Source organism: Marmota flaviventris, chromosome 7 (assembly GCF_047511675.1).
Source record: "Marmota flaviventris isolate mMarFla1 chromosome 7, mMarFla1.hap1, whole genome shotgun sequence".
In the NCBI taxonomy this organism is placed as follows: Eukaryota; Metazoa; Chordata; class Mammalia; order Rodentia; family Sciuridae; genus Marmota; species Marmota flaviventris.
In genome coordinates, this window is record NC_092504.1 from 57,411,705 (window position 1) to 57,700,062 (window position 288,358).

A 288,358-nucleotide genomic window follows, 5' to 3' on the forward strand; every position below is an offset into this window, starting at 1 on the left:
CAGTACAGACATAAAATATAATTTTAAATACATTTTATGGAGGAAAGGGTCAATAAAATAGTGCCTTATGCTCAAAGTCATGATTGATATAGCCCTGCTGAGTGCTTGAAAAGTCACCTGTGTGCAGAAGATAAGGCTGAGAAATTTGAATCATGTCACATGCCTGGTGGAGCCTCTGATAAGAGAGTTGAATCATGAGGAAAATTCCAGGATGGCTTTTGCTTCAGGGATGTCTTATGATCAGACTGAGGCTTCTCTTGCCCTTTTCCTCAGTGTACAATGACCATAGGCAACCCACTTGACCTCACCAGCTGCTAGAATAAAATTGCTTCCATTAGCTGAAGAAACTAACAACTAGTTCAACACTCTAACCACTCAACTCTTTATGCAAACAGAAAGAAATTAAATATTTCAAGTAATATAAACAGAAATATATCAAATAACACTTCTTCTCTCAAATGAACCCAGTAGTCCATGAGCACCCATGGTTCGTCTACCCCTGGGTGATCTGGGCAAACTGGGCAACACCCTCTCCAAACCACAAGCCTACAGCAAGACCCAAAAGCTACCTGGAAAATACAAAACATTCCCTCAGAGCATGTAAAGTGTCCTACAACCCATTCACAAATGGATTATAAACTATGAAATATAAGACTGATCACATTTTTATTTTTAGGGGAATCAGTGTACAAGGAAAATGCATTCCTCTGAGCCAACAGATGATTAAAATGGAAATGTTCAGAGATGCATCTAGAAAAAGTAGAATCAAATAACATATAAAATATGCAAACATCACCTCACTGTCAGATTACTTACTAAAATCTGCATTCTGTAAATGTGCATCAAGGCTGATAGGCTGACCAGCCGGGTCACAAGCAAAGGCAGTTGATCAGAACTCAAAAAATCTCTGACCACTTCAAATCCACAAAGAGAGAATTGTTTACATAACTAAGCTGTACCAGGACCTGATTTTCCACCCTGTAAGTAAAAGATCCCAGATAAAAATGTGTGCTCATGATTCGAGAGTATTATAAGTATTACAAAGACATACAACAGCAAAAGAGCCTAAGAACAGAGAAAAATAAAGACTCTATTGTGGGCAAAACCCCACAGTAGTCCATTAATTCACTCAGTAAAATCCAAGATCTTTACAATGGCCTACACTGTCCACTATAGAGCTCTGAGCCACCCCCCCACCCCCCGCCCCCAGCCCCGGCTGTCTGCTCTAACCATGCTTATCTCCTTACTGTTCCTAATATGCCAAGCATGCCTTTGCTTTCAACCTTTGAAAGAAGTGCTCCTAATGTCTGCAATTCTCTTCCCCAAGATATACACAGGGCAACTCTCTCATCCCCTACAAGTCTTTGCTCTAATGCTGCCTTTCAAGGAGTCCTATCCCTAACCACATTATTTACTTATTATACTATCTCCTGATGCTAGAACAAAAGCCAAGGGTAGGGACTTTCTCTTGTTGGTTCATAGAAGGTTCCCAAGTACCTAGTATAGTGCCTGACACATAGGAAGTGTTGAATAATTGTATTTTGAATGATTAAGACTAAAAATGATAATTTATCTACACTAGAAGACCTAAGTTTAAGGAGAAAATTCAAAAAGCAATGAGGGAATTAATAATTCTAATAGAAAAACTAAATACATTTGATTAACATTTCGACAGGTTTAATGTACTTTTCCAAATTTCACAAAACTTGAGGAATAGTATATGGTGAAAGGGATTATATACACAGGCTATGGATATAACTTAATCTGACTTAAAAGTAATTATATTATAAATTCACTTAGTATCTCAATGTGTTTTAAAATTATAAGTAGAGTCTTGTTTTAAAATAAAGATAACAATCATGATTCTGCTTTATTTTATTGTTTTGTTTTATTTGGATAATTTTTACTCAGAGACTCACTAGGTACAGAGTTAGTGAAAAAGTTTTACCTAGCACCTGAAATTTCCTCTTCAATAGCTCCAGCTTTGAGAACAGCTCGATTTAGAAAATGCAAAGTCACAGAATTTAGTAGAGAAAGAGAAATATGAGCATGAGGGGAAGTGAATTTACAGAGCCACAAAGCTATAACTTTTAAACCTTTAAGAATTATTCAGGCTAGGCATAGTGGCACACACCTGTAATCCCAGTGACTCTGTAGGCTGAGGCAGGAGGGTTACAAGTTCAAAGTCAGCTTCAGCAATTTAGCAAGGCCCTCAGTAACTTAGTGAGACCGTGTTTCAAAATAAAAAGGGTAGGGATTGTGGCATACTGGTTAAGCACCCCAGGTTCAATTCCCTATGTGTGTGTGCGCGCACACACACACACACACACACAAAATCTATTTAACCTATTGAACCATACACACACACACACACACCACACACAAAATCTATTTAACCTATTGAACCATACCTATCCAAAGATGCTGCTTTGGGGAATTATAATTAAATGTTGAACTTCCCTCTTTGTTGGGAAAAGCTATGCAACAATTCCTAGAAAAGCAACCATAGAAACAATTTCCTTATTCCTATGCTTCCTCCACAGAATGAATTCTCAAAACTCAGCACTATGCTTCCTCCACAGAAGGAATTCTCAAAACTCAGCATTATAAGGAATAGTTCTTCACTCACCTGGAGAGAATAAAATCATTATTAGGCAGGTTTGAACCGCAGCATTTGCAGAAAGGAACATGCTACCCATATCCAACAACAGAGGTATGAAATTAGTTTGTGTGTGCCTTTTGCATGTGAAGCTTTATGAAGGAAAGAACTGTCTTCCTTATCCCTATATCTCATGATTTATGCTTTTTCTAAAATAGTTGTTGAAGGAATGTGTGATTCAGAAAAATGGACCAATCTACTGCTCTCTAGACTTAAGATGAGAATAAAGTATGAGCTAACTGCTGAGCCCATTTTCATCATTCTAAGCACACAATTTGTATTTTCTGGGTTTGTTTGTTTGTTTTGTTTCGTTATTAAATCCCAAAAGTGATTCTTGAATTTTTTTTCTGAATTGCTTTCTTCAGTCTTTTGTGCATAATTTAATTTTTGTATCTATTTCATTCGTTCTAATATTTATTCATCCTGAGCCAACTTCCTGTTTCAGAACAATGAGAGAGTAAATGCCTGAGAAACAGACATCTAAATTTGTATTCCACCAATCTGTAGGGAAGGACCCTCCAGCGAGCTGCCTAACTTCCCCCAGCCTCTGTAACTGGGCATGTGATCTAGAATGACACTACGGAAATAGATGGTGTGAGGGCTGATTGAGATCATGTGTGTATACAGGAGGTTTTCACTAAGTTTTAATTGCATTCCCCACTCCCATGTCTTATTAAAAGATGAAAAATTTAATGAATAATAAGCAAATCCAATTCAAGCTCCAAGAAATTAGAAAAGGTCACCCTGGGAAATCCCTTCTAAGGGCAGTGAACGTGCTGTGTGTCACCCTGACCCCACTTCATTTTTCCTCTGGGAACATGAGAAGACTGCATTTCTCAGCCTTCCTTGTCAACCGTGGGTCATGTGGCTCAGTTCTGGTCATTGGAATGTGGGAGGAGTGACATTTGGCACATCTAGGTCTGAACCTTAACTAAAGGCCAGATGTAGAAAATCCAGGGACGATTCCCAGGCCAATATGCTGGTAGAGACAGAATGAAGGTAGGTAGGGCCCTATGTTACTGCATGGAGTGACCCCTTCACCCTACTGACCTGCCACAAAGTAGGATATACACTCTGCTCAACTTGAGAGTTATTTTGCTTTGTTTTGTTTTGCTTCTACAACAGTGAGCACAACCGTGAATGATTTACCCCATAAACCTACCACATAGTACCAGAACTGTTCTCTCACTAAATTTTTGAGTCTTAACACTGACTCTTAACATTTTGGTGCCTGATTTAATACTTACTATAATGCCCTAAATAAATCATTGGCATATTAGCTATATGTGAATTGAACTCTGCCATAAAATAGGATTAAACACACATATATGTTTATATTTACATTATGTGTCTATTTGAAGGGGCGGGGTTAGGGATTTAACCCAAGGGCCTTATGACACTGAGCTACATCCCAAGCCCTTTTTATTTTTTTGAGACAGGATCTCACTAAGTTGTTCAAGTGGGCCTCTAACTTGTGATCCTCCTGCCCTAGCCTCCTTAGTTGTTAGAATTACAGGTATGCACCACCATACCTGGCTACACATGTCTATTTTAAACAATGTCCACCTTGCGTAATACACTAGCTATTTTAATGTGAAATGTAAACCTATTTCTTTGAAGTAATTCCAGTTCAGGAAATGAGTTAGTGATTCAAATGGCAATGAGAACATTACACCTACTTTCCTGGTCAACACCTACTTTCCATAGAGAAGAGGAAGTAATGTCTGTAGATAAGAATCATGGTGTCCTTTGAATGTTGAGCCCTGAGGCTTCAAGTCCTGTCTGAGTCCTGGGGACTCATCTTCTCCTTGGACTATATCCTCCAGCCAGTTCAGTTATTGCTACTATTATTTCCATTCTTTCTCCCAGCAGTCATTCTTCCACTATTAAGGGCCTACTTTTTGAAAAGCTTTTATATCATACCTTTGGTGAATTTTTCTTTCCAGCACCCAAGCATTCATTCCTAAGTGTACAAGCATTTGACAACTAAAGAAGAGATTATTATTTCAATTTGTATGATTCCTCACTGACAGACCATAAGGATACTTTTGTCCAGCATTTTGTTGGAGAATATTTGTGATAGCCTAAAAAAAAAACTCTCTCCAACAACAAACCATGTCCCAAGCTGCTGTTTCCAATCCATGAGTCATATTTTTACCAAAAACAAGTAGTCAATATTCAACTTTCTTTATTATTTAAAGGCTCTAATCTCAATGGCCTGGGTTTCTGTCAATCCCAAAGTGTTCTTCACTATTTTTAAGCACAAATTTTGTTAATTATAACATATATTCAGAAAGGTATGCACTGCATAAGTGTTCAGCTCAACAAATCTCTTTTCTGTCTTTAGTTGACTGGCAAGTTCATTACCTAGTTAATTTGCTTTCTCCAGAAGTCTTGGAGACCCTTTTGCAAAAAGCAATCATATAATAGTCCCTGATATCCTAACATCCTAATGCCTTTGAAGATGATCCCTACTCCTCTACTGCCTCTCACTCACATTTCCACAGACTTTTACTACAAAAATAATAAATCGGGATCAGCACTTTTAATTTATATCATAGAGAAGCTTTCCAGGTTTGATGTTATTTAGTTTGTATGCTTACACATAATGATTTTGATTAAGTAGCACTTTTTATTTACACAAAAGCATCTCAAGGGGATAATTCATATTGGCCTGTGTACAATAAAGAAATAAAGAAATTTGCATGGTTCATTAAAATCACATTTATAATGGACTTCAGTGAACTCCAGAAAAGGGACAGAATGGGAGGCAAACTGGCCACACATCAGACCAAGGAAAGCTTTCCTGTCTCTAGCCATACATTTACCACATACTGTGCCTGCTCCCATCACTGCCTTTCAGATAGTTAGAGAGAAAGACACTGGCTTTAGAGCTGAAGGTACGTTGCCATGCAATCTTCCCCGACTTCTCAAGCATGTCTAAAACACATCACTATTTAAACCCCACACATGGAAAAAAAGGAAATTATGCCAAAAAATGACATTTCAATGTTCTTAAGAAGAAAATCGTGCCCACATTTATTCACAAGGAAGTGATGAACAGAAGAAAAAGTCTTCCTAGAATAATTCTTTTCACCATGTAAAAACACAACCAATAATTTCCCTCTTCTCTAATCTTCTTACTTTTAATACAATTAAAATATCAGCCTTTATTTTACCAAACTCTCCAGGAACTTGGTCTATCCCAGCTGTAATCGTACAATAGCCTACCATCCTGTGTGCGTGTGTGTGTCTGTGTGTGTGTACAATACACACTCATGCATATACAGTTCTAAAAAATATTTTTAAAAAGTTTTGCATATCACAGGATATTTAGGATTGTGAAACTATTAAATAGAACACTATTATGGCACATACATACACATGGTCAAAATCCATGCCATATAAAATACCAAGTGTGAACACTAATGTAAACTCGGGACTTTGTGTGTGCTGTAAACTAAATGCTTGAGCCCCATTCCAAATCCATCTGCTGAAACCCTTATCCCCAAGTGATGGTATTAGGAAGTGGTGCCTTTGGTAGTTGACTAGGTCATGAAGGTGGACCCCTCATGATTGAGGTTAGTGTCTTTTGAAAGAAAACCCCAGAGTTTTCCCCCTTTGCCTCTTTCTCTGTAGAAGATCACAGCATCTGTAAACCAGAAAGCCAGCCCTCACCAGACACTAAATCAGCCCACACCTTGATCATGAACTGCCCAGTCTCCAGAACTGTGAGATATAAACTTCTATTGTTTATAAGCTCTTGTCTATAGTATTCTGTTACAGCAGATGCAAATAAATAGAGGGGGTGATAATAATGTTTTAATGTCAAAATAAGGCTCTGCCTTTGGTGCATTCTCTTGCTTTTCTCCAGTTGGCTAAGTGCCTGCTTCCAAAATCCTTACAATCTAGGACAAACCATTATTTCTGAAAGTCTCATTTTTCACCTTTTATTTTTACAAATTACACTCTGATCAAATTCTGACAAAAATTACTCATGAAAAATAGCTCCTTTTAACATTTGATAAATTAATCAAGTGCCTATCACAATAGAATTGTTGTTGTTATTGTGTAGGCAGGGAATTTTTGTGATTTTAGTAATACCCAACTTTAAACTTTAATTAGAAATAATTTGAGAAACTGGCATTTGCAGAAGACTGAAAGTGAGTGGTTGAAAACAACCCATACTGTAGGAAATCAGATGTTCTTTAGTGCAGCCAAACTTAAAACAAGCCCTCCAAACAAGCTGAAGGCATTCTGGACCACTACAGCAATTCCAGGGTTATGATGGATTTTTCTTTAGCATAACCTCCAAAGACAGTACATCAATGCAATCAGAGATCCAAAGACCAACATGAAGCCTGTGAATAGCCAAATGCCAGTCCTGTTTGACCCAGACAACCTTCACTGTAACTTCACCCAGGCTTGTACAATCATCTGTTACTACATTAATGGCCAGGTGCCATAACACTGTAGGCAGGTTATGAGTGATTGAACTCACCCACAGTTGGATAAATAATTGCTGCATCTATGATAATCAACCAAACTATATATAAAAAAAAGTAGAACATCAGCAATGGAAGCAACAGTCATGTCCTATCCCCCAAACAATGTCTTCATAGCATCTCAAGCCTTCTAGAAACCTAAACATCCTTTTAGGTCAGCTCACTTCAATAGGTGCGGTCAATTGGAAGCCTAATGTCACACCAGGCCCAAGACTCCTCACATTCCCCTGGTTTCAGCCAAGAAACCTATTAATCTTATTTTATTTTTTTTTAATTTCGGGGGCACCTGAGATTGAACTCAGGGGCACTCAACCACTGAGTCACATCCCCAGCCCTATTTTGTATTTTATTTACTGAGTTGCTTAATACCTCACTTTTGCTGAGGCTGGCTTTGAACTCATGATCCTCCTGCTTCAGCCTCCTGAGCCACTGGGATTACAGGTGTGTGCCACCAAACCCAGCATGAATCTTATTTTAAAGAGCCTTTTCTTATTTTCTCACACAACACCTGCACCTACACCTCTCCTTCTCATTGCATGCAATTATATTTTCTCTTTATTTATTGTCATCTTATATACCAAGACTTTCCTAAAGTCTGCCTTTATTTTTAGCTGATTTTATGTTTTTTGCATTTGTATAAAAAACAGGCATTATAGAATTATATGACCCTGGTTTCCTTTTCCCCATTTTTCTCACAATACCCATCACGCAATCAATCCTACAAGCCCCTGTCAGAGACATCATTTCAAAAAGCCCATAATTGATCTCGTGGCTGGCACCAACACGCACACTGGCATGCAGATGCCCTTGACCTTTCTCCTTGCCATTTCCCAATACATCATTGTACATTCCCACTTCTGCTTCTGGTCCTTGCTTCACCTCCCTCCATGCCTTTTCCTCCCTTCTCCCTGGGGGAAAAATATATATATTTATATACCATCAACTTTCAACTTGTATTCTCAGTGAAACCCTCCTTAACTCCCTTTCCCAAAATAATAAAAATTAACACAATGCTTCTTCCAGTGTACACCACTTGCAAATGCTCATTACATTTATTATGCACTGGTTAATTATTCATTTCTTTCCACTGGACTGTAAGACACTTGGGGACACAGCTGTACTTGGTCAACTTTGCATTTCCAATTTCCTCTTGAGGGCTGACACTGAGTAGAAGGCCAGGATTATTTGACGAATGCATTCACATAATGAACACCCATGAGTAGTTCATCTGACCAAAAAGAGGAGCCAGATTTCTCTAATCTCACCCAGGAGACCAGTAAAGATGACTCCTTATTTCTGTCTGGTTTGATATACTATGTACATTTTACTTGTATTTTAATCTTTTGAGGGATATAATATTACCTTTTCTCTCCTCATCAATTTATTTTAGAATTGCAAATTTTCCCCTTATCTATGAAGGTGTGAAGACTTGAACGTGGCTTTAGAGTTACAGACTGGACTCCTCTGAAAATGGCACTATTAATCTGAGTGATGATTATTCATTACTATCTATCCATTCACTCACTCAAGTACATTTTATGTCTTCCATATGGAACCAATCAGTTCTTTATATCCATTAATTTTATATGAGAGATAGAGAACAGAATTATTTAGAGCAAGCTCACATGGAGAGTAAGAAAGGTCTCTGAAAATTCAAAGTCTTGTGAAAATATTGACATCAGCCAAATCTGACTCTCATGAGTTCCACAAGAATCAGCCCCTGCCACATTCACTAAGTAATGCTTCCCTCCAGCAGCCCAAAGCCTGAAGCAGACTAATGGCTTTCAGAAAAGGGTTTCAGAAAATGGGAAAATATGATGATCCACTATTGAAGGCTACCTACCACTGCTGCCACCACTGTCACTTATCCCTTCCCCACACCCATCCTCATGTCCCCTTCTGAGCAAGACTGCTGCCAGAGGCACTGTAGATAGATGTCACTCTCATGGCAGTTTTCCAGCTTTACTGGTATACTACAGACCAGGTTAAACAGGATCAGTCAGGTTCCAAAGATTTACCTTCCAAAACTGTCATCTCCAAGAACTCATGTGGAAAAGATATCAAGTTGAAACTGTGTCAAAGTTTGATGGGAAACCCAGGAGGCTGCAAGTCATCAGACCTGAAAATTTGCATGCTGCTTCTGCATGGCTATCTTGAGAAAATCTCTTTATAGTTCTAGACCTCAGTTCCCTCAACTACCATAGAACATAATTGCTCAGATAGTGGTGTGGGGGGGGGGGGGTTTGGCAGGGATGGAGAGGGCTATACTACTCTCTCAAGATATATGGATATGCACTTGGTGCTCCCTAAAGGTGAATTATATACAGGGACTATTGTGCTCAATGATAAGTGATATTAAACATTACTTTTGTTAGAAAATAAGTAATGATGTAATCTGGAACTTTTAAAATTTGCAGCATTTTAAAGATAAAATGGTAAACTTCAAAGCCATTATGCACATTCTGGGTGGAACTTTCTCTATGCTCCCAGACATCTGGTGAATAGGCCTTTTTCCTCTGCTATTGGAAGTCCTTCCATCAAAATCATGATAAATGCTCCCCAGAGTCCCTCCTATATCTTTTCATCCTATGATTCTATGTGTTAAATGGACAAAAGACATTTTTCCAATTTGGTTTAAACCCTAGTTATAGCTCACTATTTTAAAATAATGCACTGCATAGAGAGAAATTAAAATTCCAGATTAAGGTATATCACAATTCAAAGTCAAATGTCTATTTTTAATGGTCGAGGAAGGAAAAACCTAAGTTATAATAGGAGAAGATTCTTGCAAGTGTGCACATCTTTCTCCACAGGGGAAGCATGAAGCAAGAGTGAGAAGGAAAAATAATATCTAGATGTAACCTGGAAATGTGGCTGGGACAAATGAAGCAGAGAAGGAGGCACCTGTCTTCCAACAGGAAAGCTCAGAAAACAGAGGACTCTAGAATACAGTCTAGGCAGTTCCACTAGTTTGGTTCTGGAAGTATAGTCTTTAAAGGGTAAAATAAATGCTTCATAAGGAGCTTCTCCAAATTCTACCACTCTGTCCACGTTTCATGTTCACAGATTAATCACCACAAATCTTGATGTAGCCTCCCAATCTTCATTTCATTACTTCATGATGAATATGATGATTTTAGAATACTAGGTCTCATTACCACACATCCAACTGACTCTAAAGTGTCCCTCAAAACCAAGGAAGTGAATCCCCACAGACAAATGCAGCATGTTCAGATCCTTCATGATGACATCTCCATTAGCCAAAAAGAATATGTTCCATTGTCATTAGTCAGGATGTTGTGTCTTTTATAAAGTGGGAATTTGTCAGAAGGAATATGTCTAAGGCAAGATCCACCAAAAACATGTACTCTTGGGAAAGACATATCCCTGGAAAATATTTTCTACCACTTTAATTTCTACTGATATTGCAATAATGGAGTTTTGTGTCATAAATACTAAAAAAGGAATCAGTTTAAAGACAATACCTATATGAGGGGACACTACTGTAGGTCAAAACTTTATAGGCAGAAGTGAAGTGAAATTCACCTGAATTATACTTGGCAACATAGTCATTTGTATACATTAATAAAAGTATGTGAAAAAATGGTACCCTGAACAGATTACCCATGATCTATGAAAAGGAACCATTATTTGTGGCCAAGTTTACAAGCTCAGTATATTCTGTAAGCCTTGTTTCTTCACCTTTTTATTAAAACAAAGATGAGAAAGAGGAAAATGAAAGGTGACAACTTTCTTTGTGGCAGAGGTGAATGTTTTAAAGGGGCTGGTAAAATAATTAGAACAGATAAATTCACAATAAACTACAAACTTCTACTTTGTGCCCATAGTTCTTTGTGCCCATAGTGCACCTGGAGAAGAAAGCATTCCAAAACCTTGACTGTACTGTTTTCTGTGGAGTACAATAAAGTTCTAAAACCTTCACTGGGCTCTCCAAACAATTCAGAACATTGCCTTTGATCTCAAAGCCCCAATAGCATTTGGATTCATGTTTCCATAGAAACTGCCTTTATGTACCACCATGCCTGTTGTAGCTGGCCAAAGAACACTTGCCAACAGGCCTTAGGTGTGAATACCAAGGCTGTAAGCAGCACATTTTTCCATGGAGAAATTCCATCTTTGGAATTCACTTTTTCAGTTGGTTTCACCAAGTGTAGGCTATTGGCCTTCAGGCTATAGAATAAAGCCCAATTACTTGGTACTTATGGGAATATTTTCTGGGAAAATAAACATCAAGTCACAACCTTATTAAGATGGAATAAGTAGTTTGGCTTAAATTCTCAAAATTCTCAGACTTCCTTCTGAATTGCTCTAAGGATGCCAATGTGTGTTGAAACTGTAATTAAGTCCTCCCACTTCTCCATGAAAATATTCAAGTCTGCCTAAATACAACATAACTTTGCAGATGTTGGGGAGGGTGAAACAATTTGAAATGAGTTAAAAATTAAATAAATAAAGTCTTCCGAACTAGAACATTTATTTGTGTTACACATCTGGAGAGCTCAGGTAGGGCTACAGAAATCCCATTGAATATTCTGGTTTATGAAGATCCTCAAGGAATGATGAATCCCTTTCTCCAACCCATGACTCCAAGCAGAATCTACAATTCTGAGAATGTCCAACCATCTTTAGCAAATATATTTCACCATGACCAAGAAAAATATTTAGAATCTAACTTTCTAGAAGTAAGTTCTGGTGTTCTATTGCACATAGAGTGACTATAGATAATGATAATGAATATAGTTAAGTATTATATATTTTAAAAAAAGCTGGAAGAAAGAATTTTGAATGCTTTCTCCACAAAGAAATGATAAATATTTGAGGGCCTAGATATGCTCACTCTGATTTGAACATTATACAATGTACGTGTGAGTGTATATATATATGTGTGTGTGTGTGTGTATATATACATATATATGTATATATATGTGTGTGTGTGTGTATTTCAAACATCTCATCATCTCCCATAAATATGTAGTGTGGGTGTGTCAATTTAAAAACATAAGTATTTTTACATTCTGCTGTCATGTATGACTAAAAATATAAATAAAAATTTTAAAAAATAAATAAAAAATAAAAACATAAGTATTTTTAAAAATCTCTTAACCAAAGTGAAAACCTCATTCTTTCTCAACAATAAGGCTTTAAAAATGTTCTGTGGTTACAACTTTGCACCTACACACATATAAGGAAATACAACCTCTTGGAAAAAAATGCATTTAAAAAAATTCATTTCTCATTGCTCAAACAGAAATATATTTAGATGTTCCTTTAGGCAGCACAATGAAATGATGAGAGAGCCTGCCAGCTATTCAATTCAGCAAAAATTGGCTAAGAACCAATAAGTACTGGAGGAAAAAAATGAAATATTCATTTTACATTTCTTCAAACAATATTATTTATTCTTACCTCTCTCTGCCTAATTTTCTCTACCACTTCTACCCAAAACCTTCCTCATCTCAGGAAATAGCTCTGACATCCCTCCTGTCTCTTAGATCTAAATCCTAGGAATCATCTGATACCTTTTTAGCCTGCATCCAATCTATCAGTAAATCCTGTCAACTCTACCTCCAAATTGTATTTTCAAACTGATGGTTTCACACCATCTCCACTCTATGACCCTGTCCAAGTGACCATCATCTGTGGTCCAAAGTACTGTACAGCATCCTTCTCAGTCGTCTCCCAGTCTCAAATCTTACTCCTTGATGATCCACTAATCTCCAATCACATTTATTTTTCTTTCAAGCCTAAACCAGATCCCAACATGTCCTACTCAAAACTCTCCATTATCTTTCCTCTACAACCGGAAAAAAAAAATCCAAAACTATGTGTCATGTTTCAGGGCCCTAGGTAATCTGGACCCCCTCTCTACCCTCACACCTCTCAATGCTCTTCCTGTTTCTTGAGAAAAATTGGGCATGGTCATATTCTTTTCCATAAATATACACAAATCTGTCTCAACTCAAATGTCACCTCCAGAGAAGCCTTCCATATTCACCCTTACTAAAATGTAATACCAATCCCAAATTCCTCTCTACCACTTCTTCAGAGCAGAACAAGCAGAAGAAAGAATGAAAAACTCAAAGATAGTCTAATTGAGATTATGCAGACCAAGAAGTAGAGAGAAATACTAATGAAGAAGATGACCAGAACTTCAGACACCTTCAGGAAACCATAAAGCTACCAGCATATACTCAATGACAGTCCCAGAGGAGAGAAGAAAGGGAAGAGAAAATGTGAATAAAAAATGACCAATAAAAATTCAAGTTTGATTTTAAGAAAAAAAAATTAATCTACACACTCAAGAAGCTGAAAGCATACCATGTAGAATAAACTCAAAGATCAGGCATTCTGTTCACAGCTGCATTTGCAAACTCTGGCCTGGTACATAGGAGCCGCTCAACAACTATTTGTTGAATCAAGAAATAACTGAATATTCATTTCACAACTGAGGAACATGAAGCCCAGAGAATCAAAATAATTTGCCTAAATTCAAAGAACTATTTAGTAATAAAGTCTGTTTTAAAACCAGGAAACTGGCTAGCAGGCAGTGGAACCCTCAATGTTAACCACAAACTAATTCACATCGTGTACCAGCTCTGTGCTGTTAAAGTATCCGGGTTCTACACCTTCTGTGAGAAACCCATGTCCCACAATTAAACCCCTCCTGCTGCTTCCCTCCACTTCCAACTGAAGGACTTGATGTTTCTGAAGCATCCCTCCTCAGATCTTCAAAGACAATGAGCCATAGTGGAAAGAAAATGGGCTTTAATGCAAAGCAGGTATTGGTTTAGATGCCCAGTTGGGCTCTGTGTGAGACCTAAGATCTTGAATGGGAAATCTAATGTGCTTTGCGATTTCCACATCTTGGTAGGCATGAAGAACTGTATTTGTGCAGCACACATGACCAAAGTCGCATTTCGTCAAAGGTGACTAGCCTGGGAATTCAGCTGCCTCATCTGCTTCTAGGGCTGAGATCATATCTGAGCCTTCCCATAAGCCGTGTACATCTACAGCCCTTGGGAAACTCTGCTGTATCCAATCTTTCTACCATTTAAAATAGAGCACCCTTTTATGAAATGGGGCAAATGATGCCTATTTCACAGATCACTGTGAAAGGCTTACGATAGACCCTGTCACAACGTAGGTGCTTAGTTGACAGTAGTCACCATCATGCCTAACAACTAGTGTTGATACCAGTGGCAGCATTTATTTGTTTAGTTTCTCTGGGTTTTCTATGCCTGGGTCAGATTCACCACGTCTGTCCATTTTTTCTGCTTTTATAACATTGAAGTATTCTTGCAGATTATTTTTGATTTATCACTTTTGACTTTGTATATCAGTGAACTGTGGGAGACTCAAAGATATAATCATAGACTGTCATAATAGGAGACCACTAGCCTGTTGAATTGCTTCCCTGGATCCCCTGACTCTCTTATATAACATTTACTAAGTAAAAACTCAATCAATTTTCAGATACCTTTATTTGATAGGGGGCAGGTTTTACCATTCAAAACAGCCCATTCCAGTTTGAGACAAGATTATTAAAAATTCCTCTATAGAGTCCAAATACAGCTTCCTTTAGCTTCTTCTTACTGTCCTTTTATAATTTGGAGTCATATTAATGAGATCCAATGCACATAAGGAAGATCTACTTGAAATATCACACTCTTAAGACTCAAATCCACCTCAGATTGTCTGGAGAATAGGAGAAATAGGAGAATGGAGCGACCAATCAGGGTGTAGGATGGACTGAGGAGATTCCTGGTAAAGTAGCCGTTTATTCTAAGGAACTAGCTATGTTACAAGTAGAAGACAGGAGACAAAGTCTACCAACAAGCAAACAGCAATCAATCTACAACAAGAAAAGAAGAACAAATGAGTGGATGTCAGTCTCTCAGTTCTACCTCTATGGCCTTAAGCTTAAGTCCCAGGGACAGGAAGGATTTTAGGGTGAAAAATAAGAGACAGGTGTTTTTCTGAAATTAGATAATTACTATGTACAAGTCTGGGCTGATAAATTCCAATATCTCAATTAAATAGAATATTGACAAGGAAAATATGATAAAAACTGATTTGAGAAGAATATTAAGTATGAAAAGATCAATGACCTTGAAAGTCATCAACTCATAATCTCTTTTAATAAAAGAGTTTAGGACCAGAAAGTTTTACTGGTCAACAATTCAGTTAATTTTATGAAATTAGCATAAACAAAAAATAGCAAAGGTGACCAAAAAGTCCAAAGTACAAAAACTATAAGAGACATGTATTTCCTCAATTCCTTCACAAATTAACTTTTTAATTTTTATATAGTCTTAATCAAAATACCTGGCTAACATCCAGTGTTTTCCAGTGCCTTCAGAGCTCAGTATCATCTGGCTCCTGATTACATCTCTGACCTCATGGCTTATTTGTTCCCCACTCTCCAAATACACAGAAGTCCTCAATTTGTTCCTCCATGACAGGCAACCTACCACCACAATGTCTTTGTACCTGTCTTCCTCTTCAGGTTGCTCCTCCTCCCCCCACCTTCATTTAAATGTCATCTACTCAAAGAAACAGTCAAGGGCATAACTAATACCACCCCCATCCTTCTCTGCCTTTACATGATGGTTTTTGTCACTCGCATCACTAACTGGCATTTCCTTGTACATTCCATTCATGGATTTGTCTATATGTCTCTTCCCAAGAGACTGTGGGATTGGCTGTGGTGGTGCACATCTGTAACCATGGCTAGTGTTAACTGCCTGGAACGATGTCTGTAAGTCACCCCATAATAAGGGGAGAAAAAAAAAATCAGGCACAATGGAGCAAGCTGTAATCCCAGCAGCTTGGGAGGCTTGGGAGGATCATAAATTCAAGGCCAGCCAGGGCAACTTAACAAGACCTGTCTCAAAATAAAAAATAAAAAGATCTAGGAATACAGCTCAGTGGTAGAATTCCCCGGGGTTCAATCCCCAATTTTGGAAAAAAAAATATATATATGAATGCATATATATTTTTTGAGAAAAAATATGTATATATAGAGAGAATGAATGTGAGTTTAACAAGGGCAATGACTGTCTGGTACATCATTCCATTCCCCATCACCTAGATGGATACCTGACACAGAGAAAGACTCCACAAGTACTAGCTGAGTGGGATAATGAAAAATCCAAAATGGATAAAACTATTCTCAGTTTCACCTCGAATTACAAATAGAAATGATTATACAATGATTTTTAATGTCATAATAAAGGAATTTCATTTTAATAATTATTAAAATTTATTTAAAATCATAGAAATTAAGTAGATTTTGTACTGACAAAGGGATAGGTAGGTTTAAAAAATTACCTGTGTGTGTGTGTATGTGTGTGTGTGTGAGTGTGTAAAGACAATGTTCCAAAACAATGGGGAAAATATATTATTATACAACAATGTTAGACTGATAAATGTAAATTGATAAACCCATGAAGAAAAAAAAAGGAGGCTATTGTCTATTTGTCTTTAAATGTCTTAAAGCAATCGAATAAAAAAACACAAATATTTTGCTGGTATTTGAATATGAATGATACTTTTTAGGCAATCACAAAGAAAAACATGAAAAGATCTGAACACATAAAATTTTAAACCTGTACATACCAAAAGTACTATAACTAAAATTTAAAAACAATGAAAAGGGGAAAAATTCTGGGCACTATCATAATAAAGGGCCATCATATTGATCATACAAAGGAAATTTATAAATCAATATGAAATGCATTAAAACTAATAGGAATACAAAATCCAACAAGTGTATAAAAATGTCCATTCTCAGTGATAATCAAAAATATATATTAAAACAATGCAGCTATCAAAACACCAACACTGTAAATGGTAACCATTGTTAACAATGATACCATGGGACAGTTTCTCATGCAATGCTGGCAGAAAGGAAGATTGGTGAATAATTTTGGAAAATTTTTTGCTGTCTAATAAAAGCCAGTAATTCTACTTCTAGAAATCTCTCATAAAGAAATAATTAATATGGGCTGAGATTCATATCTGCAATTTCTCATCGTAGCATTTTATATAGCAGCAAAAATGTATAAAGCCAAACTAGCCAATAACATAATGAAATCATTTATAATTTGTTCACATAATGGATAATTATGCTTTCAAGGAATATTTAATAATATCTGCTAATATTTATCATATGTAAAGTTGGGATAGAGAAGGAACAAGAAAAAGAAGAGAAAAAGAACTCCAAGTTACATGCATAGTGATTACATGATATTACAGCTGAAGCAGGGCTCTGGTTTTGTAGGTTAAAGAATTACATCACCTCTCTCAACACAGCAGTGGAATTTAGAACTTAGATCTGTTTGGTGAGTTGAGTAGAGCCATTTGCTTTTAGTAAATGTATATACAGTAAATGGTGCTTCCTGATAAAAGAAAAAAGGGACCCCAGAGTCATACTCCTGATAATCAAAGACAGAAAAATACATTTGATGAACCAGAGTACGTACGAGAGGATAGCTATATGCAAACTAAAGGAGATGTCAACAAAGGAAGTCATGACCTCCAAAAAATTCCATATAAAGAAAGGTTAGGTCACTAGTGACCAGAAGTGAGGCCCAGGGTCAAGTCATGGAAGGAAATGTGGGTTTGAGGATCCACATGCAGCTAGTACTGGAACCTGATCCAACATAGCAGCTTACCCACAGGCCCTGTGAAGACACCATGAAAGAAATGTCTGTCCAGTTCTTAGCATTGAGCCTGACATGAAGCTAGTACTCAATGAACATTTTTCTTGAATGAGTGAGTCAGTGAATCAATAAATGAATCAAAAATTGTCCACATGGGACCAGGCATTTTTGTTGTGGACACTCCACTTAAGCATGGTGCTGAGAAGTACCTCCTTCAAACCTTCAGTGCAGGTCCAAAGATGTTTGCACCAACAGCAAGGACAAAAGCAAGTTGGGTGTCAAGAATCCCTTGGCATGGTGACTGCACAGTAAGGAAAATGCCTGGTGGTAACTCAGTCCACAGGTAGGACTAACTCTGCTGGGGGTGAGAAGACACTGCCTAGGGCCCTCAGGGACATGGTAAATGTCAGAAGGCAGAAAAACAAGAGAAGTAATTGAAGTAGGAATGCAGGTGACCTTGGGAAGTTTCAGGGTACTTGGAACAAAGAGCCCAGGGACAGACAAGCCTAGACTGTCATTCTGTCAGATTAGTGTCATAGCCATTATTATGTAAATTTTAACAGAAAGAGAGTTGTAATTTGTGGACAGTCTTTGTCAAAATAAATTTCTTAAATAACACAGTAACAGCCCATTTGGTAAAAGCATAAAGTCTTAAAAATAGACATATAAACATACACAAATACATAAATCCTCGCATCTCAATGGGAATGTAGGATTCCACTTCTATGTTGCAAAATTTATTGTTAAGGATTTGGATTTATTTTTTAAATCAGAAAAAAAATAAAGATAGCTTCTTCTCAGAAAATAAAAAGGTAAATAAAGGGTGCTAAACACTAAAATCCCTATTCTTTAAGATTCCCAAAGGTATTATACTGCGTGGAGTGATCCTTTAGAACAACACACATGAGGATGAAGTTCTCCCCTTCTGGTCACCTTTGCAGGATGAAAGCCTGAGGAGTGAAGCCCAGGAGGTCACATCTTCAGGGAGGACCTCAGCTCTGATGAACAGCCCTGGTGGTGCTGGCCAAGCTGGTACAAGCCACCTGTACAGCAGGACCCAGATGCCTCAGGCAATTGCAGCAGCAACATCTTGCAAAAGGGAAGAAGGGCACAAATTTCTCCTGACAGCCACCAAGACTTGCTGTCTAGCAAGGGAAGGAAACTCAGAATCATAGAATTGGCTTGAAGGGATCTGGGGAAACTGGTGTTCTCACAAAACGAGTGAGGATAGAGACTGCAAATATGTTTCACCATTGTCCTTGAAAACCCTGTTTCACCCAGACTATTGTGGCCTGGGGAGAAAATTTCCCATCCATTCTCCTCCAGGAGCTGTTAGCTGTGGAGGAAATAAAGCAACACTTGATAAGCTGAATTGCATTAGCATTGAGGCTGACATGAAGCTAGTACTCAACCAAATGATGTAAGAGTTTAAAAGAAAGTTATCAGGAAACCAAGAAGCCAGAGAATATCATATTAAATGAAAAGGAATTTAATTTTGGCTGTAAAAGATGGGCTAGAACTGAATATTGGAGGTGGGAGGCAGGGGGCGTTTCTCTGGCATGTGCATCTTAACAGCATCATCTTGGAGAAAAGCTCTAAGAAATCTATCCTAAAAGGCAATGGTCAAGGCAACTAGCAAGTTTGATACTTCATTTGTAGTACATAGGCAGTCCAATCTCATAAAAGGACTATTTATTTTCCATGTTATCGTATTAAAGTGTTGGGAGTCAAGACACATTAAAGAAAAAATATATGCCTAGTGGACCCATTCTAAAGAAGAAAGGAGGGACAGAAGGAAAAAACACAATTAACCAGAAAAGTGGCCCCTCTGTAATTTGGCAGGAGGCAGAATGACCATAATCTGACCACGACTGCCCCCTGGTGGTCATTTTTTGTGAAGACTGGTAACTCAGGGATTTCCATCCATTTTCACCAACCACCTGAGAGGAGTTGTCTGTCCTTGCTGTAGTGAACAATGTAAAGTTTTAGATAAAATTAAGTTACTAAGCAAAAATTATAAAAAATTAAGCTAAGTTACTAAATTACAGTAGTGCCCTATAGTTTAAACCTTTCTTATCTATACGGTGTTAAAATATCCCCTTTCTTATGAAGTACTGGTGACATGATTGATGATTTGGATTTTCAGGGTGTCTTGGATGTCTTACTCTATAAAACATTACCAACCCTACTCTGACCCTCACACTTTTGTGTAGGAAATGACTAAAAATTCACTGAGACCTGCTGAAAGAGTAGGTAATGGTAGCAGCTGGAGTCTGAAGACCCGTTGACTTCACTTAACAGGCTCCATTCATTACAGACTTTGTGTGCTTTACTTAGTCCCTCCAAAACCAGGATGGAATGACATGCTCAGTGATAGAAAGATTACTGGTCACAGAAACCAAGGGTCTGAAACTCCTGTCCTTGTTGACCTCCTGGCCCTCCCAGCTCTGCCTGCTAGCCCAATACATGCACATGCGTGTTAGTGCACTGTGGCACTAACAGAACCTACCACCATACGTGAGGTCAGTTTGGAAAACTGAATGACCAAATTAGCTTTGACAAAACACTAGAGCATCTTAATACTCCAGAGCCAAAACATGAGGGAGAGGGACCACAGGAACAGGTGAGATAAAAGCATGCAGAGAAAGCTACCAGGATTCTAATAAAATGCCTTGTAAGCATGCTTAATATACAAAATCATATTTATACCCACATGAAACTTTCATTTCAGCACCCCTAAAAACATATACTTCTAAGTCATGAGTTTCTAAAATTCCAAATTTCTCCCTACCATTTCATCCTCTAATTTGGGTCAACTTTATAAAATCTCTACCCAGGGAGGAGAAAACAAAAGAAACTGAAAGCATGAAAAATGAATAACTGCTAGGCCCCCTGAGCTGACTCTTTGGTCTTTAACTCTGCCTCCCCTACAGTTTGGGAAATGAAAATGCAAAAACCCAGGGTGTTCTCCACATTGTCCTTACTTGCCTCTTAAGAGTGAAGCTGCTGAGGAGCTGCTGAAGCCATTCGCAGGTCACAGGCACCACCTAGAGGCATTGTCGCAGAAGCTGTCAGTGAACTCTGATATGAGTTAGTTCCAAATTCACTTGTTCTTCCCCTAGTCACAGACTTCACAGTTAATCCAGTAAAGTATTCCCATCTCTAAATGCGCTCAGGGTGCCTCAGTAAGCCCAAATGAAGAGCGGATGTGCAAACACACATGTCCTGTCAACTCCTTATCCTTCTCCCATCTCATTCATTAACACCTTTACGGTTTCGCTCATGCAGCAAGGAAGATATACAACATAAGGACCACAATGTTTTAGGCTGTCAGTAGAAGATGAAAGGGGAACCACAATTGTTTCAGGCAAGGCTTAACCAAAATAAGACCTAATAATACTGTGTCTGCAGTAAGTTACATCAGATTCTGTTGGTGACTATTGCTATTGGTAGGAGACAGCAGTGCATTTCCAGAAAGTTCTGCCCTTATTTTCCAGTTTTTATCAGCAATACCAAATATCTGGATGATGTTTTAATTAATTACATGCATATCTCATCCATAGAGCACTGACTGAAGTAAATAGAGTACTGAGTTTCAAAGACCTGTCGGTGTATACTCAAGATATTATCAATCATTATAGAAAATTAAGGGAGAGTTGAAAATAAGAAGTTAGGAGCTTCCTCTGCATAATTGAGTCTACAGCTCAGGACTATGCAGGAGAAATACCTTGTTCATTTAGGCTATGAATTACCTAATTGGAAGGCTACTCAGCTCTGCAGAGATCATGTTGGCTAAAGACACTGGAATCCCAGGTTCTAGCTCCATCTTTATCACAATTCAGGTATGGGATCTAGGGCAACATGTTCAAACTCTCATATTTTTCATCTATAAAATAATGAGGCTGTTGCATAAGAATGATAAATCCCTATAAGCATAAAAATTATAATTTAAAAGTCCAAGGTGTAATAAAAATTATAAGAAATAGCTGTCGAGAGCTGTGGGTGCATATTAGTGGCAGAGCATCTCCCTAGCTTGTGCGAAGCCCTGGGTTTCATCCCCAGCATCAGAAAAAAAAATTAGAGAAGAAAGAGAGAGAGAGGGGGGGGGGGCGGGGAGAAGCAAATGGTCCTTTATTAACACCAAGACTATGTTTCTATAAACCACTAGTGGGCAGTGTCGGGCTATTTGCCTGAGAGAATCTGCAGGTGAACAAAGAGATCCCCAAAGCACTAAAGAACAACCATAGCATTATTATAATTTTCTGCCATTCACTTACCATTTTCTAGAATCATTATCTCATGTGTACTATAAGTTACTTCAGCCAAGGATATCTACAAAAGTTTAAAGAATTAGAGACTCAGCATTAGATTTTTGTTTGTTTTCACTATCAGTTGTCACTAGGTTCTACTCTCAGTGATCTATTTTAGTTCGAATTTTAATTAATGACTTAAATTATCATGTAAGGGGATGAAGGTGTAGCTCAGTAGTAGAAAGGTGGTCTAGTATACTCAAGGTTCTGGGTTCTATCCCCAGGTCAACCAAAAACAAATAAAAAAAATAAAAATAAGATTCAAAATTATATATAAATTCTGTTAAAACTATAGTTGTTTAAGAAAAACTTAAGATTTGTGTGTGTGTGTGTGTGTGTGTGTGTGTTTGGTGTGGAAGATTAAATTCAAGGCCCAGTGCAAGCTAAGCAGGTGTTCAACCACTGAGTTATACCCCTAGCATGAGATTCTTTTTTTAATGAAAACAATTACATAGGTATTTGTTTTATCCAAATAGATGTACTTTTCAAAAATGTGTGTAGCAACACTTTTTATAATGACAAAACAATATATTTAGCTAATCTTTTAAATTCAGAAAAATCACAAAAAGACTGTAGAAATCTCCAAAATTTTAACATTTTGAAAATATCACTGGCTTATCCTTTGTGTAGGCATTTAACAGTTGCTTTTGTAGAATCATTGCATGTTTTTTTCGATAATCTGCTTTTCCCCATTGATTGTGTCATGAATATTTCCATGTCATTAATTCTCTTCTCCGTCACGTTCACTAATATCTGCACATTATTATAAGAATAGGGAAGGTCAGGCAGTTGCTGTTTTGAAAGCTTTATGTTGTTTCTAATTTCAAAACAGTGAAACAAATATTTTTTTTTTCCTGGGGGTCAGGGGTTCCAGGGATTGAACTCAGGAGCATTCAACCACTGAGACACATCCCCAGCCCTATTTTGTATTTTATTTAGAGACAGGGTCTCACTGAGTTGCTTAGCACCTCACCATTGCTGAGGCTGGTTTTGAATTCACGATCCTCCTGTCTCAGCCTGAAACAAATATTCTTATTGCTAAGTTTTTGTTCACATCTTTGATGCCCAGGTATAACCCAAGGTTTAAAAATCTGGGCAATAATTTCTATTATAAAATCCAGACTCTTCCCATAATTCTTCTATCTTTTAAATTTGGATTTGCCTGAACCTAATCTCTTCAAGCAGAGGAATCTGAAGTTTAATCTCTATACCTTGCCCTTAGTCTTTCTTGAGTTGTGTGTGTACAATACGCAGGGCCTCACTCATGCTCTACAATAAGCTACATCCCTGGTGTTTCCCTCTCTCTCTCTCTCTTTCTCTCTTTTCAGACGGGATCTCACTAAATTGTTCAAGATGATCTCAAACTTGCAATTCTTCTGCCTCAGCCTTGGAATAGCTGAGTAAAAATATGTGCCACCAAGCCTGGCTGCTCCTAGTCATTTGAAGGAATGTCCTGAAAGAGTCTGTATATTTCAAAGTTCAGATATTTCCCCCAATATTAATAGCAGAGGCCTTTTTTCCCAGTGTGTGTGTGTGTGTGTGTGTGTGTGTGTGTGTGGCGGGGGGGGGGGGTGCTGGGGAACTGTATGTTGGAACAAATACCCAACTTTCTTTGATGATTTTTCTTACTTCTTTCCAATTATCATCACAACCTTCCACCTCTAAGAGGAGAGTGACCAAGTTATATTTGGGGACTTCCACTTGGGATACAACCAGTGGCATCCAATAACGTCCAGTTGCACCTGAATAAAATAATAACAAAGAACTAAGCTAGGATACATACCACCATGGCAGTCAAACTATTAAAAAAAAATGATACCAAGAAAAGAATCTCTAGGAGAAAGTGGTTTGGGGATTTAAAATATCCAGATAAAGGGAGAAAGAAACAGTATCGGTTATTTTGTGATCTTGTCACAAGAGCCAGTGGAGGTGATACACAAATTGAGAAGACTGAAATTACACCTTCTGCAAACTGAGTAGGTCATTTCCTTTATTGAGCTTTCCTGAAATATATGGATAGGGGCATGTAGATCCACACTATCAGAAAAAGCATTTGTTTGTTTGTTTTTTTAAATCTGATCACATCTATGAAGGGAGGATCCAGTCACAGGTGATATGGCAGAACTTGACCAGGAGCTAGAAACAAGCTATTGTATCAGGCTATTGTATCACTGTGAAACTGCCTGTGACAATTGGGGAAAATGCCCTGTGGCCTAAGCAGGATGAAAGTAGATACAGAAAACAGAAGGTGGATTTCAGGAGTGCAAACCAGTTCACTGGTTAGAGGAGTCTGAACAACAGATTTTGCAAAGTAAGAGTATGGAGCAAGTATAAAATGAATCTGAAACCATAAAACAGAAGAGGGTTCTGGAGAACAGCAGCCTCTGCCTTCAAAGTGAATATGTGGGTTCAATGCCAGCAACACATTTGCCGGTGCACAAAGGACTGATGGCTTTAAAACAAGACTAGAGAATATTGAGAAATTTCAGTCCAAGTGTTGGATCACTCAGCAAGAAAAGCCAAAGAGACTTCTAATTAGTTCATGAGACTATAGAAATATACTATAAGGTGGTGGCAAAGGGAAGCATGCAAGAAGACACAAGATACCACACATTGCTCACCAAGTGTTGCAAAAGCACAGATCACCCAGGGGACAGCAACCAGCCTTGGGCTCCATAATGCACTGATGCAGAGTGGGTGGGAAAGGAGATAGCAGAGGCACTTTTATTTCTTATTTTTTTTTTTACATTTGTCAAGTTTTAATAAGGGGCACATTAATTAATGTCTTCATCTATAGAACTTCTCTAAAATAAATGATAGCTAAAAAACAAAACTCAGCAATGGTAATTTCACTAAATCTCTTCAATTTTTTTTATTGGTTCTTTTTAGTTATACTTGACAATAGGATTCATTTTGACATAATTATAAAAGCATGGAATATAATTTGGGCTAATTCAATCCCCAGTACTTCCCCTTTCCCTATTCTCCCTCCCCTAGTTCCCTTACCTCTACTATATTGATCTTTCCACTATTTACTGGTAGTTTTTTAAAATTAGTGTCTTGTGGATGTACATGATGGTGAGATTTGCAGAGATTTACATATGTACATAGGAAAGTTAGGTTAGATTCATTCCACTGTCTTTCCCTATCCCATCCCTCCTCTCTTCCCTTCATTCCCCTTTGTCTTCTCCACTGATCTTTCTTCTTCTATCCTTTTTTCTTTCTTTTTATCACCCACCCCTTATTTTGGATTAGCTTCTACATATCAGGGAAGACACTGTACCTTTAACTTTTGAGGACTGGCTTACTTCACTTAACATGATTGTCTCCTGTTCCATTAATTTACCAGCAAATGCCATGATGTCACTTTTCTTTATGGCTGAGTAATACTCCATTGTGTATATATGCCACATTTTCTTTATCCACTCATCTGTTGAGAGCAACTATGTTGGCTCCATACCTTGGCTATCATGAGTTGTGCTTCAATAAACATTAATGTGGCTGCATCACTGTAATATGCTGAATTAAAATCCTTTGGATATACACTGAGAAGTGGGATAGTTGGGTCAAATAGTGGTTCCATTCCTAATTTTTTGAGGAATCTCCATACTACTTTTCAGAGGGGTTGCACTAACTGGCAGTCTCACTAGCAATGTATGAGGGTACCCTTTGTCCCACACCCTCGCCAACATTTATTATTACTTGTATTCTTGATAAATACCACTCTACCTGGAGTGAGATGAAATCTCAGTGTAGTTTTAATTTGTATTTCTCTAATTGCTAGAGATAGTGAACATTCTTTATATATTTGTTGACCATTCGTATTTCTTATTTTGAAAGTGTCTATTAATTTCTTTGTCCATTTATTGATTATCTGGGGTTTTGGTGTTTTTTCTTTGTTTGCTTGTTTTGATGTTAAGTGATTTGAGTTCTTTGAATATCCTGGATATTAATGCCCTGATGAGTAGGTGGCAAAGATTTTCTCCCATTCTGTAGACTCTCTCTTCATGCTCTTGTTTCCTTTGCTGTGAAGAAGCTTTTTAATGGGAGGGAAAAGGAGCGAGAAGGGGATTAGCAAGGATGGTGGAATGTGATGGCCATCATTATACAAAATACATGTATGAAGATTTGAATTTGGGGCCAATATACCTTATATACAAACAGAGATATGAAAAATTGTGGCATATATGTATATTAAGAATTGTAATGCAAAAAAAAAGAGTACATGTATAATGGCATAAGTTGGCGTGAATATACTTTATATACAGAGATACAAAAAATTGTGCTCTATATGTGTAATAAGGATTATAATGCATTCCACTGTTGTCGTGTATTAAATAAATAAATAAATAAATAGAAGCTTTTTAATTTGATGCCATCCCACTTAGTGATTTTTTTATTTTACTTATTACATTTTAGGAATCTTGTTTAAGAAGTCAGTTCCTGAGCTGACATGTTGGAGTGTTGGGCCTACATTTTCTTCTAGCCCTTACAGGGTTTCTGGTATAATTACTTTGGTCAACTTGAGTTGATTTTTGTGTAGGGTGGAGAGATAGGGGTTAAGTTTCATTCTACTACATATGGATTCCCATTTTCCTAGCACCATTGTTTTAAAGAGTACCTATTCTTCAACATATGCTTTTGGCACCTTTGTCTAGTATGAGATAACTGTATTTATGTGGGTCTGTCTCTGTGTCTTCTATTCTATTCCATTGGTCTTCATGACTGTTTTGGTGCTAGTACCATGCTGTTTTTGTTACTATAGCTCTGGAGTATAATTTAAGGTCTGGTATTGTGATGACTTCTGTTTCACTTTTCTCACAAAGAATTGCTTAGGCTATTCTGGGTCTCTTTTTTTTTTCCAAATGAATTTCATAACTGCTTTTTCTAGTTCTGTGAAGAACATCATTTGGGATTTTGATGGCAATTATACTGAATCTGTATAGTGCTTTTGGTGTATGGCCATTTTGCCACTATTAATTCCATCCAAGAACGTGGGACTTCTATCTTCTAAGGCCTTCTTCAATTTCTTTCTTTAGTGTTCTATAGTTTTCATTGTAGTGGTCTTTCACCACTAGATTAATTCCCAAGTGGTTTTGTTTGTTTGTTGTTTGTTTTGAGGCTACTGTGAATGGGACAGTTTTCCTAATTTTTTTTTCAGCAGATTCATCATTAGAGTATAGGAACACTCATATGACTGTTGAACTTGTATCCTGCTACTTTGCTGAATTGATTTATGAGCTCTAGAAGTCTTTTGGTAGAGATTTTTGGGTCTTTTAAATACAATGAAGTTCTTTTTAAATTATCAGCATCAAGAAAAAAGCAGACAAGACTATATCCCCAACTTCAACTTAAGCCATGATGTCTGAAACACAACTAATTACCTTGAGAGAGGCTGCAGTTTTTGCAGCTGCACCAATGTCACCCTTTCAGGGCCAGAGACTCCTAGAGGAGTTCAGGGCTATTTTCTTCAAGATGCCACATTTTTCTGCATAGGCCTGCGATGGCAAACTCTTGGGGAATTCTTTCTGAGTGTTGGAAAATATTCAAGAAGGCTGAAACTGATGGGGATATGGTTCAGAATTATACCTCAGATCCCTATCAACCTCAAGGGACAGTGTTGCTTGCTGATATAGCCTGGCTGACCCAGATTCCTTTCCCTGCACTGGGAGATAGAAGGCAAGTAAAAATCAAAGAAGCTTGCTAGGTAAAGTTGGAAGTGTCTGTTGTTCCCCTGTCACTATATAAGAAGTGTAACACACTGTCACCTATAGTACCTTACATGCATGTCCTAAAGAGCTGTTTCTGCCTATGAAAGATAGCAGGACACCACTCCCAAAATATGGCACTTTAGTAGAAGGACCAATTTGAGTTAAAGGCATTTGAAAAACAACAGGTGCAGGAAGGAGCACTCTGAGCTCCCCTTTTCTTCCTAAAAGCAGGAGATAAGCTCTCATGGCAAGAGGACCTCCCTCTATCAAGAGGAAAGAGGTGCTCCTGTCTCCACACACAGGGAGTCAAGGCCAAGAGAGCTCTGTACAAAAAGACTTTGTTAAAAATGACTCATATTTTCCTTTTGTCTCTCTATGTTTTCATTATTTTTCCACAATTACCTTTCTTTGTTCAACCTAGGATATAAGCACTTAGGTTTTGTAACTTCTTTGGACCTTCAATTTCCTGTGGGGGTTCCTATTTTACATGTAAAAACCTATATGCTTTTCTCCTGTTGACCTGATTCATTTCAATTCAATTCCCTTCCTAAGAGAGTAAAGTTTTGCCTCCCCCACACTAATAATGATAATATTGGCTCCCTTCTGGAAAACCACCCACTGCTAGGGAACCAGCCTGGCAATGAGGGGTGGACTGACTGCAGAACATTCGCAATCCCTTGTTCCTGATGAAGAGGACCACAGGGAGGAGGTAGTAGAGAATGGGAAGATGTGCAGTGCAACAAGGCCTGTTGCTGAAGGGACAAATTTGGGACTCGCAGACATACATCAGCAAGTCCCTGGTGTTGCTTGCCATGCCACAGAATTGTGAGAAAATGAGTATAGGAGAAGACTAGTAAGGTTTCAAAGTAAATGCATTGCCAGAGAAGCCCTCAGCCTGACTTAAAAAGGCCCGTGACTGCTTAACTCCTGAGGTACCTGCCAGGAGAGAGAACAGGTGCCAAATAATACCTGTTGGGGTAGCTACAGAAGGGAAACCCTGGCCCAGTACCTACTCATGCCCATCATCCCAACAAACTGAAAACTCATTTAAAGCTGGGTAAGAGCACCCCAGGATGTGTGTGCTAACGACCTGCAACCACAGTATGCTCTCTTCTTTTTCCTGGTCCTGAGTGATGGGAACCTTTATTGTAATTTTTCCCTCCTACTATTTATTATTAGATTCTTATATAGATTTCTTGCCAAAGATTAATTTCATCATACTGACTCAGGAATATGGATCACAACCCCTGAATTTATTCAATTTTACCACAATAAAACTGGGGGTGGGGACAAAAGAGAGTGTTTTTTAAAGTTTTTGATAATAATTTATTGAACAAGTATTATTATAACAATATTAATAAAAATCAAACACATTTCAAAATAATCAAATTACCTAAGAAAACCTCTCCCCAGAATTCACTCTACAAACCAATCTGTACATTTCAATTTTTCCTTAAGTTTTTGTATATACACAACTGAGCATTCTATGATGGTGTGTGTATATGTGCATATATAAAATAGGAGGTATGGGAGTAGGAAGGATAGTAGAATGAATCAAACATTATTACCCTATGTACCTATATAACTATATGACCAGTTGTATTCTACATCATGTATAAACAGAAGAATGGGAAATTATACTCCATTACATATGATGCATCAAAGTTCATTCTACTGTCATGTATAAGTAATTAAAACAAATTTAACTAGAACCGCCCTGCCAACCAGCAGACCCACGCCAGAGCCAAGGCCTAGGCCCAGGACTGCCCCTGTCAATGCATGCAGGAGCCTAGGCCTAGGTTAGGCCCAGGACCACCCCACCTAGTGTCAGACCCACAGCAGAGCCCAGGCCTAGCTCGCTTCCATCTTGGGACACTGCAGCCATCATCATAGCCCTCCCCACGCAACAGCAGCCTCCACTTTGGGACAATAGCACAGCCTGGAGGCAGTTGCATCTCTCCAAAAGGCAGCCATTGTAAAGCATGTCCTTTCAGCCCCATCTATGAAAGTGGTTGTATCCATCTTGGGACATCCCCACTCCTATCTTGAGTTAACTCTACTATTGCCACCACCACCTTTACTTGCAGTAGCATCCATCATGGGACACTGGCAGGGACTAGAAGCCCAACACCAACGTGAGGTACAGGTAATCTGCAGGAACACTACAAGATTATAGGGTAGAAACTATAATACCTCAGAGCTGCACTGCAAGAAAGGAAGACAAATAAACAACATGAAAAAACAAGGGAAGAAAGTGCCCCAAACAAACCAAGATATACAATAATAGAATCTATGGACAGCACAGTTGATGAAATGTCAGAGAAGGAGTTCGAGTGTACATAATTAAAATGATCTGTGAATTAAAGAATGACATGAGAGCAAATACAGGCAAAAATTGCTCACTCCAACAAAGAGATAAGAGAGCAAATACAGGCAACTACTGATCACACTAACAAAGAGATAAGGGAGCAAAAAAAAATCAGAAATTCTTGAAATGAAGGAAACAATAAATCAAATTAAAAAACTCAATAGAAAGCATCACCAACAAAGTAGATCACTTGGAAGATGGAACGTCAGAAAATGAAGACGAAATATACAATCTTGAAAATAAAGTTGACCACACAGTGAAGAATCATGGACAGAACATCCAAGAATTATGGGATAGCATAAAAAACCAAATCTAAGATTTATTGAAGCACAGAGTTTCAAACCAAAGGAATGTACAATCTCTTCAATGAAATAATATCAGAAAAATTCCCAAACATAAAGAATGAATTGGAAAATCAAATATAAGAAGCTTACAGGACACTAAATGTACAAAATTACAACAGATATATAACAAGGCACATTATAATGAAAATACCTACAACAGAATAAGGAGAGAATCTTAAAGGCTGCCAGAGAGAGGAATCAGATCACATATAGGGGGGAGACCAATTCAGATCTCAGCAGAGTTTTCAACCCAGACCTCAAAGCCAGGAGATCCTGGAACAATATATACCAAGCTCTGGAAGAAAATGAATGCCAACCAAGAATCTTATATCCAGCAAAATTAAGCTTCAGATTTGACGATGAAATAAAAATAAACAAAAATTTAAAAAATTTACAAGAAATCCTGCACTACAGAACATTCTCAGCAAAATATTCCAGGAGGAATAAATGAAAAACAACAATGAAAATCAGCAAAGGGAGTAACTACACTAAAGGAAAGGCAAATAAAAGGAGAAACCAAGTCAAGTTAAAAACCAACAATAAACCAAAAAGTCTGGGAATACAAATCATGTTTCAATAATAACCCTGAATATGAATTACCTAAATTCATCAATTAAAAGACATAGATTGACAGATTGAATTAAAAAAAAAAAAGACCCAACAATATGCTGCCTTTAAGAGACTCATCTCACAGGAAAAGACATCCACAGACTGAAGGTAAAAGGGTCTGGGAAAACAAACCCCTCACATGGATCACATAAACAAGCAGGGGTTTCCATCCTCATATCAGATAAAGTGGACTTCAAACTAAAACTACTGAAAGGGATAAAGAAGAACATTTCATACTGCTTAAGGGATTCATGCACAACAAGACATAACCATCATAAATATCTATGCCCCAAACAATGGGATATCTATGTATATCAAACAAACCCTTCTCAACTACAAGAACCAAATAGACCACAACACAATAATACTGGGTGACTTTAATACACCTGTCTCACCACTGGATAGATCTTCCAAACAAAAACTAAACAAAGAAAATATAGAACTCAATAATACAATCAATAATTTAAACTTAACAGACATATATAGAATATTCCAACCATCAACAAGCAAATACACTTTCTTCTCAGTAGCACATGGATACTTCTCCAAAACAGACCATATGTTATGACACAAAGCAAGTCTTAACAAATACAAAAATAGAGATACTACTCTGCATTTTATCTGACCATAATGGAATGAAATTAGAAATCAATGATAAAATAAAAAATAGAAGCTACTCCAATACCTAGAGACTAAACAATACACTATTGAATGATACTATGGATAACAGAAGGCATCAGGGAGGAGATAAAAAAATTCTTAGAGATAAATGAGAACTCCAATACAACTTATCAAAATCTATGGGACACTATGAAAGCAATGCCAAGAGGAAAGTTCATGACATTAAGCTCATTCATTAAAAGAAGAAAATGTCAAAAAATAAATGATCTACATTATGTCTCAATGACTTAGAAAAAGAAGAAACACTAAAAGTAGTAGAATACAGGAAATAATTAAAATCAGGGCAGAAATCAATAAAATTGAAACAAGTAAAACAATTCAAAAAATTGACAAAACAAAAAACTTGTTCTTTAAAAAAATAAATAAAATTGACAAACTCTTAGCCATGCTAATGAAAAGAAGAGAGAAAACTCAAATTACTAAAATTCGTGATGAGAAAGGAAGTATCATGACAGACACTATTGAAATACAGAAGACAATTATAATCTATTTTGAAAATTTATACTCCAGTAAAATAGAAAACCATGAAGACACTGACAAATTTCTAGAGGCATATGATCAAACCAAACGAACATACAATTTAAACAGATCCATTTCAAGCAAGGAAATGGAAAACACCATCAAAAGCCTACCAACCAAGAAAAGCTCCGGACCAGATGAATTCACAGATGAGTTTTACAAAACCTACAAAGAAGAATTAATACCAATACTCTTCAAATTATTCCATGAAATAGAAAAGGGGAGAACTCTCCCAAACTCATTCTATGAAGAGAGTATCATCCTGATATCAAAACCATGCAGAGAAACATAAAGAAAATTTTAGACCAATATCCCTGATGAACATTGATGCAAAAATTGTCAATAAAATTCTGGCATACAATTGCATACAAATACATATTTTAAAAATAGTGCACCATGATCTAATGGGGTTTATTCAAAGGATGCAAGGTTTGTTCAACATATGGAAATTAATAAATATAATTCATGACATCAATACACTTAAATATAAGAATTATATGATTATATCAGTTGATGTAGATAAAGCTTTTGACAAAATACAGCACCCTTTAATGTTCAAAACACTAGAAAAACTAGGAAGAGTAGGAACATACCTCAACATTGAAAAAGCTATCTGTGCTAACCCAAGGCCAACATCATTCTAAATGGAGAAAAATTGGAAGCATTCCCTCTAAAAACTGGAACAATACAGGGATGCCATTTTTCACCACTTCTATTCAACACAGTCCTTAAAACTCTAGCCAGAACAATTAGATGAAAGAAATTAAAGGGATATGAATAGGAAAAGAAGAACTCAAACTACCATTATTTGCTGACCACATGATTCTATACTTAGAGGATCCAAAAGACTCCACCAGAAAACTTCCAGAATTAATAAATGAATTCAGCAAAATAGTAGGATATAAAATCAATACCCATAAAGCAAATGCATTGCTCTATGTCAGTGATGAATCCTCTGAAAGAGAAATTAGGAAAACTACCTCATTCACAATAGCCTCAAAAATAAAATAAAATACTTGGGAATCAACAAAAGAGGTAAAAGATCTCTACAATGAAAACTACGGAGCACTAAAGAAAGAAACTGAACAAGACCTTAAAAGATGAAGATCTCCCATACTCTTGGATAGTCAAAATTAATATTGTCAAAATGGCCATACTACTCAAAGCGCTGTAAGATTCAATGTAATTCCAATTAAAATCCCAATTTCATTCCTTATAGAAATAAAGCAATCATGAAATTCATTTGGAAAAATAAGAGACCCAGAATAGCCAAAGCAATCCTTAGCAAGAAGAGTAGAGCAGGAGGCATCACAACAGCAGACATTAAACTACATTATAAAGCTATAGTAACAAAAATGGCATGGTATTAGCACCAAAATAGACATGTAGACCAATGGTACAGAATAAAAGACAGAGAGGGACAAACCCCCATAAACACAGTTATCTCGTACTAGACAAAGGCACCAAAACATACATTGGAGAAAAGATAGATAACTTCTTCAACAAATGGTGCTGGGAGAACTGGAAATCCATATTCAGCAAAATGAAACTAAACCTCTCTCTCTCACCATGCACAAAACTAACTCAAAGAAGATCAAAGACCTAGAAATTAGACCAGAGACTCTGTGCCTAATAGAGGAAAAAGTAGGCCCAAATCTTCATCATGTCAGATTAGGCCTCTACTTCCTTAACAAGACTCCTAAAGAGCAAGAAATGAAATCAAGAGTTAATAAATGGAATGAATTCAAACTAAAAAGCTTCTTCTCAGCAAAAGAAACAATCAATGAGGTGAAGAGAGAGCCTGCTTTTTGGGAGCAAATTTTTGCCACACGAATGTCAGATAGAGTATTAATTTCCAGGATATATAAATAAATCCAAAAACTTAACACCAAAAACAAACAAACAATCCAATCAATAAATGGGCTAAGGAGTTGAATAGACACTTCTCAGAAGAAGATATACAATTGATCAACAAATATATATAAAAAAATGTTCAATATCTCTAGTAATTAGAGAAATGCGAATCAAAACTACTCTAAGATTTCATCTCACACCAGTCAGAATGGCAGTTATCAAGAATACAATTAGTGTTGGCAAGAATATGGGGGAAATATGACTGCACATATGGTGCAACACTACATACATCTTATACAACCAGGGAAATGAACTAGGCACACTCATACACTGCTGGTGGGACTGCAAATTGGTGCAACCAATCTGGAAAGCAGTTCAGATATTCCTTAGAAAACTTGGAATGGAATCACCATTTGACCCACCTATCCCACTCCTTGGTCTGTATCCAAAGGACTTAAAATCAGCATACTATAGTAATGCAGCCATATCAATGTTCATAGCAGCTCAATTCACATAGCTAAACTGTGGAACCAACCTAGATGCCCTTCAGCAGATAAATGGGTAAAGAAACTGTGGTATATATACACAATGGACTATTACTCAGCATTAAAAGAAAATAAAATTATGAAATTTGCAGGTAAATGGATGGAGTTGGAGAACATCAAGTTAAGCGAAGTAAATCTATTCCAAAACACCAAAAGCCGAATGGTCTCTCTGATAAGTGGATGCTAAACCATAATGGAGGGGGGCATGGAAAAAATGGAGGAACTTAGATTGGGCAAAAGGGTGGGAGTATGGGGGTAGGAAAGATGGTGGTGCCGCAGTCTGGCTGGGCACAAAATCACGAGCCACTCAAGCAGGAACAAACTTTATTTTTGAAACTCCCCGCCAATGCCCCGTACGCTCACGACACCAAGCCAACTGACGGCTCCTTATATTATGTTTTAAATTTCAAATGTATATGTGTACATACGTGTGCTCGCACACATCCACACACACACACACAGGGTGTGGGGGGGTGTTATTGGGCAGCTAAGTGAGCCTGGTGTGGTGGCACATGTCTATAATCCCAGCAATTTAGGATGCTAAGGCAGGAAGATTTAAAGTCTGAGGACAGCCTGAAAAATTTAGCAAGACCCTGTCTTAAAACAGAAAGTACAAAGGCCTAGGGATGTAGCTTAGTGGTAAAGTGCTCCTGGGTTCAATCCCCAATATCACCAAAAATAGAAAAAAGAAAAGAGTACAATGGAGAAGTCATGCATCCTTTGAACATTTCTTCCCAACACTCCATTCATGTAGTTTAGATTGGAATTACCCTAGCCCAGTCCTGAGAGTGGCACACATAACCCATATCTGGAAGTATACTGCTCCCCCCACCTCTCACCAAGGTTAGAACAGTTGGTTTAGGGATGGGCAATCATCACTGGCTGTATTAATTTCCCTTTACTGATGTAACAAATACAAAATTGGTGATTTAAAACCAATTTATCACTTCATAGTTTTAAAAGAGTCAGAAACGGCTTCTCAGGGTTGTGTTCCTCCTGGATACTCTAGGACACAATGTGTCTCCTGGCCTCGTCCAGCTTCTAGAGTCATGGTCCCCTTCTTCTACCCTCAAGATTACAGCACTGTGTCCTCCCTTTTCTCTGATCTCCTGCCTCTTTTTTGTGATTCTTTTGGGCTTATCCAGGTCAAATCCCCATATCTCAAGGTCCTCATCTTAATCATATCTTCAAAGTTCCTTTTGCCATGTAAGGGGACACACTCACAGGTTCTGGGGTCTGAGACATAGACACCTTTGGTGTGTGTGTGTCCCTCAGAAGTGACATAACAGATCCTTGGCAGTTTGTTGAAGAACAAGGTAGTATTTACAATGTACTAACAATCGATTTCATGAGAAGGAAGAACTGTTACGTGGAAATATCAGAGAAGCCCCTTCTTCTTCTCTGCCATGTTGTGATGCAGCCAGGGAGAATCTTTCCAGACAACAGTGCCAGGCTGTCTGAACATACGGAGAGTCATGAGCTAAACACACCTCTTTTCTATCTACCAGCCTCAGATATTTTGTTACAACAGCACAAATCAGAGGAACACACCAATGAATAGCAATTTGGGGGCAGGGGATAACCAGGGCCAGGGCTCCCATAACAACAGGGCTAGTCTTCCAGGAAAATTCTTATGTTTGAAAAGTCACCACCACCAGCCACCACCAATGCCAGTTCTACCATCCTCACGGTCACCACCACATGTATCACAGGTGTGGTTCAGCAGTTGAAGCACTTTGCAGTTTCAATGTGTAACACTGATCTATTTGAGATCACTTCCCCAATGCCATATTTTAAATATAACTTAACTTTGCTGGACTCTAAAATCCAAGTATTACAACATTAATCATTAGTATGATCTAATTAAGTCAGTAATTTTTCTCTAAGAAAACAGTTTTTCAAGAATGCTTCTTTAAAATGCTGAGCCTTTGGGGCTGGGGCTGTAGCTCAGTGGCAGGTTTCTACATGATTTCAACCAATCCCAGAGCCTTCATACAACTAACTTGACTGACGAGAACCTATTTCAAATATCAATTGTGCTGAATTAAAAGCCATTAATTCTATTATTTAAAATTCATCCTATGAAGAGATTATCATTTTAAGTAATCTAATTTTTCTGACTATAGCTTTCCTGTGAGTTGGGAATATTGTGATATCTGATAATGTCATCATATATTATCTTCTTTTAGCCAAGCAATTATAATGAACAAAATGTTTTGCCATTGGATTCAGTAACAAAGTAATCCTCACTCAACTCTACCTTAAAAGCACATTTAATTCCACTTTTCTTGTCTTGATTGGATATAAACTGAATAAAGGCAAATGTCACAGTAGGGCAGTACACATAGCAATCAAATTGTGATTATTACTGCATCTGTGCAATCTGCAGTGTGCTGAGCAGAATGTTAAGTGCTCTGATATTAGGAATTTGGCACAAACACTCATTTCTGGCAGCACAGAGAACCTCCAATTTACAACAGTTTGACCAAAGATAAAAGGGATTACAATATATATATATATATATATATATATATACACACACACATATATATATATATACACACACATACATACACACACACACACAGTGTCTTTAAACAGAAACACATAGAGAACAAGATTCTATATTGACTCATTAACATGGAACTTGTGTCCAATAGCACTATAACCTCATACCTAAGCAGTTAATCTAACATAGGTAATTTACCTTTTCTTTTGGCACTGGAGATTGAACTCATGGGTGCTATACCACTGAGCCATATCCCCAGAATTTTGTATTTCTTATTTTGAGACAGGCACTTGCTAAGTTGCTGAGGCTGGTTTCCAACTTGCCATTCTACTGCCTTAGCCTCCAGCATTGCTGGGATTACAGGGCCGTGCCACTGCATCTAGCACATCACTGTGTTCCTTGTGCTTAAGGTCACTAGACAGCATTTCAGCACTATGCTTAGGGGTCATTTTAGATAGCAACATCATCAACAAAAAGTTCACAAAGAGAAAAACATTTTCCTACATTGACCAGAAGGATGTTTGTTTACCACATGAGAGCTGAAAAAAGAAAGTTACAGCAAAGCATCAACCCGTTTGACTTCAGCACAGGGTGATCTTAAGTTTTTGTTGTCTGGGCATGGGCTTATCTGCTCATGATAACAAAACTGATACTAATATTGATTTTGGGGGGTCACAAATAAGTTTTGGTGAGTAGGTGAATTTGCAACTATGGAATTTGTGAATGATAATAAGCTGTATTTTAAGTGAAATAACACATTATCACATAGACATACAAGAATAAACCATAATAATTCATCTAAAAAGTTTAGTTCATTGGAGGAGGAGTGATGAGAAAGATGAGGCAGAAGATATTTCATTTTGAAATCACATTTGCTTATGAGTATAATTTTAAATGGGAATACTATTTTTTATTTGGAATCCAAAATGGGACGTGTATATTTGAAAATTAGTATTTGTAGGCTAAACTAGAGCTTCTATAAAGCTTAACAAAAATTTCTCGCCTGTATCAACCCACGAAATAAATTTCAAACAGCGTGGAATAAGAAGCTGAAATCTGATAGAACAGGTAATTTCAGGCTGCCATTTGCCTGCGGCTCACAGACAAATTACTCAGGCTCAGTGCTAAATAACCCGTGGAAACTGCTTCTTGGAGCCTGCTCCTATCAGAACATACACCGAACACGGAGCGGCCGAACTCCGGCTCCCGGAACTGCTCTGGCCCAGGGCTAAAGAATCCGTGGAAACTGCTTCTCGGTCCGGGTCCTGCTGAATACTGTGGAGGTAAATACCAACCGAGCCTTCATAGGCAGTGGCAACAGGACTGAGACCGGGCTTGTGAGGGCCGGTCAGGACTCACCCGTTGCTTTGGTCACCCGGCAAAGGGAACGAAATGCTGCCAGTCGCATGGGATACCAACATGGCAGAGATCTGATGTCATCAGAAAGCGGCGGAGGAGAGAACTTCATCGACACCAGCGGTGACAGAAACAGTTGGTCTCCTGGTAAAGAAAGTAAGTCACAAACACCCGAGTCTCTCTCACTTTGTCATCAAGCCAGAGGGACAGAGCAGAGCTGCCGCCCGCGCCCGGAACAGGCCCAGCGGCCCGCCGGCGTGACCCCAATTGGAGTAGGGGCAGAGCAGAGCCACCACCCGTGGCCGCAAGGTAGGCAGACCTGCGACCAACCAGAACAGGCCCAGTGGTCCACGGGCGTCGTAGGGGGGGCAGGGCAGAGCCGCCGCCTGCGACTGCAAGGTAGGCAGACCTGCGACAGAACGGCGGATCAGGCCCAGCGGCCTGCCAGCGTGGTACACACGTCACCCCAACTGGAGTAGGGGCAGAGCAGAGCCTTCGCCCATGCCCGGATCAGGCCCAGCGGCCCACCAGTGTGGTAGTCACGTAACCCCAATTGGAGTAGGGGCAGAGCAGAGCCGCCACCCGCGCCCGCAAGGTAGGCAGACCTGTGACCGACCAGCAAAACAGGCTCAGCGGACCGCGGGCGTGGTAGGAGGGGCAGGGCAGAGCCGCTGCCTGCTCCTGCAAGGTAGGCAAACCTGCGACAGACTGTCGGATCAGGCCCAGCGGCCTGCCAGCGTGGTACACACGTCTCCCCAACTGGAGTAGGGGCAGAGTAGAGCCTTCGCCCGCGCCCGGATCAGGCCCAGCGGCCTGCCGGTGTGGTAGTCACGTAACCCCAATTGGAGTAGGGGTAGAGCAGAGCCGCCAGCCGCGCCCGCAAGGTAGGCAGAACTGGGACCGACCCACAGAACAGGCACAGCGGTCCGCGGGCGTGGTAGGAGGGGCAGGGCAGAGCCGCTGCCCGCGCCTGCAAGGTAGGCAGACCTGCGACAGACCAGCGGATCAGGCCCAGCGGCCTGCCGGCGTGGTACACACGTCACCCCAATTGAATTAGGGGCAGAGCAGAGCCGCTGCCTGCGCCCGAAAGGTAGGCAGACGTGCGACCGACCAGCGGAACAGGCCCAGTGGCCTGCCGGCGCGACAGACACGTCACCCCATTTGGAGTAGGGGCAGAGCAGAGCCCCCACCCGTGCCCGCAAGGTAGGCAGACCTGCTACCGACCGGTGGAACAGGCCCAGCGGCCGACCGGGGTGGTAGGCACATCAGCCCAATTGGAGTAGGAGCAGAGTAGAGCCCCACCCGCGCCCGGAACAGGCCCAGCGGTCCGCGGGTGTGGTAGACAAGTCACACCAATTGGAGGAGGGGCAGAGCAGAGCCGCTGCCCGCGCCTGCAAGGTAGGCAGACCGCCGCCCGACCCTGCAAGGGAGACTTCTCAACTATACAAGAGCAATATAAATATATAGGGGGAAAAATTTTCAAAAACACAACAGTCTCACCAAGCAGAAAGAAACACAAGCAGTATGAAAAGACAAGGAAAGAAAGGACCACAAGCAATACAGGTCAACTCAACTTTAGAAGAGGTAACAGCTGCAGCAGATGGAATGTCACATAAAGAATTCAGCAGTTCTTCAGATGATCTGGAGTCTCAAGGAAGACATTAGACAGCAAAATCAGACAATGAAAGATCACTTCGACAATGAATTACACAAACAAATCCAGGAAGCAAAAGATCAACTATACAGGGAGATAGAGGTTATAAAAAACAAACAAACAGAAATCCTAGAAATGCAGGAAGCAATAAACCAACTTAAAATCTCAATTGAGAATACTACCAGCAGAGTAGAACACTTAGAAGATAGAACATCAGACAATGAAGACAACGTATTTCAACTTGAAAAGAACATAGACAGCTCAGGAAGACTGTTAAGAAACCATGAGCAGAACATCCAAGAAATATGGGATAACATAAAGAGACCAAACTTAAGAGTCATTGGGATACAGGAAGGTATAGAGGTCCAAACCAAAGGAATGAGCAATCTATTCAATGAAATAATATGAGAAAACTTCCCAGACTCGAAGAATGAGACAGAATCCCAAATCTTAGAAGCCTACAGGACGCCGAATGTGCAAAATCATAAGAAATCCACACCTAGACACATTATAATGAAGATGCCCAACATACAGAATAAGGAGAGAATTTTAAAAGCTACAAGAGAAAGGAAGCAGATTACATTTAGGGGTAAGCCAATCAGGAAAACAGCTGATCTTTCAACACAGACTCTGAAAGCTAGAAGATCCTGGAATAACATATTTCAAACACTGAAAGAAAATGGGTTCCAACCAAGAATTGTGTATCCAGCGAAATTAAGCTTCAGGATGGAAGATGAAATTAAAACCTTCCACGATAAACAAAAGTTAAAAGAATTTGCAGCTAGAAAACCATCTCTTCTAAACATCCTTGGCAAAACATTACAGGAAGAGGAAATGGAAAATAACAATGAAAACCAACAGTGGGAGGTAGGACAGTAAAGGGGGGGGGAATAATCAAAGAGGAAAACAAACCATGTTTAGTAACAGAAATAAACAAATATGGCTGGAAGAACAACCCATATCTCAATAATGACCCTAAATGTTAATGGCTTAAACTCACCAATTAAGAGACACAGGCTAGTAGAATGGATCACAAAACAAGACCCAACAATATGCTGCCTACAGGAGACGCATTTGATAGGAAAAGACATACATAGGCTGAAGGTGAAAGGTTGGGAAAAATCATATCACTCATATGGACTTCGGAAACAAGCAGGAGTGTCCATACTCATATCAAATAAAATAGATTTCAAGCCAAAGTTAATCAAAAGGGATAAAGAGGGACACTACATACTGCTCAAGGGAACCGTACACCAACAAGACATAACAATCATAAATATATATGCCCCAAACAATGGTGCAGCTATGTTCATCAAACAAACTCTTCTCAAGTTCAAGAGTCTAATAGACCACCATACAATAATCATGGGAGACTTCAACACACCTCTCTCGCCACTGGACAAATCTTCCAAACAAAAGTTGAATAAGGAAACTATAGAACTCAATAACACAATTAATAACCTAGACTTAACTGACATATATAGAATATACCACCCAACATCAAGCAGTTACACTTTTTTCTCAGCAGCACATGGATCCTTCTCAAAAATAGATCATATATTATGTCACAGGGCAACTCTTAGACAATATAAAGGAGTAGAGATAATACCATGCATCTTATCTGATCATAATGGAATGAAACTGAAAATCAATGATAAAAGAAGGAAGGAAAAATCATGCATCACTTGGAGAATGAACAATAGGTTACTGAATGATCAATGGGTTATAGAAGACATCAAGGAGGAAATTAAAATATTCTTAGAGATAAATGAAAACACAGACACAACATATCGGAATCTATGGGACACATTGATAGCAGTTCTAAGAGGAAAATTCACTGCTTGGAGTTCATTCCTTAAAAAAAGAAAAAACCAACAAATAAATGATCTTATACTTCATCTCAAAATCCTTGAAAAAGAAGAGCAAAACAACAGCAAAAGAAGTAGAAGGCAAGAAATAATTAAAATCAGAGCTGAAATTAATGAAATCAAAACAAAAGAAACAATTGAAAAAATTGACAAAACTAAAAGTTGGTTCTTTGAAAAAATAAATAAAATCAACAGACCCTTAGCCATGCTAACGAAGAGAAGAAGAGACAGAACTCAAATTACTAGCATACGGGATGAAAAAGGCAATATCACAACAGACACTTCAGAAATACAGAAGATAATCAGAAATTATTTTGAATCCTTATACTCCAATAAACTAGAAGATAGTGAAGGCATCGATAAATTTCTTAAGTCATATGATCTGCCCAGATTGAGTCAGGAGGATATAGACAACCTAAACAAACCAATATCAATTGAGGAAATAGAAGAAACCATCAAAGGACTACCAACTAAGAAAAGCCCAGGACCGGATGGGTATACAGCAGAGTTCTACAAAACCTTTAAAGAGGAACTAATACCAATACTTTTCAAGCTACTTCAGGAAATAGAAAAAGAGGGAGAACTTCCAAATTCATTCTACAAGGCCAACATCACCCTGATACCTAAACCAGACAAAGACACTTCAAAGAAAGAAAACTACAGACCAATATCTCTAATGAACCTAGATACAAAAATCCTCAATAAAATTCTGGCGAATCGGATACAAAAACATATCAAAAAAATTGTGCACCATGATCAAGTAGGATTTATCCCTGGGATGCAAGCCTGGTTCAATATACGGAAATCAATAAATGTTATTCACCACATCAATAGACTTAAAAATATGAACCATATGATCATCTCGATAGATGTGGAAAAAGCATTTGACAAAGTACAGCATCCCTTTATGTTCAAAACTCTAGAAAAACTAGGGATAACAGGAACATACCTCAATATTATAAAAGCAATCTATGCTAAGCCTCAGGCTAGCATCATTCTGAATGGAGAAAAATTGAAGGCATTCCCTCTAAAATCTGGAACAAGATAGGGATGCCCTCTCTCACCACTTCTGTTCAATAGTTCTCGAAACACTGGCCAGAACAATTAGAGAGACGAAAGAAATTAAAGGCATAAAAATAGGAAAAGAACTTAAATTATCACTATTTTCAGTTGACATGATTCTATACCTAGCAGACCCAAAAGGGTCTACAAAGAAACTATTAGAGCTAATAAATGAATTCAGCAAAGTGGCAGGATATAAAATCAACACGCATAAATCAAAGGCATTCCTGTATATCAGCGACAAATCCTCTGAAATGGAAATGAGGACAACCACTCCATTCACAATATCCTCAAAAAAAATAAAATACTTGGGAATCAACCTAACAAAAGAGGTGAAAGACTTATACAATGAAAACTACAGAACCCTAAAGAGAGAAATAGAAGAAGATCTTAGAAGATGGAAAAATATACCCTGTTCATGGATAGGCAGAACTTACATCAACAAAATGGCGATATTACCAAAAGTTCTCTATAGGTTTAATGCAATGCCAATCAAAATCCCAACGGCATTTCTTGTAGAAATAGAGAAAGCAATCATGAAATTCATATGGAAAAATAAAAGACCCAGAATAGCAAAAACAATGCTAAGCAGGAAGTGTGAATCAGGTGGTATAGCGATACCAGACTTCAAACTATACTACAGAGCAATAGTAACAAAAACAGCATGGTACTGGTACCAAAACAGGCGGGTGGACCAACGGTACAGAATAGAGGACACAGAAACCAATCCACAAAACTACAACTATCTTATATTTGATAAAGGGGCTAAAAGCATGCAATGGAGGAAGGATAGCATCTTCAACAAATGGTGCTGGGAAAACTGGAAATCAATATGCAACATAATGAAACTGAATCCCTTTCTCTCACCATGCACAAAAGTTAATTCAAAATGGATCAAGGAGCTTGATATCAAATCAGAGACACGCCATCTGATAGAAGAAAAAGTTGGCTACAATCTACATACTGTGGGGTCGGGCTCCAAATTCCTCAATAGGACACCCATAGCACAAAAGTTAATAACTAGAATCAACAAATGGGACTTACTCAAACTAAAAAGTTTTTTCTCAGCAAAAGAAACAATAAGAGAGGTAAATAGGGAGCCTACATCCTGGGAACAAATCTTTACTCCTCACACTTCAGATAGAGCCCTAATATCCAGAGTATTCAAAGAACTCAAGAAATTAGACAATAAGATAACAAATAACCCAATCAATAAATGGGCCAAGGACCTGAACAGACACTTCTCAGAGGAGGACATACAATCAATCAACAAGTACATGAAAAAATGCTCACCATCTCTAGCTGTCAGAGAAATGCAAATCAAAACCACCCTAAGATACCATCTCACTCCAGTAAGATTGGCAGCCATTATGAAGTCAAACAACAACAAGTGCTGGTGAGGATGTGGGGAAAAGGGTACACTTGTACATTGCTGGTGGGACTGCAAATTGGTGCAGCCAATTTGGAAAGCAGTATGGAGATTTCTTGGAGAGCTGGAAATGGAACCACCATTTGACCCAGCTATTCCCCTTCTCGGTCTATTCCCTAAAGACCTAAAAAGAGCATGCTACAGGGACACTGCTACATCCATGTTCATAGCAGCACAATAGCAAGACTGTGGAACCAACCTAGATGCCCTTCAATAGACGAATGGATAAAAAAAATGTGGCATTTATACACAATGGAGTGTTACTCTGCATTAAAAAATGACAAAATCATAGAATTTGCAGGGAAATGGATGGCATTAGAGCAGATTATGCTAAGTGAAGCTAGCCAATCCCTAAAAAACAAATGCCAAATGTCTTCTTTGATATAAGGAGAGTAACTAAGAACAGAGTAGGGACGAAGAGCATGAGAAGAAGATTAACATTGTTTAATGTTCTGTTTAGGGATGAGAGGTGGGAGGGAAAGGGAGAGAGAAGGGAAATTGCATGGAAATGGAAGGAGACCCTCAGGGTTATACAAAATTACATACAAGAGGAAGTGAGGGGAAAGGGAAAAATAATACAAGGGGGAGAAATGAATTACAGTAGATGGGGTAGAGAGAGAAGATGGGAGGGGAGGGGATGGGGGATAGTAGAGGATAGGAAAGGCAGCAGAATACAACAGACACTAGTATGGCAACATGTAAATGAATGGATGTGTAACTGCTGTGATTCTGCAATCTGTATATGGGGTAAAAATGGGAGTTCATAACCCACTTGAATCAATGTGTGAAATATGATATATCAAGAACTATGTAATGTTTTGAACAACCAACAATAAAAAATTAAAAAAAAAGAAGCTGAAATCTCACAATACAGATTTTATATTTTTAATTCTCCCACCCTCAGAAGCATTCATCATTCACAAACATTCCAGAAGCTTGAGGTTATAATTAGAATAAATTTCTCAAATTATTAATTGTATGCAAGTTGGAACACACACAAATGCAGCTGGAGAGAAATGAACATAGGTATATTTCACATTCCATTTTCAAGTTGTCTTGCAGAGCTATGATTTTCCCATAGTAAAGTGATAAAAATCAAAGCTAAATCAAATACAGTACCATCTTTCCAATTCTCAAATAGGGCAAAATAAATGTAATTGCCTTGTTAGGAATATAAAGGGAAAGAAGCACGCCTGTGAAATTTCAAAATATTTAAAAAACACAAATTGGGCATTTCCATAGCAACTTGTAACAGAGTTCTTGGACCTCTGAAGTCTAGCGAAGATCTTCAAGGATATGTCTTTTTTGTTGTTGTTGCCTCATGTAGAATAATTCAATAAGAGTGACTGCTCTGTCGGAGCATTTATTTTTATTTCCAGGTCTTTCCATCAAAAATTTTAACTAAAATACCCAGAAACACCACCCTCCCCCCCCCCCCCAAAAAAAATCAGCAGTATAAGACTAGGCAATAAAAGGCAAAGATATCTTGTCAAACTTACCTAAGAAGGCAGTCAGTGGTACAACCTGAGGAAACAAGATTCTCTTTAGGACTTACTCTTTCAGTATAACTACATTAATAAGTCTTCTTGTTCAAGTTATAGCAAAGCAAAAGTTAAGTGTTCTGAGAACTAGGCAAGGTCTGTGGAGGAAAGCATTCTTTAATTTAAATCTCACTGATAACACTTGGGCATTTTGCAAACATTCCTTTTGTTTTTATTTTTTATATCAGTCAGGCCTTGTGGTTCCTATGGATATCAATCAGTCACTATCAAAATACTTTCATAAATCCTTCTTAATTGGGATTGTGGAAAGACAGGTAAAACAGACATGAAAGTCAGGCATTCTGAGCATGGGGGATGAAGGATCCTCTTTTGTGGAAGTAATCCTTTTTTTCCAGGGATGATCCATATGACCAGATTGTAAGCAACTTTGGGTTGACCCTACAAATTCTACAATCATAAAGTGTATTTTGAAAACATGAATCTTATAATATTCCCAATAAATATATTCAATAATATCTTCTTGGTGGTATGAGCAGCATAATAGAATTTGTCTTGGTAGCACAAATACACCTAATGAATACAACTATTTTTCATCTGACAACAAAAATGTTCAAAACATAACAATGCAATATCAACGACAGAATTTTAATTATTGCATGAAGTTCACAATTTCCTAGTAATTCCTTTTGCTTTTAGACTGTATCACACTAAGGCTTTGCAATCATAATTTGTTCCAGTCACCCAATGACACTGTCTCTGTGGCTGTTAGTCCTCAGCTGACATCAATTTGGTTCAGTTGTTTTCATTTTGCTTTGTTTGCTGGCGTTCTAGCCTCTAACAGTTCTAAGCTCTTAGAATGTTATGGCTTTCAGCTGCTCATGGAGACAAGGGTCTACTTGGTGATGATGGAAAACACTCAAATAGCTCAGTCTCTGAACTGCACAACTTCACTTGCAATTATGTGACCTTTAATCCCAGTGGATCGGGAAGCTGACACAGGAGGATGGCGAGTTCAAAGCCAGCCTCAGCAATGGTGAGGCGCTAAGCACTCATTAAGACCCTGTCTCTAAATAAAATATGGGGATATGGCTCATTAGTCAAGTGCCCATGAGTTCAATCCCCAGTACTCCCCCCTACCAAAGAAAAAGATGGTATGACAAGGTTTCTTAGAATCAGGTCCATATTTTATCTCAAGGAAAATTTATAATCTTCTCCAATTTATCTGCCAAACTTATTCCTAAATATTCAACCATAATTAATTTTATCATGGTTCCAAATTAAGCAAAAAACTGGAGTCATAACTTCTGCTACCTGTCAAGTTTTCCTATGTTAAGTCTTTTTCACAAGCCCACTAGAATACTTTATCCTCCCAAATAAATGTTTAAAATCACCTTCATAATATGTAACAGCCCTTCTAGTTTTCTATCTTTGGCTAAATAAACTTAATGCCTAAAAATTTCTACTTTAGGCTCTAGCAGTAAATAGTGTCATATTCTGTATTCCAGAGTTCTTAAATAGAAAATGGAATGTACAGGTGTTTTTTTTTTCCCCTTTGGTGGTACATGGGATTAAACCCAGGCAGAGCCTAGCACATACAAGACAAGCAAAGTGCTCTACCACTTCCAGTTCATTCGTTCGTTCATTTGTTCATTCATTCATTCATTCATCCATTTATTTATTTATTTACTATTCTTAATTTTGAGACAGGATCTTGCTAAGTTGCCCAGGCTGGCTGCAAACTTTTGATTGTCCTGCCTCATCCTCCTGAGTAACTGGAATTACAGGTATGTGATACTGTACCCAGTAGAATGTACACTTACTTAAGTCTGTAATTCTGCCCCTATGCAAAATACTAAGAATCATCTCACTATATCCTTTTATTTTACAAAACTTTAATGTGTGGGACTTTTTTGTACAATTTGACATCATTCGTTATCGGATCCCATTCTTTAAACGCCTCTAACAAGTTGTAATTTTATGAACTGGGACAGATACTTAAGTTTAATTCTCATACTCTTTCACAATTAAGCATACTACATTTCTAGTACTTCAAAGATTTTAATTATTGTCAAATATATCTGGATTATAGCTTAACCCATACATTTTCAGAGAGTTCATGATTTTTATATAAAGGCAAATTAAATAATACCTAAACATCTAAACTTAATACATTAAAGTCATAATGATACAATCATTTCAAAATTATTGGAAAATATGTCATTTTCTTGAAATGAACTTGGCATAGAAGGCAGTAAAGAGGTCTTTATAAGGAGTATCTGAATTGGACTTGGTCAACGGTATTCGGCAAAATTGGCGAAATCTAGGAGAACGCAGCAGCAAGTTCTGTGAAAGGCCCATGAAGCTGGAGCACAGCCAGTAGAGAACAACTGACTAAAAAGAGAGAACATGGATATTAGTGCCTGTCCATTCTTGAAGGATACAAAGTCCAGAGACAAAAAAGCAATAAAAAAGAAAATAAAAATCTCTAAATGAAAGTACACTGGGACCAAGCTAACATGTGCAGTTATTATATATTGTGAGGGATCTAATAAGAAAGTAAGTTGAAAGGAAAACCAAAGGCAAAAAGAAGTATTTTTGGTATCAAGTGGATGGCGGAAAGCAGTTGTCAGGTGAGGCCCAGGAGTGATCTCACCCCTACTTTGGCAATTAAGCATATTTTTCTCCACCAAAGGTTCTGACAAACTGATTATATATTGAGGGTAGAATACGAAAAATGGGGCTGTGGCCATTTGTGATAGCAATATTAAGACTCCCTAGACCTTATTTTCCCCCATGTACTCATTTATCTTCCCCAAATATTCCCCATAACCAGTGTTTCAGAGGAGTCAGGAATGCATTATCTCTGCCTTCTTGAGAGAGCTTCAGCATTAGCTGCATCTTTCTTTTTTGTTATCATCCAGACTGTTTATTTAGGTCAATGACCAAGTTCTACAGCCTCTGTATATGTTGTCTATGTATAGACAACACATCTGTTCCAAACTTTTGTCATTGGGTCAGGCCCCACAAGCAAAACCATGTGACTGTTCAGTCCTGGTTGTAGAGACAAATGCCTTAGTTTGATCCTATTTGCTATTTATCTGACTTTTCATAAGTTATTTTCCTTTGTTTCAGTTGTTTCACCTAAAATAGGCCAGAAACTAATGCACCTCAAAAGACTGCTTTGAGGAATAAATGAGATATTTCATATAGTGTGATAATAATAATAAGCACAGTACGTGGCCTATGTTAAGCACTTGCATCTGTTCCAAAATAAGTCTTTCAGGGCAGAATACAAAATGTCATCAAAGGTAGATTAGCACAACAGTTAGAAGCAACAGCCAAACAGCCTGGATGTGTGGTAAGACTCAGCATAAGTAGGTAAGTGAACTTGGGAGTTATTTAACCTACTTGTGCCTCAGTTTCCTCAGCACCAAAGTAGAGATTAAAAGAGTACCTACCTCATTGCACTTTTGGGAGAATTAAATGAGGTAATGTACCTAAACCATTTTACAGTGCCTGGCACAAAAGTCAACACTGAATAAACATTAGCTATCATCATCTGACTTATCCATCAACCAGAAAACCACCTAAGCCTAACCTCATTGACTATAATTTATCATGTAAATATCAATCCCTCTCCTTCCTGAGCAACAAAATCCAGATGTTTCAGTTGGGTACGCTGCCATCTGGAGGGGGAGAGGGTCTATACATACTTCCCAAGTCTCTTCAGCAGTCAAGTGTGGCCACACAATTAAGATATAAACACAATAGTTTGGTGGGATAGCTGGCAATGCTTATTAAAAGGAGCTGATTGTATTTGAAGCAGCAAGATAGCAAGCTCTAGAAGTCATCATGATCATCCTGTAGCCTTAGGGAGAGAAATAACAGACTACGGATGTTGGAGCAGAGATAGGCAGGCACATTTGTAATCCCAGTGACTTGAGAAGCTGAGTCAGAAGGATAGCAATTTCAAGACCAGTCTCAGCAACTTAGAAGAGTCTGTCTCAAAAAATTTTACAAAAAGGATTTAAGATTGGATGCAGTGGTAAAGCACCCCTAAGTTTAAGCTCCAGTACCACAAAAGAAAAAAAAAAAAAGAAAGAGAAGCAGGTGGGTCTCCACTGTCTTCAGAAGTTGGCATATCACCCCTAAACTACCTAACTCTTGGTTTCCTATGTTTGACAGAATAAGCTTTGGTATTGAAGACACTATTTTTTAGATGTGTTACTCTGAATCTGATCCTTCACTGAAACTTCATTGCTCCTATTTTATTTCATTAGGGGGAGTTTCTCTGATTGAACTGGTATTGTTTATTCCCAGAAATGCAATGAAATTTATACTATTCTACTTTTATGGGATATTTTACAATACTCCCATTATATAGAAAGTACTACAATAGGTACTTGATGCTTTTTCGGTAATTCTCATAGACATTATGATGTGTATCTCAGAGATGAGGAACCTTACTTATTTTGCACAGGATTAAAGACAGAATTATATTCAAGTGATAGCTTAAAAAACACATTTTGATGTAAAAAACATATTACTCCTTAACTACTCTGAATTACTTAAACATTTGCTGATATAACCCTAACTACTAGCAACAAGTAAATTCTACTTAATGGTCTGTGTTGGCTTTGAGTAAAAATGGAGCTACCTACCACAGCTTTAAAGTATCTGTGGGAAATACACAAAGGACTGAAATAACTTAAAACAAATTCTATTTTTTATCAAAAGTTTAATGAGGTATAAATAAGGACAAATGTACTTTTCTCATAATGTTGTTAAAAGGGTAAGTAATATAACTAATTTCTTTAGTCTGTCTATACAGAAAGAAAAAGTTCAATATATCAACTAATTAAATAGGGCAAATACTATATTTGGTATGATGCAAAATACTTTGCAAGATTAAAAAAACAGAGGCAGGAAAAAGGAGTTTGATTTAATAGGAGAGTTAAGACATATTTACATAAAAGAAGATTAACCAATCCCAAGAAATGTCCAAATTTCTTAGTGATAGAAACAGAGTAGCTTAGTTATCATACACATTACCATATCAGTAAGAGATCAAGTGATCAGAGGAAACTCAATAAAAGAGGCAAGATCCCAGTCAGTTTAAGCTCAGGAGAAGATTTAGTACATGACACACCCAATGCTGGTGCTTACTCACAGAAGGTACTGTTGCAGCAACTGGAATCATCAATACTGATACAGCACGGACAAAGTATGTAATATACGTCTGAAAATGAGACATTCCAATTTTCTGTAGAGCAAAAATCTGAAGGGAGAGAATATATGTATACATACAATGATTAGTACAATGCATATTATATCAGACAAGCTTTAAAATAACTTAAGCTTTAAGATAACTTTATGTGATTGATCATCTTTCTTAAAAAATATCTTAATAATTATGCAGAATTCTTCCTCTACTCTAAGTTGTTCTTTTTTATCTTTTTTTTGGTGGTGATGCTGGGGATTGAACCCAGAGCCTTCTGCATCTGAGGCAAGCACTCTACCCAACTGAGCTACACCCCCAGCCCCAATTATGCAGAATTCTTAAATGGAGCTTAAAGAATCCCTGAAAGACATGAACTGTGTAGAAATCATTGCCTTTATTTGTTGCCACCTAAATATAGTGACTGGTATAGAAAAGACATTGAATAGATACCTCATAGATTTGTGACCTGATTACATGGAGTAAAGGGGAGAACCAAGGCTAGAAAAAGTAGTTACGATGTGTGAATTATTTAAGAGGAAGCACAATGTAATTATCATGACTGCAGAACCAAACTACCTAGGGTCAGACAGCGGCCCTGCAGTTTTAGTGGCTGAATAACATTGCAACACTTTAAACCTTTCTGTGCCTTTTTCCCCCTGCTCCTTAAAATGGGGTCATTATAGTCAGGGTTAACAATTAAATGAGTTAATTCATGTACATTGTGTACAAAAATGTCTAGCACATATTGTATATTAAATAAAAACAAGCTTTTATTAGTCATTAGAGGGTATGGAGGAAAAGACTAGAGCATTGATATTAATTAATTTTAACCTTTGTTTACCACTACATTTTTTATACCAAATATTCACTATCAACCAATTCAGGGGGCTATGCTAGGTGCTCTTAGGAAATATATTTAGACTACAAATGAAGTTTTCCTCAAGAAATTTTTACCCAAGACCTTAGGCTTTATCATCTTCATTTTCCTCATTTGAAAAAATAAACAAACAGTATACAAGAAATATTTTTAAAAAGATGTTTAGATTTCCCAAGGATCAGTGGACCTGAGGTCTGTGAGATTCCAACTGTGGGAGGCCAACCTTAAGGATGACTGAATTACACTCCCCAGCTGGGTGCTGAGGCACTCAGTCACAGAAATGGGTGTGTCTTGCTAGAGCCCCATGGGTGAAGCTATGCTCACCTGTTCCTTTGTAATATAACCCCTTGCCCTGTTTAGGATAGAATCTTCCATGGAAGTGCCTTGTGTGTGTCCCCTCCTCTTACTGTGCTCTTGGGTATGGCCTACCCAGGTGTCAGTCAACCTGCTGACAGTGGACATCATGAAGATAGACTCAGCCCCCTGAAACCTGACCCCTTGCCTCATTTGAATAGCTTCTCCTCAATAAAAGGGGTCAGCGCATGCTCTCTCTCTCTCTTTCTGCAGACCCTTAAGGTCAGAGGAGCCATCACAGCAACCCCAAAGAAAAAGGTATTTGTGTCTCTTGTGTGGTTATTTCGTGCAGCCCAGTTAGCCCAGTTTAACTAGAGTGACCACTGAGCCTTTTAGTCTCGAGAACAGAAACCCGGCATCCAACCACGGTAAAAAATTTCTAGCCAGTAATGGTGGTACATGTCTCTAATTCCAGCAACTAGGGACCTGACGCAGGAGAACTGCAAGCTCAAGGCCAGCCTCAGTGACTTTACAAAATTAATAAAAACAGCTGCAGATATAGCTCAGTGGAAGAGTGCCCCTTGGTTCACTCCCCAGTACCAAAAAGAAAATTTAAGGTTTCTTCCAGTTCTATGTATGGTCTATTCAGAGTATGAGTCTGAGACTTTTTGTATGTCCATGTGTGTATGTCTAGATTTCTGTGGACAGAACCTAGGGAATTTTAACCACCGAGCTATATCCCCAGCCTTTTAAAAAATAAAATTTTTTAAAATATTAAGACAGGGCCTTGCTAATTTTCTCAGGCTGGCCTCGAACTTGCAATCCTCCTGCCTCAGCCTCTTGAGTTGCTGGGATTACAGCAATGTGCCACCACACTCAATTGAGAAGAGTTCTTTATGAAATTATAAGCATGCCTTCAAACTGTTGATAAGGCAGCACACGATAATGGCTTAGAGAAGACCAAGAGGACATACCTTATATTTATGCATTTTCTCAATTCATCTTGTAAAAGAAATTCCATGACTTTTCTAAGATCATTTAGCAAGAAAATGGCAGTCAAGTACTGACCATGTTCCTGACCTACAAATTTTCATTTTATGTATACACACAAAATACTACTTATTGTGGGAATAAAATCAGATTGATTAAGAATCTTAATTAATATATGTACCAAAAATAAATTATAAAACTGAATGTATTAAAATCAGGCATTTTGAGAGCTGAAAGAGACTTTGGAAGTGTTCTAACTCAGTGATCTTATTTTAATTATGAGAATTTTATGATGCAGAAAGGTTAAGGGACTGGCCTCAGTTAATGTCTCAATTGCAGCTCAGAAGTATCTCCACCAACTCAAACATGTATATTTGATGTCAGAAGAGGAGCAACAAAATTTCTAATGACTTAAATGTCAAACAAATATCACTTAAAATCACTGACCTCCACTATTAATAAATTGGTGACACCAAGGGAGACAGGAAGAATCCAAGTAGAATCCAGCACAGTGAGATCAGGAAACCAGAGGATCCCACCAGTAGCTAATTGTTCCTGAACAGAAAAACCTGCTGAAACAGTTTTATAAATCAAATAATAGAATTCTTAAAAATAGCAGAGGAAAGTATACAAAACCTAAGTAGCTTGACAATTCTAATAAAGTACCCCTAACACTAGAGACTTTAAAGATTTTAAAAGGTTATTTTTATTCACAATATGTTTTCTTCTTTTTTGTTATTTTTTACTCAATACAAAATATTTTTCTTAACAGAGCTAGCCTATTTACACCTCAGATTTTAAATTCTATATCTTGTAAGAAAGAGAGTAAATGGTAATTATAAAAACTATGATTTTTTTTTCTTTCTTTAAGTACAAAAAAAACCAATGTTAAAGAACTTATTTGGGGGAGCAGAACTTCTATAACAATTACCTTCTGAATGTGCTCCCCCTGTGCTAAAATTCCGAAGGGCAACAGATATGAAGATCCACATTGGAAGCTGAATCCAGACCAACACAGTGGCTTTGAAAGGGTGGCAGTTGTCCCGAACATACAGCTCTGAAACAAGCCTCCTCATATTCTTTAGATAAGTGAGCCTAGTTTGAGGGAAGAGGGAAAGATAATATCATTTGACTGCTGGTAGTTCTTCATCCCCAAAGCACAAACACACCCATGCTATGATTACAGTTAAAGGGGTCTTAATTATGATATTGTGCAGGCAAATTAAACCTTTACTAAAACTTCTATAGCAATGTACAAAACTGCATAACAATGTGATAAATCTGACACTTTCAGACTACAGGCTTTGTCTCTGATGGTCTTTAGCCAATTCAGTATTTTTTTTTTCCTTTTGTTGTTATTGTTATTGTTGTTGTTGCTGTACTGGAGATTAAACCTAGGGGTGCTTTACCACAAAGTTATGTCTCCAGCCCATTTTATCTTTTATTAAAACAGGGTCTCGCTAAGCTGTTTGGGGCCTCATTGAATTGCTGAGGCTGGCATCACACTTGGGATCCTACTGCCTTAGCCTCTAGATTTGCTAGGATTACAGGCCTGCACCACTGTGCCTAGAAGTCAATTAGATTTTAACAGAAAATTTCACTCCTGACATGGTCTAATTACAATTAATATCAGAAATATTAAAGCTGGAAGTCCATTTTACTCAAATCTGTGCATGGCTAAACCTTATTACTTGATCTCTGTACCTTTTGTAGCTATGTGATTTTGGACTGTATATTCTCTTGGACTATAAAATTGATCTCCATGTTTCAGTGAACTCTCTTGCGAAGATTCTCTCAATCTGTTTTCTGTTTACCACATTAATTACTTTGTTCATAAGTCTAGTTTCCTTGAGGGGCAAGTGTTCGGTTTTATTCATCTTTAAATCTCTTACATTATATACGCATGGCATTAGGGATTAAATCCAGGGGAGCACTATCACTGAGCTACATCCATAGTCCTTTTTGTATTCTGACAAAGGGTCTCACTAAGTTGCTGATGCTGGTCTCCAACCTGTGATCCTCTTGCCTCAGCCTCCTGAGTCAAAGGGATTATATGTATGCACTACTGCACCCAGCTTCCTATATCATACATTTTGTATAAGGCAGGCATTCAATAGTTTTGTTCAATTTAATCAAATTATAGTATTGAATTAAGATAATACATTCAGGCCTTTCTCTTTTTCTAACTTTACCTCTAGTTACTTCTCTAATGACACCTGCACATTTTGGTTCCTGAATGACTTTCAGTTATCCAACAAATCAGACTTCCACATAAGCATGGCTTTGGAAGTATTATATAACCTAACAGACTCCCAACACAACACTGCTAAAAATACAGGAAGCCCTCATCAGATAAGTCTTCCTACAAAGTCAACAGTTTGTAAAAGGATGGATCAAGCCAACCATCCTGCCAGTGCTACAAAAGCAAGGTGCCACAATCTAGGCTGTGTTCATAACCCAGGTGAATAGCCATTAATCTGTTCTTTTTGCTTTTGGCAAAAATAATCAAGTTTGTCTGAAAGATAAAATTTCAAAACTATAGGCTTGCCTACTTTTATCAAATAGACATTGAGCTATCACAATAATTTTTTAAAATGTCAGGTCTTTTTTGCACTGAATATAGACACAAGCTCATATTAAAGATAGCAAATATACATCTATATAAAATATATGAATAACAAGATACTCAACACTTATTTATACTAAAAACCCTTATTTTTCTCATTGCTGTGAACTGGTGACTACTTTGTTACAGTCTAATAAAGACTGGAAATCAACTAGCGAGTAGCTTAGGTTGACTGAAGCAGAATGATTTATTAGTTCCCAGTAGATGACTATAGACATCCTTGGGCACAGTAAAGCACCTTTGGACAAGGGCTTTCCAAGAGGCACAGAACCACCACAGTGGTTTGGGCAGCACCATGGCTATGTAAATGCTTCTACTATGGCATTAACATTTTCTATGTCCCCTTTCATATGGTCTATTATCTGTATCTTTTCAAAAAGGTCAAATTTGCAAATTTCTGGACTAATATTCCAACAGAATGGCAAAGTATCTTCAAGTCATAACCTTCATCAATGCCCTAGCTCTTTGCACATACTCTATTATACACTCCTTAATTCATTGTCATTATTATTTATGATAGGCCTTTTTCAATGGGCTCGAGTCCCTCAAGAATAGGAATAAAGCTGAATAAGGTAGTCCTAGAACTTGGGAGTCTGAGGTGAAAGGATCAAAAGAACTCAGGATTTGGAGAACTGGGCAAGTTGCTATCTCAGAAATAAAAACCATGAGTAGGCTCTTATCTTTGCTGTTCTATCTCTTTGCTTTTTATTCAATATATAAAAGTATCATGCCACATACTGATTTATTAGAATATGAAATAGGAACTACTTTCCTGACAAATTTACCCAAACCAACAATTAACATCACTTACACATTTCTCTCTTTCTCTCTCTCTCTCTCTCTCTCTCTCTCTCTCACACACACACACACACACAGATAATTTGTGGTCTTATATGCATAAAATTACTTACCTGGTAACTCTCTTGGACCATCCCAACTGATTTGCATAAACTGCAACTTCATGATTAAGATGCTTGGCAATGTTTTTTATTTCTGGTTGCAAATTTTCCACCTAGCTAAAGGAAAAGTAGAACTTGTAATGAGCACATAAAGGATCTTATTCATAACCTTTCATAATTTTATTCTTCCTTCATTTTAAAATTGTGGTTTATGTCAAGAAACTTTAAGTCTAAGCATAAAATGTCAATTTGCTTGGGATGTCCTTAGTCACAAATTCAAATTCCAGCTTGTATACCTAGTTGTCTAATCCTAGATAAGGGATTTAACCCCTAAAATCCTACTCCCTCACTTTTAAAAGGTATAATAGCACAGAATTGTAAGTATTAAATGAAATCTGCATTGAGGGTTTTACTGTTTCACCCCTAGATTTTCCAGTAATGTAAACAGAGAAAACAGCACACTGCTAATATGCTTTTAGTATGCTCTGATAGCCACAAAACCAAAACTAAAAACTGCATTTATTCTTGCCCTGTGTTCTTTCTGTAAAGAAGCTCACTGCCTTCATGCTGCTCCCGCTACCTTTCTTGTTTTGCTTTCCAGTAACTTTTTCCTAACTATAATAATATGAAAACCATATTTATGAAATCTCACAATAATAATCCCTTTTTGTTTTCAAAGCATTTCAACTCATGTTATATGATTTCATATCATGAAATTGTGATGTAAAGGAATGTATTTTTATACTGACACCACAGAAAGGAGAAGGATGTCTTAAAAAGTCAAGTGACAGTTACAAGTGGTAAGTGCCAAGATAAGATATTGTTTGCAAACTGATACCTTAGTAGTTTCTTTCTTATAAGAAATATAAGCTGGAATACTTTGGTCAAAGATGCCGCTGACATACTGCCTGATAATACTGCCTGATAAAACTTTTTAAGATGTTAATGTTACATAGTTTTTTCCATGCAATTTCTTCTTCTTTTTTTTTAAGTGTAATGTTTGATGACTTTAGTTTTTGCTTGTAGTGTGAAAAAATTATCGGTGCATAATTATACATAGTAGTAGAATTCGTTCTTAAATATTTGTACATGCAAACAATATTCTCATTTCTTTACTGGTCTCATCATGAACAAGTTGAGTAACCACTTGTGCTCTGAGCACAAACCCAGGAGGACAAACGAAAATTTCAGGTACACGTGTGACAGAATATTTACACATCCAATGCTACTTAAAATTTTTAGTAATAAAGTGGCCTTGATGACTAACAATAACACTATGGTACCATAGCGGGATCTGAGACCCAGGAAGACGTCTAACCTCCACTGCTAGGGCGACATCAAGTATGCGCGCGGCTCGGCGCTCCTCACCTTGGCCAGGATGTAGTGCTGGTAAGCGGCCAGGGGCAGCGTGACCGCGCCGCGCAGGGCCACAGTGGTGAGCAAGATGCTGCCCCACCAGGGAAGGCCTGTGGCGGCGTGCGCGCAGAGCAGCACTTCCTCAGCGGCCCGCACCGGCGCGGACGCGGCTAGGGCCTCGTACCAGCCGCCCGCACTGTCAGGGGAAACTGCAGAAACTGACGCCACCGCCCACATTGGGAGAGCTGGGGGTTTGGCGCCGTTCCAGAGGGATGGCAGAAGAGGCAGGCCCCTAGTCCGCAGCTGTAGGGTAGGTAGCACCCGCTGCCACCGACAACCCATCCTACACATCATGCCTACGTTGGAGCGGAGCTCAGGTCGCGGGACTCCGGGACCAGCGATTCGCACCGCTCAACCCAGAGCCCGCGCAGGCGCCAACTGTACTAGGCGTAGCCGTGCGCGCCGTTCCGCAGCCTTCCGATTGACCTTCCTATTCAAGTCGGTGACGTCTTGCGTCGCACTGGAGATGACGTAGGAGTTAAGGAAGTCCCACCTTTCCCACGCGGCACTAGGCAGTTCTGGAACTCACTGGAGGAGCTCCAGCGGCTGGGGTCCCGACCGGAACTGTGGACAGGGGCGGGGTATTCTCTAGGGAGAGCTTACTTTATAATCTAGTCTTCTGCGTTTGCCTTTCTCTTTGTTTTCACCAAGCCTAATCGTGTTATTGGTAGTGAACTCTGCTTGCTATGTGGTTTTGTGTCCAGAAGTTGTTCCTCACTATTTTTCGTGCATCCAACTGCTTCCGCTAGACATTATTTACGATAATAATGCCCAAGAGTCAATGCTTTGCTGAAATGCCGGCTTTCCCGAAAGTGTTGTTAATCAGCATTCGTTAAACATTAGGCATAATTTAGTCTTTGGTATAATATTTCATTGGTCCATCTTTTCCGGCTAGCGTTTTAAACCCCAGCTGCAAATTTGAGTTTCCTTAGATACATTATATATAGTAGCAAAAATCTTACGTATTATTTTCTGATTTAAAGAGTAAGGATCACGGGCAGCATGAAGTGTATCATAACTCAAGTAAAAATACATCAAAAGAATGGATTATTTAACCTCTACAGTGATTAAAAAATGGATTTTTTTCCTTCGATGTAATCATCTTGAAATAATATTCTAAAGTTTCTATTCAAAAGAAAGTTTTTTTTTTTTTTTAAATTTTCTTAAAAAGTTATAGAAGGACATAGTATCTTTATTTATTTTTATGTGGTGCTGAGGATCGAACCCAGTGCCTCACATGTGCAAGGTGAGCGCTTTGCCACCGAGCCACAACCCCAGCCCCTCAAAAGGAAGTTTTAAAAATATAGTTCAAACCTACTGTGATGCCAGATTTAAATAGAAATGAGTTTTTTGTTGTTGTTGTTGCCAGATTATGGGACAGCATTTTTTTTGAGCGGGAGAGGGCAGTGCTGCTGGGGTCAAACCCAAAGCCTTATGCATATTAGGCAAGCACTCTACCACTGTCCTTAATTTTAGGGTTATGTCACAGTTAATGGTTTCCTCAGCTTTGAGTTCCTTACAGAGTAACTAAATGTATAAAGCCCTGCATGGTTCCACTTAGGATTTTCCTATTTTGTGATAGTGTGAAAGCTATATGCATTCAGTGGAAACTGTACTCCGAATTTTAAATTTTTTCTTAGGCTAATAATTTATATTCTTGCTGCAGCTCCCAGCTAGTCTGTCATCATAAAGATAACCTACACTAGCTGGAGGTGGGTGTGATTCAGTGGTAGAGTGCCTGTGTAAAGAAGGTCCTGGGTTCAAACTCCAGCACAACACAACTCACCCTCCAAAAGGCTACTCATACAGCATTACTGTGTTCTTATTGTTTGACAAATGTATTAAATACATTTTTATTTACAATTTTTCAATTTACAGTTTATAAAAATCTAAGAGTGATGTTATCTGGGTGTGGGTCCATGGGAAGTAATTAAGTTATAAGAATGGTCCCTCATAAGTTGAATTAGTGTCCTTATAAAGAGAAAAAAAGATAACTACCCCATGTGAAGAAACAAGAAGTTTCTCGCCAGGAACGGAATAGGCCAACAGGTTTATATTGGATATCTTAGCTTTCAGAACTATGAGAAATAAAATTTATTAATGCCATCCAGTCAATAGATTGGTAATAACTGGCCAAAGTTTTCGAAATGTGAATAGATTATCATGTCATTTAGATTTTTCATTTCCCATATATATTTATATATATTTCATCTGAAGTGTTTCAAAAGTACCATTTTTTTCATGAGCAAGTTACTCCTTGGAATCAGATTTAGAGTTTTTACTACTTCTTCAAGGTATTACTTTTCAAAACTGAAACTACCTAATGAAATTAGTTTTCCCTCTCTGCACTGAGAAATATCCTGTCATTTTTATTTTTATTTTTTGGTTTTCAAGGACTGAACTTGGGAAGTTGGCTTTCACTTTATAACAATGTGAATCCATTTAAACATAGAATTCTAACATGAAATCTCTTACAACAGAACTGTTAGTCCGTTACTGTGTCTCACATTATAAAGGAATTCTGTCCAAGTTCCAGTTTTCTCTGTTCACCTATTCAAAATTAAAATGATAGTATTTTTTGCAATCAAGATGTCCAATATAAAGCATTAATGTTCTCATCTTAAATGCCAATTACCTGAGTTGATCAAACGCTATGCCTTATTCAAGCAAACATTTATTCAGTGAGATGTGTATTTCCAAAGAGATCTGGGAGCATCCCAAATTTACAAAGTATAACCTATATATATACGAAACATAATTCATATATCTAAAGTAAAAATAGATAAATGGAATACTGAATCTCTAGTGCTTAAAAAGTAAATTGGGCAGCTGGAGTTGTAGTTCAGTGGAAAAGCACTTGCCTGGCATGTGTGAGGCACTGAGTTTGATTGTCAGCACCACATATAAATAAAGGTCCAATAACAACAAAAAATATTTTTAAAAAATTGGTTTTCTTCTGATGTTTTAATTTTCCCTTGATATTTTACAATAATCCTGACATGAAAATTTCTTATTTATAAAATGTTTTGGTACACTTTAATGTCAGATCTGTGGGAGTGAAAAATGTTTTGGTGATTGATTGAACCCAGGGCCTTGTAAATGCTAGGCAAGCACTATACCAGTAATCTATAAGCCTAGCTTATGAGAGTGTTTTTGAAAAATATCAAAGTGAAAATAGACTGAATCAGAGGACTTGAAGAGGCTTTACGATCCTGAGTTTCCCAATTTATAACACCTTGTACTATTTTAAAGATAAAGTGAATAATATAGAGTGCAATATTATTTTAATGAAATGTGTATTTAGGTAATTTGAGTCGAAAGACAGATGGAATACTTTTTGAAGAACAAGCAGGAATACTTAATACACTATTTACCTATTTTGTTTCCCCAGAGAACAAAAATGACTATTCATGATTTATAAAAAAAATATTCTACTAGTAAAATAAAAATGATTTTACTTTATAATAATAGGAAACAGAATTTTCTTTCATGTAAACACTAAAATCAGTTTTGCTGGTTATGTTTATATGTTGAAAAGATACGAAAGAGGGATTTTGTTGGAAATACTAAGCAGTCATTTTTAAAATGGAATAGTTGGTATAAATAGGTTGCAGAGTAATTGAGATACTACTTGGGAAATTAAGGTGTGAAATAACCCATGGATTATTTCCAAGAATTAAATCACTTCTTAAAAAGAGTAAGAGGAAATAAACACAATGTGTTCTGCATGTATATATCTTGCATACTTTGGAAGAAGAAAAGACCTTCAGGGTCTCAAAAAATTGGTTTTTTATTGTTCAAATAAATATGCACTGTTATTACATCTGAAATATAAAAAATGTATTTGAAAAATGTTCCTAGTACAGACTTCTAAAATCATGTACTTCACAAGCCTGATCTCAAAATATAAATATGGAGCATTCCAATCTATATTCACCTGCTCCAGTTTTTAAAGTCAAGAAAATAAAGGGATTTTCCCCCTGCATTTTGAATGTCACCCCATATTAAGAAATTCTGTTTAGTGAAGAAACAACCAAATTCATGTGTTGTAATAAATACTGAGTAGTATCTGCTCTCCAGGAAGATTAAGTTGAAAATAACCCTAGTTAACACAGAAAAGAAATAGGCAAAAAAAATATAGAACACTGGCAAAAGTCATATATCTTTGTTAAATAACATTACACCCCCTTTTTAGTAAAGTGCTGTAGTTTATTTCATTACTATTTATTTGTAGATCTTCTATCTTTTCCTTTAAATTTGGGCATAGTCAAGTGAAAAAACAAATTTACATATTTTAACAAAATTATATATTTTAAGATCATATGCTAAATTAAAACATGAGGGTGTTGTTTATAGACTTCTAGATGTGTTTGAAAAATCAACTTTCTATTCTTTAGTCAGATTATCAGAGGCAAGAAATATTCATTTTCTTGAACAGCCAAGGAATCATACTGTCAACTCTGGGTAATTTATCTGAATTCTAGTTTATGTTTTACCAGTGTAGAATTTGTGTCTAACTAAAAAAAAAAAAAAATTACAAATTGATATATATACATTACTTCACTTTTATGCTTTCTTTTACATTTCAACCATATAATTTATTTTTCCATAGGAGACAGGGCAGGACACGTATTCTTCTCGGATACATTGCTGTTTATTGTTTCAAGTGGATGGAATATATAAATCCCACTGAATAGTTTAGTGTGATCCTGTATCTTACATAAACAGGATAAATGGAGACTTTATGTTGTAATCTTTGTATTCATGTATCTACCATAAACTGTCTTAATGACAAACGCAAACTTTCTTTTATTACTTGAACCCAAGTTAGCTGTTGATCCTTTTCATTGATAATATACAAGTGTAGAGAGCAAGAAGCCTTTCAAACTAAAAAAGAAATACTTCTCACTAAATTAATGAAAATTGAAAATTTTTATGTCTTGAGAAATGGAAAGCCAATGTTAAGAATCAATATTATCCAATATAAAATAGTACACTGAATTGTTTAATAATAAACAGTATATTAAGAACTTGTATATGCTGACTGTAACAGTGGTGGCTTTTTAAATTCTCAAAAAAGTCTAAACATTTTGTGGTTAGAAGAAACCATTGGCAATGATGAAGATGCTCCATCTCTGTAGCAATCATTATAGTGAAAATCTTTACAGAATTTTTGCACTATTAGCAGGAGAATTTTACTGGTATTAGTGATAACAGGCAAAAAGAGAAGAAAGTGAAGAGAATATGTATTAATTCTAGGAGTGTGGAAAAGTAATAACAAGACAAGGGAAAGTTAGAAATTTCTTCTGTATGTGCCTTGCTACAAACCCAAAAGAGAGGGGCGAGTGTTTTAAAATCCAATGTAGGGAAACATCCACTGATAATGCCCATTATTTTACTTTATACTTAAATTACACAAGTAGAAAAGTTATGCTTATTAATAGTTTAATGTATGAAGGAAACATCCAGATTTCTGAATATGAAGGTACATATCTCACATTAATTTAAGTCTACATAAAGTAGAGCCTCTATACTGACATATTGAAATTTACTTTCTGCTTAGCCTTTTTCTGTTATGTAAACAATTGTACATTTATTTGCCATTCTAAAACTTCAGGATCAAGTTTACATAATTTTGCTAAATTTCCGTGTTTGCTCAGAAGCAGTTTACAGTACTAAAACCAACCAGCCAATGAACAGCTTCAACAGAAAGTTATGTCCAAAGAGGAAGAGGAAAGAAAAAAAGAAAAATGATAAGAAAAATGCTAACTAAGGTAAAACAGATGATGATGGGGAATGGGCAGTCACAAATGTTCACAGAAAATAGGTCAGTTAGTAAGTTCTTCTGCAAAAAGCCTACACACTTCAGTCAAGCACATCAGTAGAATGATTTGGGAGCGTAATTTTTTTTTTTTTTCCAGCCACTGGTGATTTCCTCTGAATGAAAAGGAATTTGCAGGCTAACAAGCTGATCCTCATCAGCCAAGTTGGTTCATATGCACACTGTTCATGTGAGGTGTCCAGGGCCCAGTCCATACCTATGAATAGAAAATACATATTTTATCAAATATATATTTAACACATATACTTCATTAAAAACTAATGAAATACTCTTAGTACCTATGTACTAAACACCTAAGTTATATCCAATTTGCAATGTACTAGAAAAAAATGGAGAAAAACACTGTTAAGATCTACTTCTTATTTTTCTGTAGTGCTAGAGATCAAACCCAGGGCTATGTGCATATTAAAAAAGTGCTGTCACTAAGCTACAACTCCAGTCCCCAAACCACTTTTATCTTTTATTTTTTCTACCTCTCTCATTCCTCAAACAGGATATTATTTATCAACATTTTTTCTTCAAAATCATCACTTAAGTAGATACAGATTAATGGTTGTTGAAGACGATGAATCATTAAACATACCAAATATGATATATTTACAAATATATAACCATTTCTGTAAATTTTTACAGTCAATGATAGTTTTGATATGTATATACTTTTTTTTTAGTTATTGACAGACCTTTATTTTATTTGTTTATTTATATGTAGTGCTGTGAATCAAACCCAGTGCCTCATACATGCTAGGCAAGGACTCTACCACTGAGCTACAACCCCAGCCCCAACATGTATATACTTTTAACAAATAATCTCTAGATGGCCCCTTTCACATCACCACTAAATTTTTATGTCAACCTAAAATTATTTTACAAGACAATCAACTTGTAACTTAAAATCTTTTGTCTATTATTTGCTACCCAATGGTATATATGATGGTGTTCCATAATCTTACCCCAAACAACTCCCTTTTATAGCACTTCCCACCCTTCTGCTATATTTCATCTAAATTAAATCTGTTTCCTCAACTGATCCTATAATTACATTCTTTTGTTACCATAATGTACTTGAATCCTATTTGTCCTTGCATTTCATAAACATTAAATAAATGTTTGCTTGCTGAATAATCAATCTTACCGTTTGAGGACCATTATTTTCTGTAGAGCTTGAAACCATTTTTATCAGTGAGTTCCAAGAGGGATCTGCAGCATGAGGGCCATTAAATATGGGTCCTCCAGTACCATCAGGGATAGGAGCTACTGGAGGAATCATTGCATTCCCATACACAGAAAAAGGCATACCCTTATAAAAAGGAAAAAAATAACCCAAAATTAACATTCAATACACTATTTACTTTTTGCCAACAGAGTCAGCAGCTTTGAAACTGATATTTAAAATTTTGTCTCATTTTGGGAATGTGTGTGTGTGTTATATAAGGAATCTAAAAATTATTTTAGTTTTTTTTTTAACATTAGGTTATAAATACATCTACTATATCCAAAATATTTTGGCAAAAAACACTCCTCTAAGATAAAAATCAAGACTTAAAGAAGTTATATTTTAGCCAGAATTTGACTAGTATTTGCAGCCCAAGCGCCAGCTTCATTTTACAAATAAATGTTAATATACTTGCAAGTAAAAGAAGGTTCATGATGAGAAATATTTTGAAATAATGAAAATGCCAGTTTAAATCACCATTACCCCAACTTTAGGAAAGTCCATGTATCCTGCAGGAACATGCTGATGGAATGTACCAGAAGGAGTTACAATTCCTGTACTATCTCGCTCCATTGCTTGATGCTGTGAAAACACTCCTGGATCAGACATTGGCCTGTGAATCATGGGATTTCCCATCCCAGGGTTACACCAGTCTACTTTGTCTGAGGGAAAAGAAACAAAAATTGGTAACATTTAAAATTGAAGAACAGCTAAACGAAGCAATTTATATTTTTCTAAGTGTTGTCACATTGGGCTGTGGATTCTTTCAGACTAGGATATACAAACCCACATACATACACACAGAAATACACGCACATAAACACACATATATATATTTTTATAGCACTTCCATGTTTGTGGGAAGTGATATAAAAACACTTTGTGTTACAAAACATAACAAAAATAAGATAAAACCTAATGACCTCAAAAGAAATGGTAACATCTTAATATGATGAAATGAAAAGCATTAACATGCTTTAATTAGCCTAATTTTCAGTAAGCATTGATAAATTAAAGCAATGAAGAGATCATATGGGAACTGAACAAAAAGTGATTCACAAGTCAAAACAAAGATAGTAATAAAGATCTTTTAAAATTAAGATTATGAAAGTTAGATACTGTTTAAGTAGTATAGTTAAATGCATAAATTTAATATCTAGTGAGTAGGATAGCATATCATACCTTGACTGCCACCAATCCCTTCAAAGGACCAGATGCCACTATGCCCTACTGATGTGGACAAATTACTTCCAATAACAGATGGAGCTGAAGTTCCAGTTTGCCTGATACGTGCAGAGCGTTCAGTCCCAATAGGAACTGGAACTTTCCTGTCCTGAGAGACATTGTTGGGCTTTTCTGACCCTAAAGGTACTGATGATGGGGCAGGAGATGGTGCACGAACTCCAGAGGATACTGACTGTGCAGGAGAATCTGAAGAAGAGACATTTTGAAATAGAATACAGGTCACCTACAGAATATATAATTTTGTAAAACCAAATCTTAAAAACTCTGAAGATATTTCAAATATGTATTCACTGGGGAAAAATTAAATATAAGAATAACGTTCAAATAATAAGTTAATGCATATTAAAATCTGGTTAAAGTTCTATGACTTTGTGGTAGAATGTAAAAATGTCAATGCCACAAGGTAGTTAACTACTTATATAATAAACAATTTAGACTAATTAATATTCAAATAAAGTAATCTTTGACACTAACTAAAATATAACACCAGAGCAATGAGAACACATTGTTAAATAAAACAAAAACAAAAAACAAAACACTGCCTGTACTGGCAATTCCCAAACAGTACTTTTTGGGGAACACTTACTTTTTGTTTTGTTATGATGAAAAAACAAAAGAGATTCAACTATCTACAAAATTGGGAATACCTAGTTTAAGGGGAAAAAATGACATATGCTCATAAAATACTAATAGGAAACTGTTTCATTATCCTAGTTTATTTTATTTTCCCACGGGTAGTCTTATAGACTTATTAACTTATTAACTATTATAAACTTATAAACGGGTAGTCTTATAGACTTATTAACTTATTAACTCTTATAAACTTATTAACTCTTATAAAAGTTACTTTTGGTAATAACAACCTAAAAACTTTACTTATCAAAATAAGGTATAGAGGGCTGGGGTCGTGGCTCAGTGGTAGAACACTTGCCTGGCTTATGTGAGGCACAGGGTTCAATTCTTGGCACCACATATAAATAAATAAAGATTAGTTGACAACTAAAAAAATATTTTAAAAAAATAAAAATAAGGTATGGATTTTAATAAAGCCAGTTTGAGAATACTTATTAGGGATTCCAACTCTATATATTATTGAGACAAAAAAAACCCAAAATAACCAAATTTATTGCATGTGGAAAGCTAAAATATTAAAATACATTTAAACTTTAAAAAAGTAGAGAAGTTTGAAGTTAATTTTCTTGCATTAATGGAAAATGAACCCAAGGAAACGCTACCACTGAGCCACAACCCCCCAGGTCTTCTTACTTTGGAGACAAGGTCCTCGATAAGTTATCCAGACTGACCTCAAATTTCTGATCCCACGCCTCAGTTTTCCTGAGTAGCTGTATTACAGATGTGACCTACCCGACTAGTATAGTTTAAAAATCAAAACTGTTAACATGCAGATCTACCATCTATTCATAACTACCTTACAGTACTGCCCAGAGACAGTATTTTTCCATTTAATTATTTATACATATAAGTTTGCTATATGTGAATGTGGTAGATGATGGATAGATATGGGATATGGATAGATGATAGATGTAAATTATGAAGTCATCTATCTACACATATACACCTCTAACATGACACAGTGCTACTATTCGCCAAGGCACTTTTGAGGGAATTGGGAAGTCAAAGAAAAATTCAGTCACTATTAAGTTTTTGTTTTGTACTGTGGTGATGATAGGAATCAAAACTAGACCTTCATGCATGTGAAAGCACATGCTCTACTACTAAACTACACATCCCCCAGTCCTTTAAGATTTTATATTGAGACAGGGTCTTGCTAAATTACTGAGGCTAACCTTTAACTTGTCATCCTTCTGCCTCAACCTTTCTAGTTGCTGGGATTATGGGCATATGCCACCCATAATACTATGGTATTATGTGATACTATGCTTTTAAAAAGACTTAGAAAAAAGAGTTAGTAAGTGCTGTAGTGATCAATTCCATCTCACTAGTGCTCACTGGGATCTATTTCAGTTAAACTTACTGCACCTCTCAATGAGTTCTTGTGATTTTTTTTTTTTTTTTGAATCCAGTAGTGGGGATTAAATCCAGGACCATGTACAATGTAGGCAAGTGGTCTATCACTGAGTAACATCCCCAGTCCTACTTATTTTTTATATTGAGACAGGGTCTGCTAAGTTGCCCAGGCTGGCTTTAAACTTGGGATCCTCCTGCCTCAGCCTCCCTATTAGCTAGGATAATAGGCAGGCACCAATGAAATTATTACTTTTTTGTAAAATTAATTTATTTTTATTTTTTTAACTTAATGTAAACTTTTTAGTTTATGTTATTTTTCCCTCCTTCATTTCTGCTTTTTAAAAATTTATTTATTTATCTGGGCTGCTTTTATTTGTTGTTGTCCATGTTGTTTGCTTTCCTCTATGTGGTACTAAAGCCTGAAGACCTGCTTCCTGGACATTCACTCCCATAATAACAGCAAAGAGAAAAAACACAAAAGACTGTAGACACCTCCCCTACGAAGGGCCTCAACATAGGTTGTTTCCATAATGTAGCAGACAGACATATCATTCCTGAAAGACTGGAGGAGTAACCACAGAGAGTGTATACCACACATACCATATATTCTGTTGTCTACATCACACCCGCTTAAACTACCAGAGTGATCCCATGCACATGAGACCTACAGAGAAAGCAGGTCCCTCAGGCTCCAACACACCACACATTATGTTAAAACCCACGAATCACAGTAGAAGTAGTGATGGAAACCATGCTATGTTGTCGAAGTAGAATTATGCAGACATTACAAAATAAACCAATGTCCCAGGGCACACTGTTAAGAGCAGGTTACTAAGAAGATCTTCACAAAAGTAAAAGGGATATCCATTCCAATAGATGTACAAACTCAACATAGAAATGCAAGAAATATGAAAATACTGGTGAATATGACACATCCTAAAGGTTGTAACTCATTAGTAACTGATTCCAAAGATTTCAAAGTAGATAAATAGCTGAGAAAAGAATTAAAAAGAATGATTTTTTTAAAAGATTAATGAATTCCAAGAGGATATAAGTAAACAACTAAATGTATTAAGGAAGACAATGCAGGGTATGAAAGAAAATTCAATAAAAAAAAATTCTGAAAAACAACCAAACATCTTGGAAATGAAAAGTTCAACAGGTCAGATAAAATGCAGTTGAAAGCCTTACAATAGACTAGATCAAGTGGAAGAAAGCATGTTAGAGTTTGAAGACAAGGTTGATAAATTCTTACATTCTGACAATAATAAAGAAAAAAGAAACAATGAATAGAACATACAAGATCTCTGAGACACCATTAAAAGACCATAACTTATACGAACAGATGAGGGAGAAGAGCTATAGAATAAAGGCACAGAAAACCTATTTAGTGAAATTAACAGAAACCTTCCCAAATCTTTGGGAAAAACATGCACATCCAGGTACGGGAGGCATCTAGAACCCGAAATAGACATGACTAGAAAAGAAGCTCTCCAGAAACTTCCCAAAGAACAAAGAAAAAAAAAAGTTAAAAATTGTGAGAGAGAAGCTCCAAATCACATTTAAAGATAAGCCCATCAGAACAACAGCAGATTTCTCAGCATGAACTCTAAAGGATCTCAATAATTTGAAGCCCTAAAGAAAATAACTCAACCTGGGTTATATATAATTATATCCAATAGAAATTTCCTTCAGATATGAAGATGAAATAAAGAATTTCCAGGCTAAGCATAAGAATCTCATAATTATTAAGCCATCATTACAGAAGATACTTAAAGGAATCAATCTTACACAGAAGTAGAATAAAGATAAATATAATCAAGACACTGGAAAGAATACATCTCATTAGAAAAGTAAATAACCAAGAAAGAATTAGGAACTAATCAAACATAATTAATACAGTAAACAACTATATCTCTAAAATGAGTAAATGAGGAAGAAATGGACGTACAGAGTATTCAAAACTATGAGAAGAAAAAATGACAGGAACTAGGCCATATCTTTCAATAATAATCCTCAATGTATATGGCCTTAATTCTCAAAAAGACAAAACTGGCTTAATAAATTGAATAACAAGACTCAGGCTGGGCATGGTGATGCACACCTGTAATCAGAAGGATCACAAGTTCAAAGCCAGCCTCAGTAACTTAGTGAGACCCCGTCTCAAAATAAAAATTAAAAAAAGACCGGGAATACAGTTCGGTGGTAAAGCACCCCGGGATCCAGTATTCCCCCCACTACCTGCCACCACCACCACACACAAAAAAAGACAAACAAATGAACGAAAAACCCCCGATGATATACTGCCTACAAGAAACTCACCTCAATGCCAAGACATACACAGACTGCAAGCAAAAGGGTTAATATTTCAAATAGAATTCGAAAGCAAGTAGGAGTAGCCGCTATATTCACATCTAACAGAGTTCAAGCCAAAATCAGTAAAAAACCAAACCAAAAGACTCACAGGAAAAGACAATGGTAGATGGAGAGGGAGGGGATATGAACATAGCTACTTTTAAGTCCTGGATGGTTCTAAAAATGATCCCATATAGCCTTATAACATCATTTTCCTTGGGATTCTTTAGATGGACCTATATTCTTTGCTGTGAAAAGGGCCTAACTAAATAGTTTTCTCGTCTCTCATAATTTCTTTAATATAAAAAAAGAAAAATGTAATTCTGAGTCATATTATTATAAAATAAACAAACTGATATAGTAGAGAAAAAATAGGTTTTAGAGATTAGGGCAGATCTAGGTTTTTGTGGGGCCTTAAGCATATACAGTTTTGGGAAACATTTGTAGGAGAAGAATGTAAATTAAAAAAAATCATGCTCTGAATCTTGGATCTGGGACCATTTGAACATGGACCGTGTATCAAGATTAGTAGTGAATTAGTATTATATAATTGCATCTGAATGTTAATCTATTAATCTATTTGGTATTTGGCAATAATATTGTAGTTGTTTAAGAAAAGGTCCTAATTCTTAAGTAATGCACTGTTTTTAGGTATGAAGTATATCTACATCTTAATTGTGTTTTCAAATTTAAAAAAACAGCAACAAAAAAGCAAACAGGGAAAATAAATGTAATGAAATCTTTAGTTCAAGTAAAGGAAATATGAGTTTTTTGAACTATTCTTTCAATTTTTCTAGAGCTTTTAATTTTTTTGTACTAAAAAGTTCTTGGAATGTTGCAATGAAGCAATTTTAATAGCATCAAAGACAATGTATCAACAATATAGTTATATAAGGAGGCCCTGGGTTCAATCACAGCACCAAGATGAAAGAAAAAAATCTGGCATGGTGGCACATGCCTGTAATGCATGTAACTGGGGAGGCTGAGGCAGGAGGATCTCAAGTTCAAGGCCAGTTTCAGCAGCTTAGGGAGACCTGTCTCAAAATAAAAAAAATAAAAAGGGCTGGAGATGTGGCTCAGTGGTTATATACCCTGGGTTCAATCCCCTGTATCTCCTACCACCACCATCAAAAAAAAAGGAACACATACAATTCTTCTTTTGGAATTATACCTATTAGTACTCACCATTTGATGCTGATGAACATGGAGTTAACAAACTAAGTGGGGAAAAATGTTGTCTGTTAAAGTTAGCAGCTGCAGGTGCTCCTCCAAGGGGTGCTCCAGGTCCATACATCTGACCTCCCGAAAGGTTTGAGGCAAAATTTCCCAAATGTGTAGAAGAAGGTGTTACAGAACCATATGGCGAGTCCATATTGACAATACCTATAAAAGAGAAGACCATCATAATTTATAACAGTTATTACCATTAGGAGAGAATTAGACAAAGTCAAAATTTTAAGAGGCTACAGATATATCTGAAACTATTTAATTATTAAAAAAATTTCTCCTTGGTTACTTCTTTCAGACCACTGTTACTTCTTCATTTTATAAAGATAACTATAAAAAGAAAAAATCATTAAGGGGATGATTTCACATTTAATTTTAATATTTCATTTATTATTTGCTATTATGAAGTACTGATAATATCAACTGGTAATTTAAACATGCTTAAAAGTTAAGGAATTAAATTTCTATCTTTAAAAATCTATAGGAAAGGGTCTGGTGATGTACTGGGAAAGCACCTATGTAGTAGTGCCTTAATTTAAGTTTTATTCTCCAGCTACTCCCCCCATCCCTCAACCACAGAGTCAAAGGTATGCTACTACAATAAAGAAATCTGGTGTTGGCAGCTTAACCAAGTGGCTTGGGTTTCCACAGTCAGTAACACAACAATCTACCATTTAGTACTAATATAATACGGAGTGAGGTTTGAAACATATCACCTATGTGATACTCCTCTTGGAAATGACTGGTCTAAATCTAATAATAAAAAAAAGATAAATTTGAAAACATTTGTGGAAAAATTGGACTCCTCAAAGGATTCAATATCATGAACTGCATGACAGCAGGATGTGGTGGTTCACACCTGTAATCTTCATAAAGAATATATTTGGGATAATGGTATTATGAGTTAGGTACTATGATTGATTCCAATTTTCTTGAAGGTAGTAATAGTGGCATAACTGGGAAGGCATAAATGCATGTTTTGGGAATATGGAATGGAAGCCAACCCACTATGGAGTGAAGTATCATAATGTTGGGAACCTACCTTCTCATGATTTGACAAAGGTAGAAAGTGAAAGAAAACAGAGACAGGGATAAAAAGAGGGGAAAGAAGAACACAGAAGGGCCTAAGAGGCAAAGCAAGAGGGGACAGAAAGGAAAGAGGCAAAAGAGGGTTTGAAAAGACATTGATAAGTAGATAATAAAAGTGAGGGAATCTACAGGTACTCATTTCTGTGTATTTTTTTCCCTTAAAATGTATAACCCCATCGCCCCCCACCCCCCCACACAATTTTAAAAGTTTCTCAGCCAGGTGCGGTGGTGCACGCCTGTCATTCCAGCAGCTGAGAAGGCTGAGGCTAGAGGATAGTGAGTTCAAAGCCAGCCTCAACAAAAGTGAGGAACTAACCAACTTAGTGAGATCCTGTCTCTAAATAAAATACAAAATAGGGCTGAGGATATGGCTCAGTGGTTCAATGCCTCCGAGTTCAGTCCCCAATACCATTCCCCCCAAAAAAGTTTTTCAAAATAAAAATAGATTTCAAATAGTTGAATTAAAAAAAAAAATACAGTTAAAAAAAGAAAGCATAAAAGAATGGAATGCAAAATGAATTAGGAAAAAGAAGGAAAAAAAATAGTATCTGGAAGATGTTAAAAAAAACTTAAGAGGCATTTCCTGTGCAATAAAGAATAAAATTTTTAACTAATGACCTTCTTCTAGCAATGTTCTCCTTTGAGAAATTCTTAAATTTCAACGCTAATTTTAACTCTAATCAACTTCTGCTCCTATAAAGCTGTTCCCCACCCCCGCCCCATGCCTTTTTCTTTCTTTTTTTTTTTTTTTGTATCAGGGATTGAACCCAGGGGTGCTTAGCCACTCAGCCACATCCCCAGCCCTTTTTATCTATTTATTTTGAGACAGGTCTTACCAAATTGCTTAGGGTCTTGCTAAGTTGCTTCAGCCTCCCCAGTCACTAGGATTACAAATTGCATGCCACCACACCCAGCTTTTGCATAGCTTTTTACAAAATAAAAACTGATTTCTTTGTTCTCTGAATCTTAATTCTAGCCTTTTGAAATATACCACCTAGATTATCACAATTTTTGGAATGACAAAGTATTTTTGACAAAGAATAAATTCTGTCATAAAAATGAAATTTAAAAGCGTTCCATGCACTGGCATATCATATCCCTTTAAAATTCAATTAAAACAAGGACACTGTTTAAGTAAGCAAGAAAAATTGTTTTTTTTTAAGTATATACAGAATCAACCCCCAGCCAAAAAAAAAAAAAAAAAAATTACTGATCATGTTAATTACATGGTGCAGAAATAGGTAAAAATAACAGAGTTCCTACTAAATCTGAAAATTTTTGTCCTAGAATGTTGTATCTCTAAAAATAAAGATGGAACATGGAAGCTTTTCTGTAAAAGACATGCCTGTATGTAAAAGGGCTGGGGATATAGCTCAGTGGTGGAGTGTGCTGGCCTAGAGTGTGTGGGGCCCTGCATTGAATACCCAGTGCTGAAAAAACAAAATAAAACAAATAAACAAAAAGTCCAAACAAATAAACAAAAAAACCTCACCAATTACCAAATATTTTAGGCTTGGAAGGCCACATGGCTTCTTTTCCAACTATTCAATCTTGTCATAGTGTGAAATCAATCATATAATATGCAAACAAATGGGGCATGGCTGTGTTTCAATAAAATTTTATCTATAAACACTGAAATTTGAATCACATATTATTCTTTCTAAAAACAATTTTTAGCAAGGTATGTTGTGCACCTGTAGTGCTTTTCAGAAAATGTCTCTCTGAAACTGCACACTCAATGGAAGAGGACAACCTTCCCCAATAGAGGAGGACTGTTCCTCAGTTGAGGGTATATGGAGTAGCTGTGCTTCCCTGGTAGAATCTCCACAAAAGCTCTCAGGGAAAGATGAGGTAGAAGGACCACTTTAGCCCAGGATGGACAACAAAGCATGACTCCATTTACATAAATATAGGGATAGTAAGTAAATAAATAAATTTTAAAAATGTGAAAACAGGCAATAGGCCAAATTTGGCCCACAGGCCATTGTGTGTCAATCTCTCACACGAATTTTCTTTCATTACTTGAAATGCACGTAATAAAAACACAATAACTCTAAATCCAACTGGGTATCCTAGATTAGATTCTACAAAAGAAAAAAGATATTAATGGAAAAACTGGTGAAATCTGTAGTCTAGTTAGTAGTACTGTACGGATATTCTGGGAAAGGTACCATGTTTATATAAGGTGTTTACATGCCAGGAGCAATGGAGCACACCTGTAATCCCAATGACTCAGGAGGCTAAGGCAGGATGATCACAAGTTTCAGTGTAGCCTTTAAGTTAAGACCCTCAAAATAAAATAAAAAGGACTGGGGGTGTGGCTCAGTGGTAGAGTCTCTGCATTCAATTCTCAGTAAACAAGCATACACAAATGGACACACACACACACACAGAGTCTTAGATGTTTATTTACGTACAGGAAGCTAGAGGAATTATATAAGAATTCTATTATAAACCCAAAAAATTTTGAAGTAAAAACTTTTTTTAAAAAATAGCTTAAAATCACAGGATTTTAGATCCTCCATAAATTATAAATATCAGTGTTGTCTGATAGAACTTTCTGTGACAATGGAAATGCTCTACATCTCTGCAGCAGTCCAATGTGGGAGGACTGGCCACAAGTACTTATTAGGCCTTTGAAATATTACTAGCTTGACTAAGAGGATGAATTTTTAAATTTATTTAATTTTCATTAATTTAAATAGCACATATGGCTATTATTAGGCTATTTATTAGGCTATTATTAGACTGTTTAGCCCTACATTTTCCCATTATTTTAGAAACAAAACTGAAAGGAAAAATGAAACCAAATTTTAAAAATTTCTTGTTAGCTATTTGGTTTTTGAAATAAAAGTTTTGGCAGCATTACCTTATTAATTCGAACACAAGAGACTTTTTTTTTTTGAGAGAGAGAGAAAAATTGACCTGATAAACTTATATATGGGAAATTCAAGATAAAATCTACTGTAGTTTTCAAAGGCTTAAAAAAAAAAAAAAAGTATGCTAGATGCACACAACACAACAGCATTTGATTTAATTGAATAAAACAATCTTGTTTGATTGCAGCTCAGCGATAGAGTACTTGAGATATTGGGTTAAATCACCAGCATCCAGAAAGAAAACAAACATTAACAACTATAACCTCTATCCACATAGCCTAGCCATAGAATTAAAATATTATAAAATGATCAAGAGTTTTCCTATCACCTCGGTGAGTAGCTGCAGAATGTCAGAAAATAGAAACTCACCTGAGGGACTTGGAGCAGGTCTCTGTAATGGTGGTCTAAAACCTGGAGCTTTGGAAGTATCAGACTGATGTAAAGGATCTGAATTTGGCAAATATGAAGACTTTCCTGATAGCATAGATTCTGGTGTTGACTGAGATGAAACAACAGATCCTCCCCAGAAGGCATGAGCAGAAGTAGGGTTGTTTTCAAACAATGTGCTAAAGGGCCCAAATGGTAAGGGGGCACTGAAATTGGGAGCAATAGGCTTATTTGCTGGATGTACTGAATTCTGACAAGCACTTTGTGTACTTAAGGTTGAAGGTAGCTGGACAGAGGAGGGAACACTGTGAGGTCTTTTGATATGATTGACACTGAGAACTGCAACAGATGAATTCTGCACTGGAGCTGGATTCTTGTGAGGAGCACTTGTGCCATGAGAGGGTGGTCTAATAGCAGGGGTTTCCATTTTAGGAGGTTGGGAGCATCCCATTTGTGTCTGAGGCATAGGGTAAGTCACTGGGGCAGTAGAAGGCACCGCCACTGGAGCAGAACTTGTTGTTGCTAAAGGAGGAACAGTCATTCTAACTTCCGGGGGAGGAACCTGAGACTGCTGAAGAGGTGGTCTTGGCTCCTGGGAAACAGATCCCGGAGGCTGTTGCTGAGTAGAATGAACTGATGAACTCCCAGAAGAACTGCTGCTGTTTGGAGGTCTATTGTTTGCTGTTTCTACTACTGGTGGACTACCTGCTTCCTGTTCGGAGGAAGATGCCCCTTTATTTGGAGATGCTGATCCACAATCCAAAGGGCTGTTTCTAGAAACCCCTCCTGGCTGGGCTGGTGGTGATGGGGAAGATGGGGATGATACTGGATAGTGTTCTTTGGCAGTAGGCATAGGATATGTGGCATTTGTGGGTGCAGTGCTGTTGTTGCTTGCTGTGGTTGTGACTGTTGTGGTGGTGGCATTGGATGTCTTCACAACTGTGACAAAAAGCTGCCTTCTGACAGAAGGTGAACTTGGACTACCATTTGTAGATGTACCAGGCACCGTTGAAGCTGATGAACTGGTTGTAGTTGTTGGACTTGAAGTTAAAGAACCTGCTGAATTCACCTGAGAACCACTGCTATTCTGATTGCTATGGCGAGGCACCATGTGAGGCTTAGGCGAGTTAGTAGCTCTGGCAGGGCTCAAAGGCCTGACAGGAAAAGGACCCCAAGTGGATTGAGCTGGTGGAAAAGTACCTCCAAAGTGGGTCATGGGCAACCGTGGTGGACGGATTTGCTGGAAAGTCTGAGCAGCAAGCAAAGCATGTGCAAACTGTGGAGGAGGATATGCTAATGGAAGAGAAACTGGAAAACCAGGCCTCACATTATTCACTGGGTTTTTAATGGTTTTGTGAGTAGATGCAGAAGAAATTGCAGGCACAGTGAGTGCTGTGGCAGTTTGAGATGTTGATGACAGAGCTACAGTCGTCATTTTAATTCCCATTAAGGAACTGTTAGCAGCAGTGGTGGTAGGTGCTGATGACCCTATTTTGGAATTTGCTGAGGAGCTTTTCAAACGATTCTTTGGAATAAGTTCATCAATTTCTTTGTCGGGATCCTTGATGAGAGCATTGATCAACTGAGTTGCCTGTCTTGTTGATTCAGTGCCACCCCTGTATGTTGACCAAAACAAAATTATTAGGTCTAATTTTTTCTATTTACTAATAATATTAAAGTCTACATGAAATTAATATACATATATACAGAGAACAGATAAAAGTTAAAAAGCAATCTTCTGACCAAAGTATTTTCCAAATAAAGCAATAAACTGTCCTGAATTAATATTATATGTGTCAGAGGAATGAGTGATTTATTTATTTTTATTATTATTTTTTTAAGTTTTAAGTGGACACAATGCCTTTATTTTTATTTATTTATTTTTATTTGGTGCTAAGGATCGAACCCAGTGCCTCACCCATGCTAGGTGAGCACTCTACCACTGAGTCACAATGCCGGCCCTGATTGAATTATTTCTAAAACTTAATTTTAATATTGTTTCCTTAGAATAAGAAATCATTTTCCCACTGTAAAATACATTATGGTTCGGAAAACTCGTGCATATAAAAGTCTATGTAAGCTGTATGATCAGTACTATAAATAATACAAGAGGGACAAGGGCTGTAGATCAGGAGTAGAGTTTGCTCAGCATATGAAAAGTCCTGGGTTTGATCCCTAACACTGCAAAAATAAATAACTAAAAGTAATACATGGAAAACAATCCAACTAAGAAAACAGGTGTTGGGGATGTACCTCAGCAGTAGAGCACTTGCTTAGCACATTTTAGGCCCTAGGTTCAATTTTCAGGAATGCCCCCCCCCCCCAAAGTCTGTCTTTTAAATCCTGGTATCTAAGATGACTAAGATGACCTCATTTACTATACATTCACTAGTAGTTTCTCTGTTAGTAGGATAATTATTATAATCCCTCTGGCAAAGGATCTCAAAAATGAGTGAGGACTATAGAAATCAGTATGAAGATTACTAAAAGAATAGGAATGGAACCACCATATGTCCCAGTTATGCCATTCCTTGTTATTTATAGAAAAGAAATAAAGTCAGCATACTCTAGTGATATAGCATATCCATATTTACAGCAGTGCAATTCACAATGCTCAAGTTAGGAACTAGCCATTACAACAATGGATTAATTTAAAAAGGCAAATTAAAAATAGATAGATATACACAATGGAGTTTTTTTAGCTATAAAGAAAAACAAAATTATGTTACTTGCAGGAAAATGGATGGTACTTGAAAGTATTATATTAAGCTAAATATGTCAGATTCAGCAAGTCAAGGGCCATGTTTTCTCTTCTATGTGGAAACTAAAGAAAACGGGGAAAAATATGGGGGGAATGGAGAATGAGGGAGAAGAGTGGAAGGGGGATATTTAGGGAATGAAACTGAACCAAATTATATTATGTACAAATGACGACTATAATAACATCAAGCCCTAATGTTGTATGTTAAGGGAAACATTTGATTGTAATAAAAGTCTTACAGAAACCTAAGGAAGAAGCTATCCAGAAAGAGTATCTGCTTCCCTCTTTAGTCAGGGCAAAGTTATGGCTACCCAACTATTCCAGCAGAGGGAAAACAAGAAGAAAGAAGGATGAGTAAAAAACAGAGATGGTTAACTACCTCCTTATTTTATAAGTACATTACAACTATTGGCCCTATGATACACTGCAAAAGTACATCTGCCTCCCACAAGCAAATTTGTAACAGCCATCATAAAACATGAAACTCTTTCAAAGGAACTTGGATTTACTTTAAAGTAATCTAATACAGCTTAATACATCCTATTGTTTCTTAGAATATTGTTTTTTTATTTTAAAGCTATTCAGACACAGACATATTCTGAGTTATTTAAGATAAGTGTACTACTAAACACAAAGTTCCAATAAAAACTTAAATGGTTATATTTCATTAAGCTACAGTATGATAAAACAGAAAGAAAGAAAGAAAACATAAGAGATAAATTTTGCCTTATAGTTATTATTCGATCTCCTGTCTTGTCTTTCTGTTTATCAATATCTATATGTGCACCAGTGAACTCCCGAATAGCGTTGATATTACAGCCTCCTCTTCCAATCACTCTGGATATTACAGTTGATGGAACAGATACTTTCTTTGACCTGTTTACAAATTGCAAAAGTAAATAAATTAAGATAAATCATTAATATCAGTGTCTGTAATTAAAATAAAGGGAAAGAGTATTAATAAAATGTTTTTCTGCAGAAAATAGATTACCCTTAAATAAGTCTTTTATATCTACTCTTACTCCAGATGAATATATTAAAAGGCAACTAGCAATGACAGACAGCTTTACCTAAGCTTCCCATCTTGTTATCAAAGACTTTTGGCTTTCTTGACTCTCACATAACTATGTAGACATGCATTGTGCTAACGCAAATACCAATAGTGAATATGACAGGCTAGGATTCCTGTCCACATATACTGACTGCACAGACCTCAAATAAGAAAAACCCAATACCACATCATGAGTGTCCTTATAAGGCATCATAGAGACTTATGAGTCTGGGCATCTAATCTCAAGAGTCAAGAAAGGCCTCTTGTGGGTTCCTTTTAGTCTTTTACTCATTGTTTCTTTCACACTTTTATGACTAAAAGGAATGACATTACTTCTGTGTGTCTCTGTATTCTCCTAGATGCATTAAAACAATATCCATAAGCACAGAAACTGGAAAAGAATCTTCAGTAATGTTAGGAAAAAGAAATCTATTTTTTTTTTAAGAAAAGCAATATCCATTTAATACTTGCTGACTTTACATTTTAATTTTAAATAGGTTCTATAAAGGTGGATATAAATTCCTGACAAATCAATTAAAAAGTGCTTCCAAGAGAAACAGTATAATTCTCAACCAAGGGAAATAGTCAATTATGTTTCAATGAACAAATAAATTATTTATAGCCTATTAAGTTGTCATATTTTTAAAAAGATATAATCTGCTATACATACATTTGACTAAGTTTCTTGATAATTCTTTTTATTTCCCTAAAGAGCATGAAATCAGCCAGTGATCATTATTTCCTAGTCAGTTAAATATTTCTTAGTATACACAGGTATATACATAGAAACACTGAACTAAAAGTCTTCCTTTTGTATAGAGAACACTGATACTGACACTTCAGTTACTTCAGAATTGAGGGTATAATCCCAAGTCCTGGGATTATATACATGTGCCATCATACCTGGCCTTCCTCAATTTTTTAAGTATTAAAGTGCAAAAAAGGCCCCCCCCCCAAAAAAAAAAAAAAAAAACACCTTTTTAAGTTTTTAAATTTTAATCTGAAAGATGGCAAGGTTGTCTTCTTGCACCATGAGTGTGTTTGCAACTTTGGGAATAGTAGGAAGAATTTAACTATAAATAACACTTCGTTGTAATTCACAGCAAATTAAACGAATGAGAAAAAAAAGAATAACTCACCTTCTTACAACTTCTTTCCATCCTTCTTCTCTCTTTTGCCCACGTTTAGGACTTGCTACTGTTAACTTTCCATTTGGAGAGGAAAGAGGAGATGGACCAGATTTTGTGCAAGTAGACAGAGAATTACTGGTCCCTTCATTAATAGTCTCTGACAATCTTTAACAGAAGGAGGGAAAGTATTTTAAATACAGATATAGAATTTTTAAATGATAAAGGTAGTAGTCTACTACATAATTTTATTATTTATTTTTAGATTAAATAAGGTAAACAAACAGAACCCTTTTTCACTGCTTTTTAATGTTTTAACATACAATATGTAGAGCCAATTTTAAGAAGATATATAGGGGACAAATTTACCAGAACTGAGTTACAATAATCCCTGTAAAAACACAATTAATACATGGGCTAAGTTTAACAACAAAAAAAGATATTTCATAGTAAAAATGATCTGATCCTATTATTACAAAGTCTAAAAACCAGCTTTGTTTTCAATTGAAAATGTGCACAAGGAAAAATTCTTAGTTAACAAGTTGTGAATTCACTTTTTCTACCAACACATTCAGCAGTAAAGTGTTATAAAAAATAAAAATTAAAAATGGAACTAACTTTATTGAAGTCTTGCCAGAAACAGATTTTCTTTCTTCCTTTGGAAACGTAACAAGTACAGATGGCTGCTTCTTGCTGGACACAGTGGTGGTGACCACAGCTGGTGAATGATTGTCACTCTTCCGGCTACTGTTGCTATTACTACTTTCATCACTGCAGCTAGAAATTCTCATGTTATCACTGTCTCCACTCTCACTCGTACTGCTGCTCTTGGACTCTCCATTCACCTTTTCTGGTTGACTGTATGAAATTGGTAGTGGATCATCAAATATAATTTGAACATTTTCTGGAGTAATTTTATTTTTCCTGTTTTTTCTCTTTGAACTGGTTGTAGTTATGGTATTATTTCTTTTACCATGGGAACCTGCTAAAGTTGTCCAGGTTGCAGATATACCTATGGTTGTAGTGGTTGTGGCACTTGGAGGCTCGGTCAAGACTTCAGGCTCTTCTGTGAAAGCAGCAATAGTGAATTAGCAAGTTCTATTTAGCCTTAAGCACTTTAAAAACAAAGAGTAAAAACCCAGGAGTTATTTCATTACTATTGGACATTATTCAAGAATGTGCTGGTAATGAGGTAGATATGATTGATCTATGCCCCTAATATCTACACAAAGCATAAAAGGTAGTGACAGATGTGGTGGAGCACATGCCTATAATGCCAGCAGCTCAAGAGTCTGAGGCAGACAGATCACCAAATTCAAGGCCATCCTGGACACTTTAGTATAATTCTGTCCCCCCAGAAAACAAAAACAAAAAGTTGGGCATAGTTGTACAACTTTTTGGTTCAGCAACTTAGGAGGCTAAGGGAGAAGGATGACAAGTTTGAGGACAGCTTCAGTAACTTAGTGAAATATTGTCTCAAAATGCATAAATTAAAAAAAGGATTGAGATGTAGTTCAATGGTAGACAGCATCCCTGGGTTCAATCCTCCATATAGAGGAGGAAAAACTGTTAACAGGTAGTTATGAGGGTTACTTTTGCTTTGGGGATTATTTGGGAAACATGAATGTGTACCATGTGTACATATCACATACCTATTAAACTTCTTAGGTATAATAATGTTATTATGGCTATAAATGTTCTTTCTATGGGAAATACTCAAGTATTTAAGGATGATTTCATATAATATGTACAGCTGACATGCATACTGCTCAAAAAGAAAAAAAAGATAAAACATGTACCAAAATGTTTTAAGAATTCGGGTAAAATACAGGTGTGTGGATCATACTAATACTTTTTTTCCCCTTTCTTTCCTTTTTTGGTATTGGGAATTGAATCCAAGGGCACTTTACCACTAAGCTACATCCCCAGTCCTTTTTTTTTTTTAATTTTGAGTCACAGTCCTCACTAAGTTGCCCTGGCTGGCGTTGAATTTGCAATGATCCTCCTTGCCTCAGCCTGCCAAGTTGCTGGGATTACAGGCAAACATGTGCTATTGTGCCTGACCATCATACTAATCCTTAAAATTCTCTATAGTCTGAACATTTTTAAAATAAAAGGATGGAGGAAGGGTAAAGGCACGCGCACATGCACACAGCATGCAAAACATTTGATTGATTTAGTGCCAAATGTTCATTCCCACAATTATTCTATCTCAAATAATCTTTCAACTAAAATGTAGTTAAAAACAATCTTCTTGTTTGAAGAAATCTGAATATGATCTGGATTGTAGATAATATTATGGGATTTTTTAGGAATTATAAATAATATTTCATAATTATAAGTGAACATCATTTTAAAGATGTGCACTAAAATATTTTCCAGTGAAATGCCATTTGTCTTCAGTTTACTTCCAATTAGATCAAATATATGTACATATTTAGAGATGAAAGGATAAAGCAAATAAGGTAAAATGTTAACAATTCTGTAAACTCAGGTGGAGGGTCTCTAGGTGTTCATTTTATGTCATTGAATACTGCTTTATCACAAGGGACCAGAGATACCTAAAATTCAAAGACAATTAGTTCAATTCATTGTTTGATTTAAGTATTTCAACCTGTGTGTAGGTTTGAAAGTGATCATAATTTAAAAATTAGGCAGCTGGGTGTAGTGGTGCACAACTGTAGTCTTAACTACTAACCCTCCTAGAGGCTGAGCAGGCAGATGACTTGAGTCTAGGAATTAAAGACAAGTGTGAGCAACACAGTAAAACCAAAACCAAAACCAAACTGGGGAGGAAGTCAATAAATGAAAAAAGCAAGTTGGGGTGCCTGTAATCCCAGCTACTCTGGAGGCTAAGGCAGGAGGTTTACCAGTTCTAGGCCAGTCTCTAGAACTTAGCGAGACTCTGTCTCAATGTAAAAAATAACACAGGCTAGAGAAATAGTTCAGTGGTACAACACTCTTGGGTTCAATCCTCAATCCTATCAAACAAAACCAAAACCCAATTAAATTTTCGTAGAGAAAATACCTTCAACTTTAAGTTTTTCTTTTTCTTGAGCAGCTTGGAGTTCAAAGTTTTCTTTATTTTTGGCTTCAATTTCTTCTAGTTTTCTTCTTTGTTCTTCCTTTTTCTTTCTTCTCTTTTCTTTTCTCTTTTCTCTTTTGGCCGCTAAAGCCAGCCTTCGACTTTCTTCCCTTAACTGTTAAAGGATCAATAAAACAGAAATACAACACAGAAATTTACTCTGAAAAAAAGTTGTCTCAGAATACTGCTTTATCACAAGGGTACAGAGATACCTAAAATTCAAAGTCAACTAGTTCAATTCATTGTTTGATGTAAGTAATATTCAAACTACTCTAGAGACCATATTTTTAAAATGGTAAGATCAAATCAAGAATGAGACACAATCTCACCTTTATTTTTTGTTTCTGGTACTTTGGATTGAACTCAGGGCACTTTATCCATGAGCTAAATCCCCACAAGGCTGGCCTTGAAACTACAAGATTCTCTTTGCCTAAGCCTCCTGAGTTATCAGGATTGTAGGTGTGTGCTGCTGCATCCAAGCAGATTTTTTAATAAAGTCTTGCCTTGTTGTCCAGGCTGATCTCAAATTTATGGGCTCAGGGCTTCTCCTGCCTTAACAACACCCCAGGATATAGAGAAGAGTTTAAATGAGAAAATAGGATTCGATCTAAAATCAACTGGTCCAGATGTAGGTGAAAGTGGTAGGCTCTGAGTAAGTCACAATATGAATTTGTGGCTGGATCTTAGGTATACAAGTACCTTAGGGATTAAACAGTTCAGTCTGAGGGGGCTGGTCCTCTGGTCACAATAATTCCAGCCTAGATTATCGTATTTTAGAGTTTTATCATATTTTAAAAGTTTGAGGTATTTACTCTTCGATTTCTAATTTTTTTTAATGTTAAGGCTCATGTTCTGATAATCTGGTATATCTTACCCTTTGTGCTCACCAATGAGTGGGACAAAAATTCAGAGGTCTAAGGAAGACTATCTTGGAGAAGATCCCAAGCTATGATTACAAAGGAACCCAGAACTTCCTTAAACCAAGCAGAAATAGAGAAGTGTGGATTGAAAGATGCAGATTTAAGAGGCATTATGTATGCAGGTGGTAGGTGGTGAAACTAATAAATTAAATGAGATCACTAGAGAGAAAAAATTACAACTTTATATATGTGTATTTATGTACCGATAGAGAATGAGTGTGTTGAGGGAGCGAGTATCCAGTATTTAAGAGAGCAAATGAGATTTATAGAAGGCATAATCAGGTGAGAGAAGGAAGGTGTGGTTAACACGGGCAAACACTGCAAAGAGGTCAGTGTGACTACAAAGTGCAAAGAAGTAATACAATTTGGCAGTTAAGATGTGACTACTGAAAGAATACAGGTAAGAGACTATATATTAATGATTTGGACTAGGGGAAGAAGTGGTAAAAACTGGTTAAAGAGTTTTGTATACAGTTTTAGGCACAAGCCACAAGATTTTCAATCAAAACAGAGGAGGCAGAGGAATCAAAGATGACGCAAAGATTTTTGGTCTGTGCAATTAGAAGATAGTTATAGGTTTCTGGTAGACAAAAATCTGGAGTTCATATTTGGACATATAAATTTCAGATGTTAAATTAAGTACCAAAATGGACATAATAAGTAGCTAGCTAGATATGACATTGGAGTTTAAAGAAGAGGTCTGGGCTGAAGATAAAAATATGAAATCAGCTATTATATATTTAAAGTTAGGAAGTAGAAAAAGACAAGGAATGAATAAAGATGATAAGGACATAATGAACTAAGAATCTTTTCAATTAAAAGGTAGGTGACAAGAGGAATCAGTAGAAGACATACAGAAAGAATATCCATACAGGTAGGTGAAAAGCCAAGAGCAAGAAATGGCACAGAAGCCCAGAGAAGAGAGTATATCAAATTTTATTAGCATCAGTAAGATAAGGATGGAGAAGTAGCTATTGAATTTTACAACATGCAATCCAATGGAAACCATTAACACAATTTTTATGGAGTTGTAGGAGTGAGAACCTGGCAGAACTAGATTCAAGAGAAAGAAATAATTGGAGATAGCCAAAATAGGTGACTCTTTAGGAGAATGTATGTACAAGGGGAGACAGAGAAATAGGTCTGTAGCTTAAAGGTGAGGCAAAATATGAGAGTCAAAAGAAGGATTTTTTTAAGACTTGAGAAATAAGCTGTGTGTGATGTTTCATGCCTGTAACTGGGAGATTGAAAAGGGAGGATTTTAAGTTCAAGACTGGTGAGTGCAACTTGGTAAGACCCTGTCTTAAAATAGAAATAAAATAGGGTGGAGATGTAGCTCTGTAGTAGACAGCTTGTCTAGTACGCATGAGACCCTAGGTTCAATCCCAGTACTTCAAAGAAAAAAAAGGAGAAATAAGCTTGTATGCTGATGGGTATGATCCAGGAAAGGGAGAAAATAATACAGAAGAAAGAAAAGAGAACTACTACAACAATGTTGTTGAGTAGGAGAAACCAGATTGAATCTAGTAAACAAATAGAGGGGCTGGTTATCAAGTTTATCAAATCACTGGTAGGAAGTATATATAGTAGAAAGCATAAATATTAATGGGTGGATAGAAAGAGGAAAGTCTTCTGAAGTTTTCTTCTGATGCTTTGATTTTTTGACTAATGTATGATACAAAGTCATTTATTAAAGGCAAAGGAGGTGATGAAGTCTGAGGATAAAGGAGAAAAATTTACCCAGGTAAGTAGAGACTAAATTAAATCAAGGGGATATAGAATTCTAATTACTTGGTTAACACTGAATGGCTAGGAAAATATAGCAGTCATCCCCTGTTTTATGTGTGGGACTGGTTCTTGCAGTTTCTCAACCCTCCAGATACCAAAATCTTAGATGTTCAAGTTCTTTCTATAAAATGACAAAATATTTGTATCTAACATAATACAATGTAAATCAATTTGAACAGGTGTTTTACTGTATTTTTATTTATTTTATTCTTTTTTGCCCCCTTTTTCTTTTCGCTATATTTTTAGAGGAAATAATAAGAAAAATGTATGCACAATACAACCCAGAAGCAATTTCCAGGTATTTCTCACCACAATTGGTTGAATCCTCAGATCCAGAACCCACAAATACAGGGGGCCAACCATATGACTACTGATCATCAGGAAAAGGTTCACTGCTACACATGCAGAGTAAAAGCTGTCAAGGCCGAGTGTTTTTTCTAGATACATTTAGTTACTGGGTAGAAGTTAAACACAAGGAAAAAGGGGTAAAGGACAGTATAAGGATAATAAAGTACAAATGAATTCTACCATTTACTGGTAGGCAGAGTGTTGGAGGCAGAATTCTAGAGAGTAAAGCTGAAAAGATAGGAGGTGATGATAAGAATGGAATGTGTAAAACTGAGATTGTGGGATGGGTTCATTTAATATATATGTTAGGTATGTAACTCCTTAAAAGTTCATGAAAATTTACAAAATAAAAAATGGAAAGGGGAAAAAAGTAAGTAATGAATTAGAAGGAGTAAGAGCAATATTAAAATGCAAATTAAAAATATCTGCTAGGGATTCTAACAGCCAAGAACATAACTTAGATGTTAATGTACTAAGAAAGCAAGCAATTAATTTTAAGAGGACTTGGAATCTGAAACAGATGGAAGTACTTCAGAGAAGGAAATCTTCCACATACCAAATGTTCAATAAATAAATATTTATTGAGTAAGTATAAGGGAATCTATTAAGTATACTTAAGCAGTGTTCTCAGCAACAGTTTTAAAAACCAAAAATTTCAAATTACAAATACTGATCAAATAAACTGTTTTCTTTTTTTTGGGGGGGGGGGGATTATTGAGCATTAAAATTATGGGTGCTTTATATCACTAAGCTATCACTAAGACCTAATCATTGAGTCCGCAAATACATCCGTCTCCAATCCTTTTTATTTTTTATTTTGGGGCAGGGTCTCACAAAGTTGCTGAGGTTGGCCTCAAACTTGCAATTCTCCTGCCTTAGTCTCCAAGTCTCTGGAATTACAGGTGTATACCACTGTGCCTAGCTAAAGAAACATTTTTATGCATTAAGTAAATTATCCATGAGTAAACTCAACTCAGACCAGTCAAGACCAACTCCAATGTTTCTAAATCATAAATTAGCAGAACCAAAAAGGCAAAAAAGCATTCTCACAGACATATATCATCATTTATAAAATAGTGAGCATAATCCTAAGGTCCCAGGGACTAAGAATATTTCACATAGAAATACGGGCTGCAGTTCAGAAAAGAAGAGGCTTCACATTAAGGTAGGAATATCTCACCATCACCTATCAAAACTGACAAGTATATAGAGTGTATGGGGAAGAACTGCTTTATATCTAATTAATTTATGATTAAGAATTTTTTAATCCTCTCAGAGTGTTAACATTAGAGAAGAATATACAGTGACATTTGAAAGAAGCATTTCGATTTTCCTTAAATCAAGAACTCCTAAAATCATAAATATCAAGACTGAGAAATAATGACAACAATGCAAAAATCACATTCATGTATTGCTGACGGCTGTAGGAAAATATTCTGGTACTGACCCATATTAAGAAATTTAGTACCCCCCTCCCCAAAAACGATGGTCACTATGTGGTCAGTATGGATGCAGTTAAGTAATCAAGAAGAGGAGCAATAAAGAGAAATAAGGGCAAAGAGGAGTAAGAAATAGTGTGGGTGAGAAAATCGTTTAGGGTCTTAAAAAGGCCCTATATTAGGTAAGTATAGTGGTGCATACTTTAGTTACCATAAGAGATCTTCAACTTTAGATAGATTACAATGATGTCATGTATTTATCTTTGTATATTACACAATTTAAACTGAGCATGCTACTATAATAAAGGTGAAAAATGTTTAATTACAGTGGCTGAAAACAGACATCTTTAATATGATATTTCCTATGGTGCTTCCTGACTTGGTAATCCAAAGCTATGAAAATAAATGTATAAACATTAAATGTATAAAAATAAAATGTATAAACATCAAAGGCATGAAAATAAAATATATAAATATCAAAGGCATGAAAACAATGAAAGATTGCATTCAATATCAGATAATCTATGTCTCAGCTACAAAAAGGATACTTTCTGGATAGAACTATTATTCACAGATTCAGACATTTTCAAATAGAAGAATAATGGGGGAAAAGAATATTAAAATAATTTTGGAAGAAAAATCTAAGAGGTAGATTACATTCAATTAAGGGAGTGCAGAGAATCAGAAAATTTACATTTTCAAAATTCAGTTAAAATCCTAGTGTACTTTAGGCACATTGCTTAACTACCTCTAACTGACTGAATTTCTCCATCTGTACTAAGAGAGTAATGTTTTTACTGAGAAGAATAAAGTAATAAATAGACTGGTTCCTAACTTGGCTTGATAAAAGTGAATATGAAAATAGCTTACTGGGGATGTAGCTCAGTGGTACAGGGCTTGCCTAACATGAGCATGGTCTTGGGTTTGATGCCCAGGAAGGAAGGAAGGAAGGGAGGGAGGGAGGGAGGGAGGGAGGGAAGGGGAGAGAGAAAGGAAGGAAAGGAAAGGAAGGAAAGACGGAAAAGAGAAGGAGGGAGGAAGGGAGGGAAAACAAAGAAAGGAAGGAAAGAGGAGAAAGAAGGGAGGAAGGGGAGAAGGGGGAAAGGGAGGAAAGAAGGAAGGGAAGAAGAAAGGAAATAGGTCAAGTAACAGTTATGATGTTCATTACAACATCTTTCAATGCACTCACTCTTTTAAAGTAGCTCAAAAAGTAAATATACTTTGATCAGAATCTAAACCAGTTGAGTGTGTGTGTGTGTATGTATGTGTGTGTATGTATCTGTGTGTGTTTTTTACTAGAGAATGAAATCAGGAGTGCTTTATCACCTACCATCAAGCTACATCCTACCCACAAGTTACTGAGACTGGCCTCAAACTTGCATTCCTTCTGCTTCACCCTCCTGAGTAGCTGGCATTATATAGGTTTATGCCACTGGGTCCAGCTAAACAACAAAGTTTTAAAAATGAAGACCCTCCAATGTAATTTTTTTTCCAGAAGAATATATTTTCTTATTTGAATGAAATATTTAGAATAATACATATTTTATTTCTGTAGGATAAAATAGCTCAATAAAATTAGCAAATATAGTAAAGGAATGGATTTTACTCAAAAGGGCATATGTATAATATTTACCACATATCCTTTTTTTTTTTATGGATAGTATCAGATCACATTTTTATTTATTTATTTATTTATTTATTTTTTAAGAGAGAGAATTTCAATATTTATTTTTTACTTCTTGGCGGACACAACATCTTTGTTTGTATGTGGTGCTGAGGATCGAACCCGGGCCGCACGCATACCAGGCGAGCCGCTTGAGCCACATTCCCGGCCCCACCACATATCCTTTATAAATTTAAAAACTTGTTAAACTTTATAGTATTTTTTATCTTACCATTAAAAAACAAGATACAGCAGATTTTGTATTCCTTAATATTAAATGTCAAACTAATTCTTTTCCGGCTAATGATTACTATTTCAATAAGTTTTGGATCACAGAGTTAGTGGGGGAAAGTTGGCAGAAAAGGGAATGAAGAAAAAGGAGTTATAAGGTTGTACAAACTATATGCTGTTTTGGAGAATTTTATTCTTTATAGGAACAGATGCTCTAGTCTGCCTGAAAAAGTACAAAAGAAGTTACTCATTAAAAAAAAACATATTCACTAAATATAACAAATGGTTGTATTCCACTAAGTGATTACACCTTTATATTTTATGTGGTACTTTTGATAAATAAAAAATAAAATAAGGTCAAGGATCAAAGAACTATAGATATGATTGGGAATCAAGAGATCATTAGTTCAGATAAAATTAAAACCCAGAATTAGAAGCTAAGTTTCCTGACTTCCAGATCACCTTGATTCTTGCAATCAAGTTTTTAAAAAATTTGAATGAAAATGCTTTTAATGATAATGATAACTGTTTTCTCTATTTGAGATAAACTTAGGGAGAAAACCATGTACACAATTACAGCATAAAACAAAATCACAAAAGAATAAATTACAAATTAAGGGAAGAAAAACCAGAAAAAAAAAAAAAGTGAGTAGTTTTCATATTTAAAGATTGTCATTACCTTTTCCAAGTCTAACTCCTCTAACAAAATGCTGGCATTTTTGTTTGCTTCAGCAGCCTGTCTATCTTTGGCTTGTACTATTGACTCCATACAAAGATGACACTTCTTCAACATCTCCTGTAATGAAAAATTGAATATATTTGCAGTCTCAAAAAAAAAAAAAAAAAAAATGAGCTAATTAGATTCCTAAAAACAAAAATTTTTGAAGTACGTAAACATAAGCAATAAAGACCAGTGGCAGGAAAAAAAAAGGGAGTACAAATAAAACATAATTTAAATGACATATTTTAAAATATATACAAAGAGTTCCTGTTTTTCATTATAAGAGCAATTTGACTGATATTTAGAAAATTAAAATTATTTACACATATAATTTGAATATAAAAAACCATACAGCAAACATTACAATAATTTATGACAGCTGGTTAATGAATGGGCTGAATGAAAATGGGCAATGTCAACAAAGAAAATGAATTTACAAATTTCTCAAGTACTTATTTGGCAAGAACTGTCCTCATATATTTAAGCATTTTTGCTACAATTTTATAGGCAAGAATTATTCACAAAAGGAATCACAGAAACACGTACCCTAACACACTTTTCTGTTTTCATTCTCAAAAGACAAAGGGATATTTCCTTATTTTTTAATATTAAAAATATTCCCATAATAGTAATTATTTTAAAAATATTTCTTATCTTAATCTCCTCTTTCTCCCCATATACCAAATCATGTGGAATCCAGGACTGCTAAAAATTGTCATACAAAAATCTGGAGTCAGAGAATCACCTAGTTTATTTTAAATTAAACATAAGGGTGGAAAACTGCCCACTATCATATAATGTATAAACCACAAAACAAAATGGAATAGAAATTTATTTTGCCAGGAACAGTGGCACATGCCTATAATCCCAACAACTCAGGAGGCTAACTAAGGCAGGCAGGAGGATCTCAAGTTTGGGGCTAACCTCAGCAACTTAGCAAGACTCTGTGTAGAAATAAAAAATAAAAAGGGCTGAGGATGTAGCTCAGTGATTGAACGCCCCTCATGGGTTCAATACCTACTACCATACCCCCAACCTTAAAAAAAAAAAAAAAAGAAAGCAAGAAAGAAAAAGAATAAAGATTTTATTTATGTTCCCCACATTTCCTCCATAATTCTAGCCAATACGCTTTGGTTTTGTTTGTTTGTTTGATTTTTGTTTTGTCATTTGAGATGAAGTCTAACTATGTATGACTTGTAATGATTGTCCCTTAAACTTCTGAGCTCAAGTGATCCTCCCACCTGTGCATCCAGAGTAGCTGGGACTACCAGCATGTGCTACCATGCCCAGCTTCCAACTCATTAATAAACTGATAGTTAAACCCTAAATTTTATATCACATAACATGGCTTTAAGGTTTTCTGCCTATGACTAAACATACTATTTTTTGCTGGTAATAAAAAAACAGCAAGTTCCTCTTTCAGAATATATTATCAATCTAGATATATATGTATATATCTACATAGATATACGATAATACTAATGAATAATAATTTTGCTTTGAAGTGTTTAGTGTTACAGTAAGAATCAGCTTAAAACTAGTTAAAAAGCAAAGTAATTCTATCACAGAGAATGTTTCATTAATCCATTAATCTGTTACAGTTCATTTATCTTCACAGAGATAAATGAAATTTTATATATTTATTGTTCAAACCAAGATTTTTCTTAGCATAGGAGCTATACCAATTAAATGGAACCTCCGACTCATATAGTGGGATGAATATGAACAACATATTACCTTATCAGTGATGGTTGCTATGTATCTCATACATTCAGAATCTGATGGAAACTGATTGACTTCTTTGACTAAGTAGCGTACCACCTTCACATGACCCTAAAAGAGATGTCAATGTCAGATCGAACACAGACTCTAACAGGATTCAATAAATCTACACAGTGTGAACTTTGACATTAATTAACATTAGAGCCACAAAGTAAACTTAATTGCATGTTTGCACTAAAAATGAAAAAAGAAAAAGGTAGGCTGTGGTTCTGAGGAGTTAAATCTACATTGTTCATTCTTTTGGGAGTGGGCGGGGGAACCAGGTATTGAACTCAGGAGCACTCGATCACTGAGCCACATTCCCAGCTCTATTTAGTATTTTATTTAGAGACAGGGTCTCACTGAGTTTCTTAGCACCTCGCCTTTGCTGAGGCTGGCTTTGAACTCTTGATCCTCCTGCCTCAGCCTCCCCAAGCTGTTGGGATTACAGGAATGTGCAACAACAGCACCAAATAATGCAAAATCACTCTGAGGAGAAATAGTTCAGTATCTAAGTAATGTTTAAAATCTTTTTTTTGGTACCAGGGATTGAACCCAGGGGTGCTTAATCACTGAGCCACATCCCAGCCCCTTTTTATATTTTATTTTAGAGATGGGGTCTCATTGAGTACATCACTAAGTTGCTGAGGCTGGCTTTGAACTCTTGATCCTCCTGCTTCAGCTTCCTGAGCCTCTAGGATTACAGACACGTGCCACTGTGCCCGGCTCAAAATCTTATTTAACATTCAACAGTTGCTTCACTTTCCCCAAAATGCACCACTGCTCTCTACACAATACCTATAATTCAGCCAGTCTGGATAGACAGCTGATAGTATTTAAGCTGTTAGTCTTTAAGATATGTCCTCTATTACCTCTATTTGGTCCTTTTTTTTTTTTTTGTAGCTTTTATAAGGTATCCTTTAACTGCTCAAATGCCACTACCCTCATTTCCTAATGATCTCCCTAAATTTTTTAGTCTTTAGCTTTAACTATTTACAATGGGAAAACTGACACTTATCTGACTTGGGCATGGGATCTCACCTCCCTGATTAGGTTCCATTTTTTAAAAAAAAGAAAGAAAGAAAGAAAAGAAAAGCCTAACTGTTGCATCCTATCTAGCATAATATTACAGTCATTACAATTTCATATAACAGATACTCAATAAATAGTAGAATGAATACAAAAGATAAGCACTGTTCATAGGAAGTTAAAATGCCCTATTACAAAGATATATATGCATGCCAGACATTAAGAGTAACAACTAATAATAGAGAAATTACTAATATTTAAGGGTAATGACATATAAATATATATGTCAAACCAAATGATAAAGACAATAAAGGACTATAGAACTTCTATAACCTCTAGGAGATCAGAGATCTCAGTGTGAGTGCAAATGGAATGGAAACAGTTTATAAAGGAGGAGAAATTTAAAGTACCCAAAGAATGAGGAACTTTGGAGAAAAAAAAAAAAGAAGGACTTGGCATTCTTGATGAGAACAAAGGTTATATGAGATAAAGAAGAAAAAGATCAAGCAAGGAGAGAATTCATAAAGGGAGATGATACCTAAAGCACTATACTGGAGTGGCTTTGAATACCAAACTGTTGGAATTTCAAAGACTTCAGAGACTGTAGAGTTCTTAAAAGAGAGTAGTAATGTAGTGGAGTAGTTAGGAAGATTAACTTGATAATAATATGTTAGCTTGTTTAGATTAGAGGTAAGTAGCCATTGAGAAAGAGTAAGTTTGACTGTTGAAGAAAAACACAAGACGATTGGATTTAGGTAGTCCAGAACATCTAAGGAAACAACAGAATAAAAAGAAAGGTCTGGCAATGTACTTCAGTACTATGTAGAGTGCCCTAGTTCAATATCCAGTATCACCACACACACACCCACACATAAGAGAGAATAACAGAAGAAATTACTTCTTGCAATTTATATATTAGAACTGATCAACATTTTGGAATCTACAGAGAATTTCACTTACATTTCACCAAATGACAAAATTCAAAAAGCATAGAATCCCTGAAATAGTGATCTGGTTTTCCCAATAACAAACGAAAATTACATTAGGAAATCAATGAGATTATTAACCCAATCATTTTACTTATACCAGCTTTTACTATAGAAAATAACAGTTTCTTTAACTTTCATCAAATTCATATTTCTACTTCTAAAGGTAGTATATTTGAATTTTTACAGTTTAAAGTATCAATATCTAGATTTTCATTTCTTTTTTTTTCCCCTAAAAATGATTATGCCTGCTGTGGTGGCACACACCTATAATCCCAATGATTAGGCAGGCTGATTGCAGGAAGATTGCAAATTTGAGGCCAGCCTTGGCAACTGTCTCAAAATTTAAAAAAAAATTTAAAAGAGGTGGGGATGTGGCTTCATTGATAGAATACCTTTGGGTTCAATCCCCAACACTGCAAAAATAAATGCATATGTACACACACACATAAAGTAAATTTTTCTCTACAGCAATACACAAAAACATCTATATACAAGTAGTTCAAATTGGTTACTCTTAATTGGATTTACAGCGAAAGATTAATACCACAACTAAATTTTGAAAATACTACTTACAATAGCTTTCTAAAAGTTTACTTAGCTTTGATGTCCAATGTGGATAATATTTCTAGCTTTTCCATAATACCTGTACTTGTCCATCTTTCATTGTTGCTAACAGTAATTATTTGCATATTTTATCACTTGCTTTCACCAAAGGTTCTAAATTACAAATTGAGAGTCTTCAGTAATCACTGGACCATATACACGTTCTAGCAGAAAGGGAAAATATCCAAGTAAAAGGGAATGAAAAGACTTCTACCTTTCTAAATGCTGCCATAAGAGGAGTTATTTTGCGATTATCTGCTGCATCTACATCTGCACCTGCTTGCACCAGTAACTGAACCACATCGAGGTGTCCACCATTTGCTGCTAGCCACAACGGAGTGTTCCCCTTCTTGTTACGTACATCAATATGAGCTCCCCTAAAAATGAATGACACAGAGAGCACTATCTTAAATGAAATGGAATGTAATAAAAATCAATTATACCTATGTGAAAATTTCTGAACAGATGAAAATTGTTCTTAATATTAGAGGACCAAAATAGTTCTCTCAGAATTACATGACAATTTCCAGCCATCAAATCAAATAAATTTCATATATCCAATAACTGATTGTATTTTTAAAATAATGACTACATAATACTGAGTTTTAAAACCTAAGAATGTGAAAATTTATTTAGTGAAAAATAGAAGTATATCCTGATAACAGCATAATCGATATACTAACACAGTATCCTAGAGACAAAAACCAGTATCCTCTGAGGCAATCATACCTGTTTCAGATTATTTTTATCCATTTACTTGGACTGTGTATGTCAGAAAATAATGAAGTCAAAGAATAAATGTAGATTTAGCACTCAGTTGGTATCAAAGTAGGTAAGAAGATACATGGCAGTAAAAGTAGTTAATAATCATAGTTAATAGTAGTCAGTACCAAATACTACTGTTTAGGGTACCATGCGAAGGTCTTTAAAGTAGAAAATCCAAGTAAGGAGGACAAATGTATTTAGGAAACTGGCAGGCAACTTAAAGTGAAAGTAAAAACTATCCTGGATCCTCTCTGATACCTTGAACAGTTCTACAACTGACACCTAAATTCTTAACTACTGTAAACAATAAGAAAATCAACAAGGAAGTCTTAGATCACTGCCAGAGTTTTAAGACTTGAGAGTAATACTCTGCAAAACTCAAATTGTATGGATGACAGCAACTGGATGCTTAAAGAGCTTATTATAACACTTTAAAAGTATATGCATACAAGAAAGGAAGAAAAATTATTTTAGGTTGCATTGAAATACAGACAATGTACCATAGCCCTGGATGAATAAAAAACAACAGGTTTGAAAAAAACACTTATAGTTCATAGAAAAAGTAATCACACTTGATTTTTTAATAGTGCAACTGCCGAGAGAGAATAATAATCACTGGTAATACTTATGCTCATAATATGAAGGATAGGAAAGATATAGTAAGTAATATCATACCTGCCAATGAGAAGCTCACAAAATTTATAATGCCCTTTATCTGCTGCTATGGTTAAAGCTGTATCTCTTGAGGAGGGCACTGGAGGGGCATTAACATCAGCACCTTTATCCAGAAGTACTCGGCCCACCTCTGCATATCCACCAGAGGCAGCTTCCATTAGTGGTGTGAGACCAGTCTAGGTTTAGTGAAAAATAAAAAAACATGGAAAAGACTAGAAACAGCCAACATGGAACAAAATAACAATATGATGAAGCAATATGGAATAGCTTTTATAAAGATTCACAACTAAATTTCACCATCAACACTTATTAGTCTGAATTATAGTCTGATCTACTAAAAGAAGATAATTACACCTAAAATCAATGATATTGTTGTAATGAGAATATGAATGAGATCCAACTATGTGACCTCTATCTGGCACTAAATAAATTTTCCTCTCTGTTCTCTTTCAAAATAGCACATCTTTTTCAGCTGATAATCCTAATAACAATAATACCTACAAAAATGTGTTGCTGAGTTATTTTCAGAGTTAATGCTTAAGTTAAACAAATGATTTCTATTATTATCATTATTTTATGACTATTATATTTTCGGTACTAAGGATTGAACCCAGGGGCACTTTATCACTGAGCAACATCCCCAATCCTTTTCATTTTTTATTTAGAAAGGATCTTAATAAATTGCTGATTATCTCACTAAATCATGGAAAATGGCCTCAAATATGCAATCCTCCTGCCTCAGCCCCCTGGGATAACAAGCATGTGCCACTGCTTGAACTTTGATTCAATATATATGTAGGAGATAAATGTTAATAGAAAGTACTAAAAATTAGGGCTAGAATTGTGGATCAGCAGTAGAGTGCTTGCCTAGCATTGGAAGACACTGGGTTCAAAATTCTCAGCACCACATAAAAATAAATAAATAAAATAAAGGTATTGTGTCCAACTACAACTTAAAAAAAAATTTAAAAAAAGAAAGTACTAAAAGTATAATTATCATATTGCTACCAATACACCTTAAATATGAAAGCAGCAAATTTCATGGGTAAATCTCAGACTTTTTCTTACCTTAGCTCTGTGTTCAACATTTGCTTTTCTATCAAGCAGAAGACTAACCACTTCAGTTCTTCCTTGGAAGCAGGCTAATGTAAGGGCAGTGTTCCGATTGGTTTCTATTTGAGCATTTATATCAGAGCCCATGTCCAACAGGAGCTTAACAGCAGCGGTATGCCCATTCATAGCTGCTAACATCAGTGGAGAAATGCCCAATTTGCTACCAGTTCTGGGGGTGAGCATTATGGTAAGAACAGAAGGAAAAAAATATATATTACACTAAAGAACTGGATGATGATAAAGAATTTCAATAAGATTATTTATTTTGCAGGATTATTTAAAAATTTAACCATTTTTCTGTCTTAGTAAATCTTTCAATTTATTACCAAGTCTCCTTTAAAAATCTTTTTATTAGATATTTTGTCTTTATCTCACTCAAACATAATAACCTGGGCTAGAAAGTTATTAAGTTACTCATAAGATAATAAACTTTTTTCTTTTAATTGTTGAGGCTACCTTCGAACTTGTGATCTTCCTGCCTCAGCCTCCTAAGTCACCAGAATTATAGGCATGTGCTACCACATGCAGCTGAACTTTTTATCTCTTGGCACATATTTGCTTGCTTAACAAAAATTAAGCAAATTGTGTCTAAGTTTAGTGCCACTGTATGAAATATAGTATATTTTCCAACTTATATGTTAAGTTTTAATTACTTAAATAAAATAAATCTTAAAAATCTCTTCACAATTTATATTTTAAAGGCCTAAAAGTGGCATTAAGAATAGGTGTTCTACAATTACCTGAAACATAACATTGTATCTAAATAAATGGCTTACAGTGAAAGAATAAAACTTGCCTAGAATTAATCTCAGCTCCTGCATTTAGTAATATTTTGATGATGTTCACATAGCCACCAGAAGCAGCCAGGCTTAGAGGTGTGTAATCAGAAACATTCCTGTGCTCTTTATTTGCCCCTCGAGCTAACAACAGCTCCACCACCTGGAAAGAAAAAAAGAAAGCAATGTGTTTTCTTATGGTGGGTAAGTCATTTTCAAGGTGTATATTTCTAATCCACGCCCCACTCACTTTTTTTGTGGTTTATCGTATAACCCAAAGAGAACTTTCCTTCATTTATCCTCTGCCCCAAACCAGCCTCAAATAATAGCAAGAGGTCTTAGCAGCAAAGAGAGAGTTTGTCAAGTAAAAGCCATTTAGAAATCTACTGAAAAGATATAGTATTGTCCATGGAGGACCTAGACCTCAAAATTGTTGAGAGATGCTATTCTGGAAATCAGTGTTTCTGGGTTATTCCACAACATAGTACTAAAGTAGAAGTAATATGGGACAGATTTTTTTTTCTTCATTTGTATATATGAATGTATTTCAAATAATTTTAAACCTTTCAATTGGTAACTAGATTTTTTAAAACTAGAATAAAAGGTAACAAACTATCTTTTAAAATTTTATGAAAATTTACAAATATACAAGAGTTGAGAAAACTTTATATATATTAACTATCTAGATTTTACCATTAATATTTTATTAGGCTAAGTCCTATTTAGCTATAGGATTTCTGGATGTACAGTTTTACAAGAAACTGAAAGAACTTTCCCAAAAGTGGTTGTTCTATTTATACTCCTATAAACAATGCATGAGTTCTGGTTGTTCTATATCCTCAGCAACATTTTTTATTACCAGTCTAACTTTATATCCATTATAGAGGATGTGTGGCAGTATCCCATTGGGTCTCAACTGCCTTTTCCTGATAACTAAAAATGTTTAGGATTTATGTAAGTGCTTATTGGCCATTCATCCATCATTTGCCCCATGCCATTTAAAGTACAAAACAATCCTTTGAAACAGGTATTATTATTTTCATCTTCATTTTACACAGGAAAGTTAAGATCGACTCCAAACCATAGCTGGCTCCTAACTTTGCTCTTACTAATAACTACATTTATTATTTCCCAGTTCATGTTTTTGCTAATATTATTATATTATCATAATAATAATTATTATTTACTATACTATATTATACCCAATCAGCACTTTTTTGGGGGGAGGGTGGTTTTACTGGGGATTGGGGTATTGAATTCAAAGAACTTGACCACTGAGCCACATCCCCAGCCATACTTTATATTTTATTTACAGATGGGGTCTTACTGAGTTGCTTTGTGCCTCAATTTTGCTGAGGCTGGCTTTGAACTCATGATCCTCCTGCTTTAGCCTCCCAAACTGCTGGGATTACAGGCATGTGCCAACATGCTCCAGCCCCAATTAGTACTTTCACTAAGGTAAAAACTGGAAAATAATAAACGTTATATTAGTGAAAATACTAACTGGGATATAATAAATGCTTTCTTTTGCTTATCAGCTAAAATTTTATTTATTCGAATAAAGCTATACCAAATTTAAATATGACTTTCACATTTTGCTTTCAGAGCCAGTAAGATCAGGCAGCTTGACAAGGTATAAAAACAAAACAAAAAAATGATATTAGGCTATTTTATTTTACAGAGTTTTTTAAAGTCAATATAGTATAAAACTCTAAATTTCAAATTTGTGAAGTTCTCTTGAGTTCCATTATCTAAAAATTTGTTATTTTTATAGTAAAGCTGGCTAAGTTTAACTAATTATTTCAAAACACTTAATTCTAAAGACAACAAATTAAAGCAATGAGATGTTTATAAGCTAATTATCATCTGAAAGACTTTCATAATAAACCTCATCTGTAGCATTTTAATAAGAATATGTAACTCAGAACCACAGTATTATATTGGCTTTATTATTATCTTCAAAAGAATATCTTGGATTCAACACTGAAAATTTTGTTAATATATGCAGCAAGTATGATTTCAACCTGCATAACAGAAAATTTCAGTTAAGAAAAAATTCACTTTTATTACATTTAAAAAGAGAATTAATTATTATGAGCTTTACAGTTCAATGGTATTTAACTGAAAAATTTATGCCCTCATATTTGAATGTAGGATTGACAGGAATCTCTATTTTTTTCCTATGTAGTAGAAATAAAATTTATCAAATTGTTTACTTCCAACTGTCTTACCTAATATTTGGTAAAAAAAAAAAACTTTCACCACACCCACCACCTCCACTGAGGATTATGGAAGAATGAAATAACATGATCAGAAGAAACAACACACAATAGAAACAAGTCTTTGCTTTCTCTTGACAGATCATCTCTAGTAGCAAGTGAATCTAACTATTCACCCATATTATATCTACTCCAAATCCAACAGGAAAAAATTGCAAAAACAGTCAACCAAAAGCAAAAACTGTCTATTAAAAAACTGTATGTATGTATGTATGTGTGCCTGTATTATTGTTAGTCTAATTCTTTTTAATCTATAAGATAATGGATAACCATCCCCTATCTTCCTATACTTGCTCCATTTTACTAGCTTTCCCATTCTTTTGTGTAGAAATTGCTTCCCAAATATTTTTTTTTGTTAGTTTATTTTAAAAACTTAGTGAGTTTAACAATGAGTTCAATATAACCTTTGCTATGACTGGTAAAGAAGGAAGGGCTAGTTTAAAATGCTCAAATAGGAGATAATAATTGGCTGGTCAGAGCACTTTTTTGATATAACATTTCAGAAATGATACTGACATAAACGGTGGAGAAACTAAGACAGTGAACAATAAGGAAAAGGTATTCTCTGGCTAACAACTGAAAGAACAGGACCTGTTACCCACAGAATGTAGGTAACATTGATGAACAAAGACTCAAACATCTGAACATAGAAGAGGGTATAAACTTTTGTTCATTTGTTCAAAGAACAGAATTAAGAACGGTGGGGAAACTTGACAACTTGATGGGAAAGGAGAGGAGTGGAAGGGAAGGGAAAGAAGATGACTTTTCAGTAGGAAACTAATCTGGATGACATAGGATGCTTCCTATACCTAATATTCATCTTGTCCCTGATGGAAAAGTTGTGAATCTACAGAGACTGGTTTTTAAACCTTAGATCCCAGTTACATAAGAATGGATCTGGAGAATAAAAGTTAAAGTTATCCAGCTAATTTGCCCCCACCCCCACCCCCAGTACTGGGGATCGAACCCAGGGCCTTGATCAAGCTAGGCAAGTGCTCTACCACTGCATTCACCCACAGTCCTTCTTATTTATTTTGGACACAGGTCTCACTAAGTTTTCCAGGTTGACCTCAAACTTGTGATCTGTCTGCCTCAGCCTCCCAAGTAGCTAGTGTTGCAGGCATGCATCACCACACCTGGCTATTCAGCTAATTATTAAACGCTAGAAGACACACAAGTGTGTGTAAACCTATAATTTCTTAGACCTACTTGATTAACACCAGTTATTCTAAGACAGAAAAAGAGAAGTGAAAATAAGCCCTGTTCATCAGGTGCTTTCCAATCTGATTTAGAATGTCTTAAGGCTTTCTTTTCTTTTGGTACTGGAGATTGAATCCAGGGGCACTTTACCACTGGGATCTATCTAGTTCTTTTTATTTTGAGATGGGGTGGGGGGGCAGTGTCTCACTAAGTCATTGAGGCTGGTCTTGGACTTTCAATCCTCTTGCCTGGTCCTCCTGAGTTCCTGGGATTACAGGCTGTGTGTCATTGAAGTTGGCTTTAGTCTTTCTCTTAATCTAAGTGCAATATACAGGAATTCCTAAGACAGGTACTACTTTTAGATTTTTTTTTAGGATTCCAAAAAATATGACTTCTCTGGGAGGTAGCTTATATTAACACTATATTTACTAATAGATAATATTTGAATTACTGTGATAAATGTAAACATCAAATCCTTGTTCCTATAGACACAAAGATCACATAAGCATTTTTTAAACAAGAAAGGAAAAAATTTACACTAAGGGGAAATTTTACCTCCTGTCTGCCGCCAGAGCAAGCCAAGGATAGTGGTGTGTCCTTAGTTCTTTCTGATTGGGCTTCAATGTCTGCACCATTGTCCAGCAATATTTCCACAACTCCAACATGACCAGCCGTAGCAGCCAAGATGAGTGGAGTAAAACCTGGAGAAAAATAATGATCTCACTATGTGCTAAGCCAAAGAACAATACTATTTTCCAATATACCTAAGCATCAAAAAGGGGCTCAAGAAGTAATATTTCTAAATACGTAAAATTTCTTTCACAAATATTACAGAAAATAAAATTAATAAAAGTGAGGCCTACCTTTTTTGTCTCGGTGCTCAATACTAGCTCCTCGCTCTAGCAGTGTTTGTACCAGTTCCTCATGGCCACCAGCACAGGCAAGCGTTAGTGCCGTGTCATGATTACTCTCAGTCTGTAAAAAATTAATTTCTTATTAGCTTATTAATTTTAAAATGTTAACAGTAAATACACAGAGATACATGTGTACCACTATAATATCAAGTACTTGAATAGTAAGGTTCATTGTTCTTTTCCCCCCATTAGTGTCCAACCAGTAACTTTTTTTAAAAAACTACAAGTTAACACTTGAACTCCATGGGCAATTTTAAAGTAAATACCAGGGGAAAAGGCATGACCTTCTACTTTTTTTCCTAGTATTTACTTTAAGAATTAACCTTCTACCATATACTGTTTTCAACTACATGATTAATGAAACAGTGTGGATTCATTTCTGCTTCAGGCCATTAATGGAATAACACAGACTAGATTTATTTTCCTATCTCAAACAACTTTAAAAAAAAAAAAAAGACAACTATTTGAAACGACTGTTTAGACAGGTAATGCAGGACAGGGATCCCTAAAAATAGAAATGATTAACACAACTTAACTGCCTGGAGAGTTTCCAGGCGCAATGTATGGAATGGGTGCCCAGAACCTGGCAATCTCCCCTAATTGAGAAGATAGTCTGGAGAGGTCAAGCTGGCTAGAATTCATGGCGCAGATTACTGAAGAGGAGAGCACTGCAGAGAGAGAGAATACTCTGGAGTTCTGCAGGGGGGGTCTCCTCAAATCTTCAGCTGAATTCTGATGAGCACATGTGCATGAGGAAATTATTGGAGGCCAGAAAAAAGATCACCAGAAGGGATTAAGTTGAACACCTAAAGCTGGAACACAAGGCCAGGAATAGTTTGGTTCCTACCCACCAGAGTAGAAACACATTAAAACACACAAGGTATCAAGTAGAATCCTCAGTAGTGAGGCCAAATTAGTTGTTCTGGACCCACCTAACAATGCTGAAAAGCAAGTCTTGAAATGAAAAAATAGTTTCCAAGTAACTTAGCTATGTTTAAGACCAAAGCCCCCAGATAAAAAGAAACAAAAAAATATATATTCTGTGTACTTTGAAACACCAAGACTATTATTATTTAGACATGACAAGTCGATATATGATTTAACATCTGCTATGATAGTGACCAATACTGGATTTACTAGTAATCATAATCTATCATAGTTCAAATACTGATGTAGTCAAGTACCTAATTTTTCATACATTTAGTACTCCAAACCGGTGTTGTCTAAAAAGATAATGACTAGTGTTATGTGCCTAACTGAACTTGAAATATGGCTCATGACTATGGCTATGACTGAGGGAATTAATTTTTATTTAATTTAATTGAATGACTGAGAGTCAATGTATTAGAAAACTTTTTAGGGTGTCTGGAACAACTTGAACAAATGAATATACTATTCTGACTGTACATTTAATCAAAACCAAATATGAATGAGTATTTGCAGTGCAAATTCAAATTAGATATACTTTAAAAGAATGATATCACGGGACTGGGGGAAAGGGTGGATTTCTGGAATGAGTGAGAGACTTTTGGTACTAAAAACAGGAAAGTCTCAGGATGAGTTGATCTCTCTTAACCACAGAGATATAACATTACACATATGTATCTCTACCAAACTGTATTATGTGCCCATCACCTTCAAAGCATTTAAAAGGTTTTGAATGTTTTTAAAAGGTAATGAATGTGTTCACTCTCCATCTGTAAGTGATGCTTTGCCCAGGAAATAATAACTGTTAATTAAGTAGAATAAATGACAATAGTTGTAAAAGGTCACAGATTCAAAGGCTATTACTAATAAAAGAAAGGAATATATATATGAAATATGTATTATTTCTATACAATGTTTATAATATTTAATGTAATCAATACAAAAAGGCATATCCTCCCAGAATGTAAATCACTCTAAGAAACAAACTCCATTATAAAAATAAAAACGAGACAAAAGGCAAAATCGATAGAGTCAAGAAATAAGAAAAAGCCTACTAGTCAGTGATGAAGAGGGAGACCGCAAAAGCTGCTCTGCAGAAGAGGCTGGCAGAGAGCAGAGCTACTGACTGCAGAGATCAGGGATGGCCACAAGGGAGAGATGCACCAACTACAACAATGGAGAAGGACATGAAACTTACATGAGTGACAGCTCTGATTGTGTTATAGTATTTGATCTTCATTTCAGGTTTATAAAAAAGAAATTATTATGTCTGATTTCAGGAAAAAAAAGAGACAAAATGGGGAGAATAACTTTCTAATGTCCACACAGCTAATAACTGGTAGAGATAGGCTTTAAAAACCAAGAGGATTTTCTTGATAACAAAATCCTGCTCTTACCATTACATGATAAGCAGCCTAACACACTGCAGATTGAAGTAAATATAATGTTAAGCATATCTGTTTTATGTCCTCTGTTAGTGTATATGCAGACAAGTCAATTTTATGATGAAATTTATAGGTTTTAAAAATTCTTTCAGGGCTAAAGGAAAATTTATGAAGCTGTGCTGATTTATAAAAAGAAGACACACTCAAAATTTGAAAAAGATAAGCATGAAAAATTTTTGTGGATCAGTAACATGTATTTTCCCACGTTATTAAAAAAATTAAACTAACATTTATTAGGCACCTTTGATAATAAAAGAACTCTGCTGTATACTCTAAGGTCAACAAAGAAAATTTAAGTCCTGCTCACTAAGATCTTACTGATTACTGTACAGGGCAAATTTACATTCAAAGTATGAGAGAAGTATTATATATTATGAGTGCAAGGGAAAAATATTTGAAGCTGAGAAAGGAGAGCAGGTCAAATTCCCTTAGGAATCAAACTTAAAAAAACAGCTCCACTGTATTTCTACATTAAGGAGAAATTAAAGCCACTAATATTTTATGACACTCTTTTAAAAGAGAATAACAAACATAAGGTTCTGAAGTGAGGCATCCATATCCCAAACATGCACCTGTACAATCCCCCAATGCTATTACCCTGCTTCACAATACATCAATAAACAAATTAACTGATATAGAAGTGTGGGTTGATGGCAACATGACTGACAAGATACAGAAAAAAATCAGGTATTTTGAATATTGCCAATCAAAACAATAACAGTACAAACAATGAGTTTCTGGAAGGCAAAGTTTGCTTAATGAAAAGATCTGACTTAAATTATGTCCCACAAAATTATGTTACAATAGAGTGGTCAAGAAGTTACATTTCTTTGTCATATATCTATGAAAAAGTTTCAAACCTGAAAAAGGAAAAAGATGCCCAGGGCTTGCTTACTGGCTCTTACAAGTTTACATTTTAAAGAAAGTATTTAGTTCATGATACTGTATAGTATTAATTCATACCTAACAGATATTGTTCCGGTGAATTCTGCCTTAGGGAAAAATGATGAAATTGTAGTCAATATAAATAACATTATGTAAGTTCTCACTATAACTAAATCTGGAATAGTAATTCATAGTGAAAAAAAATCACAAGACAGATGGTAAGCTTTTAATCTTCAAGAAAAGGCCACTTTTAATGAGCTGATATACTGATAAAAAACATACCTAACTTCTCTATAAAATAAGATGTACATCTATTAATTAGTCTTCAAGTAAATAAATTACTTTGGAAACTATAAGGACTTAAAGAGCTGAACTGTTAGAATTCCAGACTTCTCATTTTTTAATCCAGTCAGGTTATATGTGAGTTTAAAAAGTAAAATAGCACTTTAGGGTATCTAATAAATGAAAATAATCAGTAAAATGAATAACCTATTTGAAACTAGTTCATATGAACATGCAGAATACATGTATTCTAAAGCAGAAATATTTTAACGGTAGCATATTACATATAACTGAATTAATTTTTCCCAACCTCCTTATATTACAATAAAACTCTATACTTCAAAATCAACAGGAATAGAGAAAAATATCCAAATGATGTTTAAAATATTAAAAGTAAACAATTTCACACACTTTACAACTTAAGTCTTGAAATATGGATGATTTTTGTGTGTGTGGTACTGGGGTTTGAACCCATAGCTTCAAGAATGATAAATAAGCCCTCTACCACTGAGCTGCATCCCCTTAGTCTTGATATGTCAAGTTAAAGTTACTATCTACTCTCCTTAGAAGATAATAACACATGTTAATTATTAAAAACTGGGGGAAAAAAGCAAAATTGCCTAAGAAAGCATTTTTTCCATACTTAAGTTCAATAAAAGCTTTTAGAAATATGAGTAAAACAAAGGTAAGCAGTTGAGAAATAAATGAAGGTGCTGGGTTTGATGCTGCATGCCTGTAGTTCCATCTACTCCAAAAGCTGAGGCTGGAAAATCAAAAGTTTAAGGCTAGTCTGAGCAACTTAGGAAGACTATCTGAAAATTAAAAATAAAAAGGGATGGGAATCTAGCTCAATGGTATAGGTCCCAGGCTTAAAACCCTAGTACCACCAAAAAATAAATGTATACGTGTGTAAATATATATGTAGAGAGATGAGGGACATGTGACAACAAAGATGTTGGAATAACTTCTTGAGATTTTCTGCCTTTTTTTTTTAAGGTACTACAAATTAAACCCAAAGCCTCACACATGCAAGGCGAACACTCTACCACTGAGCCACTAAGCCAGACCTCCAGCCATGGAGTAAGTTTTGTATCCCATGAACCAAACAACTGGTTCTTTCTCACATTTAGTGGTAACTAGACTCAATCAAATTTCACAAAATACAATAAGAAAGAAAGAAAGAAAAATTCAATTAACTCAGAGGTTTTCAATTCTAAACCTTGGAAGTCAGATTTATAGTGTCATGTAAAATCTGCAGTTATTGGTTTATTTATTTGGCTTTGGGGACTGAATCCATCACTTTGTACGTGCTAAGCACACACTCTACCACTGAGTCACACCCCCAGTTATAAAATCTGTGGTTTAAAAAAAAAAAAATCCCTACTTGATTCCTTAGTTTCTCTATGTCCAGTACTCAGGAATAAGTTTTGTTACATCTCTCAAAATAAAGATCAGAGCCATATTATTAAAAGTTTTGGTAAAATAGTACTCCAAATAATTCCTTTGAGTTATAATTTACTTATTTTTCCTAAAACACATTTTGGTAACAAAACAGTATGTACTATTAATCTTAAAATTGAAACTATCCAGACAGACCTGATTCAATAAAACCATTATGAGCGTACACAACCCCATGGAACACTCTTGTACACAGAAAGTGATTTCTAGTTGAAAAACATGGGTTTCAGGAACATTATACAGAATGCAAACTCTTTAGCATTCTTCCAGGTACAGAAATTAAATATAAGGTTCCTGCTAATTCCTGTTAAGAACATTAATTCCTGTCTATAATTTTCAATTCAAGGAGTGTAAGGATTGACCATATTTCAGAATCATTAGCATTTTATAAAAGGAGTCATATGTTGAAGCTTTAAAAAAATAACACTTCTTTTGTTCATTTTTCTCATCAGTAAATTGGGAATAAAACAGTATCTACTTCATGAGGTTATCAAAAAGATTGTTAGTTTAAGTTAAAATACCAGTTGAGCATTCCTAACATGAAATTTTGAGTGCTGACATCATGCTTGAAAAGTCTCAAATTTTAGAACTTGGGATTTGATGACAGATGTTCACTAGTAAGATCTATGTAAATATTCTAAAATCTGAAATCTACAACATTTCTAAGAAGATCCCAAACATAAAGAATTCACAATCTGTATTTGTAAAGTGTTAAATGAACAAAAGATCTAACTACTAGAGAAAAATTCAATTCTTAAAAAAAAGATGAATCTTGGTATTTTTTCATTGTATCATTTACCTGCTACAGCAGTCTTGTCTTATATAAACTAAAATATCCCACTATGTAAGAACTCACATAATTTTTCTTTGAAAAAAAAGGTTTCAGATGGATTATGCACAAAAAAATCTGTTTTTTAAAATATATATTTTCGGGTTGTAGGTGGACACAATATCTTTATTTTATTTTTATGTGGTGCTGAGGATTGAACCAAGTGCCTCACGCAGGCGAGACAAGTGCTGAATGTACCACTGAGCCACAATCCTAGTCCACAAAAAAATCTCTATTTTTATCACTTAAAATTTCCTGCTTGATATAAAAACTAGTAAAATTTTTAAAATAAGTGAAAAAGACAAAAGTTGTGAACAATTATTTCTGAATATTATTGTGGTATTTCTTCTAATACAGGAACTTTGTAACATCACAGCACTTATAGTAAACTGCACAGAAAATAATTTAACTCAGCCTGGGTATTGTGCCACACACCTATAATCCCAATGACTTCAGAGATTGAGGCAGGAGGATCACAAGTCCAAGGAAGACTGTCTCAAAATAAAAAGGGCCAGCAGTATAGTTCAAAGATAAAGCACTGCTGGGTTCAACTCCCAGTACCACAATAAACACACACACAAACAAGAAGAAGAAAAAAGTAATTTAACTCAGGTTAGGCTAATTCAACAAATGAAAAACCTCAATGTAGAAATCAGATAAAAACGGATACTTTTAAGGAAGCAGTCAAATCTTTCTTTTTAGGCATTCCTACTATGCTTAAAAGGCAAAAATTTTATAAATTACCTTTCAAGGTAATAGTGGTAACTAGTTGAGTAGTAAAATCATTTCACCTTGACTATAATAATGTCCTTTGGTAAAATCACGATCACACTTAGACACACATCTTCTGTGCCTATTTCATTTGAAATAGATACTAATCACTTTAAAAGAGATTAGTTTTACTTTATCAATTCTTGCTCCCATAAAAATTCAAAAAATATTTATGGCTAAATATAATAGGCTTAAAGCAAAAGAAAAAAATCTGGGGGAAGTAATGCAAATTCAACACCAAGTTTAACCCAATTATACACTGCTACCAACATTAATTGTAAGAATCTGTGGTTCAACACATGTGTGACTCAAAATGTTTTACTTGTTTAAAAAAGAATGTACAGCATGGTACTTAAGAATGATGTCTACACACACACACATACACACACACACACACACAACTGGGGATAACTGGGGAATGAATATACTAGGTCAAGTGCTCTACCACTGAGCTATACCCCCAGCCCAAGAGTGGTATTTTTGAAGTCAAACACACAATCTGGGTCCAAGCCTCACAACTTCTTAGTCAAATAAGTGACTGTAAACAAAATGCTTGATCTCCTTCCAGTGTAATGAAGAACAGCTACCTCATATATGTATGTCTAAGGATTAGGATGAGATAGTTCCTTAAATTTCAAGTACTCAAGAAAAAAAGTTATTAACATATATAAAACAACAGACATTTGAGAAACAAGAACAGAAGTAAAAATAAAACTCCCTTTTCACAGTGTTATCAAGAAATATTTTAGTAAAAGAGAGATTTTATTTTTTAATAGGTTAGGAATATATACACTTAATGGTTCTCTCCCCGCCCCCCGCCCCCATGAAACTCAGGTGTTTTTTTGTTTGTTTGTTTGTTGTTTGTTTTTGGTAATAAACTCCCTCAATAATTAATCAAAATACAAAAACTATATAAACTACAAACATTTTCTCAGTCCTTAAGTCAATAAACGTTCACCTTGCTCAGCAGTCTTGTAAGTTAGGCCTCTTGGCCTTTCTTCAGTACAAAACACAATCTCACCTTACCCTGAGATTTCACAGTAAAATAATATTTAAAAGAAATTAGATAATAGTACTCAAGTTTTCTAAAGTGTAACTTAAAAATGGTGACATTTTTCACCTCCACACATTATTCTTTCAGATAATCCAAAGAGATAATAAGTACTTCTAATTCCCCTACAATCACTTAAATGCTAAATTTTATAGGCACAGATAGATTCACTATATATTTCAATCAGCAATATTAGAATTTGAAAAATATATATAAATGCAACTGAGTATATGTGATATACTATCAATAAATGCTAGAACACTTTATTTTATATGAAACCCCTTACGCATTTTAAAGTATGTATTCAAATTTAGTATTAGAAGAAAATATTAATCTTACATTTCTTTTTATATTACATCCTTTTCTAAACTATAACAAAATTAAAAAAAAAATTTATATGGTAATTAAGGAAACTGGAACATCACAAAATTATCGACAATAGTCTCTACTAGGTATTTTATTAAAAACAAACAAAAAATTCATGATTTAAAATATATAATTGTGGCTCAAGTCTTCGACAAAGCAGTCTAACATGGCTTAAATCACTGAAGGTTAACATACTTAATGATGATATAATTCTAATGAAAAAACATCTCTCACTTAATTTGGAGCTTACCTGTGCATCAATATCAATGGCAGGGTAGATAGGTAGCATGGCTGAAGGAGAGATGATAGGACTTGGAGTTGGAGTCTGAGGTTGGGAAATGGAAGCAGCGATACTGTGGGTAGGAGTATTTGACATTGCAGAAGCTCTTCCACTGACTGCTGTTGAACAAAATAACTGCACTTAATATGGATGAAACATTGTTAGGTAATAGTTAAGAATTATTTATTAAAAAATATTAAGGACTTTTTAAAAATAACATATTATGGGAGACTACTACAGCACTAATAACTCATATTCCTGGTTTTAACTGGACAATATAAATATGTATAGAGAGTAATCCATTTTCTAAGTAATAATCCACTTGAAAGATAAAATTCCCCACTTATATAAGTATAAAACCTTAATTCAAAACAACAGCAAAAACAAAAATATTTTTATGTACTAAAATTAAATACAAATGGAAAATTGTTTAACTTCTTAATTAGACATAAAATAAAAGGTAAAATAGTCCACATCAAAAAGGGAAAATAGTTGACTCACACAAAACCTCTTTTATTTTTATTTTTTTACTAACTACAGGTGGGGAATAATATGACTACATTCTACATTATAGCCCTAAAATGTAAATGTAATTTTTCAAATATAAAAATTTGATCCTTACATAGAAATAAATTTTCTCACAAGAAGAATTATTCTGAGGGGTCTTAAAATGCCTAACAATCAATCTGGCAATCACACTGATATATGAGGACAAAATTAAAAGACTAGGGTAGAAACAAATGTATACACACAGTTAACCTTCAAATATGGATTATTAATAGTTATTCTAACTAAGATTTTGCTGTGATATTATTTTCACCCAAATAGGTAATGTAAGTAATAGCTAGTTAAGTCAGGTGCATAGGATAAAATGAAGATTCAGCTGCAGGTAATTTATTTCCTCATTGACTCAATTCTGGAGTTAATGTGAACACCATTCCTTTTCACCCCACTATTAAAAATGCCATAATATATAAGTATGGGCATTAATTTTTGAATGGTCAACAGGAGTGTGGGTGTGTGTTACCAAAGTAGTTATCAACTACATCAGACAGAAAGCAATCATGATTCACAACCGGATCTGAAACCAGGGAAAAGAGGTTACGATCCTGCCAAGAATAAAACTGAAATTGATCTCATAACAATTATAAACATGATTGTTAATTGAGAAATTTACTTTACATAAAATCCTTACTTCAGGCACAAACATACACTATACATTATAGCAACACACATTCTACAATTATACATTTTAAAATTCACTTAAAGTCAAAGGAAAAATAAAGAAAACAAAACACTGTTTGAATCCTTAAGGATCCAGATCAAGAGAAAAGGGCATGTAAAATTATTATCTAATGACCTTGATATAATTATTTTATATGTTAAGAAAAAGATCAAGTAATTTAATATACATATTGTAGATATAAATTTTAAAATCATATATAGTTCTTAAAACAGACTCCATATCTTCTTTGATCAGATATTCACAAACAGAAATGCTAAATACAAAAAGTAGCTTAAACAGTATGAACACCAGTCTGTCCAAATCACTGATTTTTATTTTATGATACTAAATGGGTTAAAAAATATATCTATATAAGCTTTAGTGTTGAATGACTAAATTATAATTCACATTTCAACTGGTATAATTTAATTTAAAGGTTCTACTAAAATTGCATTTTTTCAAGTTGGTTGTTCTTATCAACTCATCTAAAAGGATAGGAAAAAAAAACCCAATCCTCTTATTTGACTTTCTTTTAGTACTTATGAAACTGGTTTACTAAAACTAAATAGCTGCCTATTACAAATGTAAATATTTAAGTACCTGAAGGAACTCTGGTATAAATCTTTACATGTGGGGCTTCATATCAGGTTAGTTTTAGAAAGAGAAAACGGCATGCTCAGGAAAATTTTAAGATAGGGACAGAAAGGAGGGAACTTAAGATCATAGCAAAGGCAAGATGTTAAGACAGATTAAACAGGAAACTAATTTTGCTTTAGCAAGTACAGAGAATAAGGAAGACTCAGATTTTGATTAATTGAAGTTCTAGAGAAAAAGAGATCAAATATTAAAAGTCTAATAAATGAGAACTAAGTAATAAATAACAGAGGCTATCATAGAGGGAGAGAAATAAATCTAAAAGCCTAATGTAGCTCTAGTACATTAGAAACCCAAAGAAATAAATGAAAGTGTATATATAAAAAGTGAAATATATATATTTCAGTTGAGCATTACTCAACTGAAAGGATATATACTACTAGAGAAGTTTAAAAAATGAAGTTGCAGAAAAAGAGTGTATGAGTTTGTGTATTTGTGTAAGTGTGCACACCTGCATATGCACCTGGGAACATGAGTGGTACTAGGGATTAGCTGCACGTAGATAGTTTAATTCTGCTCTTCCTCCTCTTTCATAAATGAGCATAAGAAAGAAAGTATTTTTATAGTATGACAAGTATTTGTCTTATATAAGTTATACCTGAAACAGACAAAAATTATGGGAGGTGGATACGAATCAACAGAAAAACTACTTTACAAACCTCTGATACTTCTCAACAGCATAAAAAAAATGTACAACTGACAAATCATTGTTGACAACTATGCCCAAGTACATTAAGTAAACTGACAGTATATAAAACTTTTAAACATTGATTGGTAAGGAATGTCCATTCTTCATTAAGTGGATAAGTAACATTTAATGCTATATATCTGGTAGTCAGACTGACAAAACAGAACACTATTATGATCTAAGTTAAAGGCCATGGACACAGGACTTAAGGATTTATGGCTATTGTGCTCTAATTTTCACAGAATACTTTAAAAACTTAAAATTTTATTACTTATTATTTTAACCAGTTTAGTGGTGACTAGCAATAACTTTCAAATCCACAGAAAAATCATAAACTTATCAATATTGGGATTTTTTACAGTTATTACTATTAATTATTGCTAGCATTTCTTCTTATTTCAAATTAAGATTAGCAGAGATCTTAATTTGAAGCAGAAATCTTCATTTCACCTATTATTGCTTCCACATATTACTGCTGAGGTTGAGACCAATAAAGACTGGGAAAATTTAGACCAGTTTTTAAATACAAACTTTGTCTCTTTAACTAGTTTCTTCATATTAGCAAATATCTAAACACTACAGAACTTATTTTCTTTTATTCTTTTAAAAGATGAAATTTACATAATGTATAATTTCATCATAATATGATATTACTGAAAAATAGTTTTAAGAGTAGACAAAGGCAGTCATCCAAGTATAAATAAATAAAAAAATGGGGAGAAATCAGAATAAAATTATCAAAATACAATTTATTCCCTTTGTTTTTTCTTTTCCTTTCCAAATTTCCTTCCTTTCTTCAAATTATCTTTCTCAGTATAACATTATTGTGGCAGAAAACCCTATCAAATCTCATTCCACAACTTTGTTACAGAACTCACATAAAATAAGCATCCAAATAAAAATCATTAAAACAGCCTTCTAAAGAACTACTTCTTGCCAATAAAACTAAATATAATGAAATAAGGTTTCTCTGCTGCACATTTAAAAATATATCATTTATGATACTATCAGGGGACAACATCTTCCATAATACAGTGAGAAAGAGACTACACATGTACATTCACAGGGGATAAAATCACTGACATACAGTATAATCAAACCCTATTTGGTTTGGTACTTTATTAATGTTGTAAAGATACTGAATTTTTTGTTGTTGTTTGTTTGTTTGTTTTTAAATATCCATCAGGTTTGAAGTCTCGTGCATTAGGATATAAATTATTTTTATTCACAGATTTAAATAAACTTTCTGATGTGTGTGCCCTACTATTTTTTACTTCAATTTCTATTAATTTTCCAGTTTATTTGTGAGAATACTGAGGCAAAAAAGCCAAAATTCAATTTTAGTGTCCTGAACTTAAAAGGGGGGAAAAACAAAAAACAAAAAAAGCAAAAATCAAACATCAACCCAATTACTAAAAAACCTAGATCCCCAGGCTACTCAGCTAAGCCAGAAAGCTTCAGTCATTTGTATTGAATGAAACTAATCTTTAATTCAACCTGTATCCGTCTGAAAACTTCTGAGATTGAACTAGTATTTCTAAAGATATACATGGGTCAAGAGTCCAAAAATAGTTTTCAAGTTGGGCAATGGCAAAAAATTCTGGAACACTCTTACTCGCCTTAAGCAAATCATATTTGATACCTGCTCATAACAATATAAACCCACCTGCCATGATGTCATCCAGCGTGTCATTGAGGGTCTGAGCAGGGCTGGCTACCATTAACCCTTGTTGTGTTTCTGTCAGAATTCCTTGCCCCAGCCCTGCCAACTGTGCTTGGCCCAGTACTGGCTGTCCAACTATCACTCCTTGCAGTTCTGTAAGATTTGCGATGGACCCTGGAGGCAAGGGACCTGCCGCCAGAGGCAAAGCTTGAGGCATCGCCAGAGGCTGGATTGGTGCAAAACCCATCTGAGCAGCAGTCTGCTGGGGTTCATCTTTAAGCAAAACAGGATCCACTTGCTGTAACCGTGCATAGTCTCCCTCGGAAAGCTGTTCTCCAACCCCAACAGGAGTCAGTAGTCCCAGGTGTTGGCAAGACTGTTGCTGTTGCTGCTGAAGTTGAATTCTTTGAGCTTTAACCTCTAGATACTGCTTTTTAAGCTGCTGCTGAGTTTTGAGTTGTAACTCTCGTTCTACTTTTTGTAGTTCCTCCAAAATCTTTTGTTTCTTCTGAATCTGTTCCTCCCTCGTTTTGTTCAGTTCCTCGATCTTCTCCTTGGTAAGTTGGTCAGCATGTGCCAGTTCCAAGGACTGCAGCTGTGCATTCTTTTCTATGGCTTCTTTTATCCTCTGTTCCAGTTCTGTTAACTTTCCCTGAGCCTCTTCTACAATGCTCTCTGGAGACTGATTGGTGATGTAACCCTGTACATCCTGGCTGTTTGCTGGCAAATGGCTGCTGGACTTTTGTTTAGAAGCAGCTGTGTGAAAAAGAAACCCCCTCAGAAGTGCACATGAATGGCATCCTCATTACAGAGTTACTGTTGGGAGGTTTAGTGCCAACAGTTATGCACCAAGTTATCATATTCATAGAAGGTGAAAATGCACTTTTAAGGAGTTAAAAACAAGTCCACCTTCTTTATCATAAATATAAAATGTATGTATTTTATGTGCATAGACTAATCTTTGAAAATTAATTTCAGAATTTTAAAACTATCACATGGCTAAAAATTAGACAATAGAGGGATGCAGGTTTGTGGTATCTAAGTGGTGCAATTAAAGAAAAATCTAATTATGTGTAAATATTTCATATGGTCATAAAGATGTAAAAACTCATCATAAGAACAGAAAAATAATGCTAAATTATTACGGTGCAGAGAAAACTTAGACCTGTACCTCAAGGTTTTTCCACATTTAATAGTCTGTGCCTTTTAAATACACACACATACACACACAGAGTGCCCCAAACCACTGAGAAGTATTAAGAAATTAAAATCCAACTAAAACATCTTTCTTTGATAGGGCCTATCATCTTCAAGACTGACAAAGGAAAGATATAAATTCAATATTCACACAGCTACCTGGCCAGTAGAGAATTGGAATTCAGTTTCTCTGGAAGAAAAGATGCTGGACTACGCCATCCACAGTTATCTTCTGACAGCCAGGTGAATAGACTGATCTGGCTACAGGTTTAGCAACCAATTGAAAAAAGTGCCAAGGCTCTAGGTTGGTAGAGTGATTGAAAAGAGCTGGTGGAAATACTTAGCATTCTTGTTGGGAAAAGAATATTGGTAGCCAAAACCAAAAAAAAAAAATTGCATTGGTTCTTCAGGTTAAACTTAAAAAAAAAAAAAAAAAAATTTTTTTTGACTCAAACTGGTAGGTATAATGTTTGGGGACATAACTTAAGAACATGCATGGTGTAACATCCACAAGTCAAATAGGGATCTCAGAATTCTAGAGAAATTAACATGTCTATCTGAAATAACTTTGAATTATTGGTTGAGAAAAGGTATCCCAGATATAAAAATCTATATTAAACCAGTTTCTTTAAAATAAATTTTAATTTTTGATCCAACTTGATTAATCTTTATACCTTATATCATTAGATATTTAAGTAATTTATAAAAATATCAACCAACTATACCCAGCTTGACATTTTACATGAATAAAAATTACTATTTATTAGAGGAAATCATGGATAATTAGAATTCCATTAAAAATGAGCATCTCAATTTCTCCTTCTAATTCTAGCATAGATTAGCTCTATTACTATCTTTTCTCCCAATAACATCTTTCTCATTGGTTAAAAAAAAAAAAAAGACTCTGTATGCCAACTTAATAAAAATTTATTTTTTTATGGAAAAATAATTTTAAATGGCTAGAATTTTTGTAATCTTATTATCAAATAGACAACATGTAAGAACTGTCTTTAGAAGTATAACTGACCTTTATTCCTAATGGGAAGAGTGGTGGCAACATTGGCAGGTGGTTTATCAGGCTCCTGAGGTGGAACAACCATGGGCAGTGCTTGAACTGGTACACGCGGTGCCTAGGACAACAAACACTAAATTGATTATTTCACCTTTGCCTACATAATACATTAAGTAATATGCTAATGAAGAATAAGATAGAGATTTATTAAAAATATTTTTAACAAGTCATCTCAAGAACATATTTACTTAAAATATGCTAGAGTTCAATTATTTTCCTTGACTTGTTCTTTGTTGGTGGGGGTGGTACTAGGGATTGAACCCAGGGAGGGGCATGTGCATGCTAACCATACACTCTACCATTGAGCTATACCTCCCAGCTCCTTTGACATTTTTCTAATGGGCTTTGAATTTAAGTTGCTGTTGTAACCTTCAGAAGAAATCAAAGCAAAATCACATCAATCTAGAATCTGAATGTAACACCAGATGTTCATTAATCATAAAAGATATAAAGAAAATTATATAATTTTAAAAATCTAGTTAAAATGAAACAATAAGCAAAAGAAAATAAAGGAGACACAATATAAAATGCTTTAGTTTTAAATCTTACCCTATTTAGGTCATGGGATGGGGGTGTTAACTGAGTGACATCTGGTGGAGGGGCGGAAAGCAAGTTATTAGGATAGTCCAAAAGATAGCAAACAACACTTGTGTGGCCACCTTTTGCAGCTTCTATCAACATAGTAGAGCCATCCTAAAAAGAAATCATATAGAGGGGGAAAAATAAGTTAGTTTACAGAATCATTTAAGAAAAAAAAGCTTACAAGTCCTGGCTACATTAAAATAATGCTTTTAGTAAGGAGCACTTCCTCTAATAAAACAAAACTAATACTCAGAATGGCATTATAAATACAACTTATACATTATAGTCTGTGGTGTACAAGTGAAGAATTAATTCAAAATCCAACCCAAAACACTTTAGTTACATACTTTTAAACGGTGGGTAGGGTCTGCCCCATGAGCCAAAAGTAGTTCCACCACTGCCAGATGACCCCCTGCACAAGCCAGGGACAGTACAGTATGGTCATTATTAGCTGTGGTTCTATTCACATTCGCTCCTAAAACAGAGAAGACATGAAAAATCACATTGATCAGAGTGTTTTGTTCTTAAAAATATGGTAAATTTAAAAATCATTAAGAGTAGATAGAATACAATAATGAAGCCCCACATACGCATTACCTAGCTTCAACAATTATAAACACAGGGCAACCTCATTTCATATAACCCCACATCAATTCTCTGCCACATTGAATTATTCTAAAGCAAATCCCAGACAAATATAATTTCATCCATACATATTCCAGTATGAACCAGTAAAATAAAACCAAAACAAGTAATACCCTCAGGGTAATTATCACATTAAAAAAATACAAAACTGTATTTACATTTTAAGTTCTTTTTTTTTTTTTTTTAGGTCTTAGCAAATTTATTTTACATAGTTAAAAATATCCTAAAAGTACAAAATTCTCCAAGCTAACTATGAAATGTTACATAGATTTCCTTTAAAGTCTGGAATGAGATACTGATCTTTATCATAATTTTTAGTCATTGTTACAATGGAGTTCCTAGGCAGCAAAATAAAAAAACAGTTCAAATATATAAACATAAGAAGAAACAAAACTGTCAATCCTAAATTACATAAATCAGTAGGATCTACAGAAAAAAACTAAATGAGCATAGCTATAGAAGAAAATCCTGATCTTTGTTTACACAAGAACATCTTATTTTTTTTTTCCAAATAAGTGCCTTTTATTTTTATTTATTTATTTTTAGAGAGAGAAAGAGAGAATTATTTATTTTAGTTTTCAGTGGACACAACATCTTTGTTTGTATGTGGTGCTGAGGATCGATCTCCGGGCCTCAGGGATGCCAGGCGAGCTCTCTACCGCTTGAGCCACATCCCCAGCCCAACACACAAGAACATCTTAAATAAGATACCAAAAGCATGATCTTAAAGAGACAATTTTTGTTATTTGTATGTCATCAAAATTAGAAGATTCTGTTCTTTGTACCTTGTCTATTTATTATTTTAATGTCTTTCAAACAAAATATTTGCAAAGCATGAAGGAAAGGGTGAATAATTTGGATAATATCAAAACTAAAAACACATTTTGCAAGAAAAGTTATAATAATGACCAGTAAGTGGAATTCAACTAATTATTGGAAAAATACAAACTAAATATAAATCAGTAGTATCTATTTGAGTATTAACTCTTTACACTATTAAGTGTAAAGATTGACAATTACAAACATTGATGAGGATGTGGAGTACTTCTAGAGAAATGAGAAATATACAAGTTAGAAAAATTTTTGCAAAGGCCTGTAAATTTATACATACATTCTTTGGTAGAAAAGATGAGTGAAAAAAAATTAAGATAATCCACACTGCACTCTATGGGCTAAATATGTAAAGAACTAACAATAGAGTACCATCTTTTTTTCTTTTTTAATTAGGAAATGTCTGAGAATAAAGACAGATATGTTTTCCACTCAAAGTCTATCTATTTATCTATTCTTGAGTTGGATTACTATAAGGAATTATGGCATATGGCAGAAACAAACTGAAATAATGTTAGTCAAACTCAACCAAAGAGGGTATAGTATTTATGTCATAATTCTATTCTTAAAAATACTGCAATAAACCTATCACAAATGTATGCTCAAAATGCCTAAAATGATTTGACCAGTCATTTATTGATTTTTTACCTTTAAACCATTACAAATTTATAGTTTATTTAATATGGCCATATAAACTTTGTTATCAATATGTACTCAAAAGTAAATCTTTAATCTCTTAAACAAAAAATGTGTTAAACTCTTCCTGAAAAACCAGAGCTTAGGTATAGTAAATAACTAAGAAATAATTTAAAGGAAATAACAACATGCTAATTTGGTCATTACAGTCTTTGGTATTCAAACTAGAATTACTGGTCATAAATTAAAATCTTCATGCATTTTGCCACCTTTCAACCTTGAACAATTTTTCTATGCTATATTTATAACCATTTCCCTATATTTTATAAAGAAGAAAACTTAGGCCCAAGTAAATATAAAGCAGAAAAGGGATTTGCCACAAATTTCTCAGTGGCAGAAACAAAAACCCATGTTTCAAGATAATACTAAGATGAACAAAATAAGTAACTCTCCTCCATATCATTCTATACCCCGAAAATGCTCCATATCCCTCAATCTCTAAATGCCTAAGGATATAGGTAGACATCTTTGGGGAAAAAAAACATGTGCTTTATATAAACTTACCTTTACTAATTAAGAACTGAACAGTACAAACATGACCGGCCCTTGCAGCTTTCATTAAAGGAGTTCTTCCACCTTCAGATTCATGCTCCTGTTTTGAAAAATGAACTTAATTAAAAAATAAACTAATTTCAAGATAAATACATTAAATATCATGAGAAAGAAATTAATAAAATATAATTTTAAATTTAAAAAATCACATATTAGAAACATGTTCCATAGAAATAATTTAAGAACTGGAATCTCTGGGCATGGTGGTGAGTTCCTATAATCCCAGCTACTTGGGAGAATGAAGCAGGAGGACTGAGGGTTCAATTCAGTGAGACTCATTCTCAGTTTAATTAAATTGAGGAAAAAAAAGGAAGCCCTGGAGTTACAGTCATGTGATGTTGACACCCTCATCAAAATCCATCTTGTAATTTCTGCTCTATTAAAAAAAAAAAAAGAAACTGGAACAGTGTATGGCACTCTAGCACATAATTGGCATTATCATCATCCACTCAAGAAATATTTATTTTCTATTTTACCTTATATAAAAATTACAAAACTAATGATGATTTATTTCCAAAACCACCAATTATGTTACTAGAGCTTTCTGGAGAATACCAAAAAAGGATGAGAATCAATGGAGATCGCTGGGCAATTGAGAACAATAGAAAAGACATTTTAAGGTCTTCATTTGAAAAAAAAAATCTTTTGACAGGATTTTATATTTGTTTATCATTCACAAAAGATGAAAAATTGATTTTTCTCCAGTCAATATGTACTTTGTTCTCCTTACCCTTTAACTAAACAAGTATTAAACCTTACAGTGCTGTATGTTTCATAGTTATTGTGGTAAGCTCTGGAAATAGAATTTCTAAGCTTAAGTGGCTCAAAGTCTAACAAGGAAATGTTTATACAAAAGTAAAATAGAACTTACACATTAAACATTTTGAATATATTCAGAATTAAAGAGGCCACAACAATAATCTAATTCAGCCCTTTTAGTAAATGAGGAAAGAGAAATTAAGTGTATTATTACAAGTTTTTGAAGTTATCAACAGGCCTGTTTCTACTTGCATATGAATTTGTCATAAACTATGAACTTCTACAGGAAATAACATTTGTCTGTTAATCTCAGAAACTCAGTCCCATGAAAATATGCTTACATTTTAACCCAATCCTACTTTGTAATGTCTTATTCATACTTCACCACAGACTACACTGGAAGACTATCTATTTTGCCCCATATTAACGAACTTTGTTTTCTACTTTTTAGGCTATAGACTATGATCTCACTGTATTTTTTTTAACCGGACTATCTCTTTTGCTTCAACATTGCCACATCCTCTTTCTAAACTTTACCTAGTCCAAAATACAGGAAGTCAGATCCTCTAAGCTTAAACTTTCTGCACTTTACCTGTGTGACATCAATAAAGAATCTATCTTATAATGACATTACTATTTTATCCTTTCTTACTAAATTATAAACAACTTGGGAGGAAAATTATTTATTAAATACTTCATGCTTTTAGCACTTTTATTAATTAATAATGACCACTGTAGGCAAAATTTATTTTCTAAAGCTATAGAAATGTAGTTAAGTCATATCTGTTTACCTTTTTACATCAAATTATAAACTTGGTGTTGTAATTACAAGCTTCTAAAAATAGAAAACACCTAAGGAAAAACTAATTTCTATTAACATTTCTAACACAAAAATTTTCTTTTTCTTTGGGGAATGAGGCATAGTGGACTGGACAGTCCTATTAGCAAGAACAGAGACTGGTATAGAAAAAAGACTGCCTACATGAGAAAAGGAATGGCAAACAAACAAACAAATAAAAACCTTGAAGTAAAAATATATTTTCCTAGAATCTCCATATAGTTTTGAATTCTTTTTTTTTTTTTTTCCTTGGTACTAGGGATTGAACTCAGGGGTATGAACCACTGAGCCTATTTTGTATTTTATTTAGAGACACCATCTCACTAAACCTTGTTTTTGCTGAGGTTTGCTTCAAATTTGTGATCTCTTGCCTCAGCCTCCGAAGCCACTAGGTTTATTATAGGTTTGCACCACCGTGCCCAGCTTGATTTCATTTTTTTTTTTTTAATTTTAGTTGTAGATGGACACAATACCTTTATTTCATTTATTTACTTTTATATGCTACTGAGGATTGAACCCAGTGCATCACACATGCTAGGCAAGTGCTCTGCCACTGAGACACAACCCCAGCCCCTCTTATCTTTTTAAATGAACATTTTAAAAAGTGACTTAGCTTACCAGATCTGCTCCTGCTTGAAGTAAGACATCTGCTACATCAGTATGACCATTTTCACAGGCATATGTTAGTGCTGTATCTCCTGTTGCTGTCGTTGCATGAACATTAGCTCCTGCAGCAGTGTTAACAAATAATACAAAAAACCAAAAGACATAAATGAACATAGAAATTTCTTATGGGTAAGCCATATCTCCTCAAATTAGACAAAATAACCTTATCCCCAAATGTTGGTAGAATCTTTAAAAGCAAAAAAGAAAAAAAACAATTACAAATAAAACTGCTTGAAATTAAAACTGCAGATACTTCATAAGATAGTAAATCATACAGCCTATATGTTTCACATGCTTAACTGAGGAAAAATTTTGTGAAGCACTTTATTAAATGATTAAAATAAATGATCCATCTAGAAATACTCTAAAAAAAGATAGTAAGGTGAATTACTCAGAATACACATACAAGAATATTACTTTGTCTTAAACATACAGTGTATTATAAACTAAAAAAGACTGGCATTATGACATTTTTACTTAAATAAATCAAGTTTAAAAAAAAGTTTTTCCAAAATGCAAAAATGCCTACCTGCAGCTAGTAAGTATTTAACTAACTCCAAATGACCCTCTTGAGCAGCTTCCATTAAAGGGGTAGAACACCCTAGCTCTATATCAGCTCCTGCTTTAATGAGAAAGTCAGCCACTTCCAGAAAGCCTCCACAGCAAGCTAGAGTCAGGGCAGTTTCTTGAGTTTCTTCTGTTTGTGCATTGATATTTGCTCCTAAAATAAAAATTTTAATAAATGACATTCATAAAACGTATTCCAGACATAAGCAAAACTTGGTTGTTGCCTAATAAACAAAATCTGATAAATGAACATGTATATTACTATTCTAAATAAGTGTTTATTCTCCTATTCATGAGGCAGTTAAAAATAAAGAAAACCATTAACTGTATTCAGAAGTCCATATTTAATGTACAGAGCTACAACAGTATTTTATTTAGCCAGAAAACATAAGTCATATGAGGACTCAGAAAAATAAGCTATATCTGCTCAAAAATGACTAACATTTAGTAAGCTCTTACTGTTTGCCAGGCAATATTCAAAGGATTTTATAAATTGTTTAGGTATTACCAATAGCTCTATTTTACACCTAAGAAAATTGAGGTTAATTAGCTTCCGCAACATCACAACATTACTATCGTCACTATTATCGTCATAACCATAGTTAATGTTTAACAGGCACTACATAATAAACAGTGTTCTAAGAGTATGTTATATATACACATATTCATCTATACACATAAACATATATACATTTATATATGTTTACATATTTTTCCTCTGTGTCTCACCAACCTCACAGAAGAGAAAACTGAGGCACAGGAGGTTAAAAACTATCCAAAGTTACAAAATTGGCAGTGGAGTTGTGATTCAAACCTAAGAAGCCTGCTCCAAAACCTATACTTTCAAAATTCTAGCCAGTATTGCCTCAAAATATAAACAAGTTTTTAAAAAACTACCACCACTCCTAAATTTGTCCTGAATTTAACTTTACAAGGCAAACTAAACTTTACTATTAAAAAAACAAAATCAGGAAACAACTATAGATATGGGGGATTACTTTGAAATTTAATTTTAACACAATAAAGTGTTTCAATTTTCCCAAAAAAGAAGTTTTCTATGTACTGAGGTACTTAACATCTGATGTACATTCTTTCTCTTCCTTATGGTGGAGTTTCCATATTATTCTACGAAACACTAGTTCCATAACATTTATTAATAATTGTTCTGCTCCCCCCAAAAATTCCCTCCATATATTAGCTTGAGTAATGTTGAATTTCATATTTCCTAACACACAAGTCTATGCAAACCCCAATTGTTTTTTTATTCACATAGTTTATGACTCTGAAAACTGTACCTCAAATTAGTCTATGTTTAACATGTATAGAAGTCATGTTTTAGACCAAATACTTTATCGTTAAGTTTAGGTAATAATCTCATTGTACATCTATAGAATGATAAAATATTCAAGTTCAATTTTACAAAATTATACTCATGTGTTACATATTTATGATTTAGTGTCTTGGCTGATATGGTTACCTTGGCCTAGAAGTAATGCCACCATTTCTTCATGTCCTTCACGAGCTGCTTCCATCAAAGGTGTATAACCTTCATCGTTGACCTCTTCCAGGCTAGCTCCTCTTTCAATAAGTAAAGCTGCAAGTTCCACATGCCCACCACATGCAGCCAAAGTCAATGGTGACTCAAACGAATCAGCAGGCATGTTCACTTGGGCACCACTGTCAAGAAGTAACCTGGCTACTTCAACATGGCCATCCTAATCATAATGCAATTAAAAAAATTTTATCAGAACCACTAAAAATCTTACAAATTTTGAAGACTTCTTAATTACTATACAATAAAGCTTGGTGATCTCCATTCAAAGGAGAATAAATCCACAGAAGTAGGAACAGCAGTTGAGGACATAAAACAAGTAAAAAAAATGATACCTTCCATCAAAGACTTATTAACCATTAGGAAAGAAAATAGTAATTAAATCAAACAATAGACTACTGTGATACCGTAGATAATATCACCACTGGGCCAAACAAATTTAAATGCTGAAGGATAAAGTTTAGAGAAGGAAAATAGGATTTTCATTAAAAAGAGTAAGCAAACTTACTTAGGTAGAAAAAGAAAACTGCAATACTTTTTGGAGGAATCTGGAAAGGATATATGATGTGTTAAGATGAACACAAAGTACACTTTGCTGTTCAATGTTTAAACACTAGTGAAAAAGTTATTATCTTTTGTCTTCTTTCTAGTCACTCTTTCACAGCTTATCTAATTACTGGCAACTTCAAAAATTTCCTTTTCCTTTCAATGAAAACTGCCCCCTTTTACATCATTAACATTTCATCTTCTTTTGCACTTGTCTTGCCCATTTTTGTCCATGTACTTGTCACATACAATTCTAATGTCTTATTATCATGGTTACTTTGCTATTTCCTCATTCCTGAATCCTCCCTGAAAAGTTCACTTCTACATTTGTGTTCAAGTCCAATTTAAAAACCTCAACTGTCAGTAAGTCTTCCAAATATCTGGCCCCTCCAAATACCTTTCATTTACTTATAATATTTACATCCAGGGAATGTAGGTTAGTCCTATAGAATATTCCATTTTAATTTCTTAATTGATACATAAGTTTTTTTCCCCCCCTAGTGTAGGGTGGCAATATGATTAAATTTTCCTTATCAAAGGGAATTATTGTAACTGTTAATATTATTGGCATGTTTTATACACAAAAGCTCACTGAATCCTCTCAAAACAACCCCAGAGAAAGGTATTATCCTCGTTTTACAAATGAGGAACTCAAAATCTTCAAGGACAACTTGTTCAAAAGAATAATTCACTTAAGCAAACTCTAGAACTTGGACAAAAGGAAAAACAATAGAAAATCTGAGTCTTAAAATGATGGTACCTAATATTTTAAAAACAAGTAAATAAAACTTAACATCCTTTCAATAATCATTCTTAGATGAGAAGCTAAGATAAGAAACTTCAAATTCATTTGGGGTCTTTTTCTTTGACATGTCATCTTCAGAAATCCGTAATTTCACTCTAATTAATTTCTTTGTCTATCATAAAATAAGATACAAAAGTTTAAGGATACTATTATGACAAATTCCCAAGTACAAATGCTGCTGAGAAGCAATTCCTAGTAAAGGATTCTATGGCTCAGGAAAAAAACATGACAAAAGAACAATTATGTGACACAAATAATACTCTTTTATTTTTTTCCTCTTTAATATCACTGACCAGCCTTTTAAAGTCATTTATGTGTCAACTATAAAACCAGATTAAAATTATGAGACAAATAAAATGCAGAAATATTGTAAAGTTTCAGAAAGTAAAAGAATAGCTCTGAAAACTATTAATTCAGATAGCCAGGGTTCTACTCAATAATAAGGTTATAATAAACAGAACTTTGTACACAAGGAAAAGGGACTTATTGTACACTAGGATCTGTGTTTCCCTATCTGGTATATATTTCATGTATGAAATTCACTAGACTTACCATGCAAGCCTCCATTAGAGCAGTGTGCATTTCATCTGTTTTATGTTCTTGATCTGCACCAGCTTCCAAAAGAAATCGCACCATCTCTAGGTGTCCTAAACCAAAAGTGAATAAAATTATTTAAAAATATTTCACTTAAAAAATGATTTGAAATCAGTTATATTTACATATTTACATTTATATAGTATTAAAATTATAAATATACTGCTAAAGTAAACTATAAGCCATCCTCAACTTTCAAAAACAAATTATATAAGTGCCCATGCTGCTCTACTCCTCACTTAAGTCTGCTGCCTAGAATTCCTTCTATACGTGTACAAAGATGCCATTTTCCAACATCCAGAATATCCTCTATATAACTTTTTATGAGCCGAGGCATGCTATAGTTATTTTATGTATGCCATGGAATAAATTAGCTTTCATAAACTAGTACCCTGAGATGATCATCATTCAAGCTATTTCTATGAGGAAATGTTTTAAATTCTAATAACTCACAAACTTTTCAGGAATAGTCTTAAACACTGGAAGAGCACGAATAAAAATATTCTTGAAAATTTCTTTTAATTTACATTTATTCACTTAGAAAATAAATATATGCACAAATATACACATATTAATATAGTTTCAAATTAACCATATGATACAAACACATATACAGGAGTGGTTAAAAAATACACCACTAATGGTATTTTAGATACTATGCAAGGAAATATAGAAAAAGGTCCCCTTCCCTACTTTTATTTGCAATGATCTGTAATCAACTGGATTTGGGAAAGAAGAGACAGACAGTGGAGTCATAAGCAACATTTAAAAGTTACTTCAGTAAGTATAGCATCTGCCACATCTTGTTTTTGCGAACTATCAACACATCCCTTTTCTGTCATTCTTCCCACTGGAAGACCTATATCAAAGCTCAGTGACAGCCTGAATTCTATCTCTTTCCTGTCTCCTTGTCAATCTATGTCCCAGGAAACCTCACCAGAAAAAAGAAAGGGAAGGAAGTAGTAGAGATATACTCCACCAACTCAGTTCTCTACCCAGCTTCTAATCAAAGACTGCAAGCCCCAGGCTGTGGAAAGTAGAATGGGGATACAAGCAAAGGGGAGAGGTAAAAATGGTTGGTTACTTGCAGTCTCAGTGAAATGCACAGAGTTCTGGGTTTAAAAGTATTTGTGAAAAGGGGAGAGAATAACCCAATCAGCCTGCTCCAAGGTTTAACTCTTCTACCCAGTGAAGACCAATCTTTGCCTAATTACCAAAGAGAGTTAGGGAAGTAAAGGACTTCAGCTGTGCTCCTTATCAGAAAATCTGTTAACATCAGTTATCAGAAGAACTTTAGATCAACTATATCTTTCAAATTTAACTTATATTTTACTCATTTATGTATTTAAAGCATTATTTTCTTATGTTTTTAAAGTAAATTAATCCAAAATACATCACACAACCACAGCCACTCTTAAATAAAATAAAACAACATCAGGACCAGGACTAAGCTGAAGAAATTTAGGAGTAGGGTGTGAAATTTAAGAAGTCACCCACTCACAAGCTTGTGTAAGTGAAGGGTCAGCCCTTGAGACTTGAGTCCTTCCTTAAATCTTCTGCCTAATCTTCCAACAGCTTTTTCTTAATACATCAAAGCCAAGAACCAACCAATTGTTTTATGATACAAATATGGCACAGCTGCAGAAGGTATGGAGCACTGAACTGAATGTCTTTACAGACACAAAATAGATGGCATCTACTTTTTTTAAAGTTCCTTTAAAATAAAAAAAAAAAAAAAAAACACCTTACATTATAGTTATCTGTCATATATCTGTTATACATATGGGAATCTGAGAAATGTCTGATTCTGTGGCTGTGGCATCTTTTCAAGCAATTGGCCTACCTAAAGGAGGGTATTACCAAAATTTTTAGTTTGGTCGGCATTTGAAATATCATGTACCCATTTTTGTATCAGGCAAAATATTCCCAACATGCAAAATCCTCTTAAAAGTAAAATTCATATTAAAATCAAATAACTGTTTCTGATAAAAACAATTAAATCAATTTATACTCATTTTATTGAAAATATTTGTAATATTGAGTCTATTTTTAAAAGTTTACATATTAAACAAACTCTCAAATACTTTAAATACTTAACATTTAATTAGTTACTATATACTATTATCATGTTGTCCTATTATTTGAATTTTAAAAAGGTTATATAAAATAACTAGTTTCACATGTTTAAAAATTTTGGTTCAAAAAAGGTCTATACTATACCTTTGTAACAAGCTAATGTAAGGGCACTCTCTTTAAATTCATTGGAATGCGTATTAATGCCAGCCCCATTTTCTAGCAGCAATCTGGCTACTTCCACATGTCCAGCACTTCCAGCTTCCATAAGAGGAGTATGACCATTTTCATTATGGTCCTCAATACTAGCACCGGATTCCAAGAGCACCTTTACAACATCTACATAGCCTCCAGCACAAGCATATGTAAGTGCTGTATTGCCTATTTTATTAAAGAAAAACAAAAATACGTTAACATAAAACACTAAAACAAAACATCTGAGTAAGAAGAACACAAAAAGGGAAAACTAGAATCATAATAAATATTGAATAATAGACATATATAATTCCTTTTTTTATTGAAATTTAATTTTCTCAAATTAATCCCCTATGCTACCTTTCCATGTAAAATAATATGTGAGGAAAATCACATACACTCATCAAGATTGTAGAATTGTAAAATGACAGCAAATCTGCCCTGAAACTCATTATTCTTTCAAATGAGAAACATGCTTTTTAACAGTAATCCTAAAAATGTTTCATAAGCTTCTTTTTAATGAATTAATTATATATCTAAATTATTCATCCTAATATATCTTACACCATATTTCTTTTAATCACATAAATTTTTCACTTACAACTTCCAACACTAGTTAAAACCAGATTTAAAATTAAATTTAAATTTAACATTAATTCTAATTTAAAATTAAAGTGATTTCAAAAACATTCTTTCCTGATGATAAAAAACCTCCCATGTCTGAGTAAAATACAAATTCCATGTAGACCTTCAAATTTATTTAAATAATCTAATAAAACTGAAATTTTTACACAGAGGAAATAAACAAAATGTATTTTCATATAATTTTAGAACTTCATAAATCTATTTGGGAAGAAAATGAGTTTAGGCTTAAGTTATGTCCTGATGGAACACAATTTTTCATTATACACCACCACCACCACCCCCGCCAGGCTACAGTTTAGTAACAGTAGGGAATTCTTCCCAATTACCCTTTTTGTTCTCACCAGAAATACAGCAAACCAAGGTTTGAGACACATCACCCATACCTTTCCATTTTGCAAGATGATGGTCTTTCTAACTGAATCAGTGTTTCATCTAATCTAAAGGCCCTTTAAAAGGGTATGTAACAGCCCTCATAAAATGGAAGAAATTTCACTTAAAATATATTCTATTTAAACCTCTTAAACACTTTGAAAATATGTAACACTTCTAAAAAATACCAGAACTGTGAAAGCAACACTAACGATCACTTCCATGTGAAACATTTATTACCAAAGCATGCTACTGTTTAGCGAAACTTAAAAAGAAATACAACCTGTTGAAGACTGTGCATTGACATCGGCTTTATGAGCTAGCAGCAACTTCACAATTTTGACATGTCCTCCATTAGCAGCAGCCATTAAAGGTGTAATGTCACCTTTGATTCCCCTATCTTCCACATTTGCATGCATTGCCAACAAAACCTTAAGAAAAACAAAGTGTAATGAGTATTAAAAATTATTTTATCAAATTTTTTGTTTTTATTTTCGTTTTGCAGTGTCAGGGATAGAATACAGGGCATCATTAAAAAAAACCCTGAACACTAATATTTAACATTTATCTATTCATAAGTCGATAAACACACAAACTTTATCTAACAAAACTATACTGAAATAAACTTAATGGCTGAAAGCCAGCATGGACAACTTAGCAAGACTCTATCTCAAAATATTTCTTACTAAGTAGGCCAGATTTTAAAAAAAAAAAGATTTATTTTGATGAGACAAACCTGTGCAAGCTCATAATAGCCAGCAGAACAAGCTAAACAAAGGAGGCTTTCCCCTTCCTCGGTGTGTTCATTTACGCTTCGCCCTTCAATGAGTAACTTCCGCACAGCATTTACATCTCCTTCTGAACAGGCTTCTGCCAAACTGCGGCTGTTAGGTGAAGAATATTGTAGGATTAGGAGATAACAATAAAAAAAATTGTACAGTATAACTTGGTTTTTGATGTCACTCTTAATAACAGCTCTGTGAACAAGAATGATTATTTCAATAATCACAACAAATTTCATATCAGAAAGCTAAAAAATGGAGCTCACTGAACTTAAAATTTACACATAAAAGTCAATTATTTAAAATTAAAATTATTCTGATGGGTGTGGTGGCACACATCTGTAATCCTAGCAATTTGGGGAGGCCCAGGCAGGAGGATTCCAAGTTTGAGGCCAGCTGGGACAACTTAACAAGACTACCTCAAAATAAAAAATAAAAAAAGGTCTAAGGATATAGTTTGGTGGTATATTTGACTGAACCTGAGTTCAATCATCAATACAAAAAGAAAAAAGCCAAAAAAAAATAAACAGAAAGTCAAATATTCTAAAATGTTTTCAGTTATTCAACGCAAAGATAATGTCTATCTAATTTAACTTACTTTAAGTGGAAAAATAACTAAAATTTGAAGATTAAATTCTATAGAAAATCTTGTTGGGCACAGTGGCACATGACTGTAATCCCAGTGGTGTGGGAGGCTGAGGCAGGAGGATCATGAATTCAAAACCAATCTCAGCAACTTAATGAGGCACTTAGCAACTCAGGGAGACTCTGTCTCTACATAAAATATATAAACAAAAAATTGGAGATATGGCTCAGTGGTTAAGCACCCCTGGGTTCAATCCCTATACCAAAAACAAAAGCCAAGATTCTATAGAAATCTCACACAACGTACAAGCTATAATCATACTTCACTTTGTTTGGTCCCCATATAAATTTCGTGAAATTTTACCCCCCTCAAAAACGTAAAATGGACAAAATGTGTACTATTTATAAAGACAAGGTCCCTTGATCAGGTAAATGGAACCCAAACCAAAAAAAAAAAAAAAATGGAGGCATGTTATATTAATAAAATAAGTGATAATGAATCTTTTGGGAGTATATTTACTTATATAATCATATTTCAGGCAAAGTTTCCAAAAAATAGAGTCAAGGAAAAAACTGGATTCAAGTACAAGGAATGGAAAAATGGAACAACAGAAAATAAGACTAAGAGAAAAGTTTTTGCCCTTTAAGCCTTCTAAAAGAATTTATATTAGACATTCTTTTTACTTCTACATGAAAATACAGGGCCCGTAGTATTAACTTTATTTCAAATATAACTCAATTCATACATCATCCTCTAAAACATGGCCTTGTCACTTCAGTTACTAAAGCCACTCATGGATAATCACTCTCTTTTCTCCACTGTTTGCTATTTAGGAACATCATTTTTAGCCCAGATTATGATAAAGCTTCTCATCTTTCACCTTTGCTCTACAGACTCTTTTTAAAAAGGCAAAGGTAAAGGACAAGTACTTTAAAGGGAATTAGAACATACCACTTCTCTGCTCAGAATCCTGTAATCTCACTCACAGTAAAAACTAAAATCCTGGATCTGACCAGTGGCAGGATACCATGATCCTTCTTCCTTTTACACTGGCTCTATCTCCTCCTTCTCACAATTTTTCTTCCCACTATAGCCACAGTGGTCTTACTATTCATCAAATGTACTAAACAAGCACCAACCTCAAAATATTTCCATTTGCTGTCCCCTCTGCCAAGACAGCTCCTCTTTCAGACACAGATGACTCCTTTACCCATTTCAGGTCTTTGCTAAAAAAGTCATGGAAGGGCTGGGGCTCCAGCTCAGTTGGTAAAGCACTTGCCTAGCATGTGTGAGGCACTGGGCTTGATCCTCAGCACCACATAAAAAATAAAATAAGGGTATTGTGTCAATCTACTATTAAAAAAAAAAAAAAAAAAGCCACAGGAGTTTCCTTGACACTCTCCCCCAAATTAAAAATGCAACATGACTTCCAAACCAAATACTACTCTGGCACTTCCCCATTAGATTGTTTCTTTTTCTTTTTTTTTTTTTAACCCACAGTTCTTATCAATGTATGCTATACTATATTATATTACTTCATTTCTGGTCAATTGGATTTTCTCCTTACCCAAGTCAAAGGTTCAAACAGTGCTCAACAAATTTGCCTCTTAAAGTCTCTTAATTTCCCACTTCATTGGACAATGAAAGTACCCACACCTACATTTTTACTTTTAAACAAGTTAGGACAAATCCTTCCCACAATATGCTTCTTGTACAAAAACATCTTTTCTCTCTTTCAAGGTATTATCTCTCACTTTTTTTTTATGCATATTCCTCTTCTACCATTCTGTCTTTTCATTTAATATCCACATGTATGCTAACTACCTTGTAGGATCTACTCTAGCAATAGGTGAACTTCAGAACTTCGAACAAGGAGCATATTAAATCTGGCACAGGGCATCATACTTAACATAAAAATTGGCACACAACATTCACTGCATTTAACTACATCATATTTCTCAAGCTGTGAATAAATAAGATTATTACAAACATGCTTTATTGTTTCAGTTTAACTAGACTTGTATATTTTCAAGGTATTTTTAATTTTCAACAGTCTCAGCAGACATCTCATTAAAAATATTTAGACATTATCAATAATATTTTAGGCTAGTAGAACTGAATATTAACTAGCAATAGAACCCAATGTCAAGTAAAGAAAGTCTATCTAGAAAAATGGTAAATTAATAAAAAATGCAAAAATCTAGGTAATGACTAACAGAGTTAATATAAAAACAAATTCATACACCTCAATTCTATATAAGCTCATTTATGCTCTCAGGAGATACTGCATAAAAACACTACCAAACAATTATTTTAAGATGGTTTTTAAATGCTATTGTTTTCTTTCTGAACCCATGTATACAAACAAACACACACATATATACCCAAAAATGAGCATGCCTTAATGACATGTTGGTCAACAATGGTCTGTACATATACAATAGTGATCACATAAGATTATCACCTACAAAAGTACTACCTGTCTTAATTCAACAAGCACACTCTATAATGCTCACACAACAATAAAATAACCTACCAATACATTTCTCAGAATATATTCCCATTGTTATGTGAGGCAGGACTATAATAGAATACTCCCATTTTTTCAATTGCTAAAGTAGGCAAAATACCTTTATTTTAGAGGGGGAAAAATGTAACTGGGGACTGAAAAAATAAAATATCAATGATTATTTTCAAAAGTCACTTCCTTAAGAGTTTATATATACATTTATACACACACAATTGTGTTTACATATGAGATGGTGTGATTTTTATGGCCTATCATCATCAGGAAATCTTAGAACACCATGTCACAAAATACTTACTGAGCCCTTCCTTACTAACTCTAAAGTACTATGTACAAAAAATTATAAGAAATTTAAAAATTAAGTCCCTTGGATTCTCATTTACATTATGAGAACTAGAGCTGCTACTTTTTATAAAACACAGTAAGACAAATGAAATCATGTCCTTCAAACTGGTTGGAACTATGCACATGAACTAAAAGATGGTATGACTAATTGGGAAGAATTTACTACTTTTTCACATAAAAAGAAAACAAAACTTTAAGCAAAAATTTTCTTTTTAATATCATTGACTAAGAAATTGGTCTTTCAGTAACACAAACACTGCTGCTCTGCCATGTGTCACCTATTTGATCTTGATCAAGTTATTCATCTTTCTCAGCTTTTGATTTACAAAATGGCAGTAAAATTTATAATGTATAAGGTTTTTTTGTTAAGTGATTAGCACAGTGTCAAATATAAAATAACTGCACAATAATTTAGTCATTTTTATTATTAAGAAAATGATTCTTATACTGATCATGGCAAGAAAGTACTTACTTGTCCGACTGCCCTGCATTTGCTGTGCTTTCAGCTCTCATACGGGTAAGTGCAGCAGCAGCTTCATCCAACGCACAACTAACAGAGGACGTCAACCTCCGAAGAACTTCAGGATCTGCAAAGGCTTTACCATCAGCCGTGGATAATTTGCCTATTCCTATTATATCATTTCACACCAAAATGGATATACCCAAAAGGAGAAACAAAGCAAAGTTCATGTTACTTAAATCTATATATGTTAAAAAATAAAAATCTCCAAATGGTATAGTGGCCATATATATTATCTCACTAAAATATGGGAAAAAACTCCTCAAATTTTCTAAACATCTTAATCTTCCCATGTGACTCATAACTATGTGATCCTATCACTCCCTCAATGTCTGATATGGGTCATTAGCCTATGCTGGGGTAACCAGAAGTTCTCAGAAGTCTTGTCATGGCTTTGGAAAAGAAACTTATGTTCAAAGATTGCTAAATTAGAAAGGTATGAGTCAAGCACTATTTAGCTACTTTTATCACCACATACAGAAAAAAAAACATCCAAAATAAAGTCAACAAAGAGGAGAGTAGAAAAACAGAAAGGAGAAACCATCCTGAAAAAGTTATTTTTGATGCACTGACGACAGTAGCAACAGTACCATCCCTTATTTTGGGTAAATGTCCACTTTTGCTCAAGTATATTTAGCTGGCCTATCACTTGTAAAAAAAAAAAGTGACCTAATAATAAATACATTTTAAACTATAAGCTATATATGAGTATTTCTTATTTCAAATTATATCTACTTACTACATATACTTACTAAACATAAGTATATAAAATTACCATTCTAAAAGTCATTCAGAATAGCAAAAAAGAAAAAGAAATTCAAAAGCAGAAATGGTCAGTGACCTTTTAAATGAAACATCATGTATTTCATTTCTAGATATTCCTGTAAAGAAAGCTTATCTCTAACCATTATAATTCAGTGGTTCTTAATCAAGGCACTGAGTCACCTGTGGTACTTTTCAAAAATATAGGTTTTAAGCTCTCCTTCATCTGCAGATCTATTGCAGTAGTAGAGGGCTGGGGATGTGGCTCAAGCGGTAATGCGCTCACGTGGCATGCATGGGGTGCTGGGTTCGATCCTCAGCACCACATAAAAATAAAATAAAGATGTTGTGTCCACCGAAAACTGAAAAATAAATATTAAAAAATTCTATCTCTCGGGCTGGGGATGTGGCTCAAGCGGTAGCGCACTCGCCTGGCATTCGTGCGGCCTGGGTTCAATCCTCAGCACTACATACAAACAAAGATGTTGTGTCTGACAAAAAAAAAAAAACTAAAAAGTAAATATATAAAAAAATAAATTCTCTCTCTCTCAGTAGTAGAAAGTAAGGCATAGGCAGTCACATATTAAAAGCAATTCTGATGTATAGTCAAGATCAACAGTCTTTAATATCTAATATTATGATGGATATTATTGAACCCTGCTACTCAAATATGTGGTCCATTGAATAGAAGCATTGCCATCACTTGTGAGCTTGTCAAAAATTCAGAATCTCAGACCTCACGCTTCACTGATCTAAAACCTATATTTTTAAAAAGATCTTCAAGTGACTCACATGCAAATCGAAGCTTAAGAGACATCAACACAGGTTTTAGAACAATGGCAGAAACAAAAAGTTCATTTGGTAATAAAAATATCTACACAAATATATTTTGTAACAGTAAAGGGGGCACAATAAATGTAAGTTTGGGTTTAAAGTTTATAGAAGAAAACTTTATTTCTTAAAAAATCTAAGATATCAAGTATTATATCTTGTAAGATCAAAGGTCATCTGGCAAGAAGCCTCTATGATTTAGCTATAACAAGATGTTCACAGAAGTCAAATTTCATACCCACTAATCAAGATGTGCAAAAGATAAAAACAGTCTTATGCTGGGAAGACTGATAATTTACCATATAATTTGTTGAATCTGCTACAATTATATTTATCCAGATATCATCTTTATTTGTCAAAAGAATATTATGGCACCACTAAGTTCAAGGTCACAGATTTCCATGTAAGAGAATTAGTTTGAATTTTGCACCCAACCCAGATCAACTATATAACAAATATTTGTCAGTGATAGCAAAAGGAAGTAAGCAAGATGATAAATATTTATCAAAAGACTTTATAATAAATCTTTATGAACATCTCATGCATTCACAGATTATTCTAGTACTAAATAGGAAATAACAAGATATAGATGATAATAACCTTTTGAATAAGTAGTCATCAAAAATTAATCATACTAGTTATTCTGCATTATAATGATCCTTTTTTTCTAGTTATAGTAATCAGCACCAATCAAAAACCAGAGGAAGAACAAGATGACCACATTTATTCTTTCCAACTTCTGACATTTAAACAAGTGAACAAAAGAATCACAAAACTTAAGAAGGCACATTAAAATATCTAGATTTCTGATTTTAACATAAGGGAGTAAAAAATAATTGTTTACCCCTCTTAAAATAATTTTTAAAAGAGGAGTGGAATGCAACAGAAATTCGATCCTTGAAAAAACTAAGAAATAGTTTTAAATCTAAAAAACATTTATTTATGAAGGCAAATTAGGAGACGTAACTGATTTAACAACAGAATAAGAAAAACTTAACAAGAGAGAAACAAGGTGATCACCCTAATAAGACTTAAGAATTAAAGGTACCAGACACAGGGGTAAGGCTTTGTTTGTAAAACATTAAAAGTGGTTTAACAATTGTGCTGAGTAAATGAACACAAGTGTCCATCTCCAACTGAACCATAAAGGTTTAGGACTAGGTCTAGAACCAGAAAGGTCTAGGACTAGAGGAAAAGGAAATAAAGAACTAAATGGAAAATGAAGAATAAGTGAACATCTATATGATGAGCAGTGAAATTCTCAGTCCTCTTACACTTTCTCAGTACCCATAATCCTAAAAATTATCACGTATGTTTTTCGAAAAACTGGACACAAAGAAAAGATCTAAAGATACCAATATTTGATGCGCTCACAAATAAATGAAAGATCTCTGTGTAATCAGTGCTAAGTATTCTCAAATGTTCCTTACATTACCTACCCCTGGCATACATAGCTTACACAATTCTTGTGATACTGAATTTGATACATTTTATTCCCATGATTAAATTATGTTACAGGGCACAGTTGATCTGAAGACAGATTGCCCTGGTGGGCCAAACCAATCATACAAGCTCATAAAAGGCAGAGATTTCTTTGGCTGGTTAGAAATATAGAAGTCAAAAATTTGGGGAATAAAAAAATTCTGCATGCCACTCTTTGCATAAAGACCATCATGTATCAAGGAATGTGGGCACGCTCAAGGGTAGTGAGAAGAGTCCCAGCTAATATAGACCATGAGAGTGGAATCTCAGTTCTACACCTAGAAAGAAGTGAATTCTGCTACTGATAACAATGAAATGGGAAGTGAACTTTCTCCCAAAGCAACAGATGACAACTCGCATGGGCAATTTCAGCCCAGTGAGACCTTAACAAGAGAAACATGGAAGAAACTAAGAGATAATAAATGAATGCCATGTCACACAGCCATGTTTTAAATGAATTGTTATACTACAACAGGAAACCAATACATGCATTATAGTAAAGCATGTGAATTGGGAAAACATTTGTAAAGTTTCTAATTTATCTTTTTATGTCATTGCTACTGACTACAAATAAAGTGATCACCAGACATTTGAGGGAAATTCTGAATGTAAAAAAAACCAAGAGTATTCCAAAGAAGATCAAAATTTTAAAATGACATAAATTCTCAAGCTTTGAAAAAGGAATAGGGAAAATTGGCACAGATTTGGAAAAATCATAAATAAATGTGCCATCAAACTTTTCAAAAAGCAACACCAGAAAGAAGACAATAAGGGTGTAGAAGCTTCTAAAGTCTGAAAGAAAATTATTTTTATACTGGAATTCTGTATATAATCAAACTATTAAGTATGAGATTAGTAAGAAAGACATTTTCAGACAGGTCTCAAATATTTTTACCTCCCACGCATCCTTTCTCAAATAAAGCTTTAGATACTTAAACCTTATTTAATATCAACATTACAAAAAGAGGAAAAGCAGACAGTACCTGTGTGATACATAGGAAATATACAGCACCATGAAAGATTATTCTTGCCAAAAACAAAATAAACTGGAATTAATAAAATATCTGGATCTGAATTCTGATTTATGGTAACTTTAACTCAGAGGAATGACAAAATCCATATAGTGGTCCAAATAACTGCTGCTTCAACAACAGAAAAAAAGGACAAATATAATTAAATACACTTAGAAAAAATAATACTTTAAAATAGGATAACCTTATTTGGATCCCAATTCAAACAAATCAATTGTAAAAACAAGCAAAAATGGATAAACATGAAACCATACTGCCCATACAGTAGTTACTGAAAATGGATGACAATGGAGATACAGAGAGCTTATTATGCTATTCTAAGCTTTTGTTTGAAAATTTTTATTACTAGGAAGGAAAAGAAGAAGGGAGATGAGAAGTGAAAAACAAGATAAATGAGGAAGAAAGGGGGCAAAAGGAGTCTAGTTTGTTAGCGACTGTAATGAAAAAATGAGAATATAAAAACAAGAATAGTGAAGCAACTACTAGCATCCCATAAAGAGGCACTCTATCTCCAAAAGTCAGCTATCAATTGAAATCTATTTTCATCTTTGAACTTGGTTCTGCCTCTAGGGTCAACAGAAAACAAACATCCCTATTCTATTAATTAGTCTTTTAAGCATTTAAAGTGTAGTTTATTCAACCTAAGGCTTTTACTCATGACATATTTTCAAATAATTTCATAATTCTAATTTCTATAGTATAATTTGCACTTCTAAAGCAATAGCAAATTTCTAGCAAAAGCTAAATTATGTCTCAACCATTCTTTAAAAACAGTTTTCTATACTCAAAAAGAGCACTTTCATATGCCTTACTATGTATGGATTGCCTGTGTTTGGTGGAAATCCTTTTAATAATCCATTCTACAATTTATTTAATCATGAGTCCTTCCAACATTTAGATGCTCTGTTACAAGACATATTGAAAGAATTAATGAACACTAATAAGTCATTTTTATGCTATAATAAAATAGCAGTCAGCATGCACTTGATATACAATATATAGAGCATCAGAGTTCTCAAGCCATGAAAAATTAATGTTCAGAGTATATTTATGCCTATTTTTAAAAACTTAAAAAGATATATAGGATTTTTTAAACTGATTATAGAGATTCAGAGTTATTATCACCTTACATTTAGGGCACATTTTACATATATGGTACTAAATCTTTGATTATGTACATAATCTCTAATTAAAACATCATTCTTACAGGGACACTACAATACACTCTACAAAAGTATGATGATTTACTATGCAAGGTTATAAGAGACAGCATATACCAATGCCTAGGAGAAATTATATACAGTCACTTATTAATTATTTATGGAAGATATGTTCTAAGAAGTTGCTATTAACCTGAATTACTAAATTCTGAACCATTACTCCTAGGACAAATACAAGATTAGGTTATCTCAAATATCTGATTACAGCATTTTCAGTAATACATAACCTTGTTCACATGTGTTTCTGTTTACATCTTATCTGACACATGTGTTTCTGTTTACATCTTATCTGACATGTATTGTTGAACACTGAACTCACAATCAACAACACTATAACTCATGCCTGAACAAAACTTACCTAACAAACACATTTTTTCCATAACATTGTCTTATACTAGGGAATATCTTCTTATGCTAAGGAACACTAGATAGCACTAAGCATTATGCTTGGGGATCATTTTAAGCAGTGAAATCACTAGTAAACACACACATACACACAAATGCGTCACGATTCAGTGGTGCATATTTGTATGTAATTCCAGTGACTTAGAAGGCTAAAGCACAGGAAATGCAAATCTGAGGTCAGCTTGGGCAACTTAACAAGAACTAGATTCTGTCTCATAATAAAAAGATAAAAAGGGCTAGGAATGTAGCTCATTGGTAAAGCACTACAAGGTTGAATCCCCAGTACTTAAAAACGGGGAGCAAAAATGTGGGGGGAAAAAAGGCACTACACAAACTGCTAAAGAACACACATTTATAATACAAGAGTTAAAAGCAGGAAGCATCATCTTGCTTGACCTTAGCTGGGAACATGCAGATATGGTAATGCAAAAATTCTGCTGTTCTGTGCTTCTCCATGAAAGTCTGAATACTGATTTGGGGATTGCAAGTACATTTTGGCATGCAGGTAGGCAAATTCACAAACATTTCACTCGAGTAATGAAAATTAAAATCTGTTTTAAAATATGTTCCATGTAATTGGCTAGAGAGTAATGATTAACCTTTATGAATTGTTATCATACTAAACACACAAGACCACACATTTATAATAACAAGAGTTTTTATTAGGTTTATGTGCAACTTTGGATAATAAGGTAGATTTCTTTTCCTTTTTCTTTTTTTTTTTTTTCTTTTTTTTTTGTTGGTGGTGGTGCTGGGGATTGAACCCAGGGCCTTGTGCATGCAAGGCAAGCACTCTACCAACTAAGCTATATCCCCAGCCCAGGTAGACTTCTTATTATGTAGAGTTAACAGACATACCTGCAGCTTCTAACAGAGCTTCCAGTCTAGCCTGTGTTTCTGGATCTACTGTCCTGAGGTCTGCACCATCAGCAGTACCTGACAAGAGCAACTTGGAAGCCGTTTCCAGCATTGGATTTTCCAAATCATCCTGATCCAAAATGAAAGACTCCACCTAGAAAACAAACACAAAAAAGAAAAAAAGAAAAAAGAGGAAGAAAGGAAGAATGGACGGAAAAGTGGAAAGAGAAAAAAAGGAAGAAGGACAGAGAAATATGTTAACATAATTACCAATGATAAATATAATGATAACCCTAAATAAATTCAAAAAGATACCTAAGCTCCTTGCTTAACAATAGAAAATTATATTTGTGTAAGAACTTATTATTTAAGAACAGTCTCATTTTGTTTACTGAAATCGTATGTGTTCTTTTCAATTTTAATGTGGTTATGAGATATGTGAGTTTACAAAGTTAGTTATTAAGCTATAAAACTTTGACTTTAAGAGAAGACATAAATCAGCAGTTCCTCCCTCTTTCAGACCTTAAATCAGTCTTTAAATGCATTACTTTCAGGATGCTTTTATACATTTATGAACTACTATGCTTGCAAGAACTTCATCTAAGGCTTATATTTAATAATATTATTAAATATTGAGGTTAAACAGTAATATAAAAAAATCGTATAACCATTAACTTCATCAGAAAAATTTTTTAAGTACTGGAAATCTATCAATTATCTAGGCAAATAAATATGAATTCTAAAATTCTTATTTGTGCTTGGAAACTTTATTACTGGCAATAAATATTGTCAATTAAAGTAACAGGCTCACTTCTATCATTTTTAGAATGTCTGCCAAACACTGAGTTTGTCAGTTGTACTTTTCAGTACAAATGCTATTTCATGAAAAAATATGGCTCATTCACCTTACATCTTGAAAACAAAAACACCACTGCCTTTCCTCCAAACACCCTATTTTTTAATGTAGCAGAAGTGCTTTATGTATACTTCCAATTTTGTCACACCCAGTCATATTAAAAGAACATGCATTAAAAAGTGGAGCTTTTATAAAATTAATAACCTTACTGCTTTCATTTTTAAGGTAAAATTGGCTTTTAATGTTTCTTTAACTACAAGTACATGGCAACCAAAAATACAATGAAACTAGAATAGTTTGATGCCATGACCTTAAGAAATCAGAATGTTTACTTGCAAAGATGCTCTTGTACCACTAGTGCAATGTCAACATAGTAAAAATGACAATTTCTTAGTATTATGATGAAAATAGTTTTGAACACCTCAAACACCCTGAAACGAACTTTGGGACCCTGAGAAGCCCACAGACCTATATCGAGAACCACTAACCTTAAAAAAAAAAAAAAGAAAGAAAGAAAAATCAGATTCAATTAAAAGAAATTTAAAGAATTATAAACTCCTAAGGAATAGGGAAAATTTTCATTCTGAAAATCTCTGTTGTAGTGCTACTTATAAAGAGATATTAAAATATATTTCTTGAGCTGGGATTGTGGCTCAGAGGTAGAGTGCTCGCCTAGCATGCGTGGGGTACTGGGTTTGATTCTCAGCACCACATACAAATAAATAAAATTTAAAATATATATATATTTCTTTCTGTTTATTAATAACAATGTTGATAATAATTATTATATTAAATATCACTAATATGATCCAAAGAAACTAACTTCACAAATCTAAAGTAATTTTAACATTATTAATAACTAAAATAGACATATAAAAGCAATTAACAACCTACAGCATAATCATGCTCATACCTAGTATGCACAAGTCAGGAGTAACAAAAATACCTTAAAGAATAAATATGTTAACAAGCATATAAGAATTCTAAAATGTTCCATTTTTAAATGGTGACAAATGGTCACCTATCAAGTAACCATGTGTAGTGTAATTTTTAATCAACACATTTACTATTAAATTAGATTTCTACTATTTCAAAAGCAAACAAATACAGAATTGCCTGAAATAGCGTAAATGTTTGAAAATTTTCATAAAAATTTAAAGTATACATTAACTTTAACCAATCAAAAACCACTGTTAAGGTGTTAAAGTAAAAAAACCATAACAATTTTTTTATAGGTTCAGTTATTTTCAAATGCAGAGGCAAAGGCATGATAAAGCAAAAATCATCTTGGGTAATTAATTAAACTGTTATCGTCTGGGAAAATTGGAAACTAATATGTTATACTTTGGGAACTGGACTTTGGGCATGGTTTGGTCACAGCAAGGTATGATTCAAAACTACATATGGTAAAAATGCCTTCCTATCTTAAAAAATGGTTCAAAAGATGAGTCTGGATCTAAAGAAAAAGCTACTGCCCAATGAAATTTTATCTATTAAAATATCCATAATCATTTCAACTCAATGAGAAGACAAAAGAAAGGAATCAAGCACAGTGAAGACACCTCTAATTCCAGGGACCTGGGACACTGATGCAAGAGGATCACTAAGTCTGAGGCCAACCTGGACAACTTAGTATGATCCTGTCTCAAAATAATAGCAAGGGCTGGGCATGTAGCTCAGTGGTAGAATATTCTTGAGTGTTCAACCCTCACTTGGGTGAGGAGGGTGCAGAGTGGGTGGAGGGAACAAAAGAAATATAGAAACATTAATACAGGTAAGGATGAATAGATGAAAAATGTTTTAAATTGTTTTAGAAAAAAAATCTGTTGTGTACTTGTATTAAAATATCACACTGGACCTCATAAATATGTACTTTGTGTCAATTTAAAATTTTTTTTAATTACGTTTTTTAAACTTACAATAAACACTATAAAAATTTGTAAATTGACTTTAATTTTTTTTTTTTGTCCCAGATTGAACCTGGGGTGCTTAACCACTGAGATAGATCCCTAATCCCCACCTTTTTAAAAAATATTTTTGAGATAGGGTTTCACTAAATTACTTAGGACCTCACTAAGTTGTTAACACTGGCTTTAAATTTGTGATCCTCCTGTCTCAACCTCCTGAGTAACTGGGATGGCACACATGTTCTATCATACCCTGCATAAATTGATTTTTAAATCAATTACTTTTACAATGTAAAAAAATTTTTGAGTGGCTGGGATTGTGGCTCAGTGGTAGGACAGCTTGCCTAGCTTGTGTGAGGCACTGGGTTCAATTCTCAGTACCACATATAATAAAGGTCCATCAACAACTAAAAAAATATTTTTTAAAATGATAATTGAAAAACAGTAAATTTAAATGACTATGAAATACTACATAGAGAACTTTAAAGTAGCCAGTGGAACAAAATGTTACCTTTATTTCTTTATTAAACACATATTTATTTAAAACCATTTTTTTATGATTTGGATCTGGAATTGCCCCCAGAGGCTCAAGGGTGAAGGTTGGTTCCAAGGCAGCAATGTTCAGAGGTGAGATTCTTGGGAAGAGATTGGATCATAAGGACTCTCCTCATCAATGGATTAACCCACAGGTAGATTCATAGCTGATGACATTATTGAGAGGTGGTGGATACTGTAGGAGGTAGGGTCTAGCTGGAAAAAGTAGGTCACTAGGGGATGTGCCCTGAAGGGGTATTTCTTATCCAAGGGCCCCTTCCCCTCACTCAGTCTACTGCCCAGCTGCCATTGAAGTGAGCAGCTTTTGCTCAGTCACATCCCTCTGCCCACCAACAGCTCCAAAACAATAAAGCCAGTCAATCATGGTCTGAAATCATAAGCCAGAATAAATCCTTCCTTTTCTTGTAAAAGTTGTTTTTCTCATGTATTTTGTCATAGCAATAAAAAGTTGATTAACACATTCTATGGGCAAAAGATAACGATTTACTACTAGGGGATACAAATGTTTGTAAAAACCAACCCTACTATCTAAGAAACTTATATATCTTTTAATGAAATTACATACAAATAAAAAAATACAAGATAAAAAAATAAATAAGTAATGAGAGAAAAAAGAGCCATACAAATTCAGAGAAAAAGTCTAAGAGTACTTCCTCCTTTAACATCAATTTTTGTTTTTCCAACTGAAGGGCAGGGGAGTGTAGCTCACGAAAGACTCCAGGGTTGATACCTGGTGCCATACAATAATATTCAATACTCTTTCCAACTGGGAGGATCTTATGCTACATTATAGAGTAAGTGCAAAAAGAATGAAATGAAGGTGCAATCTCATAAATATACAAAAATACACTTATTTTTCTCTTATTTAAATGTAAGACAGATTATGAGCATAAATACACCTTTCTACTACACCCTCAGCTGAGATAGTTCAGACTAAAAACTGAGGCTTTTTCCCACGGAAAACTCACTCATCTTTACTATATGATTCTTACAAAAAATTTTTATGATTCATAATCAAGTTCTGGAAAATAAATATTAAAAATGGTCTGAATTAAGAAATTTAAATAAATATTTTAAATACTTTATTTTATTACATACGGTTCTTGGGATTGAACCCGGGGCCTTGCATATGTTATGTTCACTAAGAGGGGAAAAATGCTATTAAGGTTATGAATACATAAAGTATGACAACTAAAGTTAAAATTAAAGTATTTTGGTTGTGTTATTTTAACCAGTTGGATATTTCATGAAATGAAGCATGTATCAAATTTATGTATGAAGAACCATCTGGAAGAGCCAGAGAAAAGGGGGGAAAAAAAACAAAAATCAAACAAAGAAGAAGGACTTCAAGTTCAAGGCTAGCCTAGGCAACCTGGGGAGACCCTGTCTCAAAACAAAAAAAACTAAGGACTTAACTCAGTGGCAAAGCACTGGCCTAGTATGCACAAGGCCCTAGGTTAATCCTGAGTACCTCAAAAAAAAAAAGGGAGGGTGGGGGAAGAGAGAGAAAAGAAAGCAAGACAATGCCAAGAGCCAGAGAAAATGGCAGGTTTCTAAATATCTAACACAATGGGACCAATTATCCAATTAACTAGTTCAAGAGAACACCAGAAATTTCAAGGCTGGAGTAATAAAAAGGTCTACTTTTGTACTGTTTTAGAAAAGTGGAGTTTAAATTTTTCATTTAGGAAATCAGGCTGTTACCACCTAAGTCTACTATTTAAGTACTAAAAGTGGAATAGTCAAACATTATATGCCCCTTATTTCTGCAACATATAAAAACAAGCAGTACCTCCAATGAAGAATTCTTGCCCCTCCAAATAAACAATAACCTAATAAAGCCTTTAGAAATAACTTCCAGTTTAAAAACAAAATAAGGCATTGAGAACAAGATGAATTAGTTTTTCAAAATACGCACTACTGATATTTTGGGTCAGATAATTATTTGTTGGGGGGCTGTCCTCTTCACTTTATGTATTTAACAGCATTCTGTGGTCCCTACTCATCAGAAACCAGTAGCAACACTACTTCATCTTGTCAATCAAAAATATTTCCAAATATTGCCAAATATCCCCTTGGAAGAGAAAAGAACCCCCTCCTCCATAAAATCCTAGGAGGAAAAAGGAGGTTGAGAAACACTGAGTTAATAAACAGAAACAGACATCTAAAATGTGGAATATTTTACAATATTACCAACCACTTTAAGTAAACAGAACGGGAACAAAAAATAAAAAAACTGCTCTAAATAAAAGATACTTGAAAACTATAACCAGCAAAATAATATAGACATTTAAATCCTGATTCAAACAAGCCAACTATAAAAAAATTTCATTTTTGAGACAAGAAGAAATCTACATAAGTACTGGCTATTAAGGAATTCAAAGATATTACTTTGATTATATAAAAAATGTCCTTTATCTTTTAGATATGCATACTGTAGAATGTAAAAATAATATTAAGACTCTGTCATAAAATGCTTGAGGAAAACAAAGCTGTTTGGAAAATTCTTACTAACACTGAACCTGAGAGATACACATATATAGAAAGAGGATTTTTGTATAAGTCTCTGCAGTTTTGTGCATGTTAAATGCTTTTGGTTTTGAAAGATTAAAGATGATGCTTCATTGCAGAGGTTGCTTTTGTTTAAAGAAAAAAACTATAACATTAAAAGAAAAACTTTGCCCATCTTCTCCCCAAAGTAAACCCAGTTTAATACTCAAAACACAAAGACATGGAAATTTGGAGATGCTAGACCATCTGACTGTGAATATTAGCATTACATTTAAAAGGAACTCTTCCTCAAAATAGATACACTATTTCTGACATACTAGAGAAGAATAATCCAGAGGATAAGGAGACAGTATATTTAGATTAATCAGACATCATGCATAGAAACTCCACTCAAAAAATATCTACCACCAATTACATATTATGGGTAAAAGAGTACCCTAACCACTGTTAAAACAAATGCCAAATGTCTTCTTTGATATAAGGAGAGTAACTAAGAACAGAGTAGGGAGGAAGAGCATGAGAAGAAGCTTAACATTAAACAGGGATGAGAGGTGGGAGGGAAAGGGAGAGAGAAGAGAAATTACATGGAAATGGAAGGAGACCCTCATGGTTATACAAAATTACATACAAGAGGAAGTGAGGGGAAAGGGAAAAAAAAAAAAAAAACAAGGGGGAGAAATGAATTACAGTAGATGGGGTAGAGAGAGAAGAGGGGAGGGGAAGGGAAGTGAGGGGGGGGACAGTAGAGGATAGGAAAGACAGCAGAATACAACAGACACTAGTATGGCAATATGTAAATCAGTGGGTGTGTAACTGATGTGATTCTGCAATCTGTATATGGGGTAAAAATGGGAGTTCATAACCCACTTGAATCAAAGTGTGAAATATGATATGTCAAGAACTATGTAATGTTTTGAACAACCAACAATAAAAATTAAAAAAAAAGAAAGAAAAAAACGGATTTTATTATCAATGTCTTCTACAGAAAGACAACATTAAGTGCAAACAACTCAAACAAGTTTGAAAACAGTGCTAAATAGATAATAACACATTGTGCACAGAAAGAAGAAAAAATTCTGAAAGAGAGTAGTAAAAGAATGATGCTTAAGGAAGATGGAGACTTTAAATTATGAGGTTAAGCTCAGCTTACAAACATTTGAGCAGTAAGGCAAACAATTTTAGTGTTTTAGAAAGATAACTAGAGGGACTAGGGTTGTGGCTCAGTGGCAGCATGCTCGCCTAGCATGCATGAGGCATTGGGTTCAATCCTCAGCATCACATAAAAACAAAATAATGTGTCCACATAAACTAAAGATACATAAATAAATAAATATTTTTTAAAAAGAAAGATAACTAGAGACCTTGTAAAAGGTGTTTTTGGACAAATCACCTTTCATATAAATGTGATATCAGAGACAAAGAAAGCAATCAGAAACTTACTTTAACACATTAAATGTAAGATTACATGATGTGAGAATAAGGAAAAATATCTCTAAGGATAAACAAACATACTTCTATCCTGTGTACTTATTTATCACTGAATTTCAAGATAGTGATTTGAATTTTAAACTGATAATGTATCTTCCAAGAAAGGTAATCTAAATCTTTATTAAACTACAAATGTTTTTTAGAACAACAAATAATTCCACACTTGCTCCAGGAAATAAAAATATTTTCAATCCAAAGTTCACCACACTTAAAATTTTTAAATATCTTAATAAATCCAATCAATATGGAAAACCTCTCTAAAAGAATGTTTATGATAAAGGTTTTTTTTTTTTAATTTTTTTTCCTGGAATTTTACTTTTACTGAATGTATTTGATTTTTTTATGACCCATTTGGTCATTCCAATGATATAAATGGGTTTATAAATACATATCTATAATACTATTTTTACTTACCAAAACAAACAAACAAACAAAAAACCCTCTTAAAACAACTTAGAACTGTCATGAACTGAATTACTTAAGATGTCACTTACTCAGTGATATTAAAATCATAGGCTAAGTGAATGTAATGCTAGCTAAATACATTTTCCAAATACTGGTATCATTTATTATCATGAACATATCTTTTGCATATAAAAAGATACTAAAGAGCTGTACATAAAGAAGCTGCACATAAAAGCTAAGAAACTATAACTTGAATCTATGACAATAATAATTGAATGTATTCTTTTTGTGTGTGTGGTGATGGTGGTGATTAAGTCACACTTGCACACCCAACTCCCTGAAGAAATTCTTAATAGTTTACAATGTCTCTAAAGCCCAGAAAAAATATTATTTGCTTTTCAAAGTTCTTTTTTTTTTTTATTTTGTTCTAATGGTTATGACAGTAGAATGCACCTTATTCTTTGAAATCAGATAATCACAGATACATATAGATATTCCACAGATAAGTGCTGGGATGGAATTATATATAAATAAAATAGTATAACTTATAAACTCATCATTAATTTATTCTTCTACACATGGCCCCATATCCTAATAAAAATTCCTTTGGTTTGTGTTTCATATAGTCACAAACAAGAGTTAAACTTCAGTAAAATACTATACTTGTTCATAAAGACTAAACTGTTCCAAAACTAACATAACTGAGATAGAATTTTTTTACTCTATACAGACAAAATTTGCAAAGTCACTGAGAACTAATATACGTATAACATGAAGACTAAAAAGATAAAATAAAGTAAAATACAGTTTTTCTTGTAAAAAGAATGTCAATGAATACTATGATTATGATAAAATTGAGATTAAAACTAAAATGAACCTGATTAAATAAGTCAGCTTTCAAAAGTATATTTATAAAAAGCGATTTATTCCTTCCTACATTTTTCATATTCATCTATCCATATAAAAAACATCAGTTAAGCACATACTATTATCTAGAAATACGCAAAGAATCAGTGATACAATTAACATGACTTTATTTGACACAAAACATGAACTCCGTTTTATGCTTCAAATTGCTTATTTGCTTGGCATTCAATATAAAATTATTAATATAATCCAATATAAAATTTAATGGTTATAAATTTTATCAAGTAGGCAAATTACAAATGTTTAAAGTAAGACAAAATTCGTAAATTCTCAAATCTAGATTTTAAAAGTGGATTCTTCTGTAAAAGAATTAAAGTTGAAGAGTATTTAAAAAAATTTTCACCAAACTCTTTATGAACAGTTAAGATTCAGTAGAAGGATAAAATTTAGTTACAAATTTAGCTTGTTTCTGGTATTATCATTTTTCCATCAATTATCATAAAAACAGCTCCTGAATATAATGATCCCTATGAGATAGCTTTAAAACACCTACAGACACATATACCATAAAATCTACAGGCATAAACCTGCTGAAATTTCAGAATTCTAAAGATAGAAAATACAAAAAGATTTTGGAATGATGAAGGGGGAGGCTGTTAAGATGATTAAAAATCAGATTCATATCAGATTTCCTAAATCCAAAAAAGAAACACGCTTGGATTCATAAAACTAAGCATTTAGAAAAGAAACCAGTAAATACAATATATCTTCAACCTTTCAGATTAATTATCAACAAATAATTCCTTAATGCTAGAAAAGTGAAAGTATATTAAGACATAAACATATTAGTAAGATTATTTTTATAAACACAAGAGCCATAACCGATAATGAAATATGCCAAAACCTACATTCCAAAGGAAGGGAGCAATTAGTTACAAATGCTAGTTAGCTTAATTTAAGATCTACCACAGGATAAGACTAATTCCCAAATGGGGAAGAAAAAAGAAAACTCAATAAATTAAGCTACAGACAGGAAAGGGAATGGGGAGTCAAAGCAATAAGAAAATACAATGTTTTCATTATAACCTTAAATGTTAGGAGAAGACCCAAAACAAAAAGGACAAGTTAATATACAATTAAGTGAAGAAAATTCTTCTATTTTTTTTAAATGACATGCAGATTAGGCTTAAAAGAAACAGTAAGAAAAAATCCAACCATATTCTACTTTGAGGGAGATATTTTCAATCATCATGATTGAAAATGGAATAAAAAAGCAATTTCAGTCAAGGGTGACATTATTCAATTAATATCAGCTGAAAAAAGAATTCAAAATAAAAAGCATTAAATGATAAAGAGAGATTTTATAATAACAGTTAAAACACACTAAGAGTATATAATAGCCAACATTAATGCACCAAACAATATAATAAAGAAACAAAGTAAAAATGCTAGAAATATAAGAAACTAGAAAAATCCATATAACTTAGTGAGAAACTCTGCAGATACTATTACGAAATGAAGAGCAAGCATATGATACAAGAATAAAGAGGATGAAGAAATAGAATTATCTATAGTTCTGGAAAACAGAACCGAGTATACAGTCCTTAAAAATCAAACAAACAAAAATCTGATCAACTTTAAGCAAAAAGGAAAATCTCAATTGTTTTCAAAAATTTATACAAGGTCACATTCTTGGTACATAAAGCTAAAAGAAACTAAAAATTAACAAGTACCAGGGTGTCATGCTATTTGAAAATTTAAAAAGGAAATACAAAAAGTCTATTAACTCTCAGAAATCAAAAGAAATAAAAATTATTATTATTTCCTATTGGATTTGGCCATTTCTGTTTTTACAGAAAAAATTTAGCACTTTAAATGTATTCATTAGAACCAAAGCAGAATTAAAATAAGTAAGATTTAAAATCAAAATACAAATGAAAATATATCCATGTAATTAACAATGCTAAAAACAGAGGCAAAGAAATTGAGAGGGATCAGAAGTTTCATTATTGAAACCTCAAATCTGTTCCTGGGGTAAGACTAGCAAAAACAAACAAGTCTTTGGCAAGTATGATCAAAGAAAATGAAAGAAAGTGAAAAATATAAAAAGAGCTATTAAATTTAGAAAATAACACAATCAATACATGTAAAAGTCTAAACTAAATGAATGGTTTTGTAGAAAAAGGTATTATTGAAATTAAACCCTGAAGAATATATATGCTGAAGAAATCTTAAGGGTAGTCAATGACTGACCTTCAAAATGGTACTGATCCCAAATGGATCTGGAGGTAATTTCTACCAAATTTAAGAAACATTAGAATATTTAAGAAACTGATTATTATTTTATTTACAACACCCAGAAGAGAGATTGGAAAACTCTTTAGCTCACTATAAATAATCTCAACAAACCTAAAATGGAATGGCAAAAAACAAATAAAACAAAAAACTTAAACAAACAATACTTATTAGCAAATTAAATGTAGAAGTAATATAACTACTACAAAAAAGAAACAATAAAAGAGGACACAAAGAAGGAGAATTAATTATAAAAAAAGAAATAATTTCCTTTGCTTAGGTTTTCCTAACACTTCTTTCTTCAGGTCTTAGCTTCTATTTTTTCAAATGATATCATCAAAGGAGGCTCTCTTTACCATACCACCCATTCTGTTTATGTCCTCGAGAACACTAACAGAGCCTGAAATTACCTTGTTATTGGGTACTTCTTTATTTATCTCTGTTCACATAAAAAAGAGGAGCCTTTCAGACTTTTCTGAATAATGACATTATGGTAATAACTGCACATCACTTGTATGTGGCACAGTTCTGGGCACATTACAATATATTAATAAATCTTCACTGGATATTTTTAAAATAAAACATATTATGACCAGCATTAGTAAGTGTAATGTCTACCACATTAAAATATCAGAGTTCAAAAAGAACATAGATCATCTCAACAAAAATACTTGATTAAATATAATAGCCATTACTATAAAAAATACTTGTTAAACTAAAAGTAATCTACCAAAAATATAAAGCACATACACACACACACGTGTACATATAAGCAAAGAAATATATACATGGATACACATGTATATGTGCAGACTACATATACATATCCACAAACATACACAAAACTTTAAAAGTTTAAAAATTAGTAATATTAACTTAAATCAGGAACAAGATGATCAAATCAGAAATAGGAGTGAACAGTTCTAAAACACCTAACCAATGCAATAAGACCAGAACAAAACAAATGAAAAACCCTAAAAGTACAAATATTGAAAAAGAAAATAATGAAATGCCATCATTTTCTGCAAAAGTAATCATCCTTCTAAAAACTTCAAAGTAATCAAATGAAAACTAAATAAGTTGTAAGATCGAGATTAAAAAAGAAAAACCAATAGCCTTCTTATGTATACCCGCAATAAAACCCATCAAAAAGTGTAAAACAGAAAAGATGTAACTCAAAATAGCAAAAACTAAAAAATCCTGGAATGTACCTAACAAGGAAAGTGTTAAGACCTACGCAAAAAAAAACTACAAAACTTTACTAAAGGACATAAAAGACCACCCTGAAGAAATGGAGAAGCATACCATGTTCCTGGATAGGAAGACTCAATAAAGATGTCAATTCTCCCCAAATAAATCTGTAAATTCAATGCACTTCTAATCAAAATCCCAAAGGGATTTTTAATGGAACTTGACATGTTGACTCTAAAGTTCATCTGGAAGAGAAAATACACAAAATTGCCAAAAAATTTTTTGAAAAAGACAATGGGAGGGATGCCCTACCAGATGTCAAATATGGAATTGACAATAATCAAAATTGAATACTGAATCCAGAACACATATATTTGGGACATTTAACATGTGAAAAAGATGGTATCTCAAAACAGTGGGAAAAAAGATATATCACTGAATTATTTTGTAGAATAGCTATGAAGCTGAAAAAATAATTAGACTTCTACCACAGAGTACTTAAAAAATATATATGAATTAAAATCTACTTGAAACATACAAAAGCAATAGTAGAAAATGTTAAGAAACTAAATTGATAAGATAAGAAGGCTTTTCTTAGAAAAGACACAAAAGTCTAGAACCTAAGAAAACACATTTGACAGTGAAAAAATGAAAATCCAAAGATATCTTAAAAGAACACTGATAGGCTAGGATAAAATATTACAAATTATATTGTATATATTGTTTAAAAAATTATAGAAGTTTAAAATTTCAGTAAGGATAAAAATGACAAAATATTGAAGAAATACAAAGATGCAAAATTTACTGGAATCAGGTTAAAAACAAACTGAAATAAAGTATCATTTTTCATCATTGACAAATAATACCTAAAGTTTTAGAGAAAGGTTGGTAAAAACTAAAAATCAACATTTAAAAATGCTTTGGTTTAATTTCCCCTTCTTTTATGTTTTTTGCTTGTTTGCTTGCTTTGGGAGGGTGGCTGCTGGGGCTTTAGCCCAGGAGCACTTTAACACTGAGCCACAATTCCAGCCCCTTTTATTATTTATTTTGAGACCTTATGTTGCTTAGGGCCGAAACTGCAGAGGCTAGTCAAAGTTGCAATCCTTCCTCAGCCTCCTGAGTCACTAAGATTACAGGCATTTGTCACCATACCTGGCTGTGTGTTTTTTTGGTTGGTTTGTGTTTGTTTTTATGTGGAAGTCTAGATGACTGATTTGAAAACTTCATTCTTTTCTAATATAAACATCTAAGGACATAAATTTAACTCTACGCATAGCATTAGCAACATACAAAAAAATTAGGCCTATTTCATTCAATCCAAAATATTTTCTAATTTCCAGTGTGGCTGCCTCTTTGACCCATGTTTTACTTTTAAGTAATTTCCAAATATTTGGAGATTTCCCAGATTATCTTTCTGCTTTTTATTTCATTATGGTCAGAGAACAGAAAATCTTTTTAACTAAAAGTCAATAGGCCCTGGAAATTTTGTTTAGAATAAATAATTACTTTTACTGTGTGAATTTTAAATGAATTTCATGGAAAGGTAATTAACAAAAAAAGGCATATTGTGCTAAATTTTGTTATGTATACTGTGCTACAATAAAAAAAGCAAAAACAAGAAAAAATAATCATCCTTTGTGAGCAGAGTTTATCAAATCAGAGAAAGATTTAAAAGTTAATAGAAATAGTTACACTAGTATTTCTTTTAAATTCAATAGGAAAAGGTGGGGGGGGGGGAGCCATTCTAAGAATCCTAAAAATTTTAAAGGTAGAATGGCTCTTAAAGATCAAAAATATCTATTCTCACACTTACCTCTTGAACATATGTTTGTAACTCTGAAGTGCTCCATCTTAATGTCTTATACTTCAATTCTATCATTTTGCTATATCTATTAAATCTGAACTTTGAACTACATTCTAGAAACTTAAACATTTTCCCTTTCACTCAGTCTATCTGTTCTCTTCTGGGTCATTTCTTTCCTGTCCAGTTCACAGTTAACTGTGCCCATAATTCAAGAGTACTCTCTGGGTAGCTCCCTCAAAATACAACTTTATATGCTTCTATTCTTTGATTGATCAACTAATTTAAATACTGACATGTGCTCTGTATCACCTTGGACCCTTTTGTTTGTTAAATTATATGCCAGGGTAATTTCAACCATAAACAGAAGTTTTAACCATGATTACTTCATTGCAATAACTTGAAAAATTTATCTCTTCCCAGTTTCAGCTGAGCTTAAGTTCTGTATTACCTGAACTGCTAGTTATATTCTCCTGGATATATTATAGGTACTTCAATTAAGCATATCTTCAACTGGTATCTTTCTGTACCCTCTTCCTCATCACCAACAAAAAGAGACCTCTTATTCCTCCCATATATTTTTCTCAGAGGAAAGAACAGAGTTTTGCACTTATTATCTTCATTTCTTCAAAGACTCCACTGACCAGAGGTAATATTCCACAGGGGGCAGCACCAACAGGGGATTTCTAATAGGTTATCATTAGACAAATGAATTATAGAACTGTTTATTTATATATACACACAATTGCATGTACATGCATGCATACATACGTATATACATACATATATATAAACCTAAAAGTGTTCCAATTCTGTTTGAAATATAAATCAAGTCTTATAATTATTAAGAGCTGTCCAATGGTTCCTATTTCACTTAGATAAAAAGCCAAAGTCTTAACAATGTCCCCAAATGGCAAGAATTATTATCTGTTTGGTCATTTATGTAACCTAAGCAACAAAAATAATAACTTTCAATTTTTGGATAAGATCCAACAAAAATGGATATTCTTGGCATATCAAACCATGGTGAACAAGAAGTAGCAGTGGAATACTAGTTTGTTACTGATATTCTAGTTGCTCATTTAAAATCAAACATGTACATATGTACCATATTTAATAAATTTCTAAACAGACCAGAGCTGTCAGTTATAACTAGTGTTTCTCTTATCAATTTTGCTTTATATGAATCTAAAGGAAACACCAATTAGAAGGTATATTTTATGTAATGCAATAAAAATAGACTAAACTTATGTTTGCTTGGATTTCCATTAAATTCTAAAATTAAAAAAAAAAAACTGGGAAAAATAGTGAACTCCTTTTTAGGTAAGGCTTTTGAACATTTGTATTAGCATCAGTCTAGATGAAATTGTGAAAGAACTTCAAATTGAGAAAGTTTATATTGCATAGACATTAGTTCCTAAAAAGCTGAAAGTACAGAAAGACACCAAATACCATAAACAAACAAATGTAAAGCAATGCTCCTCCCTTACTATCAAAAAAACTCATTAGAAAAGGGACAGTCACCTTATGTTTGCTTCTTTGTTTGGAAAATACACAGTAGCCCAAAACAATTCAGTCTAACATATAGTTTATATTAACATCACTTGAAAGACTTTTTTAAGGCAAAGAAATGTATCAAGACTAATATTCCTGAAGATATGGTCTCAATTCTAAGTGCTTAAACAAGCCTTTTAAAGATTACTTTAAAAACTAACCCCTAAATAATTTCATTGTGGAGATCAAGAATATATAGCTATATAGGGGAAAAATGAAAAACAATTGTCTTAATACCATCTTCTCTAAGAGTAGGTATTTTTGACTTGATATACAAGCATTATACAGACTATGAAAGTGCTTCCTTGCAAAAATCTTAAGTGCGTGGGAAGATGAGCTCTGGAATACTGTGCCACGTGACACGAAAAGTAACTTTGTTAAAGACATTATTGGCAAAGGTACATATAAAAATCTGGATAAAATTATTTTACAAAATGTGAGACTGGTTTAACAATTACTTTATAAAGTAAGTATACATTTAAGTAGTTCCTCTATATACTAAAATTTATATTTAAGTAGAAATTACACTGACCTCCTCGCTTAAAAGTGGCCTCATGATCAATTTCACAGTACTGAAATATTAAGATTTCCATAACTTAGTTGTTTGTTTATTGGTTATTTATTTATTTTGCATGGCCTGATTAAAAAACGATCTGCAAAGTATTTAGACAATCCCTGGAAACTGACCTGCACTTTGCAAGGTATAACCAAGTAACTCTTATTTTTGGTTGGTGAAGCCTATCTTTACTGATCTCTATTTACCCTATAGTACTTCACACATCAAATAAAATGCTGGTTAAATTTAATGTTAAGTACCACTTTTTATTTCCATGATTTAAAATATGTGAAAAAAAATTAATCTCCAATTAACTCCAATGTGCGATTTGTCGGAATAAATTGACTCATCTCAACTTACATTGGTGTTTGAGTCACCAACTCCCAATCACTCTAAAATGAAAGGTCTAAAATTTTCTCATCTTATAGGTGCAAATACTTCTCAGTTAAGAGAAAGGTAGAAGATGGAAATGCATGTTACTACACAAATACCACTCAAATCTTAGATACCACTAGCTATACAGTAAATACTGTTTACATTATGGAAATTGAGGCTTACCTGTTCTTTACAATATAAACCACTGTGATATAATGCAAAAAATATAGTCTGATTAAGCTTCACATTTTACAAAACAGCACACCAAAAATAACATGGTTAAGGGAGGAGAAAACAGGACTGAGGATATTCCACTGGAAACTTAACCAATTCTGTATTCAAACATTAAAACATATAGTAATAAAAATACTAGCACAACTGAAAAGCCATTAAATTTCCACAAGTAATATACTATGTTAAGCCCAATTCTTGATTTTTAAAAGTAAAGAGAATCCTATCAAAGCACTTCACAAGAAAACAAACTGAGCAAAGGTGAAGAAATTAAGGTAAAAGACATCATATTAAATATAGTCAACGCTTGGTATATCCAACCTTGGCAGTATGTTATATAAGTCAGCCACTATTATTTGATAGTATAAAATTAAAAATATTGAGAACTACTGTGTACAAACTAAGGTTTCTTCAGATTTTGACCACCATCATTTCCTCTAACTTTAGGGTATCCATGCACATATAATCTAAATCAAAATATCTTTTAAATTACGCCAGAACAGTAATTATATACTAGAATTGTCCCAAGAATACTGAAATATATGGTCACTGATCTATCTACCTGCTTAATCGTATACAAAACTTACATTATAGAAACATTCAATGCAACAGAACACTCATACTAAATTGTCATCCATTACCTAGAGTAATAATGACAAGATATCCAGTATTATTTAATTAGCAGTAAAAATAAATCTATACACTGAAACCCTTAAATCACCCAAACAAATTGTTTAGTTTCTCAATGCAAATAAAAATCATGTTTGGTTACACTGCAAATATATAAGAAGGAAATTACTCAACAGCCATCAACTCGATGTTTCATTGATAAAGAGATTATTTAAGGACAGGTCTAATTGACAAAAATCTTAAGAATCCCCAAGAAACCTCATCACCTTAGCGTTAATTGTTAGTGGTACTAATGACTATATTAAGCTGTATTATTTACTTTCTCGTCTAACTAATGACTATATTAAGTTGTATTATTTACTTTCTCGTCTAATTTGTTGGTCTTATAACTAGAATGCAAACTCTGTAAAAACAGAAAATTAATCTGTTTTTCTGCTGTAATTCAAGTCAAGAGCAGTGCAGGATACAGGAAAGCAATTTCTTGAATGAACATTACACTGAAGATATTTAGCTTTGAAGTAAGGCGCAGGGGCACAGACCTGTAATCCCAGTAACTCAGGAAGCTAAGAAAAATCATAAGTTTGAGGTCAGATACATATCTTAGCAAGACCCTGTTCTCAAAATTGAAACTAAAAGGGGCTGGTGATGTTAGCTCAGTGGTAGAGCATTCTTGGGTTCGATCCCTAAGAGTTTGGGGGGGGGGGTATTTAACTGTGACAAATCCTTTATTTGGGGATCCTGAGACATCTCCATTCCTCCCTATTTTTTCATCACTTAAAACACTTCTAAAAAAAAGTATATCCATGAAGTACATCTTCTTCATTTACAGGGTACTACTGCATTGACATTTCATATTGGTTTAGTATATGTACTTTCCAAAACTTGAAAAATGCTAAATATTAAAGTGAATTCTTTAAAGAATAAAGAGCTTTATTCTCTATTTGCACTGATTATGGAACAAACATAATTCTAGTTACAAAATAAAATGATATAGGAAGAAAAATTTTGTCCAAATTATTTAAACAGTGAAAAAGACTATGACAGATTATGAAAACTCCCTATTCAAATTTTTTAGAAAGCATCACCCAGTTCAGGTTTGTGCTTCCATTCAGCAATTAATAAAGAAGCAACTTTATTCTCTCATAAAGTTTTTCAGGAAACTTCTTTAAATGCTCTTCACCCATAGTCTCAGTATGGTGGAGTTATACACCAGAATTATTTCTTAAATATACTGATGCCTGGTCCAAACCATGACTTATTCACTCTGGGATATTTTGTGCTTGGGCACAAGGACAATTAAAAGCTCCCCAGGTTAAGTATCATGGTCAAGGTCAAAACCACTGCTTAAAAGATCAAAATTAGCAACTCCATTATGAAAGTAGTTTATTATATGAAGATAAAAATAGCTTATATCTAATAAAAAGCATTTAGTCATTTTAACTGTTGTTGGTTTTTGTTTACATTCAAAACTAGCATTTTATAAGCCACATAAAAGAATCTTTCTCATGCTTTCAATTATTAAGCAAATACCATTAAAATACCTGTAATATTCTCAGCACTGTGCTAGTCACTAAAGAATAAAACTGGATCCCTGATATGTGAAAACTACCTCAAAACATAAAGCCACATCTCCAAATTGATTCCAATAGGAAAATTAAAAGTAATCCAAACATACAAAAATACAGATGTACAATATTACGTTCCCAAGCTATTATGCAATAATATTAGTTATAGTATGTACTTAGAGTTATGTAATAATAAAAAGTGGTACTTCCATTAGATTTAAGGGTTAGGGAAAATATAAACAATATGTGAAGGGGAAAAAGCAAAAACAAATATTTTTATATAATATGATCACAAAAGACTAAAATTGTACATATCTGCAGAGAATGGACTAAAAAAATATATCAAAATTTAATACTGTTCACCTTTTAAACTTGCAATTTTAATTTTCTTTGAATCTTTCCAGATTTTTCTATGCTTTCCATAATATTTTATAACTAATAACATTTTCCATCTCATACATACCTAAAGAGCTAACCACAGGATGATTGCTATCAATAATAATAACCTCAAACAATTTATTTTATATTAGTTGGGGCAATTTTTTTTTTAAATTTTTCACTCAGTATGTTAAGCTCACCAAAGATGTGCAAAGAAACAAAAGCACCTTAGATGATGCTATACAGGCATGGCACACTATCAATAGTTAACACTGTCAGATCATTATGGCAAGTGGCATCTACAATGTCACTGCACTGACATGTTTCTATTAAGTATATACTGCATGCACACAAAATGAATTGACTACAAGGAAACAGAAGAGATTTAGAGAGATTTAAGATGTAGCACTCAATTAGTCAAAAAGATATTTCATTGCAATTTTGCTACAGAAAGTTACAGTACAAATGTCTCCACAAATCAGTAGTTTGAACACAATAACTATGCATTTATAGTCACAACAGACTAACTGGTACCCAAGTAGACAACCCATCTCTTTTAGACAATGGACAACAGGCAAAACAAGGGCATGGCCACTGACAATAACAAAGAAGTGAGATCTGCTGCTTTCCTGCTTTCTGCTGAATCCAGCAGTATTTACCAAACACAGGGCAGGGAGAGGGAACCAAAGTACTACTTAGCTCAGGAGATAAACATTAGAGTTTGGAAAAGCTAAGGTAGCTATAACTTGGGGGCAGAAATTCATGAAGAACAACAGACTGAGAAAAGAATTACTAGGGAGCTGTAAGCTAAACAAGTATGGGAGACATAGAGATCGAACCAGGCCAAAAAAAAAAAAAGGAGAATTACACTGAACACCTGAGGTATTTGGTAGAGAACCCAGAAAGGCCAAACATAAAAGTGGGGCCACTCATAGACTTCTAGAAAAATGTTCTACAAAAGCTTCAAAACAAGTCTCAAAAGGATGAAGCTGATTCTCAAGGAACCTAACTACCAGCCAAAATTAAATTCAATACTTCTTAAAAGGAATGAAATCCTAACACTCAATGCTGTAATATCACCATGTCCAGCATCAAATAAAAATTACTAGACTGCAAAGAAACAAGAAAATATTTCCCATAACCAGGGGGAGAAAAAGTAGAAACAGGCTCTGAAATGAGAGATATTAAATTATAAATTAGCAAATAAAGGCTTGAGAACAGTTCTTTAGGTATGCTCGAAGATTTAAAGAAAATATGAACATAAGGTGGAGAAAAATTAAGTCTGTGAAACTGAATAATCAAACAGAATTTCTAGAGTTGAAAAACAATATTTGAAATAAAAAATTCACTAAATAGCCTGTAACATGTGATTAGATGTTGCAAAAGACCAGTGTAATCTTAAGACAGTAACAGAAGTTATTCAAATTTAAGCACAAAGAGAAAAAGGTTTAAAAAAAAAAAAAAGGGCAGAGACAAAATTATCTTTGGGACAATATCAAGTGATCTAACAGCATGTCACTGGAATTCTGGGATAAAAACAGGTGGAAAGACAAGAAAAACATTTGAAGAAATAGTCTGAAAACTATCTAAATTTGACAGACTATAAGCTTACAAATACATTAAGGCCAATAAACTTCAAAAAGGATAAACATAAAGAAAAATACACAAGAAAAGTACATCACACTGGAACTATAGAAAAATAATAATAAAGGGGAAAAAAGAGGAAAAATGACATTATATACAGAAGTTCTATTATCAGAAGGACTGAAAGACAGAAGACCAAAAAAAAAAATTCATTTAAAGTGCTAAAGGGGGGGAAAAAAAGCAACTTTTAAATGAAAAATCCAATATGCTATGCAAATATTCTTCAAAAGTAAGGAGATATAGAAATGTTTAGACAAAAATCTAAATTTGTTCTCAAATATGTACTATTAAATAAAGAAACTCTGGAGCTGGGGTTGTGGTTCAGCAGAACGACTGCCTGGCACATGTAAGGCCCAAGGTTTGATTCTCAGCACCACATAAAAACAAATAAATAAGTAAAAGGTAGTGTGTCCAACTACAACTAAAAAATAATTTTTTTTTTTTAAAAAAAGAAACTTTAAAAGGAAATCTCCAAAAAGTGGATAGAAAATAATAACCAGTAAAACTGGATACAAAGTGATAAAGAGGACAGAAATGATATAAACATGAATGTCTAACTTTTCTTCATTTAAGAAAATAAATAACAATAACCTATTAAGGCAATTCACACAACATACACAGCAATTAAATGCATGATAATAACCAGATAACCAGAACAGACATATAAGAAATGAAATAAAGTGGTATCAGATTCTTAACATTATATGAGAAATGATATATTATGCAAAGGCAATGATAAATAAACTAGCACATACATATCACAAGCACAAGAACCATCACAAATAAAACAGATAATAAGTTAATGGAGATAATAAAATGGAATATTAAAAATATCCACAAAAGACTCAGCATAATCTAACAAATCTTTAGCAGAAAAGAAAAGAATTGCAACCTCATTTCAAAATATACTACAAAGGTATAATAGTCAAAATAATATGGTATTAACATAAAAACAGGACCATACCAGCAGAAAAACTCAGACCAGTGGAAGAGAATAGAGAGTCTAGCAATAAATTCACCCCTTTCCAATCAACTGATTTTCAACAAAGAAGCCAAGAACATTTAACAGTGAAAGGACAGTCACTTCAACAAATAATACTGGGAGAACTAAATAGATATTCATATTTATAAGAATGAAATTGGACCTTTGTCTCACATCACATACAAAAAAAATGACTCAAAGACTTAAATATAAGATGGATCAAAGACTTAAATAGAAGAGTAAGAATTCTTAAACTACTTGAAGAAAACACAGGAAAAATATTCTATGACACTGCTCAAGCAATGATTTACTTGATGATATCACTAAAAACCACACGGGAAAAAAATTAAAAAAATAAATGAATATGTTTACTTCAAACGAAAATGTTTCTGCACATGTAAACAAACCATCAATGAAGTTAGGACACAACCTACAGAATGAGAAGAAACACTTGCAACTACACATCTTTATGAGGGGCCAATATCCAAAATTAGAACATAAGAATTCAATATCAAGAAGACAATTCAATTTAAAAATGGGGAAAGGACCTGAATAAATATTTATCCAAAGAAAGCATACAAATGGCCAACAGGTATATGAAAAAGTGTTCCAATAATATCAATTTTCAGAGAAATGTGAATTAGAAACACATTCAGATATCATATCCCACAAGTGCTAGAACAGCTAATATCAAAACAACAAAAGACAGCAAGTATTGGTCAAGGACGTAGAGAAAGGTATACTGTTGGTGGAAACAAATTAGTACAGCCATTAGGAAGAACAGTATGGAAGTTCTTGGAAAAAAAATGAAAGAATTAACGTATGATTCAGAAATCTCACTACTAATTATATATCTAAGGGAAATAATATCAGTATTTCACAAAGATAACTGCAATTGAATGCTCACTGAAACATTTTTCACAAAACCCAAGATGTAGGAATCAATCTAAGTGAATTGAATATTAATAAAAATGAATTGAATATTAATAAAAATGCCACACATCAAAATTTGTGGTATAGCCAGGTATGATGGATAAATTAACAAGAAAATACGTTATACATACAAAATGAAATACTATTTAGCCTTTAAAAAGGAAATCCTGCCATTTGAGACAACATGGATGAACCCTGAGGATATCATGCTAAGGGAAACAAGACATGCACAGACACACATATACACTTATTTGTACAACCAAAAAAGGGTCAAGTTCATAGAAGTAGAATGGGGGAGGGTATCAAAGTTTCTGTTAGGAGAAATAAGTTGAGATGTATTTACAATGCCTCTATAGCTAGTAACAATGTATACTTGAAAACTCCTGAAAGTAGATTTTATGTATTCTCATCACAAATAGTTGGTATGAGAAACAATGCACCAATCAATTAGCTCAGTTTAGCCATCATGCCTTACAACATAAATATATACAATTTTTATTTTTAAATTAAAATTATAAACACTAAATAAGGTAATATAAAAGGCATAAACAAAAGAAAAAGAATAACAAACAGGACAAATAGAAAACACTTAGTCAGCTTTGGAGGCTGAAGCAGGAGGATGGGTTCAAAGCCAGCCTCAGCAACTTAGTGAGGCCCCAATTAACTCAGCAAGACCTTGTCTCAAAACAAAAGGGCCAGATGTGACTTGGTAGTTGAGCACCCCTGGGCTCGACCCCAAATAAATGATAGATAAATACAATTAGCAAGATAGTAGAAAACATAAAATACTGATAATCACATCAAGTGAAGATGGACTAAATGTAGGAAAAGACAAAAATATTAACAAGAAAAAAGGAAAAACTATTTGCAAGCCCTCTATAAAAAACACTATTTAAATATAGTCATTTTAAAACAATGGAGAAAGATATGCCACGCAATCATTAGTCACAGAAATGCTGGTAGAACTATTACTAACATCAAAGTATATTTCAGACAAAATAAGAAATATTAACAAAGCTAAAGATGAACATTTCATAATAAAAGGATCATTTTGGCAAGAATATATAGTAATCCTAAATTTGAACATATTTCATAAAAAAAGTTCCATATACAAAGCAAAAACTGACAAATCGGAAAAAAATAAACCTCTGTTATATTTGGAGATTTCAACATTTGTCCCAACATCAAGGGAAAAAAATAGAAAATCAGTAAGAACATAAAAAACTTGAACATTATTAACAAACAATCTAATTGACATTTATAGAATATTTAAAAATTAAAGAGAATATACTCTTCAAGAATCCAGAGAACATTCACTAACTAAAATGGACCATACTTAGGGAAATAAAGCAACATTTAATACATTTAAAAGAAATGAAATCAGAATGTACTACATTTCCTGGCCAAATTAAATTGGAAGCCTATAATATCCCGACATATTTAGAAATGAAACAATACTTTTTAAAAGATCAAAGAAATGAAATAATTAACTTTTAAATAACCCATACATCCACTCTCAGAAAGGGTCCTTCATCTAAACTACAGATCAAAAATGATTTGATCCAGGGCTGGGGTTGTAGCTTGGTGGTACAGAGCTTACCTAGCATGCGGGAAGCACTGGGTTTGATCCTCAACAACATATAAATAAAGTTATTGTGTCCTTCTACAACTAAATTTTTTTTTTTTAATTTAAAAAAATGATTTGATCCAGGCACTGTGGTGCATACCTGCAATCACAGTGGCTTAGGAGGCTTGAGGCAAGAGGATAATCAAGTCCAAAGGCAGCCCCAGAAACTTAGTGAGTCCCATGCAATTCAGCAAAACCCTGTTTCTTAAGTAAAATATTTTAAAAAGGACTCAGTAGTTAAGTACTCTCGCTGATTCAATCTTCCCTACCAAAAAAATTAAAAACTTTTTAAAAAATAATTTGAGCAACTTACATTCTCAATTCTCCCAAAATTGATATAGAAATAGAACGTCAAAAAAGCACAGAACATAATGTCCAAAAGTAATTGGCATTACAGTTTAACTTTCATTTGAATCTGAGTTAAGAAAAACAGAGTGAATCAGAGGAAATCACGAGATGTTAGAAAACTTTCAGAAATGAATATTAATAAAAATGCCACACATCAAAATTTGTGGTATAGCCAGATATGGTGGGGCACACCTGTAATCCCACCTTTAGACTAGGGAGGCTGAGGCAGGAGGATTTCAAGTTCAAGGGTATCCTCAGCAATTTAGCAAGGCCTTAAGTAACAGCAAAATCCAGTCAGACCCAGTGGCACACACATGTAATTTCAAGTACTCTGGAGGCTTAAGTTCCTCTGCAAGTTCCTCAGCAACTTGGTAAGACTCTGTCTCAAAAATAAAAAATAAAGCTGAGCACAGCAGTGTGCACCTGCAATCCAGTGGCTTGGGAGGCTGAGACAGGAAGGCTAGAGATGTAGCTCGGGTGTAAAGTGTCCCTAGGTTAAATCCCCTGAAAGAATGAATGAATGAATAAACAGGCCTGGGAATAAAGCACAGTAGTAGAGTTTACCTGGGTTCAATCACCTATACAACAAGAAAACCACTGGTAGAAAATTCTTGTATCTACTAAAGAAACTGAAATTTTAATTAAAACCTTCTCACAAAATTCTAGTAGCAAAAAATCATGAACTTTCAGAAAGGAGGCAAAAAGGACATACACTCCATTACTTTATGACAGTAGCATTTCTCTAATAGGAGAAGAGATCAAGGTACTAGAAGAAAACTAAAGAAAAATATGCCTTGTGAACAATAATAATCCTTTATAAGGTACTAGCAAATCAAATCCAGTCAAACATAAAAGAGGTTATATATCACTATCCAGTGGAGATTATCCCAAGAATACAAAGTTGGTTTAAAATCTAAGATCAATTTAATATAATTCACACAATAATAAAATAAAGGACATAAATGTCAGGATCAATCTTGAAAGATGCAGATAAAAGCACCAGACAAAACTCAACTCTTTAAGGATAAAAACTCATAGTAAATTAAGAAGTAAAGGGACTATCCCCCCAAATAATAGAATCAAGAAAGAACAACAGATAACCTCATACTTAGTGGTCAAAGACAGTACTTTTCCTACTAAGATCAGGAAGAAGAACAAGATGTCCACAGTCAACAATCCTATTTAAAACTTTACTAGAGGTCCTACCTAGGGCAATAAGTATTAAAGAATCAAAAGGCACAGAGATGGACAACAGGGTAAAAACTGACTTTATTTGTATATATGGTCAGATACACACAAAAAATCCTAAGATCTAATAAACAAAGAAACAACAAAAACCAGAAGAAGAATTTAGTAAGCCTACCGGATACAAGGTCAATATAGAAATATTTGTTGTATTCTTATACAAAAGCAACAAACTACAAAATAAAAAGAATTAACATTTTCAATATCAAATACACAAAACACTCAGGGACCAATTTTAAAAAGTATCTGCAAGATCTGAATAATGAAGACTACATAACAATACCGAAAGAAATTCAAGAAAATATTTAAAAATTGTGTGTGCATGTGCACATACATACACACATGAATTTACCGTGTTCACTGTGAGGTCCACAATTAGGTGGGATATGCAAAACACACTTCTAAGTATGAGGCCAAGAAGTCACCAGTTTGCAGCCTCTGCTGCAGATGTCCAAATTTTTACTTTGGAACAATACAGATCATCAGTAAACTGAGTTCTTAATTTTCTTTTTTTCAAAACCAAATTGCAATTCATCAGTAAATCCCTGGCTTCCAGTTTTTAAAAATAATATGAAGCTTTTTGTTTATTTTAGGAATGTTTTCTACTGCAACATATAACAACTCCTTTATAAAACCCAAAGAGAAATTTTTTTTCTTAGACCTAAGTTTTAGAAATATGAGATCTCCAAATCACTAGCATACATATCAAAGCTATGGACTACACAAACCTCAAAACTCATTAAGTTTCCCAATTTCACTTTGGTTGCCAGTTAACTAGATCCATGTACATTATGTATGTTTTTCTGTATTCTACTCTTGCCCTGGTCTTAATTTACCTTTGTATTTTTATTTTTTATAGAATATGTATTTATGAACTACTTTAAATTCTTTTAGGGTATTAAGTACTTTATAAAAACATACAAATGATTTTTAAAATTTAAAGAGAATCGAGTTCCCTGTATTTAAAAGTTTACCATTTAATCAAAGACACAATACAGACTATAAAATATTTTAAACATATGTGGTCTCATTATTTTCTCATAGGGGAAAAGGATGAGGGATAATGCACATCAAAGGGAGAGAGAATAGGGTGGGATATAAGACTTAGAAATAATAATGGTGAATAGGTTAGCAGACAGGCAATTAGAACAGCAACAGGGTATTAGATAAGAAATCCAGTTGTAAATTTAATAACTAAATGAAGTTTTAGAGAAACTAAAGGGTACAAACTAATTTTAGAGATTTAAGAACACAGCAATAAAATGCTTCTTTGAAACAATAGACAAAAGCTTATAATATTTAAAATCTCAACCAACAGGATCACCTGGGTTGATTTACATTAATATTAATGACTCTTAGTTCTACTTCCTCATTTCATAAGTTCACCTAAACAAGGTCAAGAACAATTCAAAGATACTCTCAAAGAAAAAAATATAAAAGATTATTCACTGTACAAGAATAACTTAAGATAAAATGGAAAACAAACATTCACCATGTTCAAAATACAAGCCTAGGTAACTGAAGTCATCAAGAATAAAGCTATTCACAGAAAATCAGACTATAATATTATAAACTCAACACAATGAAATAGAAAGCCCACTAAATAGTACTTAAAAATTAATACCAACATAATTCACATTCTCATTTATTCAACTTTCTAAAATATATATTCTTTAGTAATTCATAAAATATAAATTCTTCATAAAATATAAAATGATAATCTGTCAAAATTTTTTCCAATGACAAATGATGAGCTTCACACTAATATTTTGGACACTGTGTATAGTTTATAGAAGAGAGTACTTTTCTATCCAATGTTATTTCCTGTTACTTTATTTCATGGAGAAAACCAAAAACACAATAGGAGAGAAACAGAGAAAAATATTTGAAAGATATAACAAAATACTGTACAGCTGTAACACAAAATCTTTCCTTTGTGAGGGATTATGGCTCAGTGGCAGAGCGCTTGCCTAGCATGTGTGAGGCACTGGGTTTGATCTCCAGCACCACATTAAAGAAAAAAAAAAAAAAAAAACCCAAATAAACAAAATAATGGTATTTTAAAAAAGAAATCTTTTATTTCTTTCTTGGTACTGGTGATTGAATCCAAGGGTGCTTGACCACATTAGCTATATCCCCAGACCTTTTTGAGCCAGGCTTTCCCTAATTTGAGACTGGTCTCAAACTTGAGATCCTCCTTACTTACCTTCTAAAGCAGCTGAGATGAAATCTTCCAAAGTGTGTGATCACTTAAATGCAGCACATATTTTGGAGAAAATCATAACGAATGTTTTCTTATGAAATACAAGAATTTACAAACTATATTTCCCAAACTTGCTTAGACAGTTCACAAAAATGTTTGTCTTATGATGGAAGGTCATAATTTATAAATACAGAATATGTGACAAGGACAGAGGAAATGGCAATTGGACAAATTCAAGGTTAAGGATAAATTCCAGCTAAGGATAAATACCAGTAAGATGAAAAAAGTTAACAAATTGAAAAGGTCTGTGTGAAAATAAATTAGGATGACAGCAAAATTCAAACACCAAGTGGCAGATCAAAATCTGGACAATCTGTAGCAAGGAAAAGAGTGGGTACCAAAGCTGAAAGAAAGAGAGTAAATGACAAAAAGACCACATAGCATAAAACACCAAAGCAGTTTAACAATGGTCCAACACTATTTCTTATCTAAGAGTCCTTTAGAATTTGGAGGCAGTGAGAAAAATTGGCCTTCGAAAAGTTGAAAAATGGAGATGTAGATGTTACTGAGATTTCTCTTTTCTAAGCAAACATATTTATTCCAACACCAATATTCAAATTGTGATAAAATTATAGTATGCATAAACATACTATATAAACAGGAGGAAAGTATAAAGTAAATTTTAAATGACTACTTTGCTATTATACAAAAAAAATTTGAAACAACTTAGTTTTCGAATAATATAAATATTATCAGAATCTTATTTTTCACTTTTATAGACAATATAATACTGAACAAGTCTCATGAGAAAAAAATCTTTCTTGACTGCATGAAAACCAAAGTGACACTTGTGACTAGAATGAATAGAAAGTAAATCTATAGCCTTCAAAATGAAAAATATTCAAACTTGGCAAATACTTCATATTATTTGTTTTGCTTGCCAAGATGAGTGATTAAACAATTACAATTTATGAACTCCATTCCTAATCATTCAGTAGAATTGTAACATAAAACATTTAATAGAATTTACAAATGCATGCTAGGTTGAGTGACACACATCAATAATCCCAGAGACTTGGGATGCTGAGGCAGGAGAATAGAAAGGTATAGGTCAGCCTCACCAATTTGGCAAGAGCACTATCTCAAAAAATAAAATAAAATAAAAGGGCTAGACATACATAGCTTAGTGGTAAAATACCGGGGTTAAATCCCCTGTGCATACCTCTCCCGAAAAAATTACAAATTCTTTTAAAATTTTTCTTTATTCCACAAGCAAAACAATTTTCTAGTTATTTCTAGTTTCTCCTTCCACTATGGAGTCCCCAAACTCCTTATTTTCAGAACCTCTGAAAGACTAGGATAGGACTTATAATTTTAAAGCAACATTTAAATTACCACACCAAGTATTTTTCCACTTCTTAAACTTGCTATATGGTAGATATATATATATATACAGCTATACAAGTGTCAGAAATAAAGTTGGAAATATTTAATAAATTTAAAACAATAAAATGGTAAAAGAATATCTTTCAATCAAGTAGACTAAGTCTAAATCTTAGCACTGTCCCCTTACAAACTATAAAATTTGGGCAATATACTAGTAATCAATAGTTATTCAAGTGTAGTCCACAGGATCTATGGCAATCCCCAAGACTCTTTCAGAGGTCAAAATTATTTTTATAATACTAAAATGGCTACTTGTGTGTTTTACCATGTTGACATTCCCACTGATACAAAAAGCAGTGGTGGGTAAAATTGCTTTTTAACTCACATCAAGACAAGACACAAATCTATGCTAGTTAATAATCAAATATTCTTCTGTGTCATGCACTTATAATCCTTTAAAAAGTGATGGAGATTGGAGGGGGGGGTACAAGACCAGTTTCCTTTATGAAGCACGAAAAAGTATTAATTATTAAAATGTTCAACCTTAAGTAGATGGCTTTTATAACATTCTGTGTGACAAACCAGGAAGCACTTCTGCTACATACTAAAGTATTTCAAGAAAAACTTGCAAATGTGAATGGAATAAGACACTATTTTACAAGGAACACCACTTTTTCTTAGACTATATTTATTCAAACTTATCTGTCAGACATTTTCTCAAAAAAAAAAAAAAAGAAAAAGAAACAATAAGCCTATCATTTCAAAACAAAATTCACATTCTGTGTTTTTAAAGATTAAATTCCAGTTTTAGCAAAATGAGAATTTTGGAAAACTTATATTTGATACTATGCAAGTCATAGCTTCCCAGTTTCTGAATTCTCCAAAATTAGTGATATTAGGAAATGTGATTTTAAAAGAAAATACTGTAGAATTTTAAGTAAGTATTTTCCAAATGAAGTGTATGATGTTACAAAATCATGCATTGTTTTGATACCTTCCAAGTACAGAATAAACCAGTGAATTTTAATCTAACATAGTTTACAAAATTCACTGATATTTTTTCAGATTTCACATTGCTACTAATCTTTAAGAAACTACCACTCCTCCCTAAGTGGTATTAAAAAATATCCACAATTATCTCAAAGGGCTCTGAACATACTCTCCCCATTTTTATCCTCATATCAGATTTTTTCAGAAACTTCAACCAAAACAGGGTATTGCAACAGCTTTACTCATCCCTGAGACTCAAATTTTCATCTGTCAAAGGGGGGATGATAACAGAAGCACAGTATTGAAGTTATCATTGCTTTAAAAAAGAGCATTTATTTAAGGGTCAACTCCTAAGTGCTATACTATAAACATTTACATAAATTACTTCATTTGTTCCTTAGAAACCTTATATGAAGTAGGTACCTGACTCCACAAAGAATCAGAGGATGAAATAAAGCAAGGATTTGTGCAACACTTGACACAGATTCATTTATAACTTAAATACCCAATACATGGTGGCTAATTTGCTAATTACTACTGCCATCACACAATTATGGGGCCATCCTACTTATGAGACAAATCCAGCTAGTTATAAGGCTGATTCCATCCAAGATCAAATTATTAATAGTCAAGAATAATCCAACTACTCACGAAAACAAAAGTTATAATCTCACAGACATTAACAGGAACACCTCATGAAAAGTCATTTGTTTTGATAAATTTGGAAGCTACATATAGTAAACCAAATCAATGGTTAAGTAGGACTTTGATATTCACCTATTTTGTAATGATCAAGTTATTTCATGTCTGACTGAGTTCTTTTAAGTGTCAAAAAAAATAAAAATAAAAATCCCTGAATTAAGAACCAGGAAAGTGCCAATGTTTCTGCATAGATGTACAGATAATACATAATAAATTAATTTACAAACTTCTAGTTACACTACCTTTTTTTGCAAGCCATCTGGAATCTCCATATTCCACTAAAATATGTCTTTATGGGGATATTAATTAACATAAATGTATATATTAGCTACCTTCTGCTATTCTCCCATGCATTCTCCCAAAGCTGATATATGAAAGCAATGTTGTAACTTCTGCCCAATCCTTCCAAGATAAACTAGACTTCCAAATAAGAGCATCCACAGTCCATAACGTACTAGTAGGAGCATGCATGTTTAATACATATAAGCATGTGTATATTATATACATATATACACTGTTTTATATGATAAGGATAAAAAAATCATCAAATAAAAAGATAAAAATGAGATCCAGAGAATTTTGAGAGCCACACACTCTTAAGCATATATTACAGAAGGAGATACATAAAATAGACAATCTAAAGATGTAGATAAAGGATACAAGAAAGGATACTGGCTTTCTAAGGGCACTGCTGAAAACAGGTTTCAAACTATTCAGATAGAGCCAATGAAGTAAAATATCAATATTCACATCTGCATGCAACCTGAATTCAAGACTATTTAAAATACCAATAATAAACATTTATTTTTCTGCACTTTCCTTTTGTGAAATAAAATTAGCTGGACTAACCTTATGGAATTTCTAAAGTGTCCAGCACACTGCAGGTACTTAGTAAATATGTGAGTGTAATTATGAGATTTTATGGTCCAACATAATTGGACTTAATTCCAAAACTTTTCAATAAATGAGAAATATTCCTTGTAATGACTCAAATAATTTGTATATTTTTTCCAACTTTTTAATCTCTAGACCTACTTATACTTATCTCCTAAGAGTTACTCCAACTCTTCCTAGTAAAAGATGTCACCATGGTTACACTAAATATAACTTTAGAAATCTATAAAAGATTTACTGGTATAGCATATGAACAGTGTACATTATATAAGTTAAAACATTTTATAGGATAAAAAGAAATATACCAAGAAACTGTCAAAAGAGGCTATTTATTACTTGGGAGAGTTGGTATCATTACCAAAAAGTAATGGTAAACAGCAAGTGGATTTTCCCTGTTTACCCACCATTTACCACTATTAGTCCATAGTCCTGACAAATGGGCAAAAAGGGGGGGGGGGGGGAGGGGGCGGGGGGGGGCAATAACTTCCCTGTAATTCTTTCAATCTTATTTAAAAATCAAAAACAAAACAGCCCTCTGATACCAAGATAAATACAAAGCAAGAAAAAGTTCTATAATAAACCTATTTACTTTGCTTAGATCTGACCCTTATTCAGTTCATATCTAAAGAGCTCGGTCAAATCTCCAAATCCATTGTGCCTAAGAAACAACCACAGAGTTGGGGCTTTATCTTACTAGAAATATTCTTATCTTCATAAAAATTGCTTTTTTATTTTTATGTTTCATTTTTGCAGTACTGGGGTTCAAATCCAGGGTCTACTGCAGGCCAGACAAGTACTCTATAACTGAGCCACATCCCCAGCCCCAAATTGCTATTTTTAAAAGTAAAAAAAGATCAAATACTATATTCTGACAAAAAGCATCCTGAATTTAAAGTACCATTTGATGGGGCTGGGGATGTGGCTCAAGCGGTAGCGCGCTCGCCTGGCATGCGTGCGGCCCGGGTTCGATCCTCAGCACCACATACAAACAAAGATGTTGTGTCCGCCGAAAACTAAAAAAAAAAAATATTAAAAATTCTCTCTCTCTCTCTCCCTCCCTCTCTCACTCTACCTTTAAAAAAAATAAAAATAAAGTACCATTTAAGTATTTGTGAAGATGCCTCATTTCTAAGTCAATTTTTATAGGAAACTACTAAAACTGGTTCAATTATAAATAATAAAATCAGAATATATGGTAATCAAGTTTCTGAAATGTTTCCTTCTGTTCAGAGTGTTCATATTTTTAAAAAGTCTACTTATAAACCTCAGGTTCATATACATAGTCCTTGGTCATACAAATTTAGGATATACAAAAAAAAAATCAAAAATTTGGAAGACTTTTTCTTCCTATTGATTTAACTACTAAGACTCACATCATTGGAAGAGCATGAGAAAAAGATTAACATTAAACAGGGACGAGAGGTGGGAGGGAAAGGGAGAGAGAAGGGAAATTGCATGGAAATGGAAGGAGACCTTCATTGTTATACAAAACTACATAAGAGGATGTGAAGGGAAAGGGAAAAAAAATCAAGGGAGAGAAATGAATTACAGTAGATGGGATAGAGAGAGAAGATGGGAGGGGAGGGGAGGGGGGATAGTAGAGGATAGGAAAGATCGCAGAATACAACAGTCACTAGTATGGCAATATGTAAAAACGTGGATGTGCAACCAATGTGATTCTGCAATCTGTATACGGGGTAAAAATGGGAGTTCATAACTCACTTGAATCAAATGTATGAAATATGATATGTCAAGAGCTTTGTAATGTTTTGAACAACCAATTAAAAAAAAATAAAGTAGAAGAAAAAAAAAAGACATCAAAATGTTAAAATTATGATCATGTCTCAAGAAAAATAACAAACATTATAAGTAATAAGTATATGGGTTCTCATCCCTATTATTTTTAACTCTACCTTTATTTATTTTCCTATTAGAGTTCCTTTTACAGAAAGGGGGCAAAGGAACAGAAATAGGTTATTCTCTTTAATCCATTACCCTAAACATTTGAAAAGTAATCATACAAACTGAAAGCAACCTTTTCTAGTTTAGTTATCAATTTTAGAAACTTCCATATTTTAACTAAAAAAAAAAAACAACTTAAATTTATGTGGGTATATATAATAAGCAATCAGTTTAAAAGGTAAACCACAGTATCATGAGAACTAATTTGCACTATGTCCACTTACGACACTGTTCCCTTTTACCAAGATATTATAATAAAAGCACCTTTAAAAAAATTCATGATTCAAAGGATCAAGCTACAAAAACAGAAAAAAATAGAAGTTCAACCTTAATTTAACCTAAATAGAATCTACATAAAATTTCACATTGTGAAAATAATAGGAAACAACCGTCAAATAGCTCAAAATATAAAATTGTCACTTGGTAAGTAGAAAAATGTCATTATTCATTTTCAGACCTTTATACAAGGAGGTAAATTTACTTCTTAAATTCATTTTTCTGGAAAGCTTATTTAATACTTATCTATTTACTTACAATATGAGGTGCTTTAGAAAATAACACATTTCACCTTAGAGTTACTAAATGTATTGTCTGCACTTTTATTTTTAGCATGAGATCATTATAAGTACTTGTCATTTTGGAAAATAATGTTATTATTATTATTACTTGGAAATTTTTCACATCTAGCCTACTCATTATAAACACTAATTAAATCATAATATTTAAATAGAGCATACCATTCACTTAATATGGTTTAATGCAACAGGTAAAAAGAAACCAAGTGAATTAAGATAGATAGATGAAAAATCAGGACCAACAATTAAACTGCAGAAGTTATTTTAATAATAACAATGAATAAATTAGGTAATACAAAAACTTAACCAATTTTAATGAAAAGCTAACTGTAAGACAGTGTTTTAAAAAATTTGTACTTAAAAGCATAAAACTATGCCTAAGTGGATTTTTTCACACCAAAAATAAATAAAACTTCTACAATCTATTACATGCTGAAATTTTAAATGGCCAAGGGGAAAAAAAACGTTAAGATTCATCAACATCTATATTTTACTTCTGTAAAATCCAAAGCATAATTTTTAAGTGCAAATTAAAATGTGTCACTATAACTTTATAATCTAATTAGAATTTTAAAAACTGAGCCACTAAAAAGTCACATGACCACTCATAATTACTAAAGTCTCTTGATGAGAGTGTAAACAACTACTCCTAAGTAGATAATTTTACCACATTGTTTTTAAGGGAACTCACTAATAGTACCAAAGGAAAGAGAGAAAGAGGGAGGGAGGAAAGGAAAGGAAAGAAGACAAGAATGGAAATTAACCACAAAATAGTTTTTAGCAAAGGGGGGAAAAGAGTATGTTGGCAGGTGTCTGCAAGGAGGTAGATAATACAATGGAATCAGTTTTCATTCCGCAGAACCACCATGAGACTTGCTGCAATGTCAGCTCCAGGCACACACTGAGGGACTCCAGAAAATGCTCATTGATCATGCAGCACTTTATAATGCGCATAGGCTTTTTTCTCCTACTAACCCCGCCTAGCTTCTATTTGCAGCTTCTCCTAAGCCCTCTCCCCACAATAAAATCTTTTCCTGGAGACAGCGAAATAGTTAATAAAAATTATCCTAGCAGCCTAAGTATTAGGAATATCACTCACCATCAGAAAGCCTCTTTATCTAAATTAGGCAGGTTTTTTTTCTTAATGAGGAAAAAGAAAAACAAAACAAAACAACAACAACAAAAAAAAAACCTACTACCAAGCAGATAAGAAAATGGGATTTAAGTTCCTTTATCTATAAATACAATTTTTGGTAGTATACTATAACTAAGGACAAAATCAATTATAGTTTCACCTTAACATGTATTTCCTTGATTTATACAATTTTTATAAAACTGATGCAGTTGGAAATATATATATAATTTGAAATTCTTACAGCTTGAATTACTGGAAAATTTTATTGATAGCACTCTAGCATTCAAACTCTAAAATTTTAGTTTCTAAAATTTTAAATTTCATAATGTACTTAATAGTAATCAAAGTCACATGAGAAATCTAGGATCAGAGTGTGCCACCTAAATTAAGCAATTAGCTTTATATACTTAGTTTTAAGATAAAATAACCAGCCATTTTTAAAGAGTTAATTGGAAGCACAGCTTTAGGCTTAGATATGTAAATGAATTCTAAGACATAAAATACTAAACCTACTCAAAGCTGCTTTGCAGACCCCACCTTCTAATGAGTTAATCTAAAGGTCACCACCACACAAGGCTTTTTATTAAGTCCAAACCCCCTCTCCGTTTTTTATTTCCCTACTGAACACGTATCTGCAATTTATGAAACATGAAGTTTAAATAATTCTAGACTTATATGGTAATAGTATGAACCAGACTAACAACATTCTCACACGGAATAAGGTCTGACCGTGTCCTGCTTTTATGCTCTGCCTCTCTTTTGCTCTCTCCTCTAATCTACTCATCTGTAAAATAATTCCAGCAGATAAGATTTCTTTGTTAAGATTTCAACTTTCATTTCATTTACAAACCTAACCCTACCTCAAGAATGTCTTCTAGAACATATGCTTCCATTTCAGCCGCTGTCTCCACCATGTTTTATCAAACTGCCATGTTTCTTACTGCACTATGATTAGATCATTGCCAGCAGGAACACTCCTCTGTGTCAGCAAGGGAACAGGAAATGGAATGTTCTATTACATGCCTAAAGCAGCTTAGCTGTTCACTAGCCAGGCATCTACCAAAAGAGCAGGGGTGACTCACTGTGTATTTTTTAAAGACACAGAAGCTCTATTCCAAAGCAAACTTATGTCAAGTAATTTCAAAAGACAAAATAGATAAAGTCTCTTATTTTACCAATTTAAACTTCAAAATACTAAGATTTCCAATAAGAATTATATGTGTGCGTGTGTATATGTTTTTTTTTTCTTTACTTTTTTTTTTTTTTTTAAGTCATTTAACACGTCTGGCTTCCTGGTTGAACAAAAGAGATTGAAGTGGGTTACACAGCGATTTATCTTTGGTGAAACCTTGTAGTGAGATTAATGGCTGTATTAAAGATGCAAAGAAGTAGGGAAGATAATGTTAAGTTAGGAATCTGCAACATTAGCAAGTGGATTATATAATACTTGAGAGGGTAAGAAATAATTATCTTAGATTTTTTTTCTTTTAGTGGTAAATTGGCTTTCAATACACAAGTTTGTAAATACCTATGAGAATGAGATTAACATTCAACTGATTTTTGTTTACTAAATCAAGAAATTATACACCATGGGTACATTTACTTTCTGGTAGTACCTTTAACTTCATTTACTAACCAAATAAATGATCTGTTTTTCCCTTAGTAGACTTTTATAAGTAGCATAAGAAATTTGGCATATGTACTCTATCAACAAGATAGGTACAATCAACAAGAGAGGCACAATTTCTTCTAAAAAGGTTTATATGAGGGACTGGGGTTGTGGCTCCGTGGTAAAGCGCTTGCCTAGCATGTGTGAGGCACTAGGTTCGATTCTCAGCACCACATATAAATAAATAAAATAAAGGTCCATTGACAACTAAAAAAATATTTTTTAAAAAGTTTATATGAGATGAAATTGGATAAATTATCTACTACTTAAGTTTTTGGTATTTAGGAAGAATTAGTAGTATGCTATGCAACGTGTAGGTATTTTTTTTAATACCTACACTTTTTTAATACATGTTATCAAGCCCTAACAACCCATCTATGTATAATGATTTAAAATAATAAATGTATTATTGTGCCTTTTTAAATGCTTTGTGAATACCAACTGACTTAATTCTCACATTAATCATAAAAGGTGCTATTATAATCACCATTTACACATGTGGAAACTAGGGCACAGACAGGCTAAGCAACTTGACCAATTATTCCCAGCTAAACTAATTCAGGTGAGAAGCTAAGACTTGAATGTAGGCAGTTGGCTCCAATTTCTATCTTCACAATCACCAACTATATTGTCTTCAGGTGGAATTATTCTCATTTTATATATAAGGAAACCAAGACTCAGACAGGGTACACAGTTATATAGGAGAGTCAAACTCAGATTCAAATCCAGAATAGTGACTCAAAAGGATAAGTGGAATTAATAGTAAAGATATAACTGTTTTCCTTCAGACCATACTTATTGTTTTCATTTATGTATATGTATGCTTGGTACTTGGTGGCTTCTCAAACAAAGTAATTTCTATTGCAACTTGGCTTAAAAAGGAACCAGTGAACTGCCTTTTATTATTTCCTACCCTCCAGGTCAATTATTTCTATGCTTCAAAGAGATTTAGGAAGTATTAACTTCCATCTTTTGACTAAGTAAACAGTCGCTCTTCCTCAAATGTAAGCAACCTGACTCAGGATTAAGAATCTCATAATACAGCACTCATTTTCCCCATAAGCCAAGAACAGACTTCCTAAAGTCTTTGAAAAGAAATGAGGACCCCTAAGACTCAAGTCAACCAAACCATTTACTTTGCCCCTTCTTTCTATTCTGATTATGGAGTACTGCTCTTGTAAGTTTTCTGTTAAATTTTTATTTATTTTTGTTTGGTTGGTAGTACTGGGGATTGAGCACACACTCTTCAACTGAGTTTACATCCCCAATTCCAAGATTTTATTAATACGTGATTATGGTTTTCCTGTTTTATAATGGGTATCAACTGTCCCCCATATAGACTAGAAGATTGATGAAAGCAGAAACACTTCATTTGCCAATCTGCCAATGCATACCCAGAATCAAAAGTTTTACAGAGCAGGCACTCATGTATCTGTTGATTGAATAAACAAATTCAACAATAAAGGAATTATCAAATATCCAATAATGAATTCTAATCCCTTTTAAATTATCACCACCACCACCAGTAATGATTAGGGTGATAATGATAAATGTAAAAGGAAATAAAGCCCAGGGTCTTGTGTATGCTAAGCACACAGGCTACCTACCATTGAGCATACCCTAACTCTTACTAAAAATAATTTTTGATAATGAAAACATTTATTCTTTGACTATATTTTGTGCTTTCTAAAAGCACAATTATGGGGCTGAGGCTGTAGCTTAGTGGCGGAGCACTTGCCTAGGATGTGGGAGGCACTGGGTTTGAGCCATAGCACCACATTAAAAAAAAAAAGTTATTCTCTCAACCTATAACTACAAAAAATTTTTTTGAAAATGTTATTAAAAAATAAAAGCACTATTATTAATATCATGGCCTGTTTTGTTAATAATGATGACCTGTGCCACAGCACAAGGCAAAAGGAGATTCATATCCCTGTGTCTTAACATCCATCATCATAAAAGTGAGCCAACTTCAGTTCAACCTCACTTGACAGACAAAACAAAAATTGTCTTCCCATTTGTCTAAAATGGATATCAACGGCAAAACACCTTTCAGGTTTTGCCAGTGGCAAAGACATTAAAGTATAAATAATAGTTATTGCTAAGTACAAAATACAAATAATATAAAAACAAATATGTGAACCACCACATAAAAATAATGTAAACTCACAAAAGAAAATATTGACTAAAATAAGATTCAAATGTCCACAGTGAAGTCTCACATTAAAAAGGAGGAAAAGGATAGAAGTTTAATAAATGTCTAAGACCAGGGCTACTCTCACTAAATAGAGAAAAAGAAACCAAAATTAAAAACATGTAGAAATGTGCTGACAGGCACCTATTTTGTATGACTTAACACCTTGTTGGTGTTTGTTGCTCTACATAAAAACTTTCTCTTTTTTTTGGTGCCAGAGATTGAACCCAGGGGCACTTAATCACTGAGCCACATCCCCAGCTCCTTTTTATATTTTATTTAAGGATCTCACTAAGTTATTGAGGCTGACTTTGAACTTGCAATCCTCCTGCCTCAGCCTCTGGAGCCCCTGGGATTATAGGCATACACCACCAAATAGAAAACTTTTTAGAATCAACAATTCCTTGTAAAGAAGTTCTGTTTCCACCCATCAAATATACATTTCTTTCTATTTAAGAAATGCCTGGACTCCAAAATCCACTTCTTTTCCTACTAGAGATTAACGTAGGAGTGCTTTACCATTGAGCTGAATCTGCCCACTGGTTTTTTTTTGTTGTTGTTGTTGTTTTTTTAATACTGAGACAGGGTCTCCTACCTAAATTGTCCAGGCTGGCCTCAAACTTAAGTAATTGGGATTACAGATACCCACTACCTCTGGCTCAAAATCCACACTTTCAAACAGAATAGATAGATAACTGGTAGTAAGACAAAATGACTTCATTCACCAGAACAAAAACAAGCTACTAGAGAGTAGTAAACTACTAGAAAGTTGTAAACTGGTAGAGAGAGGCTCATTTCTCATACCACCAAAAAAAAGCAAATAAATAAATAGACAGGAAAAAATAATAACCAAGTATTTCTTAAAAGTATATAAATTTTGGGCTGGGGTCGTGGCCCAGAGGTAGAGCGCTCACCTAGAATGTGTGAGGAACTGGGTTTGACCCTCAGCACCACATAAAAATAAAATAAAGGTACTGGATACACCTACAACTAAAAAATAAAATCATCATCATCATCATCATCATCCAATCAATAAATGGGCCAAGGATGTAAGCAGACACCTCTCAGAAGATGACATACAATCAATCAACAAATGTATGAAAAACTGCTCATCATCTCTAGCAATTAGAGAAATGCAAATCAAAACTACTCTAAGATTTCATCTCACTCCACTCAGAATGGCAGCTATTACTATTATGAATACAAACAAAGATGTAGGGAAAAAGGTACACTCATACATTGCTGGTGAGACTGCAAATTGGTGCAAGCAATATGGAAAGCAGTTTGGAGATTCCTTAGAAAAGTGGGAATGAACCACCATTTGACCCAGCTATCCCTCCTCGGTCTATACCTCAAGGACTTAAAAACAGCATACTACAGGGACACAGCCACATCATTGTTTACAGCAGCACAATTCACAATAGCTAAACTGTGGAGCCAACCTAGATGCCCTTCAGTAGATGAATGAATTTAAAAAAATGTGGCATTTATACACAATGCAATATTACTCACCAGTAAGAGAATAAAATCATGGCATTTGCAGGTAAATGGAATTGGAGAAGATAATGATAAATGAAGCTAGCCAATCCCAAAAAAACAAATGATCTCTGATATAAAGAGTCTGATTCACAATGGGGTAAGGAGGGGGAAACAAGGGAGAAATAGATGATCTCTAGATAGGGCAAAGGGGTGGGAGGGAAAAGGAGGGGGCTTGGGGTTAGAAATGATGGTGGAATGAGACGATTATCCAAAGTCCATGTAAGAAGACACAAATTGGTATGAATATACTTTGTGTACAACCAGAAATATGAACAATTGTGCTCTATATGTGTAATATGAATTGTAATGCATTCTGCTGTCATATGTAAATATAAATAAATAAAAATAAAAAGTAAAATGTATAAATTTTGTCATCATAACTTTGATTTTTCTCTTTCCTACACTGTAAGACTGATCAGAAATATGAAACTGAAGGTATGCAACAGCCTAGACCAAGCAAAAATGAAAGAATTAAACAGAATTTAAATTAAAAAGCTAATAAAATTTGCTAAGACTTTTGAATGTCCATATATTTAATTAAAACAACAATGTATCCCCATGATATTAACTTTTATCTCTCCTAAACCAGTTATGCTATAAATGATGAAAGGTTCCAGACATATATAGAGAGCAGTAGAGTAATATTGTTTATATTACCACTATAGTTTTTTTAATTAACTATAGTTTTACCTATAAAATTAAATACATATACAAAGAAAACATTCACAGTATAAAAGAAAAATACATACAGGGAAAAATAAACCTCTCACCAAACCCTGAGACACAACTAACTAATGTAATAACGTACAAATTTCAAGCACTTCTTAGTGAAGATCAAGTTTTCACAGGTTAACATCCATGGAATTCTACCTATCACAAATCAAGAATATTCAATAACAAAAAAAAATTGCATCTGTACTGCACATGTACAAGTTATTTTAGGGGGAGGGCGGGGTCTCAACTAAATTGTGTAGGCCTCTCTAAATTGCTGAGGCTGACCTTGAACTTGTGATTTTCCTACTCCAGACACACAAATTGTAGGAATTATAGGTATGTGCTACCTTGTAAAGCACTCAGTAAATATTTGAACAAATGAATGATCTGGCCTTGAAAAAATTCATTTCAGCAATATTTTAAAATACTTAAAATTATACTAATTCCTTATTTGTACAATATACTACTAACGGATGATGGCTACTTTTTTTAAAAATAAGTCGCAATTTTATATATCCTCAATTTAAGGCTTGTTACTTAAGCCTTTTAAATACTGTCCACATTATCTAGAGGTATGTTTGTCATTATTCTGGAGATTCTGGTGGCAATTAATTATTCTTATTTTTAAGTATCTATATAAACTTGATCATGAATTTTGACAAAGTTTACCATTAAAATCTTCAATGTTTTGTTCCTCTTCTTTGATCAATTATAGTCTGTCCATTTTTCCCATAATCTAATAAATAAAACTTAAAATGCAAAGTTATCCTATATACAGAATGAAATATAAGCCCAGTTTTGTCCAAATATGAATAAGATACTGACCAAAGTAAGAAATAAAGCAGTTAGTCCCTTTTTTCACATCTCTAATAACAATTTTCTCTGTTGGACACTTGCACTGGTTACCTATGAGGGATCACACCATAAATTCAATGCTTTTCCACTATTTCACAACAGGTTCAATGTATATAAAACTGATAAAATATTCACCCCAAAATTTATCCATACGGTACATTTTTTCCAAGTTTGACTTGTTTTTTTAACAATATTTATACATAACATACGGCCTCTAATAGTGATAAGGAAGACTGCTACCATCAATTTTTTTTAATAAAATATAACAAAAGAGGTAATATCCTTCTCCCTTCCACCCCTCTCCAGCCTACTTCACCAGATCTACTTAGGGGGTGATGGGATGAAGGTAAGAGAGTAAAGGATACATAATCAAGTGCAAAACACTGTGGAAAGTACAGAGAATGAATGAGATAAAGTGAAAAGTGTGGAATGGTTAGGGGATCTAAAGACTTCCCAGAAAAATAGGATCCTGGGTTGCTCAGGGAGGGAAAAAAAAAAAAAAGACAATGAAACTGTCACAGACTTTAAAAAACAAAGGAAAAAACCTAAACCCAAGAGGGAGTGACATTCCTACCCTTCACCCTGGCACTGTGGTACTGAACAGTCAATTGTTCCTCATACCATCTCCATATAGGAAACAAAAGAGATTTAAAGAAAAAGAAGCCACATTCTCTAACTCTAAATCAGTTAACAAAACATCCCTACTATCCCCCTCAAAAAAACTTCAGGAAGAAGCCATTTCTGCTAAGTCCTTAACACCTCTTCACAGAACCCCACTCCTGGGTGCTCTCTGTTGGTTCAATGTCCTCTGATCTGTCATCCTCCCGAGATGTATTTATATAAACAAAAAGTGTGAAGTGTGTTTCTGCTGGATCTAAGGGTATGGGACAAGAAAAGTGGTATCCAGGCAGGATCAGGATGGGAGCCCCAGCCCACTCCTCATAGGTATGAGGCCTCAGGATGGCATGCACACACCAATAAGGGCCCTCCTCTTAGTACTCTGTGTCTGAGGAGCTCAGAGATTCTTCAGATTCCAAGTCTATGGCTCCAATCCCAGGTGCTGGTGATGGTGTCTCTGACTCAGGTGATATATAAGGAACCAGAGCTTGTGGCTATCAAACAGGACAGTGTGTTGTAAGCTATCTTCATCTCACTCTTGCTTGTTCTTCTTAATCAGATCCTTTAACCCTTGTCAGCTCAGTGGAAGCTTCAGCTGCGGGTGTGCCCATATCTTCATGATGTAGGCCCCTGGTTGCCAGCAATGGCAAGTGAGGGTAGAGCTCAAGACAATTTATCACACCTCCCTTTTCCCCTTCTGTGAACTGAATGATCTGGCAGAATGATTTCTTGCAGAGGAAGATGTGCCCACTCACCACAAACTCACTCTTGGGGCTATAGAAACTGACACCTTTCACCACAGCATTATTTCTGTGGCCCTTATATCTCTTCACACACTGGGCTCCATCACTCTGAGAGGAGTTGGAAAAGAAAAACATCTTCATCATTATAAAGAGTTCCTGGACAAAAGTTCTGTGCCATGGTGGCTATACACAGACAGGTGATGTTTGCTTTGGACTGTTTACCAGTGAGTAAATTCTAATGAGGACAGAATTTCTTGAGTATTCCAATGTTCTCATTCTCATCAATTTTCCTCTGGTCATGAATCCTTAAAACTGGTCTTGTCCACCTACTGCAAACCAGCAGGTACTGGCATGATTTATGGAGTTTGTATACTGCTCCACTTTCTTCTCTTTCTCTTTTGTCACCACCAGCTTCAAAGCTGGCCAGTCTTTGTCTCAGGTCAATGGTGAAAATAATTGCATCTTCAAATGCAGATGGAAACATATAGGGTACACAGAGGGAGAATCTGGTTCCAGGGCCAACTTGTAGGATGCTCCCTTGTGCTGGGCCATACACTTTGTATGCCTGTAGCACTGGGCAGACAGTTCTGCTACTAGAACCTGCCCATCCCCAGCACAAATGGCTAAGGTGGAATCAACACTGTTGGGAAGGAATTTGGCCTAAAAGATATTACCTTTGTGGCCACTCTTGAGTATTGGCTACTGCCATACCTAATCCCAAACCAGGTCATCATCACTGCCACTGGCCAGTCAGGTGCCATGCTGGTACTGACACAACCAGTATGGCCCTCAAGTCCATTCTTTAGGTGGAAATTCTGAACAGACTCCTTCTTACCCCACAGGCCTCACATACAAAGTGGGCACTTGAAACCAGCTCCTACTCTGGAAGGCTGGAGTAGGGCTGTTGTCTCCCGTTCTTCATGGACCCCATGGTCATGGTTAGCTTGCTTGTGCTAAACACAGTGCCATGATTGCTTTTATTCTTTTTCTTCTTCCTCTGAGCAGTTACGGACTCAGTTATCATCACTGATACAGTGATGGTCAGTGTCCACATGCTATCCGTTTCTTTACCTGCGCTCTCTATGCCTTGACTTTCTCTACTGGTGAAATTGGGGCCACCATCACACCTAGTCAAGCCCAAACTCTGGTCTAAGGCCTCTACTTTAAAGCCTGAGAATGCCTCCCTTTCCTCCTTAACTCCAAATATCTCCTCTGGCTTGTTAGATGGGCTTCCATTAGCTAAGTATGTTTTCCCATTTATGTTGCTCCCTTTGCTGGACATCACTAAAGTAAGGTCAGGCTGAGCTCCTTCCTAAGAAAATAGGTCTATAGATTCAATTCAAGGGCATGGTGTTTAGCTGGGGCAGTTATAAGCACAGGCGCTGACGAAGCTTAGCAGCCCACTACCACTGGAGTGATCCTTCTGACAGTGGCTGCTCCAACTATTCCAGGCCCAACCACTGCTGCCACCAATGCCACCCTAATCTTACATGGTATACTGTACATTTTCAAATAAAGATAAAAACTAGTACATGCATAATTTACTTCAAAATTTTTTTGTTTTGTTTTTAAATAGGCTAAATCTACAGATGGTATAGAACTTTCAATCTGGTTAGCAACATATTAACTGTCCTCTGCTCCAAAGCTATAGGTAATAGTTATCTACTAACAGATATGCACGACACAAAAATCTCTCTCTCTCTCTCTCTCTCTCACACACACACACACACACACACACACAAAATCAGGGAATAGCAATTATAAGAAAAATTTGAAACCCAAGCCAAAGACACAGAGAATAATTCAGTTGTAAAAACTACCCAAGTTTTGATGCATCCCACTGTTCTGTCTTTCCTCCTCTCGTCCTTAGTGGTCTGAGGTCCCTGATATCAAATTCCAATTAGTATGGTCTCGAGATATCTGTTACTACTTTATTTCTAGCCTAATTTATTCCTAACAAATCTTGAATGGTTTGCAAGGAATTATTTCAATTACCAAACACTACCCTTTCAAACTCAATTCCATCTATTAAGAAATGTATTAAATTGCCTCTATTCATCATGGGCTAGGCTAGAAATTACAAATTGGGACACCATTCCCTTTTCCATTAACCTGATCCTGACCACTCACAATCATTAGGCGTTGTCACATAAAGAGAATCTCAGAACATGACTGTAACATTCAAAAGTTCCCCAGGTGGATATATACACAGGATTCTATCACAATCCTCAGGCATATTTATATAAATAAATACTGATCTCATCCGGGCACCTATAAATTTAGCAGGTCAGAGGGCTGAGGCAGGAGGATTGCATGTTCAAAGCCAGCCTCAGCAACTTGGCAAAAGCCTCCTCAAAACAAAAATATAAAAAGGGCTAGGCTCTGTGATTAAGCACACCTGAGCTAAATCCCGCAGTACAAAAAGAAAAAAGAAAGAAAGAAAAGAGAGGCTGGGGTTGTGGCTCAGTGGTAGAGCACTTGCCTTGCATGAGTGGGGCATTGGGTTCGATCCTCAGCACCACATAAATAAATAAAATAAAGGTATTGTGTCCTATAACTAAAAAAAAAAAAAAAAGAAATGAAATACTGATCTCAGCTGGGGCAAGATGGCTGCATCTGAATTCCCAACTGTTCAGGAGGCTGAGGTAGGAGGACTACTTGAGCCCAGGAGTTCCAGTCCAGCTTAGGTAACATAGCAAGACTTCATTTCAAAACTAAAATAAAGTACATTGATCTCATTTGATGTAACTCTGTACTACCTCTTAGATCATCATGTGGATATCTCAGATCACACTATCTTAGAACTAATGTTACAATTACTTTCAACTTCCCTCATAAATTTCAGATACCTAATTATTATGAAATCTCCCACAAAAAGTAATGCCATATAAGAAAACAGCAATTTTTATTTCCATCTCATTTCTTCCAAGCTTTCAGAAGACAAATATTGATTCCCAATAGCTGTGGTTATCCCTGACCACATGACTTCTACTTTAAGGACAAACCAGGTTTCTAATCCTGGTCTTTAATACTTGAGACAAAAAGTCATCTCATCTGAGGCACTAGAAAGAAGGAAGACTCAGGATTTTCTCATATTTCCATATTTTTCACAATAGTGTTTATGTGGTATGTCAGAGAGTAAAGGGGTAGGAGAGGGAGAGAGAGAGAGAGAGAGAGAGGAAAAAAGGAGTTTCTTCAGACAGGAATCAACATTCAAAATTCAGAGCCGGTTAAGAAAGAATCATGTACCCTACATAAAAATTCTAATATAACTTGCTTATTTCCTAGAATTAACCTCTATATTTCCTATTTCCTAGAATTAACCTCTATATTTTTTCTATTTCTATCTCAGTTTATAAAAACAATCAAGCCCTAGAATGTATTTGTTCTCCAAGAGTAGTTCTGATAGGTAGACAGGTAAATGCATCATATCTGCCACATCTTTAATATTATAAATATGGTGCAAAGAACTTGGAGTTTTTAAATAATTACAAGGCTACAAAGCCACAAAATGAATAAAAGATCTTTTGCATTATCTTCCTACATCAAAATGGCGAAAACATTGTTACATTGCTATCTACTGTCAGTTGAAGAAATGAGCACTGACTGGCCTCTCCTTTGTTTTCCTCCATCTCCTAATTTTATAGATATTATTTTTATATTTTAAAGGTTTTTAAGACATGCTACTTCATTAATTAAGTCCATTTTATCATTTTTTTAGATTGATTCTAAAAACTAAAGATCAATTAAGTACATTTGTAATGAGGTAAATGCTGTCACTAAAGTCAAATATAATGTTGTCATTTATACATTACTGATTGAAGAACTTCATATATTTTAGACTAATGAAAGTAGACTAGAATTTTCTAGCTTTCTTCAGTTATTTTTGAAAGCCCAAGACTGCTACTGTAGGGCACTATTTTCTACCACTCCCCACCACCATACCATATCCTCTATCTTAAAATTATGTTTTTCATTTTAATATAGTATCTCAAATACTTTCATATACAGTGAAGTGCATAGATTTTTCAAGTAGAAAAAGATGTGCTTGTCCTCATATAACAGTGTAGTTGGGCATAAGAGCTATGAGTCCTAATCTATTTTCTCTTGAACAAAGAAATCACTACTGTTTTACTATCATCAAGCATTCAATATGGCTGCTAAGAATTCAAATTACTTAACCTTCTATATTTTATTCTCTCTGGGAGTAATTTAGGAATTTTCTTTTCATCCTATGATTCTGAAACATTACCAGATGTATCTAGAGGTGGATCTTTTCTCATTCATCTTGCTTGGTACTAGGTAGACCTTTCAATCTAAAAACTCATTATTTTTTCTCCAACTTAGGAAATTTTCATTTTTTGTTTTTTGCTTTTTTTAAAATTCTTTTCCTTATTTCCTAGTCTCTACTTTTAAAGCTCTATATTTATGGATATGGAAACTATGTGATATGCTTTCCAAAACTCTTAAATTTTGTCTCAAATTTTTCCATATTTTTTGTTTCATATACGCACATAGTTTCTCCTCTTAATTCCAAATCACAATTTTGACTCATGCTAAATTGGTATTTAGCCCAACCATTAATTTTTTTCTTTATAATATTCAAACCTTTTCTGGTTCTTTGACCCCTCTTCAGTGCAGCTATAATTAATCATTATGTGCTTTTAAATCTTAAATTGTTTTAAATCTTGATGTTTTTCCTTGAAGTTTTCTTCTGAATGATATCTGAGGTAAGCTGTTCTTTTATTCATCTTATCCTCTTCCATCCTCTTGATCCTCATGTGTTTGATTATCCCTGTTTACATTGGTGAATAAAAGATTTGCTTTAGAGAGTACAGTGATTGTGTGGACTTTCTCTAAGATTGTCCAGTTTTGTTTTTCCAAGTAGTCTCTCCCTTAAATGGGAAAGCACTGTTTAAGCAAGTAGAACACATGGATAGGAAATCAGCTAGCAGGAAACAGACAAAACTGCTTTTCCCTGTTATAGTAGTAGTATGTCTACTTCTCTTTCAGGTTGCAATAATCAGTGGAAATGCAGGACAAATTATTTAAGAGAGCAGTTCTTAAACTTGAGGCCTAAAGGCAGACATGCTGCCTTGGGCTGTGTAGGCTGGAGAAAGGTCAGAAAGGAGGCTGATCCAGCACTTTGGAAAGTAATTCTTCAAAAAACTGTTGATTATTACCCAACTGTACAGTACTGTTCTTTGTATTTGTTGATTTCAAGTTTGGAGCCATTCCGAGGTTTGCCTGGGAAAACCTGAGCTTACCTTGGGGTATCTTGGATTCCAGTTTCCTCTGGATTTGTTGTCGATCCAATTCCATGAACTTTCTATCTTCTTCAAAATTTCTGGTCCTCTGATGGTACCTGTAGTGGACTATGAACTGTAATTTTACTGTTCAACATGTTTTCTCCCTATTCCCTTTTCCAAATAACATAATCCCTCTTTTCTATGGGGAACATGTTTCATATGGTTTGTGTAAATGGTAGCCTCATGACCCACGTCTGCCTAGAAATCCTAACCCCTTCTCCTTTGACAGACATCTTTACTAAAAATAAAGCTAATACAGAAGAAAAACAGAGAACAAAAACATTGAGAGAAACAGTACCAATGGCATTATTCAAGCCTGTATCCATTCGTACACCTAAGTTAGATCCTCTCACTTCCCTCCTCCGAAACATGTGAACACACATTAAGATTATATTATAAAGTAATGAAGTCCTTCTGCTCCTCTTTAGGGTAGTGGAATTAATATAATAGTATCTGTTCCTCCTCTTCATAATTATGGTTTAATTTAATTTTTAAACAATATCAGTGGGACATTGTGAGGAAAACAGTTGAAGGAACATGCTCAACCCACCTATTTAAAACAAAAGTCCAATAAATACCTATAATATAAATCTGAAGGCATCAAGTTATAGCTTTGTAGTTTGTTAAATATATAACAAAGAAACAGCTATACATTTAAGTAAGTAGATCTTATCTTCCCATATCCACCATCTTCAAATGTCTAGGAAGAAAAAAGAAACAGATATAAAAACCAACTCTCTCTTGACTTAGTTTTTTCCTAAGTCAAGATTCCAATAGTTTCAGAAAGAAAAGAAAAGAAAGGATAAATGGTAGTGACTTATAATTTTTTAACCAATTAATAACAAAACAAAATTTTTAAAAACCCTCTGAAAGAGTATATAGAAACAAACCCTGAAAAGAAAAATTCTGTAGCTGTTGGTGTTATCATTTGAGAGACAGGAGAAAGACTGTTTACTGTTTAATTTTAGAGGGATAAAAAGGAGGAAAGGGCAATTAACTCATTAATTGACAAAAAATGAAATCCAGTACTCCTGACCTAGAATTCATACATGCTTCACAAACCTATGCCTCAAGAACTCTATAACCTCCTGGAATAATTTGCATAATGCAGAATGATGTAAGTATGTTTTGAGGAGTCTCCAACTAAAGTCCATAACCTAAAAATAGTAAAGAAAGCTATTTCTGACTGAAAGGACAACTTCATTCCAGAATTTTATTTAAGAATTAAATTCAGAGAAATATCAAAATAAGTTAAAGAGTACCTGTAATAAGTAAAACAGTATACCGTGCTAGCTATATAAACTACTTTTAATGGCTGTGGAGTATTCCCATATTATGACCTATTTTCCAATTTATTTAAATTTTGATTGCATCTGATCTTTTGCAATTACAAACAATGCTGTAATTGACTATCTTTGTGAGATACATATATATTCATCTCCCCCCCCCCCCCCCCGTGTCCCTTTCTGGTGATTGCCTTATCCATAAAGGGGCAGTTCAAACATCACCACTTTTGCAGGTGTTTATAATACCTAACACGCTGAGTAATTATAAATAACCTCAATAGTATTTTAGTGATTGCTTACTGTTTGCTACACATAGTTTTAATTGCTTTTATGCATATCACTTCATTTAACCTTCATAGCTTCATAAGTTTGACAATTTTATCCATAATTTGTAGTTGAAAAAAAATCAAAGTAAAGATGATGTTACCTGCTAAAGGTCAGTAAATTATGGAAATGGAATATGGTCTGTCTCACATCAAAGTCTGCTTTCTTAATTCCCATGCTCCAGCGCTACTTACTACCCTTTTATGGCCTCTCTAGTGTAATTACTCAAGAAATGTGTTTCCTATAAATCAAAGGACTTACTTATTCCACCTAGGACTTTACAGATCTACAAGAATGGAAAGAGTCCATGATACACTATTAATTATAAAGAAAGTTTCAGCCAGGCGAGGTGGACTACACCTCTAATCCCAATAGGGGAGAGATTTTCAACTCTTCCTCTACTGTTAAATTTTTATAGTCTACCCTTACTATATGATTTAATACAACAAAAAAAGATGCTTTAAGATTTCTCCAACATAAAATAAATAAATCAAAAATAGTGTTCACAGTTTAGTATTATTGGTACAAACTTTAGAACAGGCTAGATTTATAGGATGTTATCATATTCTACAACAGAATTAAACTTATTTACATTAGATCTTAGTGAAGCACTTCGATTTGGGCATTACCTGAATAACAATTATATATGTTTTAAATCATTCCCAGTTCATCTGAAATAGATATAAAATGAATAGTACAACAAACAAGAGTACTAGACTGATAGTGCAAGAAAACTATACAACAGTTTGTTGGTCTGGCACTAATAGCATTGGAGGACATTCAAGCCCAAAGTTAGATTAAATAAGACTAATGACATCGCACAAGTTGGTGAGAGCATTATATAGATGCTAGTGCTGCTCTTTTCTTCTTCATAAAAGCACTTACACTTTTTACTAGAAATCTGTGAGACAATAAGGAAGGAAAGGAAAGATGCCAAGTGTATAAGGCTTAGAAATAGGAGGAAATTTTTGCTTCAAAAGACCACTGTCTGAAGATAGGCATTGTGGCAACTTGGGAGGCTGAGGTAGGAGGATCACAAGTTTGAGGCCAGAGTTAGCAATTTAGCTGACGGGTTGGGGGTGTAGCACAGTGGTAGAATATTCCTTGTTTTAATCCCAGTACAACAAAACAAAACAAAACCAAAGACTGCTGCCTGGATTTACTGAAAAATATGTAAAATTAGTTTGTTAACCATAAAATCCTACATAGATGCTACGTGTTTATCAAATAATAAAAGAATTTGCTTAATACAAAACAAATTTTAGTTATGTAGGCCTTCATCTTACACAAATGCAATGTGAATATACTAAGCAGATATAATTTAATCTATTACTCTTTTGTATAAATAGAAGAAATAGCATTTCAAATAGTGGGAAATGACAGACTAAAACAGCTAAGTCAATTGATTAACTATCTGGAAATATAAAATTAAGTTCCTATCTCCCTCCAAGTACCAATATAAATTTGAAATAAATTAGATAAATGTGATAGAAATCCAAATGTCCATTAACTGACAAACAGATAAGCAAAATGTGATATACAGTGTATACAATGGAATATTATTTGGTGTTAAACAGGAAAGAAATCCTGTCACATGGTACAATGTGCATGAACCTTGAGAAAATTAAATTTTAACAACAATCACACAAAAAAAAGACAACTACTATATGATTTCACCTATAAGAGTTACTGAAAGTAGACAAGTATATAGAAACAGAAAACAGAATGGTGGATTCTGGGGGTAGGAGGAGGGGGAAATGTGGACTTGTTACTCAATGGGCATTACTGTATAGTTTCAGTTTTTTATGAAAAGTTCTAGAGATATGTTGCAGAAAAATATGAATACACTTACCACTACTGAACCATACAAAAACAGATTAACTTTTAAGTTTTTCACCAATGTTTAAAATTTTTTTATTATTTAAAGAGATATGCAATAAATTATATGTTACATTAAAAGTTACTAAGCTATACAGCCCAAACAAAGCACTTCATCAATCTCATTTCTTGCAATTTAGTGGCAAACATGGTTAAAAACAGCATAGGAAGACTGGGATTGTGGCTCAGTGGCAGAGCACTTCCCTAGCAAGTGTGAGGCACTGGGTTTAATCCTCAGCACTACATAAAAATAAATAAAATGAAGATATTGTGTCCAACTAAAAAAAAAAAAAAAAAAGCATATAAGATTAAAACAAAAAGGGATACATATAAATTGCATTTGTAAAACATAAATCTTCCTAAGACTAATGTACAAAAGAAAATATTTTCTCCTAACATATCTGAAAATCTAACATGAAGCAGATAATCTTCATAAAAAATAAATGAAAATGTTACTGTTATCAAATCCAATACTGACAATACCATATCATAGCAAATACTCACCATTTAGTATCTGATAATCTATGACTACAATATGAACAGATTGAGGGAACAGGGAGAGTAGATACCAAAAACGTATCTGGTAAAATTTAGTATGGGCATTCAAAAAATACAAAACAATTTACCAAAATTATATTAGTCATAAAATTCATCAGCATCAACTGCCTTAATATAAAAAAAATCAGTTTAGTGGCTATACACAAGATCAAAATACCAAAATCAATAGAATTCTACACAAGAAACATGTAAGAAAGAAAAAATAATTCACGATAGCAATAAAATAAACTTATATAAAACTATAAAATCTTAGTAAAGACAAGTGAAGGGCCTGAAAAAATAATAGAGGCATGCCTTACTTCTGGATGAGAATATTCAACATTATACTTCTACTTCTCCTCAAATTAATCCAAGTTGTAATTATATCTTATCAAAATGTGAATCCAAATATTTTATGGCAATTTACAAAGAATTATCAAAAGCACCTCTAACAAGTTAAATGCACAATATCCAAAACTCCTGACAAAGAACATAAACAAGAGAGAACTGTCAAAGATGTTAAAGTATGCTAAAGTACCATGTTGAATCATAAGAAATCACAGACACTAGATGACTTCTAACTTATAAAAAAAGAAATTCCATAAGTTTCAACTAATAGTAAGTAAAACTGATGCAGACACAGGAATAAACAAAGGTTTGTTAGGAATCTGAGTCTGTTAAGCACTCAAATTTCTCCAACCCAATCGCTTCCACATTCACAAACCCCTTTCTAAGTAGTTAAGAACCAGACATGAGTCCGCTAAAGTATTTAAATCAACAAAGTTTGGACAAAAATTAGCAGGTCTTCTTTTCCTCATCCCATTTGTCTTATAATTCCAGACAAAAACTGAAAGTAAGGTAGAAGAGGAGGTGCAGAGGGGTAAGCTTCCTCCAACAATCCTAGAGAGGGAAGGATATCTGCTTTGAAGGACAAGAAAAAACAAAACGCCAGAAAAACATCCTAGAAAGTAAAAAAACACCAAGCTAGAAAGCCTTCATGCTCTTAACAGAAAGGTCAGTGTGACAAGAAGATAGTGAATAAACTGAAAGGGATACAAAAGGAGCCTAGAATAATAGGAGCAGTAATAAAAACAGAGGGCCAAGTTAGAAGTTTAGATTTTATTCTACGAGCAATGAAACGTCAAATAATAATTCATATTTCAGAAAGATTTGTCTAGTTCTGGCATGAAGAATAAAGTATGGGGAAATTAGAAAACCAGAAGACCAAATTAGGATGCTACTATGAAATCAAAGATAACAGTCTGTGCTAGGGTAATGGTAACAAATGGAGAAAAGTATAAAAATTCAGGGTATACCTTAGAGATCTCATACACAATACTGTTTCGCTTCCTATTATCCCAACATAGCTTTTTAGCAATAGAAACCCTCTTTCTTTGGGAAACCATTCTATAAGGCTTAGATAGGAATGTCCTCTCCTAGTTCACTTCCTACCTAGGATACAAAAACATGATATAGTCTTGAACAAAATATCTTTTTCCTTAGTGACTATCTGGTTCAAGAATGTAAACATAACCAAAGTTAGGCCAACAAGATTATTTCTGGAACCAGGAATGACTTATTCTCTCATATTGTTAGCCCTAAAGACAATGTAATCCTAGAATTATATAAGACATTAATTATCCCCCAATATCCACACTACCCTTCTTCTTTTAGTAAAAGACTACTACTTCTCTACATGTTTTATCGGATTACATCCCCACGTAGCAAGAGCTAAGTCCTAGGTGTGGTTGTGTAACAAAGTTCTGGCTGATGGGATACAATGGAAGTGATGTTTGCAACTCCTTAGTCAATTCTTTAAAAAGGAAACTGTGCTCACCTGTTTCTTATTTTTCATGGGCTATGTTTACTAAGGCTGTCAAAAAATACCACAGACTAGGTGTCTTAAACAACAAACTTTTATTTTCTCAGAATTCTGGAGGCTAGAAGTCCAAGATCAGGGTATTTACACATCTGGTTTTTCCTGAAGCCTCTTTTCTTGGCTTGCAGATGGACACCTTCTTCCTGTATCCTCAAAAGGCCTGTGTATGAATCCCTGGAGTCTCCTTCTGTGTCCAAATTTCTTTTTCTTTTAAGGAAACCAGTCAAATTGGATTGGGGCCTACCCATGTGACCTGATTTTCCCTTAATTACCTTTTAAACACTTTATCTCCAAATACAGTCTTATTATGATGTAGTTGAGGTTTCAACTCATGAATACTGGGGTACACAATTCAGCCCACAACAAGCTAGAACATGGATGTAATGCTGGTCAACCAGGTTAGACCTTGTAGATTAAATAAAGTCAACACCCAAGGCAAAGGTATCCATAAAGCATTCTGTGATGATGGAAATGTTCTGTATCTGCATTTTCTAATATGGTGGGTGCTGGCCACACATGATTATTTAAATACTTGTCTCCTATCTGAACCACATGTGTTTTGAGTATTTTTTGCTGAAAGAATTCACCTAATACCTTAACTAATACAGTAAATTAGAAGTGAGGTATTACCAAAACAAACTCCTAAAAACTCTTGATGCAACTCGTAGAACAGGTAGCAAGAAAATGAGCCTCAAGCTGGAGAGCTAGTGTTAAGTTGTACAGTTCCAAAGTATTTAGTAAAATTCCTGCCTACAATAAGAGGGAGGACATATCATGTATCTCTGAAGTCTACAGCTCTAAGAAAAGCCAATTAGAGAAACTGAATTATTTGTTGTGTGCTAGAATATTGGTTAAAGATCAATCCACCTACAAATAAAGTAGTTTCCAAGTAAAAACGGACATGAGAAAGCAACAATAAGAGAAGTTCAACCTACAAGAGTTCAGTTAACTTGGATCTCTTTAGGCTAGAAAAGGCAACTGCTTCTGTGCTCTAAATGCTCTGTGTGACCGCAAAAGTTCTTTGCCAGACAGCAGCAAAAACAGGTTAAGAGTGTTACCTTCCCAGGCTGGGGTTGTGGCTCAGTGATAGAGCACTTACCTGGCATGTGTGAGGCCCTGGGCTCAATCCTCAGCACCACATACAAATAAATAAATTAAAGATCCTCTGACAACTAAAAAAAATATATATATTAAAAAAAAAAAGAGTGTTGCCTTCCCACCTGTGATGGTGTCTAATATGTCAACTTGGTTAGGCTAAACTATGAAAAAGAAAAAAGGGCAGCAGCCATTTGTAGCATCAATATCTTCCCTCAGTTATTCAATTAAAAACTAATCTAGATGCTGCTGTGAATTTTGCAGATGTAATTAAAGTCTCTAATCAGCTGACTATAATTTGGGATAATCATCACCAGTGAGCCTGACTTAGTTATCTCTTACAAGAGATCTAGTTCTTTCTGGCAAAAATGGGGAATCCAAACAATAGCTAATTCTGTACTTGTTTTCTCTTCACTTTATCTTCCCCTCATGACTACCTGTGGAGAACATTTAACCAATGCCCATTAGTTCCAGCTTGCCCACAATCTTCCCTTTCTGCCTGCCTGCTTTATGGAATTCAGACTTGCTTAATCAGGCTTCACAATCACATAAGCCTGATTGTAATACATTTCTGAATCCACCTATCAATACATAAATCTCCTCTGCATCTCTTCTAGTTTAACCTTGACAGATATATCATCCAGAACTATTAGTTTAGATATCCTCAAGTAGCCAGGAAACATGGGAGAGTGGAACCAACCTAGTACAGAGCTAAGTAAATCAGGTTTCAAAAACATATGACTAAAAGAGATCTTTTGCTATACAATTAATGTCATGGTCCTGATTTAAAGAAAATGGAACAAACTCATGAAGTTTTTGAGAAGAGTTTTACCACTAAAGTACAGTAATGACTTAAAGAAATATATGATTAAACTTAAATCCTGCAAGCCCTCAATCTATACCAACTGCAGGTTGGTGACAAAAGTGTTACAGTTCCTAGGGGTATCATACTCTCCAATACTACTATACTTCAGACAGGGTCAAGAAACGTTAACAAACAGGTAAAAACATCTAAAGAACAAAGCCAAGACACAGAGGGCAATTAAAAGAACATTCCCTTCACAGAACAAAATTAGTTTAAAAAGGAATTTGCTAGGGTAAAGTCATCACAACTTCCGCCCAAAAGGATTTCATTATTAACAAGAACCAATCATTGTTGCACATTTCCTATTCTCTTTTTTAAAGGAGCTTTTGTTATAGTTATCCCATTCCTACTCATCACTATACAATAGATTAAGAAAGAAGATAACAGATTAATAAACTGAATTAAGAAAAAGGTATAAGAATTAATGTACTTGACTTTCACCTTCAGTTCTACTATGAATGAAATGGAATTCTGAATTGATTCTCTTGATAAGAATGTTGCATAGCCAGATTTGAATCCAATGATCAAGAATAAAAGTTTAAATTGGAGATGTAAATCTGAGTCACGGGAATAGATAACTGAACAACAGAGGACTAAATAAAACCATCCAGTGGAGACCAGAAACATGACAGGGGAAAAAAAGATAGTGGGGAGATGAGGTGCTTAAAAAAAAAAAAAAAAAAAAAAATCAAAGAATATATAGTGAAACCCTAAGAATAAGCAAGAAAATCAACAAGAGGCAGCTAGTAAAGGAAAAACAGAAGAGATAGTATTATAAAAGAAAAGAAGTAAGGATTTTTAATAAGCAAGGGTTGGTCAATTGTTACTGAAAAAGTAGATTATGAATGGACACAATAACTCAACACTACAAGCAAAAAAGAAATCCAAGTATCTTTAAGAAACAAAATATTGAAGTATCAAAAGAAACTTTCTAAAAATTTTTAAATACTGGGTGCACAAAGTCTCTGTAAATCATAAAACAATAAAATTTACCAAAAGAAAAATATTGCCCAAATTGTGAAAGCAATATAAACCAAAAATATATGCAATGAGTAACACCATAAAGCATTAATACCCATAAATATAAACACCACCAATTAACGACTAAGAAAAAGACAGCCCCAGTAGAATAACTGGTGAAGGACAAAACAGGAAAATTTCAAAAAGAAATCCAAATGAACAATAAATATAAAAATTCACCCATTTTGACAGTAATTGTCAAAGTAAAAAGACAAAATACAATCCTTTGCCTAAAGAATTTTTTAAAAACCAAGAAAACTGATTATATCTAGGAGCATTCTCAAACTTGTGACACAGTAACACTTGAGGTTGGTGATCAAATCTAATACGTGTACATCCTCTGGCCCAGTCCAACAATTTCATTTCCAGAGACCCATCCCAAAGAAATACTTTTGTATTCAAAAACAAATGCAAAAGTATGTTTGTTTCAGCCCTATATTTGTAATAGTAGCATATAAAAACAATCTAAATGTCTACCCACACAAAAAGATATAAATTATGAATATTCATACAATAGAACAGTCAGCATAAATGTGAATATCAAATTCCAAGGTACTCTCAGACACACACACACACACACACACACTCTCTCTGTCTCTCTGTCTCTCTCTCTGTCTCTCTCCCCCTCTCTCCACAAAAAGAAACTAGAAGATTTGATTATGAACCAAGTTGTTAACAGCATTTAATCTGAGAAAGTGGGATTAAAAACATTATTTAATACAAAAATTTAAGTATGAATGTATTCATTAGTTTCTGTAAGTAAATAATCACTATCTGAAGTCTCCAACTGATGTTTAAATAATACTCAAAGAAGCTTTCAGTAAAAGTTTTAAGTAACAATTCTGCTCTTAATGATAGATAAATATTTGACTGATGTATATCAAGGAAAAAAATGAAAAGACAAGTTACAGAAAATGATTAATTCTAGACAGCAATATTTTGGGTGTTTTTTTTTCTACTTTTTAGAGGTTTTTATCAAATTTTCTACAAATACATTATGTTTTTACAAGTACATGTAATATATAACTAGTGATGTTTAATAATATGAAACACTGTATTTGAAATCTAATTTAAAAGATTATTTTCCACCTTACACAGTCCCGTAATTCTATTTCTCTTATTTTAACAGATCTCTATGTGCAGCAATCACCAAATATATTGATACATGTACCCCTTTGCTACTAGAAAATCTTCAGGGTAAAATTATACTGAATAACTCCTAAATGTAATTTAGTTGTCAAGGACACTCTGGAAAAAATGGTACATATGGCTCTCATCTAAATACCATAAATTGCTAAGTTACACTGAAAACTAACACAGACTTCCAAATAAAGTGACTATACATGACCAACATCATCTACATAGTTGATTAGTAGTTTCATCTCAATAAGAATTTAAATTTTATGAATCTAGGAAAAACACCTTTTGTTCAAATCCATAAATATCCCTAGCTGATTGTGGGAGATCTCAACAATGCTTCATAAACATAGTTTAAAAAGTATGCTAATAGTGGTAATTATCTCCTTGTGAGGTGAACAGGGAGCCTACAACCTGGGAACAAATTTTTATCCCTCACACATCAGATAGAGCTCTAATCTCTAGAGTATACAAAGAACTCAAAAAGTTAACAAAAAAATAAATAACCCAATCAACAAATGGGCCAAGGACCTGAACAGATACTTCTCAGAAGAGGATATACAATCAATCAACAAATACATGAAAAAATGCTCACCATCTCTAGCAAACAGAGAAATGCAAATTAAAACTACTCTAAGATACCATCTCACTCCAATAAGAATGGCAGCCATTATGAAGTCAAACAACAGTAAGTGCTGGCGAGGATACTGGTGGGACTGCAAATTGGTGCAGCCAATTTGGAAAGCAAATGGAGATTCCTTGGAAAGCTGGGAATGGAATCACCATTTGACCCAGCTATTCCCCTTCTCAGACTATACCCAAAAGACCTAAAAAGAGCATACTAGAGGGACACACAGCCACATCAATGTTTATAGCAGCACAATTCACAATAGCTAGACTGTGGAACCAACCTAGATGCCATTCAATAGATGAATGGATAAAAAAAATGTGGCATTTATACACAATGGAATATTACTCGGCACTAAAAAATAACAAGATCATGGCATTTGCAGGGAAATGGATGGCATTAGAGCAGATTATGCTAAGTGAAGTTAGCCAATCCCTAAAAAACAAATGCCGAATGTCTTCTCTGATATAAGGGGGGTGACTCAAAATGGGATAGGGAGGAAGAGCATGAGAAGAAAATTACCACTAAATAGGGAAGAGAGGTGGGAGGGAAAGGGAGAGAAAAGGAGGGAGACGGGGAATTGCACAGAAGATGGAAGGAGACCCTCATCGTTATACAGAATACAGGTATGATGTTGTGAGGAGGAAAAAAAAAGTGTGTCACATTAGATTGTGTAGGGAGATGTGATGGGAGGGGAGGGCAGGAGAAGGGGGGATAGGAAGGGCAGCAGAATAGACATTATTATTGCTGTATGTATATAGATGACTGTATGACCAATGTGATTCTGCAACCTGTACAATCAGAAAAATGAGAAATTAGACCCCATTTGATTCAAATGTATGAATTGTCAAGATCATTGTACTGTCATGTGTAACTAATAAAAAAAATAATAAAATAAAATAAAAAGAGGGCCAATATCTCCAAGTACAAAAAAAAATCATAAAGAAAACTAAATGCTATCACTGTGCAAAGTTCCCTTGGAGGTAAATTTTACTAACTACAACATGTATAAATTCATTTAACTTGTACACATTTAACACATGCAATGATTTTAAATAGAGCTAATTTTATCACATTCACTGGGAAAGAAATGGCTGAGACTATTAGATATTGAAAAAAGCCACACACATAGGAGACACTAAATAAATGGCAAATAAAAGAATTAACTCCTCCATTTCATCTCACACTAATAAGACCTCTACTAGAAACTTTGCAATAGGACTATTTTCATTATTAATTCCATATAAAAGCAAGAGAAACAGAACACAGACAGAGACAATAATAGGGTCAAAGGCGGAAATGGAAAGAGACCCAATAAGACATGAACAAGAAGAATTCCTTTTATTTTCAAGTTTCAAGCTTAGGGTGACAGAAAGTGGTAAAGGAGATCATATTCCCAAGTTAATGCACACGTACTCTAAATTCAAAATTAATGAAATCAATCTCTCCACAGATTCCTCTGAAATATTTTTCAATCAAATGTTTTTAAACTATTTAGGAGATGGATCCAGGAGGAACATGGGTGAAGCTTCATGATTGAGTACATGTTTAGCAGGCACAAGGCTCTTGAGTTCAACCTGCAGCAACAGCAGAGGAATTAATTTTAGGACAGGTTTTTATTTCTTCATGTTGGTTTTTACTTTTCTATTCCTCTATTTTACAGGGGTATAAAAGATTAATTTAGACCATATACGTCTTTGGGGAAGGTGGAAGAAGGGACACAAAATTCTCTGCTGGAGATGCATAGCTATTAACTACTTCCATAAATATGCTACCCCTAGTCTGTAATTCCAAATAATCAAGAAATGAAAAATGTACTTGTTTATTTTCAAAATAACACTATCTGACACACCTCAGTATTTTTTCCATAACTCAATTTGAGTAATTTATTAATTTGAATATTAAGTAATAAGCAATAAGAAATGTAATCAGGTAAAATCTGCAGTCCTCTTTAATGGTAGATTCCATCCTTAAACCCTCCAATCATTTGAATATTTTCACATTCCCTTGTTTTAGTCATCACTTTCATAGAACAATAACAAGAAACATATATAATCTATTTTGTGTAGATACATCATAGCATTATTTAAAATAAGAATTATGATTTTGGTTATCTCTAGTACCTTTTTTAACCTCACTCTACATCATACTAATCTTTACCCAAAAAAACCATGCTGTATTTCAGACCATTTACCCTAAACAGCACATTTCCTAACCCTGATTCATAAAAACTTATTTAACATTTTCAAGTTATTCTCAATAATCATGTTGTCTACTTCCACCAGCACAATTCAGTATATCTGAAAGCATTAAGATTTTACTATATCTAATTATTTACAAAGACACTCAATAATACTGATTCCAACAGGAATTCCTAAAGGACTCTGATCTTCACATTTTTCCTTCAAAACTCTGGTTTTATCTCTTAAAAGATAAAGTATAACTATATTGCTCCAAAATTCCACCTCACCTCATGACTAAAAATAGTTTTTAAAAAAAAGTAGTTAAGCATCCTAAATCAGGAAGAGTATTTTGTTTCTGGGTTGCAAATGGATAGACACACCTCTACCAGACAGGTAAGGTTTAAGGGTCCACTGCAAAAAAACTGCAACCAAATACTCTTACCTTAAGATGTAAAGTTCCAAATAATTCCCACAGTAAGTGGGTAATAAAGGAATTTTATGAAATATTCTTACTTCATACATCTGACTTCATGAAAAGCAAGACTTGTGTAACAGCACTGTACAACAGGAGACATAAATATAAGGAAGACAGGTTTCTGCCTCCAGATCTGACACCTGTGGCACACTAGATATAAACTGCTTCATCAACTAAAGGGCTGAAGATTTAAAAGAAGATTTTAAAGAGTAGGCTAAGGGCTGTCTTATCAGAAAGAACTGATAAATCTTCAATTTACTTCTTCACAAACAGGTCTTCTCTATTACCACATCACCTTCTTAAAAGCAGTTTCTAAACTTTAAACAATCCAAATAAATTGCTGCCAGATTCCCTATCTCAGCTGTGAGAATGCTTCAAAATAACAAGGTACTAGATCTCTCTGGGTGTCTAATAAAAGATCTCCACACATACTATGGAACTGGTGGGAAAAAAAGGAAAAAAAAAAAATCCTTATAAGCACTTCAACAAAATCTTGTTATTCATCCTAACCAGAGTTAAAATTCCTGTTTTAAAGGGGATTTTTTTTTTTTTTTTTTTTAGTTTAGTTTAGTAAGAAAAGATTATTTTGAGAAGTAAAAATCTCGAGAGACAGGGAGAAGTAATAATCTCAGGGAGGGTAGCTTTCACTATAGTTTTCATTTTGTTAATAATTGTTAGCCACATGTTTTAGGAAATGGGTATATTTATCTGTACTTTTTTCTGTCCCCCCCCCCGCCTTTTTTAATGTATTTTTCAGAACAAGAAAAGGAAAGAAAGATTTGGGGTAGCCAGTCTGTGTATGGTGGTTATCTTGCTGCCAAAAAAATATATTCCCCTATGTACTATCTGAACTTTTTTGAACACTATCAGAAAATGTTAATATTAGTGATGCTGCCACTCTATCAAACAGCATGCTACAGCATGTGAATAAGTGAGTGAATAAATAAATGAACAAGCATGCTTTGATTTAAAAAGATCCAGGTTAAATACTCTTCTGACACTTATTACCTTTCATGTTTTTTAAAATATTTTTTAGTTGTTGAAGGACCTTTATTTTATTTACTTATGTATATGTTGTGCTGAGAATCAAACCCAGTGCTTCACACACACGAGGCAAGCACTCTACCACTAAGCTATGACTCCAGCCCCACCTTTCATGTTTTTAAAATCTGAATAACCTAAGGGACTGACTTATCAGGCATTCAGCAATCAATGCCTATTAGTTTGACTGATTTTCTCTTTAATACATAGGGGAAAAAAACAGAAGTATGAGAATTAAAAAATTGAAAGATGCTGAAATCCAAACCTCTGCTATTCAGAGTCCCCAGATCCAAGAAAACCAAAAGTTCTACCCCTCTCTAGGTTTCCAAAATGAATTCTGGATCTTCCCTAGGTACTAAGTATTCACTGATAATGTTTTTTTTTTTATGAACTACTACACTGAAGCAGGATAGGAAACAAAATAATAGTTAAAACAAAAACTACTGCCTCAAAGAGCTTAACATGTGGTTTACAAATACTGCTATATTCATTAACAAATGAAACTAGGGAACATGCAAGTTTCTCTGGGATGGCTAATTTGGAGTTCTATACTTTTCTTTTTTTAATATTTATTTTTCAAATGTAGTTAGACACAATACCTTTATTTTATTTATTTATTTATTTATTTATTAATTATGTGGTGTTGAGAATCAAACCCAGCTCCTTGCACATGCTAGGCAAGCGCTCTACCACTGAGCCACAACCCATCCCCATTCTATGCATTTTGACATTAAAAAACAAACAGAAGACTGGGAAATAAATCGAACAGTAATTTTAAAATATTTTCTTATTTCTCCTTTATTCTCAACCCTCTCTATTATGTCTATAAACAGATTTTCCCTAGCCTTGCAAATCCTTTTAATACTAAGTCAGTACTAATTCATTTACTTGTCCCCCTTGTCTGAAATTTCTCACTAGGTTGGAATTCTGATCAAATCCTACTGTATTTACAACTGAAAATAAAGCCCTAACTTTTTAAGACCAAATTTTTTCCACTTTGAATTTTGCTTTAAAAAACACTGATGTCATTCAATCACATTAAAAAATTCATTCAGCAGAAGGTAATGTTATTTTGAAAATGAAGTATAAGCCCTTCAACATCTGCCTTGCAATATTTGAGTAAGAAATTTAATTTAGCCCACTAACTTCAAAAGAAAAGGATTGTGGCTTTTATGTTGGGAAATATATTTCTCTTTTCCATACTGGTCAATCACCCACTGAAAGCCAAAAAATTATGCATTTTCAGTTTTTGATCTAAAGTCTTGTGTCAAATAGAAGGGGAACAGGAAATGGAGAGCTCTTGGCCTTATACTTTCATTCCCAGCTCTATTTGAAATATACACATTATACAAGATGTGATTATCCGCCTCTAAAATACTTAAGGAAAAATCCAATTCTCAAAAACCTACTCTAATGTTTAATAAGAATTATACTCAGGTTCTTCAACATTTAAATAAATCTCTTATTAAATTGTCTCTTCTTTCCTCCCAGTTTTCCTTTTAGCAGATAAAAAAAATACCTATCATTTTTTCATAACTAACCAGTATATTTTTGTTAAATACACTTATCCTTCACTTTTTCAGGTTAAATACTGCAAAAATATAAACTTTCATATCTAATCTTTTGATGATTTTCACTAGGATTAGCTCAAAATCAAGTTATCCACATTTTTTAATTGTGTTGTCTACAACAATGAAGTAGGGGAAAAAAAAAAAAAAAACACATAAAACTTTTAAATACTATGATTCTAGCCACAAGACTTGCTAACTCCAGAAAGTTAAACTTCTGCTAACATGTCAGGAAACAGTAATCAAAAGAAAAACATTGCACAATTCACCCAACTAGCCTATGGTGTACAATAACCATGTGGTTTATTTCTTTGCCTTGATCAAAGAATGGAAGCATGTGCAACAATACAAACTATATTATCTTTTGTCTGCTCCTTCCTTATCATGTGTATGTACAGATTTTTTTTTTATTGGCTGCACTTTCTTACACATTTTTCCTGACTCATCTTCATTACAAATACAAATCAACTGTTTACACCACTGGCAAAAGACAGTACAAAGCACACTGAAATCAAAGCAACACTCTCCTAGTTGGTCAAAATCAACTTATGCCATTTCTATTTTTCAAGGAAAACACACCTGATAGACAAAATTAACATCTACAAACTTACAGTCGTTCATGAAAGAAGTTATTAGGACACATTCCAATGGACAAAACTATGTAGGAACGTTGAGTTTGCAGCACACTATTCCTGCAAGTATTACATTCAAGTATCATGACCTCATTCCAAACCAGAGCTTGAAATTTTGTTGGAAAACTTTAAATCTCAATAAAATATCACAGCTATTTTGCTCATTGCTACATAAATGGGTTAGCTTCCAATTCAGTGCCTATGTTTTTGAAAAGAGTCAGAAAAGAGATACAACAGAATAAAATTATTTGAAAGTGCACTAATCTGAGCCTTTAAAAAACTGATTTCCACTTACCACCCACAACCAGTTTCCTCTAAATCTTTCTGTCCTCATTTTTAAAATAAAGAGGCTGGGATAATTTTTTTCTAAAATGCTTCTCCACTCATGAGAATAATCATAAAATTGAATGATTCACACCTTTCTCTTCATTACTTCAAATGCAGCGTGAACACACTATCCTGAAACATTCCATTAGGCCAATATAAAATATATAAATGCAAACCTATCCTCAGAATCCAATAGGCCAAACAAACAATAGCAGGGAGTGTCCATCTTTTTAATATAATTTATGTATATTAAATTCCAACTCTACCTACATAACTTCATCCACTCTGAGGTTTAAAAAAAAAAAAATCTGGTGTTAGGCTAATGAAGTCTCAAAACACTTTAAAAAGATACTTCTCTATTTGACCAGAACCTGTATGCAATAAATGCAATGTTCAGAAAACCAGCCTTCCACCACGCTCTATGTTTGTGGAAAAGAACAAGTGTTACTTCAAGATAATTAAGTTGTTCTCTTAGAACTAAGTTTTAATCAACTTTTAAAGCTGTTTTCTTCTGCCACCTTCTTTCTCCAGATTAAGATTTCTCAAACTTCTATTTCACGGGGAGACAAAAGAGTTATAAAAGAGCTGATAACAACTAAGGCTGACTCTTAGTTGATCAGTATGGTATGTTTTACTGAGCTTTTGGTTTATAAGCCGTTCTTTGAAGAATAAGATCCTGCAACGCCGCCTGTCTGTGGACCCAGGAAAAATTATAAACAGTTATTATGAAACCAGATCACTAGGACAAATCAAGAGGCCTTTCTATTTCAACTCACTACAACCAAGCCTGGTTGCAAAACAGACTGTTTGCTGCCCCTTATTATTTGAAAAATAATAGGTCCCAGCTTAATTCTTTCCACTAAGGAAGCACCTGATGATATATGTGTATGTATAGGTAAGGATCAAATACATTTTTCATCCACTGAGTTATTATAAATGTGTAAGGATAGAAGATGAGTTCATCTAAAATCCTTGAGATCTAAGAAGCGAAGGTTACTTCAGCAGCCACAATGGTTATGAAAAAAAACCTGCAGCACAACAGTATGGAAAAGTACAGCCTATCACGTGTCTCCCACACCACACACTTAACTCCAAGTCCATTTACAATCTTAGGGTCCCTCCAAAACTGCTCCCCTCCACCTCACAACTGGAAGAAATCTATCAACCTCCTCCTAGGGTTCCCAGAGAGACTCATCTACCTATTATCTTACTCCTCCCGTTTTAGCTCCGCCCCCGCCTCAGGAATAAGTGGCCCTACTGGCCCCAGGCAGACCACCCTTCTCCGGGGTGTGCAAATGGGGAGTCTAACTAATTTTCTCCATCCTTACCGTGTTAACCATCCCAGATAACAGGCTGTTCACGAACTCTGTGGTCCTCCCACCCCCACGTGTCAGCTACCCTCCCCCACGTTCCCACACCTCACAATTTAGGCCGAGGAAAGAAAGGGGGCAGTTGAAAGCCTAGACCCCAAGATAGACCAACCTAGAACAATCTGTCCCACCGCAAGTCCCCTCCCACCTTCGGCCCCAAACCTTTACAGTCCCTTCCTCCCTTTGAAACCAGGCCCTTGCCTCAGAAACCTCCTCTTCCTCGTCGTCGTCGTCCTCTTCTTCCTCGCTGTTGTTGCTGCTGGTGCCGCCGCCGCCACCTCCTCCTCCGCCGCCGCCTCCGCCGCCGCCGCTGTTGTCGCTGTCGCTGCTGCTTTCGCTGCTGCTGGGGGGTCGGCAAGTCCGGTTACGCTTGGCCTTGTGGTGTTGCTGCTGCGGCGGCTTCTTCTTCAGGAGCAGGTCGCAGACTCGCACCATCCCACGAGGAGACGAAGCCGAGGGAGCCCCGCTGCCGCCGCCAACGCTGCCGCCGACCTCCGCCGCCGCCGCGGGGGGGCCCGCCACCGCCGCCACCGCCGGGGGGCTCCCTTCTCCCTCAGCCGCCGCCACCGCCACCGGAACCGTCGCCTTCTCCATCCCCAGGAAAAGAGGGAGGGCGCGGACGGAGGAGGGGCCTGGGGGCTACGCTCTACCGCGACTTCGGCCGCACCGGGGCCGACACAGCGTTTGGTGCCGCCTCCGCCGCCACCGCCTCGGTCACCTCTACTGCCGCCGCCGCCGCCGCCGCTCCGCCAGCTCTCACCTCGTCTCGCGATACTAAGGGCGGGGAGCCTGACGATGGGAGGGAGGGAGCGTGAGGGAGCAAGGCGCGGGGGTGGGGGGGGGTGCCGAAGCGTAGAGGGAGACGGATGTCGAGGGACCCAGAGGAGGGGAAACTAAAAAGACGCAAGGGAAGTGTGCCCGGGGTTGCTTCCGATGGGAACGGCAAGGCAGAGCAGAGGTCGCGGTTTCCGCCTGAGTACCCACGAGCGCAGGGATTTCTTCTCTTTCCCCGCTACTTCCCCCACATACAGCCCTCCCTTCTTCCTTCCTGGCTAGTGATTAGAACGCAGCCGCAGGCGGAAGCGCAAGTGACGCCATCAGCCGTCGCCTGAGCGGTAGCGCGCGGGTGGCCAAAAATCGAAAGGGAGATTTCGAGGGCCGGACCCGGACCGCCTGGGCGCGCAGTTGCGGGGAGTGAGGGCGGGCTTCCAGAATGCGAGGCGAGTGCGGAAGCGCGGTACCCACACTTTGTTAGCAGTCAGCGGGGTCCGCCAGATCCGGGAGGTGGGGCCTCGCTCTGGACCTGTTGTGTGGAGTTTTAGTCTGGCCATTTTTTTTCCGACTCCAAATCCGGAATTAGGGCTTTGGATCTTGAGAGGTGGCTTTGAGTAAGAAAAAGAGCCCCTCTTGCCTAAGTTGAAGTCTTGGATCAGAGACTTCCTGGACCTGAGTATTACACATGTGTAATGTGAAAAAAGTAGATTAGGCGATGTGTAAGATCATTACAACTCAAAGAGGAGAGAAGATGTGGGATCTGTGCCGGAGTTTGCAGACGATTGTCTCTAATCTAGCTGTTCCACTTCTAACCAGCACAACTTTTATCTGTGAAGCGAGCGTCATAAGTAATCATGTTTGTCTCCATACATCTCTTTGAAAGAATATTACTGTCGGGATTCTGAGATCATTTTTAAGTGTCTGGAGAACTTGCAGAAGTTTTGAAATGATAGTGTAACTTATTGAACTCAGAATTATCCATTTCTGTTCTAGTACGAGTATAGTGGCATAAGGAAAATGAAGCAAACATCAAAGACAGACGTACTGGCACAAGATAAAAAGTGTGTCTCAACTGACATAGTTGCCATTTTAAGACTGCTAAGTTTAGCCAAGCGTGCCTGATTTTTTTTTTTCATAGCATTTTTCTTTTTAGCACTAGCATGCCATATGAAATGTGGGCAGTTGCCAGTACTTTACAGAGTACCGCAGCAGAATTGGTGATGACTAAATCAATTCATTCAAGCAGAAAATCATCATGTGCCTACTGTGTGCGTTACTCGTGAAATCAAAGTCTCTTTCCAGGGGCTTTACAGTATAATAAGTGCTATAATAAGTATGTGTACAAAGTGCTCACCATCTGCCTATTCCTCTCTGCAGCGTTTTGTGAGTTCCAGTGTAGAACAGAAAACTATATTGTGTATCTTACCACTACATATTTAGGGTCTGTAATTTCAGGTTGATCCCTTCCATTTTATTTTTCCTTCAGCACCTTTGTCTCCTTTCCTCTTGAATACTTTTTTGCAGTCTTTTAATCCCAAACAAATTTCATTATATGACATCACACTTCACAGGAAGATTGAGGCAATTAAGCACAGATTCCTTCAATTTTCCAAATGCTCGAAATTTCCTGATCTTTTCACCAGTATTAGAGATATGAGAAACTTACTTTTCTTATGCAAGATTAACTCTCCATCCATATTCTAGTTCCAGTTCCTGTCTTTCTTATCTATTTGTTTGTTTGTTTATGCAGTGCTGAAGATTGAATCCAGGGCATCAAGGATAGTAGGCAAGCACTCTACCACTGAGCTGCATCCCTAGTCATTTTATTGAGACAGGATCTCACTAAATTGCCCAAGCTGGCCTTGAACTTGTGATCCTCCTGCCTCAGGCTCCCAGATGGCTGAGGTTACAGATGTGTGCCACCATGCCCCCAACTTCCATTTCTATTTCTGTCTTCAGTTCACCACAAATGCTGATTCCTTATCCTTATGTAATTTTCATTGTATTTCCTTCATAATAAAACTTTATTTAAAAAGTATTCTATTTCCAGTGTCTTGTTATCTGAAATTGGCTCATCAACCCTCTGCAGTCAAGCTTCTGTACCTACTTTCTATACTATCAAAAGTGATCTCTTTAAAATAGTTCTTTTTTTTTCTTTTTCTTTTTCTTTTTTTTTTTTTTTTTGGTATTAGTGTTGAAGCAGAGGCACTTAACCACTGAGCCACATCCCCAGCCCTTTTTTATATTTTGTTTAGAGACAGGGTCTCGCTGAATTGCTTAGAGCCTGGAAGAAAATGAATTTTTGTTCTTTGTGTAATAGGGAAATAATGATCCTGTTGGGACTAGTAGAATAAGATCAAAATTATTACAATGGATGAGGCCCCTGGAGTGACTTTCTGTTATCTAGCATTTTTTGTTTGTTTTCCTTTTAGAACATTGAGGAAGAAACTGACTGTACATTCTTGAGACTTATTTCTTCTTCCTGGGCACACACCTAAACTAAATTTTACAGTTCCTTGTTATTATGACCATGTGGTTGATTTCTAGCTAATGAAATATGAATAGAAATGATATGTTCATTTTCAGAATTAAATGAAGTCCCCCTGTCCTCCCTCTTTCTCCATCAGCTTCTTGTCAGTGAGCATGATGACCCTGAGGACCATATGTTGGGTATTTCAGAGTTAGAAACACCCCCTTGTGGACTAACTGTAAGAAAAAAAATGAGATTTGAAAATGTATATTGTACAGGAGCTGAAATGACCATAACTTATCAAGAAATTGGTACCAGAATTTGAGTCCTGCCAAGACAATAACATAAAATATGTTACCTTGGCTTAACAATGATACAGCAAACAGTAGAGAAACTAATTTAGAGGCTAGAAGAAGACCCCTATTTGAAATGAAAAGTAATTGGTAAAACTGTCATGTGGAGTAATTGAAAGGCAGATTACCTATCTGTTGAGAATAAATCTAGAGGTTGAAAAGATTAAAAATAATAGTGTGTGTTAGATTTTACATTTTTCTATTTAGCAAAGTTTTATTGTAAAGTGAAACTCCGAAAATAATTTGCAGAAATGAAGGTGGGTGGAAGGATTGGAAAAACTTACTAGACCTAAAGACCTAAAACAGGAAAAGAAAAGAAAGAAATAGTACAATTCCCTTAAGATTTAGTCCTGCAAGAAAGATCAGATCAAGGATTTGGTTGTCCCATCCAAACCCTTATGTCAAATGACCTCAAGGTAGCTATAGTAAAGTTCTAGAAAAACTGGCATGATGTAAGGAAGCAAAGAAGTAAATCAGGCTTGAGAATTACATAAGAAAGAACTTTGTAGTATTTACCTGAAGAAAATAAACCAGAAGCCCCATTTAAAAATTTTTTTTTAGTTGTAGTTGGACACAATGCGTTTTTTAAATTTATTTTTATGTGGTGCTAAGGATCAAACCCAGCACCTCCTACGTGCTAGGCAAGTGTTCTACTGCTGAGCCACAACCCCAGCCCCAAAGCCCCATTTTTGAAAGAATTTTATTACTAAATAAACTATGAAACTGGCTCAAATATAATTGTTCAAGTGTTAAAACAGTGGGGCAACTGTTTAACCCCATAAGTGGGAAGTAGAATGTAAGAGCTCAACAGCTAGCTCCACAATACCCTAGAGGATGTGACCCTGGGGAATAATGGACAAAGAAGATATTTCAGAGGTTGGTATCAGGCCCTGCAAAATAATAGACAAGAGCATTCTTCCCCAAGACTAGAGTTGGGATCACACCAAAACTGACTCCACTCTCAGAAGACATGTATTATAAAATGCTTATTTAGTATTTCACTATTATTGTGCATCAGTATTGCACAAGGTCTCTTATGTTTCTCTTTTCCAAATGAGGGAACATATTATAATTACCCTTTCCTGATCTACCCCTGTCATTGGGTTTGCCGAAATAATTTGTATTTTTAGTTCATAGATCACATCTACACTTAATGAATGGGGCCGCACATTATTTGAAAATCAGACTTTGAGCCTGATCCAATGATTGGAGAGAACTTTAGGATTTTCTCTCTACAGGAATATGTCCTTTGTGTTGAAAAAGAGGTACAATATGCATTTAGATCAGAATAATTGAGTCTCACAGATACTAGATTCTTCTGAGCACATAATTATATTTCCCAGCCTCTTTTACAAGTAGGAGTATGTCTGGATTAGGTGAGCCAATTAGGTTCCAACCAGTGGAATGTAAGCAGAAGTAATAAGTTCCTATTTCAGTACTGGCCCATGAAAACATCACATGAACAGTTTTTCAGCATCTCCCCTCACCCCTCCAATTTGAGGCAAGTGAATACATTTGCATTGGAAGCCATGTGTCAAAGATAGTCAAGCCACAAGATGAAAGACTGGTTTCCTAAAAAATAATTAATTCATTTAAAAGACTGATTTCTAGAATTTCCACATGGAGGATATCTTCTTGCTATAGGAATGTTCATTGTATATCAATTTATATATATTCCTTTGTGGCTGAACCACTAACATTTGAGATTTTATTCTAACTAATACAGACCTGTCCCTCTTTCCCCAGGAGCATTTATCCATTGCCTAATCCTAACTCCTGTACCACATGGGTAGGCCCATAATTCAGGCTGACCAAATACCCTATTCTTCAGTCATAGTGATTAGGCCAGGATGGGCAGATTAATAAAACAAAGTTAATCAGTATCACCATTTTGGCTAACAACATTGACAAAGAAGCACCTAACTAGAATAAAGTAAAAACTCAAACAGCCTCTGACTTTTGGCCATGACGTAGAGTGAGCCTGTCTAAAAATTAGATCATTTCAGCAAAGCAGGCAGTCTCAACGATATTACAAAAGGGACAAGAATCCAGGATCTGAGACATATGTTCTTGCTCTCAGAGTTAAAACCTCAGGATATAAGGAATAGATACTGCCAAGAAGACTTGGAAATTCAAAAATGAAGTTCCTGGCTTGTGGAGATTATGTAACATAGACACCTACCATCAAGTAGAAATGAGAGAATAATGTGTTAAAGCAGAACCACTCCCATTCCTGAATCTGCTTGGATTATAATATGTAAAGGGGGATGCAAAATTCTGTAAGAGGCATGTAAATTTGGTTCATGATAAGCACTCAATTGCTTACCAATAACATGCCACAGCAGAGAATATTCACAAAATTAAGAACTCATCACTTGAGAACACATCAATATTCCCAAATTCTGAGGTAAAAACAGAGGGAAGCAATTATACTTTGAGAGAATAGTTTGAAAGATAAATCACAAGCACCTAGAGAACAAGCAGACCAGGTGCCTCTTCAGCAATGCCATAAAGATGAGAAACCCCTCCCTGCAAAGGAACTCCCACTAAGCCCCACCTTCTAAAGGTTTAAACTACTGCAATGAGGACCAAGCCTCTGACATATGAAACTTGGTTAGGATTCTCAGACTTTATCCTAACTATAGCACTCCACCATGGATATCTAGTCAAATACCTTCTTTAGAGAAATTGACTTTATTAAGACAGAGTTTTGTTGATTACTTAATTGCCAGATTTATTTTTCAGCTCCTACCTTACTTGACCCTTCTAGTATTTGACATCAGTTATTGCACTTTCCCAAGGAATCCCAATAAAATAATTTCCCTCTGTGTTGCCTAGTTTTCCAACAATTCAGGAAATAAGGGCATAAATGGAGGCCAAACCTTCATTTTATTAGTGGTAAAAATAAGTTAGCTAATATTGTCTACTTGTATCATTAATAAGAGTGTGAAAACCAAATAGGCCTGTCAACTATCTCCAGAATTAGTTATATTTATGCATCAAATTTCTAGTAGTGCTTGACTGGGTACCACAAAGGGATTGTACAGAGAAAGACCCGGAAGTAATTGAGGTACCTACCCAGGAAGCAGAAACATTCAAGATGTTTTTCCTACTAGTATCACTGACTAGTTCTTACTTGAAATCCATTTTTCCTAGTTATGGTTTTATTTCTCTAATTCCTCATATTTTCTTATAGGTCTTTCTTCTACCTGGCTCTTAAACTTCAGGAGTTCCCTCCTAAGTCAGACTTTTGCACTATTTTATTTTACACTCCCAGGGTAATCTCATTTAGTTTCAGTTTCAGTAACCATGTTTAAGTCTAATGATTCCATAACTTTTATTTCCAGCCAATATAAATCCAGAACTATCAAGGGAAATTACTATGTATCATGTTTCCTTAACCTTTTTCCTCCAATCTAATCAGACTAATATTACCAAATCCTGTTTGCTCCACATCCTAGTATTTATTTACTTTTTTCCCCATAACCACTCCTTAATTTTGCCTTTACCATCTTTCACTCATACTATTACCCTAATCTATTTCCCTGTCTCTGATCCTATTATTCTCCATTGTACCCTCCCATTGCCAACTGAATTACTCTTATCTCCCTTGTACAAATCATTCATTTCTGAATACAAAAACAATATATTTTCCATTGTAAAACATTAAAAAATACAAAAAGTACACCCACAAGAACACATAATTCCATCAACCAAGGAGAACCACTATTGACATTTTAGCACAAACCTTTATGCTACTTTCTCTGTATATTCTAAGCAAAATGAGAATGCCACTAGCAGACTTTAAGAATATACATATATATATATATATATATATATATATATATATATATATATATCAGTATTTTTAAATTTTCTTATGGCATTAAATGTCATTTGTAATGAATATATCAATTTATTTCAGACAAATGTTGTCCTATACCTGAATCTGGCATATACACATGCTATATTTTGTCATCATGACATTTCAAAGTTGTTAGAATTTTGAATGCCTTATGCATGGCATGGCTTTCTTCAATTCCTCAATCTCCCCCACCTTCTATTATCTTATGCCCAGTCTTATTTTTGTCATATGTGTTTATTTTTTTTCTTATTGTTGTTTGTGTGTGTGTTTTAATTTTGGACATTTGAGTTGAAAAATTACAATTAACCCAAGATAAAGATGAATTTTAATTCATTCATTTTGTATTTGTTGCATACATGCTATGTGCCAGGCACTGTGTTAGGTAAGAACATCTTTAGCAAAGCATATTTCCTTGTCCTTTGAAACTAATACTAGTCTAGTGTGAGAGGCACATACATGAAATTACTGCTACAAGGGAAACTAGAACTAGGAAATTTTATTTTGGGGAGTGAGCCTTCCCTGAGGTTAAGGAAAGTGGAAAAATAATCACACTTTGAGAGAACAGATAAAGACATGTCAACAATGAACCTTTCTTCAAACAGAGATCTATAGTAGGAATTAATTAGGAGAAAAAATAAAGTAGAGAAGAATATTCCTAGCCAAGGGGTGTATATGTGCAAAAGATCTTTTTAAAGAAGGCATCAAACTATGTCAAAAGAGCTGAAACAGAAAGTGACTGAAAAAAATATTTGTAGAATGGGGGTGGAAATGTAAACAGAAGACAAGATTTTTTCATGGCCTGTGGACCATGCTAAGGATTTTAGCATAGATGTTGATATGGAATTTATCTTCGTCTAAATTTTAGTCCCCAACAACCCTAGTATTTTCCCTTAAAAAAAAAATCCTTCTCTTTTTAGTCATTCACTTTTTATATGACATGATTTTGTGATTCCCTTTACATTTTGATCACAGTTTTCTAAAATTAATTATTTTCTTAGTCCACTGTTCTGCAACTTAGAGGCAACCAAGTTAACAGTGAAGTTGAGGACTAGGAAAATGGAAATGACAATCTAACACAAGGTATAATTAACCGCTGGGCACTTTAAAACTGAATTGCTCCATAAAAAACTTCAAAAAAGTCAAATGTTTGGATAGTGTATTTTCATGTTAAATTTCTTTTGCTTAAAGTTTTATTTAAGTTAAAATTAAAATCACCAGTATATTTCTGCATGTACTTCTAGGTTGGGTAAAAAGGGGAATAAAGGAATGGGAAAATTGGATAGCAAAGAAAGCCAATCTGATAATAAAATAGTCCTAGGATAATCTACAATAAAATAATGTGCACTAAGTATTTGTAATTAACAAATAAGCTACCTATGGTTAAGTTTGGTGTTCCATTTTATGTTTGTTAGTTCAACAATTGTTGCCCTTGTTGTTTAGAAGACAAAGTGGTTATTGCATAAAACTCCTATGTAGAGATCTGTAAGTTCCTGAATTTTGTAACTTTCAACTTGAACACCAAGAGAAACATTTTCAGGGTTTAGATTTACAGCAAGTTAGAATAACAATATTAAAAGTTAGAACAATTACTGGCTTGTATCTTTCCCAAGACAAATTGAGTCAATTGGAAAGTTGATGAGTGATCTGATGACATCAGGATTAATCAAGGAGTCCCAAGGAAATCTTTCATTCATGTATTTATTGATTTTTCCACAAATATTAAATACCAAACTGTAATGCTCTACACTATTTAGGGCACTGGGTATAACTTATTTAAAAATGCATAGCCATGAATGCATTATGTGCAAGCCATAGTTAGTATAATATACCGTGAAATACAGAAGGTCACCCAGAGACTTCCTGGAACCTACAATATGCATATATTTTTTATCAACACTCTAGAAAATAAAGTATAAGTAAGCTTTGATATTTTCACATAAAACGATGAGTTTTAAAAAGCAGGTAGAATTTCTAGTCTGGCATAGAAAGAACTTAGAGGTTGCTACTCCATCCTATTAGTAAGAAAAAGCTGACCAAGACAATAACCCTTTTTAGAATATCAGAAGAGTGAATTCATAGGGAATTTTTTTTACCCCAAATTGGAGAGACAGATAAGCAACCAAGTAACAGTGAAGCTGAGGGCTACACAGAACCATTATTTGACTGGAGCAGAAACCTCTGTGGGAACCAGTGCTGGGGTAGGAAAACCTGAACTGTATTTGATGAACTGCTTGAGGATCAATGTGGACAAGCTGGAGAGTGGAAAACTCCAGGGCAATTCAGTTATAGGTGGGTTCTACACTTTTGTGCATTTAACTTCCCTGAGCATTATCAGGTTCTTATCATCATTAATATTAGAGAAAAATTCCTTCATGCTTCCAGCCAGGGTATGCAAGGTAGGGACCATTTTGAAATATAACAGCGCATTCTGTTTTTAACACGGTTTGCCCTCAAGAGAAACTGTCTTCCTACAGCCTAACCTGCTGAGGTTTTATCAAAGCCTAACTGACCTGGGGGATGGAAAATATCCAGGTGGTTCTGGGCTTCCATGCGCTAAAGGGAAATATTAAATTCCTAACCCCTCTACTCATCCTGTCCCAAATAATAAGGAAGCAACCTGAAAAACTGGTGACAGTCACAATGCAGAGCTGCAGCCTCACTGAAAAACTGAAAATTGATCATAGGACTGTAGAATGTTTCCCTTCCCCTGTCTTACCATTATGTTAATGCAATTTCTTTTACTCAGTGCATCATGTCCATCTTAACAACAACAACAACAACAAAAATCACAAGGCATATTAAAAGACAAAGTACCTTAAAATAACAAGATTTGGCAGAAAGTTTTCTGATTGCAGCTACCATAGTATGATTTTTTCACCTAAAAGCTCTAACAACAAAGGAGCTAGATAGTTTTGAAGCTAGATGCTTTAGCAATAAAAAAGTTAGTATCTACCTTCCTGATCTTGGCAGGAACAGCAGCTCTCCTAGTGACCATATTCTGAGATGTGACTTGGAGTAGTCTGGGAGCTCATCTAAAATCCAATTCATCTGCTCATCAAAATAATTCTGTAAACCATTCAATGTCTTATAATATACCCCTTTCTGCTTGAACAAGACTGTATTCTATTCTCTATAACCTCTCACCAATAGAGTGGTACCAGATTTGCCTACAGACAATATTTTCTCAAGAAAATGGGAACTGATTATTGGTTATCTGACCTGGCTGTGCTTATAGAAGCAAAAATCTTTTTTAGCATCAGTAGGTTTAACCCAGGAAATATATGTTATTTAAATGATCACTTTGATCACTTAGAATACAGTAACTACTGAATGGAAGGCTTGAACAAACCACATGGCAACAATGAGAAAGAGAAATAGGAGGTTTCTAGAATGGTCTGTTCACTTCTAACTGTACCAGAAAAAGAAAAGAAAGAGAAAGAAAGAAAAAAGCTTAAGTGAAGCTTTACCATGACAAACTCAGCATTCAAATTCCTGACTCCAGGCATGATGAGAAATTCAGGGAACTTCTGTAATTAACCCTAAGTGGAGTCTTACATCTTTTCAGTCTAGAGCAACACTACTTGAAAACGAGATACCGATTCTGATCTCCAAATTATAGAATTAAAAATAGGAATTTCTAAGGGCTGGGGTCGTGGCTCAGAGGTACAGCACTCGCCTAGCATGTGCAAGGCCCTGGGTTTGATCCTCAGCACCACATAAAAATAAATAAATAAAATAAAGGTATTGTGTCCAACTATAGCTAAAAAATAATAAATAAATAAATAAATAAGGAATTTCTCTTCTACTTTCAGTTTATGAGAGTTTCTATCATGTATGGTTTTTGTATTTTCAAAAATTTACCTGTATGTATTAAGATAATCATAACATTTTTCTTAGTTTGTTATTGCAGTGAATTATAGTGATTTACTGTTGAATAGTAAATCAACTTTGTATTCCTAAAATAAACCCCACTTGGTGGTGATGTATTATCCTTTTGTATATTTTTATATTTGATTTGCTAAGCTTTTGTTAGAAATTTTTCCTTGTATGTTTATGAAATATGCCGGTCTATAGTTTTTGCTTCTTATAATATCATGATTTGATTTGGGTATCAAGTAATTCTTTCTCGCTGAACAAGTTAGAAAGTGTTCCCTCCTCAATTTCTGGAAGTTTGTATTGAATTGGTGTTGTTTCTTGCTTCAATGTTTGGTGGAATTTATCAGCGAATACTTATGTGACTACTGTTTACTTTGTGAGAAAGTTTTTAAATGTAATTCAATTTCTTTAATAACTAGAGAATTATTTAGGTTACCTATTTCTTTTTTAGTGAGACTTGACAGTTTGTGTTTTTCAAAGAATTTGTCCATTTTATGTCCTTTATCTCTGATAATACTATTTGAAATATGTTTTATATTATATTAATATAATCTCCCCAGTTTTTTCCCTCCAGTTTTCTTATGGTTAATATCAGTATATTATATTTTTCTGCTCCTTTCACTTTCAACCTATATGTTAGGTATAGTTGAGTCTTGCTTTTTTATTTATTTGTTTATTTATTTTTGGTACTGAGGATTGAACCCAGGCACACTCTACCACTGAGCTATTGCCCCAGCCTTTCTATTTTTTAAGCCAGAGTCTCTCTAAATTGCCGGGGTTGGCCTCAAACTTGTGTACATTCTGCCTTAGCTTCCTGAGTTGCTAGGATTACAAGCACACATCACTGTGCTGGGTGTGTCTTGCTTTTTAAAATTCCATACTTTAATCTCTAAGTTTTAAAAGACAGAATTTAGACTGTTTACATTTAATGTGATTATTAATATGTTTGGGTTTAATTCTCTCTTGATATTTGTTTTCTATTTGTTCCATTTGTTCTTTGTTATCCTTTTCCTTTTTTTCCCCTTTTCATTTGGAACGACTATGTAATTTTTATTCCATTTTATTTTCTTTGTTAGATTATTAGTGATAATTCTTTATAACTCACAATAAAAGCTTATAAGAGCTAGGTTTGTGGCTCAGTGATAGAATGCTTTCCCAGCATGTGTGAGGCACTGGGTTCAATCCTTAGCATCACATAAAAATAAATAAATACATAAATAAGATAAAGATATTTTAAAAAGTTATAAAATTTTGTTGTTGATTTAGGGTTTATCTTATACATCATTACCACTTTCTACCTTTAAGTGATACATTGCTTAATATATACCATAAGAACCATACAGCAGAATAATTCTATTTTCCCTTCCTATCTTTTGCCATATTTGTCCTACTTTTACTTTCTACATATTTTAAAAACCCCACAGTGCATTATTATTACTGTATTTATTGTTTCTTTAAAGAGCCAACTATCTTTTAAAGACATTTAAATAAAAAACATTTCTCTATTTGCCCATAGTGTTACCATTTCTGTGCTCTTTATTCTTTTATGTGGCTTTAGGCTTCCATTTGTTTGTTTGTTTGTTTTGGGGGGTTTTGTTTTTGTTTAGCTTGAAAGACTTCCTTTACCATTTCTTGTAGTGCAGAACCACTGGTAATAAATTCTTTCAGCTTTTTTCTATGTCTGAAAAACTCCTTCCCTCTTATCTATATTTCTGAAGGATATTTTCACTGAGCAAAATATTTTAGGTTGATAGGGATTTTGTTCTTTTAGAATATTGTTCCACTATCTTCTTGTTTGCATTGCTTCTGATGAGAAATTAACTCTTTAGTTTTATTGCATCAAATATTTTTTCCTGTGGTTGATTTAAGATTTGCTCTTTATCAGTAGTTCTATGAATTTTTTTTGTTAATTTATGTTACTCAACATTCATTCTAGGGTTAAATCTTTCCAGTGAGGTAAGATGTTTTAAAATATCCTGTTTCATATCTTTTAAACTGAGATTTCCTACTCTGTTGAGAACAGGTGCTATTCCTGACCTTATTTGTGATCCACATGTTCTATTTATTCTAATCCTTCTTCCCCATTTCTGGATAATTTCCTCACGTGTATACTCTCATCAGTGTTAGAGTCTGTAAACAAGTCAAAATAACACCTGGCATTTTGCCAGGGGAATGTTAGAGTTCGTAAACAAGTCTGGATGGTGCCTGGCAAAATGCCAGAGGGAGTGGTTTGAGAAGTAACAAAAGCTAGCCATTAAGTGTGGAGATTCCTTATTGGTTGACTGATGTATCTAGTTTATGCTAATTAGATAAGCTGTGTGGAATGTATAAATACTGCTCCTGTCCTACAATAAACGGCTCCCTCTCCTGCTGTATCAACGTACACAAGTTATTCGTCACCCCCCGGTTATTTTGCTGCAGCCAGCCGGACTGCGGCAATCAGTACTCAAATGACCATTCAAGAAGCACTCATATAGATCTCTGTAGCTTTTTCTCTGCAGTTTTCCTTTTTTCTGGGACTCTGCACTGCCAACTCTAGCCTCTTTAACTTCTTCAGATTCCCACCCACTTCTCCTTAACTCAAAGCTGGGTTTTCTTTTCCTACACTGTAGCCTAGAAATTTCTTCCAAACAATTTTTTTGGGTTATGATATATTTCATCTCATTTGTTTTATTCTCATCTGACAGAGACCATTGCTCTTCATTGCTGATATTCAATGTTTTGGAAGTTATTGTTTTATAAATTCATCCATTTTTTTCCTAATTGTTTCAGTCAGAAAGATAAATCCAATTTTTAGTTACTCATTTGACCAGGGACTAAAGTCCCAAGTGACTTTTTAAAGAACACAGTTCTTTTTTTTTTTTTTTTTAAGCTGTAGTTGGACAAATACCTTTATTTTTATTTGTTTTTATTTTTATGTGGTGCTGAGGACTGAACCCAGCTGAACACAATTCTTTTTATATAATGCTTCTCATTAAACTTGTCAATGTGTTTTCACTGTTCTTAATATAAAGTTTATAATATTTAGTAAGGTCTTCAAAACTTACTGACCACTTGTTCATCTTAATGCCATAATTCCTTTATTTTGGTTACTCAAGGCTTCCTTCAGTTGCCCAAACTCTGTAAACACTTCTCCCTGTCCTACCCTAGGTTTTACCCCATACTTTGTGCTCCCTCTTTCACATAGTTACTCATACCTATTGTTCAGAATTTGCCTTCAACATCATTTTCACTGGGAAACAATCCTTGGCCTCCCTCCATAAATTGCTCTACTAGTCAGTTTTTGGTTATGATATTGAAATGCCTGAAGCAGGCTAATTTTACAAAAAAAGTAGGTTTACTTAGCTCACAGTTTTAGAAGCTGAAAGTTCAAGATCTGGCAGGTCTATCAGAGGCATTTTGGCTTCTGATGAAGGCCTCCATGGCTGCCTTACTTCATAGCAGATTGCATCACGGTAGAAGCATGTGTGGGGACAAGAGATCACATCACACACAAAACAGGAATCCAGAAAGACTCTGAGATCCTACAATTCTTGTAAGGGCAAGGCCCCAACTGACCTGTGAATGTCTCACTAGGTCCTACCTCTTAAAAGTCCTACCTCCCAATGTCATCACACTAAGAATCAGACTCCCAACGCATGAAGACTTGGGAAACAAATTCAAACCATATTGAAATCATAGAATTATATTTTTTATGATTGTATCCATAAGCTTGGAAATGAACACTAACGTTAAGAGACATTCTATGCTTCAACAGGGTGTAATGTTATTGTCTGAAGATCTTTCTAATTGTAATTTTCTATGAGATGACACAATACATACTCTTCAAAATGAATTAAAACATCATTTTGAAAAATGTCTTACCTATTAAGACTATATAGCATCTTATTAAATTTTATTGTAAACATATTGGACAGGATCCCATAGCATTAAACTTTGTAGGGTCCTTGGACTTAAGATAAACATTGCCATACACACATCCCTCATCTACAATTTGTTATTATTTGCAAATTCAGTGTTGATTAGGCATTCAGTATTATAAGCATTAGAGAGGTAATATAGAATTAATACATTTATCAAGAAACTTAAGGTTTATTTAGTAAGATAAGACAAACAGAAAAACAATAAGAAATGGTCAGGTTTTTTCCTTTTCTTCTTCGTTTTTTTTTTTTTTTTTTTTTTTTTTTTTGGTACTAGCAATTGAACCCAGGGGCAGGAGCATGCTTTTGCACTGATCCACATTCCCAGCCCTTTTTATTTTTTATTTTGAGACAGGGTCTCGCTACATTGCTGAGGGCCTCACTAAATTGCTAAGGCTGCTTTTGACCTTGTGATCCTCCTGCCTCAGCCTCCAGAGCTTCTGGGATTACAGGTGAGCACCACTACATCTGGTGGAATGGCCAATTTTTAAAAGATAATAACTAAATGCATTTTCAGTTGTATCTTCTATAGATCCTGTACTTGCTACTCTGAAAGTGGGAAGGTTTAGGACAGGTTGGGTAGCCACTCAAGTTCAAGGGTCCCCAGACCCCAGAGGTAACTTAACAAGTAGGTTAGTTAATTATCTGGAGCAGCTAGAAGCAAAAGAAAGAAAAAGTTATGTACAAATAATTGCCCAAGGAAAAAAACTGGAGATCAAGTGGAAGAAACTGAATTATTGTCAGATGCCAGAAGAAAAATCAGAAGTCATGAGTTGTGTCAACATAGGAATGCAATGAGAAAAAGGAGCAAGATGGCAATGAGTCTAGAGAGTTTAGCAATCTAGGTATCACCAGGATCGCCTGAACTCCCTGTTATGTGGGTCATATGGTGAATATGAGAGGGATCCCAAGTCATAGAGAACTGATTAGAGCGGAGTTCCCCCAGCTTTCACACAATCATCTGAGCTTACCTTTCAACTAAGGAAAGAGTTTCCCAGGGCTTGCCCTAGAACTTATCAATTCTTTTGGATAGGAGGCTCTATTCTAACACCATTCTTTAAACTAGCCAAACCAGGCCATGGTCTCAGACCTGCCCTGATCTGTTCATTATAATTACTGTGTACATGCCTCTTTGGTTCCAGATTTTCTCATATACTCATTTACTCTGTCTGGCTTTTGACACTGGCTGCATTCCCAATTTATAGTTCTGCTCCTGTACTCTGTACTAAACTTTGGTATTTGGTTTTCTGTTTTTGATTCTTGATTTGCTCAAAAAAAAAAAAAGAAAGAAAAAAGAAAAGAAACAACAACAACAATAAAAACTGTACCAATGATCATTCCCACTTCACACTACTTTTATCATTCTGCAGGGATCCAACTCCCATATCTGGTCGTGAACCACTGCTTCAACCAAAACCTTACATAAGGGAGTCACATCAGTGGTTATTCATATGGTTTTTCTCCACTAATACTGTTCTCACCAAATGAAGTGCCAGGACTAGCTATAACAATAGCAAAGTCTAGATCATTCCCTACTGTGTATTTTGATTCTGTGTCTCTGGCAGATAAAATAAGTTGCAAAGACATTAGAGTGATGTTCTAGGACCATGTGCCAAGGATCAGTTAAATTGAATTTGAGATGCATGGGTGGTAAACCCCAAAGTGGGAATCCCCCACTTTATGGGTCAGGAAACTTGTTATTGTATAGGTCAAGGACTACTAATAAGTCGTATATATCTATTGTGAGGTGACCCACAGCGTCTACTCTCTGTATTATTTCTTTTAATGTTCGTGACTATCAAGACTATCCACTTGAAGTTTTATTTACTTAACAGATACTTATTGAGCCTCTGCCATGTATATGTTAGGTACTGAACTAGAATTTGGAGACATGATGGTAAGCAAAAACAAGCATTTTCCCTACTACTATTGAGCTTACAAGCTAAGTGAGACAGAGACTTTATACATTAATGTATAATATATTCACATATTATTAATCTAAATGTTTTAAAGGGAAATTAATTCTACAATTAATATAATAATGTCTATGTCATATAACCAAATGTGAATATGCCAATATAAATATAATTAATGGAAAATTATAACTATACTGAATGCTATAAGGAAGAAGTCTATGGTTCTATAAGAGAGTATAATACTGCTTTTCTAACAGATTATAGTTAAACTAAGATCTTAAGAGAAAAAAGGAGTTAAGTAGGTAAGGAAAGGATGAAGTATAACTACTCTAAGTCCCTGTGGTTAAAGGAATTTGTGAAAGCTTCGATGAGCTGAAAAAATACCATTGTTGCCCTTGTGTCAGAGAACTATGGAAGGTATGTTGCCAGATGAGTCTAAGAAACAGGTAATGGCTAATCCTAAAGGACCTTTGTAAGGATTTTTGTCTTTATCTAAAGAAAGATAGAAGACTATTGAAGTGTATTAAGCCAGAAAGTGCTGTGATTTGTGCTTTGAAATGATCATCCTAGTTGCTTATGTGGAATAAATCAAAAGGATGCATGGAGACCAGTCATGAGACTGATTTGATAGATCCAGGAAATATACAATATTGGCTTAGATTGCTCTATTAACAAAGGAGGTAACTAGAAGTGGCTAAATTCAAGATAAATTTTGAAGTCTGAGTATTCGGCTTGCTGATGAAGTAAAAATGGAAGATAACCCTTTATTCATCTCTCTAACAGCCTACCTACCTGATCAGTTTAGATGATCTCCTCTCCCCTACTTTACTAACAAAATGGAATCAGAAAGAATGTCCTTCTTTGTCTGCCAACAAACATATACTTCAGAGGGGACTTAGAGGAAGTAGATTCTTTAAGGGACAGCCAGATTTCAGTTAAAGTAGGGAGTAAAGGGAGAGCTCAGAGAAGTTTCCAAGGATATAGGGGAAATTTCTGGATAAGTCTTGGTTACTGGGTTGGCTCTTCACTAAAGTTTGGAAGACAGAGGAGAGGGTCCACACCTGAAAGAAGGAAGGAAATGGAAGAGAGTGATGATAGTGAAGTAGAAGGATAGATAGCCATACAAGTTGTCATACAGTGGAAGCATGGTGAAAGGCATAGTTAATTACTTTGAGAAGACAGTGGGAAATAATGAAAGGATTTGACCAGGGAATTTTAAAAATTGGCAACCCATACATAGAAGGAAATTGAAGACTTATGTGCTGCAGGGCTTGGGTGAAGTGGATATGAAAATTGCAGAAGCCTTATATCAGGCAATATCCATAACTCCTTTGGGTTGTTTTGATTCTCCCAGGAATTGACCTGTGGCAAAAGTACCCATATACTAGGCATGAAGGAAAGCAATGGGAATGAATTCATATTTTCTGTAAAAGGGATATATAAAAGTTGTTAAAGGTCAATTTCTCCGTTTTGATGAGTGACTTAGTTATTTGTTTATCTGATATGTAGTCGTGAAAATTGTCTTTCTGTATTTGGCTGATCATTCCTTTAAAAACTCATCTATTGACGGTGAGTAAGAAAGTGATGCATTCAAATATGGAAGGATTTGAGGGATGTAATCTTGAATCATAGGAAAAATTAGTTGTAAGACATGGTTTCACTCTAAGTTTTCAGGTTATTTGTAGAGAAGGAAAACTTCCCTAATTAGCAAGGCAGCAGGACCTGAAAAATATGATACAGGATAAAGGATACTTTGTGCCACATCTTGTAGAAAGCTTGAAGGATTATGCTAAATCTTTATGAAGGGGAACGACTAGGACAAACCATGGTAAGAGCTTCTTAATAAGCACTGAGAAATCAAAGTATAATTTTTCCTAGGGCCTGCTTTGGTTCTAGATGCAAATCCTTTAAGCAATACTAGTATCATAAAAATTGTTTTGTTTGCGGGGGAGGTGGGTACCAGGATTGAACTCAGGGGCACTTGACCACTAAGCCACATTCCTAGCCCTGTTTTTGTATTTTATTTAGAGACAAGGTCTCACTGAGTTGCTTAGTTCCTTGCTTTTTCTGAAGCAGACTTTGAACTCTGGATCCTCCTGCCTCAGTCACCGGAACTGCTGGGATTACAAGTGAGTGCCATTGTGCCTGGCAGGATTATAAAGTTTTATCAGAAAAAGAATTGCCAGACATCCTTTAGGGTTATGTTCAGAGGATTGAATGGGTCTTAGTAACCAGCCAGGTCAGTGTTCTGACATGAAATACATATGTCAGGGTTTCATTTCTAGTGAAATAATACTTGGATTTTTCAGGGATCCTTCCAGTCATTCTGGAGCTCCCTCAAAGGCTGCCCATTCCAGGTGTTTGCCTCTTGGTGCCCATGATGAAGTTTTTTCACTTCTACCTGTGGTTTTAAGGTCATGTCAGTCTTTGAGTACAAAGACTCTCATGCATAAAAAAACTTGCTAATTAATAAATTCATAGATTCCTCCTTCTTTGTATGTATGCCTGCTGCATACATGATGTGAAATTTACTCCTCAGAAAATATGACACACTGCATCTGAAATGTACGTAGCTCTCTTGTGATTGTGCTCTTCCTTGTCAAGAACATCAGGTCATAAGAGAGTTCTAATGCCTCTTAAATTAATATATCCAGATTTTAAAAACACTGTTTACAGTGAACATATTTGGTCTCATATAGTGCAATTAATTATTGCCATAGACAACTTTCTTAGAAATAAGTGTGCTGACCAAGTTTATCTTGACCTGACATACCCTTGTGGCAGGGATTCCTCCATACAGATGATGGAGGTTTCTGTTTATCATGAGAAGAGGAGATGAATGGATGGAATATTATGATTAAAGTTAAGGTAAGAAACTCTTTCCATTGTTGAATCAGTACCATTTGTGGACCAATGATTTCTGGCTTATCTAACTTACTCACCTGAAAAAGGTATCATTCAAGAATTTATTAGGGGGCTGGGGATGTGGCTCAAGGGGTAGCACGCTCGCCTGGCATGCGTGCGGCCCGGGTTCGATCCTCAGCACTACATACAAACAAAGATGTTGTGTCCGCCGAAAACTAAAAAATAAATATTTAAAAAAAGAATTTATCAGGATAGCAGAGCCACTGTAAACATTATCAGAATAAGAGATTTACTAAATGTGAAAGCCACAGTGGAAAAGAAGGTCTAGGAGAAGGGAATCAGAATTTCAGAAAAATCATCATCAACCATTATTCTCTAAATAACCACGTGATGGACAAGAATACTTGTAGCAGGTACCAAGAAACCAAGGACTTCAGACTGCTAACATGCAACAATAGCAAAGGGGGAATGTGTGGTGAGATCTATGGAAACCTTTAGAAGGTTATTGTCTTCATATAGCTACCACCTCTGTGGGTCCACAGTTGAGTACCTGGTGAAGGGTCTGGGGTCACTCTTGTCCAGCAGGGCCAGTAACTAGGAAGCTATGCTGAACACGGAGGAAGAAAGGGGGGACAGACTGAGATCTGCTAACATTCTATGCTGTTTTTCACTATGTCTGACCACACTGACTTTTTGACAGCAGCCACTTTTGTTTAACTTTTTATTTTTTTAGCACTGGGGATGCTTTACCACTAAACTACATTCCCAGTCTGTTTTATTTTTTAAATTTTGAGACAAGGTCTTACTCAATTGCTGAGGCTGGCCTTGAACTTGTGATGATTCTCCTGCTTCAGCCTCCCAAGTCACTGGGATTACAGGTATTTGCTCCTGTGCCAGGCTTCTGCTTCACTTTTATCTTCCAAATTTTGTGTGGTTCCTCTTTTATCCAACTCCAACCTAGTACCATAGAGGAAAGAGAATCTAGCATAGGCATTTAAACTCAAAACTCTCAAACATACATTTATTGGACCTCCCTAAGATGTGAAAATGCTATAGTAGTTCTAGGCTCACAAAAAGAAGGCACTCATATGAGTAAATTTTTGGTATGTCAGGATCATGAAAAATCAAAAGATCACCTAAATATTGCAAATATTTGAATTGCCCCAAGTGGGCCGGAAAGTATGGTTCCCTGGTAAGTGTTCTCTTGAACGTGTATTAGATTTTATGTTCCCTCTGACTTGATCTCAGACTTTGGGGATGAATGGTCTCATAAGAGCACAGCAATTCTGTTGTGATAGTCCTTGGTAGAGCTTGAGTTTCTCATTCTTCTCTTAAAGAGTACCAGGACCCTTGCAAAGTAGCAAAGTGGGTTAAGAGATTGCCTCAAATATTTCATCTATGTAATTTCAAAGGTATAATAAACTAAGAATAGAGTAGATTTCTTTTATTAAAGTTTGAGCCATTGATACAAAGGAGATTATGTAGTCAACTATTGATTTATAGTTAATATCTGTTTCACATTTCAAGAACCCCATTTACTAGGCCAACTGTACTTTATAGGAGCCTCAAAAAATGGAATATCAGATAAAATGGTTGTTTTATGGCCCAGTGGAACTCTGGGCTCAAGTAAAGTTCAATATTTAAGTGTTACAGGAATTCACAGCATCATGTAGCTGTAGTTAGTTGATGATTATAGTCCTCAGCTGCCTGTCTAAAATATATGCCTATATATGTTCCCTTAAAATGTTCTAACTAGTTTGAACTTCTGCTTATTCTCCTTCTCCTTTTCCTTTTCTTCTTCCTCCTCCTCTACTTCCATTTCCACATCCTCCTCTATCATCCTCCTTTCCCTTTGTCTGTCTATACTGAAAATTCATCCTTATACTTGTGAGAAGGTCAGACTTCCTAGGAAGTATGAGTAAACAGTTATGTATAAAGTCTGCTGAGGATTTTGATGAGTTTGGTCAGGTTTCTTGGGTGAGCAATCCAAGCTATCTCACCCCAGTATGGTGGACACTGTGATAATCACCTGGATTCCTCTTCAGTGAAGAATTGGCCTCAGCTACTGAAGGGTCTATCACCAGATCACTTCTAGCTGTCAGCATTTTCAGAGATTGCTCATGTTCAGATAGCCATATGGGAAGTCAATCGCTGATTAATGTGAGGTATTACATTAATAGCCTTGCCATCTTAAAGGCTATTCTAGCTCCAAAGCTTCCGTTGGGTTTGGCTGGTGATGTTGCCTAAATTATCTCCCCACTTTTATATTCTTTCTCTCCCATTGATGTCAGCCCTGTGGATATTCCTTAGTCCTATGACATACTAAACTCAACCTCAGAGTCTGATTTCTGAAAACGTCACCTGCAATACCTTTGTGTCCTGTGAGACTCTTTCCTGGAGCTATGCTTGGAAAGACAGATGACTAATCCTTCTCTTTACCTTCCTCCTCTCAGGCACTAACCTGGGTTGAGGTTATAAATTAAAGGCACAGGTTCTCCACACCGGTCAGACCACAGAGGAGGCCAGCAGCCACCATGTTGGTAAACTGACGTCACCACCCCTGTTTTTGACTGACCGCAGCTCATTCAGCCATAGAACAGGTAATTTAAGGCTGCAATTCGCCTGCGGCTTGCAGACAGATTGCTAGGGCTCAGCGCCTGGGTGCTTCTTAGAACCTGATCTTATCAGAGTGAATACTGAGCGCGGGGCGGCCGAGTTCCGGCTCCCGGAACTGAGCCCGCGGGGACTGCTTCTTGGAGCTTACATTTATAGGAGCTTACACCGAGCACGGAGTGGCCGAGTTCCGGCTCCCGGAACTTCCCTGGCCCGGGGCTAGGAGCCCGCGGAAACTGCTTCTCGGTCCGGGTCCTGCTGAGGGCCGGTCAGGACTCACCCAGTGCTTTGGTTGCCCGGCAAGGGGAACGAAATGCTGCCATTCGCATAGGATACCAACATGGCAGAGATCTGATGTCTGCAGAAAGCGGCGGAGGAGGGAACTTCATCAATACCAGTGGTGACATAAGCAGTTGGTCTCCTGGTAGGGGGGGTGAGGCACAGTCACCCGAGTCTCCTCAATTTGTCGTCGAGCCAGAGGGAAGGAGCCGGGCCGCCGCCAGCGCCCGGAGCAGGCCCAGCGGCTCGCCAGCGTGGTGACCGCGTGACCCCAATTGGAGAGGGGGCGGAGCGGAGCCGCCAGCCGCAACCGCAAGGTGGGCAGACCCGCGACCCAGTGGTACATGGACGTGGTAGGAGGGGCAGGGCAGAGCCGCAGTTCGCGCTTGCAAGGTAAACAGACCTGTGTCAGCCTGGCGGGTCAGGCCCAGTGGCCTGCCAGTGTGGTACACACGTCACCCCAACTGGAGTAGGGGCAGAGCAGATCCTTCTCCCACGCCCGGATCAGGCCCTGCCGGTGTGGTGGTCACGTGACCCCAATTGGAGTGGGGGCGGAGCGGAACTGCCACCCGTGCCCGCAGGGTGAGCAGATCAGTGATCAACCTGCAGATCAGGCCCAGGGGTCCGCAGGCGTGGTAGGAGGGGCAGGGCAGATCCGCCACCCGCGCCTCCAAGGTAGGCAGACCTACAACAGACCGGCGGATCAGGCCCAGGAGCCTGCCGGCGTGGTACAAACACCACCCTAATTGGAGTAGTGGCAGAGCAGAGTCGCTGCCCGTGCCAGGAACAGGCCCAGCGTCCTGCAGGCGGGGTAGCCATGACACCCTAATTGGAGTAGGGGCAGAGCAGAGCCTCCACCCGTGCCCGAAAGGTGGGCAGATCTGCGACCGACCAGCGGGACAGGCCCAGTGGCCTGCCGGTACGACAGACACGTCACCCCATTTGCAGTAGGGGCAGAGTAGAGCCGACGCCCGCGCCTGCAGGGTAGGCAAACCTGCAACCGACCGGCGGATCAGGCCCGGTGGCCTGCCGGCGTGGTACACTCGTCACCCCAATTGGAGTAGGGGCAGAACAGAGCCACCGCCAGCTCCCAGAACAGGCCCAGTGACCTGCCGGCGTGGTAGCCACGACACCCCAATTGGAATAAGGAGAGAGCACAGCCGCCGCCCGCACCTGCAGGAAAGATACGCAAGCAGTATGAAAAGACAAGGAAAGAAAGGACCACAAGCAATGCAGGTCAACGCAACTTTAGAAGAGGTAACAGCTGCAGCAGATGGAATGTCAGATAAAGAATTCAGGATTTACATGCTTCAGATGATCTGGAGTATCAAGGAAGACATTAAACAGCAAAATCAGACAATGAAAGATCACTTCGACAACGAATTACGCAAACAAATCCAGGAAGCAAAGGATCAACTATACAGGGAGATAGAGGTTATAAAAAACAAACAAACAGAAATCCTAGAAATGCAGGAAGCAATAAACCAACTTAAAAACTCAATGGAGAATACTACCAGCAGAGTAGAACACTTAGAAGATAGAACATCAGACAATGAAGACAAAGTATTTCAACTGGAAAAGAACATAGACAGCTCAGCAAGACTGTTAAGAAACCATGAGCAGAACATCCAAGAAATATGGGATAACATTAAGAGACCAAACTTAAGAGTCATTGGGATACAGGAAGGTACAGAGCTCCAAACCAAAGGAATGAGAAGTCTATTCAATGAAATAATACAAGAAAACTTCCCAGACTTGAAGAATGAGACAGAACCCCAAATCCTAGAAGCCTACAGGACGCCGAATGTGCAAAATCATAAGAGATCCACACCTAGACACATCATAATGAAGATGCCCAACATACAGAATAAGGAGAGAATTTTAAAAGCTACAAGAGAAAGGAAGCAGATTACATTTAGGGGTAAGCCAATCAGGATAACAGCTGATCTGTCAACACAGACTCTGAAAGCTAGAAGATCCTGGAATAACATATTTCAAACACTGAAAGAAAATGGGTTCCAACCAAGAATTGTGTATCCAGCGAAATTAAGCTTCAGGATGGAGGATGAAATTAAAACCTTCCACGGTAAACAAAAGTTTAAAGAATTCGCAGCTAGAAAACCATCTCTTCAAAACATCCTCGCCAAAGCATTACAGGAAGAGGAAATGGAAAATAACAATGAAAACCAACAGTGGGAGGTAGGACAGTAAAGGGGGGGGGAATAATCAAAGAGGAAAACAAACCATGTTTAGTAACAGAAATAAACAAATATGGCTGGAAGAACAACCCATATCTCAATAATAACCCTAAATGTTAATGGCTTAAACTCACCAATTAAGAGACACAGGCTAGTAGAATGGATCACAAAACAAGACCCAACAATATGCTGCCTACAGGAGACGCATTTGATAGGAAAAGACATATATAGGCTGAAGGTGAAAGGTTGGGAAAAATCATATCACTCATATGGACTTCGGAAACAAGCAGGAGTGTCCATACTCATATCAAATAAAATAGATTTCAAGCCAAAGTTAATCAAAAGAGATAAAGAGGGACACTACATACTGCTTAAGGGAACCATACAACAACAAGACATAACAATCATAAATATTTATGCCGCAAACAATGGTGCAGCTATGTTCGTCAAACAAACTCTTCTCAAGTTCAAGAGTCTAATAGATCACCATACCATAATCATGGGAGACTTCAACACACCTCTCTCGCCACTGGACAGATCTTCCAAACAAAAGTTGAATAAGGAAACTATAGAACTCAATAACACTATTAATAACCTAGACCTAATTGACATATATAGAATATACCACCCAACATCAAGCAGTTACACTTTTTTCTCAGCAGCACATGGATCCTTCTCAAAAATAGATCATATATTATGTCACAGGGCAACTCTTAGACAATATAAAGGAGTAGAGATAATACCATGCATCTTATCTGATCATAATGGAATGAAACTGAAAATCAACGATAAAAGAAGGAAGGAAAAAGCATACATCACTTGGAGAATGAACAATAGGTTACTGAATGATCAATGGGTTATAGAAGACATCAAGAAGGAAATTAAAAAAATCTTAGAGATAAATGAAAACACAGACACAACATATCGGAATCTATGGGACACATTGAAAGCAGTTCTAAGAGGAAAATTCATTGCTTGGAGTTCATTCCTTAAAAAAAGAAAAAACCAACAAATAAATGATCTCATACTTCATCTCAAAATCCTTGAAAAAGAAGAGCAAAACAACAGCAAAAGAAGTAGAAGGCAAGAAATAATTAAAATCAGAGCTGAAATTAATGAAATTGAAACAAAAGAAACAATTGAAAAAATTGACAAAACTAAAAGTTGGTTCTTTGAAAAAATAAACAAAATCGACAGACCCTTAGCGATGCTAGCGAAGAGAAGAAGAGAGAGAACTCAAATTACTAGCATACGGGATGAAAAAGGCAATATCACAACAGACACTTCAGAAATACAGAAGATAATCAAAAACTATTTTGAATCCTTATACTCCAACAAATTAGAAGATAGTGAAGGCATAGATAAATTTCTTAAGTCATATGATCTGCCCAGATTGAGTCAGGAGGATATAGAAAACCTAAACAGACCAATATCAATTGAGGAAATAGAAGAAACCATAAAAAGACTTCCAACTAAGAAAAGCCCAGGTCCAGATGGGTATACAGCAGAATTTTACAAAACCTTTAAAGAAGAACTAATACCAATACTTTTCAAGCTACTTCAGGAAATAGAAAAGGAGGGAGAACTTCCAAATTCATTCTATGAGGCCAACATCACCCTGATACCTAAACCAGACAAAGACACTTCAAAGAAAGAAAACTACAGACCAATATCTCTAATGAACCTAGATGCAAAAATCCTCAATAAAATTCTGGCGAATCGGATACAAAAACATATCAAAAAAATTGTACACCATGATCAAGTAGGATTCATCCCAGGGATGCAAGGCTGGTTCAATATACGGAAATCAATAAATGTTATTCACCACATCAATAGACTTAAAAATAAGAACCATATGATCATCTCGATAGATGCGGAAAAAGCATTTGACAAAGTACAGCATCCCTTTATGTTCAAAACTCTAGAAAAACTAGGGATAACAGGAACATACCTCAATATTGTAAAAGCAATCTATGCTAAGCCTCAGGCTAGCATCATTCTGAATGGAGAAAAACTGAAGGCATTCCCTCTAAAATCTGGAACTAGACAGGGATGCCCTCTCTCTCCACTTCTGTTCAACATAGTTCTCGAAACACTGGCCAGAGCAATTAGACAGACGAAAGAAATTAAAGGCATAAAAATAGGAAAAGAAGAACTTAAATTATCACTATTTGCAGATGATATGATTCTATACCTAGCAGACCCAAAAGGCTCTACAAAGAAACTATTAGAGCTAATAAATGAATTCAGCAAAGTGGCAGGATATAAAATCAACACGCATAAATCAAAGGCATTCCTGTATATCAGCGACAAATCCTCTGAAATGGAAATGAGGACAACCACTCCATTCAAAATATCTTCAAAAAAAATAAAATACTTGGGAATCAACCTAACAAAAGAGGTGAAAGACTTATACAATGAAAACTACAGAACCCTAAAGAGAGAAATAGAAGAAGATCTTAGAAGATGGAAAAATATACCCTGTTCATGGATAGGCAGAACTAACATCATCAAAATGGCGATATTACCAAAAGTTCTCTATAGGTTTAATGCAATGCCAATCAAAATCCCAATGGCATTTCTTGTAGAAATAAAGAAAGCAATCATGAAATTCATATGGAAAAATAAAAGACCCAGAATAGCAAAAACAATGCTAAGCAGGAAGTGTGAATCAGGCGGTATAGCGATACCAGACTTCAAACTATACTACAGAGCAATAGTAACAAAAACAGCATGGTACTGGTACCAAAACAGGCGGGTGGACCAATGGTACAGAATAGAGGACACAGAAACCAATCCACAAAACTACAACTATCTTATATTTGATAAAGGGTCTAAAAGCATGCAATGGAGGAAGGATAGCATCTTCAACAAATGGTGCTGGGAAAACTGGAAATCCATATGCAACAAAATGAAACTGAATCCCTTTCTCTCGCCATGCACAAAAGTGAATTCAAAATGGATCAAGGAGCTTGATATCAAATCAGAGACACGGCGTCTGATAGAAGAAAAAGTTGGCTACGATCTACATACTGTGGGGTCGGGCTCCAAATTCCTCAATAGGACACCCATAGCACAAAAGTTAATAACTAGAATCAACAAATGGGACTTACTCAAACTAAAAAGTTTTTTCTCAGCAAAAGAAACAATAAGAGAGGTAAATAGGGAGCCTACACCCTGGGAACAAATCTTTACTCCTCACACTTCAGATAGAGCCCTAATATCCAGAGTATACAAAGAACTCAAAAAATTAGACAATAAGAAAACAAACAACCCAATCAACAAATGGGCCAAGGACCTGAACAGACACTTCTCAGAGGAGGACATACAGTCAATCAACAAGTACATGAAAAAATGCTCAACATCTCTAGCTGTCAGAGAAATGCAAATCAAAACCACCCTAAGATACCATCTCACTCCAGTAAGATTGGCAGCCATTAGGAAGTCAAACAACAACAAGTGCTGGCGAGGATGTGGGGAAAAGGGTACACTTGTACATTGCTGGTGGGACTGCAGATTGGTGCAGCCAATTTGGAAAGCAGTATGGAGATTTCTTGGAAAGCTGGGAATGGAGCCACCATTTGACCCAGCTATTCCCCTTCTTGGTCTATTCCCTAAAGACCTAAAAAGAGCATGCTACAGGGACACTGCTACATCGATGTTCATAGCAGCACAGTTCACAATAGCAAGACTGTGGAACCAACCTAGATGCCCTTCAATAGACGAATGGATAAAAAAAATGTGGCATTTATACACAATGGAGTATTACTCTGCATTAAAAAATGACAAAATCATAGAATTTACAGGGAAATGGATGGCATTAGAGCAGATTATTCTAAGTGAAGCTAGCCAATCCCTAAAAAACAAATGCCAAATGTCTTCTTTGATATAAGGAGAGTAGCTAAGAACAGAGTAGGGTCGAAGAGCATGAGAAGAAGATTAACATTAAACAGGGATGAGAGGTGGGAGGGAAAGGGAGAGAGAAGGGAAATTGCATGGTAATGGAAGGAGACCCTCAGGGTTATACAGTGGAGGAGGTAGAGAGAGAGGAGGGGAGGGGAGGGGAGAGGTGGGGAGGGGGGAGGGTGGAGGATGGGAAAGGCAGCGGAGCACAACAGACACTAGTATGGCAATTTGTAAATCAATGGATGTGTAACTGATGTGATTCTGCAATCTGTGTATGGGGTGAAGGTGGGAGTTCATAACCCACTTGAATCAAAGTGTGGAATATGATATGTCAAGAAATTTGTAATGGTTTGAACAACCCACAATAAAAATTAAAAAAAAAAAAATAAATAAATAAATAAATTAAAGGCACATTGTCAGATTTTTGGAACAGTTCTATTTGAATTTACAAGGAAGAAATGAGAACTCAAACAGTAAAAGAATATTTTACAAAAATTATGATATTTATCTTGTCTTTGAAGAATGGCAGAGCAGTCATGACTGTAAGACACAAAATACTCCTGTCCTTTCTTTTGTCCTCCAATCCAGTCTTACTCTGCAGCTACATATTATCAGACCTAAATCTAGAAAGATTGCCTTTCTTTTTAAAATTCCAACATTGCTCTTTATTACTCTTTGTGTGAAGTTGAGAATTTCTTAAATAATCTTTTGACCCTGGATCCTATTTCACTTCTTTAGCTTCATCTCTCATTTTGCAGCTCTACTGAATTTCTTTAAGTTATTTTGAAGCTACCATGCTAATGCATTCCTAGGCTTTTCCACATGTATCTCCCCTTGCCTTGACCTTTCTTCTATCACCAAGCTGATTCCTACTTATATTTTAGGGCTCATCTTTAATGTCTTTCTTCTGGGAAACCTTTCTTAATAATGGAGTTACCTCGTTTGTCCTTGTTATGATACCCTGTCCTTCCTCTCAAATAGGACTTCCCCAATTTTATTTTAATTTTTTGCTAATTTGTAAGCTCCCTAATAGAGTACCCAATGTTTGTTGAGGGCTTACAATGTGCAGGGAACTGTTCTGTGCACTGGGCATGTACTATCTCTCTTAATCTTTACAATAAATCTAATATATAATTCAATTCTCTTTCAACAGAGAAGAAAACAGACAAAGACTATGGACAAAGGAAAGACAGACAAAGAAAACAGACTGTGAGGTTAATAAGCCTCATAGTACATGGTAAAATCCATATTTTAACCTGGTTTATTTGATTCTGCAGTCAGTGCCATCACTTCATTGGGGTATCTTCCACGAGGTATGAAATCACCAAACATTTATTAAATGTATCAATGCTATTCAACCAGAAGAGAAAAGCATTCAAAATTATTGGGAATAAAATAGGAAAGTTAGACTCAGATATGGAAACTCTAGGACCCTGAAAAAATAATTTAGACTGGAGATGTTTAGAAGTAGAGACTTATTGTTGAAAATACTTAAAAAAGGGATTAGATTGGCAACAGTTTGCACAATTTCTAACTAGTTCCTTTTATATCAACCTTCAACTTGAAGTTAGAACAAGTGGAAAGGGGTATAGTAGTATGTTTTCTGTTGCCAATAACAGTATCGGAGTGTGTGAGTTACAAAGAAAGGAGGTTAATTTTGGCTCATGGTTCTGAGGGACTACATCTGGTGATAACCTTGCTGGTAGAGTCTCAAGGCAGTCTAGGGTACCATATGGCAAGAGACAGGGAACACATGTTTATACATGCTCAATTTGGTCTCTTTTCCTCTTCTTATAAAACCATCAGATTTCAGGACATGAGGTCTCTACCAACTCTATCTAATCCTTAACCTTCCAAAGGGCCCCATCTCTAAACACCGTGGTCAGACTGAGTTTCTGCTCTCTTAATACCTAACGATAGAGATTAAATCGCAACACTTGAATCATTGGGGATACACTCAAACTATATCCCAACCATAGCGAAAGGGCATGATTAAACACTTATGAAAACATTCATTAATTTAATGCATAAAATTTAAAGGCTAAAAATTTTTTAACTGAAAACCATATTTTTTAAGATTATATATTTTTAAAGAAGCAAAAAATATGTCTTTTTCAGTTAATTGTGTGACTACTATGATTTTGTTTAAAATAAGAATAGACATTATAAAACCACTTAGCTTTTATGAAATATTTAGGCACAAATCATGTCTTATTCAGAATTTAAGTTATACTCCTTACCAAAACACCTCATTTTTTTTGGCAGATTCCTCTTTGAAATTTTTTCTTTAATTTTAGTGTTTTAGGGTTCATGTCAAATCCGAAATACTAAAATCAACCGTGACAATCTATAACTTTTAATGCTCTATTAGTTACATGTTCACAAGGCAAGTGATATTTTTTGTTACAAACAAAGCCATCTCTTGGTTTAACTGTGTTAACTGAAAAATTGTATTGTTAATCTCTAAATGTGAAATTCTAACTTGGAGTTTGCCTGTTGAGGGTAGTGGTGACTTAGCAATCATTGTCCTCCAAAGTGTTTTAACTATGTTGGGTGCATATGAGGGTGACAATGTAAAGATGATCATGATCATACTCAGGAGAAGCATAAGCATCACTTCAGTTCTTCCTTTACTTCCTAATCCCTAACCCCATTTTTTACTGATATTACTCTAAAAGGTAAGAAACTGTAACAATATCTACTTCTTGAATTCCAGCTATTCTCACCCCAGAGTGCTTTAATTATTTCAGAAGTTTTTTTTTTCTGTTCTATAGTCCCTGTCCCCTCACCCCATTTTTCTTTTCAGTGTGCACAAACTATGCCACTGATGCTTATTGTGATAACTCTCAGACAAGCATAAGTGTTTTAGTGACACAGAAGAGAGCAGACTAACAGGAAAAGACTTGCCTTTGCATAATTGAAAGAGTCTTGTTGCCCTTGGCAGCATTCAGCTAAATCTATACATTCTTGTTTTAGAATTTAGGATTATAGGACTAGAAGATATGCAAACTCATACCTTACTTTGTAGAATGTCTAAGTCTAATCAGAACCTAGCATAGAATTTAGTATTGAGAATGATAGAGAATCTTGTATCCTTAGAGTGAAAACACCAGTCATTTACCTATAAGAAATGTAGTTTATATTTTCATGTATATGCTATAAAAGTATATAAGTTCTATTCTCATTTTCTGTAGCTCTCTCTCTTTTTCCTTTCCTCCCTCCACTTTTCTATTGGTATAGTTGATACCTGATACAAATAAGAGAGAGAATTTAGCATGGTTTTTTTTGGAACTGGGGATTGAACCCAGGGACACTTTACTACTGATCTATATCCCTAGCCCCTTTGATTTTTTATTTTGAGACAGGGTATTGCTAAATTTCTAAGCCTGGCCTTGAACTTGCAATCCTTCTTCTTCAGTCTCCTGAGTTGCTGGGCTTAATGTGTGCACCATCAAGCTCAGCAGATAATTTAATATATTTTTAAGAATATCATCTTTAGTATATTTAAATCTGTCTAATTATTAGCTTAGGAATACTCTTAGACTATTATGATATAAAAATAAACCAATATAAAGAATAGCATATTTAGTAGTAGTAATAAAATATATATTAGGCAAGACTAATTTTGGAAGTGTGTTATCTCTAATTGGCTCAGAAATTTGTGTACTACCAATACATGACAACCAAGAAAACCCAAGTTCAAAGTGAACGTACAATGGTCCCATAACTATCAACCTCATACCCAAAAGAGTATTTTCTGTAGATATGACTTTCCAAATCTTGGACAAGTGGAACCACTGAGCACTCAAAGTCATTTTCTAAATATATTGAAGACTTCAAATAATCACAGAGAAATTATTTTTTACTAAATATACACGTAAAAAAATTGGCCATTCTATGTAGTTTCTTTTCTAATAAGCAGATCTACTACTGGCTTACTAGTTTTCTGTCTCTTTTTACTAAGTTATTAAAATTACTTAAAACTATTTTGCAAGCCCTAGTAGCTGTTATGGTTTCAATGTGAGGTATCCCCCAAAAGCTCATGTGTGAGACAATGCAAGAAGATTTAGAGAAAAAATTATTGGGTCATGAGAACCTTAACCCATGATGGGAATTAATCCCATGTGAACTAATGTGAATTAATCCCATGATGGGATTAACTGGACACTGAAGGTGAGTGAGGTGTGGCTGGAGGAGGGTCATTGGAGGCTTGCCTTTGGGGTATATATTTGTATCTGGCAAGTAAAGACTCTCTCTCTCTCTCTCTCTCTCTCTCTCTCTCTCTCTCTCTCTCTTTTCTGATCATCATTTGAGTTGCTTCCTTCCACCATACTCTTCCACCATGATGTTCTGCCTCACCTGGAGCCCCAAAGATTGGAGGCAGCCTTCTATGGACAGAAACTTCTGAAACTGTGAGCCCTCAAATAAACTTTTCCTCTCTAAAATTGTTCTAGTCAGGTCTTTTAGTCACAGTAGTGAAAAAGCTGACTAAAACAGTAGCCAAATTCAAATATATTAGAAATAAATTTCTTATGGAGATATTCATAATTAAAACATAATTAAGACAATGGTGATTTCAACCTACACCTTTATCAGTTAAAGATTTTTATAGCATATCATTATCTATGACTTAAATATAAAGTGAAAGTTGTTGAGGGCCACCAGTGTTGTATTTCTGGAGCAAAATAAATTCAAATGTAAGTATTACCCCAAAGTATTCAGCTGTCCATTTCTTTGGGCAATAGATATTACTAATGGATTCAACCAACCTTGGATCAAAAATACTGGAAAAAATTGCATCTGTACTGAACGTGTACAGATTTTTCATATCATTATTCCCTAAGCATTAAAGTTTAACAACTATTTACATAGCATTTAATTCTAGTAGGTGCTAGAAGTAATATAGAAACAAGTTAGAGTATACAGGAGGATATGCACAGATAATATACAAATATTAAACCATTTATATAAGGGACCTGAGTACCTGCAGATTTTTGGAATCCAGGAGTCCTAGAACCAACACCCCCCTCAGATACCAATGGATGACTATATAGGTTTGAGATTTAAATCTTAACCTCAGTATTTTATTTTATTCAAATAGCAATTTAATATAAACAAAAGTGTTATTACTCCAGTTCTCTTCTTTTTTTTTTTTCCCACTCTCTCGTTTTTTTCATCATGCTGAATCAGCTTTGTGGAAGTCTGCATCTCCCTCTAGAGTATGAAAATAATCACTCTTCACTCACTCAAAGCAGAAATAAGCTCCTCAAGAAGAAATTTCTTAGTGCTCCCATAGATTTGTTTTTTTAAAAGTTCAACATCAAAGACTTTTAAAAAATATTTTAAAATATTTTTTAAAGTTATAGTTGGGCACAATACCTTTATTTTGTTTATTTTTATGTGGTGCTGATGATCGAACTCAGGGCCTCACACGTGCTAGGCGAGCACTCTAACGCTGAGCCATAACCCCAGCCCTCAAAGACTTTTTATTACTAGTTCTCCTTGATTATTCTCCTCTTGGCTGGTGTGGAGGCTAAAGGAGCCACTGGATCTATCAATCCTTGTGTACCATATTCAGAACAATTTCTCAGGGACTAAAGTAAACAATAAGGAATTGTGGCCTATAAAGTTCAAATAAGGTGAAGTATCTCTTTAGAGAAATGTGAAAAGAGTAGATTTTAATCTAATTAAAGAATAAGTGGAGATAATTATGTCTGTGTATACATGATATCTCCAGTCTTCAAAACACCTTAAACAAAAATAAATTGTAATATATTTGTTAGTCTCTCTGCTCCTCGTTCATAACTCATAAATTCAGAGTTAGTCAAAATTATCTGCTTTTTATTTATTTCTGGATTCATTTTATTCTGCAGAGACTTTTATCTCATTAAATTCACTTCTTCATTCTAGGCAGTTTAGGCAATAGTTTGAATCTTTATCCTGTTATTGGTCACGTTATTTACTGCAGAGGTCAGCAAACTTTATCTATAAAAAGTTAGGTAGTGAAAGTTTTAATCTTTGTGGCCATGAGTTTTTGTAACATGGTATTTTTTTCTTCTTTCATTAAAAAAAAAGAAAATTCTTTTAAGTGTAAAAATCATTCTTAGCATTAAGACCATATAAGGACAGTCTTCAAAGAAGATCTGGCCCACAGGCCAATTTTTGATGAATTGTATTAGTTATCTATCTCTGTGTAACAAATTACTCCATCACTTAATGGCTTAAAATAGTAAATATTATTATCTCACAGTTTCTGTGGGTCAGAAATCCAGGGCATGACTTGTCCAGGTGCCTCTGCCTCAAGGTCCTCCACCAGGCTGTAGTGAAGGTGTTATCTGGGGTGAGGATCTTATTTGAAGGCTAGACTGAGAGAGTCTCTGCTTCTAAGTATTCCATGTGGTTATTGTCAGGATTTAATTCCTCAGGGGCTGTCAGACTGAGGGCCTCAATTCCTCATGGGCTGTTGGCTAGAGTTCTACTTCAGTTTCCTGCCACATAAGACAGTTCACAACTTAATAACTGAATTCCATTACAGTGAGTCATCAAGAAAGATCAAGAAAGAATGTACAAGATGAAAACCACAGCCTTTTTCTAACCTAACATCAGAAGTGACTTCCATCACTTTTCCTATATCATATCAATTAGAAGTGAGTCCTAGGTCCAATTCACACAAGAAGGGAAAGGCATGAATACCAAGAGACAAGAATAAATGGAGACATCTTAAAGTCTGCCTATAATACCTATTCACCCAGAATTTTCTGCAACTTAGCACATTTTATTTAAGATGTTAATAAAAACCTTGAAGAAGGGTGTTCATGATATTCTATAGTGTGTTCCCCATTATTGACTCTAGTACATGAATTAATACTATGATTATTGCTGCTTGCTTAGCTAAATTCTCAATTATGATGTCATCTCATATTTTATCATCATATCCTTGCATCTTAGGAGACAAATTTGTCAAACATATTTTTAAAGTCATGCTGTTTCAGTTTAACTGGACAGGTGAAATCAAGTTAAACTATGCCTCAAGCACCATCTCCAAGAATAAAATAAGTTATAGCAATACTAACTGCTCAAAGTTCAACAGAAATAGAGAAGATGAATTCCGTCTGTCTTCATGACTGACAGTTTTAGGGTTGATTGCTTTCTACATGAGCCTTGATTTTTTTTTTAACCAAGTGGTGAACCTCCTTTTCCTTTCTGCTCTCATAGAAAGATTTGTGTTTTCTTGTAGAATAGCTGAGAGACCAAATTAGGCATGAATTGGACTTTATAAATATTGTGACAGTAAATTACAATCATAGTTTGATTCAGGGACCTTTCAAAGTTAGAGAATACCAGTCATTAATAGCTGCTATCTAAATAGCAGCCATGTACTGATAGAAAGTTTCTAATCATTCAAGAAAACCATATAATTCTCCAACCATAACTACCAATACCTACCATCCTTTTAAGTATTGTATCACTAAAACTTCAATCTCAGTGACAGCCCAAATATTTTGCAGCTTTTTCCTTACTAAGTAATATAATTATTATTACCTACTAGGTGAATACTATGAGCCAAGTACTGTGCTAAACAACTTTATATGGATCTTTTAATTAATAAATCTTAATGACTTTGGGAGGTAGGTACTATTATAAGTAAATTTTACAGAGATACTAAACACCATTCCTGTGGTCATTCAGCTAATAAATGGTGAAACAAAACTTTAAAATCCAGGTTGCTGTCTCAAAGTAGAGACAAGTGTAATATTTGTATATTTACCAAAGAAACGTTTGCTAGGAAATATGTTTGAAGTATTTCACTTAATTTTTTAAAACATGAAGCCACTAGATGGCAACATTTTCAAGTTTTTTAAATCATTTAAAGTATAAAAGTAACTCAACTTTATTATTGATTGGTTTTCTATGAGTGATTTATTTCTTTGATTGGCTAAATTGTAATTGCTTTATTTTCAGGAAACTTTTCCAGTGGTGTAACATAACTGTGTAACAAAACAGTGGTGCAGCATTTTTAAGGACAAAAACAAGAGTGTCAAGTGCTGTTTCTGTTTACTGTGTTTTACTTTAGTTTGAGGTTGAAGGTAAATTTCTATAAAACTTATTTTGTTTTATTTTTTCTTGGAGATTTTCCTTCATGCCACAGTTCTGCCACAAAGTAATGTTTATTTAACATCAAGCATGACAAATACTTTGATAGCACTTTCCAGAAATGTTATAATAAGCTTTAGTGACTTTATAAATTAAATTCCTACTGCCTGAAATGTACCTCTCTCCTGCTTTACACCATGAGTTCTTGACCATCATATAAATTCCAACTTACATTGGTATATTTTTCCTCTGTGAAGTCTGTCCCACTAATGCAGGCAGTTAGATTCTTCTAATTGTACCATCTTAGCACCACATACATGATCCATTTAAGCCTTGGATACAGTATATGTCCTAGTGATATGTGTCTACCCTTCTATCCATTGGGAGCACCATTTAAATTCATATATGTAGTCCTCTCCCCATCCTACCACAGTCTCTGCTACAGTGCTTATCATGATGTCTGACACAGTAGTTTCTCAATACCTGAATAAAAAACAATGATATCATACCACCACAGTACAATCTATTTATCTTATCCTCTCCAAAGGCATTTGAATTCTTTTCACATGTTTACTATCATATATAATGATTTTAAAAATCGTTATTTCTATCTTGTGCATGTTCGAGAGTTTCTTTTGAAATTCTGGAGGTAGAACTTCTGAATCACAGTGTACATATAGCACACATAGTCTTATTCACGCATGACATTTGCCATTTTAGCTACTCATCAACTAATTTGCCTTCCTGTTTTGGGAACTCCCCATAAGTATCAGCATAGTGGGAAATGACCCTGCTTCTCAACACTGAAAATATTAAATACTTGTTTTTTTGCACCTCGGGTGTGAGCACTTGAATTTTGGCTGTAATTGGAATTGGGAGTCTATGCAGAAGAGAGGAACTATGGACAGCTGTGTAGGTAGGTGGTTGCAGCAGAATTGCAGCAGTAGTGACCACTATGATAGTGATGGCATTTAGTATATAGAGTCAGTTCTGTTTGCATGCAGACTATTTAGTGAAGGCTATGGTGGGGTTTTCATTAGATTGTTCCTATGGGTGATTTTTGTGCATTTTTTTTCATGCAAAGCCCCCTTCCTAATTGTTTAGTCTTCCAAATAATGCTATGAACTACCTGAAAAACTTTTAAATATAGTTTTTTTATTCTACCTAAATCAGTTGTTCTTGGTTATTTTTTGTTTCCAACTAAAATTGTTGACAGATACAAATGGGTATCAGGAATAAGCTAGGAGTGTTGTTTCTAAACATGTTAAGCAGTTAAAAAAATAGGAGCAACATTCTGAGATGTCTAATTTATGGCATAGACTGTAAAACAGCTAAAAAAAATTATTTCCTCTCTTTCTAGCCATAGGATTGAGCCATAGGATTGGACCAAACTCAAAGTTTAATTTTCCAGATTTCCTAATTGCAAGGTCAACTGAGTTCAGTTTTACCTAGTGTCTTTTGTGAATGGTTTTAGTTTGATAAATAATGTCTTTGTTATTCCCGAACTTGGAGTAGGGTGCATAGGAGGACTTAATTTTATTGACTCAGAAATCTATGATGACTCCTTCACCCTGTAGAGAATCTCTTGCCTGCAGAAGGGTTTATCTTTATCTGACTGATGAAATTGTTCTTACTTTGCTTGAAGATACTGTTGTGATCTTGCCTAAGAAGTCATTTTTGGGAGAAGAAACCAATTTTTTTCTTGCACCACTCCTAAACTTTATTATTTCTAAACCAATAATGAAAGCCAGATCCTTGTTTGTATTTGTGGTAGGGGTGGGACTCAAGATGATATAGCTCATAATTTACAAACATTTTAAAGATTTTTTTTAGTTTATAAAAAGACTTGGCTAATTTATAGCTATAAATCTGATAAATACATATAGAATCTGAGCATATTAAGCAAATAAAGGAAGAGTATGAATTAAGATGTAATGGAATTTACCAATATAAATAAACTTATCATAAATTTGACTTTTAATGAAACAGTTCAAATATCTGGAAGAAGGTTTGTTTTCTTGTTTCCTTGACTAAAACTATGCAATAGCACATATGAACAGAAATCTACCTACTATAAAAAGAAAAAAAGAATTAAAAGACTTGGGAGGTAGAGATATTGGGTTAATTTGTTATCTGCATCCTGCTTTTCTCATTTTTAATTAAATTCCTCAAGATAGCCCAGATACCTCTTCTCCAAGTCCTTTAGAAATATATTAGAGAAGAAAATGCCAATATTTGGAGGATCCCTTGATTTCAGTGAAAATGAGAAGATCCCAGCTTACAGTGGTTATGTAAACCACCTAATCAATAGAGGTAACTTTGAATGATTACTATAGTGATGGACAATGCATTCCTGACCATGAGACTAGATAACTATTTGATATGAGCTCATCATGAGAAACCACATGTTATCATTAAAAACAAAAAAATGATAGTCCCAGAAATATTCTATCATCAAATGGACATAGTATACTATGTGGAACTGAACCTGAAAATGTCTAGAGACACAGGTCAGTCACATGTGCAGATGATTCACATTCTAAGCATGCTATTTTGCCACACTGTCTTTTTTTTTTTTTAATGGTCTCATGATGAGTTCCTTATGACCTAAATATTTGACCCTGGTTACATGATTTTCTGGCACCAGGTGGAAATGAACTGCGCCTGTTTTACAAACCTGCTTAGAGGTTTGTCAGTAAGAAAAAAAAAAAAAAGAATACCTTCTAATTGGTAGAATTTTATATTTTAGGTAATTTTGTGGAAGGGGTAGCTGAGTCAAGAATTTGTACTTATTCATAGTTATTGGCTAATAGATCTAGGGGATTTGATAAGTCAAATACATGAATGGCCCTCTTCTGATTGACTCAGAACATGAAAATATTGTCACAAATGAAAATTCACTACGTAGGTCCTTATTACAGAAGAAGCTCTTAATAATCAGACAAGATGACAATCACTGGGCCTGTCAGCAAGCCTCTTTCAATGGCTACATCATTTTTTTTCAATAATCTCATAAATAAAATGGCAGTCCTGCAGGGACAGAGGCTCTGTAAGAATTGAACAACATTAATTTTTACTCATGAAGATTGATTTATGTACCATCATTGTTGAGTGCCCAACTTGCAAACACGAAGAATTCATATCAATATTTAATGTGCTATCTCCATTAATTTTCTATTGTCGCATTAAAAAACCCCACAAAATTGGCAGCTTATAACAACACACATTTATTAATTTCACAGCTTCCATGGATCATGAGTCAGATCATGGTTTATTGAGTATTTTATTCAGGGTACCATAAGGCTTTTATCAAGGTGTTGGCCTAACTGCATTCCTATCTGGAGGCTCCATTAGGGAAGAATCCAATTCTAAGCTCAGTCACATTGTTATCTGTATGACTCAGGGACCTGGAATTCTGTTAGTTGACTGCTCACAGTTCCTTGATATATGGTCTTCTTGAACATGGCCACATACTTCATCATACTCACAAGTAGAGCTGTCTTTATAGGCTTTCTATGCTGTTACAAGGGTCTCTGTGCTTAGAAGGTCCCACAGTTGGTTTAATATTCTCTTGTATCTGTTTTGAAATTCTTAATAATGTTTGAATAAAGGGCTTTATATGTTGCTTTTATACTCGGGCTCACAAATTTGATAGTTAGTTTTCCATCTGCAAGGAAAGTTTATAACTCTAGCCCACTAAGATAGACTTTTTATAACACAATCACAAAAATTCCATTCATAACCTTTCCCTTATAATATAATCAAAAGCGTGACATCTCCTCACCATGTCATAATCTATTGGTTAGAAGAAAGTCATAGATCCCACTTACACTCAAGGGAAGAAAATCATAGAGGAATATGAATACAAGAGGGTAGGGATTATGAGGGTCAGCCTTGGGTTCTTTTTCTCTCTTTCTTTCTTTCTCTCATTCACTCATTCTTTCTTTCACAGCATCATAAATTGGAGTAGAACAATCTGAGAACAAGTAGCTACAAAGAATTTAGATTTAATTTCTCTTTCTGCCATCCTTTTGCTAGCACCACTCTTTCTTTGAATTTCTGAGTATCTCATTCACAGTCATTGTATCCTGCACAGTATTGCCTCCAAGGAATTGGTTTAATAGTTCACCATTGATTTCTTACTACTTGGCATTATAGGTTGTCAGAATGTTCTACTGAGGACTACTTACAGGGCTAATTAGGAAAACAATATCTTGGGAGATCAGGGTGTTTTTTCTATATGATGTGTTATATGGTTGAACCAGGAATGAGAAAATAGGCTGTTTGTTTCTGGTAACCAGAATGCATAATTTGGGAAGCAATGACCATAAATGGTGGTTCACACAATTGCACCAAATGTCCTACTTATCATATTTTTTTTTTTTTGCATCTTGCCTTCAGAACATTAATTTTTACTGGTTTACAGGTGTTCATATCTCAGAGATATTACTACCTAAAAGATAACTATTTAAAAGATATTACCTATTTCCATTAGGGGACACAAAATTCAATTGTGTAGAAAATGAATACTTCCAATTGGCTATTTTCATGCTACTGGAAAAACAAAGCAAAAAGTGTATTCAGGTGCTGACAGACATGATTGATTTTATTTATAAAGGGTAATAAGATTGTTGCCACACAATGAGGGCAAAGAGGAATATGGATATAGTTCTTCAATTATACAATATTTACAATTCTTATTTATTTTTCCTTTCTGGTTTTATTTTCTGAGAGCTTCAGCATATTGTTGCAAAGCAGAGATTATATGGCTATCTGTGTATTCTGGCTCTAAAGAAAATATTTCTAATATTTAAACATTAAGTATGATGTTTGAGGAAGGTTTTTAAAAAGAACTTTTAGTTAAGCACATTTTTTTCTGTTCATTATTTGCTATTTTTTTAAAATCATGAATGTATGTTGAATTTTACTAATGCATTTTTCATCAATCAAAATAATCATAAGATATTCCCTTAATTTATTAATGTGGTAAATGGCATCAATTGATTTTCTGTGGTTGAGCCATTTTGGAATTCCTGAAATAAAACTGACTTGATCACCTTTATGTCCTTTCTTTAGTACTAGAATTGATTTGTTAATATTTTATAGATTTTAAATCTATATTTATAAATGACATTTCTATGTAATTTTCCATTCTTGTATTGTCCTTTTTCAGTTTTGGTTTTAAGGTAAATTGGGGTAGTACTGTATATTAGTCAGAGTTCAGTTTAAGACAGAATATTCCATATTAGATAAAAATTATAGATTTATCTTATAGGATTTAAAAAAATTGGGTGGGGAGGATTGCTGAAAATTGAAACCAGGGCCTTCCATATGCTAAGCATGCACTCTGCCACTGAGATATATCCCCAATCCCTCCTGTGAAATGTTAAATGGTTTATTAGAAATATGTTTCAAGAACTATAAAAAGGGATTTTTATTTGAATTTCAGAAACTATGATCAATGCATTTGCAGAACTGAGTCAATAAGGAAGATACTGCTCGTGTTCTAATCAAGCATTTGAAGAATTATAAAGCTTCAATGTCTGCCATATTAGGAAGTCATTGAATTAGGAAGTTCCCTGCAAGGTCAGGACAAAGAAGCTTCATTGGTCAGCAGATCCAGAATTCCATAACCTCTGATAATCAAGAAGTTATCCATAGTCAGGATGCATTGCTCAGCTATAGGCTCAGGAACCACAGTAAATTTGCTTCTATCCACTATAGCAAAATGGTTGCACTGTTCCCTGCCGGCTTCCCTTTGACTCACTTCAGAATTAAAGTTTCATATGAGTAAAGCTGAATAGCAGAGCCCAAATCACATCTAGTATCAGAGCAAGAGAGATTATGGGAAATTCAGTTTTAAATGACTTTGCCTTCTCTAAGGAGACAGAATAGGTACTGTATGAGGTAATACTCCTTCATTTTCTACTATCAGAAACAACTTGTAGAAGACAAGAATTATCTGTTTCATGAAGGTTTTATGAAATATGTCTGCAAATTTTGTCAGAGAGATCTTTTAAATGTACCAGTTAAATTAATTATTTTTGTGTGTGAGAAAAGGAGTAAGAGAAGCCCTATTTACATTGACTTGTAAATTATAAGCATCTTTGGAAGCATCACAGGTAAATGATAGGATGCCTTTGGGAGAGATACTGGGTAGCAGATGGATGTGATGTGAGAGATGCTTTTTCTTCACTGTACATTTGGAGTATTTTGAGTTTAGAACCGTATAAATGTGTTATTTATTAAAATTATAAAAATGTATAATAAGTATTGGCAGAAACTTAAACTATTATTTTATGGTTTTAAGAATTTTCTCCTTATTTGTGATTAGCCTTTTCCCAATACTGCCTATTTTTCTGACTTTCATCTTTTTCCTCAATTGCTAACAGCTTATTTATTTTAGCAGTCTTTTCAAATAATTAGTTTTCAGATATTCTATTATTCTTTATTTCTTGTTGTGGTTTGTTTTGTTTTATTTTGATATTTCTTCAGTTACTGGGTGTAGCTTTATTATTTCCTTCCTGCAACTTAGTTTTCTCTCTTTTTCCTCTAATTTGTATGCTTACTTAACAGATTTAGTTTTCCCTCACCCTTTAAACTCCCCTTAAGTACAGTTAAAGCTTTAAATTTCCCTTTAGATGTACTCTGGGACATCCCACAGGTTTTAGGATATAGTATTTTACTTTTTTGTTTTTGAAACTATCAAGGCCATTTTTATAGTTCATTTTAAGAAATTTTAAAAATTATGTTGTTTGTGTAAATTAATCTTTTATATGCAATAAGCTATATATCATCTTTTTCTATGTACCACATTATAGAATGAAAGTATCGATACATTATTTTTATATGGAAATAAATAAAATGAAAATCTACTCATTTTGATGCCTCAGTTAAATTCCTTGGGAATATTCTCAGCTTAGAAAATGATACAAAACAAAAAACACTTTATATAACCTAAATTATCATTGCATTTATGTCACAAATATCTTAGTCTACAATTTTTTTCTAAGTCAAAGATGTTAAGGCTTAGAGTTTTGTGTCTAGATTCCTCTTTTTGTAGTCTTTTTCCTTCTTAAGATTCTTCATGCTTTCTTTTTATCTATTAATCTTATTAAAACCAGGAAAAGTCTGGGAATGTATATTCATATTTATTTGTCATTGGATTATGTTTAATCTGAAGTTAATTTGAATTTCTTTTTATTGACAAATACTATTTATACATCTTTATGATAATTCAATACATGTGTATGCTGTGTAATAATCAAATCAGGGTAATAAGCATTTTCATCTCTTCAAACATTAATCATTTGTATGTGCTGGGAATTTTGCATTATTCTTTTCTTGACATTATTCTTTTCTTGAACTATATCATAGATTGTGTTAACCTATAGTTACTCTAGAGTGTTAAAGAAGAACCAAAGTTAATTCCTTATATCTGACTATGTGTTGGTGCCTCTACTGAACTTTCTGCTCCCTCCCCACTGCCCTCCTTAGTCTCTACTGCTCACTGTTCCATTCCATTTTACAAGATTGACTTACTAGTTTCTATAAATGAGTGAGAACATGTGGTATTTGTCTTTCTGGGTTATTTCACTTAACATACTGACCTTCAGTTCCACTCATTGCTGTAAATTTTATTTTATTCTATTGTGACTGAATAATATTGCATTTACCTTACCACTCATCTACTGAAGAGCATCTGGATTGATTCCATATTTCTAATTTGAATTTTGACCATCCACCTGTATTTAAATCCCACTCTCTATTTGTGGGTTTAAAAAGTATGTACAAGAAGAAAGAATAGGAGTTTAAAGATGGCGGCGAGGGGAGTGCATTGCCCCCGTGTGCTGCTTCACTGTGTGGGAGTATGACAAGTCAGGACGGCTAAAGGATATCTTGTTAGGAATTTCCAGCAATAGTGGGGTGCTCCGGAACCTGGAGGAAGGATTTCCATCGCACGAGGATCAGCTACGGGGACTCAAACGCGAGAGGTTTGTCGCACTGCTTATTCAGCAAATCGGCCCGAGGCTAGAATCTGCAGCGTGCGCTGGGATAGAGACGCAGGGTTACAGCGCTGCAGTTTCTGCCAGCCGCGCAAGCACCGTACTCAGGGCTGAATTCTGGGTTCGAGACGGGGGAAGGAAGCGGTCCATCTCGGTTCTCCACACCGGTCAGACCACAGAGGAGGCCAGCAGCCACCATGTTGGTAAACTGACGTCACCACCGCTGTTTTAGACTGACCGCAGCTCATTCAGCCATAGAACAGGTAATTTCAGGCTGCAATTCGCCTGCGGCTTGCAGACAGATTGCTAGGGCTCAGCGCCTGGGTGCTTCTTAGAACCTGATCTTATCGGAGTGAATACCCAGCGCGGAGCGGCTGCTGAGCCCGCGGAGGCTGCTTCTTGGACCCTGCGCCTACCAGAGCATACAACAAGCACTAAGCAGCCGAATTACGGCTCCCGGAACTGAGCCCGCGGGGACTGCTTCTTGGAGCTTACATTTATAAGAGCTTACACCGAGCACGGAGTGGCCGAGTTCCGGCTCCCGGAACTTCCCTGGCCCGGGGCTAGGAGCCCGCGGAAACTGCTTCTCGGTCCGGGTCCTGCTGAGGGCCGGTCAGGACTCACCCGGTGCTTTGGTTGCCCGGCAAGGGGAACGAAATGCTGCCATTCGCATAGGATACCAACATGGCAGAGATCTGATGTCTGCAGAAAGCGGCGGAGGAGGGAACTTCATCAATACCAGTGGTGACATAAGTAGTTGGTCTCCTGGTAGGGGGGGTGAGGCACAGTCACCCGAGTCTCCTCAATTTGTCGTCGAGCCAGAGGGAAGGAGCCGGGCCGCCGCCAGCACCCGGAGCAGGCCCAGCGGCTTGCCAGCGTGGTGACCGCGTGACCCCAATTGGAGAGGGGGCGGAGCGGAGCCGCCACCCGCAACCGCAAGGTGGGCAGACCCGCGACCCAGTGGTACATGGACGTGGTAGGAGGGGCAGGGCAGAGCCACGGTTCGCGCTGTGACGAATGAGCGTGCAAGGTAAACAGACCTGTGACAGCCTGGCGGGTCAGGCCCAGTGGCCTGCCAGTGTGGTACACACGTCACCCCAACTGGAGTAGGGGCAGAGCAGATCCTTCTCCCACGCCCGGATCAGGCCCTGCCGGTGTGGTGGTCACGTGACCCCAATCGGGGGCGGAGCAGAACCGCCACCCGTGCCCGCAGGGTGAGCAGACCAGGGATCAACCTGTAGATCAGGCCCAGGGGTCCGCAGGCGTGGTAGGAGGGGCAGGGCAGATCCGCCGCCCGCGCCTCCAAGGTAGGCAGACCTACAACAGACCTGCGGATCAGGCCCAGGAGCCTGCCGGCGTGGTACAAACACCACCCTAATTGGAGTAGTGGCAGAGCAGAGTCGCCGCCCGTGCCAGGAACAGGCCCAGTGTCCTGCAGGCGGGGTAGTCACGACACCCCAATTGGAGTAGGGGCAGAGCAGAGCCTCCACCCGTGCCCGAAAGGTGGGCAGATCTGCGACCGACCAGCGGGACAGGCCCAGTGGCCTGCCGGTATGACAGACAGGTCACCCCATTTGCAGTAGGGGCAGAGTAGAGCCGCCGCCCGCGCCTGCAGGGTAGGCAAACCTGCAACCGACCGGCGGATCAGGCCCAGTGGCCTGCCGGCATGGTACACTCGTCACCCCAATTGGAGTAGGGGCAGAACAGAGCCGCCGCCAGCTCCCAGAACAGGCCCAGTGACCTGCTGGCGTGGTAGCCACGACACCCCAATTGGAATAAGAAGAGAGCAGAGCCGCCGCCCGCACCTGCAGGAAAGATACGCAAGCAGTATGAAAAGACAAGGAAAGAAAGGACCACAAGCAATGCAGGTCAACGCAACTTTAGAAGAGGTAACAGCTGCAGCAGATGGAATGTCAGATAAAGAATTCAGGATATACATGCTTCAGATGATCTGGAGTATCAAGGAAGACATTAAACAGCAAAATCAGACAATGAAAGATCACTTCGACAACGAATTACGCAAACAAATCCAGGAAGCAAAGGATCAACTATACAGGGAGATAGAGGTTATAAAAAACAAACAAACAGAAATCCTAGAAATGCAGGAAGCAATAAACCAACTTAAAAACTCAATGGAGAATACTACCAGCAGAGTAGAACACTTAGAAGATAGAACATCAGACAATGAAGACAAAGTATTTCAACTGGAAAAGAACATAGACAGCTCAGCAAGACTGTTAAGAAACCATGAGCAGAACATCCAAGAAATATGGGATAACATTAAGAGACCAAATTTAAGAGTCATTGGGATACAGGAAGGTACAGAGCTCCAAACCAAAGGAATGAGAAGTCTATTCAATGAAATAATACAAGAAAACTTCCCAGACTTGAAGAATGAGACAGAATCCCAAATCCTAGAAGCCTACAGGACGCCGAATGTGCAAAATCATAAGAGATCCACACCTAGACACATTATAATGAAGATGCCCAACATACAGAATAAGGAGAGAATTTTAAAAGCTACAAGAGAAAGGAAGCAGATTACATTTAGGGGTAAGCCAATCAGGATAACAGCTGATCTGTCAACACAGACTCTGAAAGCTAAAAGATCCTGGAATAACATATTTCAAACACTGAAAGAAAATGGGTTCCAACCAAGAATTGTGTATCCAGCGAAATTAAGCTTCAGGATGGAGGATGAAATTAAAACCTTCCACGATAAACAAAAGTTTAAAGAATTCGCAGCTAGAAAACCATCTCTTCAAAACATCCTCGCCAAAGCATTACAGGAAGAGGAAATGGAAAATAACAATGAAAACCAACAGTGGGAGGTAGGACAGTAAAGGGGGGGGGGGATAATCAAAGAGGAAAACAAACCATGTTTAGTAACAGAAATAAACAAATATGGCTGGAAGAACAACCCATATCTCAATAATAACCCTAAATGTTAATGGCTTAAACTCACCAATTAAGAGACACAGGCTAGTAGAATGGATCACAAAACAAGACCCAACAATATGCTGCCTACAGGAGACGCATTTGATAGGAAAGGACATACATAGGCTGAAGGTGAAAGGTTGGGAAAAATCATATCACTCATATGGACTTCGGAAACAAGCAGGAGTGTCCATACTCATATCAAATAAAATAGATTTCAAGCCAAAGTTAATCAAAAGAGATAAAGAGGGACACTACATACTGCTTAAGGGAACCATACACCAACAAGACATAACAATCATAAATATTTATGCCCCAAACAATGGTGCAGCTATATTCGTCAAACAAACTCTTCTCAAGTTCAAGAGTCTAATAGATCACCATACCATAATCATGGGAGACTTCAACACACCTCTCTCGCCACTGGACAGATCTTCCAAACAAAAGTTGAATAAGGAAACTATAGAACTCAATAACACTATTAATAACCTAGACCTAATTGACATATATAGAATATACCACCCAACATCAAGCAGTTACACTTTTTTCTCAGCAGCACATGGATCCTTCTCAAAAATAGATCATATATTATGTCACAGGGCAACTCTTAGACAATATAAAGGAGTAGAGATAATACCATGCATCTTATCTGATCATAATGGAATGAAACTGAAAATCAACGATAAAAGAAGGAAGGAAAAAGCATACATCACTTGGAGAATGAACAATAGGTTACTGAACGATCAATGGGTTATAGAAGACATCAAGAAGGAAATCAAAAAATTCTTAGAGATAAATGAAAACACAGACACAACATATCGGAATCTATGGGACACATTGAAAGCAGTTCTAAGAGGAAAATTCATTGCTTGGAGTTCATTCCTTAAAAAAAGAAAAAACCAACAAATAAATGATCTCATACTTCATCTCAAAATCCTGGAAAATGAAGAGCAAAACAACAGCAAAAGAAGTAGAAGGCAAGAAATAATTAAAATCAGAGCTGAAATTAATGAAATCGAAACAAAAGAAACAATTGAAAAAATTGACAAAACTAAAAGTTGGTTCTTTGAAAAAATAAACAAAATCGACAGACCCTTAGCGATGCTAGCGAAGAGAAGAAGAGAGAGAACTCAAATTACTAGCATACGGGATGAAAAAGGCAATATCACAACAGACACTTCAGAAATACAGAAGATAATCAAAAACTATTTTGAATCCTTATACTCCAATAAATTAGAAGATAGTGAAGGCATAGATAAATTTCTTAAGTCATATGATCTGCCCAGATTGAGTCAGGAGGATATAGAAAACCTAAACAGACCAATATCAATTGAGGAAATAGAAGAAACCATAAAAAGACTACCAACTAAGAAAAGCCCAGGTCCAGATGGGTATACAGCAGAATTTTACAAAACCTTTAAAGAAGAACTAATACCAATACTTTTCAAGCTACTTCAGGAAATAGAAAAGGAGGGAGAACTTCCAAATTCATTCTATGAGGCCAACATCACCCTGATACCTAAACCAGACAAAGACACTTCAAAGAAAGAAAACTACAGACCAATATCTCTAATGAACCTAGATGCAAAAATCCTCAATAAAATTCTGGCGAATCGGATACAAAAACATATCAAAAAAATTGTACACCATGATCAAGTAGGATTCATCCCTGGGATGCAAGGCTGGTTCAATATACGGAAATCAATAAATGTTATTCACCACATCAATAGACTTAAAAATAAGAACCATATGATCATCTCGATAGACGCGGAAAAAGCATTTGACAAAGTACAGCATCCCTTTATGTTCAAAACTCTAGAAAAACTAGGGATAACAGGAACATACCTCAATATTGTAAAAGCAATCTATGCTAAGCCTCAGGCTAGCATCATTCTGAATGGAGAAAAACTGAAGGCATTCCCTCTAAAATCTGGAACTAGACAGGGATGCCCTCTCTCTCCACTTCTGTTCAACATAGTTCTCGAAACACTGGCCAGAGCAATTAGACAGACGAAAGAAATTAAAGGCATAAAAATAGGAAAAGAAGAACTTAAATTATCACTATTTGCAGATGATATGATTCTATACCTAGCAGACCCAAAAGGCTCTACAAAGAAACTATTAGAGCTAATAAATGAATTCAGCAAAGTGGCAGGATATAAAATCAACACACATAAATCAAAGGCATTCCTGTATATCAGCGACAAATCCTCTGAATTGGAAATGAGGACAACCACTCCATTCAAAATATCTTCAAAAAAAATAAAATACTTGGGAATCAACCTAACAAAAGAGGTGAAAGACTTATACAATGAAAACTACAGAACCCTAAAGAGAGAAATAGAAGAAGATCTTAGAAGATGGAAAAATATACCCTGTTCATGGATAGGCAGAACTAACATCATCAAAATGGCGATATTACCAAAAGTTCTCTATAGGTTTAATGCAATGCCAATCAAAATCCCATCGGCATTTCTTGTAGAAATAGAGAAAGCAATCATGAAATTCATATGGAAAAATAAAAGACCCAGAATAGCAAAAACAATGCTAAGCAGGAAGTGTGAATCAGGCGGTATAGCGATACCAGACTTCAAACTATACTACAGAGCAATAGTAACAAAAACAGCATGGTACTGGTACCAAAACAGGCGGGTGGACCAATGGTACAGAATAGAGGACACAGAAACCAATCCACAAAACTACAACTATCTTATATTTGATAAAGGGTCTAAAAGCATGCAATGGAGGAAGGATAGCATCTTCAACAAATGGTGCTGGGAAAACTGGAAATCCATATGCAACAAAATGAAACTGAATCCCTTTCTCTCGCCATGCACAAAAGTGAATTCAAAATGGATCAAGGAGCTTGATATCAAATCAGAGACGCGCCATCTGATAGAAGAAAAAGTTGGCTACGATCTACAGTCGGTGGGGTCGGGCTCCAAATTCCTCAATAGGACACCCATAGCACAAAAGTTAATAACTAGAATCAACAAATGGGACTTACTCAAACTAAAAAGTTTTTTCTCAGCAAAAGAAACAATAAGAGAGGTAAATAGGGAGCCTACACCCTGGGAACAAATCTTTACTCCTCACACTTCAGATAGAGCCCTAATATCCAGAGTATACAAAGAACTCAAAAAATTAGACAATAAGAAAACAAACAACCCAATCAACAAATGGGCCAAGGACCTGAACAGACACTTCTCAGAGGAGGACATACAGTCAATCAACAAGTACATGAAAAAATGCTCAACATCTCTAGCTGTCAGAGAAATGCAAATCAAAACCACCCTAAGATACCATCTCACTCCAGTAAGATTGGCAGCCATTAGGAAGTCAAACAACAACAAGTGCTGGCGAGGATGTGGGGAAAAGGGTACACTTGTACATTGCTGGTGGGACTGCAGATTGGTGCAGCCAATTTGGAAAGCAGTATGGAGATTTCTTGGAAAGCTGGGAATGGAGCCACCATTTGACCCAGCTATTCCCCTTCTTGGTCTATTCCCTAAAGACCTAAAAAGAGCATGCTACAGGGACACTGCTACATCGATGTTCATAGCAGCACAGTTCACAATAGCAAGACTGTGGAACCAACCTAGATGCCCTTCAATAGACGAATGGATAAAAAAAATGTGGCATTTATACACAATGGAGTATTACTCTGCATTAAAAAATGACAAAATCATAGAATTTACAGGGAAATGGATGGCATTAGAGCAGATTATGCTAAGTGAAGCTAGCCAATCCCTAAAAAACAAATGCCAAATGTCTTCTTTGATATAAGGAGAGTAACTAAGAACAGTGTAGGGACGAAGAACAGGAGAAGAAGATTAACATTTAACAGGGATGAGAGGTGGGAGGGAAAGGGAGAGAGAAGGGAAATTGCATGGTAATGGAAGGAGACCCTCAGGGTTATACAGTGGAGGAGGTAGAGAGAGAGGAGGGGAGGGGAGGGGAGAGGTGGGGAGGGGGGAGGGTGGAGGATGGGAAAGGCAGTGGAGCACAACAGACACTAGTATGGCAATTTGTAAATCAATGGATGTGTAACTGATGTGATTCTGCAATCTGTGTATGGGGTGAAGGTGGGAGTTCATAACCCACTTGAATCAAAGTGTGGAATATGATATGTCAAGAAATTTGTAATGTTTTGAACAACCCACAATAAAAAATTAAAAAAAAAAAAAAAAAAAAAAAAAAGAAGAAAGAATACATTAGGAGGATAGTCAGTGAGACCTCTGAAATCTTATGAAGCATACAAAACTAACTCACAGCCCCCCAAAGAAGTCTGAAATTGGGCTTTCAAAATGGGAGACCAGAATACGTTGATTTCTCTCTGTATTCCCTTAACACTGTTACTTTGAGGAGACTGTTCAAACTAAAGCCCAATTCCAAGAACTTCTGAGGATATCAAATGCCATCTGGGACTGCCACTCAGTCCTATCTCAGGTGTACCTATTAGAATGTCTCCTTTGCTCCATTTCCATTGCTACTTTCCTTCCTAATCATCAGTGGGCCTCTTCTTTGACCCAATCCTTTGCAGTATCTTCCCATGCAGATATTTATTTTATTATTATTTTTTCTTGCAAATTTCCCTTTAGTACAATTCAAGGCACATATATTGAGCATTTGTTATGCACAAAGTACTCTGACAAACACTAATTCTTACTTTATAGTAAAACTTTTCTAATGTCTAGGAATGTATGTAAATCATTTCTAATTCTAGATTGACTTTCTGACAAAAGTGTATTGACACATTGCTTAAAAAACAATATGAAACAAAAACCTCTTTATAAAACCTAAGCTATTATTGCGGTTACATAGCAAAATATCTTAGTTTTCTACTTTTTTGGTTACTGAGACTGCCTATCTAACTATTTCCTCTGTTGGATTTTTTTTAACTCCTTGAGAAGACTAAATCTTTATGTTTAACATAGTAATTAGAAACAGATCCTTACGCATTGTCTGTAGTTAAATGTATACACATAAAAACATTTAATGAATATCAGAAACTTTCTTTATTCCTAGTACTTGGTAATAAATGTTTAACAGCTAGTTCTCTGAAAAAGTGTGCATTTATATGTTTATAAGTTTATTGACATAAAGGACAAGCAAACAACTTGTATTTAATAACAAAATACGTAGTGCTGTTTACTGTAAATTCCATATAACCAGTTGATTCTTACAAAATTGTCTTATTGATTTTTACCAACACTTTTGTGTCCACAGCTTCCCTAGTTTATCAATTGGTTGCAATTGATAAACAGGTATGGTTCATCTGGTTGATATATTTGTTTACATTAACAAGAAAGATGGTAGTGAAAAAACAAAGAGTTCACTCACTTGCAATTGTATGTGACTTCTTTGTTCAATCAGATAATAGTTTTTAGATACTGAAAGAATATTTCTCCAATTTTTTTGGGCTATTTATAAGGTGACGTTACATGGCACACTGTAATTTGGGACTGGAGGTATAGCTAGGTGGTAGAGTGCTTGCCTAGAATGTATAAGGCCCTGGGTTCCATCCTCAGCATTACAAAAATAAAATAAAATAATAAAAAGTAAAGCATAATCTCATTATTAACATTTCTTCATAATTTTCTTAAGTCCATCATCAAAACAGCAAATCAAATCCTGATTTATTGTGTTTCCAAACATAAATAGAAGTTCTCTTTTTATATGTAAGTATCTTGTTAAGCATACATAATATTCATCAGTTAGCATAAATTTGAATTTGCCAGTTGGAAATAGTGACTTTTGGAATGCTTTTGTGTGTGTGTGTGTGTGTGTGTGTGTGTGTGTGTGTAGACACATAGTTAATTTGACTATATATCATCCTTTTTTCATTTATAGGTTGTTCATATAAACAAAAAGGTTGGGGCTGGGGTTGTAGCTCAGTGGCAGAGGGCTTGCTTAGCACATGTGAGGCAATGAGTTTGATCCTTAGCACCAAATAAATAAATAAATAAATAAATGTATTATTGTGTCCATCTACAACTAAAAAGAAATATTAAAAAGGTGGATTCTACTATGCAGTAGAAGGAAGGGAGAGAAGTAACTCTTTATCAGAGATTTGTCTCTGATTAGTTAGAGAACTCTAAGTAAATCATTTTCCCTTTCTCCAACTTTATGATTTATGGTAATGACAGACTTTTTTTTTTTTTTTTTTTTTTTTACATAGCTGCTATTTTTTTCTGTGAAAAGCTGATCATTTTCCCTCCTGTAGTGTTAGGCTTAGTTATGTGACCAATGATGGCCTTCCTGATGGGAACATCATAGTTACAAGCTTAACATGGTCAGGCTTTGCAAGATGACTTGCTTTGGCCAATGGAATTTAAGTAGGAGTGATGTGTACCTGTTGATTAGAGGAAGCACTAACAGCCTTCCTATGGTCCTGTTGGCTCTCTCTTTTCCCTCTGCCTTAACAAGCAGAAAGTTCCATATAGAAACTGCTTCTTCTTGCATCATAAATGGAAAAGAGAGTGAAACACAAAGATAATCTCCAGATAACATGTAAATTAACAACATGTTTACTGTTAAAAGCCCCAGAGAGACTGGAATCTTTGTTGTTACATCATAATCCATGATAGTTAACTAGTAAATGGGCTCATCAATAGTTGAATATCAGTTCACATTTACAAATTTTGAATGCAATAATCCCCAATTAAATTTGATTTTAAAACACATATGTATATGCATTTGAGTTTATATATGTGTTTGAGTTTATATATTTGAGTTTATATATTTGAGTTTATATACATGTATCATTATAGAAATGAATAATAGAGCAACTTTAAAAATAAAACATAGGTATAGAATTTATATTAAATAATTGACTTTGCAATTTCTACCTTGAATCCTTGAATGATTCTTCTGAGTAATAATAAATATTTTTGAAGAGTAGTTCTTCATTATTATTAAGATATTACAGCCTAGCCTAAATTCTGATATTTCTTAACAATTCCTGGTTTCCAAAGATTAATTAGAGACTAAGGATTCTCCTGCATTAATGTGATTTCTAACTCTCTCTTGGTTGTTGCTATTTCTGGTTAAAGAAGTTGAAATGTCTCTAAGCTTAACAATACTTCATTGGTAGCACAAGAACATTGACTCTTCTTTTTCTTGGCTCCCCTGACAAAGGGAACCTGAGAGTAATCTCTTTTCATCTACCGCAATGATTTATTCCCATGAACTTGCGTCTTTAGTATCATCAAGGTAAACTTTGCAGCAGTTTTACTACTTTATATATCTCTACCTCATTTGTTCACTAACTCCCTTGGTTTTGAAACCAATAACATCTTAAACACATTTCTGAGGGGAAGCTATGTGAGGATTAGAGACTTGGCAGTTTATACATTGGTGTCTGATTTATAACTATCTCCAAATCACCACCTGACTCTGCTTCTGTGTCAAGGAGAAATATTCTTGAATGATCATCACCTATAGCTAAATTTTAATAATGATTTTATGACATGTAATTCACCTGTTTAAAATGTATAATTCAAGAGCTTTTAGTATATTCCTCTTCATTAATTACCACAATTTTAGAACATTTTTTTTCTTTTACTCCAAAAAGAGGCCCTGTGTCTTTTAGCCATCATGTTCCAATCTCCTTATCCTCCCCAGCCCCAGACAGCTGCTAATCTAGTTTATGTGATTTTCCCATTCTTGAAAAAAGAGTCATGAAATACATGGTCCTTTGTGACTGTTTTTTCTTTTTTTTCCACTTAGCACAATGTTTTCAAAGTTTATCTATGTTGTGGCATATATTGTTACTTCATTTCTTTTTATTATTGGATAATCCACTGTATCTATATAGAACATTTTATTTATTCATTCATCTATTGATGGAGTTGTTTGTACTTTGTGGCTATTATGAATAATGTTACTATGAACATTAGGGTACATGTTTTTGTGTGGATATATTTTTTTTTTATTTCCTTCGGGTATGTACTTAGGGGTAGAATTGATGGATCAGGTGGTAACCATATTTAAACATTTGAGGAACTGCTAGCCTGTTTTCCAAAGTGACTGCCACTATTTTACCCTCTCACAAGCAATGTATGAGGGCTCTAATTTTCCATATTCTAATACTTGTTAATTGTCTTTTTTTTCTCTATCCCACTGGGTATAAAATGGCATCTCCCCAGTTTTGATTTGCATTTCACTGATGGCTTATGATGTTAAGTATCTTTTCATGTGCTTATTGTCCATCTGCATATTCTTTTTAGAGAACCTTCTATTTACATTCTTTGCACATTTTTAAATTGAGTTTTTTGTCACTTCATTATTGTTGTGATCATTCTTTTATATTCTAGGCACAGGTCCCTTATTATACTTGCAAAGATTTTCTCCCATTCTGTGGATTGACTTTTCACTTTCTTGTTCTTTGGAGCACAAAAGTTTTTAATTTTGATAAAGTCTACTTTATCTATTTTTGTTGTTGCTGCTGGGCTTTTGGCATCTTATCCTAGAAACTTGCCTAATTTATGGTCACAAAGATTTATACTAATGTTTTCTTCTAAGAGATTAGTGGTGTTTGCTCTTACATTTAGATCTTTGATCCATTTTTGTGTCTGGTGAAAGTAAAAGTCCAATTTCATTATTTTGCATGTGCCTTCCAATTGTGCCAGCACAATTTGCTATAAGACTACTAAATGGTCTTGGCACCCTTGATGAAAATCAGTTGATCATAGATATTTATTTCTGGTTCTCAATTCTATTACACTGATATATATGTCTGTCCTTATGTCAGTACCACATTGAATTAATTATTGTAGCTTTGCAATAAGTTTTGAATCATTATCTTTTTTTCTAGATGTGGAAAATGCTCATCTCTTTTTAAAATTTGAAGTGCTTAGTAAAAAGACTTTATGGGGGCGGGGGCAGCATGGCAAATTACATTACATATTCATCACATGTGCCCAATGGCAACTTTGGATATAGAGTGGCAGAAGATTGGCTTCCACTTTGACTAAGAAAATAATCATGTATTTAGAGCTCATTTTCAACAAATATGAGGGGGGTGGGGAAGAAATGAAGCTAGGGAGGAGAAAAGTCAAGCAAAACTGCCTGTGGAGCAGAGGGGAGGAGGCAGCAGAAAGAATCCTCACATGGTCCTTCTCCAGGAATTTAAGGAAATTTCTGTCTCCAGTAATTCTTTTAACATAGTTTAAATAGTTGCTCTGCCTGCAAAGGCTTGCAGAGTCTTTTGCAAACATCAAAGAATGTGTTTTCAAGCAACCTTTTGGAATCTTCTAAGAACTTATTAAATATGGAATACTAGGAGAAAAAGCAGGGCATGTTTATATTTAACCTACTTCAGTTTCTAGATTATAATTTCAGCTGTATTTTTTAACATAATTACAACGTGACCACAAATCTGTTAAAAACAATAATAGCCAAGCATTTGCTAGCATGAAGCAACCAATCTACTAATCTCTGGCATCAGTGCTGTTACTGTATTGAAAATGACCCTGGGCTCCTTTTCTGTTATATTTGGAAACAAACAAACAAACAAACAAACAACAAAAAAAAAAACCTTTGTTAACAAATTTTCCTTTTCATGATACTCCTGGAGGGAAGCTTCAAAGGCCTTATCCACAAACAGCCCGTGAAAAGAAATCGCATTGAGGATTATGAACAGCCAGTGATGCAACACGAGGTGGCACTCTTGTCCTAAGGAGTGCTGCAAAGCTGCGCTGGGGCTTTATAGACAAAGGATATGAAAATTAAAAAATGTGTTCTGTGGTGAGTTCCAATGCCTCTGGGGCCCTGCTCAAAAGACTTAACAGCCTGAACAGGTGACTGGACACAGAGCCATGGGTGGCCTTTCTTAGAAAGTGGACTGATACAATAGTTCAGGGAGACAAAAAACAGCATAGTAACAATCCAAGAAAAATAAGAACTAGTGTTTGAACAGTGCTTTATAGTACACCTATTAGTCACCTGGATTAGTTAGGTTTTATAACAATCATCTTTACACTGCTGTTCCACACACACGCCTACAAAAACACTAGATAATGACACTTCTCTTTAGAAATGATGGCTCCTTTTGGTCTTCAGGAAAAATTCCTGCTTTGTCTCCTCCAGTCGACTTTCAGTCCTCCTTCAGTAGAAATGGCTGAAGTCCCCGGAAATGCTTCCTGCTCTCTTGTATCTGTGATTGTGTACACAGATAGTGTTCTACCTGGAATTTTCTTCTTTCATCTACATGGATGACTCCTGCTCCTTCTTTTTGAGTGAACACAGATATCATCTCCTCCTAGCAGCCTTCCTTAATTACCTCCACTGGGCAAGAACGTGAGGCTTGGATCTGGCACACATAAAGTATCTAGCAAAGTGTACATCCCTAACAAATGGTATCTATTATTTTCATGCAAGTCCAGTAAGTTTAGTCTATGTACATACCAGTCTATTCTTTTTTGTTTATTTATTCATGAATACATGCTATTTTCTGGGCCCATCTTCAAGTTGGTTCTGCTTTTATTTTTATGTAATGCCTGGGATGCCACTTAATATTCCCCATGTGGAATCTTCCTCTTAATGTTAGTGCTAGATGGCAATTTCTATTTGTTTACAGTGTTCTTCCTGATTAATTCATTCAATAAACATTTTCTCAATATCTATGCATAAGGTACAGTTCTAAGCATTGAAAGTATAAGATAAAAATGGGTAATGTAATGCAGACACATTATCTGAAGATTCTTAATATTTATGGTTCTTTAAAATTATGTGATTAAATTGCATTTTTGGGGGGCTCAGGGGCAGAAGACAACAGAGAATAATAATGTTTTTTTTTTCCCCTAGCTCGTTTTGTGCTATAAAATAACTTGTTTTCTAACCATCATTTATATTATTTTATTTTCCAAAATTATGAATCTTTGCCCACAATAAAACTCTTGGCACCTTTCTGCTTATTAACACTGCTTTGAAATATCCTCTTGGTATTTATTATAGCCTCAGATTCAAAACACCACCACTAGAAGACCCTAATATCAGCCATAAAATTGTCCCTTTTTCAAGAATTGTCCTGGTGAGAACCAGAAGATAAACTAGGGAGATTGAGAAGAGTGTTTACAAACTTGTGGGCAAAGTTTAGAAAACCAAACAGTTTGAAACCAGCAATATGGGGAAGTAATGTTGCTACTAGGCTTGAAGTAACGAAAGAAAGAAAACAGAGAACAGAACACAGAGGGGAAGCTGCATGGAGATGGCTGCTCAACCAGAGCTGAAGCTGCCCACAGAAAGATGTCCAGTTCACTGCGCCTCAGCAGGCAGAGAGCAAGTGAAATGAACACCCTCACCTCATCCTCCTGGTTGCCCTGTTTGCCAGGAGGCCTCCCATGAACAGAACCTCCTGGAATCTACAGGCAAGGGTTCAGTTAATGACACAGTTCATGACAGTCATCTCCCTATGGTAGAGATCAGGGTGGAAAAAATTGTAATGTGGATTTGGAAATGTGAGTGAAAGCAGCTCTGCAAAGGCCTAAACTTGTCCATTGACTGGGATATCAAGCTATCCACATTTTTATATTAAAATAATATGAACTTATCCCTACATGTTTTTGTCCTGTCTATATGACAATGCAATATGTTCCCTTTTCATGAAAAAGCATTCCTTCTCCCTATTTCCATTCTTGATTCACTCAAGATTTATCGAATACTTCTTTGAGTGGGTACCGGGGTCTCTCAAAGGTCACACCATCAAGTAGAAATATGAGAAATAAATCATCACCTAATAGAGTACTGTAAGCATGATGAATTAGGGGGAAAAGCATGAGTAATTGGATCTCATAGACCTGATGGCTACTCTGTAGTACAGGTTGTCTGGGAAGGCTTCCTGGAGGAGGTGATTTGGTCAGAATCCTTGCTCATATTTAATTATTTGTTCTTTATTTTCATGTTTATTGATCTCTTCTTTAACTCTTCAGATATCCAGAGTAGATTATATAGTTTTGAGTTACCTATTCCTTGCTTCCTTCCCAGTTTCATCTTTTTAAACTTCTTGTGCTTTTTTAGGTTGCTTAAAACGGATTTATTAGAAGTTAGGGCTTAAGCCTTTCTATATAGGCATGACTATTTACACAAGGAGCTAGGGTGGAAAGAAAACTATGGGCATAGGACACATTAGTGGATGTAGTTAAAATGTAATATTGTTGTGAACCTCTGTGAATATAAATTTTGTGGCTAATCTATGAATCCTGTCTTTGCATAAATTACAAAGTGTATTATCATGTCAAGTGGAATCAATATTTTTGTAATTCTTGATATATATTGGCACATTGCCTTCCAAAACACACATTTTTCACTATGAGTGATATATTTTTGATATTTTAAAGTTTCTTTATGCTCCTTCCTGTAGGCTGGCTGCTTCTGTCAGTTTCACCTTAGCAATGGCCTTTCACCCTTTAGCAGCAATGGGTCCAGTATCTGCCTTCTTTGTACATCCAGAAGCAGCTTTATTGTGTCACTTCAGAAATACCATGAGCTACCATGTGACTCCTCCTTGGATGTGTAGGTCCCAGCTTGTTCAAGATTGATTATGTTCTTCTATTTGATGTGTGTTTGAAGATTTTGATCACATGTTCTGATAACCTGATATTTTCCCTTTGTCTCTAGTCCCATTTTCCCACGGTTGCTAGTTTTTTGTTGGTTTGTAAGTTATGCCATTCCTGAAAACAGAAACCCCCATCATTTTTCATCATGTCTACTGTAGTTCTGATTATGTATTCTTTCTTTGATTTTTTTTGCATGCTTTTGCTCCCTTTTTCTTGTTTAATTTTGCCAGAAGTTTTAAGAATTTATTAATGTTTTTAAAGATCCTTTTCCTGAGGTCAAGGCAGGAGGATGGTAAGTTCGAGGCTAGTCTAGGCAACTTAGCAAGACTGTGTCTCAAAATAAAATGAAAAAAATCTGGAAATGTAGCTCAGTGGTAGAGCACCCCTTGGCTCAATTCTGGCATACTCCCAACACACACACACACACACACACGCATACACGCATGCACGCACATCCTTTTCCTTCACTTATCTCTTCTTCAGTTACAGCTTTGGGCACAGAGAAAATAGTTATATAAAGAAGAACTTAAAAGATTATGTTGTTCAAGTCTTTCTCAGCATGCCCCAAATTCCTGATTAAGCAATACCAGTAAAAGTCATGTGCCTGGCACTTGATAAATCTTCAGTAAAAGCTATCTTATTATTATAATTACCCATATGCAACCACTATGGAGAATTTTTCTTTCTCATATAAAACATTGTTGAAATGCCTATCATCTATTAATTCCCTGATGTTCAAAGGTAGAAGAACCTAATGTTTCAAAATTACCATGGCCATGGAGTGAACATGATATGAAAAAGCAAACATTTGGATAAACATCAAGAAAGCCAGAGGTGATTAAAATATTGGTAGACTGGCAAAAATAATTTAAGTTGCTTAATGGTGCACAAAGATAATGCAAAACATTCTCTGTAGATGTGTAATATGTTCATCTTTTAATTCTCCTAAGCTACCTAAGAATTAAGAAAATAAGATATTTTAATATTGTAAGTAAATGGGTATACTGACTTTGAAAGAGTTCTTATTCTTAGACATCAAAGAAAAAAAATTTACAGTGCCATTTTCTTTTTCTTTTCTATTAATTGCATTACTTGTACATTTCTTGCCTTGTAATTTATGGGCAAGTTGAAGTGTATTAGCTACTTTAATTGTTGCAAGAAGCAGCAGCAAATTCACCTGGACTCTTGGCCCCATCAAAACTGGGCAGTTTTCCTTGCAGAAGTCTATATGCTAAATGGCAGTCAACAATCTGCATAATTGGTTCAATTCAGTTCCACAAAAATATCTGCATACCTATAACAGGATAACAGAATGTGCTTCCATGGACAAAAGACTATATGTTATGTGTATGTATTCCTGGAAACTGATAGCACAGCACATCAATTTAAACTACTATTAGGAGAATTATTTTAGCAAGAGAGCTACAGCAGTGTGCTGCCTATCTGTTTAGGCTCCCAAAACACCAATTCCCAATCTGGTTACAATAACAACAAATTTTAACTTTTTGTGATACTCTAAGAAAAACTTTGGGGGCATTATTATTATCGTTTTTACCAAGGATTAGTTATTTGAATACATGAATTTTAAAAAATTCACTAGTGAGTCCTCAGGAAGGGGTTTATCTGGGCAAGCCTATAGCTTCACACAATTTCCTAACAGATAATTAACATATATAATTTTGCTTAATTAAAGTTAATGTTTCTAAAACACTTAATATCTTTGTTTTGCATAGTCTGTGGTATTTTCCAGCTTATATTCTTCTTTTTATTGCTTTATTTCTGAACTTACTCCTTTTCTCTCACTCTGATTTCCATTAAGCTTGTGGACTTGAATTAGGCCTGTTTAACATTACTACTAATAGGACACTTTTCTCAATTGCCATTTATTTATTTATTTTTTGTATTGGGGATAGAACCACTTAGCCACATCCCAGCCCTTTTCTATATTTTATTTAAAGTAAGGGTCTCTCTGAGTTGTTTAGGGCCTCGCTAATTTGCTGAGGATGACTTTGAACTCATGATCCTCCTTCATTAGCCTCCTGAGCCACTGGGATCATAGGAGTGTGCCACTGCACCTAGTTTATCATCTAATTCTTTTTGGATGAACAGACACTTGTTCAAAACCAATAATGGTAAAATTACTCTTTAGCTTTGTCTAACAATACTGTCTGTGATGTGAAAGGCTGATTCTCTGTAGGTTTTGCATATGATAACAGGCTCAGGTAGGTTAGAAAACTTCTTGAATTGCAGATCAAGTTAGAACGGAAAAGAGATTAGAACTCAGGTTTTCTTATTCCTGTTCACCCAGCTTTGTACAACCAGCAGAATTTTCTCACCATTTGAATAGCCTTCCCACATATCCCAGAGTGCAAAAAGAGATTTATGCATCCTAAAGTGTTTGGTCTCCCTGCCAAAATATATTTGCATCATTTATCCTTTGAAATTTTTCATGGAGTGTGTTTAATAGAAACAAGATTGCTTTAAATTTGTTATGAGAAGCCATCTGGAACTTTTGGTATATAGTGTGTAATTGGATAAATATTGGAAATAATTTGTAATTTGGCAAGACTACCAGGTAAAATGAAAAACAAAGAGTTTGGAAAATTACATTAAGAAAATCCTTAGAATCTTTATTTTTTCCTATTTCTTAAAATGTTATTTTTCTATAGAAGTATTATAGTTACATAATAGAATATCTGGAAACTTTAAGTGGAAAAATTCCTATTCAATTCTACAAATGTCCTAACCACATCAATATGGTTACAGTGTATACCCCTCCTTCTGAACCCTTTAAAAAAAGCCATATTTATACTAATAGTGAATCTATAATTTCCATTCTGATTTTCTATCATTGAATATAATAAAAAATAAACATTATACTTTCAAATTAAAAAATTCAAAAAGAAAAGTGAAATTTTCAAATACTTTTTTTTAATTGAGAGTAAATAACAAAGAGCCATTGAAAGAGTGAGTATTCCAAACCTAAGAGACTTTCATGTGAGTGTTGTCAAGTTAAGGTAAGAAATCTTGGCATTTACTATTCCAAATGGAAAAAGGGGCATTTTTGTGTAAACCATTTGTCTTAAATTTTTTTTTTTAGTTGTAGATGGATACAATGTCTTTATTTAATTTATTTATTTTTATGTGGTCCTGAGATTCAAACCCAGTGCCTCACATGTGCTAGGCAAGCACTCCACCACTGAGCCACAAGCCCAGCCCAAACCACTTGTCTTTTAATTTGATATTTCCCAGAATTTTTTTTTAATGCATTTCTGTGCTCAAGATTTTCTTCCTAGTGAGTCTAAAACACCCAACTGCTCTTTTCCTGGGAGTTGGTGAATTTGAACCTACTAAAAGAATACAAGGAGACAGAAAAATAATATGTGTACCTGAAATTTATTTTAGAACAGTAAAGCAGAAAAAGGAGGGCTACAGATGAAACAATATGGCAATGTTTATAATTTCGAATCTGTACAATACTGACATTTTATTATTTCTCTCTACCAATGTGTGATTTTCCAAATTTTAAATAAAAAGAACAAAGAGGTACACTTGTAACCACCTCCCCAATTCTTATAATAACTTTGAAATCTAGACTTTATTGAGAAAAAGAATTTTTCAAATTGTGTATCCCCCATTACTATATCAAGACATGTCTGGAAATTTAACTTACAGAGTTTCTTTCTAGCTTTGAAATGGTACTGCCTCAAAAGATGATAGTTAGGCCACAAGACTTGCTATTGTAGGGTGGAAGAGGGATTGAATAAAGAAGAAAGCCTCAAAGGGGAATGAAGGAAAGAGAGGGGGGATTGGGAATAGGAAAGACAGTAGAATGAATCAGAAATAAGTTTCCTATGTTCTTATATGAATATAAAATTTTTAAAAAAAAATAAAGAAGAAAGCCCGAATCTGCCTATTATGATACTAGGAGACTGAGAAGGAGAGAGAGAAAGAAAATTATATATGGATATCCTCGCCTCACCTCTCCAGACTGAAATCCTGGAGGGGAGAAGTGTTAGATCATTTGAGGGGATGGGAGCAATTATTCTTGCAAGAGCACATTGAGGATAGAGCACAATTGGTCTCATTGCTGTAGTATGCTGGGTGTCCACCCTTCTATAGGGAGGTCTTGCTTGGCATGGGTTGGAATGGTGTAGCAATGTGAATGGGCAGAGACAGGATGTGTGTCAGACTCCTTCTCCAGGAGCCTCAGGAACAGATGGCAAAGTATCAGAGATGGATCCTTACTACCCACAGTGCAAGAATTGCCCAAATCTGAAGGCAAGCACTAGTGTAGACAGAGCTCTCATTTTCCCCAATGCCATGAGAACACACGAGCCCTCTCCATCACACAGCTTTGTGCCCGTTTGGAAGGATGGCAGGGAATGGGGGTGATTTGAGAGTGGATGCTTAAACAAGGCAAATCAAAACAAAAAAGACTGAGTTATCCAAATAATTCCTTAAAGTAGTTTAAAGATAACATATTTAAAAAATTAAAATTTATCTCTTAATGCTCATTGGGGAAGAAGATGTATGACCAGTTATGGAAAACATCTGAGTGCACTGAGATTGCACGGAAATGAACTGAGTGCATTTCTAATGCCACTGTTGTAATATTCATACCTAGAAATTATTCCAAACAATATAAAGTGATTAACCAAATAAGTAGGCCATTTCCTAACCTAGACCTCTGTGATACTGTTCTACATCCCCAGAACCTATTACTATTCTTTCAGAATTTTTCTGTTCATATTCAAGTATACTTTATTGTGAGTGACATTGCTCTTGGTTCACTGATGTTTATTTTCCTTTCTTTTTAAATAAAAGTATCCTAAGTTTTGACTGAGTGCCCTCAATTAATGATTGCATTTCTAGCCTTTTTTGGAACTAGACTTGCTCATGTGATGTGTATTTAGACAATTCTATGAGTAAAAGTGATGTGTGCCTTCTCTGTATTATGTCTTTAAAAGGATCAGGCCCATTTTTCCCTCTCTCTCTCCCCCTTTTCCACTAGCTGGGGCATGGAGAGAGTGGAGCAGCCATCTTGATCCAGAAATTTGTTCTGCAGAATGCACCAATAGATAATTTTTGTTTTGTGTAAACATCATAGGGTGTACTTACAAAAGCCTGTATAGCCCACAATGTACTTACACTGTATGGTATATTATATGGGATAGTCTGTTGCTCCTAGTGCCACGATGAAAAATCAACATGAGATTAAAGCAAATATAAAAGAAAATGAAGCAATCAAGGGATAGAGTTCAACAAAGATGTATGAGGCTGCTACCACTATAACAAGGCATACTATTCTATAGTAAATATATTTTAATAGTAGAAAGAATATACTCTAAAATAATGATAAAATGTATAGGATGACAAATACATAAACAAGTATCATAGCTGTTTATTGTCATTATTAAATATAATGTGCTATATCTAGCAGTATACACTATACTGCTAGATATATGAATGGCAATGCAATAAGTTTGTTATACCAGTATCATCACAATCATATGAGCGATACATTGTACTATGACTTTTTTTTAAAAAAAATTTTTTTAGGTGTTGAAGGACACCTTTAATTAATTAATTAATTAATTTATTTATTTTTATGTGGTGCTCAGGATTAAACTCAGTGCCTCACATGTGCCAGGCATACAATATACCTCTGAGCTACATCCCCAGATAGGTACTATAATTTGTTTTGTCGGGGGTACTGGGGATTGAACTCAGGGGCTCTCAACCACTGAGCCGTATCCCCAGCCCTATTTTATATTTTTTATTTAGAGACAGGGTCTCACTGAGTTACTTACTGCCTTGTTAAATGTACTACGATTTTTTTTGATGGCTATGTTTCACTAGGAGTTAGGAATTTTTTAGCTCTATTATAATCTTATGGGATCACTTTTATATATCATAGTCTATCATTGATGGAAATGTTATGTGGTTCATGATTATATATACATATTTTTTAAAAACTCAGAAACATACTATAGCACTAACTTTTTTTGTTTTTAGAGAATCATTAGTAAGCATTAAAATTCCTTTCAGATTTCTTATTTTTATTTTAATTATTATCTCCAGAAAATTTTCCACATTCCATTTATTTATTCAATAAGTGTTGGTTGGGAGATTACTATGTTCAATGGTCTGAGTGAAGCAGGCTGGGAATTCAAGTTCCCTGAAACAATCTTCAACCAATGAGGGATAGTGTTAGTGATAATTTTTTAGTATATTTCAGTCTCTTAGGGAATCTCCAGTAGATTGAGCCTCAGATGCCCACAGTAGTGATTTTCTCAAAACATACTGTTCATTGACTTCTATTCCTCATTTTCCTGTCTCCTTACCCTGTTTACAGGAATTACATATTAAAATCTTTACACTTAATCTTGGTCTCAGAGTTGGCCTTGGCAGAAACCAAACTAAGACAATGATCCCAAAATTTTATTTCTTAGGAGGAGAATTTTGAATAGAAGCTTGCATGTTGTAAAGGTGCAAAACTCATGAATATATAAAGAAGATAAACCAGTAAATCCAAAGGGCTTGAAGTGGGAACATGCTTGGCAATTCTGAAGACTAGCAAAGAGGCCATGTGGTTGGAATAGGGCATGCAAAGGATGAGAGGGAGGAGACACTTTGAAAGGTTAGGTTGTACTGATCCTGTGAACTATGATAGGGATTTAGGATTTTATTCTTAATGTTTTGGGATGATTGAGCTGGGTACTGATGTAATATGATGTAAGTTTTAAAATAATTCTTATGGAGATTAAGTGTCACACACTGAGCATACACATTTTTCTCTACTCTGCCATGACATAAATACAAAAGAATGAAGGGAACTATAAAGTAACATCACATAAGAAATATCAAACAAAAATCTGAGGTCTGAAAAATAGATAGAAAAGATTTAACATATTTAATAGGCTGGACAAAGCTATAACCTAAGACAAGTGGTGAGGGAGGGAGTGTCATGGGTTGAATTGTGTCCATTCAAATAAGGTATGTTGGTATGTTGAGGTTCTAACCCCACTACCTCAGAAAGCGACCTTACTGAGAAATAGGAACTTTGCATGTTTAACCAAGTTAAGATGAGGTCTTTAGGGTGGATCTTAATTCAATTTGATTGGTATCTTTATAGAAAGGGGAAATTTGGACACAGAGACAGATATGCACCAAGAGATGGTTCAATGTGATGACACACAGAGAGAATACCACGTGAAGATGGAGAGTGGAGTTAGGCACGGTACCACAAGTCAAGAGAGGCCTGGAATTGATCTTTAATAGCAACTTCAGAGAGAACATTGATTGCCCTGCTGAAACATTGATTTGGATTTCTGGTCTCTAGAATCATGAGACGATCAATGTCAGTTATTTTAAGCCCTCCAGTTTTTTTTACTTTGTTATGACATCCTTCACAAATGAATATGGAGGCCAATAAAAATCCAATGTACATGTGCCACACAACGTAGGGTATCATCAGTAAAAAGAGAAACCAGTAACTTTGGACATGGCCATGAAAGATGCTTGGAAAACTAAAGGATTAAGTGAATTTAAAAGAGAAGTTAGCTCTTCAGATCTCCCTTCCTTTTTGTGCAAACTACCCTCCCTGTACTATATAGCAGGAGATCAGAGATTTATTCAATAAAATTGTTGAATCAGAAAATATCTGTATTCAGGAGAAAGCAAGGATAAGATACTATACTGAAAATAAGAAAAATAAATAAAAGTATTTTAAAAAGTGGGACTTCAGCCCTCTTTTCTCCAGTGATTTTTTTTAGAACACTGACTACTAGACTTAAATAATCAGGAAAATTAGAAAATATCCTCTAAGGAAACTAGTAGATCCAAGTAAACAACAAAATGTCTGCATATGATCACCTTCCAGCAAAACACAGTCAATAAGTTTCACAAAGCCTCAAAATTACCCAATAACACATATTATTTATAAGTATTTATGGAAAACCAAGGATTACTAGACATTTGAGGAGTCTCTTACACTGAAAATGAAAAACAAAATAATAAATTATTATTTTTTTCATTTTTTAAAATTTTTATATATGATAGCAGAATGCATTACAATTCATATACACATATAAAGCACAATTTTCATACCTCTGGTTGTAATAAATTATTTTTGAATAAACAATAATATTTTCTTTGAATAAACAATTCAAAGAAAAGAGGAAATGCTGGTAACAGGAGGACAAATGTCTATAGTTAATTGTAGGTAAGAGAAGATATCACAGAATCAATGAAATAAGAACAAGAGGCTATAGAAACATGGATGATTACTTAAGAACTAAAAATAAGCTAAAAGTATGATAGAAGACAAAAAATATCAAAAGAATTTGAGTTAGAAGGCAAAGTTGAGGAAATAGCACAAGAAGTAGAACAAAAATATAAAGAAAGAAAATTGAGGGAATGGGATGTAAATGATAAGAAATCTAGAGGTTTTATACAAGATTTCAAAATTCAAGATACAGGATTTGCAGACAGAGAGAAAGGAAGGGAGGAAATTACCAATGAAGCAATCCAAAAAAGTTTCTGTTTTGGAGAGGGAATGCTTTCACTTTTCCTCCATTTAGAATGATGTTGGCCTTGGGTTTAGCATGCATAGCTTTTACAATGTTGAGTATGTTCCTACGGTTCCTAGTTTTTCTTGTGTTTTGAACATGAAGAGGTGCTGTATTTTGTCAAATGCTTTTTCTGCATAAATTGAGATAATCATATGATTCTTGTCTGAAGTCTATTGATGTGTTGAGTTACATTTATTTATTTCCATATCTTGAACCAACCTTGCATCCCTGGGATAAACTTACTTGATCATAGTGCACTATCTTTTTAATATGTTTTTGTATGTGATTTGCCAGAATTTTATTGAGAATTTTTTGCATCTATGTTCATCAGGGATATTGGTCTGAAGTTTTCTTTCCTTAATGTATCTTTGTCTGGTTTTGGTATCAGGGTGATACTAGCCTCATAGAATGAGTTTGGAAATGTTCCCTCCTTTTCTATTTCATAGAATAATTTGAGTTTTATTGGTGTTAATTCTCCTTTGAAGGTCATGTAGAACTTGGCTGAGAATCTGTCTGATCCTGGGTTGACAGGCTTTTGATGGCATCTTCTATTTCCTTGCTTGAAATTGATCTGTTTAAATTGTGTATGTCTTCCTGATTCAATTTGGGTGGATCATATTTCTCTAGAAATTTGTTGATGTCTGAGAATTTCTATGTTTGGAGTATAATTTTTCAAAATAGTTTCTAATTATCTTTTGTATTTCAGTAGCGTCCATTGTGATGTTTCCTTTTTCATCATAAATTTTAGTAATTTGAATTTTCTCTTTCCTTTTGTTTGTTAGTGTGACTGAGGGTTTATCAATTTTATTTATTTTTTTAAAGAACCAATTTTTTTTTGTTTTGTCAATTTTTTCAATTGTTTCTTTTGTTTAATTTTCATTGATTTCAGCTCTAATTTTAGTTATTTCCTGTATTCCACTGCTTTTGGTGTTGATTTCTTCTTTTTTTCCTAGGACTTTGAGATGTAATATTAGGTAATTTATTTGTTGACTTTTTATTCTTTTAATGTATGAGCTCAATGTAACAAACTTTCCTCTTAGCACTGCCTTCATAGTGTCCCAGAGATTTTGATGTGTTGTATCAGTGGTCTCTAAGTTTTTTAATATGTTGTATCAGTGGTCTCTAAGTTTTTAAAATTTCCTCCCTGTTTTCTTCTATCCATTCATTATTCAATAGCATGTTATTTAGTCTCCAGGTGTTGGAGTAGCTTCTATTTTTTATTTTATCCTTGATTTCTAGTTTCATTCCATTATGATCTGACAGAATGTATTATTTCTGTAGTATTTCTATTTTTTTCTGTATTTGCTAAGAGTTGCTTTGTGGCATAACATGGTTTATTTTAGAGAAGGATCCATGTGCTGCTTAGAAGAAAGTGTATTCAACGATGATAGATGAAACACTCTATACATGTCCATTAAGTCTAAATTATTGATTGTATTATTTAGCTCTCTAGATTCTTTGTTTAGTTTTTGTTCGGAAGATCTATCTAGTGGTGAATGATGAGTTAAAATCAATCAGTATTGGGACTGGGATTGTGGCTCAGAGGTAGAATGCTTGCCTTGCTTGTGTGGGTGCTGGCTTTGATCCTCAGCACCACATAAAAATAAAATGAAGGTATTGTGTCCAACTACAACTAAAGCAAATATTTAAAAAAAGTCACCCAGTATTATTGTGTTGTAGTCTATTTGATTCTTGAAATTGAGAAGAGTTTTGTCTGATGTACATAGATACTCCATTATTTGGGGCCTTTATATTTATGATTTTTATATTTTGTTGATGTATGGTTCCCTTAAGCAGTATGAAATGTCCTTCTTTATCCCTTCTGATTAACTTTGCCTTGAAGTCCACTTTATCTGATATGAGGATGGAAACCCCTGCTGCTTTACACAGTCAATGTGAGTGATATGTTTTCTCCCATCCTTTCACCTTCAGTCTATGGATGTCTTTTCCTAGGAAGTGAGTATCTTGAGGACAGCATATTGTTGGGTCTTTTAAAAAAAAATTCAATCTGCCAATCTGTGTCTTTTGATTGATGACTAAGGTCATTAACATTCAGGATTATTGTAAAAATATGTTTTGTATTTCTGGTCATTTTGGTTTATTTTGGTCTTTAACTTGACTTAGTTTCTCCTTTGATTGACTTTTCCTTTAGTGTAATTCCTCCCTTTGCTGATTTTCATTTTTTTTCCTTTTCATGGAATATTTTGCTGAGAATGTTGTATAGTGCAAGCTTTCTAGTTGTTAATTCTTTTAATTTTTGTTTATAAAAGAAAGTTTTAATTTCATCTTCAAATCTGAAGCTTAGTTTTGCTGGATATAAAATTCTCAGTTGGTATCCCTTTTCTTTCAGAGCTTGATATATATATATATATATATATAAAATATTCCAGGACCTCCTGGCATTGAGGGTCTGGGTTGAGAAATCAGCTGAGATCCAAATTGGTATCTCCCTATATGTAATTTTATTTTTTTCCTTCAGAGCCTTTTAAAATTCTAACCTTATTCTGTATGCTAGTCATTCTCATTATAATGTGCCTTGGTGTGGGTCTGCTGTAATTTGTACATTGGGGATCATGTAAGCCTCTTGTAGTTGATTTTCCATTTCTGATATTATGCCATTAATAAGAGTGTGCATTCCTGTGGTTTGTATCTCCATACCTTCATCTATTCTGATTAATCTGGTCTTTTCATGTTATCCCATGTTTCTTGGAAGTTCTGTTCATGGTTTCTTACCATCTTCTCTGGGTGATTGACTTTATTTTAAGAGCATATATTTTGTCTTCATTGCCTGAGGTTATGTCTTCCAATTGGTCTAGTCTGTTGGTGATGCTTTCTATTGAATTTATAATTTGGTTTATTGATTTCTTTATTTTGAGTATTTCTGCTTGTTTTTATTCACAATCTCTATGCTTTATTGAAGTTAAAGCACTTCCTGTATTTTCTCTTTGACTCCACTGGTTATACTACCCTTTACTTCACAGATTAATTTAACTATATATGTTCTAAACTCTTTCTCTGACATTTCTCCTACTGTGTTATCTACAGATTCTATTGTTGGAACATTTTGGTTTGTTTCAGGCACTTTGTTTCCTTGTTTTTTTTCATGTTGTTTGTGGATCTGAGGCAGTGTAGTTTCTATCCCATGGTCTTATAGTGTCCCTGAAGTCTTGTAGTACCTCACCTTTAAGGGGGAGAGCAATATTAACAACACCCAATGCAAACAATATACAACCTCAAATGAAATAGCTCCTATTGAATGTCTACAGTTTTGTCACAATAAACAGAAATGATGTGTTCAATTATTGTCTACAATGTAAACAGTAATTTTGATAAATGGGTTTATAGTTTCAAATGATGAACAAAGAGGACACATAGGTAGTGTAGGATTTGATGTTTATGAGGAAGAAGGAGAGAAGACAGAGATAAACATTCATAGTAAGAGCAAAGGAGGAATTAATAGAGATTGGCTGTTAGCATGAGAGAAGTGAGAAAGAGAATCCAGGGAGCCAGATAAGTGAGAGAGAAAATATATACAAATTGAAAATAAATAAAAATATAAGAATACACAACCAAACTGTAATATACTATTTAGACAACCCACTCCTCAATAAATTGATGCATGAAAAATATTTGGATTCAAAGATGGTAGAGATGTGAGAGAGGGGAATATAAAAGGTAAAGTCTGTATGAAAAATTGACCAACTGCTTCTATTAGCTTTCAGAAATTTTCTCAGCTTCCTTTTAGTGCCGATAGGTGGGGTTGTCTGAAGTTTAATGGTAGCTCCAGTCCAGTGGGTGCCTGATCAGATGACTTGGTGAGCCCATACCAAGATGCCCTCATGCCCTATTCCAGTCTTCCCACCATTGTAGCTGGGCCCCTTCTGTACCCACGCACTTCAGGACTCATTGAGCAGGAGAGAGCCCATTTTTTTTCCAGTTTCTCATCCTGTGCTTCCCCAGGGAAACTGCTCCCAGTCTCCAGCTTTCAACAGGCTTGCCAGGCACAGACTGGCCCATGCAGTTGCAGCTGCAATCTGACAGACCCGGGCTTCAGATTCCCCAGGCTCTGCCTTGCTTCAGTCTGAAGATCTCAATGCCATTTCTTTTTTTAAAATTAATTAATTAATTATTATTTTTTTATTGGTTGTTCAAAACATTACAAAGCTCTTGACATATCATATTTCATGCATTAGATTCAAGTTGGTTATGAACTCCCAATTTTACCCCAAATACAGACTGCAGAATCACATCGGTTACACATCCACATTTTTACATAATGCCCTATTAGTAACTGTTGTATTCTGCTACCTTTCCTATCCTCAACTATCCCCCCTCCCCTCCCCTCCCATCTTCTCTCTCTACCCCATCTACTGTAATTCATTTCTCTCCTTGTTTATTTTCCCATTCCCCTCACAACCTCTTATATGTAATTTTGTATAACAATGAGGGTCTCCCTCCATTACCATGCAATTTCCCTTTTCTCTCCCTTTGCCTCCCACCTCATGTCTCTGTTTAATGTTAATCTTTTCTTCCTGCTCTTCCTCCCTGCTCTGTTCTTAGTTGCTCTCATTATATCAAAGAAGACATTTGGTATTTGTTTTTTAGGGATTGGCTAGCTTCACTGAGCATAATCTGCTCTAGTGCCATCCATTTCCCTGCAAATTCCATGATTTTGTCATTTTTTAGTGCTGTGTAATGTTCCATGGTGTATAAATGCCACATTTTTTTTATCCATTCATCTATTGAAGGGCATCTGGGTTGGTTCCACAGTCTAGCAATTGTGAATTGTGCTGCTATGAACATCGATGTGGCAGTATCCCTGTAGTACGCTCTTTTAAGGTCTTCAGGGAATAGTCCGAGAAGGGCAATAGCTGGGTCAAATGGTGGTTCCATTCCCAGCTTTCCCAGAAATCTCCATACTGCTTTCCAAATTGGCCGCACCAGTTTTCAGTCCCACCAGCAATGTACAAGAGTACCCTTTTCGCCACATCCACGCCAGCACTTGTTGTTGTTTGACTTCATAATGGCTGCCAATCTTACTGGAGTGAGATGGTATCTTAGGGTGGTTTTTATTTGCATTTCTCTGACTGCTAGAGATGGTGAGCATTTTTTCATGTACTTGTTGATTGATTGTATGTCCTCCTCTGAGAAGTGTCTGTTCAGGTCCTTGGCCCATTTGTTGACTGGGTTATTTGTTATCTTATTGTCTAATTTTTTGAGTTCTTTGTATACTCTGGATATTACGGCTCTATCTGAAGTGTGAGGAGTAAAAATTTGTTCCCATGATGTAGGCTCCCTATTTACCTCTCGTATTGTTTCTCTTGCTGAGAAAAAATTTTCAGTTTAAGTAAGTCCCATTTGTTGATTCTTGTTATTAACTCTTGTGCTATGGGTGTCCTATTAAGGAATTTGGAGCCCGACCCCACAATATGTAGATCGGAGCCAACTTTTTCTTCTATCAGATGCAGAGTCTCTGATTTGATATCTAGCTCCTTGATCCACTTTGAGTTAACTTTTGTGCATGGCGAGAGGAGGGGATTCAGTTTCATTTTGTTGCATATGAATTTCCAGTTTTCCCAGCACCATTTGTTGAAGATGCTATCCTTCCTCCATTGCATGCTTTTAGCTCCTTTATCAAATATAAGATAGTTGTAGCTTTGTGGATTAGTCTCTGTGTCCTCTATTCTGTACCATTGGTCCACCCGCCTGTTTTGGTACCAGTACCATGCTGTTTTTGTTACTATTGCTCTGTAATATAGTTTGAAATCTGGTATCGCTATACCGCCTGATTCACACTTCCTGCTTAGAATTGCTTTTGCTATTCTGGGTCTTTTATTTTTCCATATGAATTTCATGATTGCTTTCTCTATTTCTACAAGAAATGCCGTTTGGATTTTGATTGGCATTGCATTAAACCTATACAGAACTTTTGGTAATATCGCCATTTTGATGATGTTAGTTCTGCCTATCCATGAACAGGGTATATTTTTCCATCTTCTAAGATCTTCTTCTACTTCTCTTTTTAGGGTTCTGTAGTTTTCATTGTATAGATCTTTCACCTCTTTTGTTAGGTTGATTCCCAAGTATTTTATTTTTTCTGAGGATATTGTGAATGGAGTGTTTTTCCTCATTTCCGTTTCAGAAGTTTTGTCGCTGATATACAGAAATGCCTCTGATTTATGCGTGTTGATTTTATATCCTGCCACTTTGCTGAATTCATTTATTAGTTCTAGTAGTTTTTTTGTAGACCCTTTTGGGTCTTCTAGGTATAGAATCATGTCAGCTGCAAATAGTGATAATTTAAGTTCTTCTTTTCCTATTTTTATGCCTTTAATTTCTTTCGTCTGTCTAATTGCTCTGGCCAGTGTTTCGAGAACTATATTGAATAGAAGTGGTGATAGAGGGCATCCCTGTCTTGTTCCAGATTTTAGAGGGAATGCCTTCAATTTTTCTCCATTCAGAATGATGCTAGCCTGAGGCTTAGCATAGATAGCTTTTACAATGTTGAGGTAAGTTCCTGTTATCCCTAGTTTTTCTAATGTTTTGAACATAAAGGGATGCTGTACTTTGTCGAATGCTTTTTCTGCGTCTATCGAGATGATGGTATCGTTCTTATCTTTAAGTCTATTGATGTGGTGTATAACATTTATTGATTTCCGTATATTGAACCATCCTTGCATCCCAGGTATGAATCCTACTTGATCATAGTGCACAATTTTTTTGATGTGCCTTTGTATCCGATTCACCAGAATTTTATTGAGGATTTTTGCATCTAGGTTCATCAGAGATATTGGTCTGTAGTTTTTTTCTTTGAGGTGTCTTTGTCTGGTTTCGGAATCAGGGTGATGTTGGCCTCATAGAATGAATTTGGCAGAGCTCCATCTTTTTCTATTTCCTGAAATAACTTGAAAAGTATTGGTAATAATTCTTCTTTAAAGGTTTTGTAAAACTCCGCTGTATACCCATCTGGTCCTGGGCTTTTCTTGGTTGGTAGTCTTTTGATTGCTTCTTCTATTTCATCCATTGTTATAGGTCTGTTTAAGTTGTGAGTATCCTCCTGACTCAGTCTGGGCAAATTATATGACGTAAGAAATTTATCGATGTCTTCACTATCTTCTATTTTATTGGAATATAGTTTTTCAAAATAATTTCTAATTGTCTTCTGTATTTCTGTAGCATGTGTTGTGATATTGCCTTTTTCATCCCGTATGTTAGTAATTTGAGTTCTCTCTCTTCTTCTCTTCGTTAGCATGGCTAAGGGTCTGTCGATCTTATTTATTTTTTTGAAGAACCAACTTTTAGTTTTGTTAATTTTTTCAATAGTTTCTTTTGTTTCAATTTCGTTGATTTCCGCTCTGATTTTAATTATTTTTCTTGCCTTCTGCTACATTTGCTGTTGTCTTGCTCTTCCTTTTCTAGGGCTTTGAGATGAAGTGTGAGCTCATTTATTTGTTGGTTTTTCCTTTTTTTGAGGAATGACCTCCAGGAGATGAATTTCCCTCTTAAAACTGCTTTCATTGTGTCCCATAGATTCCAATATGTTGTGTCTGTATTTTCATTTATCTCTAAGAATTTTTTGATTTCCTCCTTTATTTCTTTTGTAACCCATTGATCATTCAGTAACATATTGTTCATTTTCCATGTGATGTAGGATTTTTCCTTCCTTCTTTTATCATTGATTTCCAGTTTCATTCCATTATGATCAGATAAAATGCATGGTATTATCTCCACCCCTTTATATTTACTGAGGGTTGCCCTATGGCATAATATATGGTCTATTTTTGAGAAGGATCCATGTACTGCTGAGAAAAAAGTATATCCACTTGATGATGGTTGATATATTCTATATATGTCAGTTAAGTCAAGGTTATTGATTGTGATATTGAGTTCTATAGTTTCTTTATTCAACTTTTGTTTGGAGGATCTGTCCAATGGTGAGAGAGGTGTGTTGAATTCACCCATGATTATTGTGTTGTGGTCTATTTGATTCTGTAACTTGAGGAGAATTTGTTTTATGAACGTCGCAGCACCATTATTTGGTGCATAAATATTGATAATTGTTATGTCTTGCTGGTGAATGGTTCCTTTTAACAGTATATAATGTCCTTCCTTATCCCTTTTGATTAACTTAGTCTTGAAGTCGATTTTATTCGATATGAGGATGGCCACCCCTGCTTGCTTACGAGGACCGTGTGCGTAGTATATTTTTTCCCAACCTTTCACCTTCAGCCTGTGTATGTCTTTTCCAATCAGATGTGTCTCCTGGAGGCAGCATATTGTTGGATTTGTTTTTTTAATCCATGTTACCAGCCTATGTTGCTTTATTGGAGAGTTTAAGCCATTAACGTTTAGAGTTACTATTGATATATGGTTTGTACTTCCAGCCATGTTTGATTATTTATCTTCTTCTTTTTTTTTTTTTTTAAATTAGCTTGTTTCTCCATGATTAGCTTCCC

At 35.1% G+C, this 288,358-nt stretch overlaps 2 protein-coding genes, 1 long non-coding RNA gene, 1 other non-coding gene and 1 pseudogene across 11 annotated transcripts; 1 reads left to right on the forward strand and 4 right to left on the reverse strand.

The window, feature by feature from the left end:
- Nucleotides 1-48,208: 48,208 nt before the first annotated feature.
- Nucleotides 48,209-58,907, reverse strand: Cox18 (cytochrome c oxidase assembly factor COX18). 2 transcript variants are annotated; one of them, XM_027950879.2, is made up of 6 exons: nucleotides 58,446-58,907; nucleotides 57,090-57,190; nucleotides 54,484-54,647; nucleotides 54,000-54,121; nucleotides 51,341-51,448; nucleotides 48,209-48,561 (listed from the first exon to the last, which is right to left on the reverse strand). In XM_027950879.2, exons 1-6 carry the CDS (start codon nucleotides 58,785-58,787, stop codon nucleotides 48,388-48,390), a joined length of 1,011 nt encoding a protein of 336 aa, XP_027806680.2. In that variant the 5' UTR covers nucleotides 58,788-58,907; the 3' UTR covers nucleotides 48,209-48,387. The 2 variants fall into 2 exon arrangements, with proteins under 2 accessions (XP_027806680.2, XP_027806679.2); XM_027950878.2 differs by having other exon boundaries at nucleotides 54,000-54,124.
- On the reverse strand, nucleotides 51,635-51,708 carry Trnal-cag (transfer RNA leucine (anticodon CAG)). The gene has a single exon. It is a non-coding gene; the product is annotated as a tRNA-Leu (tRNA).
- A 5,014-nt stretch (nucleotides 58,908-63,921) lies between the features above and the next one.
- On the reverse strand, nucleotides 63,922-211,567 carry Ankrd17 (ankyrin repeat domain 17). 7 transcript variants are annotated; one of them, XM_027950847.2, is made up of 34 exons: nucleotides 210,896-211,567; nucleotides 143,018-143,171; nucleotides 136,381-136,537; nucleotides 132,405-132,552; nucleotides 131,952-132,099; nucleotides 130,607-130,840; nucleotides 128,345-128,439; nucleotides 126,367-126,604; nucleotides 124,852-125,043; nucleotides 124,275-124,384; nucleotides 122,012-122,099; nucleotides 119,683-119,810; nucleotides 119,303-119,446; nucleotides 118,709-118,811; nucleotides 116,488-117,240; nucleotides 112,225-112,370; nucleotides 103,910-104,021; nucleotides 103,602-103,747; nucleotides 99,588-99,730; nucleotides 98,747-98,960; nucleotides 97,679-97,854; nucleotides 96,453-96,615; nucleotides 93,594-93,689; nucleotides 91,815-91,931; nucleotides 84,690-84,861; nucleotides 82,280-82,727; nucleotides 81,674-81,829; nucleotides 80,210-80,359; nucleotides 76,705-78,338; nucleotides 72,326-72,523; nucleotides 66,734-66,982; nucleotides 66,035-66,213; nucleotides 65,471-65,635; nucleotides 63,922-64,531 (listed from the first exon to the last, which is right to left on the reverse strand). In XM_027950847.2, exons 1-34 carry the CDS (start codon nucleotides 211,286-211,288, stop codon nucleotides 64,472-64,474), a joined length of 7,809 nt encoding a protein of 2,602 aa, XP_027806648.1. In that variant the 5' UTR covers nucleotides 211,289-211,567; the 3' UTR covers nucleotides 63,922-64,471. The 7 variants fall into 7 exon arrangements, with proteins under 7 accessions (XP_027806648.1, XP_071470435.1, XP_027806647.1 ...); XM_071614334.1 differs by having other exon boundaries at nucleotides 82,280-82,724; nucleotides 112,225-112,373; XM_027950846.2 differs by having other exon boundaries at nucleotides 112,225-112,373.
- On the reverse strand, nucleotides 186,136-188,422 carry LOC114104669 (DDB1- and CUL4-associated factor 8 pseudogene; annotated as a pseudogene).
- LOC139706410 (uncharacterized) lies at nucleotides 211,556-213,506 on the forward strand. The gene is made up of 2 exons (XR_011707974.1): nucleotides 211,556-211,914; nucleotides 213,219-213,506. It is a non-coding gene; the product is annotated as an uncharacterized lncRNA (long non-coding RNA).
- The last annotated feature ends 74,852 nt before the right edge of the window (nucleotides 213,507-288,358 follow it).

What these genes read in the sequence shown, in the direction of transcription:
- Cox18 (XM_027950878.2), bottom strand. Translation starts at nt 58,787, where the DNA reads ATGATGTGTAGGATGGGTTGTCGGTGGCAGCGGGTGCTACCTACCCTA. An exon ending in AGGGGGAGCACATTCAGAAG is followed by an intron (nt 54,125 to 54,483) that starts GTAATTGTTATA and finishes AAACTGTTTCAG; the next exon opens with CAGGTTTTTCTGTTCAGGAA. An exon ending in CCAATTTATTAATAGTGGAG is followed by an intron (nt 51,449 to 53,999) that starts GTCAGTGATTTT and finishes CTCTCCCTTCAG; the next exon opens with ATTTTTGCTCTACAGAAAAT.
- Ankrd17 (XM_027950846.2), bottom strand. Translation starts at nt 211,288, where the DNA reads ATGGAGAAGGCGACGGTTCCGGTGGCGGTGGCGGCGGCTGAGGGAGAA. An exon ending in TACATTAGCTTGTTACAAAG is followed by an intron (nt 128,440 to 130,606) that starts GTATAGTATAGA and finishes CTTTTGGTTTAG; the next exon opens with GACACCTAGAGATGGTGCGA. An exon ending in CATCCCATGACCTAAATAGG is followed by an intron (nt 118,812 to 119,302) that starts GTAAGATTTAAA and finishes TTGTTGTCCTAG; the next exon opens with GCACCGCGTGTACCAGTTCA.